This window comes from Pseudophryne corroboree, chromosome 4 (genome assembly GCF_028390025.1).
Source record: "Pseudophryne corroboree isolate aPseCor3 chromosome 4, aPseCor3.hap2, whole genome shotgun sequence".
NCBI classification, from domain to species: Eukaryota; Metazoa; Chordata; class Amphibia; order Anura; family Myobatrachidae; genus Pseudophryne; species Pseudophryne corroboree.
This window is the reverse complement of record NC_086447.1, coordinates 869,510,725-869,788,199: the sequence shown is the minus strand read 5'-3', so window position 1 is coordinate 869,788,199 and position 277,475 is coordinate 869,510,725. Positions and strand designations below refer to the sequence as shown.

At 47.1% G+C, this 277,475-nt stretch overlaps 3 protein-coding genes and 6 pseudogenes across 5 annotated transcripts; 3 read left to right on the top strand and 6 right to left on the bottom strand.

The window, feature by feature from the left end:
• Positions 1–10,630: 10,630 nt before the first annotated feature.
• On the bottom strand, positions 10,631–65,985 carry LOC134911016 (solute carrier family 22 member 7-like). Its single transcript, XM_063919408.1, has 10 exons — positions 65,560–65,985; positions 51,129–51,232; positions 45,424–45,578; positions 35,650–35,818; positions 34,341–34,464; positions 22,507–22,616; positions 18,472–18,686; positions 18,259–18,343; positions 12,119–12,418; positions 10,631–11,045 (listed from the first exon to the last, which is right to left on the bottom strand). The coding sequence occupies exons 1-10, from the start codon at positions 65,983–65,985 to the stop codon at positions 10,934–10,936; spliced, it is 1,800 nt and encodes a 599-aa protein (XP_063775478.1). The 3' UTR covers positions 10,631–10,933.
• On the bottom strand, positions 36,612–36,730 carry LOC134912434 (5S ribosomal RNA; annotated as a pseudogene).
• LOC134912433 (5S ribosomal RNA) lies at positions 44,271–44,389 on the top strand (annotated as a pseudogene).
• Positions 65,986–98,708: 32,723 nt separating the features above from the next.
• LOC134911852 (putative nuclease HARBI1) lies at positions 98,709–122,337 on the bottom strand. 3 transcript variants are annotated; one of them, XR_010176898.1, is made up of 6 exons: positions 103,282–103,337; positions 102,435–103,185; positions 101,979–102,351; positions 101,647–101,668; positions 99,942–100,648; positions 98,709–98,811 (listed from the first exon to the last, which is right to left on the bottom strand). XR_010176898.1 is itself a non-coding variant. In XM_063919839.1 (5 exons), the coding sequence occupies exons 1-4, from the start codon at positions 103,297–103,299 to the stop codon at positions 101,665–101,667; spliced, it is 1,146 nt and encodes a 381-aa protein (XP_063775909.1). In that variant the 5' UTR covers positions 103,300–103,337; the 3' UTR covers positions 99,695–100,648; positions 101,647–101,664. The 3 variants fall into 3 exon arrangements, 1 of the variants encoding a protein (XP_063775909.1); XM_063919839.1 differs by lacking the exon at positions 98,709–98,811 and having other exon boundaries at positions 99,695–100,648; XR_010176899.1 differs by lacking the exons at positions 101,647–101,668; positions 101,979–102,351; positions 102,435–103,185; positions 103,282–103,337 and adding an exon at positions 122,270–122,337.
• A 1,573-nt stretch (positions 122,338–123,910) lies between these two features.
• Positions 123,911–267,038, bottom strand: LOC134910569 (solute carrier family 22 member 7-like). Its single transcript, XM_063918760.1, has 10 exons — positions 266,661–267,038; positions 248,682–248,785; positions 246,764–246,918; positions 227,764–227,932; positions 188,900–189,023; positions 187,931–188,034; positions 175,236–175,450; positions 144,966–145,068; positions 138,303–138,506; positions 123,911–124,324 (listed from the first exon to the last, which is right to left on the bottom strand). Exons 1-10 carry the CDS (start codon positions 267,036–267,038, stop codon positions 124,165–124,167), a joined length of 1,716 nt encoding a protein of 571 aa, XP_063774830.1. The 3' UTR covers positions 123,911–124,164.
• LOC134912438 (5S ribosomal RNA) lies at positions 183,304–183,423 on the bottom strand (annotated as a pseudogene).
• LOC134913735 (5S ribosomal RNA) lies at positions 187,349–187,468 on the top strand (annotated as a pseudogene).
• On the bottom strand, positions 255,190–255,308 carry LOC134912367 (5S ribosomal RNA; annotated as a pseudogene).
• LOC134912366 (5S ribosomal RNA) lies at positions 256,379–256,497 on the top strand (annotated as a pseudogene).
• Positions 267,039–277,475: the final 10,437 nt, after the last annotated feature.

The window sequence follows — 277,475 nt, the reverse complement described above, 5'->3', positions numbered from 1 at the left end:
ATACATAAAGGTATCTTGGATTTTCTACCATCAAGAAAAATGCGTACCACAACTCACTGGATATGTAGATATTTGACTCCTATCGCGGTACCTTTAATCCACGGTCACAGGAAAGGATTCCTCTTTGTTTAATTAAAACGGAGGATTTATTTCCCAAATACATCCCAAAAATTTTTTCTTCTTTAAAAAGTGATAATAAGCAGCAGAATAAAATAGCAGAATAAAAAGTGGATCCAACTCTGATCGTCCAAGGCTACTCACAGTACTGTTTGTTCAACGCGTTTCGGTCTTTAGCAGGACCTTTATCAAGAACTGCCTGTACTGTGGGGAGTCTGGATATTTATAGTACAAACATCCAATCAGTGAGCAGCAGGAAATCGCATCGTTAATTAATTACATAATTCCATTTCTTTAAAACATGATCAAAATATATAAATATTCAAACAGAATAAATCTACATTATATTGAACCCCATTGAGAGTATACCACATAAAATATGAAGCCCCAAAACTCTGTTTGGGCCATAATTACAAAGACCACTGAGAATTGTGTCTGTATAGTGACCGGCGGTCTTCCAACTGCCGGTCACATAACCGCATCCCGTTGGTTACCACAAAAAAGGGCATAGTGGTTGTGGTTTATTAGGTCCACCATACACAGGTTGACAGTCGGTAGGTAAACATGGATATGATTGACAGTTTTTTTTTTTTTTGTGTGTGTGCCAATTACCATTTTAAACCACATGTGGCCCCAATTAGTGTACCGCTTTGCACGCCATGCTAAGGTTACTATTCCCAGTCATAGTCCACATGGATGGTAAAGTATGGAAAAAAAAATAGTTGACCATGGGGGTCATTCCGAGTTGTTTGCTCGTTGCCAATTTTCGCAACGGAGCGATTAAGGCAAAAATGCGCATGGTACGCAGTGTGCATGCGCTAAGTATTTTAGCACAAAACTTAGTAGATTTACTCACGTCCGATCAAAGAATTTTCATTGTTGAAGTGATCGGAGTGTGATTGACAGGAAGTGGGTATTTCTGGGCGGAAACTGACTGTTTTCTGGGAGTGTGCGGAAAAACGCAGGCGTGCCAGGATAAAACGCGGGAGTGTCTGGCCGAACGCAGGGCGTGTTTGTGACATCAAACCAGGAACGAAACGGGCTGAGCTGATGGCAGTGTAGGAGTAAGTCTGGAGCTACTCAGAAACTGCTAAGAATTTTCTATTTGCAATTCTGCTAATCTTTCGTTCGCAATTCTGCTAAGCGAAAATACACTCCCAGAGGGCGGCGGCCTAGCGTGTGCAATGCTGCTGAAACCTGCTAGCGAGCGACCAACTCTGAATGAGGGCCCTTATGTGCTTTTTACTCATAGGCGCAATAGAACCTGTAGGTCCAGAGAATTAGAAGCTCCATCAACTTGGGAAAAGGAGCAAGTGAGCTGTGGTGAGCTACTGGAGCTCTAGCAAGAGGGAAGTCCAGTAATGGTAAAGGTTGGAGGCATGAGAGAATCTGATATTCTTTATGGCTCTGGGTTGTCACCAAGCCAAAGCGGAGAATGGTTTAGTTGAACATGGTTTGGGTTTATTGCATAAAAAGAGTTACACACTGTTAAGGAAACTTGTGCTAGGGGAAGAGATGTGGCAAAGTGAATAATTTACCCTATGCCTTTTGAAGTTCAGCTCTCACTGCTATTAGAAGGGTGGAGGTGGAGCTGCAGTTAGTGAAGCCAAATGGAGTACCCGGCCAAATCCGCTTTATATAGGGAATAGAATAGGTGTTTAATGCAAGCCATGTTGGATCTAGATAAGGTGGAACTTATCCTTTATAATGAGACTGTTCTACCCAGGGCAGGGGTGGGGAACCTCAGGCCCGCGGGCCGTATAAGGCCCACAAAGCCACTTGATCCGGCCCTCCCAGGCTCACCGAACCAAGGGAGATGCCGGTCGCCCACTGAGATTTTGTTACTAGCGGGCGCCCGGCTTCTTCCCCTCAGCAGCAGCCGGAGGCAGGAGCTCAATCCTGAGCTCTGGCAGTGTGCCTGTGTGGTGCTATGGGAGAGATGTCATGACGTCTCTCCCATAGTTCTGATGAGCGGGCAGCCAGGCAGAGGGCAAGGGTCCGGAAGCAGGAGCGTGGCTGGTGAGTATTGTGTTTTTCTTTCTTTTAGTGTGTGTGTGTGTGTGTGTGTGTGTGTGTGTGAGAGAGCGGCGCTACTAGGGGTCATATCTAATGGGGCATATCTACTGGGGGCAGGCTAATTTTTAAGCTGATCATTTTTGTATGGCCCCTGAAGGATTTTATAAATATACAAATGGCCCTTGGTAGAAAAAAGGTTACCCATCCCTGACCCAGGGGAACCAATCTCTCAGACCATATAGCTGATCTGATAGTTGGACTCTGATAGCTTAGTGCTAGGGCTCACCAAGAAAGAGACTGTTTTGTTTGTGTAAGCTGATTGCCATCCTGGCAAATAAAGGGACTGTTTCAACAACGTTACAGTGTGAGCGTCCTCTTCAGTGTGTCCGTTTTGCAAAATAAATCTATATATAATTCTTTAAAATTCACATTGGATAGTGACTCGCTGGAGACATGGGCACGTTAGAGTGGGTTTAATAGAGCTAGATGTGCAAGCAACTGAAAAAGAGAACGTGACATGCCATAGACAAGAGCGCCCCCTGCCTGCTGCAGTGTGATGAAGCACACGGCTTACAGGTGACCTCTGCCATCCAAATACCAGTCGCATCAGCGCAGCATGCTCCTGGTGGAAATTGTCTCACCCCTCCACTTTTACATTGCCTGCTACTAGCCCCAACCAGCCTCTCTGACAGTCATCTGTATGGAATAGGGTGACTTTCAGCTGAGAAAAACTGGTTTATGTGCGTTTTGCAAAGATACCACACAATCCATGTGAAGATTATGTTTGTTTTATTAAGCTAATCAATGAGAAGTACAAGTGAAGACAAGTAAAGGGCTTAGGTTTTATTGTAAGTACAGTATATAACTTTCTGCCTGTTTGTAGAATGACCCAAATCCACCATGTGAACAGACGTGTCCATTCCGCAGTGAAATAGTCTTCGTATTTCCTTTATCAGGCTTATCAGACGTGTGCGGATCTTGGGTACATTTGCGCTGCGCGGATTATGGCAACGAGTGTAAGGGCAATGCAGACTCGAAAGCCGTTAGATCTTATCTACATTTGCGACCAAAGAGGCGTAATTGGGGTGTTAATGGGTCATTCGCAGATAAGCAAAAGTCAGTGAGGCCATGATGACACCAGTGCAGCCTAGTTGGATGCAAGTGTAAATACACCAATTCACAGACGAATCTGGCCAACCCATGTTTTTCCCCTACGTTACTGCCGGCTGGGAATCTGGCTGCACCACTGGGCCGGCTCAGGTTTCGATTTAAAAAGAGAGATTCTGCTTAGTGTTGTCACTATCATAAACTGGAACGGTGTAACATCAGTATTCATGGGCTCCTATCCACAATATGGAGGCCATAATGGAGTATTTAGTAATAAATATTTCTCTTACGTCCTAGAGGATGCTGGGGTCCACATTAGTACCATGGGGTATAGACGGGTCCACCAGGAGCCATTGGCACTTTAAGAGTTTGAGAGTGTGGGCTGGCTCCTCCCTCTATGCCCCTCTTACCAGACTCCGTTTAGAAAATGTGCCCGGAGGAGCCGGTCACAGCTAGGGGAGCTCTCCTGAGCTTTCCTAAAGAAGTTTAGTTTAGAGTTTATTATTTTATAGGGAGGCTGCTGGCAACAGCCTCCCTGCAGCGTGGGACTAAGGAGAGGAGCAGTGTCCGCCCTGTGGGGTCTGAGCCACTGACTCCACTGACTGGACACAGCTCCAGAGGGGCTGATCGGTCTCCGCCAGAGGGGCTGATCGGTCTCCGCAACAGGGGCACCGCTCTCCCCAGCAGCATGCCTCCGACCCCTTACAGAGCCGAAGCAAGTGGTGAGTTAGTCACCGACCTCCCTAACAAGCGGGGGGCCGGTGTGAAGATGGTATGGATGGTACCAGAGGCACACGGTTCGGCGCTGTGAGGGGCACCCTGGGCCAGCGCTTACCCCTCACACTAGTCAGCAAGCCTGTTGGGGTCCAGGTATCTCAGCCAGCACAATTCCTCAGGCCAGTTTAATCTTCAGAAGAGCGGGAAGACAGCTCCATTAAGGGGCGGAGCTTCTCCTCAGAGCGGACCCTGCAGCGTTCCAGCACCATTTTCCTGCATGCAGTAGCTGAAGGAAGATCCTGGTCCCTCCACAGCAGCTCCAGGTTACTGTATTACGGTACCAGGGTGTTGTAGAAGGGAGGGGAGGCTGATGGATTGACTGTGTGTCCTATTAAGGCACACTAAGTCAGCGTACATAAGGGGTTTCTCCTTGTAAAAAAAAAAAAAAAGCGCAGGTGTGGGTTAGCTCCGTTCTCTGTCTCTCTTGCCATTCTTGGGGGGGAAACTCTGTCTTACCCCCACGTGTGTGTGTGTGTGTGTGTGTGCGTGTGCGTGTGTGGTGTGTTTGGTGGTCACCTGCAGCAATGTCCAGGGATACAGTGTCATATGCTGCAGAGGATTTATCCTCCCAGGATGATCCCATTCCATGTAATCAGGTTAGCACTGGTTTAGCACAGATTCCAGCAAGGGAACCAGAGTGGTTTTCCTCTATCAAGACTTGGATTTCTCAGATTTCTGACAGGGTTGCCAGTAATGAATCTGCAACCCAGGTATTGCAGTCTTCTATGGCTGTATGGCCCTTGTCAAGTTCCTCAGGTCACCCCACTACATACCCCCACAAACGTGCGTTTGTGCAGGTAACACAAGACGACACGGATACCGATTCTGACACTACAGATGGTGATGGGGATGTGTTGCGGGGGTCCGCATCTCTTGCAAGGGGGGTGCAATTGTCGATAGAGGCTATCAGGGATGTGTTAAATGTTAATGATACCACACCTAAGCAGGTTGAGGAGGCTTTTTTCACTGAAAACAAGAAAGCCTCGCTAACCTTCCCTGCGTCAAAGGAGCTGAATGCTATATTTGAAAAGGCCTGGGAGAACCCTGAAAAGAAGTTTCATATCCCTAAGAGGATTCTGGTAGCTTTTCCTTTCCCTGAGGAGGATAGGAAAAAGTGTGAATACCCGCCGATCGTTGACGCATCTGTATCCAGACTCTCAAAAAAGGTGGTTTTATCTGGAAAATAGCTAATACACTGAAATCAATGTACACTGCTTCAGGGGCCATATTACGTCCCACTATTGCTAGTGCATGGATTGCAAAGGCAATAGTGAAGTGGTCGGCTGCCTTAATGGAGGATTTGGATTCGATGGATAGGGATGACGTTGTATTGTATTTACGCAACATTCATGATTCTGCAGGTTTTATGGTAGAATCCATGACAGACCTGGGTTCCATGGCTGCGGGAATTTCTTCCATGTCTGTTTTAGCTCGTCGGGGTCTGTGGCTCCGCCAGTGGTCGGCCGATGCGGAATCCAGAAGAAGTGTGGAGTTGCTACCTTATACAGGTCAGGCTCTCTTTGGAGAAGGTCTGGATGCGTAGATATCTACCGCTACAGCGGGTAAGTCTCCGTATCTTCCCTCGGCAGTACCTGCTCCGAAAAAATTCTTTTCCTCAGCTGCGCAGCAGTCCTTTCGGCCGAACAAGACCAGAAAGGCCAGATCATCCAATACCTTCTTCAGGGGAGGTAAGGTTAAGTCCAAGACACCAGCCGCTGCAGGTTCCCAGGAACAAAAGCCTGCTTTAGGTACCCTAAAGTCCTCCGCATGACTGTGGACGGGTCGGCCCAGTTCTGTCCGGCCTGGATCCCTGGGTGATAGATATTGTGTCTCAGGGATACAGGCTGGAATTTAAAAATCTCCCTTCTCATCGTTTTTTCAAGTCGGGCTTACCAACTCTATTGGAGGACAGCACAGTGCTTCAAGACGCTGTCCAAAAGCTGGTGGAGGCACAGGTCATTGTGCTGGTACCACCTCGCATGCTGACAAAGGCTTACTATTCGAACCTTTTCGTGCTACCGAAACTGGATGGTACGGTCAGGCCCATTCTGAACCTAAAATTGTTGAACCCCTTTCTAAAGGAGTTCAAGTTCAAGATGGAGTCTCTCAGGGCGGTGATATCAGGTCTGGAAGAGGGGGAATTCCTGGTATCACTGGATATCAAGGATGCGTACCTTCACATTACGATTTGGTTGCCGCATCAGGCTTATCTCCGCTTCGCATTGCTGGACTGTCCTTTTCAGTTCCAGGCCCTGCCATTCGGCCTCTCCACAGCACCGAGGGTGTTTACCAAGGTAATGGCGGAAATGATGATGCTACTCCGCAAGCAGGGTGTGAACATCATTCCTTATCTGGACGATCTCCTCATAAAGGCACCGTCCAAGGAGAAGCTGCTGCAATCCATTGTTCTCACAACGCGACTGCTCCAGAGTCATGGGTGGATTTTGAATTTTCCAAAGTCACATTTGGAACCGACCCAGAGATTGTCATTTCTGGGAATGATCCTGGATACGGAAGTGCAGCGGGTGTTTCTTCCGCGGGACAAGGCGTTGGTGATCCACTCCATGGTCCGGGATTTCTTGAAGCCACCCCGGGTGTCAGTTCATCAATGCATTCGCCTATTGGGAAAGATGGTGGCCTCCTAAGAGGCTCTTCAGTTCCATGCTCGGCCCTTCCAACTGGATTTCCTGGACAAGTGGTCGGGTTCTCACCTCCCACATGCATCAGAGAATTCATCTGTCTCCAAAGGGAGCAGCCACTCAAGGAGTAACCTTCCAAGGACGGTGGTCAAGCCTGGAAGCCAGCCTGCCCATCAACATCCTGGAACTAAGAGCCGTCTACAACGGTTTTCTTCAGGCGGCCCCTCTTCTGAGAAATCGGGCCATCCAAGTGCAGTCGGACAACGTAACAACAGTGGCTTACATAAACCGACAGGGCGGAACAAAGAGCAGAGCGGCAATGTCACAGGTGACAAGAATACTCCTCTGGACAGAAAAACACGCGTTGGCGCTGTCATCCATCTTCATTCCGGGAGTAGACAACTGGGAAGCAGACTTCCTAAGCAGACTCTATCTCCATCCAGGAGAGTGGGGACTCCATCCGGAGGTTTTCAAGGAAATAACAGATCTTTGGGGATTACCCCAAATAGACATGATAGCCTCTCGTCTCAACAAGAAGCTTCGGTGTTATTGTTCCAGGTCGAGGGACCCACAGGCAGTGGCAGTAGACGGCCTGGTGTGTCCGTGGGTGTTCCGGTCAGTGTACGTGTTTCCACCACTTCCCCTCATCCCAAGAATCCTAAAGCTCATAATGAGAACAAGGGTTCAAGTGATCCTCATTGCCCCGGATTGGCCAAGAAGGGCTTGGTACGCGGACCTTCTGAATCTACTGCAAGAAGAGCCAAGGCCTCTTCCTCTTTAGGAGGACCTGCTGCAGCAGGGGCCGTTCGCCTATCAAGACTTACCGCGGCTACGTTTGACGGCATGGAAGTTGAGCACCTGATTCTGGCTCGGAAAGGGATTCTGAAGAAGGTTATTCCTACCCTCATACACGCTAGGAAAGGGGTAACGTCAAAGCATTACCATCGTATTTGGAAGAAATGTTTCTTGGTGTGAATCCAAGAAGTTTCCTGCGGTGGAATTTCAACTGGGATGTTTCCTCCTCTTCCTGCATGCAGGAGTAGTTATGGGCCTGAGGTTGGGATTTGTGAAGGTCCAGATTTCAGCCCTATCCATTTTCTTTCAGAAGCAATTGGCTGCCCTCCCTGAGGTTCAGACCTTTTTGAAGGGAGTTCTGCATATCCAACCTCCCTTTGTACCGCCTACGGCGCCATGGGACCTTAATGTGGTGGTGCAGTTCCTCCAGTCGGATTGGTTTGAGCCTCTACAGGAGGTGGAGCTCAAATTTCTTACATGGAAGGTGGTAACTTTGTTGGCCTTAGCTTCTGCTAGACGTGTCTCTGAGCTGGGGGCTTTATCCTGAAAAAGCCCTTACTTGATCTACCACGAAGATAGAGCTGAGCTACTTGTCAGCAGTTTCTTCCAAAGGTTGTGTCGGCATTTCATATCAACCAACCTATTGTGGTGCCAGTGGCTACGGACTCCTCAATTACTTCAAAGTCCTTGGATGTCGTGAGGGCTCTGAAGGTGTATGTGAAGAGAACTTCTCGTCACTGAAAGTCGGACTCTGTTTGTCCTTTATGATCCCAAGAAAATTGGGTGTCCTGCTGCTAAACAGACTATTTCTCGCTGGATTAGGTTCACGATCCAGCACGCTTATTCTACGGCAGGATTTTCCGTGTCCAAAATCTGTTAAGGCCCACTCTACTCATAAGGTGGGGTCTTCCTGGGCGGCTGCCCGGGGTGTCTTGGCAGTGCAACTTTGCCGAGCTGCAACTTGGTCTGGGTCGAACATGTTTGCAAGGTTTTACAAGTTCGATACTTTGGCCTCTGATGATCTGAAGTTCAGTCAATCAGTTCTGCAGGAGCCTCCGCACTCTCTCGTCCGTTCTGGGAGCTTTGGTACATCCCCATGGTACTAATGTGGACCCCAGCATCCTCTAGGACGTAAGAGAAAATAGGATTTTGGTACCTACCTGTAAATCCTTTTCTCGTATTCCGAAGAGGATGCTGGGCGCCCGCCCAGCGCTTCGTTTTCCTGATATTGTTCTTTGGTTCAGTACAACTTTGTTTTAGTTGAGTACTGCATTGTTACTTGGTAAGTAATGTTTCAGCTGTTGCTGAGTAGTTCAAGCTAGTTGTCTTGACATGCCTTGTATGTGTGAGCTGGTATGAATCTCTCCACTATCTGTGTTAAGTCCTTCTCTCGAAGTTTGTCGTCTCCTCGGGCACAGTTTCTAGACTGAGTCTGGTGGGAGGGGCATAGAGGGAGGAGCCAGCCCACACTCTCAAACTCTTAAAGTGCCAATGGCTCCTGGTGGACCCGTCTATACCCCATGGTACTAATGTGGACCCCAGCATCCTCTACGTACTACGAGAAAAGGATTTACCGGTAGGTACCAAAATCCTATTATTTATACCTAGGAGAACTCTCAGTTGCCCAATCCCCTTTTTATGGCACAGTTCTGTCTCTAAGGCAAAGAGTAGCATCACATCTCCTGGACAAAGACTACAGAGTTTATTTTTTAGATATTGTACGTGTATTCTTACTGTACCAAAGTTGATGATCAGTTTCTTCAATATATATGTGTCTCTGCTGTTCTACCGCATGCTGTGACCCCCAAGTGTTATTTAGCCTTGAAGCTGTATTGCTGTGACACTGATCCCAGTAAGGACCTCCTACCTACAGATCAATATAATGTATCACAGGGCCGGTTCTAGACCTTGTGGTGCCCAGGGCAAAAGTTTCCTTTGGCGCACCCCCACCCCCATTGCCAGAGAAAATAGGGTTAGTGCGTGCCAAAGGCGTGCGCACAAAAATAGGGGCGTGGCTTCATAGTGAAGGGGTGTGTGGCCACAGAATAGTACCAATTCACATTACACTGCACAGTAGTGTCCGTCAGTCACATTACACCACACAGGAGTACCCCTTATACCATGTTAGAGCCCCGTACACAAATTACACCACAGTAGAGCAGAGCCCCTTACACACGTTATGCCAGGTAGCCCCTTATACACACTGCACCAGGTAGCCCCTTATACACACTGTGACAGCCCCTTATAGACATTACACTTAAGAGCCCCTATGCAATGCCCTCATTAGTAGTGTCCCCAGTAGTAATGCCCCCGTGTAGTTATACCCCTTGTAGTTATGCCAATAGAGATGTCCCCAGTAGAGATGCCCCCTAGTAGTGCCGCTTACACACACAAAAAAAAACCCACAATAGTCACCAGCCCCGCTCCTGCTTACCTCCGTCTGGCGTCCGCTCCTCGGATCTATGGGAGAGACGTCATGTCGTCTCTCCCTTAGCGCCGCACACTGCCTGAGCCGGAGCTCAAGAGTGAGCTCCGGCCCCCCGTGAGGGGAAAGTAACTGCTGCAGCCGGCACCCACGGTGCCTGCTGCAGCTGGGCGCCTGCGGGGTGACTGTGGCCGCAGCGCCCCGGACACCTTCCCGGCTTGCCCACGCCTAGAACAGCTCCTGGGTAAGCAGAATTCATTATGTTACAGAGGGGTCCATTTACTATGCCTTAGATGGAAATAAAGCACCAGCCAATCAGCTCCTAACTACCATGTCACAGGCTGGGTTTGAAAAATGACAGGAGCTGATTGTCTGACACTTTATCTCCATCCAAGGCTTAGTAAATAGACCCCTAACTGTATTATTTAAGGCGTTGATATCAACTACTAAATTGGTACTTATAAGTATGTGGGTATATGTACTAAGCCTTGGAGTGTCATAAAGTGGAGGGAGATAAAGTACCAGCCAATCAGCTCCTAACTTATATTACAGGCTGTGTTTGAAACATGAGCTAGGATCTGATTGGTTTGTGCTTTATCTCTCCACTTTATCACACTCCAAAGTTTAGTACATTTGCCCCATATATGTTAATTGCCAATAATATGTTGTACTTTCAATATAATAAGCAGCTGCTGCTTAATGTGAGTTTGTGTACAATCCATTAATTGTTCATTGATTACACAGAATTCATTAGTCTCAGGGTTTTTTTTTTAATGTTTCTGCACGATTAGTGGCACCATTTATTTATTTCTTCCATGTCTTACACCTGATCACAAACAAGTCATCTTATAAAGTTAGCTGCCATATGGACACAGAACAGATTTGTGGTATAAAGTTTTGTATTCAGTATCCATTTGTTTTAGATATTTTCTATTAGTGCAATAAGTCAATCTTAGTTCTGCTACACTTGAAATAGTCGCCGGAAAATTATCGGTGTTTGGTAAACTGATGTAATTTTTTTCTAAAATTAGAAAGTCTATGCTTTGATGTATGTCCTTTACGGGCAATAAACTAGTTGCCGGAGAGGAGATGGTTGCAGGTCAATCTTCTGTCCGTGCTGCCAGATCAGGAAGTTTGGAACCCCTTCATTCTTACCATGGAGAGGGCCACTGTTATTGGAGGAGAGAGAGCAAAACATAAATTTCTAGATCATATTACACCACTTGAATGGTCTCACGTCTCTATGACCTCGGATTCCCGTGGTCACCTGATCTCAGTTCGCAGCAGCTCTTCCTTCTGCCAACAAGATCTGGTCTCAGATCTCTATAACTCCTCCTACCAGAACCACCTGGTCTTAGATCTGTATGGCTCCTCCTCCTGGCATAATCTAGCCTAAGCTCTCTCTAAATCCTCTTCCACCAAGGTCTGCCTGTTCAGCATTTCATTGTCTTCGATCTCTATAACCTCTCTCTTTCCCAGCATCACTATGTTCATCTCTAGAGCTCCTCATTCCTCCAGCATGACCTAGTCTTAAATCCTTGTAATTCTTTCTTCCCCTAGCTCCATTTGATCTTTATAACTTCCCCTTCGCTTATCAACACATTGTTGCAGATCTTTATAACTTTAAGCATCACCTGGTTTCAGGCCTCTATAACTCCTACTTCCAGGTTTGCCTATTACTTTACAAGCATTAGCTGGAGTCCGACATATAGCGCCTTCTACTCTCCCAGATCTGCCTGTTACTCTCCCAGCATTGTATGTTCCCAGATCCCTATAACCCATACTGCCGGGTTTACCTGTTACTCTGACGGTCACTATAATCAGCAACTGTTGATCTGTGCTGTCTGTACTGAATGTTATTGTCTAGAGTTGCTCTACTGATTTTGTAGATATGAAAGAGACTCAATATCGGCTATGACTACAGAGGATTTTACTGATAGTGTCAAGCATTGGGAACAGAGGTCTGTCTGCACTTAATATATAATATCCAGCCTCCAGTTCTTAGTTGCTACTGATATTGGACCAGATGGCCTTTCCAGTACATTTGATGAACCACCAAAGACTTTATATAGAAGCATCACTGGGGCTCAGTGTACTTCTCTGATGTTCTATGGCCCCAGTGTAAGAACAATTCACTGATTGATCTATCCAGTGCCCCTAAAAACTTGCAGAATATGTGGGTACAAGAAGGGTTAGCATACATGGTATCCCATTATCTCCATAATATGCTGCTATAGCTTACCTGCCGTGTTCTGTGTCATTGATGGTCTCAGGTAGGCACACATTCTTGGTCTCTGGGAGAAGATAAGCTATCAAACTACAGACCACTGCCATGCTGCAAAATATCACCTGGGGCAGTAGGTACCAGAAGTTATCCAGTAGCATGACCAATGGGACAATGGTGACTGCAATTCGCCCCACAAAGGAGGTGTAGCCAGCACTTTTCTGTCTGTGAGAGAGAACATTATGATGCAACAATAGGTCACAGGATACACAGAGTACATCTAAAAACAAGCAGTTCACACTGGTGACGTGATGGACTCTGCCCCCCCCCCCCCCCCCAAACATAGAGAGGCGCCGATCACGATACAGGAGGAGCGATGTGCGGTCACGTGAAAGACCGCACATTACATCCTCCGCTCCGTGCAGGCGGCCCCTCCCCCGTCATTTTTAGTCATTTTTTTTAAATTGTTATTGCTGCCGCTGCGCTGCTAGTGTCACACAGCAGCAGCGGCAGCAGCATGACTGCAGCCAGAGAAGCTCCGCCTCCTTGAGCTCTGCTCTGTGTGAGGTGCGAGCTATCCAGCCATCAGCATGAGGGAGGAGGATCTCGCAGGCGGCGGTGAGCGGGACTGTGCTGCTGGCTGTGGACTGTGCGGCGTGCGCTGGAGGCATCCCCGGGGACAGCGTGGAGGAGAGAGGGAAGAGGCGGCTGGAGGCATCATCCTCTGTGACAGCGGGGGAGGGGGAGGAAGCTGCCTGTGACACTGGAATCATCCCCTGTGATGGGGGGATAAAGGAGGGAGGAGGCTGTCTATGCTGCTGGGAGGCATCCTCTGCTCCTGTCATCGTGCAGGGGGGGGGGGTTAGGAGGTTGACTGTGCCCTAACATCCACTATACCCCTGTCACCCTCACCATGTCACCCCCTATCCCCCTGTCACCCTCACCATGTCACCCGCTATCCCCCTGTCACCCGCTATCCCCCGTCACCCTCACCATGTCACCCGCTATCCCCCCTTCACCCTCACCCTGTAACCTGCTATCCCACCGTCACCCTCACCATGTCACCCGCTACCCCCCTGTCACCCTCACCATGTCACCCGCTATCCACCTGTCACCCTCCCCATGTCACTACCCCCCTGTCACCCGCTATCCACCTGTCACCCTCCCCCTGTTACCCTCACCATGTCACCCGCTATCCCCCTGTCACCCTCACCATGTCACCCACTATCCCCCCCGTCACCCTCACCATGTCACCTACTATCCACCTGTCACCCTTACCATGTCACCCGCTATCCCCCTGTCACCCTCACCATGTCACCCGCTATCCACCTGTCACCTTCACCATGTCACCCACTATCCCCCTGTCACCCTCACCATGTCACACACTATCCATCCGTCACCCTCACCATGTCACCTACTATCCACCCGTCACCCGCTATCCCCCCGTCACCCTCACCATGTCACCCGCTATCCACCTGTCACCCTCACCATGTCACTCGCTATCCCCCTGTCACCCTCACCATGTCACCCACTATCCCCCCGTCACCCTCACCATGTCACCCGCTATCCACTCATCACCCTCACCATGTCACCCACTATCCCCCTGTCACCCTCACCATGTCACCCGCTATCCACCTGTCACTCTCGCCATGTCACCCTCTATCTCCCTGTCACTTTCTCTCCCTGCCACTATCTCCATCGCCTAGTACTTCCGTCTCCCTCACCATGTCACCCACTATTTTTATGTCACCCAATGTTTTTCTGTCACCCACTATTTCCCTGACACTTTCTGTCTCCCTGTCACACCTCCTTGCTGAGAAGTGCTGCTGTTGCTGCCGGCTGCAAGCGCTTGTCACTGAGACAGGCAGCAGCTGCTCCGGCAGCATGAAAAGCAGCTCCCCCCTCTCTGCCTCCTTACTGAGGGAGCCGCACTGTCCTGCCTGTTGCTTTCGCTGCTGTCAGAGCCTGTCTCACTTACCACAGGGAGCTCAGCAGCGGCGCCGGCGGCATGAAGAGATGTGCCGCCCACCCACCCAGGTCTCTGAGTCCCGAGCTCCGCCTCCCCAGTGGGCTGCTCTAAATCAAAGGGATTGCTGTAGCACACAGACAGAAACCCACGTGTAACAGGCTGCTGCCTTTTCCTAAAGAAGTGAGGAGGCATTACTTACACTCCAAATATATGGAAATTGACAGTTGGGGGGGGGGGGGGGGGCGCTCTCCTCTAATAAAGCTATTTTTATATGCCCCTTCCCTCACTCTCCTTGTAAGTCCACCCTCGGCGCCCCTGCCCTCACCCTCCCTGTAACTCCCCCCTCAGCATTCCTACTCTCACCCTCCCTGTAACTCCCCCCTCAGTGTCCCCGTCCTCATCCTCCCTCTAACTCCACCCTCAGTGCTCCTCACACTCCTTCTAACTCCCTGTCAGCATCCCTGCCCTCAGCCTCCCTGTAACTCTTCCCTCAGCATCCCTGCCCTCACCCTACCTGTAACTCCCCCTCAGCATCCCTGCCCTCACCCTCCCTGTAACTCCCTGTCAGCATCCCTGCCCTCCCGCTCCCTGTAACTCCCCATCAGCATCCCTGCCCTCACCCTACCTGTAACTCCCCCTCAGCATCCCTGCCCTCACCCTACCTGTAACTCCCCCTCAGCATCCCTGCCCTCACCCTCCCTGTAACTCCCTGTCAGCATCCCTGCCCTCACCCTACCTGTAACTCCCCCCTCAGCATCCCTGCCCTCACCCTACCTGTAACTCCCCCTCAGCATCCCTGCCCTCACCCTACCTGTAACTCCTCCTCAGCATCCCTGCCCTCACCCTCCTTGTAACTCCTCCTCAGCATCCCTGCCCTCACCATACCTGTAACTCCCCCCTCAGCATCCCTGCCCTCACCCTACCTGTAACTCCTCCTCAGCATCCCTGCCCTCACCCTCCCTGTAACTCCCTCTCGGCATCCCTGCCCTCACCCTCCCTGTAACTCCCCCTCGGCATCCCTGCCCTCACCCTCCCTGTAACTCCCTCTCGGCATCCCTGCCCTCACCCTCCCTGTAACTCCCCCTCAGCACCCCTGCCCTCACCCTCCCTGTAACTCCCCCTCAGCATCCCTGCCCTCACCCTACCTGTAACTCCCCCTCCGCATCCCTGCCCTCACCCACCCTGTAACTCCCTCTCAGCATCCCTGCCCTCACCCTCCCTGTAACTCCCTCTCGGCATCCCTGCCCTCACCCTCCCTGTAACTCCGCCCTCAGCATCCCTGCCCTCACCCTACCTGTAACTCCCCCTCAGCATCCCTGCCCTCACCCTCCCTGTAACTCCCCCTCAGCATCCCTGCCCTCACCCTACCTGTAACTCCCCCTCAGCATCCCTGCCCTCACCCTACCTGTAACTCCCCCTCCGCATCCCTGCCCTCACCCACTCTGTAACTCCCCCTCAGCATCCCTGCCCTCACCCTACCTGTAACTCCCCCTCAGCATCCCTGCCCTCACCCTACCTGTAACTCCCCCTCAGCATCCCTGCCCTCACCCTACCTGTAACTCCCCCTCAGCATCCCTGCCCTCACCCTACCTGTAACTCCCCCTCAGCATCCCTGCCCTCACCCTCCCTGTAACTCCCTGTCAGCATCCCTGCCCTCACCCTACCTGTAACTCCCCCCTCAGCATCCCTGCCCTCCCGCTCCCTGTAACTCCCCCTCAGCATCCCTGCCCTCACCCTCCCTGTAACTCCCTCTCAGCATCCCTGCCCTCACCCTACCTGTAACTCCCCCTCCGCATCCCTGCCCTCACCCTCCCTGTAACTCCCTCTCGGCATCCCTGCCCTCACCCTCCCTGTAACTCCGCCCTCAGCATCCCTGCCCTCACCCTACCTGTAACTCCCCCTCAGCATCCCTGCCCTCACCCTCCCTGTAACTCCTCCTCAGCATCCCTGCCCTCACCCTACCTGTAACTCCCCCTCAGCATCCCTGCCCTCACCCTACCTGTAACTCCGCATCCCTGCCCTCACCCACTCTGTAACTCCCCCTCAGCATCCCTGCCCTCACCCTACCTGTAACTCCCCCTCAGCATCCCTGCCCTCACCCTACCTGTAACTCCCCCTCAGCATCCCTGCCCTCACCCTACCTGTAACTCCTCCTCAGCATCCCTGCCCTCACCCTACCTGTAACTCCTCCTCAGCATCCCTGCCCTCACCCTACCTGTAACTCCCCCTCAGCATCCCTGCCCTCACCCTCCTTGTAACTCCTCCTCAGCATCCCTGCCCTCACCCTACCTGTAACTCCTCAGCATCCCTGCCCTCACCCTCCCTGTAACTCCCCCTCAGCATCCCTGCCCTCACCCTCCCTGTAACTCCCTCTCGGCATCCCTGCCCTCACCCTCCCTGTAACTCCCCCTCAGCATCCCTGCCCTCACCCTACCTGTAACTCCCCCTCAGCATCCCTGCCCTCACCCTCCCTGTAACTCCCCCTCAGCATCCCTGCCCTCACCCTACCTGTAACTCCCCCTCAGCATCCCTGCCCTCACCCACCCTGTAACTCCCTCTCAGCATCCCTGCCCTCACCCTATCTGTAACTCCCCCTCAGCATCCCTGCCCTCACCCTACCTGTAACACCCCCTCAGCATCCCTGCCCTCACCCTCCCTGTAACTCCCCCTCAGTATCCCTGCCCTCACCCTACCTGTAACTCCCCCTCAACATCCCTGCCCTCACCCACCCTGTAACTCCCTCTCAGCATCCCTGCCCTCACCCTACCTGTAACTCCCCCTCAGCATCCCTGCCCTCACCCTACCTGTAACTCCCCCTCAGCATCCCTGCCCTCACCCTACCTGTAACTCCCCCTCAGCATCCATGCCCTCACCCTACCTGTAACTCCCCCTCAGCATCCCTGCCCTCACCCTTCCTGTAACTCCCATGGCCACTACTAAAAGTCACCTTGACGCCAGCACTGCTAGTGCTTGACCTACTCTCCCCGCTACATGGGGCACATGGTGGGAAACTAGAGTGACATGGAAGAGCTGAAGTACTAATTTTGCTGTTCTGTGTTCAAATAATCGCCACCTCAAAGGGGAGTGTATATTTGCTGCTAAAATCCACTGTGTGCAGTCTCTGCGCAGCCCAGGACTTACTCATACAGTGCGATCACATCAGGCTGATTGGGGCCGGAGCTAACGTCAGACACCCTCCCTAAAACCGCTTGGGGACAACTGCGATTTTCCGGACACTCCCAGTAAACGATCAGTTACCACCCACAAACGGCCTCTTTCTGTCAATCACCTTGCGAACACCTGTGCCAATGGATTTTCCGCATCATCCCCTCCCTGACCAGAGATGCCCTTTGTTGCTGTCCAATGCGCAGTTAATACCCGATTTCCCGCTGTGTGAAAACGTACAGCAGCGATCAGATCTGAATGACCCCCTTAGTGTGGATCTGGCCTTCTCAATGTATTTCAGGCGGATCTGCCCTTTAGCGATTCAGCAATTTAGGGGCACCAAAATGAGATTATATCTTGCCCGCCCAACCTAAAAACGTTCTGACACCCCTGTATATACACAATATAATAACGTGCACAGTATAATAATGTAATGAAATGTCATATACTGTACACAAGACAGTGTCTAAACAGTTATTCACAAGTTCAAAGGTCGCATTTTATAGAAAATACAAATGAAATTCATTTAAATGCAAACCTGATATTTTTCTCTTAAATTAAATTAGAATGATCTTTCCTGTCGCAATCCAAATGGGAACATTAGTTAAGCAATGTAGATAGACAGCTGACAACTATAATATAACGGTAACACTATTGCAAAAATTAGTAGTGCCTGGAGAGGTCATGACACAACAGCCAATCAGAAGTGGTGAGAGAAGTCCTGCTGCCATCATGACACGTTTTCAGCACACGCAAGAGACATGTCTCTTTAAGGATGTATAGAGGAATGCATCCATGAGTAATTGTGGGGTCTGTTTACTAAGCCTTGGAAAGAGATAAAGTGGGCGGAGATAAAGTACCAGCCAATCAGCTGCTAACTGACATGTCACAGGCTGTGTTTGAAAAATGACAGGAGCTGCTTGGCTGATACTTAATCTCCGTCCACTTTATCTCCATACAAGGCTTAGTAAATAGACCCCTGTGTCACAGTTACGTGACCATCCCTTTACTGAACATGTCTTACTCGAGCCTAGCCGTCTTGTTCCGCTTCCCCAGAAGTAAAGGGACGCAAGATACATTTTCTATATGCAAAGTATGAAAATGTATGCCTTAAAGAAAAGACGCACGTCCAGCTGTAAATGAGGCCCGGTCGTGTCTGCGTCTGTATGTGTATCTATACACACACAGCATTTAGGCTGTACATGATATTGATGACCATTCTGGGCCTCATACTCACATGCTGGGATTACTACATTGAGTCCGATACACACTCCAGTCACCAGCAGAGTGAGGACCTGTGTTCTGCGACGGCCCAAATGGTTCATTAGGAAGTAGGTGCCCATTTTACCAGGAAACTCCACCAGCGCATACAGGAAATGGGTGAGGAAAATGTTCAGTCCAAAGCCTGTAATATTCAGGCTTATCCCGTAATAGGAAAAAGCCACTCCAAACCTGGGGAACAAGATAGGATCTATCCTCAGGATGATACCTAAGTTGTACAATATCGTCAGGGTGACACAATTATAATATCCTTCAGGTGACACAAAGATGGAATCTATCGGTAGTATAATGGAATTGCAATAACCTAAAGGTGATGCAGTGGGGATTCCTATCCTCAGGGTGACATAAAGATGGGTTCTATCCTCAGGGTAATTGATTCAGGGTACAATGGGGGAAATTTACTAAGCTCCCGATTTTGACCGAGATGCCGTTTTTTCATCAAAGTGTCATCTCGGTAATTTACTAAACACTAATCACGGCAGAGATGAGGGCATTCGTAATTTTTTGCAAGTCCAAGTAAAAAATTACGAATGAATACACCATCGGTCAAAACGCGGCTGTTTAAGTATGAATCTCGGTCATTTACTAAGAAGTGCAAAGCAAAAAACAAACAAACACTGCCGTGAAAAATTACAACTCGTAAAAAAGTGCTAAAAAAAAACAGACCTTTTTTTTTTATTCGTGATTGGATAGGCATGCACGGATCCATGAGATCCGTGCATGTATATCAGTGGGAAGGGGTGGGAAAGTGCTTATTTTTTCAAAAAAAATTGCGTGGGGTCCCCCCTCCTAAGCATAACCAGCCTCGGGCTCTTTGAGCCGATCCTGGTTGCAGAAATATGGGGAAAAAAATGACAGGGGTTCCCCCATATTTAAGCAACCAGCATCGGGCTCTGCGCCTGGTCCTGGTCCCAAAAATATGGGGGACAAAAAGAGTAGGGGTCCTTCGTATTTTTAAAACCAGCACCGGGCTCCACTAGCTGGACAGATAATGCCACAGCCGGGGGTCACTTTTATATAGTGCCCTGCGGCCGTGGCATCAAAAATCCAACTAGTCACTCCTGGCCGGGGTACCCTGGGGGAGTGGGGACCCCTTCAATCAAGGGGACCCCCCCCCCAGCCACCCAAGGGCCAGGGGTGAAGCCCGAGGCTGTCCCCCCCCATCCAATGGGCTGCGGATGGGGGGGCTGATAGCCTTTGTTGTAAAAGAAAAGATATTGTTTTTAGTAGCAGTACTACAAGTCCCAGCAAGCCTCCCCCGCATGCTGGTACTTGGAGAACCACAAGTACCAGCATGCGGCGGAAAAACGGGCCCGCTGGTACCTGTAGTACTACTACTAAAAAAATACCCCAAAAAAGACAAGACACACACACCGTGAAAGTATAATTTTATTACATACATACACACATACATACATACTTACCTTAAGTTCCCACGCAGGTCGGTCCTCTTCTCCAGTAGAATCCAAGGGGTACCTGTTGAAGAAATTATACTCACGAGATCCAGGGGTCCAGGCTCCTCGGGAAATCCAGGGGTAATCCACGTACTTGAAAAAAAACAAAAAACGGTGTCCCGACCACGAACTGAAAGGGGACCCATGTTTGCACATGGGTCACCTTTCCACGAATGCCAGAAACCCACTTTGACCTAAAGTGACGTCACCGCTGAGCAGAAAGTTCCCATCATTGGTTACAATGTAGCGCATAGGCGCTACATTGTAACACTGCCGTGTGCTGCCTGTCAGTGAGGACAGGACCACACAGCTGATCAGGAGAGTGCTACAACGTGGCGCTCCCTGATTGGCTGAAGAAACCCACTTAGACAGAAGTCAAAGTGGGTTTCTGGCATTCGTGGAAAGGTGACCCATGTGCAAACATGGGTCCCCTTTCAGTTCGTGGTCGGGACACCGGTTTTTTTTTTTTTTTTCAAGTACGTGGATTACCCCTGGATTTCCCGAGGAGCCTGGACCCCTGGATCTCGTGAGTATAATTTCTTCAACAGGTACCCCTTGGATTCTACTGGAGAAGAGGACCGACCTGCGTGGGAACTTAAGGTAAGTATGTATGTATGTGTGTATGTATGTAATAAAATTATACTTTCACGGTGTGTGTGTCTTGTCTTTTTTTGGGTATTTTTTTAGTAGTAGTACTACAGGTACCAGCGGGCCCGTTTTTCCGCCGCATGCTGGTACTTGTGGTTCTCCAAGTACCAGCATGCGGGGGAGGCTTGCTGGGACTTGTAGTACTGCTACTAAAAACAATATCTTTTCTTTTACAACAAAGGCTATCAGCCCCCCCATCCGCAGCCCATTGGATGGGGGGGGGACAGCCTCGGGCTTCACCCCTGGCCCTTGGGTGGCTGGGGGGGGGGGGACCCCTTGATTGAAGGGGTCCCCACTCCCCCAGGGTACCCCGGCCAGGGGTGACTAGTTGGATTTTTGATGCCACGGCCGCAGGGCACTATATAAAAGTGACCCCCGGCTGTGGCATTATCTGTCCAGCTAGTGGAGCCCGGTGCTGGTTTTAAAAATACGGGGGACCCCTACTCTTTTTGTCCCCCGTATTTTTGGGACCAGGACCAGGCGCAGAGCCCGATGCTGGTTGCTTAAATATGGGGGAACCCCTGTCATTTTTTTCCCCATATTTTTGCAACCAGGATCGGCTCAAAGAGCCCGAGGCTGGTTATGCTTAGGAGGGGGGACCCCACGCATTTTTTTTTATTATTTTACAGTGTTTAATTAAAAAAAATAAAAAAAATAAACCCCAGCACGGATCACACAGATCCGGCCGAGATTGATTGTAAAAAAAGTCGGCAGTGTTTTGCTAATCACTGCCGTAAAAATAGAAAAAAAACCACGAATGACATCGACATCGGAACAAAAGAAAAACCCGAATACGACAGCTTAGTAAATTAGTCGTAATCAATTCAAAAAGTTGCAGTTTTACACTTTCGATGTCATTCGTGATTGAACTTTGACCTGAAACGGGAAAATACGAATCTTAGTAAATTTACCCCCATATCCTCAGGGTATCACTCAGGGGGACACAATATCATCAGGGTAAGACTCAAGGGGGAGGGGGGCAATATACTCAGGGTGACAAAATAGTATATATCCTTTGGGTGACAAAATAGTGTAGCGTATCACCAGAGTGAAATAATGGGGATACAATATCTTCCAGGTGACATCATCAGAATACAATATCAAGAGACACAAAGTTGTATTATGTTCTCTTGTTGACACATATGGAATAGTATCCTCAAGGTGACACAAAGGTATGACATAATGGTGATACAATATCCTAAGAGTGACAGAAAGACAGGTCCTATGCTCAGGGTGACACATCCCGTCGGGAATGTGACTACATCCCGTTGAGATACAATAGCCTCAGGGTGACATAATCAGGTAGCAAAATCATCAGGGTAACACAAAGATGAGGCGTATCCTCAGTGTGACACAACTGGGGTACAATGTACTTAGGATGACACAAAGGTGTGATACTGTACATCATACAGGGGCGACATACAGTAAATGTGGTTCAATATCTACAGGGTGACACAATATTCTCAGGGTGACACAAATGTGTGATACATTCTCAGTGCATCACAGCGGGTGTATAATATTCCCCGTGTGTAAGGGTGTGATGTAGTCTATGGGTAATGCAATAAGTGTATAATATTCTTGGACTAAATGCAGAATGTTCATTGTTTATGACATTATATTTATATTCTATACATACCCACACAGTATAAGCTTTAGAAACCCTACAGCTGGCATGTCCAGCAACCATTACTTACACATTCTTCTCACTGCCCAGCTATAAGGAATATGCGCACAGCCCATTTGCAGTGATGTAAATGGTGGTGTAATGGTTTCATGCTGTATTTTGGGTTACAGGGGCATATGTGTGATACCCCTCCCCCAGTTTTATCTATGGTGTACAATAAGGGATTTGTGATATCCGTAGTATCCCTGAATCAGGGTGTCCTCACCACACCAGCCCCACACAGAAGGAAATCCTCCGCAGGCGTGGAGTACGAAACAGGTCTATGTACGAGGAATTAGCTGTCGATGGTCCAGGTTCTGCCAGTCTCCGAATGTTCTGTGTGGTGGAGACAGTACAAGAAACATCAAGTTCAATAAATGCACTGCAGGTGGGGCAGATTTACAGTGCAGTGGGTTATAGGGTGCAGGTTTCTGAAAATGCAGTCACATGTAAAGTACCAGTGCTTAGCAAGGCAAAAAAAACTTTGACTGCTCCCTCACCAGTTTCTGAATCCTGCAATTACATTTGGCCCATTGAGTTGGGCCGGTGTGTGCGGCTGTAGCTTAATTTTACATTTCAGTATAAATTAAATCTGCTCGGTATCTCTTTTCTACCTACAAAAGGAATCCGCTTGTTCCCTGCATGCAAATTGGATTTAAAATGTTAAATTCTCCAGGGAGTCTGCTGATATTCCGCTGTGGGGGTCTGGCGCTGTTAGACTGATTTATCTCTAGTCCCGCATCCATGGACTCTCCTGGTGTACTGTAGTGGTTTTTGTAAACCTGGAACACACATTGCCTCCTGGGAGTGCACAGGAAGAAATGCACCTCTATCCCCTTACATCCCACAGTGCAGAAACGTATTATGGGGGCATTCCGAGTTGATCGCAGCCAGCAACTTTTTGCTGCTGCTGCGATCAACTAGTACACGCCTATGGGGGAATGTATGTTAGCTTAGCAGGGCTGCGATCACTTGTGCAGCCCTGCTAAACTAAAAAAAATTCAAGCAAAAGATGACTAGGCCTGGACATACTTACCCTGTGCGACAATCCCCGCGATGCAGAAGCCGGCTATGACGTCAGACATCCGCCCTCCATTCTTCTGGACACGCCTGCGTTATACTCACTACTCCCCGTAAACGGTTCCAGACGGTCCGGATCCGCCCTGGCACGCCTCCTTCCTGTCAATCTTCTTTGCGGTTGGCTCTGCTTGCGAACGGGTCGGAATGACCCCCAATAATCACATGTTCCAGGACAACATGTATTACTAATACATACTGACCTTTTAAAAATATTTGAAATGCTTTGTCTTTCACCTGACATTTGAACTATCGTTATCACTGGCTCACCCAATAAGGTTCAGACGAGTGCTGTAAATATCCATTAAGAAGTAACAGCCACCACTTTTCTGAAGAAGAAGAGATTTATGAAACGCATAGTATGGTAACAAGGATGTGTCTGCCGTGGGAAGATAATGGTTCACAGACTGAAGTACATTTGTAAGGAGATTTTGGGGTGTCAGAGGAAAAATGGGAATTATTCATTACTGAGTGATTGTACACTCTACACAATGTATTATTCTATGTCTTCTATGGCTCATCTGGTAATCATTATAAGAAACACACATATAGGTATACCTCCCAACATGAACCTCTCCAGGAGGGACCGAATGCTCTGTTCCTGGATTTCCCTCTGAATGTATGATTGCTATCACCTGTGCTGAAACACCTTTCTTATCCATTAACCTGTTCAAAACAGGTGCCAGCAATCATACATTAAGAGAAAGGTCCAGTGGCAGAGCATTGTGTCCCTCCCACCATGACCCATCCCAGGAGGGACAACATGCCCTGTTTCTGGACTTCCCTCTTAATTTATGATTGCCGGAACCTGTACTGAAACACCATTCTTATCAAATAACTAGTTCAACCCAGGTGATGGCCATCACACATTTAGAGAGAAGTCTAGGAACAGAGCAATTTGTCCCGCCTGGAATGGGTCAAGTTGGGAGGTATGATTTTATTAATTACTGGAAACAGTAAAATGTGTACACACCATTTTTAACTTAATGGCCCCTATGCCGAAGGATTCTTTTCTTTATTACTTCACTGAAAGGACATTTGGAGAGGTTCCTTATCCATACTTGCCTACCTGACCCTCTCAATGAGGGAGAAAATGCTCTGTTCCTGGACTTTCCTGGTAAGGTATGATTGCCATCACCTGTGGTGAAACACCTTTCTTATCAATTAACTAGCTCACCACAGGTGATGGCAATCATACCTTACCATGAAAGTCCAGGAACAGAGCATTTTCTCCCTCATGGAGAGGGGCAGGTAGGCAAGTATGTCGTTATCTTTCATAGCTGCAATAGAGGACTGCTTAACCTCTTCAGGGATAGTGCCAAGGTCCAGATTAACAATTGGGTGGGTGGAGCTACAGCTCCAGGCCCCCACATAAAAACAGGCCCACCATGGCAGCATGATGATCACTGTCCACCAGTTGGCCACATGATCAGCGGTAAATCATTACAATTAAGATTGCATTCCTATTTTTCTGACAAAATAATGCTATTTTTTTTACATTTTTAAATCTTTATTGAGACATTGGAGCCGATAGTGTAGGGGATGTACACACCCACATGGCTCTCGCCACACCCACACAGCACTGATCACACCTTCCCCTTTTCTCACAATAGGTACTTGAATATTTTCAGCTCCAAGTCCATGTGGCCCTTAATCCGGCCCTGATAGTGGCACATACTGTATGTGTATGTTTACTTACATTGTATTACTTTTCTTACTTTTAAACTATTTTTCTTAATACCATGGGGTATAGACTGGTCCACCAGGAGCCATTGGCACTTTAAGGGTTTGAGAGTGTGGGCTGGCTCCTCCCTCTATGCCCCTCCCACCAGACTCGCTTTAGAAAATGTGCCCAGAGGAGCAGGTCACAGCTAGGGGAGCTCTCCTGAGTTTTCCTAGAAAAGTAATTTTTCAGAGTTTATTATTTTACAGGGAGGCTGCTGGCAACAGCCTCCCTGCAGCGAGGGACTGGAGGGGGAGCAGTGTCCGCCCTGCGGGGTCTGAGCCACTGTCTCCGTTGACTGGACACTGAGCTCCAGAGGGGTCGGATCGTTCTCCGCCACAAGGGACCGCTCGCCCCAGCAGCATGCCGCCACCCGCTTGCAGAGCTGAAGAATCGGTGACGAGTGAGTCACCGACCCCCCTACCAAGCGGGGGATCGGTGTGAAGATGGCGGCACAGGATAGGAGTGCAATATTAACTGCGCTCCAGGGACGGCTCAGCAGTACATGGTGCGGTGCTGTGAGGGGTGCCCTGAACCAGCGCAGACTCCCTACACTGGTCCAGAAGCCTGTCGGGGTCCCCGGATCTCAGCCAGCACTAATTTCTCAGGCCAGTATAATCCATGAAGAGCGGGAAGACAGTGCCATTAAGGGGGTGGAGCTTCTCCATAGAGCGGACCCAGCAGCATTTCAGCGCCATTTTACTGCCTGCACAGCGCTGAGAAGGAGAAACAGGTCCCTCCACAGCAACTCCAGCTATCTGTAAACAGTACCAAGGGGTTGTAGAAGGGGGGGGGCTGTAATACAACTGTGTGTCCTATTAAGGTGCACAGTCAGCGCTGACAAGGGGTCTACCTTGGGTAAAAGCGCTGTATGTGGGTTGGATCCAATCTCTGTGTCTCTCTTGCCATTCTTGGGGGGGAAACTCTGTCTGCCCCCACCTGTGTGTGTGTAGAGTGTTTGGTGGTCTCCTTTAGCTATGTCCAGGGACACTGTGTCATATGCTGCAGAGGATTTGTCCTCCCAGGATGATCCCTTTCCATGTAATCAGGATAGCACTGGTTTAGCACATATACCAGCAAGGGAGCCTGAGTGGTTTTCCTCTAACAAATCTTGGATTTATCAGATTTCTGACACGGTTGCAAGTATTACAGAGCTCTATGGCAGTATGGCCGGTTTCTGGTACCTCAGGACGCTCCGCTATATACCCCCATAAGCGCACACTTGTGCATGTCACACAAGACGACACGGATACCGACTCTGACACCACAGACGGTGATGGGGATGTGTTGCAGGGGTCCGCATCTCTTGCAAAGGGGGTGCAATTGTTGATAGAGGCTATCAGGGATGTGTTGAATGTTAATGATACCACACCTGAGCAGGTTGAGGAGGCATTTTCACTGAAAATAAAAAAGCCTCGCTAATTTTCCCTGCGTCAAAGGAATTGAATGCTATATTTGAGAAAGCATGGGAAAACCCTGAGAAAAAAATCCAGGTCCCTAAAAGGGTCCAGGTGGTGTTTCCTTTCCCTGAGGATGATAGGAAAAATTGGGAAAACCCACCGATTGTTGATGCATCTGTGTCCAGACTCTCAAAGAAGGTGGTTTTGCCTGTTCCAGGATCTACCGCCTTAAAGCAGCTGGCTGATAGAAAAATTGCTAACACACTAAAATCAATATACACTGCTTCAGGGGCCATATTACGTCCCACTATTGCTACTGCATGGATTGCAAAAGCAATAGTAAAGTGGTCAGCTACCTTACTTGAGGATTTGGATACGATGGATAGAGATGTTGCTGCATTATATTTACACAACATACATGACTCAGCAGGTTTTATGGTAGAATCCATGAAAGACCTGGGTTCCATGGCTGCGGGAATCTCTTCCATGTCTGTTTCAGCTCGTCGGGGACTGTGGTCGGCCGACGCGGAATCCAGAAAGAGTGTGGAGTCCCTAACCTATACAGGTCAGGCTCTCTTTGGGGAAGCTCTAGACGCGTGGCTATCCCCAGGCTACAGTGGGTAAGTCTCCGTTTCTTCCCTCAGCAGCACCTGCTCCGAAGAAATCCTTCTCTTCATCTGCAACGCAGTCCTTTCGGCCTAACAATACCTTTTTTAGGGGAGGTTGAGTTAAGCCCAAGAAACCTGCCGCTGCAGGTTCCCAGGACCAAAAGTCTGCTTCAGGTACGCCAAAGTCCTCCACATGACGGTGCACCACGCGGCCTGGAGGTGGGGCCGGTCGGAGTGAGACTCAGACAATTCAGTCACGTTTGGGTATCGTCTGGCCTGGATCCCTGGGTGATAGATATTGTGTACCAGGGATACAGGTTGGAATTTCAAAATCTCCCTCCTCACCGATTTTTTCAATCAGGCTTGCCAGTTCTACTGGCAGACAGAACTGTACTACAGGAAGCTGTCCAGAAGTTGGTGGATGCACAGGTCATTGTACCAGTTCCTCCTCATTTCCAAACCACAGGTTACTATTCGAACCTTTTCATGGTACCGAAACCGGATGGTTCGGTCAGGCCCATTCTGAACCTAAAATCACTGAACCCCTTTCTAAAGGAGTTCAAGTTCAAGGTGGAGTCCCTGAGGGCGTTGATATCAGGTCTGGAAGAGGGGGAATTGCTGGTATCCCTGGTTATCAAGGATGCGTACCTCCACATTCCGATATGGCTGCTGCATCAGGCTTATCTCCGTTTCGCATTGCTGGACTGTCATTTCCAGGCCATGCCATTTGGCCTCTCCACAGCACCGAGGGTGTTTACCAAGGTAATGGCAGAAATGATGGTTCTCCTCCGCAAACAAGGAGTGAACATCATTCCATATCTGGACGATCTGCTGATAAAGGCATCATCCAAGGAGAAGCTGCTGCAGTCCATTGTTCTCACAACACGCCTCCTCAAGAGTCATGGTTGGATTCTGGACCTTCCAAAGTCACATTTGGAACCAACCCAGAGGTTGTCCTTTCTGGGAATGATCCTGGACACAGAAGGGCAGAATGTGTTTCTTCCGCAGGAAAAGGTGTTGGTGATACAAACTATGGTCCGGGATGTCCTGAAGCCAGCCCGGGTGTCGGTTCATTAATGCATTCGCCTATTGGGAAGGATAGTGGCCTCTTACGAGGCTCTCCAGTACGGGAGGTTCCACGCTCGGACCTTCCAACTGGATCTCCTGGACAAGTGGTCGGGATCTCATCTCCACATGCACCAGATAATTAGTCTGTCGCCGAGGGCCAGGATTTTGCTCCTCTGGTGGTTGCAATTACCTCACCTTCTGGAGGGCCGCAGGTTCGGGATTCAGGAATGGGTCCTTCTAACCACGGATGCGAGCCTTCGGGGCTGGGAAGCAGTCACTCAAGGAGTAACCTTCTAAGGACAGGTGGTCAAGCCTGGAATCTGGCCTGCCCATCAACATCCTGGAACTAAGAGCCGTCTACAATGGTCTTCTTCAGGCGGCCCCTCTTCTAAGAAATCAGGCCATTCAAGTGCAGTCGGACATCGTAACAACAGTGGCTTACATAAACCGACAAGGCGGAACAAAGAGCAGAGCGGCAATGTTAGAGGTCACAAGAATACTCCTCTGAACAGAAAAACACGCGTTGGCGCTGTCAGCCATCTTCTTTCCGGGAGTAGACAACTGGGCAGCAGACTTCCTCAGCAGACACGATCTGCATCCAGGGAAGTGGGGTCTCCATCCGGAGGTGTCCAAGGAAATAACAGACCTTTGGGGATTACCCCAAATAGACATGATGGCCTCTCGTCTCAACAAGAAGCTTCTGCATTATTGTTCCAGGTCGAGGGACCCACAGGCAGTGGCAGTGGACGCCCTGGTGTCTCTGTGGGTGCTCCAGTCAGTGTACGTATTTCCACCACTCCCACTCATCCCGAGAATCCTAAAGCTCATAAGGAGAACAAGGGTTCAAGCGATCCTCATTGCCCCAGACTGGCCAAGAAGGGCTTGGTACGCGGTCCTTCTGAATCTACTGCGAGAAGAACCGAGGCCTCTTCCTCTTCGGGAGGACCTGCTGCAGCAGGGGCCGTTCACCTATCAAGACTTACCGCGGCTACGTTTGACGGCATGGAAGTTGAACGTCTGATACTTGCTCAGAAGGGCATTCTGAAGAAGGTCATTCCTACCCTCATCCAGGCTAGGAAAGGGGTAACGTCTAAATATTACCATCGTATTTGGAAGAAATATGTCTCTTGGTGTGAATCCAAGAAGTTTCCTACGGCGGAGTTTCAACTCGGACGTTTTCTCCTCTTCCTGCAAGCGGGTGTGGATATGGGCCTAAGATTGGGATCTGTGAAGGTCCAGATTTCGGCCCTATCCATTTTCTTTCAGAAACAACTGGTTGCCCTCCCTGAGGTTCAGACTTTTCTGAAGGGAGTTCTGCACATCCAACCTCCCTTTGTACCGCCTACGGCACCTTGGGACCTTAACGTGGTGTTGCAGTTCCTCCAGTCAGATTGGTTTGAACCTCTACAGGAGGTTTAGGTCAAATGTCTTACATGGAAGGCGGTCACATTGTTGACCTTAGCTTCTACTAGACGCGTGTCCGAATTTGGGGCTTTATCCTGTAAAAGCCCTTACTTGATCTACCACGAAGATAGAGCTGAGCTCCGGACACGTCAGCAGTTTCTTCCGAAGGTTGTGTCGGCATTTCATATCAACCAACATATTGTTGTGCCAGTGGCTACTGACTCCTCAATTACATCAAAGTCCTTGGATGTTGTAAGGGCTCTGAAGATATATGTGAAGAGAACTTCTCGTCACAGAAAGTCAGACTCTCTGTTTGTCCTATATGATCCCTAAAAAATTGGGTGTCCTGCTTCTAAGCAAACTATTTCTTGCTGGATTCGGTTCACTATCCAGCACGCTTATTCTGTGGCAGGACTGCCGTGTCCAAAATCTGTTAAGGCCCACTCTATTCGTAACGTGGGGTCTTCCTGGGCGGCTGCTCGGGGTGTCTTGGCAGTGCAACTTTGCCGAGCTGCAACTTGGTCTGGGTCGAACACGTTTGCAAAGTTTTACAAGTTCGATACTTTGGCCTGATGATCAGAAGTTCAGTCAATTGGTTCTGCAGGAGCCTCCGCGCTCTCCCTCCCATTCTGGGAGCTTTGGTACATCCCCATGGTACTAATGTGGACCCCAGCATCCTCTAGGACGTAAGAGAAAATAGGATTTTGGTTACCTAACGGTAAATCCTTTTCTCGTAGTCCGTAGAGGATGCTGGGTGCCCGCCCAGCGCTTCCTTTTCCTGCAAATGTTATTTGGTTCGGTACAACTTCGTTTTAGTTGAGTACTGCATTGTTACTTGGTAAGTAATGTTTCAGCGGTTGCTGAATGTTCAAGCTAGGTTAGCTTGACGTGCCTTGTATGTGTGAGCTGGTATGAATCTCGCCACTATCTGTGTATAATCCTTCTCTCGAAGATGTCCGTCTCCTCGGGAACAGTTTCTAGACTGAGTCTGGTGGGAGGGGCATAGAGGGAGAAGCCAGCCCACACTCTCAAACTCTTAAAGTGCCAATGGCTCCTGGTGGACCTGTCTATACCCCATGGTACTAATGTGGACCACAGCATCATCTACAGCAGTGATTTTCAACCTTTTTTTACTCGCGGCACACCGAACAATATTTAAAAATTGCCAAGGCACATCATCAGTTCCCCACAGTAAAAAACAAAATGCACACATTGGCCCTCACCGTAAAAAAAAAAAAAAAACACATACATTGGCTGTGTCAGGGCATTCTGGGATATGTAGTTTCACAACAGCTGGAGGGCCGCACTTTGGACATGCCTGGCCTACACAGAAAAAACAATCACATTGCTCCCCACATAAATCCTATTGCTCCCCACATGAATTATTCACATTGTTCCCCCCATAAATCCATAAATTCTTATTCTCCCCACATAAATCCTATTGAAATCCTATTGTTCCCCACAGGAGAAATAAAATAACAAATATTATTATCAGCTGTCCTCCTCCCTGTCCCTCATTGGCGAGGGTTGTTCATAGTGGAGTTCTGCTAATACTGAGCAGCGGGCGGTCGGGTAGGTGTGGATGTGGGTTGGCAAGGAAAGCTGTGTATGCAGGCGGGAACTGGAAGATGTGTATGCAGGCAGGTGGGCTGGCTGGGTGGTGAGACGCGGCGGCCGTGACCTATGATATCACACCGTTTTCAAGGCATAGGTCACGGACAGAGCACGACTGATCTTCTAAGAAGAGCCTGGCCCAACAGTTCACTCTGAGGGTACAGGAAGCTGCTCTGGCTCCGCGGCACATCTTGCAACTGGTCGCGGCACACTAGTGTGCCACGGCACACTGGTTGAAAAAGCCTGATCTACAGACTACGAGAAAAGGATTTACCGGTAGGTAACCAAAATCCTATTATTTATTACTAAATTGGTTAATCAATATGAAAAACTATTTTCAAGCAATGATGTTTAAAATCAACTTTTGATTAAAAAAATCTATATATCTCTAACAATTTGTCCTTGAGAAGTTAAGGATTAAGGACTTTAAGGGGTATATTCAGTTGAAGTCGAAAGCTGCCGTCTGTCAAAAAGACTGCAGTTTTCGACTTTTTTAGGTCAACCTATTCAATATAATCCCAAATTATTCGACAAGTCGAGGAATTCGACTTGTCGAAAAGCACGTCGATCGGTGGAATAGCTGCCGATCCACACGCTTCTGTCGAAAACGGGACCAAAACCGATAGGTTTTGGCCCCCTTTTAAACCATCTAAATCCGACTTTAAAAACAGTCGGATTGAGATGAGGGAGCCGAGAGGAGGAGAGGGGGGAGACCAGCGAGCAGACAGGTGAGAGCAGCGCTACAGCAGCGTAGCTGGAGGATGTGTCACAGCCGCCGTTCACAGCAGCGTCCACCCGGCTCCAGCAAGCGAGATCTGCTGGAGCCGGGTGGACACTACCGTGAGCAGCGGCTGTGACACATCCTTCGGCTACGCTGCTATAGCCGAGGCTGTAGCGCTGCTCTCCCCCGTCTGCCCGTGGCTCTCCCCCCGTCTCAGCTCCCGCATCTCAATTCTACTTTTTTTAAAGTCAAATGGAGATGGCATTGAATAGCCCTTGTCGGATCCATTCCGACGAATGAATGTCAGAATGGGTCCGACTTCAATTGAATATACCCCAAAGTTGGAGACTGTTATGGCACATAGGATGCTTCTACTGTGGAATATTTGTAAGCCTCAGAGAACTGGGCTTGGACAGGCCAACTCCCTACAACCACAGACTGGACTGGAGACTTGGTGTGACCAGAGGTGTGGAGCCAAAGCGTCCGGTGCAAGCGCATGCTACGACGCCCCACTTCCCCTCACTAAAGAAGTTCGCCAAAGGGGGCGAGACCTATTAGTAACAACCATGCAATTTAGAGAGCATCCCAATTACTGACATACAATACAGAGACCAACCTCGTGGCTGCCATACAATACAGAGAGCATTGTTTATATGTCACAGCTAACCACAATGGGCCTGCTTCAGAGATGTACCCAGTAGTGTAGCGGCTATAACTTTTATCACAACTGTATGGTAATGCCGCGGCTGATGGGCATCCTATCTAGATTCCCACCGGCTGAGGCGTGATCTGCCAAGGTGCGTGCAAAGATACACTATCGGTGGATCTATCGGCCGCATCTTCGGACATTGGCCCTCATTCCGAGTTGATCGGTCGCAAGGCGAATTTAGCAGAGTTACACACGCTAAGCCGCCGCCTACTGGGAGTGAATCTTAGCTTCTTAAAATTGCGACCGATGTATTCGCAATATTGCGATTACTAACTACTTAGCAGTTTCTGAGTAGCTCCAGACTTACTCTGCCTGTGCGATCAGTTCAGTGCTTGTCGTTCCTGGTTGACGTCACAAACACACCCAGCGTTCGCCCAGGCACTCCCACCGTTTCTCCGGCCACTCCTGCGTTTTTTCCGGAAACGGTAGCGTTTTCAGCCACACGCCCCTGAAACGCCGTGTTTCCGCCCAGTAACACCCATTTCCTGTCAATCACATTACGATCGCCGGAGCGAAGAAAAAGCCGTGAGTAAAAATACTTTCTTCATAGTAAAGTTACTTGGCGCAGTCGCAGTGCGAACTTTGCGCATGCGTACTAAGCGGATTTTCACTGCGATGCGATGAAAAAGAACGAGCGAACAACTCGGAATGAGGGCCATTGCAACTGCCTGTGGCAGGTGCAGAATGTCTGGTTTTATGGCCACAATTGTCAGAAACTGTCTTTAGAGACAGTATCTGAAACCGACCTGCTCACCACCATTTGCCATCCACCTTCCCCAGTCACCACCAAAGATCGCCCATCGAAATTGCAATGGAACTCCATGCAATTTCACTATGCCCCCCAGTGCTAACCATCAGGGTGCACTGCACACCCAATGTTTTACTACATTCCACCTCTAAATCAGGCATATGTGTACTAATACTGGGCTTTAGGATCCATTGCTTGTTCAATCAATTGATTGCTTCCCAAAGAATGGTAACAAACCATCAATAGGATGCATGTGATGATGGGAACTATTCAGTGCCACCCTTCTAAAGCGTATTCCCTACAGTTAAATGTGTAAAAAGCAGAATAATTATGGAATTTCTATGGTGCAGTGACATCTCCCATTACAGCAATACATCTGGGAATTTTACAGAGCACAACTGTGTGTGATGGAGAAATAATCAGTTTATAGGGTAACGACACCAAAAAAACCCATAAAAAACTCATGTCAACCTTTTGACCTGTCGACCTAGTTACTGTCGACCAACAGTGGTTGACCTAGACACTGTCGACCTAGTTATTGTCGATCCTCCATACCACACCCGTTTATAGTGTATCTGTTTCTGGACAATGTAATAGATGGGCAGTTTCTCATTGGATCAGGGAACTGTTTTGGACCACAGATTATCATAAAAACTGTCTCTCTTTCTAAATAACCAATACAAAAGCTACTGTGACTTTATTCTAGATCTGCATCCTCACCAGTACAAAAGAGGTGACAGACAGTTATTCTTTTTATTGTAAGTGAAGTGTGTAAAGGGCTAGGAATTGGGTATTGGGGAAGTACAGTATGTGTAGGTCAAATTAGAATTTCCACTGTTTTGGACTCTCAGATACAGTATGTGGCCTTCTCAAGAGTTTTCCCAGTACTGTGGTGAGCTGCAGCACAATCTGGATGTCCAGCTTCAGGTAAGAACATAAATTGCCGGCAGAAGAATAATAAAATGATAGTTACTGCAGACCATCTCACCTCACTGTTCTTGCTGAAAGTATCCAATCTCTGTCCATTACTTGCAGCACATCGCATCAGCTCAGTTTCTGCTTTCTCAGGCTTACCCTCAGTCAGCAGCCATCTAGCAGATTCTGAAAGCCACCTAGCACAGAGAATAAATGTATTTCAGAGCATTACATCACAGAATCAAACCACAGTGTATCACACTATGGTGGTCATTCCGAGTTGTTAGCTTGCTAGCTGTTTTTAGCTGCCGTACAAACGCTATGCCGCCTCCCTCTGGGAGTGTATTTTAGCTTAGTAGAAGTGCGAACGAATGGATCACAGAGCGGCTACAAAGTTTTTTTGTGCAGTTTCAGAGTAGCTCAAAACCTACTCAGCGCTTGCGATCACTTCAGACTATTCAGTTCATGTTTTGAAGTCTTCACAAACACGCCCTGCGTTCGCCCAGCCACGCCTGCGTTTTTCCTGGCACGCCTGCGTTTTTCCAAACACTCCCTGAAAACGGTCAGTTGACGCCCAGAAACGCCCACTTCATGTCAATCACTCTGCGGCAGCCAGTGTGACTGAAAAGCATCGCTAGACACTGTGTGAAACGACATCGTTCGTTGTAATAGTACGTCGCACGTGCGCATTGCGCCGCATACGCATGCGCAGAACTGCCGTTTTTTTTTACTCATCGCTGCACAGCGAACGAATGCAGCTAGCGATCAACTCGGAATGACCACCAATGTACAGATACCTGCGTTGCATTAGAACACAGGTTCTCAAACTCGGTCCTCAGGACCCCACACAGTGCATGTTTTGCAGGTCTCACAGAATAACAAGTTAAATAATTAGCTCCACCTGTGGACCTTTTAAAATGTGTCAGTGAGTAATGAATACACCTGTGCACCTGCTGGGTTACCTGCAAAACATGCACTGTGTGGGGTCCTGAGGACCGAGTTTGAGAACCACTGCAGAACATATGGCCCAAAATTGTGTTATGCCTATAAAGCCCTTAGAATGTAAGCTCTCACGAGTAGGGCCCTCTTCCCTCATGTGCTTATCCTTTTCTTACTTTAATAATCCTAAACTGCCCAAATCCCAGCAGTTTTGTGGCCACCTTGATACTTATCTCTATGTTGTTTACTAGTGTAGTTATGCTTAGTTACCCTGTACTTGTCCTATATTGTCTTCAACTGTAAGTCACTGTTTTCCTGTTTTGATTATGTGCATATGTACTCTGTAATTGGGCGCTGCGGAACCCTTTTGGCGCCATATAAATAAAAGATAATAATAATAATAATAATAATAATAACAATAAAGCCCTTTTGCCATCGCTTACCAGATGCTGATTATGCCCAGCACACATGGAGCAGTGATAACCACCACTAACCAACGCCAATCTCTAAGCAAATATGCCAGCAGGGCCAGAATTGCACTTCCCAAGCTCCAGGTGAAACTGGTAATGATCCCTGCGACTGTTCGGTGTTCTGTGTCCACCCACTCCACACCTGTAGAGATAAAGAGAAACTCTCAATACAAATCCTCAAGTCTTGTTCCACAGTCCTAGGTCTCCACCAAGTCCTGTTCCTCAGCCCTAGACCTCATCCACATCTTGGTCCACAGCCCCATATCTCCATCAAGTCTTGTTTCAAAGCCCTATATCTCCATCAAATCTTGTTCCACAGCCCCAGACCTCTATCAAGTCTTGTATCGGGGTTATACCGCACAGTTGATAAGTAGATTTAAACAACAGATAGTTTATTTACCAAAATACACTGATAAAGGAAATTAAAAAAAATGTTCTAATCGATCTCAATTTGGCGATGCACCCAGAGTCAGTAGCAAAACATATTAAACAAAAGGAGAGAAAGAAGACTCTTTTGTGGGTTCACTCTTGTATATTTGTGAAAGTATCAAAGAAATAGATTAAAATTCAATATTTATTGTAGATAGACATAAAACATATAGTAGTTGAATATACAAATGAAAAATGAAAATAAAGGGACAAAGTACATAAAAACAATGGAACCGATAATATAGGTGTTAATGTCAGATAGTGGTTCAAAAAGCTACCTGGGTGACTGCAATCTTTCAAATATATGGTCAATCCATAAAAGTCTCAATTGGCTGCCTAAACTGTATATTTATTGAAGTCGAGCACTTAGGGCCTCAATGGTAGTTTAGTGATGTGACCGGCTGTGTTATTTATACCTAGCTTTAGGATACAGATAGAGAACAGATTGAAATAAGGAAAAATGAATCTGCTGTCGGTGTTAGACATTGAGCCTGGCCGTCCAAAATTTTCTACTAAACCGAGTATTCCTCAAGAGTCTCCCACTTGAGTACTGACTTGGCCCAACACTGCTTAGCTTCCAAGATCGGAAGGATTCGGGCGTTACCAGTGTGGTATGATAGTAGAGAATTGATGATTGCTTCTGGAATCACTGATGAGAGTTCATGAATAGCATAAATGGTGGAGGAAAATCATGAGTACAAAGAGAGGGGGAGATGAAATGAAAAGAGGGATCTGCTGCCAATGTTAGACAGAGGTGAACCCCTGAATCAATGGTGAGAGTCCCGAAATTATAGTGATAGTCAGAAAATGAAGGTTTTCTTTGAAACGGTAGTTCTTATGAATAAATGATGATAACTAATCAATATGAAGAAGGAACAAAGAAGAAAAATTCTGTAAATGATATCACAATATTGATACTGATTGTAGATAATATCTATCATGGAAATTGTGCATATGTGTCCTTAATTAGTTGATAGAAATACTTACACCTCTATAATGAGATGAATATAGGCAGAAATAGGGGAGAACACAAGAAGTCAATTGGTAGATAATTAAAGTAAATTAAATGGATTAAGGGATCCACAGTGAGAAATGAATAAATCTCAAAAATGCAGCAACTGGAATAATATGCTTGATGCCATTATTAAAGAGCTAAGGCAAAAGAAAAAAAGCTATGATAGCTTTGATAGTGCTAAAAGACAGATCATAAGAGAAAATCAATAAAGCCACTGTAAGTTTGAATGGTACTTCAGTGGTATATATTACACATATAGGAAAAAATAAGATTTTACTTACCGATAAATCTATTTCTCGTAGTCCGTAGTGGATGCTGGGACTCCGTCAGGACCATGGGGATTAGCGGCTCCGCAGGAGACAGGGCACAAAAATAAAAGCTTTAGGACTAGGTGGTGTGCACTGGCTCCTCCCCCTATGACCCTCCTCCAAGCCTCAGTTAGGATACTGTGCCCGGACGAGCGTACACAATAAGGAAGGATTTTGAATCCCGGGTAAGACTCATACCAGCCACACCAATCACACCGTACAACTTGTGATCTGAACCCAGTTAACAGTATGACAAACGTAGGAGCCTCTGAACAGACGGCTCACAACAATAACAACCCGATTTTTTTGTAACAATAACTATGTACAAGTATTGCAGACAATCCGCACTTGGGATGGGCGCCCAGCATCCACTACGGACTACGAGAAATAGATTTATCGGTAAGTAAAATCTTATTTTCTCTGACGTCCTAGTGGATGCTGGGACTCCGTCAGGACCATGGGGATTATACCAAAGCTCCCAAACGGGCGGGAGAGTGCGGATGACTCTGCAGCACCGAATGAGAGAACTCCAGGTCCTCTTTAGCCAGGGTATCAAATTTGTAGAATTTTACAAACGTGTTCTCCCCCGACCACGTAGCTGCTCGGCAGAGTTGTAATGCCGAGACCCCTCGGGCAGCCGCCCAAGATGAGCCCACCTTCCTTGTGGAATGGGCCTTGATAGATTTAGGCTGTGGTAGGCCTGCCACAGAATGTGCAAGTTGAATTGTGCTACAAATCCAACGAGCAATCGTCTGCTTAGAAGCAGGAGCACCCAGCTTGTTGGGTGCATACAGTATAAACAGCGAGTCAGATTTTCTGACTCCAGCCGTCCTTGAAATATATATTTTCAATGCCCTGACAACGTCCAGCAACTTGGAATCCTCCAAATCGCTAGTAGCCGCAGGCACCACAATAGGCTGGTTCAGGTGAAACGCTGAAACCACCTTAGGCAGAAACTGAGGACGCGTCCGCAGTTCTGCCCTGTCCGAATGGAAAATCAGATATGGGCTTTTATACGATAAAGCCGCCAATTCTGACACTCTCCTGGCTGAAGCCAGGACCAGTAGCATGGTTACTTTCCATGTAAGATATTTCAAATCCACCGATTTGAGTGGCTCAAACCAATGGGATTTGAGAAAATCCAAAACTACATTAAGATCCCACGGAGCCACTGGGGGCACAACCAGGGGCTGTATATGTAGTACTCCTTTTACAAAAGTCTGGACTTCAGGAACTGAAGCCAATTCTTTCTGGAAGAAAATCGACAGGGCCGAAATTTGAACCTTAATGGACCCTAATTTGAGGCCCATAGACAATCCTGTTTGCAGGAAATGTAGGAATCGACCCAGTTGAAATTCCTCCGTCGGGGCCTTCCTGGCCTCACACCACGCAACATATTTTCTCCAAATGCGGTGATAATGTTGTGCAGTCACCTCCTTCCTGGCTTTTACCAGGGTAGGGATGACCTCTTCCGGAATGCCTTTTTCCCTTAGAATTCGGCGTTCAACCGCCATGCCGTCAAACGCAGCCGCGGTAAGTCTTGGAATAGACACGGTCCCTGCTGAAGCAGGTCCCGTCTTAGAGGTAGAGGCCACGGATCTTCCGTGAGCATCTCCTGAAGTTCCGGGTACCAAGTTCTTCTTGGCCAATCCGGAGCCACGAGTATTGTTCTTACTCCCCTTTGCCGTATAATTCTCAGTACTTTTGGTATGAGAGGCAGAGGAGGAAACACATACACTGACTGGAACACCCACGGTGTTACCAGAGCGTCCACAGCTATTGCCTGAGGGTCTCTTGACCTGGCGCAATACCTGTCCAGTTTTTTGTTGAGGCGGGACGCCATCATATCCACCTTTGGTTTTTCCCAACGGTTCACAATCATGTGGAAGACTTCTGGATGAAGTCCCCACTCTCCCGGGTGTAGATCGTGTCTGCTGAGGAAGTCCGCTTCCCAGTTGTCCACTCCCGGAATGAACACTGCTGACAGTGCTATCACATGATCTTCCGCCCAGCGAAGAATCCTTGCAGCTTCTGCCATTGCCCTCCTGCTTCTTGTGCCGCCCTGTCTGTTTACGTGGGCGACTGCCGTGATGTTGTCCGACTGGATCAACACCGGCTGACCCTGAAGCAGGGGTTTTGCCAGGCTTAGAGCATTGTAAATCGCTCTTAGCTCCAGTATATTTATGTGAAGAGACATCTCCAGGCTTGACCACACTCCCTGGAAGTTTCTTCCCTGTGTGACCGCTCCCCAGCCTCTCAGACTGGCATCCGTGGTCACCAGGACCCAGTCCTGTATGCCGAATCTGCGGCCTTCTAACAGATGAGCACTCTGCAACCACCACAGAAGAGACACCCTTGTCCGTGGAGACAAAGTTATCCGCTGATGCATCTGCAGATGCGATCCGGACCATTTGTCCAGCAGATCCCACTGAAAAGTTCGTGCGTGGAATCTGCCGAATGGAATCGCTTCGTAAGAAGCCACCATTTTTCCCAGGACTCTTGTGCATTGATGCACAGACACTTTTCCTGGTTTTAGGAGGTTCCTGACAAGTTCGGATAACTCCCTGGCTTTCTCCTCCGGAAGAAACACCTTTTTCTGAACCGTGTCCAGAATCATTCCCAGGAACAGCAGACGTGTCGTCGGGGTCAATTGAGATTTTGGAAAATTCAGAATCCACCCGTGCTGTTGCAGCACTACTTGGGTTAGTGCTACTACGTCCCCCAGCTGTTCTCTGGACCTTGCCCTTATCAGGAGATCGTCCAAGTAAGGGATAATTAATACGCCTTTTCTTCGCAGAAGAAACATAATTTCGGCCATTACCTTGGTAAAGACCCGAGGTGCCGTGGACAATCCAAACGGCAGCGTCTGAAACTGATAATGACAGTTTTGCACCACGAACCTGAGGTACCCTTGATGTGAAGAGCAAATTGGGACATGCAGGTAAGCATCCTTGATGTCCAGGGACACCATAAAGTCCCCTTCTTCCAGATTCGCTATCACTGCTCTGAGTGACTCCATCTTGAACTTGAATTTTTGTATGTACAGGTTCAAAGATTTCAGATTTAGAATAGGTCTTACCGAGCCGTCCGGCTTCGGTACCACAAATAGTGTGGAATAATACCCCTTTCCCTGTTGTAGGAGGGGTACCTTGACTATCACCTGCTGAGAATACAGCTTGTGAATGGCTTCCAATACCGTCGCCCTGTCTGAGGGAGACGTTGGCAGAGCAGACTTTAGGAACCGGCGAGGGGGAGACTTCTCGAATTCCAACCTGTAACCCTGAGATACTACCTGCAGGATCCAGGGGTCCACCTGTGAGTGAGCCCACTGTGCGCTGAAATTCTTGAGTCGACCCCCCACCGCCCCTGAGTCCGCTTGTAAAGCCCCAACGTCATGCTGAGGGCTTTTCAGAAGCCGGGGAGGGCTTCTGCTCCTGGGAGGGAGCTGCTTGGTGCACTCTCTTACCCTTTCCTTTGCCTCGGGGCAGATATGACTGTCCTTTTGCCCGCTTGTTCTTATAGGAACGAAAGGACTGCGGCTGAAAAGACGGTGTCTTTTTCTGTTGGGAGGGGACCTGAGGTAAAAAGGTGGATTTCCCGGCTGTTGCCGTGGCCACCAAATCCGATAGACCGACCCCAAATAATTCCTCCCCTTTATACGGCAATACTTCCATATGCCGTTTGGAATCCGCATCACCTGACCACTGTCGCGTCCATAAACTTCTTCTGGCAGATATGGACATCGCACTTACTCTCGATGCCAGAGTGCAAATATCCCTCTGAGCATCTCGCATATAAAGAAAAGCATCCTTTAATTGCTCTATAGTCAATAAAATACTGTCCCTATCCAGGGTATCAATATTTTCAGTCAGGGAATCCGACCAAACCACCCCAGCACTGCACATCCATGCAGAGGCGATGGCTGGTCGCAGTATAACACCAGTATGAGTGTATATACTTTTCAGGGTAGTTTCCAGCCTCCTATCAGCTGGATCCTTGAGGGTGGCCGTTTCAGGAGACGGTAACGCCACTTGTTTTGATAAGCGTGTGAGTTCCTTATCCACCCTAGGGGGTGTTTCCCAGCGCGCCCTAACCTCTGGCGGGAAAGGATATAATGCCAATAACTTCTTTGAAATTAGCAGTTTTCTATCGGGGTTAACCCACGCTTCATCACACACTTCATTCAATTCCTCTGATTCAGGAAAAACTACAGGTAGTTTTTTCAGACCCCACATAATACCCCTTTTTGTGGTACTTGCAGTATCAGAGATATGCAAAGCCTCCTTCATTGCCGTGATCATATAACGTGTGGCCCTACTGGAAAATACGTTTGTTTCTTCACCGTCGACACTAGATTCGGTGTCCGTGTCTGGGTCTGTGTCGACCGACTGAGGTAAAGGGCGTTTTACAGCCCCTGACGGTGTCTGAGACGCCTGGACAGGTACTAACTGGTTTGCCGGCCGTCTCATGTCGTCAACTGATTTTTGTAACGTGCTGACATTATCACGTAATTCCATAAACAAAGCCATCCATTCCGGTGTCGACTCCCTAGGGGGTGACATCACCATTACCGGCAATTGCTCCGCCTCCACACCAACATCGTCCTCATACATGTCGACACACACGTACCGACACACAGCAGACACACAGGGAATGCTCTTATCGAAGACAGGACCCCACTAGCCCTTTGGGGAGACAGAGGGAGAGTTTGCCAGCACACACCCAAGCGCTATAAATATATAGGAAAAACCCTACAGAAGTGTTGTTTCCTTTATAGCAGCTTAATATATCAATATCGCCAAAAAAGTGCCCCCCCCTCTCTGCTTTTTTACCCTGTTTCTGTAGTGCAGTGCAGGGGAGAGTCCTGGGAGCCTTCCTCGCAGCGGAGCTGTGCAGGAAAATGGCGCTGTGTGCTGAGGAGATAGGCCCCGCCCCCTATTTCGGCGGGCTCTTCTCCCGGTGTTTGTGAGACCTGGCAGGGGTTAAATACATCCATATAGCCCCAGGGGCTATAGGTGATGTATTTTTAGCCAGAACAAGGTATTATCATTGCTGCCCAGGGCCCCCCCCCTCCCAGCGCCCTGCACCCTCAGTGACCGCTGGTGTGAAGTGTGCTGACAACAATGGCGCACAGCTGCAGTGCTGTGCGCTACCTCATGAAGACTGAAAAGTCTTCTGCCGCCGGTTTCTGGACCTCTTCACTTTTTGGCATCTGCAAGGGGGTCGGCGGCGCGGCTCCGGGACCGGACTCCATGGCTGGGCCTGTGTTCGATCCCTCTGGAGCTAATGGTGTCCAGTAGCCTAAGAAGCCAATCCATCCTGCACGCAGGTGAGTTCACTTCTTCTCCCCTAAGTCCCTCGTTGCAGTGAGCCTGTTGCCAGCAGGACTCACTGAAAATAAAAAACCTAATAACTTTTTCTAAGCAGCTCTTTAGGAGAGCCACCTAGATTGCACCCTGCTCGGACGGGCACAAAAACCTAACTGGGGCTTGGAGGAGGGTCATAGGGGGAGGAGCCAGTGCACACCACCTAGTCCTAAAGCTTTTATTTTTGTGCCCTGTCTCCTGCGGAGCCGCTAATCCCCATGGTCCTGACGGAGTCCCAGCATCCACTAGGACGTCAGAGAAATGACAATTTTGATAGCACGGGTGTCCTGAAGACAGATATTACCCGTGCCGGTGTCTCTATGAAGATCAGATGCTGTGTAGCGGAAGAATCAGGTGCCGTGGATCCAGGGGGCTGAAAAAGCCGCTTGGCTGGCGTTGAATACCGAAGGATCCGTGGTCACAGGGTGATCATGATAAAGTCCAATGTGCCGGAATTGGAAGCATACACGGCATGTATGTACAATACAATCACAGACTCTGAACGGCTGTTCACGGACAATCTCCACTGTCTACTACAATCCCGGACTCGGACACGGCCGCTCACGGGCATTCCCCACTGCTTCCCTGCGCCGCATCCTGCATCCACTGAGTTGCTTCCGATTCCGGCACATTGGACTTTATCATGATCACCCTGTGAGCACGGATCCTTCGGTATTCAAAGCCAGCCAAGCGACTTTTTCAGCCCCCTGGATCCACGGCACCTGATTCTTCCGCTACACAGCATCTGATCTTCATAGAGACACCGGCACGGGTAATATCTGTCTTCAGGACACCCGTGCTATCAAAATTGTCATTTTTCCTATATGTGTAATATATACCACTGAAGTACCATTCAAACTTATTCATTACAGTGGCTTTATTCATTTTCTCTTATGATCTGTCTTTTTGCACTATCAAAGCTATCATAGCTTTTTTTCTTTTGCCTTAGCTCGTTAATAATGGCATCAAGCATATTATTCCAGTTGCTGCATTTTTGAGATTTATTCATTTCTCACTGTGGATCCCTTAATCCATTTAATTTACTTTAATTATCTACCAATTGACTTCTTGTGTTCTCCCCTATTTCTGCCTATATTCATCTCATTATAGAGGTGTAAGTATTTCTATCAACTAATTAAGGACACATATGCACAATTTCCATGATAGATATTATCTACAATCAGTATCAATATTGTGATATCATTTACAGAATTTTTCTTCTTTGTTCCTTCTTCATATTGATTAGTTATCATCATTTATTCATAAGAACTACCGTTTCAAAGAAAACCTTCATTTTCTGACTATCACTATAATTTCGGGACTCTCACCATTGATTCAGGGGTTCACCTCTGTCTAACATTGGCAGCAGATCCCTCTTTTAATTTCATCTCCCCCTCTCTTTGTACTCATGATTTTCCTCCACCATTTATGGTATTCATGAACTCTCATCAGTGATTCCAGAAGCAATCATCAATTCTCTACTATCATACCACACTGGTAACGCCCGAATCCTTCCGATCTTGGAAGCTAAGCAGTGTTGGGCCAAGTCAGTACTCAAGTGGGAGACTCTTGAGGAATACTCGGTTTAGTAGAAAATTTTAGACGGCCAGGCTCAGTGTCTAACACCGACAGCAGATTCATTTTTCCTTATTTCAATCTGTTCTCTATCTGTATCCTAAAGCTAGGTATAAATAACACAGCCGGTCACATCACTAAACTACCATTGAGGCGCTAAGTGTCTAGCTCGACTTCAATAAATATACAGTTTAGGCAGCCAATTGAGACTTTGATGGATTGACCATATATTTGAAAGATTGCAGTCACCCAGGTAGCTTTTTGAACCACTATCTGACATTAACACCTATATTATCGGTTCCATTGTTTTTATGTACTTTTTCCCTTTATTTTCATTTTTCATTTGTATATTCAACTACTATATGTTTTATGTCTATCTACAATAAATATTGAATTTTAATCTATTTCTTTGATACTTTCACAAATATACAAGAGTGCACCCACAAAAGAGTCTTCTTTCTCTCCTTTTGTTTAATCTCTATCAAGTCTTGTTCCTCAGCCATCAATCTTCTCCACATCTTAGTCCATGTTCTTAATTCCCCTAAAGTCTTGTCCCACAGACCCAGATCTTCACCAATTCCTGTTCCACAGTCCTAATGTCAACTCAGCTCTGGTTCTACAGTTCTTTTGTGTCCCCTGAAGTTTTGTTCCACATCCTTTAATCTCCCATCGAGTTTTGTTCACAGTCCTTCATGTTGGTGATCAGAACTTGAGGGGTCATTAAGGTAAGTGGAACAGCCCTTCATATAACCTCATGTTTTATTCCACAGCCTTATATCTCCCCTTTAACTCTTCCTCCATCCTTCAGTGTTCCCTCAAGTCTTGTGCTACAGCCCTAGAACTTTCTCTCTAAAGTTTTATTCTGCAGTTGTTAATATTCTCTTAAGTTTTCATGTTCAGCCCTTGACGCTTTACCCAGATTCCCAGGTTCAAAGTCCTCAATTCCAACCAAAAATGTATTTCCACAGCCCTTTATACTCCTGCCAAGTATTTGTTCTACAGCTCATGAATGCACTTATTCTAGCCCAGTCTCACCATGCTCAGAACCACTTACTTAGGGCCACAACAGTGATAGTGAGCCCAGAGAAGCAAAATCCAGAGAGCGACAGGCTTATTGCAAGCATTAGGTATGACACGGAAGCCGCTGACATCATCCCAAACCCCAGAGCCAGGATAAATGAAAGCAGTAACAGCAACCTGCGGCCATACCTAAAAGACATAAAAATAACCATTGTGTTATCTCTATACATCCTGTACACACAGCAAACAGTTACATAGCATCATCTCATAATACAGACGTTCTAGTCAGAAGTATGTAGGTTAGATTGACCAATTCCTTGCACATTACAAGTGGATACCCTCCAACATTTTACACTCAAAAACCGGTACAAATTAGGAAAGGGGGCGTGGCCACGTCCCCTTTCCTATACTTTCAATGGAGATTTAGGGGTCTATTTATTAAGCCTTGGATGGAGATAAAGTAGATGGAGATAAAGTACCAGCCTATCGGCTCCTAACTGCCATGCCACAAGCTGTGTTTGAAAAATGACAGTTAGGAGCTGATTGGCTGGTACTTTATCTCCAGCGACTTTATCTCCATCCAAGGCTTAGTAAATAGACCCCTTAGTGAGTAAAAAATCAGTACAAAGCCCTTTTTGGCCGGTACAGCGCCATAAAAAAACGGTACTGTACCGGCCAAAAAGGTACACTTGGAGGGTATGCAAGTGTTAAATATTTTGCTTTTTCAGCAACAAAAGGGGATGGAGCCACCCGTGTGACTGTAGACCCCAGTAATGTAAATCCAGCTCATATAATATATTATAACCAATCAGCTCATAACTGCCGTGTTACAGGCTGTGTTAGAAAAATTACAGGAGCTGATTGGTTGGAACTTTATTTCTCTCCACTTTATTTCGCCCCAAGGTTTGATAGATCTACCCCAGAGTCTCTATAGCTTCATGCTAGTAAAGAAAAATGCTTTACAAAGTATATTATAGACGGCAGGAAGTGATGTCTTTTGCAATGCATGCTGGGAGGTTCCAGTTTCCCTGAGGTTCCTGTTTACCTGAAGTCGGTCTAGTTATGTTTGTGATGTAAACACATTCTGTCTCTCTCCGGGGGCAGGATGCATCCCACCACTTATCGCATGCTCTCTCGATAGGCTCTCTCCTTTGAGACATGCTTACCGACTTTACGGCTGCCCTATGCATGCAGCCAGGTCTGTATAATAGGGGCAATGGCCTCTAAATGGGTGGGTGGTGGAGGCGTGATTGCGTCATTGTAGCCCCCTAAATCCACCCCTGGACACAGGTCATTTAAATCACCCTCGAGCTCAAGAACTTTTAACATGGCAATATTTCTACATGGCAGTGCCCTAAGTTATGAGCAGAGGCGGATTGGCCATAGGGCCTACAGGGAAGATCCCTGGTGGGCCGGCGCACCCGTGGGGCCTGTTTCGTTTGAGGACATGAGGTCCTATTTATAGACATAATGAATAAGATGCCAAACAATTTGCATATATGAAAATTTCTTTGCCACTTAGCCTGTGATTGCAGATGATCTAGTGTATGCTCTGTCTGCCTGCTTGGCTGACATATAAGATTGAGTGAATTGTGATTGCGATACGGTTGGTGTAATAAGCAAGAAAATATATCATTCTAAAGAATTATATAGTTTCCTAAATTCTGAAGGTGTATCATATAATGTGCTCATAATAATAATTTTATTTCTTTTTAACTTCCCCCTTGATGCTGGACATGCCCACTATCTGGAAAGTCTTGGGGGGGAGGGTGCTGCTGCCATGGCTAGACCTTACACCTCTGGTGCTGCCCATGTGGGGCCACTAGTACAGATTCTTCCAGGGCCGCTTTTTGTTCCCAATCCGCCCCTGGTTATGAGTAACGGATCCTCTGCATGTTCTATAGAATAATGGGGCCTTTTCATTAAGCAGATGTTAATTAAATAGGCAAAATCATAGCCATTAATATACAGTATAGACCCCACTATAACCTAGAGCAATTTAGTCTATACAGTTGCTGCAATTCTTGTGTCCTTCCATACACACCATCCTACACTCACCTGTCTATCCATATATAGCGGCTTCACTCACACTCTTCTGTCTACAGTATAACAATAGCCTGTACTCACCTGTCCATTCATAAACACACCAGCCTGAACTCCTACTCACCCTATCATGTCCATTTATACACACCAGCCTGCACTCACCCTATCATACCCATTCATACACACCAGCCTGCACTCACACATCTTGTTAAAATTTGTCCCTCCTGATTTCCTGTAGCTAGGTTCTGATGTCATTAGTCCTTCCCTCATCCTGTCTCCAGCACCTTGTGTGTGGTAGATGCGCTAAATCCTAGTGGGCTAAGGGACCTGTGACGTCAGGGGGCAGAGTAAGGATGGCAGAATACTACTTTCATTATTCACGCCACCAACTATTACCTTTAGTTATCAGGTGGCGAGCGGAGCGGAGCGAGCCACCGTGCCCAAAGCTTGGTGAGCAAAGCAAGCCCGCGGGGGTCCATTTCTAGGACCGTTTGCCGAACTTGCTCCTCCCATTCCCTTGCGTGTCATGTGGGTCAAATGTCCCTTAACCCACTAGGAAATAGATAGACACAACCCGGGTGTAGTATGTTATGCCGGCGGTTGCGCTCCCGGCGGCCAGCATACCGGCGCCGGAATCCTGACTGCCGGAATACCAACAGCTGGGCGAGCGCAAATGAGCCCCTTGCGGGCACGGTGGCGTGCTATGGCTCCATGCTATCTATTCTCCCTCCAGGGGGGTCGTGGACCCCCAAGAGGGAGAAAAGCTGTCTGTATGCCGGCGGTCGGGATTTCGGCGCCGGTATGCTGGTCATCGGGAGCCTGGCCGCTGGCAAACTGAAGACCACCTACACAACCCCTTGTATGTGTCTGTCATTTTAGCTTCCTGACTAACTCTAGTAAATTATCATCTTTTCACCTACAGTTTTGTGCATAACTACAAGAATATCAGCTTGAAATAAACCCTCATCTGGATTCTTCATACATGCCTCTTCAGTTGTGTTGACACTATCTGACAAGGGCCCTCATTCCGAGTTGATCGCTCGCTAGCTACTTTTAGCAGCCATGCAAACGCATAGTCGCCGCCCACGGGGGAGAGTATTTCAAGTGTGCAAACGCGTGTGCAGCCGAGCGGAACGAAAACGTTTTTCTCAATTTCAGAGTAGCTCTGGACTTACTCAGCCCTTGCGATCACTTCAGCCTGTCCAGTCCCGGAATTTACGTCAGACACCCGCCCTGCAAACGCTTGGACACACCTGAGTTTTTCCAAACACTCCCAGAAAACGGTCAGTTGACACCCATAAACGCCTTCTTCCTGTCAATCTCCTTGCGATCAGCTGTGTGAATGGAATTTTCGCTAAATCCATCGCCTAGCACCGATCCTCTATGTACCTGTACGACGTGCCCGCACATTGTGGTGCATAGTTACGCATGCGCAGTTTTGCCGCTTTTTTAACTGATTGCTGCGCTGCAAAAATCAGCAATGAGCAATCAACTCGGAATAACCCCCCAGGTCTCTTGGTGTGAGTACTAGTTAATTTTAGACATACACAGAGGAATTGTCTCAGGAGCCTTACACTTACAGCCTGGTTATTGAGTCAGAATAATACACACCAGCCTGCACTCACAGTATCATGTCCATACATACACACCAGCCTGCACTCACACTATCATGTCCATACATACACACCAGCCTGCACTCACACTATCATGTCCATATATACACACCAGCCTGCACTCACACTATCATGTCCATACATACACACCAGCCTGCACTCACACTATCATGACCATTCATTCATACACACCAGCCTGCACTCACACTATCATTCCCATTCATACACACCAGCCTGCACTCACACTATCATTCCAATTCATACACACCAGCCTGCACTCACCCTATCATGTACATGCATACACACCAGCTTGCACTCACACTATCATGTCCATTTATACACACCAGCCTGCACTCACAGTATCATGTCCAGACATACACACCATCCTGCACTCACACTATCATGTCCATTCATACACACCAGCCTGCACTCACACTATCACACCCATTCATACACACCAGCCTGCACTCACACTATCATACCCATTCATACACACCAGCCTGAACTCACACTATCATATCCATTTATACACACCAGCCTGCACTCACACTATCATACCCATTCATACACACCAGCCTGAACTCACACTCACACTATCATGTCCATACATACACACCAGCCTGCACTCACACTATCATGTCCATTTATACACACCAGCCTGCACTCACAGTATCATGTCCAGACATACACACCATCCTGCACTCACACTATCATGTCCATTCATACACACCAGCCTGCACTCACACTATCATGTCCATTCATACACACCAGCCTGCACTCACACTATCACACCCATTCATACACACCAGCCTGCACTCACACTATCATACCCATTCATACACACCAGCCTGAACTCACACTATCATATCCATTTATACACACCAGTCTGCACTCACACTATCATACCCATTCATACACACCAGCCTGAACTCACACTCACACTATCATGTCCATACATACACACCAGCCTGCACTCACACTATCATGTCCATACATACACACCAGCCTGCACTCACACTATCATGTCCATACATACACACCAGCCTGCACTCACACTATCATACCCATTCATACACACCAGCCTGAACTCACACTATCATATCCATTTATACACACCAGCCTGCACTCACACTATCATACCCATTCATACACACCAGCCTGAACTCACACTCACACTATCATGTCCATACATACACACCAGCCTGCACTCACACTATCATGTCCATACATACACACCAGCCTGCACTCACACTATCATGTCCATACATACACACCAGCCTGCACTCACACTATCATGTCCATACATACACACCAGCCTGCACTCACACTATCATGTCCATTCATACACACCAGCCTGCACTCACACTATCACACCCATTCATACACACCAGCCTGCACTCACACTATCATACCCATTCATACACACCAGCCTGAACTCACACTATCATATCCATTTATACACACCAGCCTGCACTCACAGTATCATACCCATTCATACACACCAGCCTGAACTCACACTCACACTATCATGTCCATACATACACACCAGCCTGCACTCACACTATCATGTCCATACATACACACCAGCCTGCACTCACACTATCATGTCCATACATACACACCAGCCTGCACTCACACTATCATGTCCATACATACACACCAGCCTGCACTCACACTATCATGTCCATACATACACACCAGCCTGCACTCACACTATCATGACCATACATACACACCAGCCTGCACTCACACTATCATGACCATACATACACACCAGCCTGCACTCACACTATCATGACCATACATACACACCAGCCTGCACTCACACTATCATGACCATACATACACACCAGCCTGCACTCACACTATCATGACCATACATACACACCAGCCTGCACTCACACTATCATGTCCATACATACACGCCAGCCTGCACTCACACTATCATGTCCATACATACACACCAGCCTGCACTCACACTTTCACGTCCAGTCATACACCTGTCTATCAGCACACCCTAGTCTGCTCATATTCGCTATTCCTTCCATACGCTGCAGCTTCAGGCCCACCTGGTCTCACTCACCTGTCAGACAGATATCCAATGGTGATGGCCCCCACTGTGAGTCCACCGTAAAAGAAACTGACCAACGCTTGATTCAGCCATTTCTTTTCACACACCAGATTCCACTGTAACATAAGGAGAAAACAGAGGTTTATTTTACTGAACGCACCCCATGCGGCTTATCTATACTACGGATCTGCCTCTGTAATCTGATGGTGTAAACTCCTCCTCTGGGATTTCTCCCGTGCTGCTCCACATCACTGCGCTCACTCCCTTGCCCTACCAGACTTTCCACCACTCTGCAAACTTTAAAAAAGGATATCCAAATCTGTTTACACAGGCTCTTGCACTGTCTGGGGGTAGAGTACACCAGTAGCCACCAGCAGCTGGCCGGAAGGGTCTGGGCATGGCTTGTGCGGGGTGTGGGAGGGGCAAGCACAGGACCCCGCCCCTCCACTGGAGCACAGTATATATAGAGCAGTTGAGACGATTATCTGCCTCCTCACAGCATAATCTGCAGCCCCAGTGCTGACCCTCCTCCTCCCGGTCACCGCACTGGTCACCCCACACAGGGTCTCACCCCTTCATGCCAGACTGATTCACTTTCTCCCTCCACTCTGAGTGCTGTTGGGCCATCTTGTGGTTCCTACATCCATTTCCTGGTTATTTTTGCTACTTGTTTCCGACTCCTGGAATGGCAAGAAACCTGGAGCTGCAGCATAGTATATGGAGAAGGGGGTGCAGAGCATACCGTATATGGCAGAAGCCAGGGGTTAAAGTGAGCCGGAACGGGCCGGAACTGCGTTCCGTCAGTTCCACTTGGAGACGGAACGCAGTTCCGCCTCCTCTGGCTCACCTAACCCGGCGATGTGTCCCCGTCGCTGCAGGGAGATGAAGGGCGCCCGCTGAGAGTGTGTTACCAGCGGACGCCCGTCTTCCCGCACAGCGGCAGCCGGAGGCAGGAGCTCAGTACTGAGCTCCGGCTTCCGGCTCAGTCAGTGCGCGCTATGGGAGAGACGTCATGACGTCTCTCTCATAGTGCAGAGGAGCGGGCGGCGAGAGGACTGCAGCGGGCGGACACGGAGCTGGGCTTGGTAAGTATGGTGTGTGCTGTGTTTTTTTTTTTTTTAAATTTGTGTAGCAGCTGGGGGGCAAACTACTGAGAGGGCATTACTACGGGGGCATTACTACTGGGGGGCAAACTACTGAGGGGCATCTACTGGAGGCATTACTACTGGGGGGCATTTACTGGGGGGCATTTACTGGGGGACATTACTACTGGGGGCAAACTACAGAAGGGCATTACTACTGGGGGACAGACTACTGAGGGGCAGTACTACTGGGGGACATTACTACAAGGGGGCAAACTACAGGAGGGCATTACTACTGGGGGGCAAGCTACTCAGGGGCATCTACTGGGGGGCAAACTACTGGGGGACATTACTACTGGGGGGCAAACTACTGGGGGACATTACTACTGGGGGCAAACTACAGGAGGGCATTACTACTGGGAAGGCATTACTACTGGGGGCAAACTACAGAGGGGCATCTACTGAGGGCATTACTACTGGGGGCAAACTACTGGGAGACATTACTACTGGGTGCAAACTACAGGGGGCAAACTACAGGAGGGCATTACTACTGGGGGCATAACTACAGTGGCATTACTACTGGGGGCGTAACTACAGGGGTTAAACTACTGGGGGCATTACTACTTGGAGGCATTACTACTGGGGGCTAAACTACAAGGGGTCATAACTACAGGGGCTAAACGACTGGGGGCATTACCGTTAAGGGCATTACTACTGGGGGCACTACTAATGAGGGCATTGTAAAGGGGGCACTTCATAAGGGGCATCACTCCTGGGGTCATAAGGGGCACTGCTATTGCGAGCATTGCATAAGGGGCACCACTACTATGGGCTCTATATAAGGGGCGCTACCACTGTGGGCATTGTATAAGAGGCGCTACTGTTGTAGGCGTTATGTGTATTATGGGGTTCTACTACTGTGGGTGTTATTACTATTGTGTAACACGCCCCTTTTTTGAGACCACGCCCCTACGGCGCGCGCAATACCTTTGTTGAATTGCCACCGTGAGAAGGGGGGGTGAGTTCCACCACCTCTCTAGGACCACTTTAAGCACTGGCAGAAGCAGTATATGCCATGTATGGGATGTAGTCATGTGACCGGCAGTCACATAACCTCCTCCTACATCCCACCTCCTCACAATCCTGACGGTTGTCATGCCGACCAACAGGGACTATTCCCACTCGTGGGTGTCCACGACACCCATAGAGTAGGAACAGAAACTGTGCCACAGAGCCCGCAGCATGGCCAGCGCAGCAAGCCTGCAAGGGGCTTGCTGCACTTGCCACCCCTCGCCGGGAATCCGTTGCCGGTAACGTATGCTGACCGGCGGTCTCCTGACAGCTGGTCACGCATACCACACCCGCCCTGTATATGGCGGGCACTATATGGAGGGGTGTAAGGGTGCAGTGTGTATACAGGGGCAGTATATGGTGGGGGGTGCAGTGTACATAGGATGTGCGTGTCTGTGTCTTTGTCCCTCCAGTGGCTGTCGGCGGCACCACAGAGGTGAGGAGCAGCGTCAGATTAATGTAACTGTAAGTGGAAATCAAACAAAAGGATAAAAAATCCAGTCAATATTGAATATGAAAGGTTGTTATAAACTGCCATACCAAAAACCTACCCCTACCCCAGGTCTCTCTCTCGCCAGCACCCTCTCTCCATGTTCAGTAAGTGTGAAAGTCTGATCAGTATTTTCGCGTAATTAGCAGCAGTCTGTAACATCTCCCTGCATGATCACTTTCATTTGGTCTGTGTGGCGGCCTCCAGTGGCCACCGGTGTACATAACAGAGGTGAGGAGCATTTAGCCTTTTATTATATAGGAAGCCACCCCGTTCGGTCCTAGCACATTGACTTACCTCACTGTCATCCGTGCTGAAGTGAGATATGGACTGCCAATATAACATGTCTCCTCAGTATAAGGGGACATTAGGACTCCCTGTATTACATGTGTCCTGAAAGTGAGGGGACACCGACACTGTTTGTATTACATGTGTCCTGAGGGGCACTGGGTCTGTCTGTTTTACATGTGTCCTGTGAGTGAGGGGACACTGGGACTGTCTCTATTACATGTGTCCTGAGAGTGAGGGGACACTGGGACTGTCTCTATTACAGGTGTCCTGAGAGTGAGGGGACACTGGGACTGTCTCTATTACATGTGTCCTGTGAGTGAGGGGACACCGGGACTGTCTGTATGACATATGTCCTGAGAGTGAAGGGACACTGGGACTGTCTGCATTACATGTGTCCTGAGAGTGAGGAGACAACGGGACTGTCTGTATTACATGTGTCCTAAGAGTGAGGGGACACCGGGACTAGGGAGGCCAATCCCGGGCCATTTTTTCAATCCCGGGGATCGGGATTGAAAAATGGTCAATCCCGGTATACCCGGGATTGGCTTTTCCCTATATGGCCGCCCCCGTAGCTCCGCATCGCCTGCCCCGCACACCAGTGCCGTAATTACACATTTTAGCACTGTGTGCAAGAAACAGCATCAGCGCCCCCCCCATATATAAAATAGGGCCCCATATATAAAATAGGGCCAGTGCGCACCTTACGTGCGTGCAAAATATATAGGGGCGTGGCTTCATGGGGAAGGGGCATGGCCTAAAAACAATACCAATTCATATTACGCTGCACAGTAGTCTCCATTATTCAAATTACGCCAGGCAGAGTCCCCTTTTACACATTATGGAAGGTAGAGTCCCCTGTTACACATTACGGCAGGCAGGATCCCCTTTTACACATTACGGCAGGCGGAGTCCCCTTTTACATTTACAACAGGCAGAGTACCCTTTTACACATTACGGCAGGCAGAGCTACCTTTTTCTGACTCTGAGATGGGGGAGGGGAGAGGGAGGCAGCGGTGTGTACACGGGAGGATGCCAGCACCCAGTCGCAGCACCATGGACCATGTACAAGAGCAGCTACAGTATTGGATTGTGCAGTGCACTCCCACCCCAGAAGTATAAATATATGGTTGAATGTAGTGCTGCCTAGGGACTTTAACCTTCCACTTATCATAAACAATACATATAAACAAGTATTGTCCCTATAAGGTGCAAATACAATTGTTCAATACAGTAACAAATGCTGGCCAACCTCAAAAGACTCAGTACTAACCTGCATAACAAGTGGGGGGGTGTATATGCACACCTCCTACCTTTCAATACTATGGACCAGTGAGAAGGGGCCCCTCCATTCCTCTATCCTGCAGTTTGCAACACTGTCAGTTCCGGTTTGTACAGTGGCTGTAAGCAGAGCCGGATTTAGACCTCATAGGGCCCTAGGCAATATATCGGTTTGGAGCCCCCTCCCTCAAACAATCTATAGCAATATATTTTCATTCCTGATTCATGCCCTTATATTTGTAATTTTTCCTCCTTAAAGTAATGCGCCTTACACAGTACGCCACACACAGCAATGCCCCTTACACATTACGCCACACACAGCAATGCCCCTTACACATTACGCCACACACAGCAATGCCCCTTACACAGTACGCCACACACAGCAATGCCCCTTACACATTACGCCACACACAGCAATGCCCCTTACACATTACGCCACACACAGCAATGCCCCTTACACATTATGCAACACACAGTAATGCTCCTTACACATTACGCCACACACAGCAATGCCCCTTACACATTACGCCACACACAGCTATGCCCCTTACACATTACGCCACACACAGCAATGCCCCTTACACATTACGCCACACACAGCTATGCCCCTTACACATTAAACCACACACAGCAATGCCCCTTACACATTAAACCACACACAGCAATGCCCCTTACACATTACGCCACACACAGTAATGCCCCTTACACAGTACGCCACACACAGCAATGCCCCTTACACAGTACGCCACACACAGCAATGCCCCTTACACAGTACGCCACACACAGCAATGCCCCTTACGCAGTACGCCACACACAGCTATGCCCCTTACACATTAAACCACACACAGCAATGCCCCTTACACATTACGCCACACACAGCAATGCCCCTTACACAGTACGCCACATACAGCAATGCCCCTTACACATTAAACCACACACAGCAATGCCCCTTACACATTAAACCACACACAGCAATGCCCCTTACACATTAAACCACACACAGCAATGCCCCTTACACATTAAACCACACACAGTAATGCCCCTTACACATTATGCAACACACAGTAATGCTCCTTACACATTACGCCACACACAGCAATGCCCCTTACACAGTACGCCACACACAGCAATGCCCCTTACACATTACGCCACACACAGCAATGCCCCTTACACATTATGCAACACACAGTAATGCCCCTTACACATTATGCAACACACAGTAATGCTCCTTACAAATGATGTCTCACACCGTTATGCCCATTATACATTATGCCACACATTGTAATACCCAATACACCACACTCCGTAATTTCCATTATAAAATGCACAGTAATGCCCTTTACACATTACGTCTCACAATGCAATGCCCTTTAAACATTACGCCACACACCGTAATGCCCCTTACACATTATGTCTTACACCGCAAAGCCTTTTACACGTTATGCCACACACTGTAATGTGCACCGCACTGTAATGCCTTTTACACATTGCATCTCACACCGTCATGCCCCTTACACATGGCAGCATCCTACTTACCAGGAGGCATGTTGAGAGAGAGGCATGCGGAGAGAGAGAGGTATGGGGAGGAAGCGAGAGGGAGGAGAGACATGGGGAAAGAGAGAAAGAGGAGAGGCATGGGGGAGAGCAAGAGAAAGAGAGGAAAGGCATGGGGAGGGAGGGAGAGAGGCATGTAAAAGATAAAGAGAGGGGGGAGAAATGTTGAGAGAGAGACATGGCAGCCTCATACTTACCAGGCTTTGATGCACCTCCCCCCACTTCCTTGTATTGCTCATTGTCAGGTGTTTCATGCATACCCTCCAACTGTACCTTTTTGGCATTTTTTTTTATGGTCTGTACCGGCCAAAAAGTGCTTTGTACCGATTTTTTTAACTCATTAAATCTCCATAGAAAGTATAGGAAAGGGGCATGGCCACACCACTTTTCCGTTGCCATGCCCCTTTTCCTAATTTGTACCGGTTTTTGAGGGTACAATGTTGGAGGGTATGTTCGTGTGCCCAGTGCTGACCTGTCTGGCCACAGCATTTACGGAACTCCATCTCCCAGTCCCTGGCCACTGCGGACTGATTGTGGGGGTTTTAGCAATCACCGCTCCCTCCCCCATATACTCTACAGTGCTGCAGTGGATACTGTGGCCGGGAGCTCCCGCATCACACCGTTCACCCCAGCTAAGTGATCCCCTGCCAGGGCCGACCACCATGTTCCTGTCACTGCAGAAGCCCGTAATTACACGAATTTCCTCTGCAGCTAGCATTCTGGGGATACCCCGATCCTCTCCTGCCGCTAGCAGCCCGTCGACCTCTTGAGCAGGGCCTGGGCTGTAAGATAGCGCTAAGCTGCAGTACAGTCTATGGTCAAACGCCGGATTTGTGAGGTAGGGGGGTTTCCATGTGCGTGTAATATAAAATTACCACCCACATGTTTCTCACACACAGATACATTTTTACAGCGAATAATGGGGGTCATTCCGAGTTGATCGCTCGCTAGCTAGTTTTAGCAGCCGTGCAAATGCTATGCCGCCGCCCACTGGGGAGTGTATTTTAGCTTAGCAGAAGTGCGAACACTTGTGCGGCCGAGCTCTGCAAAAACAGTTTGTGCAGTTTCAGGGTAGCTCTGAACCTACTCAGCGCTTGCGATCACTTCAGCCTATTCGTATCTGGATTTGACGTCATACAACCACACAGCGACTGCCCAGCCACGCCTGCGTTTTTTCAGACACGCCTGCGTTTTTGCAAACACTCCCTGAAAACGGTCAGTTGACACCCAGAAACGCCCCCTTCCTGTCAATCTTCCTGCTGCTGTCAGTGCGAAGAAAAACTTTGCTAGAACCTGAGCACAACCACAAAGGGCTTTGTACCTGTACGTCGCGCGTGCGCATTGTGGGGCATTTATACACATGCGTATAAATGCCATTTTTTCACCTGATCGCTGCGCTGCGAAAATCGGCAGTGAGTGATCAACTCGGAATGACCCCCAATGTAACACAGTTTAGGTATAATCTCAAAACGAATTTCAGACTGCTCTCTTACCACCAACACACACTCGGGCTACGGATTACACACACACACACACACACACACACACACACACACACACACACTCAGACTGCCTCCTCTACCTACAAACCCTCGGATTGAAGATTAGAAACACACTCGGACTACAGACTACTCCCTCCCTACACACTCGCAAAAACACACACTCGGACTATAGATCACACACACACACACACACACACACACACACACACACACACACACACACGCCCGACGCTACCCGCTCAGCGAAGGGATGCAATGCACGGAGGCGCTGGGACGGAGAGGCGCTGTCCCTTCTCTGCATCCCTTCCCTGCTGCTGCACTGTCCTGTCCCCCCTGCTGCTGCTGCCAGCTGCTGTGCCTGTCACTATATGACAGGCAGCGGCGCTGGCAGCATGAAAAGCCCACTCCCCTCCCCTCACCTGTGTGACAGCGGCTATATGGATCAGAGGAGGGGCGGAGCTACACGGAACAGAAGTGGGCGGGGCTAAAAGGTTCAGATGGGGGCAGAGCTACACGGACCAGGCTGCTGTAGAGAGAGGGACAGCAATTACAGTGGCGGCCAGCCAGACTTAGGTACAGTAAGTGGAGGGTGAGAGAGAAATGTGTGTGTGTGTGTGTGTGTGTGTGTGTGTGTGTGTGTGTGTGTGTGTGTGTGTGTGTGTGTGCGCGCGTATGGTGGGGGTGTGTGGGGGTGTATGGTGGGGGTGAATGTTTGTGTGTATATATATGTGTGAATTGTGTGTGTGAGGTATGTCTGTGTGCGCACGCATTATGGACGCTACTACTGGGGGGGGGGCATTATGTATAACGACGCTACTACTGGGGGGGGGGCAGTACCTGTAAGGATGCTACTACTACGGGGGGGGGGGCATTACGTATAACGATGCTACTACTGGGGGGGCATTACATGTAAGTACGCTACTACTACAGGGGAGGCATTACGTATAGGGACGCTACTATTACTGGGGGGCATTACGTATAAGGAAGCTACTATTACTGGGGGGGCATTACGTATAAGGATGCTACTATTACTGGGGGGGGGCATTACGTATAAGGAAGCTACTACTACTAAGGGGGCATTACGTATAAGGACGCTACTACTACTGGGGGGGCCATTACGTATAAGGACGCTTCTACTACTGGGGGTGCACTAAGCATAAGGACGCTACTACTACTGGGGTGCATTACATATAAGGACGCTACTACTACGGATGGGACATTACGTATAAGACGAATAAGATTGTGCATCTGTGTGGCGTAATTTTAAATGGGGATACTGTTGTGTGGCCATGCCCCTTACTTGTGAGACCACACCCCTTTTCCCGACACGCACCTTTGACCCTTTGGTGAATATGGGAGGGTGCAAAATTATAGTTTGCAGGGGGACGCCGAACACCCTAGCACCGGCCCTACAAACACACGCTCAGACTGCAGACTGCCCCTCGCCCTACATACACAATCAGACTGCAGAACACACACTCTTGATTGTGGAGTGTCTCCATCCACACACACACCATACTTGCCGACTTTAAATATCTCTTATCCGGGAGAAGCCCGGAGAGGAAACATTGCAGGAGACTTTGGGGGCAGGGCCCGGTTATGACATCATTAAGCCCCGCCCCCACATCGGGGACGCCACGATTCACGGGAAGGGGGTCAAATGGCATCAGGGTGCAAGCAGGATGCGGTAGACCCGCCTACTCTTCCAGGGGTGCGGGGGCTACCCCAAAAAACGGGAGCCTCCCGCAGCTTCCGGGAGAGTAGGCAAGTATGACACACACTAACTGCAGAATGCACACACGCTCAGACTGCAGACTGCCCCCCTCCCCACACACACTCTGACTGCAGATTATACAAACACTGACTGCAGATCACACACACACACACACACACACACACACACACACACACACACACACACACACACACACACACACACACACACACCCTGTAGACTGTCCTCCTCCCCACTTCCCTTCTACTCACACTTGGGACTGCAGAATAATAAAAGAAAGCTTGCCCCTGACCTGATTTTTGTATTTAGTGGCCGCTGTGCTGTCCGGCGTAAGGTGGGACTCACTCATGCCGAAGAGGGCACTGTGTGTGCTGTGTGTGAGGGCCACGCAAAGGTGCGTTGGAGCTGTCTGGTCCTTTCTGCACTGCGCGGCAGCACACTTAACAGCCCGGGCAACAAAACAATTAAATAAATAATCATGCACTGTGGCGATGGATCGGCCTGGCATGGGGGGTGGGTTTATAGGTACTCAGAAACGCCCCCTGCATGCGCCACTGCTGAGTCTGGGGGTTTAGTGCATATGATCAGTGGGGTGCTTGATTGTGTGCCCCGCATCTCCAGCCAGCAGTGCGCGCTGCTTCCAGGTGTAGGGCCGTTAAGTGTAAAGCTGCTATCACCATTTGTGTCCTGCGCCTAAAGGATCCTGATATGGACTTTTTATCCTTGCATTTGGAAATCTTCTCTGAGGGACTACACTATACAGCACCGATTGGAGAGACCCAGCTTCATTACAACCATCACAGCTTGCTTGCTGTCAATTTTCAAGCTTCTGGAAGTCTCCATCGCCATGGGTAACACCAGCTGTATTTAAATCTCATTTCCCCAGGGAACTATAAACATTATCAGTCCGGGATCCTTTTTTGGACACTCACTAGCAGCTAAGACAATTTATTCTCAGCTCAATTTATGCCCTGATTCATGTTTTTATTGGATTAATCCTTTTATATGTCATATGTGTTGTTCAGTTAATAAATTACATGTTTTTTATTAATCTATCCACGGTTGTCTATTTATAGTGAAGAAACACATAGCACCAGTTTAATCACATTTAGCACTGTCAGCGGGCAGCACCTGCTTAAATTGCTTAGCGGTAAATCCGCTACTGGCGCGGGCGGCCCTATGTTTGTGCCAGCGGGTGGGAAGCATCCTCTCTCTCTCGGCAGCTCCCGGGGAGCCGGGCAGCGATGAGCATCCTGAGGACGCTCAACGCTGAACCCTCAATCTCCGAGATTGGATCGGGATTGGCCTCCCTAACCGGGACTGTCTGTATTACATGTGTCCTGAGAGTGAGGGGACACGGGGACTGTCTGTATTACATGTGTCCTGAGAGTGAGGAGACACCGGGACTGTCTGTATTACATGTGTCCTGATAGTGAGGAGGCACCAGGACTGTCTGTATTACATGTGTCCTGAGAGTGAGGAGACACCAGGACTGTCTGTATTACATGTGTCCTGTGAGTGAGGGGACACGGGGACTGTATGTATTACATGTGTCCTGAGAGTGAGTGGACACCAGGACTGTCTGTATTACATGTGTCCTGAGAGTGAGGGACAACGGGACTGTCTGTATTACATCTGTCCTGAGAGTGAGGAGACACCGGGACTGTCTGTATTACATGTGTCCTGAGAGTGAGGGAACACTGGGACTGTCTGTATTACATGTGTCCTGAGAGTGAGGAGACACCGGGACTGTCTGTATTACATGTGTCCTGAGAGTGAGGGAACACTGGGACTGTCTGTATTACATGTGCCCTGAGAGTGAGGCGGGAACACTGGGACTGTCTGTATTACATGTGTCCTGAGAGTGAGGACACACAGGGACTGTCTGTATTACATGTGTCCTGAGAGTGAGGGGATACCAGGACTGTCTGTATTACATGTGTCCTGAGAGTGAGGAGACACCAGGACTGTCTGTATTACATGTGTCCTGAGAGAGAGGGGACACTGGGACTGTCTGTATTACATGTGTCCTGAGAGTGAGGAGATACCAGGACTGTCTGTATTACATGTGTCCAGAGAGTGAGGGGACACCAGGACTGTCTGTATTACATGTGTCCTGAGAGTGAGGAGATACCAGGACTTTCTGTATTACATGTGTCCTGAGAGTGAGGGAACACTGGGACTGTCTGTATTACATGTGTCCTGAGAGTGAGGAGATACCAGGACTGTCTGTATTACATGTGTCCTGAGAGTGAGGGGACACCAGGACTGTCTGTATTACATGTGTCTTGAGAGTGAGGAGATACCAGGACTGTCTGTATTACATGTGTCCTGAGAGTGAGGAGATACCAGGACTGTCTGTATTACATGTGTCCTGAAAGTGAGGGAACACTGGGACGGTCTCTATTACATGTGTCCTGAGAGTGAGGAGACACCGGGACTGTCTGTATTACATGTGTCCTGAGAGTGAGGAGACACCGGGACTGTCTCTATTACATGTGTCCTGAGAGTGAGGGGACACCGGGACTGTGTCTATTACATGTGTCCTGAGAGTGAGGAGACACCGGGACTGTCTGTATTACATGTGTCCTGAGAGTGAGGAGACACCAGGACTGTCTGTATTACATGTGTCCTGAGAGTGAGGAGACACCGGGACTGTCTCTATTACATGTGTCCTGAGAGTGAGGAGACACCGGGACTGTCTGTATTACATGTGTCCTGAGAGTGAGGGAACACCGGGACTGTCTCTATTACATGTGTCCTGAGAGTGAGGGGATACCGGGACTGTCTCTATTACATGTGTCCTGAGAGTGAGGAGACACCGGGACTGTCTGTATTACATGTGTCCTGAGAGTGAGGAGACACCAGCACTGTCTGTATTACATGTGTCCTGAGAGTGAGGAGACACCGGGACTGTCTCTATTACATGTGTCCTGAGAGTGAGGAGACACCTCCTGAGTTTATGAAGTTGTTGCCTCATATATGCGTTTCTCACAGATGAGAGAGATAAATGATAACTCTGATACACAGCCAGAGGATACAGCTGACAAGCTTCTGTAACCCATAGAGCCGCCCTGTAATCTGCCACGTGTCTAGGAGTTGTTACATGAATAATGAAGCATAGCTATGAGTTACTTGGGAGTGAGTCCATGGATACATCACAATTCAATTTAGATTTATGACTATGGCATACTTGCCTACTCTCCCGGAATGGCCGGGAGGCTCCCGAAAAATCGGGTGACCCTCCCGGCCCCCTGTAAGAGCAGGCAAGTCTCCCGATTTCGGGAGTCCCCCCATGCCCAGCCGCCCACTTAGAGAGTAATGTGGGCGGTCCGGGCAGGCGATGACGCGATTCTTGTTGAATCGCGTTATCGTAGCCACGGCCCCTGCTGGACAATACCGGAAATAGCGGCATTACACAGCGGGGGGCGTGGTTTACATGACGCGTCCCGCAGCCACGCCCCCATTCCGCCTCCGCCACCCCCCCCCCCACACACACACACACATCTGGCCCGCCCCCCTCTGCACTGCTCGTCGGAGCCCGCTCCCCTGCTGAGCCGACCTGGCTGCTCTCTCCCGGAGAGAGCAGCCAAAAAGTCAGCAAGTGTGGACTATGGCTGATGTTATAGGGTGTTTACCTCATGATCATTAGGTTACATTAAGGCACAGATTTATTAAGTCTCGGAGAGTGATTAATTGCACTGTGATAAAGTACCAACCAATCAGCTCCAAACTGTCATTTTTCAAACACAGCCTGTAACATGGCAGTTAGGAGCTGATTGGTTGGTACTTTATCACCATGCAATTTATCACTCTCGAAGGCTTGATAAATCTGGGCCTTAGTATTTGTACATTCTTTTGTATTTACCTGTGGAGATTACCATAGGGAGGAACAGGCTGGTACTATCCAGGCTTCATTACTATGGACTCTATTTCTTATTGTGGCCTCAGTGTTAATACTTTTGACCCCTTATTTAAAGGGCCCTTGGTCTGGTCCTTGTATTGCTGTAACTGTGGGCCAGAATCAGAGGTGCACCCAATGCCAATTTGGACGCTGCTGGCCGATGGCTTTAGTACTTTCCATGCGTCTGGGTAACACTGCGCATGTGCCACCATGGCCTTGCAATGGCAGTCGCAGACAGGATTTAGGGGGAGATGTACTCTGCAGTGATAAAAGTGGAGAAGTTGCCCATGGCAACCAATCAGCTGCTCTCTATACTTTTATGGTATGCAAATTATAAATGTTACATCAATGCTGATAGGTTGCCATGGGCAACTTCTCCGCTGGCTCACTTCTCCACTTTTATCACTGCTTAGTACATCTCCCCCTAAGGTGCAGAGTGATTGACAGACAGCGGCCATTTGTGGGAGGTATCAGGGAGTGGTGACAAAAACGCTGGCATATCATGACCCTTTTCAGGGCAAGTATCTGCCAGCGACTGCGTCTGCCTATGCAGAGTCACTGGTTCTGGCGTCTTAGTTTAAGCAGCCGTTCTGGGACACCTGAGGCTTGCTCAGAGGTCTGATGTACGACTGATCAATGTTACTGATATTGGGGGTCAATCCGAATTGATCGTAGCCCTGCAAAATTTTGCAGGGCTACGATCATGACAATAGACATGCGGGGGGACGCCTAGCATAGGGCTATCCCGCCCCGCATGTCAGTGCCGCCCCCCCCTACCCCCGCAGAAGTGCAAAAGCTTTGCACTTTAGGAGTAGCTCTAGCTAAAGCTGCGCTGGCCGGGAGCTACTCGTCGCTCCCCGGCCCGCAGCGGCTGCGTGTGACATCACGCAGCCGCTGCAGCCCGCCCCCTGCACGGTCCGGCCATGCCCCCATAACGGCGGCCAAACACCGCCGTGCTGCCCCCTCCCGTCCAGCAACTGCCTCTGCCTGTCAATCAGGCAGAGGCGATCGCGGAGAAACGACGGCCTTTGGCCGTTCGGCATGCGCCGGGGCACTGCAGAGACTGCACATGCGCAATTCCGACCCAAGTGCTGCACTGCGATAAACTGCAGCGAGCAATCGGGTCGGAATGACCCCCATTGTCTCTTCGTAAGACGCAGATCTGAGATGTCGATAGTGAACATCTCACTACACAACCCAGTGTCTGCCACATTTGCTAATTTTCGCACAGCCAATTTTTCACGCATGCACTTCATCAGGCCATCTGTACTCACATTAGTAGTCCATGTATAACCCAATCCTAGATTAGCCACTGGATAGTCCAATCAAAATATAACTCTGTCCCTGAACTGTCTGTCAGTCCCCAATTGCTATTGTTCAATTCTCAAGTAGCTTCTACTTCACACTCATACTGTAGTTAATTTAATTAATTAATTAATTGATGGCTTCAAGTTTTTTGTACCTTAATTTCATAACAGAATTTATATAGCTATGTGCTATGAGCTTACTCCCTATGTTGAGAAAATAAGGTCCTACCTCTGAGGCGGTGGTGGAGGAGAACACAGAGACATCGTATGTCCAGCCATGGTGACATCCCTCCACTAGGGACTCATTGACCATCTTCTGGGACCTGTTCAGTAGCAGGTGAGGCTGTGCCTGGGAATACATGGTACAAGAACTGAAGGTCCCATCGGCCTCTCTGGGGATGTTGATGAGTAGAAGTTCTTCCTGGCTCAGGTTCCCCGTGTTCTCCAGGTTGGGAATGGCACAGTGGTGGGGTGGAACAGCTGAGATGAAGATATGTTGTAGGAAGTGGAGTGGGATGATGATTCGGGGGATGCAGAGGATTAGTAAGGTGAGGACTTGGAATCTACCAAACCCACCAGCCTCAATGAGCAAATCATCAAAATTCAGCTTTTTGGCAGCAGAGTCAGAGTTGAGGGGAAATGCTACTAAATCCATAGTTTGCTGGAAGAATGAACATAGATGAATGATAGCCTAAAATGTTACTGAAGCAATGAGGAGATCCAGCTTTTCCTCCTTGACTCTTCAAGAACTAGCAATGGTCCACAAGGTGCTGACTCTGTAACTCGACATAGTTCCAAAGTCTTGTACTGGGATGTTGTGTAAGTTGCTTACACCAGATAACTGCCAAAACCCTGTCCAATCCAGTAGATTTGTGCCTGACCCGGAGAGGGAGTCCTGCAGACAGTATACCTCCCCTTTATGTCTTACATATCCTTATTGTTTGCTTATCTCTGCTCATACTCTGACATCTGACAGGAGTCACACTTCACAGGAGTGAGGAGTCATCCAGCTTAATACAGAGAAAATGTACTTCATTGTATAGGTTACCAGTAATGAGGACAGAGCGTTCTCTTATACAGGATCTTCACATTATTTTATCACTCATTATAAATTGCAGGTCTCCTCCTAATTTGGATAATAGCAAGCAATCAACCATTAGATAAGACAAGTCGAAGGATCAACAAAGGGAAAGAAACTCTCTTCATGGGCGAACTATTAAAGACTGCAGTTAAAACTTTTAATTATGTCTTAATAAGATATAAAAGATGTCACAAATATATTAAAGCTCCATTTATTAAAATTATTTTTACTAAAATAATGTGGTAAAGGGCGTTTTCAAACCCTTTAATTTACTTTTTTTTTTTTAGTAATCCACATCGCATACCCCATATTTATAATGGGAAATGGCAAATTTACTAAAAAAAAAAAAATTTTTTTTAAAATACCGCAGTGTGCCCTGTGATAATCTCGTCAGCTCAGGGCAGCACTGCAATAGGCATGCATTTGCCCGGCTTTCTCTGCCCCTTGCAGAGAGAGCTGAGCGGGGACCCGGCAGTGTGATCAACTCTGTGTGTACAATGGACATACAAGCTGATCACAGTGTAAAAAGAAAAAGAAAAAAAGTGACCCCCCCCCAAAAAAAACATACTCGCCTGTCCAGGGAGCCGGTGTCCACTGCTCCGCCGAGGGCTGCCTGGCACTGGGTACCCCATATGCTGCGCTGTGACCCTGGTACAGTAAAGTGATGCTGCAAAACGGCAGCGCACTTTACATCATCGGGGGTCACCGCAACACACACGATCCGGCGCCTGGCAGCTCAGCAGGAGCAGTGTGGACCGGCTCCCTTGACTGGTAAATATATTGGCCTGCAGGGTGTCCGCTGCACAGGGGGGTAATGGCGATAGCGGTGGGGGCGGCGCATGCGCAGCAGGACATCAGGGTATTTTTTATGAAAAATACCCCAATGATGCTGCGGAGTGTCATCGCAGGGATAGAGCTTGCTTGCAAGCTCTGTCCCTGCATGCGATAATTGATACATCCCTTCGATGTAACCAGTTATAGCGATGCAAGTTTGGGTGATTTTGTCATCCAAGGATGCGGATGGTGATAAATAGGCCCCTAAGTAATGTAAATTAATGTAAGCAGTGCCGTTAATAGACATTTTAGCGCTGTGTGCAAGAAACAGCATTGGTGCCCCCCCTTCCCATATACAAGACAGTGCCAGTGCGCTCTGTAAGCGTGCACAAAATATGTAGGGGCTTGGCTTCATTGGGAAGGAGAATGGCCACAGAGCTCCCTTATACACATAATGGCAGGCTGAGGTCCCTTTTACACAGCAGGTAGAGTCCCTTTTTACTCATCATGGCAGGCAGCAGGGGTGGATTGGCCATAGGATGCACCATGAAGAATCCTGGTAGGCTGATGTGTCTGTGGGGCCTGTTTTGTGTGTTGTCATGTGGCCCCAGCCCACACATGACAGGAAGCCCACCGCACTCAGTACACTGCACTGTCCACATTCATCCTGTTATTCCATCTGTGCAGTACAGAAACTCTGCCATCCAGTGATGCTGCCATGGCTACACTGTATGTTATTCCTTTTGTGCTGCCTGCCCATGTTGGGCCACTTCTACAAAATAGTACAGGGCCACTTTTAGTTCCCAATCTGCCCCTGGTGCCGCCTTTGCATACAATCAGGCCCTATAAGGAGGGATTCCGCCTGCCTCATCAGAATACACCTCCATTAGGGCTGCTTCCATAAATTTCCCGGGCTGGTTTTCCATCCCAACCTGCCTCTGGCAGGCAGAGTCCCCTTTTCACACATTACAGCAGCAGAGTCCCATTTTTACACAATACGGCAGCAGAGTCCCCATTTTTACACATTACAGCAGCAGAGTCCCCTTTTTACACATTACAGCAGGTAGAGTCCCCCTTATACACATAACAGCAGTCAGAGTCCCCCTTTTACACATAACAGCAGGCAGAGTCAGATTTTTACACATTAGGCAGGCAGAGTACCCCTTTTTTACACATTAGTCAGGCAGAGTCCCCTTTTTACACAGTACGGCAATAGAGTCCTCCTTTTTACACATTACGGCAGCAGAGTCCCCCTTTTTTACACACTATGGCAGCAGAGTCCCCCTTTTTTACAGACTATGGCAGCAGAGTCCCTCTTTTTACACATTATGGCAGGCAGAGACCCCCCTTTTTGCATATTAGTCAGGCAGAGTCCCCTTTTTACACAATACGGCAATAGAGTCCTCCTTTTTACACATTACGGCAGCAGAGTCCCCCTTTTTTACACACTATGGCAGCAGAGTCCCCCTTTTTTACAGACTATGGCAGCAGAGTCCCTCTTTTTACACATTATGGCAGGCAGAGACCCCCCTTTTTACATATTAGTCAGGCAAAGTCATCCTTTTACATATTATGGCAGCACAGTCCCCATTTTTTACACATTATGGCAGCAGAGTCCCTCTTTTTTTTACACATTATGGCAGCAGAGTCCCTCTTTTTACACATTACAGCAGGCAGAGTCTCCCTTTTTACATATTAGGCAGGCAGAGTCCCCTTTTACACATTATGGCAGCAGAGTCCTCTAAAAGAGCAGTAGGCAGGCAGAGTCCACTAAAAGAGCAATGTGAAGTGGGACATACCTCACAGCTGTTCTTGAAGTGTGCACAAAGTACTGACTGAGCAGGATAACTATCTGCCCAGCAGACTGCCCCACCAGTTGGCTACACCTTATATATATATATTTTTTTTTATTTTATTTTTTTTATTTGTGTATGTATGTATATATATATATATATATATATATACAGGTTGAGACTCCCATATCCAAAATAATTGGGATCAGAAGTATTTTGGATATAGGCTTTTTCCGTATTTTGGAATACTTGCATACCATAATGAGACATCATGGCGATGGGACCCAAGTCTAAGCACAGAATGCATTTATGTTTCATATACACCTTATACACACAGCCTGAAGGTCATTTAATACAATATTTTTAATAACTTTGCGTATTAAACAAAGTTTGTGTACATTGAGCCATCAGAAAATAAAGGTTTCACTATCACACTCTCACTCAAAAAATTCCGTATTTCGGAATGTTCCGTATTTCGGAATATTTGGATATGGGATACTCAACCTGTATATATATGTGTACCTCCTATATATTTGCCTTAGTCTGTGACTCTGTGCCCGTAACGCTGGGCGGAGTCACAGAGCTGAGAGGAGTCAACTGCATCTGCTGCAGGGAGCTACCCCATACTCAGCAGTGACGTGCGGTGAGGTCACTGGTTGGGGAGGCACTGACAGCTAACAAGCCCCCCCCCCCCCCCCCGAAAAAAAAAAAAGTGTGGTCCCCCAACACATCAGGAAAACCAGCACTAGGCAGAACCAGCCAGGGGGAGTAATGCCATAGCAGGGGAGACACTCAGTGTGGGGTCCCCCTGCCATAACATTAATCTGCCCCCCAGCCAGTCAGCCCAGGGTTGGAATTCCTCGGAAAGTGGGAACCCCAAAAAATAAAAATGGGGTCCCCCCTCCCGAGCAATAACCAGCACTGGGCTGATAGCCCAGTGCTATGCCCCGCACCCCTGGTGGCGGTGGGTGCGGGGTTCATTGTGTGTTAATATTGCTCTTTACAGGTGGCCTACAGGTCCCAGCAAGCCTGCCCCAGCATGCTGGCACTTGGAGAACCACAAGTGCCAGCATGCCCGGACATAAAGGGCCTGCTGGCACCTGTAGTCCACCTGCAAAGAATAGTAATATTGTTCTTTACAGGTAGCCTACAGGTCCCAGCAAGCCTGCCCCAGCATGCTGGCACTTGGAGAACCACAAGTGCCAGCATGCCCGGACATAAAGGGCCCGCTGGCACCTGTAGTCCACCTATAAAGAAAATATTAAAATAAAACTCCACACGTCTTGAAAAGAAGCTTTATTAATCTGGGTCTTCACCTGGGGGCGGCGGCCTTTAAGCTCTTTTGCGTGGCCGCCGCCTTCCCAGGGCTTCCGGCGTCTTCACCTGGGGGGCGCCACCCCCCCAGGGCTTCCAGCGTCTTCACCTGGTGGGCGGCGGCTACTAAGCTCTTTTGCATAGCCGCCGCCCAGCCAGGACTTCCGGCCGTCTTCTTTCTTCAGGAGCTCTTCACTGCTCCTCCTCCGCCGTCGGACTGACTCTCCTCCACCTCACGCTGACTTATATAAGTCAGCCGGGGGGCGGGGCGATGACGCGGCAAGCCGTGATTGGCTCGCGGCGGCCATCTTGAATTTCAAAAATGACGCTGAGGCGCCATTTTTGAAACTGGAACCGCTCCGCTGCCAAACTCTGCAGGATCAAGGTAATTTTCCGCCGCCGCAACCCGCCGCCTGCTCCACCGCCGCCCGCACCACCGCCGCATCCCGCCGCCCGCACCATCGCCGCATCCAGCCGCCCGCACCTCCTCCGCCAGCGTCGCCCACACAGTGATTGACAGCGGATCCAGTGACGGATCCGCTGGCCAATCACTGTGGCCTCACTGACAGGGACGTGATTTCATAGGTTGAAAGCACGTCCCTGTATGAAAGCGGCACCACTAATGGTGCCGCTTTCCCATATATTTTCAATGGGCTTTTACAGCCCATGGCTAGTCCCCGCCCGTGCCCGCCCCCCGCTCCCCATACTTTCCCCAGTGACAACGGGAGGCACCACGATCGGTGCCTCCCAAACACATAAAGAGAGGGGCAATGTAAAGAATAATATTAAGAAGATACATGTGACACAGAATATGTGTCATATGCATCTTCTTTGTATTATCTTAATCATTAATGACAGGGGAGGCACTGCCTCCCCTGACTGCACGTCCCTGATACCCAGTGCCAGCAGCAGTCAGGTGCAAGACCCTACCTTACAGTATAGGAGGTGAGGATGGCCACTAGCTGCCGGCTGCTGTGCCTGTCCCCCCCCCCCCCTCTCCCCCCCCAATCACCTGTGACAGCGGGCTGTGTGCTGTGCAGTGCGGGTCCTGAAAAGGAGGCGGAGCTATGGCGTCACGAGGGGAGGAGCTACACGGAATAGAGGGGCGGAGCTACACGGGACCAGACAGCTGAACAGTGGTGGAATCAGCATTGCAGTGACGGCCAGCCAGACTTGGTAACAGGGCCGTTTCTAGACAATTTGGCTCCCAGTGCGAGATTTGAAAATGCGCCCCCCCCCCCCATTGCTATTAAAAAAAATTGTGTGCCCCCCCATATAGCTATTAAAAAAAAAGCATGTGCGCGCGCTCCCGACAAGGGTGTGTGGCCTGATTACAATGGGTGTGGTGTCATTAAAGTGGGCGTGGCCTCGTCTGATATCATCACGCCCACCACAGGGGGAGAAAAATAAAAAAAGTCCCCATTTTACACATTACAGCAGGCAAGTGTCCCCATTTTACACAGCGCGGCAGGCAGGTGTCCCCATTTTACACAGCGCGGCAGGCAGGTGTCCCCATTTTACAAAGTGCGGCAGGCAGGTATCCCCATTTTACACAGTATGGTAGGCAGATATCCCCATTTTACACAGTACGCAGGCAGGTGCCCCCATTTTACAAAGTGCGGCAGGCAGGTATCCCCATTTTACACAGTACGGCAGGCAGATATCCCCATTTTACACAGCGCGGCAGGCACGTGCCCCCATTTTACACAGCACGGCAGGCAGGTGTCCCCATTTTACAAAGTGCGGCAGGCAGATATCCCCATTTTACACAGTGCGGCAGGCAGGTATCCCCATTTTACACAGTGCGGCAGGCAGATATCCCCATTTTACACAGTACGCAGGCAGGTGCCCCCATTTTACACAGTGCGGCAAGCAGGTATTCCCATTTTGCACAGTACGGCAGGCAGATATCCCCATTTTACACAGCGCGGCAGGCACGTGCCCCCATTTTACACAGCACGGCAGGCAGGTGTCCCCATTTTACAAAGTGCAGCAGGCAGATATCCCCATTTTACACAATGCGGCAGGCAAGTGTCCCCATTTTACACAGCGCGGCAGGCAGGTGTCCCCATTTTACACAGCACGGCAGGCAGGTGTCCCCATTTTACAAAGTGCGGCAGGCAGATATCCCCATTTTACACAGTGCGGCAGGCAGGTATCCCCATTTTACACAGCGCGGCAGGCAGGTATCCCCATTTTACACAGCGCGGCAGGCACGTGCCCCCATTTTACACAGCACGGCAGGCAGGTGTCCCCATTTCACAAAGTGCGGCAGGCAGGTATCCCCATTTTACACAGTGCGGCAGGCAGATATCCCCATTTTACACAGTACGCAGGCATGTGCCCCCATTTTACACAGTGCGGCAGGCAGGTATCCCTATTTTACACAGTACGGCAGGCAGATATCCCCATTTTACACAGTACGCAGACAGGTGCCCCCATTTTACAAAGTGCGGCAGGCAGGTATCCCCATTTTACACAGTGCGGCAGGCAGGTATCCCCATTTTACACAGTGCGGCAGGCAGGTGTCAAGTGGGGGGGGGAAGGAAGGGGAGAGAGAGAAAGATAGAGATAATACTTACATCTTCCCGCTCTTCGGGTCCCGCCGCCTCACGTCCCTCGCGCCGGCCGCCTCCTCCTTCCAGGCTAATCTCCTCCCTCTCCCCGAGCGGAGCGCTCCTGCTCGGGGGGCGGGGCTTCGCGGAATGACGCGTTTGCGTCGTGACGTCACCACGCAAACGCGTCATTCCGCGAAACTCCGCCCCCCGAGCAGGAGCGCTCCGCTCGGGGAGAGGGAGGAGATTACGGACACACAAAGTGCCGCGGCGGGCGCCCCGTGCGGTTGCATGGCTCGCCCGCCGCTAGAAACGGCACTGCTTGGTAAGTGGAGGGTGAGAGAGAAATGTGTGTGTATGTGTGTATATAGTGGGGGTGTGTGTGTGTGTGTGTGTGTGTGTGTGTGTGTGTGTATAGTGGGAGGGGTGTGTGTGTGGGTGTGTGTGTGTGTATATAAGGTGGGGTGTGTGTGTTTGTATATATGTGTGAATTGTGTGTGTGTGAGGTATGTCTGTGTGTGCGCACTTTATGGACGCCACTGCTGGGGGGCCATTACATGCAAGGACGCTACTAATATAGGGGGGGCATTACGTATAAGGACGCTACTACTATAGGGAGGGCATTACGTATAAGGACGCTACTACTATAGGGGGGGCATTACGTATAAGGACGCTACTACTATAGGGGGGGCATTACGTATAAGGACGCTACTACTATAGGGGGGGATTACATATAAGGACGCTACTAATATAGGGGGGGCATTACGTATAAGGACGCTACTACTATAGGGGGGGCATTACGTATAAGGACGCTACTACTATAGGGGGGGCATTACGTATAAGGACGCTACTACTATGGGGGGGCATTACGTATAAGGACGCTACTACTATAGGGGGGCATTGCGTATAAGGAGGCTACTACTGGGGGGGCATTATGTATAAGGACTCTATTACTTCTGGGGGGCATTATGTATGAGGACGATGCTACTACTACTGGGAGGGCATTACATGTAAGGATGCTACTACTACTGGGGGGGCATTATGTATAAGGACGGTACTACTACTGGGGGCACATTATGTATAAGGATGCTACTACTACAGGGGTGGCATTACGTATAAGGACGCTACTATTACTGTTGGGGGGCATTACATATAACTGCTACTACTACTGGGGGGCATTACGTATAAGGACGCTACTACTACGGGTGGGGCATTACGTATAAGGATGCTACTATTACTGTTGTGGGGCATTACATATAACTGCTACTACTACTGGGGGGGCATTATGTATAAGGACACTACTACTATTGGGGGGGCATTATGTATAAGGACGCTACTACTACTGGGGGGGCATTATGTATAAGGATGCTACTACTACGGGGGGGGCATTATGTATAAGGACGCTACTATTACTGTTGGGGAGCATTACATATAACTGCTACTACTACTGGGGGGGCATTATGTATAAGGACACTACTACTATTGGGGGGGCATTACGTATATGGACGCTACTACTACGGGTGGGGCATTACGTATAAGGACGCTACTACTACGGGTGGGGCATTACGTATAACATGAATAAGATTGTGCTACATTGTGGCGTAATTTTAAATGGGGGTACTATTGTGTGGCCATGCCCCTTAGTTGTGAGACCACACCACTTTTCCCGATGCACAACAAAGGAATATGGGAGGGCGCAAAATTCATAGTTTGCAGGGGGGCGCCGAACACCCTAGCACCGGCCCTGGCCACCAGTAGCAAAAGTACACCACGGCCACTGACACTATCTGCAGGGAGGGGAACAGCGCTGATATGGAGGGTACTTGCAGGCAGCGAGTCGCCGCCTGCAGCTCCTCTCCCACCTACACACCATACCTGCCGCCTGACACCCACACCCCAGGGAGAAGGCGCTAGCTCAGGCACCGCAAGATCAGCATCTGCAGCATACACACAAGGGCTGCCATGCTCAGCGGCAAGCGGTGCGGAGCATGTGCAGCGGGACAGCGCCAGGACGGGACACGCACTAATCAACATTGCTGCTGGGCCGGAGCTCCCTCCGTCTGCAGCCTAAGGACGCGCGCCGCACCTCTCCAGGGAAACACCATGCCTGCCCGCCCACAGGGCTCCGGACGCTTACCTATGCTCCGCGATCACAGCAGCTGACGCTGCCAGGCAGGATGGAGGAATGACGCCTGTCAGACGGGGCGGACAGTGTGCGGCGGAACGGGGCCAGGAAGGAATGCTGACCACGACCCATTGCTGCTGGGTCTGAGCTCCCTCCCTCTGCAGTCACCATCTCACAGCAGCAGCCTGGAGGTTAGTGGCCACCACGACCCGCACATCCTTACCTCACACATACCTCACATACCTCACACATGAGAGCAAAGGTACACACACTGTGACATCACACCTGTAGCCCACCCCTATATCTGCTAAGTACTCCCCGTCACTATGCCCTGTCACCCTCATCCTGCTCTCTAACTGCCTGTCTGTGTACTGGCCTTCACCCCTCTTACACCATCACCAACCCTCACTAACTACCACAGAGACTATGTGCACTGATATCTGCCCCTCCACCACCTGCAGCGCCCCTGGACCCCTCCCCATCCCCCGCAAACCCCCGCACCTGCCCCTCCACCACCCGTGGCCCCCCACCCAGTGTCTTCCATACCCCTCCCCCATCTGCAGCAGCCCCTCCCCCATCCGCTGCACCCCCGGACCCATCCCCAACCGCAACACCTTCGGTCCCACTACCCCACCCGCAGCACTCACCCCACCACCAACCACTCCACCTGCGGACCCCCTACACCACCTGCTCCTCCACCACCTACAGCCTCTCCCGATCCACCGCACCCTCACCCCCCTCCCTCCCTCCCCCACCCGCAGCGCCTCCAGGCCCCCTACCTCACCCGCAACACCTGCACCCTTCTCCACCAGCAGTGCCTCCGGAACCCCTCCCCCATCCGCAACAGCCCCTCCCCCGCCTCCCCCACCCACAGCACCCCCACCCCTCCCGCATCCCCTGACCCCCTCCCCATCCGCTGAACCCTCGCACTCACCCCTCCCCCATCCGCTGCACCCACTGACCCATCCCCTACACCCCCACCTCTCCAGCAACCGCAACACCTTCGGACCCACTACCCCACCCTCAGCACCCACCCCTCCACCACCCACTGCACCTCCGGACCTCCTCCACCACCCGCTCCTCCACCACCTGCAGCCCCTCCCCATCCACCGCACCCCCACCCGCAGCGCCTCCAGGCCCCCTACCTCACCCGCAACACCTGCACCCTTCCACCCTGCAGCGCCTCTGGAACCCCTCCCTCATCCGCAACAGCCCCTCACCCGCCTCTCCCCCACCCACAGCACCTCACCTCTCCCACACTCCCGGACCACCTCCACCATCTGCTGCACCCCCGCACCCACCCCCTATCCCACCCGCGCACACACCCCTCCACCACCTGCAGCACCTCCAGACCCCCTCCCCCATCCACCGCAAATCCACACACCTGTCCCTCCACCACCCATGGCACCCCCACCCACAGCGCCTACGGACCCCACACCTCCACACACACGGACCCTCCCTCCTCCGGACCCCTAACCCCATTCACTGCACCCCCCCCTCTCCCACCCGCAACGCCTCCACACCTCCTACCCACCCGCCACACCCTTTCCCACCCGCAGTACCACTGGAACCCCTCCCCCATCCAGCCCAGCATCTGCCCCTCCCCCACCTGCCCCTCCCCCACACACAACGCCCCCCCGGCCCCCACCCCCGGTACCCACCCGCGGCGCCTCCAGACCCCCTATGCCACCCGCCCCTCCACCCCCACATCACCTCCGAAACCCCTCCCCCATCCGCCACACCCCGCATCTGGCTCTCCCCCGCCCGCTGCACCTTTGGATCCCCCACCCCACCCACGCAGCAGGCCCTTCCCAATCCGCATCGCCTACACCATTCGCAACAGCACCGCACCCGCCACTCCCCCACCCACGTTACCCCCGCATCCACCCCTCCCCCACCCACCACGCCCCCTGGACACCTCCCCCATCCACTGCACACCCGCACCCACCCCTTCCCCATCTGCAGTGCCTTCGGAACCCCTCCTCCATCCGCAACAGCCCTGCAGCTACCATCCCCCACCTGCGACACCCCTGCTCCTACCCCACCCACAGCGCCTTCATACCCCCTCCCCCATCCGCGGTCCCCACTCCCCAAACCCCTTCCTGTTGCAAGGGACTACGCCCCCTTCACCATCGGACGCCCTTTCATTGTGCAATATTCAAACACTAACAAAACTAGGAATGCAGGTAATACTCCATATATTGAACCCCAGAAAGGCGTGCAGGGGTTAAGGGGGCGTAGCCCCTTCCGACGGTGTGAAGAGCGCCCGTAGGGCGCGATGAAGCACCTAGTATATATATATATATATATCTGTATAGATAGATAGATAGATAGATAGATAGATAGATAGATAGATAGATATCTGTATATATCTGTATATATATATATATATATATATATATATGTGAGCCAGACATAAGTGATGATGGAGGAGGGACTCACCACAGCCAGTCCCTGTGTCAATACGTACAGCAGGGGATGGGGTCTGCGGGTGGTTGCTGCACTTTGTATGCCCCCACAGACTTATGTTTGGTGCCGGTGGGAGGTTGGGCAATAGCATTGCTGGGCTGGGTCAAGGCTGCTCCATAGAGTGCGCTGCAGTGGTGGACAGATAGGAGTGACCAGCACAGCACAGCTTCCCCTTCATGCCCGGCACCACAGGGAGGGACCGGACCAAGTAACAGGGTAAGGGAGGGGGAGCCGGTGAGGTGGTGGGAAAGGTAGGTGCGGCCAGTCTGTTAGGTTTTTTTTGTTAACCGGCAACTATAAAAAAGAATTAAATGGCACTTCTAATACTTTTTTCACTCCCTAATCCACGAGGTCCCTCTGTCCTTGGGGCCCTATACGTTTATCCCCTTTGACACCCCCCTACCCTGTCGCTGAGCCTTGCAGTTCACTCTGGGTCTCAGGAGTCCGGGCAGAGGGAGGGGACGGAGAGTGCGGGCATGCAGCTGCACATTAGTATTATCAGCGAGAGAAGGAGCCGGGGCTTGGGCGCTCCCCTCCTCAGGCAGAGCTGCAGATAACCAGCGGCGATGGCGGGCGGTAGTGTGGCATGGCCCAGCGGGTGCCTGCAGAGATTTTTCCGCCCCACATCGCATTGCGCTGTGTGCAAAGCACCTCTCGCCCATAGCTAGTTACGGCCCTGAATGTAAGTTGTTATAAAGTGACATGAGTAAAGTGAGGTACATATTTATTAACATTATTTTTACTAAAATAATGTGAAAAGGGTGTTTTTGTTTTCACACCCTTTTCACATTATTTTAGTATCACCTGAATGTATTAAAGGACATTTGGAGCAGTTTTCATGAAAAACTGCTCCAAACCCTTTGATTGTCATTTTTTTTTAGTAACCCACGTACTTATAATGGAAAATGTGATGTGGCCGAATTTACCCCCCAAAACATATGTAAAAAACATACCGCAGTGTGCCCTGTGATAATCTCGCCAGCTCAGGCTGGCGAGATCACAGGGCAGCACTGCGACCTGCACCCTTTGCCCAGATTTCTCTGCCCCCAGGCAGAGAAAGCTGAGCGGGGACCAGGCTCCAGTGATCAGCTCTGTGGACACATAAGCTGATCACAGTGTAAAAAAAGTAAAAAAAAAAGTAAAAAAGCCCCCATACTTACCAGCCCCAGGAGACGGTGTCCGCTGCTCCGGTGTCCACTGCTGGGCGCCAGGTCCCCCATATCCTGTGCTGTGACCCCGATGCAGTAAAGTGACAGCGCAGAAGAAGGACCTGGCGCCTGGCAGCGCTCACCATGTGATGTAATCAATTATCGCAGTGCGAGTTTGCTCGATTTTATCACCTGTCGAGTTTATCACCTGTGAAAAGACACAGGGGTCTATTTATCACCATCCGCTTCTGATGATGTGGATGACAGGTGATAAACTCGACCAATCTCTCACTGCGATAATTGAGTATATCGCCTGGATGTATCAATTATCGCATGCAGTAACAGAACTTGCGAGAAAGCTCTGTCCCTCTTCACAGCTACAAGCATTGGGGTACTTTTCATAAAATATACCCTGATGGCCTGCTGCGCATGTGCCGCTGCCCGTCGCAACTGCGCCCGGGGTCCCCCCCACATCGCGACTACCCCCTCGCCGTATAGAGCACCTTCCCCCCTGGATTCATACTTACCAGTCTCAGGAGCCTGTGACCGCTGCTCTGGTGAGCGCTGCCGGGCGCCGGGTCATTCTTCTGCGCTGCTACCCGTGGTGCTGTAAAGTGAGCTGCTGTTTTGCTGCATCACTTTACTGCACTGGGGTCACAGTGCAGCATATGGGGGACCTGACGCCTGCCGGAGCAGCGGACACTGGCTCCTGGGGCTGGCAGTGGTTAGTATTTTTTTTTTACTTTTTTTTACACTGTGATCAGTTTTATGCGTCCATCGGACACACAGAGCTGATCACTGGAGCCTGGTCCCCGCTCAGCTTTCTCTGCCAGAGGGAGAGAAAGCTGGGCAAAGGGTGCAGATCGCAGTGCTGCCTTTTGATCTCGCCAGCCTAACCTATTAGTAAATTCGGCCACATCGCATTTCACATTCTAAGTATGGGGAATACGATGTAGATTACAAAAAAAAAGACAAGTAATAGGGTTTGGAGCAGTTTTTCAAGAATACTGCTCCAAATGCCCTTTAATGCATTCAGGTGATACTAAAGTAGTGTGAAAAGGGTGTGAAAACACCCCTTTTCACATTATTTTAGTAAAAATAATGTTAATAAATAGGCCTCTAAATTAACAGATGCAGATATACTTATCCCCTGTGTGTAGATGCAGACCTACCTATTATTCTCATCCCGTGTGCAGATGCAGACCTGCCTATTGTGCCATAGTACAGATTTCCAGTTCAGATTATGAGACATTATAATGCCCACCAATTAATTCTATACCACATTACAATAAGCAAGTCAGGAGGCATAACTAGATATATTGAAGGCCCCAAGGCCAGGGCCGAAACTAGGATTTCCATCACCGGGGGCAAAGCATTAATTTGGCGCCTCCGCCCCCCCCCCCCCCCATCCCCCCCCTCAAAAAAAAAAATCCCGTCAGACTAAAATAATCAGATTATCAAATTTTTTAGAAAAGTGGATACTATTGGACAATGCCTCAATGATGTGCCTCAAGTGCCCTATGCGTCACATGCCCCACCAGTGTGTTCAACTGCGTTCTCCTCTGTGTGTCCCCATACATTGCACCATATCATAACACTTCACTGCACTACATTTCCCTATCCACTGCACTACATCACTATACTACACCCCCTACATGCTGAACTACATCACTACACTACATGCCCCTATAGACTGCACTACAACCCTATATGCTACACTACATCACTACACTACATCCCCTTATATCAGAGGTTCCCAAATGCGGTCCTCAAGGCACCCCAACGGTCCTGGTTTTAAATGTATCCATGCTTGGCCATAGGTGACTTAATTAGCACCTTAGTCAATTTGATTTAACCGTCTGTGCTGAGTCATGGATATACCTAAAACCTGGACTGTTGGGGTGACTTGAGGACCGCGTATGGGATCCTCTGCCTTATATGCTACACCACATCACTGCACTACATGCCCCTATATACTGCATATACTGCAGTACATACCCTTTATGGTACACTACATCACTACCCCCCCCTATAAGTTACACCAAATCCCCCCATCTGGGAGGCAAAGCGGAGGTTGATACTGCACAGTGCGCTTCTATAGCTTGTATGGTGCAGCACTGCATGGCAAAGAAGAGAGTTTAAGACAATAGCCGGCATAGGAGAGATCCCAGGTACTGGAGCTCACTCGCACAGCATCGGAGCCAGTTGTGGGCAGACAGGTGGGTCAGAGACATCGCTTCGGGAACTGTCTGCTGTCTCACTGGAGCAGCACAGCACTGCTGGTAAAAAACAAACAAAACCCTGCTCCTCTAACTCCTTGGCGCCCCCTCTAATTCTGCACCCGGGGCGCATGCACCCCTTATCCCCCCTTAGTTACGGCCCTGCCAAGGCAAAGTTTTGTAAGGGCCCTTCCATATCACCAAAAGTGGGTTCCTCTCAGCTCTGGGCCCCATAGCAGCTGCACTACCTGCACCTATGATAGCTACGCCCTTGGGCATGGTCATACAATAGTAGCCCCAATTCAAATTATGCCACACAGTAATGCAACTTTATTCACATTTTATTATACGATAGTGTCCCTTATTCACGTTACATCACACAGTAGTACCACTTCATCTTATATGCGTTACTCTCACCGTAGTGCCCCGAATTCACATTACATCATACAAATTTGCTCTTTATTCACATTACACCACACTGTAGTGCCCTTTCTATACATTACGCCACACAGTAGAGCACCTTATATGCGTAATGCCACACATTAGTAATGCATTTATACACATAATACCACACAGTAATGCCCCTTACACATATGACACATTATTAATGTCCTTATAAACATAATGTGCCTTACATATTATGCCAACCTTTATTAATGCCCTTATGCACATTATGTCCCTTACACATATGGCTCACATTATTAGTGCACTTATACACATAATGACGCACATAGAGCTCCTTACACATATGATATGTGGCATGCCCATATTCTGTGTGCGACTGTGACTGTATCTGCATACGGAATGCTACGTTACAGTGATTTTCAGGAATACACTGTAACATACCATTTTGTATGCAGATACAGCCGCAGTCACACACAGAATATAGGCATACCACATATCATTTTAATCAGCAGAAGCTGCTTGTGCCCATAGGCATACCAAATGCCCTAGGCATTTGCCTATGTCAAGGGCCGGCTCTGCAGACCTACCTATTATACTCATCCCCTGTATGCAGATGCAGACCTACCTATTATACTCATCCCCTGTGTGCAGATGCAGACCTACTTATTATACTCATACTCCTGTGTGCAGATGCAGACCTACCTATTATATTCATCCCCTGTGTGCAGATGCAGACTTACCTATTATACTCACACCCCTGTGTGCAGATGCAGACCTACTTATTATACTCATCCCGTGTGCAGATGCAGACCTACCTATTATACTCATCCCCTGTGTGCAGATGCAGACCTACTTATTATACTCATCCCGTGTGCAGATGCAGACTTACCTATTATACTCACACCCCTGTGTGCAGATGCAGACCTACTTATTATACTCATCCCGTGTGCAGATGCAGACTTACCTATTATTCTCATACTCCTGTGTGCAGATGCAGACCTACTTATTATACTCATCCCCTGTGTGCAGATGCAGACCTACTTATTATACTCATCCCGTGTGCAGATGCAGACTTACCTATTATACTCACACCCCTGTGTGCAGATGCAGACCTACTTATTATACTCATACTGCTGTGTGCAGATGCAGACCTACCTATTATATTCATCCCCTGTGTGCAGATGCAGACTTACCTATTATACTCACACCCCTGTGTGCAGATGCAGACCTACTTATTATACTCATCCCGTGTGCAGATGCAGACCTACCTATTATACTCATCCCCTGTGTGCAGATGCAGACCTACTTATTATACTCATCCCGTGTGCAGATGCAGACTTACCTATTATACTCACACCCCTGTGTGCAGATGCAGACCTACTTATTATACTCATCCCGTGTGCAGATGCAGACTTACCTATTATACTCACACCCCTGTGTGCAGATGCAGACCTACTTATTATACTCATCCCGTGTGCAGATGCAGACTTACCTATTATTCTCATACTCCTGTGTGCAGATGCAGACCTACTTATTATACTCATCCCCTGTGTGCAGATGCAGACCTACCTATTATACTCATCCCGTGTGCAGATGCAGACCTACCTATTATACTCATCCCCTGTGTGCAGATGCAGACCTACTTATTATACTCATCCCGTGTGCAGATGCAGACCTACCTATTATACTCATCCCCTGTGTGCAGATGCAGACCTACTTATTATACTCATCCCGTGTGCAGATGCAGACTTACCTATTATACTCACACCCCTGTGTGCAGATGCAGACCTACTTATTATACTCATCCCGTGTGCAGATGCAGACTTACCTATTATTCTCATACTCCTGTGTGCAGATGCAGACCTACTTATTATACTCATCCCCTGTGTGCAGATGCAGACCTACTTATTATACTCATCCCGTGTGCAGATGCAGACTTACCTATTATACTCACACCCCTGTGTGCAGATGCAGACCTACTTATTATACTCATCCCGTGTGCAGATGCAGACTTACCTATTATTCTCATACTCCTGTGTGCAGATGCAGACCTACTTATTATACTCATCCCCTGTGTGCAGATGCAGACTTACCTATTATACTCATCCCCTGTGTGCAGATGCAGACCTACCTATTATACTCATCCCCTGTGTAATCACCCCATCCCCTGTGGGCATTCTAATTATCGGGATGTTGGGGTTAGTCATATGACTGCCGGCATCCCGACCGCTGGGATCCTGTGTCACGCCCATATCTATAATACTCTGGTTACTATATTATTTAGCCTGTGCAGGAACCAAAATACATTTTCGGTGTAACATGCAGTGGTGGATTTCCCAGTAGGCACGTGAGACAACTGCCTAGGGGCACCACCTGCTGGGAGTGGCAAGGCAGACATGCCTCCCCTCTAGATAAAACCATCTTAACTACTACCTGTGTGCTGCACAGCAGGGCACACGTACAGTGTCCGGGGCGCCAGCAGCCGCTGTTGCTTTGTCTTCCGGTGCCGGCTCCCATGCGTTCAGAGCTGCACTGAAGCTGGAGAGACAGAAGGGGGCTGGAGCTGCAGAGAAATGGTGGGGGTGGGGGGCAATAATGTTATACCTAGGGGTAGCCTGCCACTTAAGTCTGCCACTGATAACATGTCAAAGGTGATAAAGCTGAATATTTATCTTATATAAAACCCTTTATGAGGTCTAAGAACACTGTACGCTGCTATTTACGTATGAAGTACCGTAAGGGTACGCTCGTTGCGTAACAATCGCTTAGCCGTAGTCGAGACGCTCAAGCGTCACGTTCGCTCACGGCCAAGAGATCACAGGCAGGCACGCTATTGGCTGCTGACTAACTTAATGATTCGCTATAGCGTAGCGGACGCTCGGGACCACGAGGAGATCACCAGCGGCGCTGACGCTCACAATGTTAAACCTTTGTATCTAAACCATAAACAGTGTATTGTGCAGTAAAACCTTAGTGTAATGATAGAGTGTAAATGCAACACAGTATAACCTTATTACCTTTAAAGCTGTTCTAGCGTCACCGACGCTCTGAGAATACTTAACACTATAAGAAATACACAGATACCGTGCTCAGGGTCCAACGCCTAATATATATATTATGAATGATATACTTGCAAAAGAATTAATACAAATACAAATCATACACTACAATATAACATAGACTACCTAACCAGATAACTACACAGGAAATATAATACAATTACTATTTAAGGGAAAAATAAGAGAGAAAGAGGAGAAGAGAGAGAGAGAGAGAGAGAAATTGGCTCACAATAACAAGAAGATCAATATAGTTGCGGAGAAAAACTTACGCACAAGGGGAAACGATCGCATGCGCCTCGATATCCAGCTCCCGATTATCAGCAATGAGAACCGTTGAAGAGAGTGCACTGGATATGGTCGGCCTGCCTATTTATGCCCCACACACAATACAATTCAATGGTCCCTACAATCTCATTGTTCATTGGACACAGGAATTCGGCTTCGCATTATAACAAAAGGTCATAGGTTGATTCATACAGGTGGGCTGTGACTGCTTCCAACTGTTCAGGTGGGTGGGATACTGGGTTTCCCGCCGCATGACTAAATAAGAACAAATAATAGTAAATGGACATAAACTTCTTATGTCCATAACTATTCGCACGAGCGATTAATCCGCTCCAAACCAACACCGGAATATTGCTATTTAAATACTCTTCCGATGGGTACCAAACACCACTGTATGACCCCTGTTAGACCCTTCGTACAATACAAAGAGGGATCTCTCTGTTCAGGAACATGCTATGTTAACTAAACTTTCAGAATCTATCAAAGGGACCATGATCTACAAAATACATTATATAGTGAAAATATGTAATGATTGAGTCGCACGCTACGATCACATAAACTCTACCGTAAATACGCATACCGTGCGCCTGCGGGTGCCCGCGACTGTGAGTATGCGCACGTACGGGAGAGCGTACGCATGCGCAGCACGGACCTGTGTGAGGTGCAAATATGGTAGTGTGCATAGAGATATTTTTCTGACTTTGACAGTCCACCCTTTGGCAGTCAATAATAACTGCCACCTTCTAAAACATTTCAAAAAGAGAAAAATATATGTCAGGGGTTAATACATTTACATGGTTGGGTAGGGGAGGAGAGGAGAAGGTAGGAAAAGGGTATGACCTAGTGAGATAGCAGAAGCATGTGTGTATGAATCCGTGCTTGGGGGTCATGTATCATCGTGCCGTACGTGTTTTAAATCAAGCTTCGAGGTATTGCGAAGTATACATTTGAATTCCTTCTTATCCCGTGGTACGGGTCTGTGGATGGGCTGTCAAACTTTACCGAGCTCTTTTCGGCTTTGGTTGTAACAAAAGGGGGGAGCACATTTTAGTTGATGATACATGAATGGGGGAGATATGTGATTGCTGATATCTGTGCCTGTATTCCCTATCGACTATGTGTGTCATTACCTGAGGGTTGTAGAAATGAAGAAAAGACATAATTACGGTAAATGCGGTGGTATTCTATGTCAGGTAAATGTACATTCGTCGATTGAGGTCTTGTTTGGTGTCTGTTGAATGCAGTCTTCTTTGTGCTTTTGCCCATAAGGTGCGAGCAAAAGCTGTCAATGTCCATAGATTTACAAAAGTGTTGGGCTAGCGTAATTTTAAAATTTCTAGGGAAACTGGGGATCCATGGCATAGTTCATCAAAAATCTGTGTATCAGGTTGTCAAAACTTCTTCTTTAATCCCTCTGTTGTCTGTATATCGGCTCATCAAATTCCTCGTCCAAGTGGGTCTTTTTACCTTGGAGGAAACGGAAAAACAGGTGAAAGAAACGGACCGTAGAAATCGCATTTTCATCACATCATTGTTTCTACATTTGGGTCATAAATCAAGTCCATTGGAATTACAGTTTCCTCACTCCTTAAACTCATTACCCTAGTACGACGATTGCACCTCATTAAAGCCTGACCGCATCTAAATATCAAACCAATCGTTATGATAACACCTAAGATACATAGGAGAAACTTCCCAACATCCATTATGACTCCTTGAGCCCAGTCTCCTAAACCAGAGAACCAATTTCGCGGGTTCAACCATGACACCCAACCAGTCAGCTCATTACCTACAGCAGCAAGAGTGAGATTGTGTCTCCTGCGAAATTCCCACTTCAGTTGGAGAATATCGTCCATCTTTTGGTCTATGACCTCGACCGGGTCCTCGTTGCTATTCGTAATATATGTGCAACATTTCACGCCGTATTGTGTTGCCAGTGTGACACAATATCCGCCTGTCACTGCTGTGAGGTAATTAAGAACCATTCTATGCTGTACCAGTTCTGTTTTATAAGCCTGAAGTTCTCTTCCAGTATACCTAAACGTGTCATCATACATTTCAGTGATATTATCTAACAAATTGGCGAGCGCAGATATGTATTTGAATTATAACTCTGAATTATTTGAAATATCACTCTAGCGGTGCGAGTGATATCTAACGCGATTAGAAACTGAATCCCGGTGGATTCATGGATCATGTCAGAGGCCGGATGCTCTGTTCTTTCTATCAGGTGCCGTTTAACTACGTGCTCGTAATGGGTGTGAGTATAAGGAGTTTGGGCAACACGGTGTATGTCTTTCATTTTGTCATGTGATACAGTCATTACTTCAGGCAGTACTTTTCCAATATAACACAATCCTTCAGAGTTTGGGGCAAGCCACTTATACGCCTTTCTCCCGCATATGAAATATGCATCATCGGGGAGAACATATGGGACGGAGTAGGACATAACCATATTACACACCTTCCATGTGAAATCTCCTAACCCTAATTCTTCCATCTGCTTAGTACACGTATCAGGTTGTACGATATGTGCACAGTATCCTGGTGATACCTCTCCAACTCTCGTAATCCTATTTCCTAAGGTATACCTATACCGGAAAGATTTTCCTCTACTGGCTATGTGGCGTATAAGCTCTGTATCTGTAGGCATTCTATCTGCTCTATGCGAAAAGGTCATGGTTTGATTACTCCATGACACTTCCCAATTTCCCGGCTTTCGGGGATTGGAGATGTTAAAGCATAATAGGGACCTATCCACATGGTATTGGTGGAGCTTCAAACTAGGAGGGCTGGAGATATTAAACCTCCTGTCCACCGGTCTCCCACCACTTAACTCAAGTACCTCCCCTAACGTTAAAGGAAATGGTACTAGCCCTGATTTGCTATGACCTTGAGGTACTTGAGAGCATACCCAACAATCTGTTTTATTTAACACACTACCCACTAAGGAGTGATAGTCACTCAATGGATGCCGGTCCATATGGATATTAAAACTGGATTGGCATTTCTTTATGCACCCATCCTCAATGACATTGTTACAGAGCCGACAGATACAGTTTTCTTCAGCTAACAATCCTTCACAATTCCTTCTATGGTCAATGCTATCGGATCGTTTTCTGATACTCGCCTTTGCTTGTTGATTATGTTGTTCTTGGAAAACTACGCCTCCATCTCTGTCATCAGAACCCATTCTTCCAGAACCTCTCTCGACCTCCATGGTACTCTCGCCGGAACAGACTGCTCTGGTCAACATCATGGTCAACAGGAAAATCCGGATCACAGTCTCTTGGGGCAAGTCCATCTTGTAGGAGGAAACGGAGAAGAATGAGAAGGGGGAAAAAATAATTTGAGGGAGAGGGGATGGGAAGTTGGAGAAAAACAATAAAAGGGAACAGGGGATCGACAACTGCTTTTGGTCTTGTGATTTTCAATGCTCAGGTGCCGCCTCAGTCCTCCTGGAACAGACACTCCAGTGATACAACCTCTACCGTCTGTTCCTTATCACGGGACCCCTCTGGATCAGCAACCTTTTTACAGTGGGACGAATGAACCCAAGTCTCTCTCTCAGCAACCTTCAATGCTGTAGTGCTAGTCAATAAGACCTGGTATGGTCCTTCCCATCTGTCAATAAGGCAACCTGAGCGTAGAAAATTCTGTATCGTTACATAATCCCCAGGTTCAATGTCATGACAATTACTATCTGGTAAATCAGGAATCACTAACTTCAGATTATCATTTTGATTCCTTAACTGTTTACTCATGTTAATCAAGTATTTTACAGTCACTTCATTGTTACACTTCAAATCATCCTGAGGGTTAATCATAACATGCGGTTGTCGACCAAACAAGATTTCAAAGGGAGACAGATTAAGAGGGGACCTGGGAGTGGTTCTGATGCTGTACAGTACAATGGGTAAAGCTTCTGGCCATGTCAATCCTGTCTCTGCCATCACTTTACTCAGTTTATTTTTAATAGTGCTGTTCACTCTTTCCACTTTCGCACTCGCCTGTGGACGGTATGGAGTGTGCAGCTTGCTATCAATTCCCATCAATTTACACATTCCTTGAAAGACATCACCTGTAAAATGGGTACCCCTATCACTTTCGATAATTCTAGGGATACCATATCTACATACAAATTCCTGCACAATTTTCTTAGCAGTAAACATAGCGGTATTTGTGGCCGCCGGAAATGCTTCGACCCAATTTGAAAAAACATCTATACAAACAAGTACATATTTCAAATTTCGACAAGGGGGTAATTGAATAAAGTCAATCTGTATTACCTGGAAAGGGCCGCCTGCAGGTGGGATATGAGATGGTTCTGTAGGTATTGCCTTTCCGATGTTCTTTCTCAGACAGGTAAGGCATGACATTGCCCTTTTACTCGCATGAGATGAAAATCCTGGGGCACACCAGTATGCTCTTACCAACTTGCACATCCCTTCCTTGCCCAGATGAGTCAGCCCGTGAGCTGCCTCAGCTAAACATGGAAGGTATGCTCTGGGGGCCACTGGTTTACCGTGTTCATCCGTCCAGAGTCCTGAGGACTCCTGGCCATATCCTTTTGCCTTCCAGACTGCCTTTTCCTGTGTGGAACACAAATTTTGCATCTCACACAACTTCTGTGTGTTGATGGTATTAAATACCATCAGTTGTGTGGTGTCTGTCTGTCTGGGGGTAGCAGCTGCTAATTTAGCAGCTTCGTCTGCTCGGCTGTTACCAAGTGATACTGGGTCTTGGCTATATGTGTGTGCTTTACATTTGATAACAGCCACTCTGTCGGGTTCCTGTATCGCTGTTAGAAGCCTTTTTATGTGAGCTGCATGCGCTACCGGTGTACCAGCTGCCGTCATGAAATTTCTGAGGCGCCATAGGGCTCCGAAATCATGGACTACCCCGAATGCGTATCTAGAATCGGTGTAGATATTGGCTGATTTGCCCTTAGCCAATTCACATGCTCTGGTTAGGGCGACCAGTTCAGCAACCTGGGCTGAGTGAGGTGGGCCTAGCGGTTCCGCTTCTATGGTGCCTTGGTCATCTACGACTGCGTATCCAGTACACAAGTCTCCCGAGTCTGACTGTCTATGACAACTACCGTCCGTGTAGAACGTAAGTTCTACATCTTCCAGTGGGTTGTCACTGATGTCAGGCCTTGCGGTAAAATTTTGGGTCAAATATTCCATACAATCATGTGTGTCTTCCTTTGTATTAAATTCTCCTTCCCCACCACTCTCATCCTCCACCCTTTGTGCCTGTCCAGGCACACCTGGGAGATATGTTGCAGGATTTAATGCACTGCATCTCCTTATGGTGATGTTTACGGGGGCCATTAGTGCCAATTCCCATCTTGTAAACCGCGCTGATGAGACGTGTCTGGTTTGGGCAGAATTTAACAAGGCTGACACTGCGTGTGGTGTATGAATTGTGAGGTTGTGACCTAGCACGACGTCTTCGCTTTTCGTTACTAGTAATGCTATCGCGGCAACGCTTCGCAAGCATGTGGGGAGGGATCGCGCTGCCGTATCTAGCTGAGCGCTGTAATATGCTACCGGCCTGCTGGCATCACCGTGCTTTTGGGTTAGTACGCCTGCCGCGCAACCAGCACTTTCTGTTCCGTATAGTTCAAAGGGTTTCCCATAGTCTGGCATACCCAATGCTGGTGCCTGCGTTAGGCACTGTTTAAGTCTCTCGAATGCTGTCTCAGACTCGTCTGTATGCGAAATCTGATCAGGTTTGTTTGAGGAGACCATCTCCTGCAAGGGTAACGCTAGAATGGAAAACCCTGGGATCCAGTTACGGCAATACCCACACATTCCTAAAAATGTTCTGATCTGTTGCTGGGTTTGTGGCAGAGTCATGTCTCTAATTGCTTGAATTCTATCAGCGGTCAGGTGTCTCAGTCCTTGTGTTAGACAGTGTCCCAAATATTTTACCTTAGTTTGGCATAATTGCAACTTGTCTTTGGAAACCTTGTGTCCTGTGTCTGAAAGATGAAACAGGAGCTGTTTCGTATCCTTCAGGGATGCTTCCAATGAATCAGAACACAGTAGTAGATCATCCACGTACTGTATTAATACTGATCCACTCACTGGTTGGAAAGACTGTAAACAATCATGCAAAGCCTGAGAAAATATACTTGGGCTATCTATGAATCCTTGTGGTAATCGAGTCCATGTGTATTGGACTCCTCTGTATGTAAATGCAAACAAATATTGACTGTCAGGGTGCAGAGGTACCGAAAAGAAAGCGGAGCAGAGGTCAATAACAGTGAAAAATTTCGCAGTGGGAGGGATTTGCATTAGGATGACAGCTGGATTTGGCACTACGGGGAACTGACTCTCAACTATTTTGTTAATCCCCCTTAGATCCTGCACTAGCCGGTAACCCCTCCCCCCACTCTTTTTAACAGGGAAGATGGGACTATTGGCAGTGCTGGACGTTCTTACCAGAATGCCCTGTTGTAGCAAGCGCTCTATTACGGGATACACTCCTAACTCCACCTCTGGCTTCAGAGGGTACTGTGGGATTTTTGGAGCTATCCTACCATCTTTTACTTGTACAACTACCGGAGCTACGTTTGCCATTAATCCAGTGTCCTGTCCATCTTTAGTCCAAAGTGACTCTGGTATCTGAGATGTCATTTCTTCTACTTGGGAGGGAGTCCTATTTGTCATAATGGTATGTGACATTAATTTTGACGGGGAGTCTAACATGTCTCGCACTTCCTGAGCGTGATTCTCAGGTATGTCCAAGAATACACCTTCAGGAGTACAATAAATGACGCACCCCATTTTACACAGTAAGTCTCTTCCCAGGAGATTAGTCGGTGCCGATGCAGCCAGCAAAAAGGAATGCTTGGTATGTAAAGGCCCTACTGTAATCTCGGCTGGTTTGCTAACAGGGTAGTGCTGGACTACTCCCGTTACCCCTATGGCTGGAATTGTCTTACCAGTGGTTCTCATGCCCACTGTCGAATTTATCACTGATTTGGCCGCCCCTGTGTCTACAAGAAAGTTTAATGATTTACCAGCTACATTGATTGCAATTTCTGGTTCACTTCCAAGGCTTGCAATCAATTTTACTGGCTGCAGATTACAGGTATGGCCACACCCCTATTGGGTATGGTGACCTCCCTGAATCCCGCTGGCAGCAACTACTTGTGATGGAGTTAATTGGGAGCTACCAGAGGCTTGCCAGTCTCTGTTCGGGGGATATCTTTTTGTTTCCCCTGCATGTGGCTCATAACTCCGTTTCTGCGGACCCTGATCCCAATGTCGTGTGTCGTGTCGTTGTCTAGGGGGTTGGTATGAGTTTCGTGAATTCTTCACTCTACAATCTCGTGCCATGTGTCCCTGTTTATGACAAGAATAACAAGTAACCACATTTGACTTACCCACAGGGTTTGGTGATATAAACAAAGGCTGCCTTGTGGTCAGGGCCTGTATACTTACTGCCATTAACTTATCACCTTGTTGTTCCCTGTGTCTGGTGATGTTCCTATCGTGATCAATAGCAGCCTCTCTCAAAGTAGCCACAGACAGACCTCGCCAACATGGTTGTGTGGTCTGTACCCTAGTCTTCAATGACTCTTTTAAACCATCCATCAGTACCGATACTGCTACTTCTCGATGGTTTATGTTTGTTTTAATGTCCTCTATGCCTGTGTATTTTGCCATTTCTGATAATGCTCTGTGAAAATACTCTGCAGCTGTTTCTGACTCCTTCTGTTTAATGGAGAATATTTTGTTCCATTTAACTACGGCTGGGAAATACTCCTTTAACTGTAAACTTATTCTTTTTACATTGTCTTTGTTGTATACTTCTGTAAGAGGTACATCCTGATCTAATCCACAGTCAGCTAAAAATTGAGCTGCGTCGACATTGGAGGGTAAACATGCTCTCAGCAATATCTGCCAGTCTTTATTGTTGGGCTCTACAGTGTTACCTAGGTCTCTGATGTATTTTTGGCTGGCAACTAAGTCTTTTCTAGGGTCAGGGAATTCAGACACTATGGTCCTTAATTCCATTCGGGAAAATGGGCTGTACATGGCAATGTTCCTAACAGGAATGACTCCTGAAGTGTCTGTTTTCCCATTTGGAACTACTATTACCTTAACAGGATTAACTCTAACAACCTCATTCTGTGTAGATTCTACAGGCTGTGGTGAAATAGTTTCAGCATAGTGTATGGTGCCGTACTTACCCGTTGATACGACCTCACCTATCCCTCCGCTAGGGGCCTTTGTTACTAATCTCGGGGGTGGAGCTGTGCCTACTGTGGTCTCTGCTATGGTGGCTGCTAGAGAGAGCGCTGAAATTGTTGCCGATTCGTCCTCTTGATCACACTCCTGAGGAAAGTTCAAAACAGGGTACAACTTGCACGGGTTAATACTTGCATTGGTTAATTGGTTAACATTATCTTTAACATTTACACAGTTGCTAAGTGTTTGTTTGTTACACCTTAATGCGTCATTCTCCGCAACCAATTTTTCTCCCGATATATATGGTGGCGGTGGGACCGTGGCTATCAGTTTTCTGATCGAGCCAGATCCCGCCGCCTGAGCCAATCCTCTCTGTATGTCACCCTCCTGTTGCCACAACTGTAAATAATCATAATGCTTGATTCGTCTCTTGGCTGATTTAATGAGACATATCCTTCTCCTTAAATTCGTTAACACTTCTGTGCTGAAGCTACCTACTCTTGGGAATTTCTCCCCGTCATGTACCGTCATTCTCTCCCATTCATCACATAAAGCTTCTGTGTGACTTCCGTATTTCTCACACATTACGTACCTTGCCGACCCGACTGGTCGGTTCACTGAATCAACCCGAACCGAGGTTGATCGCCCCCTACCTGAACAAGTGGCCCCCATAGTTCGAAGGTGTTGCTTTATTCAAAATGTTCAAAATAGGCTGACGGTGGCGGTTTACCAAGTACCCCACTCACTCGCCCACGCCGACCAATACGACCTGATCACACTGATATAGTGCTGGCGTACTCGACCCAGGGCCCCTGCGACCTGAACCTCTATTTACTGGAACCTGCGAGGGTGATCCGAAGAACACTTACTCTTTCCAGTAACTATTGGTTGTTGGATAGTTCCTGAGTGAGCAGCGAACCTCCCTTAAAATAAAAAAAATTACACAAATCACGTTAGAATGTACAAATAGCGTTTATGACCTTCGTACACAAATAGTACCGGTCAGGTTTACTAATGTACACAATTACGTGCGGTACAATCGTTCAGCACATAAGCAACTAATCTTATGTACGGAGCGACCAGTGGAATCGAAAATTACGGCTGCGAATTCCTTCAGCCAGAGCTTGTATGGCCTATATGGGTGTTGCACCAACCCTTTCTTGGTGTTGTGCCTGTGGACTGTATAGCGGACTTCCTTGTCTGCTGTACCTAAACCTGCTGGTCTGCTATGACCTCCTGGTCTGTTACAGTATGACCTCCTGGTCTGCTACACTCTAATGCTCAAATTGTATGTTTTAACCAGGGATGCCTCCCTAGCCACCATGTACGTCACTTACACGCATGTACCTCACGAGAACTCGACTTTTCTTGTGGTTCAACCTCAAAAATTGTAAAAACAAACACTCACTCACCACATATACACTTTTGTTTCTATTTCTATTTCTGCGCAGAAATTTCTCTTTAGACCAGATGTGTTACAAATTAGGAGAAGGATCTGTTAATTTAAATTTCGAATGTTAAAATAGATTTGCGCGATTTATCGCCTTGCGTTATTTACCGCGTTGAAAAAAAATTAACACTTGTGATTTGAGTTACGTGGGCGTACCCGTACGCTCCGTTGCGTAATATACGCTGCGTGCGTAGGCCCTTGGGTTGCGTACGCAAGTCTCAGTCCTTTGTTAGAGACACGTGTACGCAAAGCAAAGATCCACCGTAACACAATTTATACGTTTATCAATGTAGATGATCCTTTATCATCTACCGCGCACCACACTGACTTCGCCTTGTCTCTCAGGCACAGCTGTGTTTGTCTATACTTTAACTATATTACCTTTTTACTCTTAAACTATGAAATAGCGGCAAATCTCTCTTAGCACGTTTATCAACTATAAAACTGGCAAACAGGAGAGTGATATACGAAAATACACAAATGAAAAAAAGAAATGCAGATATATATGTGTGCGTGCGTGTGTACGCAAGACAGAAAAATAAACAGTTTTAAAAGAGACTAGTGTGTTGTTCTTACCTCCGGTTCCCGGATTCCTTCAGCACCCTTTACTAAGAGAAGCAGACGCTTATCCAAACAGCACTACGAGGAATATGATCTCCCGCCCTTTGCTGCTGGATAATGTCTGCTGAAATTACCTAGTGCAGATATGTGAAGGACAGGACGAGCCCGCAATTGATAAAGCTGAATATTTATCTTATATAAAACCCTTTATGAGGTCTAAGAACACTGTACGCTGCTATTTACGTATGAAGTACCGTAAGGGTACGCTCGTTGCGTAACAATCGCTTAGCCGTAGTCGAGACGCTCAAGCGTCACGTTCGCTCACGGCCAAGAGATCACAGGCAGGCACGCTATTGGCTGCTGACTAACTTAATGATTCGCTATAGCGTAGCGGACGCTCGGGACCACGAGGAGATCACCAGCGGCGCTGACGCTCACAATGTTAAACCTTTGTATCTAAACCATAAACAGTGTATTGTGCAGTAAAACCTTAGTGTAATGATAGAGTGTAAATGCAACACAGTATAACCTTATTACCTTTAAAGCTGTTCTAGCGTCACCGACGCTCTGAGAATACTTAACACTATAAGAAATACACAGATACCGTGCTCAGGGTCCAACTCCTAATATATATATTATGAATGATATACTTGCAAAAGAATTAATCCAAATACAAATCATACACTACAATATAACATAGACTACCTAACCAGATAACTACACAGGAAATATAATACAATTACTATTTAAGGGAAAAATAAGAGAGAAAGAGGAGAAGAGAGAGAGAGAGAGAAATTGGCTCACAATAACAAGAAGATCAATATAGTTGCGGAGAAAAACTTACGCACAAGGGGAAACGATCGCATGCGCCTCGATATCCAGCTCCCGATTATCAGCAATGAGAACCGTTGAAGAGAGTGCACTGGATATGGTCGGCCTGCCTATTTATGCCCCACACACAATACAATTCAATGGTCCCTACAATCTCATTGTTCATTGGACACAGGAATTCGGCTTCGCATTATAACAAAAGGTCATAGGTTGATTCATACAGGTGGGCTGTGACTGCTTCCAACTGTTCAGGTGGGTGGGATACTGGGTTTCCCGCCGCATGACTAAATAAGAACAAATAATAGTAAATGGACATAAACTTCTTATGTCCATAACTATTCGCACGAGCGATTAATCCGCTCCAAACCAACACCGGAATATTGCTATTTAAATACTCTTCCGATGGGTACCAAACACCACTGTATGACCCCTGTTAGACCCTTCGTACAATACAAAGAGGGATCTCTCTGTTCAGGAACATGCTATGTTAACTAAACTTTCAGAATCTATCAAAGGGACCATGATCTACAAAATACATTATATAGTGAAAATATGTAATGATTGAGTCGCACGCTACGATCACATAAACTCTACCGTAAATACGCATACCGTGCGCCTGCGGGTGCCCGCGACTGTGAGTATGCGCACGTACGGGAGAGCGTACGCATGCGCAGCACGGACCTGTGTGAGGTGCAAATATGGTAGTGTGCATAGAGATATTTTTCTGACTTTGACAAAGGTTACTGCAATTATGTCTGTAAAGTGTAAGTTGATTAAGCAGCTGAAAACTTCATTTGTGCCCCAAACAAGCCTATACAGTACATCCATGGCTGAATCCTTCCAGACAAATACGCATCATGGAGACCCAGGCTAGCAGATGTCACTAATTATTCAGCAAATGAAACAGGGTTTCCACCATCATCCCACTACATGCTTTAATTCCATTGCAGTGGATCAAACTAACAGTAATGATGCTGGAATGACGGCGGCTTTGTGCTGTTGGAAATTACACTTATATTTAACCTTTACTCTTGTGCATCACTGTACAGCACAGTAACCATAGGTACGTCCGCAGGGAACAAACATGAAGTCATGCTAGTTGCTTGACGTAGTGATGGGCTGACACTAACCGGTTATGTTAAAATGTATTGTCCATCTTTGCAAATAATTGCGGCATGATATGATTGGCCAAGCTATTACATTCCGCAAGCTTGTACGATATTATCCGCTATCAGGTACTTGGTGACCTTACAAGGTTTTATGATGTCTAGCTTTGTTATCCTTCTTTCTATAGACTTTGTATTCTTCTCTGACTACAATCTATTATTGAGAGTATCCCATGAACTGTTTTCAAATGTCAGTACCTACTGTGAATGCATTTTTACTTTTCAAATACACTGAAACAATCTTACATATAAATAAATGTTAACGTGCAAGTCTACCACCATGGGGGCTAATTCAGGTTGGATTGCAGTGTGCGTTTCCAGGGCGAAGACGGAGTGTTGCACAGACAGAGGCGGCCAAATGGGGGGCGGCGCGGTGCGAAGGGGGCGTGATCGCAGCAGCTGCATGACATCACATGCAGCCGCAGCAATATGTAACATGGCGGCGGGCCTTCTGTGGTCGCAGCTGAGCTGCGGCGGCAGGAGGCATCCTTAATTTCTGCTTGTTGAAGGGGGGGCGGGAGGCGGTGGTCAGCATGCTAACAAAAGGATTGCAAATTCTGGGGCTAATTCAGACCTGATTGCTGACCAGCCCTGCGATCGGATAGTCGCCGCCTACGGGAAGGGGGGGGGGGGAGTATATTTTAGCTGTGCAAGTGTGCGATTCGGGGCAGGGCGCAGCTGCTCTGATGGGAAAAATGGCGACGACCTGTCTGCATACGCACCCTAGCTGCGGCTGTGGGGGGTCGTCCACAAATGCTGCGACCACAATCCGACTGCAATCGCAACGCAATCGGATTGTGGTCGCAGCCACGGGGCAGGAGTTAGTATGTTGGGCGGCCTTGCCCTGCTCTGAGCGGTCCACGGCATGCTACAAAAGGGGTTGCAGATTCTGCAATCCGTGCTGATTAACCCCCTAAATACACCAACAACAATCTACACTGTGTGTGGTCCGAGCCACAAAGCCGGCAAACCACGAAAAAAGCTCCTGTTTGTCTGTGACACCGGCAGTTAGTTCCCAGTTGTCTCCCTGATTCCGCTGGCACAGTGCAGATTTAGTGGCACCGTCTCAGTCATGGCGTTATCTCTTGGCACAAGTGGGAGGTAGCCATGGGCAATATACCAGTTCCATAGTAATCCTGCTTGCTGTATTGCATGTTTGGGTTGTCACTACCAGGAATCACACCAAGGCCCTCATTCCGAGTTGATTGCTCAGTTTTTCGTTCGCACAACATATTTGCAAAGTTGCGTTAGTGTATTAAATTTGCGAACATCCGCCCCCAACGTATTTTTGCACATTCGTACGCAGTATTAAACAAAGTGGGCGTACGCCAAATGACATCGCAGTAATGCGAAACCATCGCAGCATTGCGAAGCCTTCGCAAAAACACATATTTCATCGTAAAAATACTAAGTTTTAGTAGATTTACTAATTTTTCCTTAAAATTGCACACTTTTAAGGTAAAACGCAAATTAAATTTTTTTTTTGCGATTAAGTGAAATTACCCCTTTCATTTTAAAGTACACAAGCCCTTGTCAATTCCGAATCCAATTAGTGTAATGATTGATAATGTTCCTAAACAATTAAGTCAGCCCAAAAAACCAGATTAACACTTTGTTGCCATAATTGTCCATCAACATGTAAAAGTGTTTAAAAAAAAACTATTATATTTAAAAAATTTGTTTATCTTTTTTAAAAGATGTTGTTTGTGAATGAAGGTGTTTACATGTTTATTAACACAATAATCTCCTAACTGATTTTTTAATTGTAAACTTACGTTACATGTGAGTAATGTTTAATTTAAACTATTTCTGCCTGCCATTCTGCTGATCCTTTTTTGCATTAATAAGCACAACACCCGGTTAACTTGAATCATAATTTTTTTATTTTTTATATTTTTTAAAACATTAATATTTTTTGCAAAAAAAACAAACTCATGTAAATTTTTCCAAATCATCCAGACAACTTAAAACACCATGCAGGTGTTGTCGCATTCTGGCAATAATGCCTCCAAAACTTGTTGGATCTCCAACTGCAACATCTGAAATTAAGAAGCAACAGAAACATTAATAACTGAATTACATTACTTATTATCCAAGAAAGGCACAAAGCACACTTAAATGCAGGCATGTCAAAACTGCTGGCCTCCAGCTGTTGTGAAACTACATCTACCAGCATGCCTTTTCCCAGTTTTGTGGTCAGAGAATGCAAAATCTGTGTCAGGGCATGCTGGGATGTGTATTTTTTCTCCAGCATGAGGGCCGCAGTTTGGACAGGCCTGCTTTAATGCCTAAGTGACTACATCATGGCTGCTTTAAGGCTAAATCAGTAGCATAATACACAATCCTGCTCAGCAATGTTTTTTTTTTAAACTAGAAAGTGAACCACACCATGTTGTCCATTTTCTACTACGGGAGTTCAATTTAAGATGGGAAGTAGACCATAGCAAACAAACAAATTAAACATGTTATCTTGTAAAAGTGGGCATAACAATTTAATTTCTAATCTTATTGGTTGCTATGGTCAACATCCCATGTTAAAGATAACTACCATCTTAGTAAATGTAACACCATGTTGCCATTCATTCACATCTGGACTGAAGAGAATTAAATTTAAGGAGGTTTGGTCCTGCATGATCACACTGCATATCAACATCTTCTGAAGGACTACATATCCTAGCATGCCCACAATCCATGTAAATCCAGTTTCCGAAATAAGGTAAAACAGGTTTAAATTTTACAAATTAGCATTTTGTGAGTGTAACTTTAACACCACAAATCATTGTGTTGTTCTGCTTGCTAACAAAGTGAAGCATGTGTTTTTTAAGTGCAAACATTATGAATAGAGAGGCACAAGTGTAAAAGACTAACAACATACTAAACTGCACTCAGCTATAAATGTTTTTGTGAAAAATAAACACATATTAAACTATGTAGTCCTGGCAACCCTGTCAAACTAATTAGTGTCGACCTAGAGTGGACACACAACACATTGCACACATAAACACTACATATAATGATACTCTAAAAAATATCAATGCAACATGAACACCATCAATAATTAATGAAAATGTGTACCTTGCTAGCTGATTTAAAACAGTACAACAGTGCATGTTTGTACATTGTAAGTGTAAGTAGGTCATATTTTGAACTGAAATGTAAAAACACTTACTTTCCTCAGCAACATTAGGGTCACCACTGACCCCATCAGGGGCTTCTTCTGCCCATTCTGTGGGTGGTGAAGGCAGCTGGATGGGGGAAGGAGGAGGGATTGGTGAAGGAGGAGGGATGGGGGAAGGAGGCTGGATGGGTGAAGGAGGAGGGTTTGGGGAAGGAGGAGAGATGGGGTAAGGAGGAGGGTTTGGGAATCTAATTTCTGAGGGTGGGTCTGATTGAGAGGGCGAGGGGGGCGGAGAGAATGTTAGGCCAATAGAGGGTGAGGGGGGCTGAGAAGGGGAGTTGGAAGTAGAAGGAGAAGGGGACTGGGAAGGAGGAGAAGGGGTCACAGAAAGAGAAGGAGAGGTGGGCTGAGAAGGGGAGTGGAAAGGGGAGTGGGCCTGGGAAGCTGAGGGGGCCTGGGAAGCTGAGGGGGCCTGGGAAGCTGAGGGGGACTGGGAAGCTGGGGGGCCTGGGAAGCTGAGGGGGACTGGGAAGCTGAGGGGGACTGGGAAGCTGAGGGGGACTGGGAAGCTGAGGAGGACTGGGAAGCTGAGGGGGCCTGGGAAGCTGAGGGGGACTGGGAATCTGAGGGGGATTGGGAAGTGGAGGGGGAGTGAGAAGGGGAGGGGGACTGGGAAGTGGAGGGGGAGTGAGAAGGGGAAGGGGGCTGAGAAGCTGCCTGATGTGGGCTCACTGGATGTCTTTGCCGTTGTGGTCGTCCTATAATGATATTTGTGGGAAAATTTTATTTGCATGTTAAATTACATACTAAACATTTGTAAATTACACTGTTCTGTTCCATGTAAAAATCACATTTTTTTTTATTTTTTTTAACAACACATTTTAAAAACCTCTTCATGTTGGCCCCAGCAACCAAAATGTTTCAAATAAATTATTTGGACGCTCATTCCTTAATATATTTCATTGAGTCATATTGATTGGTCTAGGCAACATCACCAGATCACTATTCAAGCCACCTTATTATATAGACACCACTGATCAAGTTTTTGGGTACAGTTTCCTGCCTGGGTATTAATTCTGTACAACATGCACTTGTTTGGTAACACTTTGACACAGTCAGTACTGTTTGCCCTAACCACACACACTGTCCTATTTTTAAAAATTGTTCACTCAGTGTTGCTATTAACCTACCACTTAGTGTAAATTTGCTAATTTTATGCTAATAATCTTATGTAATGTAACTTACTGCGTGCATGCATTTCCCTGATTTGCTGGCGGATCTCCGCCAACAGTTCTGGAGTCCTCCTGCGGAGATCACTCCATCTCCTCTCCAGCTGGATGATTGTCCGCCTGCTGCGGACGCGAGACCGCAGTAGGTGGCGGACCTCCGCGTAGGCCTCGCGCTTAACCCGATTTGGGATGAAGCGCCCAACGCGGCCTACGCGGCGGTCCATCACCGCAACCAGGACGCGGAGCTCCCGCCTGGTGAAAGGTGCCGCACGCATCATGGCAATGGCGTTTTCCTTATTTGGGCATATATTTATAGTGTCTGTTAGCATGTGATTGGTCCAAAATCTATGCTGTCATTTCTAATAACTTTATTGATCTTTGCAATGCTGGGAAGAGCAGAGTGTTAAATCGCACGAGCGGAAATACGCAGTCGCAGAAGGAATAAAAAAAAAAAAACCCCAACACAAACACAGACACAGACACACACACAGTTTTGTTTAAATTTCGAAACATATCTGTGTACTCACCACAGTTTGTGTGATCATTCAGCTGGACAGTCACAAAGTGGTCAACATTCATTTTCATTTGTTTGTGTGTTTGTTTAAAAAAACATGTTTTTAGGAAAGAAAACAAATAAGGACACTATTTAGCAACATAACATTATTATATTTGCAAATAACACATTGTAAGCTTAACCTGTTTACGGATATTTTTTATAAAAAATATTACAGATTCCCACACACCAAAATAATTACACAATGACCTTACAATAGCTTAAAAAAATACAACATTACAAAATGAACATAAGCATACTGTGTTTTTTTATTTTGAATAAAAAAAAACAAATAAAAAACTATACCTGAAATATTCTGCAACAATGCTTGCCCTGACTTGGCTCCCCCTCCGTGTAACACTCCCCCCACCGAAGTGTCGGACAACCCCTGGCTCCTCATCAGGCAATTCCTCTGTCTGAGGAAGCTCTACGCTACTCCTTACCGCGATGTTGTGTAGTATAGCGCACAGGACCACTAGTTTACTTGCCATCTCCGGCGAATACATGATGTCGCCACCAGTGCGGTGGAGCACACGAAACCGCCCTTTAAGGACCCCAATTGTGCGCTCCACCAGCTGTCTAGTGGCAGTAAGCGCGGAGTTAAATGCCATCTGTGGTCCTGGCCTGGGATTACGGTAAGGAGTCATGAGCCAGGGGGTGCAAGGATATCCACGGTCTCCTGTTTGATGAGAAGTAAAAATTAGAAATAGTATATTCCGATAATTTGGTAAAAATGACAGGAAATTATGTTGGCCAACTCACCCAATAACCACATGTCTGCTCGTTGACTTGATCTTAATCTGTGCCATATCCCTGTTTGTCTAATGACATACGCATCATGTGAGTTTCCTGGAAACTTGGCATTCAGGGAAAGGATCTGGAGGGATGGCCCACAAACAACCATTACATTCAGAGAATGAAACAGTTTCCTGTTTCTAAAAATGTCTTCATTATGTCTTGGTGGCTGAATAGCTACATGTGTGCCATCCACAACCCCAATAACATGTGGGAAGCGACTACCACCTTCCTCAAATTGCCGCTTCACCACATCTAGGGCACCAACATCCAAAGGCATAGCAATAAATTGCTTAACCCGCTTTAGGAAAGCCTGGCTGACACGCCGCAGGACCTTACTGAACTGGCCCTGCGACATGCCAACCAGGTCTCCAACTACATGCTGAAAAGACCCTGTAGCCAAAAAATGTAACACAGCAAGGAATTGTGTCAATGGTGGTATTGCTGTAGGATACCAAATTGAAGACTCCAGATCACTCTCTATTATGGAGAGAGTGTCTAGGATTAGATGTGGTGGCAGCTTGTATCTACGCACAACAACATCATCTGGCATCCCAAAAAGTAGGACACGGGTTCGGAAAATTGGTGGCCTAGCACGCCTCCGTTGCCTTGGTTGATGAGGAGCCGGTTGTGGTTGTGGGGCTGGCGGTTGGGGTGGGAGTGCTGCCGTGGGTTGGGGTGGGAGGGCTTCTGCTGCCACAAACACTGCCATCACACACTTTAAAAAAGATTAACACATGTTGAATAAGACAAATGCAAAGCCAAAAAACTAAATTTAAAAAAAAAACAAAAAAAAAACGGGGTGTCAACTTACTGCAGGAGCATAAGACATTTTTTCTGGGTTCAATTCCGTGAAAATGTGAAATTGAGACAAAAAAGGATAAACACAAATTAAAAGTGTGAAACCTACATATTGTTTAAAAAAAAAAAAAAAACATAATAAGACCATCAAAGACATCACAAACACCTAAGTATAAATTTACAAAAATCGGTTAGACATCTCTAAAAAATTAAAAAACAAAGTTGGCCCTTTAGTAGCTAGTACAGGCAAGAACAGCACTACTTTGCAGAACAATCCTGGGAAAAATAAGATTAATTATAATAAAGATGGCTGACAAACATAAGCAAAACACTTTGAACAAACACAAACAGGCACCAACACAGGCAAAGGGGACTTACCTGCTCCAAAGAAAGAAAATAAATGCCAATTAGTGTTCGAGGTCACACTAATGAACTAAAAGAAAACGGGTTTAAGTCACCACAAATAAGACACCTACAAGAGACCAAAAATGACAGTAAGAACAACATAGAGACCATTAACACAAACAGGCACCAACACAGGCAAATGGGACTTACCTGCTCCAAAGAAAATAAATGCCAATTAGTGTTCGAGGTCACACTAATGAACTAAAAGAAAACGGGTTTAAGTCACCACAAATAAGACACCTACAAGAGACCAAAAATGACAGTAAGAACAACATAGAGACCATTAACACAAACAGGCACCAACACAGGCAAATGGGACTTACCTGCTCCAAAGAAAGAAAATAAATGCCAATTAGTGTTCGAGGTCACACTAATGAACTAAAAGAAAACGGGTTTAAGTCACCACAAATAAGACACCTACAAGAGACCAAAAATGACAGTAAGAACAACATAGAGACCATTAACACAAACAGGCACCAACACAGGCAAAGGGGACTTACCTGCTCCAAAGAAAGAAAATAAATGCCAATTAGTGTTCGAGGTCACACTAATGAACTAAAAGAAAACGTGTTTAAGTCACCACAAATAAGACACCTACAAGAGACCAAAAATGACAGTAAGAACAACATAGAGACCATTAACACAAACAGGCACCAACACAGGCAAAGGGGACTTACCTGCTCCAAAGAAAGAAAATAAATGCCAATTAGTGTTCGAGGTCACACTAATGAACTAAAAGAAAACGGGTTTAAGTCACCACAAATAAGACACCTACAAGAGACCAAAAATGACAGTAAGAACAACATAGAGACCATTAACACAAACAGGCACCAACACAGGCAAATGGGACTTACCTGCTCCAAAGAAAATAAATGCCAATTAGTGTTCGAGGTCACACTAATGAACTAAAAGAAAACGGGTTTAAGTCACCACAAATAAGACACCTACAAGAGACCAAAAATGACAGTAAGAACAACATAGAGACCATTAACACAAACAGGCACCAACACAGGCAAATGGGACTTACCTGCTCCAAAGAAAATAAATGCCAATTAGTGTTCGAGGTCACACTAATGAACTAAAAGAAAACGGGTTTAAGTCACCACAAATAAGACACCTACAAGAGACCAAAAATGACAGTAAGAACAACATAGAGACCATTAACACAAACAGGCACCAACACAGGCAAATGGGACTTACCTGCTCCAAAGAAAATAAATGCCAATTAGTGTTCGAGGTCACACTAATGAACTAAAAGAAAACGGGTTTAAGTCACCACAAATAAGACACCTACAAGAGACCAAAAATGACAGTAAGAACAACATTTTAACATTAGTCCACACAACAGCAACACTGAAGCACAGGCTTAGTGTTAAAAATGTACAATCAAAATATATATTTACAAAATTAAACATTTAATAATCCAAAAGCAAAAAAAAAAAAAAAACAGGAAAATTGAACAAGACGAATGCACGAATACTCACAAACGGAATTTCGCAAAAAGTATGCAATACTGTCTATATGCTAAACGCGAACAAACGGACAAAGGTATGCTTGACAATTACTCACTCAGAAAAGTACTTTAGCACCTTCACGCACGGGCCAACAAACCAAACTGCAACTACGACAAACTACCAACACTCACAGCGTGCAAAGTAGGCCCTTAAATAAGCAGTGCAATCAATAGCAAGATTACCATACTGTACACCTGTGTGAATGAACGCGTCGCACGTAGGTATAAATAGGCACACACCTGGGCGTACACACGTCATCTCCAACATGGCTTCTCGTGAGGAATTAACAGCAGAGATGGACCGCATTGCACAGCAGCAGATGGCATTGGCGAAAAAACGCCTAGAGTGCCAGAAACGGATGTTGGAATACGCCTCTGCGAATTCTGAACAGGCAGGACCTAGTACTCTGCAAATGTCAGGTTCTGAGCCCCAACAATTGAGTGGGGATACCCTGCCACACACACATACTGGACAAACTGGGAGGAATCAGCATTAGCCACACAAACACAACAGACAGAAGCTGCTAGTGAGGAGGAAGATGGTGAGGAGCAGCAGGAAGAAATCTCACAGGCTACCTCCAGATGTAAGAAAAGACAGCCAGCATTCACTAAGAGGGAGTTGCGTGTCTTGGTCACGCAGGCCATGACCAAAGTACATAGAGGCCCCAAAAACATGGGTGCTGCTACAAAAGATCGCATCTGTAGGGACATCACACATTCTGTGAATGAAGTTGGCTCTGTCGTCAGAACATCGCAGGAAGTTAGACGACGGTAAGTGCATCTTGCCAGTCCTTTTTCTGTGCTAAGTTGTCTTAAAAATGCAGTGACATGTGATGTTATGTATAGCAAACAGAAGCAGAACATGTGTCCTAGATATTTACATACACAAATAATAATACTCTACTTTGCCCCTCTTTCACAATACATATGTAGGTGGGCCGACTTCAAATCCCGCCTGAAGGCAAAGAGGTCTGCGGAGTGGAATGCCTCAAGGGCTACAGGGGGAGGACCATCTGTCGCTGTGGAGTTTACAGACTTGGAGGAGATGGCGATGCCCTGTATCAGTTATGAGGAGGCCCAAGGGGTGTCAAATATGGACACGGACCTGCCTGAGATCCTGACGGGACATGACTTGCCAGGTAAGTTTACACATGTATTTGTCTGCAATTTAAACAGTATTTATAAAATTAAATCTAATTTTTTATTGTACTCTTTTCCCACACATTCTTCTATTTGCTTGCCACAAAACACAGCACAGGGGGATGATCAGTTTGAGTCACAGGAGGGTTATGTGGCTGAGGCTGAGGTGGAGGGACCTAGTGGGTCTGCCAGTGTGGGGCCACAAATCCCACCTCTGCAGGTTCCTACTGGCCCCCCCACCCAACCCTCTGCTATCCTGGAGATCCTGCTTGAAATCGCTAGGTATGGTGAGAGCCTAAATGCGTTTCAAGACGGGATCCTCTGGGAGGTAAGCCAGATAGCTGTCCGGCTCACTGAGCACCGAACCAGTGTTGAGCAAGGTGTTGCTCAACTCTGCCAAGGTTTGGCAGAGATCAGGCAGGGCCAAGAACAACTTGCCTCCTCATTCCAAAGCCTTGCAAATAACATCTTGCAAGGGCTCCAGGCCATCGCTGTCTCCCTTGCCCACAGTGGCAGAGAGCCACCCACATCGGCTCCCTCCCCTGCCCCTGCCCAGGAAGAACAGCCCACTGGGCAGGCCCAACGAAGGTCGCTCCGCAGACCAAGCCAAGAAGAACAGCCTCAGGCGGGGAGAAAAAAAAGAAAGTGATGTCTCTCCAGATGGGCAGCACCCATGTTTTTCATGTTGCCTCTATGTTATTTTGGAGTTGGCTTGTGTGGCCAGAATGGATAACTCCCTCTTAGTGAAATGTATTATTTATGTTTGGAGGTATTGTAGCCTGTGAGTTTTTGGGTATAAACACCAGAGCCATCTTCCTCTTACTAGTGTGCTATGTATTGTTGTGTTTGTGTGGTGGATCCTAATTCTTTCTCAGTTGTGGCAAAATTTTTGTGTGGCAGGGTGTGTAATATGTATTATTTTTGATTACAAATTATAATTTAGTCAGAAGCTGAATTTTGCAGAGTACTAAGTTCTGCTCTATCATTTGTGTCAGTGCCATATGCTTGCTGCTTGGTCCATCTCTGCCTGTGAGACTCACGTGTAGCCATGTTGTTTTCATGTTGTGAAATCTTACTACAGTAATAAAAAAAAAAAAATTAAAAATTGTGCAATTTATTCAAGGTAATGCATTAGGTAAATGTTAGTTCCAGAAAAATTAGGTCAGCATATAGACACTTGTGGACCAATCTGCAATTTCTCCCACAAAATTGCATCATCCAACAAATACAGGTATGCTTTGCACCACACTTTAATGTCCATATTAAGTAAACTGACACAACACTTTTTAGATTTATCTATTGATCAACAGGACATCATTTAAAACATTGTCAAATATTATAAACAAAAATTAATGTTACATTTCTGACAAAATGAAAGGGTATGCTGCATTATTTGGTTGTCGGTTTCTTTAGCAAAAATGTTGCAGCTTTAAATTTAAATGTTTATTTCACTTGTTTGTATTTGTTATTCTTACAAACATTAAAAAAAAAATTAAAAATGTTTACACACCAACTTTAACACTAAAAACAACCTTATTTGGCAGTGTGTGTGATTTATATGTGAGTAGAATAAACATGTAATGTTGGTTCAGACAACTGCTATTTGCTAACTTTCATCTGCGCAGTAATTAGCTAGTAATTGGCCCAGTGGCGTCACAAGGCGGGTGCGGGGGGTGCGGCCCGCACCCGGGTGTGACACCTGGAGGGGGTGACACCAAATGTCAGCTCCTCCGTAGTGACAGGAGCCAGGTGCTGCAGTGTGAAATTCCGCTACAGCACCCGGCTCCTGTCATAGCAGAGGAGCCGACAGCACACTGAGACCGTCTCTGGGGGAAGCCCAGCATCTCCGGAGATGCTGGGCACGCCCCCAGAGTGACGATACCAGTATCCCCGCGAAGCCACGCCCCCTAGCTGTAAGGCCACGCCCCGGGGCGCGCACCGGGTGTCACCACACCTGGTGACGCCTCTGAATTGGCCATCAGATGAATGTGCTCTCCAATTAACAGCTAATTACTGCATACACACTTGGTAACAGTACTTCGCAAATGTAGAGTAACTGCAGACCTACTCGGCTGCTGCGTGAAGGTTGCTACGGTTTCCTATGTTAGATTTAACAGCGACAAGGTATAATTGCGAAAAACACGCCCATTGCGAGTTGCATACTCCCACACTGTACGCCCACTTTCACGCCCATGTCGGAGCATTGCGAAGTCTCGCCTCCGCCACGCCTCCGCCACGCCTCCGCCACTCCTCGTTTTCGTTTGCCAGTTACGTGTTGGTTTAAATTTGGCATTTTTGCACTAATGTCGTACGTATGTACTCGCGCATGCGTATTTACGCTTTTGCGCATGCGCAGACACTTAGTTTTCGTACATTTGCGATGCGATGAATCTCAGCGACCAACTCGGAATGAGGGCCCAAGTTCCTAGGGTACCATCATCTAAAAGATTTGAGAACTGACTTTACTGTGTCTGGGTCCAAAAATAATTCATCATTTTGACCTCCCAACGTGACCCTTAAACAGTGGCACCATTGCGGTCAGTGGCACCCAGTGTGTCGTTAGTAACTGTCCACACAGCAAAGGAAAGCGTGGCTGAAAAGTGGGCGTGTACTTAAGACATCCTGTTTTTGTCACTTTGGGGGCATCAGGCGCAAACACCGTATTTCTGGAGGTTTTTTTTCCAAAAGTTTGATTTTAGAGCGATTGTCGTCAGCCCATGAAGTGTGCATAATTAGACAAGCTGTAGTCTGCCCCAAACAAAGGGCAGTTTATATAATACTGGCTGTTTATTTCCCACTTCATCTATAACAGTCAGTCGATTAACAGATGTGCTGAGATCCTGGCCATTTCCGAAGACTCACCACTGATTGATAATAGCCTAGAGTCTATTATAGGTAGAGATGTGCACCGGAAATTTTTCGGGTTTTGTGTTTTGGTTTTGGGTTCGGTTCCGCGGCCGTGTTTTGGGTTCGAACGCGTTTTGGCAAAACCTCACCGAATTTTTTTTGTCGGATTCGGGTGTGTTTTGGATTCGGGTGTTTTAAAAAAAAACAACTAAAAAACAGCTTAAATCATAGAATTTGGGGGTCATTTTGATCCCAAAGTATTATTAACCTCAATAACCATAATTTCCACTCATTTTCAGTCTATTCTGAACACCTCACAATATTATTTTTAGTCCTAAAATTTGCACCGAGGTCACTGGATGACTAAGCTCAGCGACCCAAGTGGCCGACACAAACACCTGGCCCATCTAGGAGTGGCACTGCAGTGTCACGCAGGATGGCCCTTCCAAAAAACACTCCCCAAACAGCACATGACGCAAAGAAAAAAAGAGGCGCAATGAGGTAGCTGTGTGACTAAGCTCAGCGACCCAAGTGGCCGACACAAACACCTGGCCCATCTAGGAGTGGCACTGCAGTGTCAGGCAGGATGGCCCTTCCAAAAAATACTCCCCAAACAGCACATGACGCAAAGAAGAAAAAGAGGCGCAATGAGGTAGCTGTGTGAGTAAGCTAAGCGACCCTAGTGGCCGACACAAACACCTGGCCCATCTAGGAGTGGCACTGCAGTGTCACGCAGGATGGCCCTTCCAAAAAACACTCCCCAAACAGCACATGATGCAAAGAAAAAAAGAGGCGCAATGAGGTAGCTGTGTGACTAAGCTCAGCGACCCAAGTGGCCGACACAAACACCTGGCCCATCTAGGAGTGGCACTGCAGTGTCAGGCAGGATGGCCCTTCCAAAAAATACTCCCCAAACAGCACATGACGCAAAGAAAAAAAGAGGCGCAATGAGGTAGCTGTGTGAGTAAGCTCAGCGACCCAAGTGGCCGACACAAACACCTGGCCCATCTAGGAGTGGCACTGCAGTGTCAGGCAGGATGGCCCTTCCAAAAAATACTCCCCAAACAGCACATGACGCAAAGAAGAAAAAAAAGAGGCGCAATGAGGTAGCTGTGTGACTAAGCTCAGCGACCCAAGTGGCCGACACAAACACCTGGCCCATCTAGGAGTGGCACTGCAGTGTCAGGCAGGATGGCCCTTCCAAAAAATACTCCCCAAACAGCACATGACGCAAAGAAGAAAAAAAAGAGGCGCAATGAGGTAGCTGTGTGAGTAAGCTAAGCGACCCTAGTGGCCGACACAAACACCTGGCCCATCTAGGAGTGGCACTGCAGTGTCACGCAGGATGGTCCTTCCAAAAAACACTCCCCAAACAGCACATGACGCAAAGAAAAAAAGAGGCGCAATGAGGTAGCTGTGTGACTAAGCTCAGCGACCCAAGTGGCCGACACAAACACCTGGCCCATCTAGGAGTGGCACTGCAGTGTCAGGCAGGATGGCCCTTCCAAAAAATACTCCCCAAACAGCACATGACGCAAAGAAAAAAAGAGGCGCAATGAGGTAGCTGTGTGAGTAAGCTCAGCGACCCAAGTGGCCGACACACACACCTGGCCCATCTAGGAGTGGCACTGCAGTGTCAGGCAGGATGGCCCTTCCAAAAAATACTCCCCAAACAGCACATGACGCAAAGAAGAAAAAAAAGAGGCGCAATGAGGTAGCTGTGTGAGTAAGCTCAGCGACCCTAGTGGACGACACAAACACCTGGCCCATCTAGGAGTAGCACTGCAGTGTCAGGCAGGCTGGCCCTTCCAAAAAACACTCCCCAAACAGCACATGACGCAAAGAAAAATGAAAGAAAAAAGAGGTGCAAGATGGAATTGTCCTTGGGCCCTCCCACCCACCCTTATGTTGTATAAACAGGACATGCACACTTTAACCAACCCATCATTTCAGTGACAGGGTCTGCCACACGACTGTGACTGAAATGACGGGTTGGTTTGGACCCCCACCAAAAAAGAAGCAATTAATCTCTCCTTGCACAAACTGGCTCTACAGAGGCAAGATGTCCACCTCATCATCATCCTCCGATTCATCACCGTGTACATCCCCCTCCTCACAGATTATCAATTCGTCCCCACTGGAATCCACCATCACAGCTCCCTGTGTACTTTGTGGAGGCAATTGCTGCTGGTGAATGTCTCCATAGAGGAATTGATTATAATTCATTTTAATGAACATCATCTTCTCCACATTTTCTGGAAGTAACCTCGTACGCCGATTGCTGACAAGGTGAGCGGCGGCACTAAACACTCTTTCGGAGTACACACTTGTGGGAGGGCAACTTAGGTAGAATAAAGCCAGTTTGTGCAAGGGCCTCCAAATTGCCTCTTTTTCCTGCCAGTATACGTACGGACTGTCTGACGTGCCTACTTGGATGCGGTCACTCATATAATCCTCCACCATTCTTTCAATGGGGAGAGAATCATATGCAGTGACAGTAGACGACATGTCCGTAATCGTTGGCAGGTCCTTCAGTTCGGACCAGATGTCAGCATCAGCAGTCGCTCCAGACTGCCCTGCATCACCGCCAGCGGGTGGGCTCGGAATTCTGAGCCTTTTCCTCGCACCCTCAGTTGCGGGAGAATGTGAAGGAGGAGATGTTGACAGGTCGCGTTCCGCTTGACTTGACAATTTTCTCACCAGCAGTTCTTTGAACCCCTGCAGACTTGTGTCTGCCGGAAAGAGAGATCCAAGGTAGGTTTTAAATCTAGGATCGAGCACGGTGGCCAAAATGTAGTGCTCTGATTTCAACAGATTGACCACCCGTGAATCCTTGTTAAGCGAATTAAGGGCTCCATCCACAAGTCCCACATGCCTAGCGGAATCGCTCTGTGTTAGCGCCTCCTTCAATGTCTCAGCTTCTTCTGCAAAAGCCTGATGAGGGGAATGACCTGACTCAGGCTGGCAGTGTCTGAACTGACTTCACGTGTGGCAAGTTCAAAAGGTTGCAGAACCTTGCACAACGTTGAAATCATTTTCCACTGCGCTTGAGACAGGTGCATTCCACCTCCTATATCGTGCTCAGTTGTATAGGCTTGAATGGCCTTTTGCTGCTCCTCCAACCTCTGAAGCATATAGAGGGTTGAATTCCACCTCGTTACCACTTCTTGCTTCAGATGATGGCAGGGCAGGTTCAGGCGTTTTTGGTGTTGCTCCAGTCTTCTGTACGTGGTGCCTGTACGCCGAAAGTGTCCCGCAATTCTTCTGGCCACCGACAGCATCTCTTGCACGCCCCTCTCGTTTTTTAAATAATTCTGCACCACCAAATTCAAGGTATGTGCAAAACATGGGACGTGCTGGAATTTGCCCAGATTTAATGCACACACAATATTGCTGGCGTTGTCCGATACCACAAATCCACAGGAGAGTCCAATTGGGGTAAGCCATTCTGCGATGATCTTCCTCAGTTGCCGTAAGAGGTTTTTAGCTGTGTGCGTATTCTGGAAAGCGGTGATACAAAGCGTAGCCTGCCTAGGAAAGAGTTGGCATTTGCGAGATGCTGCTACTGGTGCCGCCGCTGCTGTTCTTGCGGCGGGAGTCCATACATCTACCCAGTGGGCTGTCACAGTCATATAGTCCTGAGTCTGCCCTGCTCCACTTGTCCACATGTCCGTGGTTAAGTGGACATTGGGTACAACTGCATTTTTTAGGACACTGGTGAGTCTTTTTCTGAGGTCTGTGTACATTTTCGGTATCGCCTGCCTAGAGAAATGGAACCTAGATGGTATTTGGTACCGGGGACACAGTACCTCCAACAAGTCTCTAGTTGCCTCTGCAGTAATGATGGATACCGGAACCACGTTTCTCACCGCCCAGGATGCCAAGGCCTCAGTTATCCGCTTTGCAGCAGGATGACTGCTGTGATATTTCATCTTCCTCGCAAAGGACTGTTGGACAGTCAATTGCTTGGTGGAAGTAGTAAAAGTGGTCTTACGACTTCCCCTCTGGGATGACCATCGACTCCCAGCAGCAACAACAGCAGCGCCAGCAGCAGTAGGCGTTACACGCAAGGATGCATCGGAGGAATCCCAGGCAGGAGAGGACTCGTCAGAATTGCCAGTGACATGGCCTGCAGGACTATTGGCATTCCTGGGGAAGGAGGAAATTGACACTGAGGGAGTTGGTGGGGTGGTTTGCGTGAGCTTGGTTACAAGAGGAAGGGATTTACTGGTCAGTGGACTGCTTCCGCTGTCGCCCAAAGTTTTTGAACTTGTCACTGACTTATGATGAATGCGCTGCAGGTGACGTATAAGGGAGGATGTTCCGAGGTGGTCAACGTCCTTACCCCTACTTATTACAGCTTGACAAAGGCAACACACGGCTTGACAAATGTTGTCCGCATTTCTGTTGAAATACTTCCACACTGAAGAGCTGATTTTTTTGGTATTTTCACCAGGCATGTCAATGGCCATATTCCTCCCACGGACAACAGGTGTCTCCCCGGGTGCCTGACTTAAACAAACCACCTCACCATCAGAATCCTCCTGGTCAATTTCCTCCCCAGCGCCAGCAACACCCATATCCTCCTCATCCTGGTGTACTTCAACACTGACATCTTCAATCTGACTATCAGGAACTGGACTGCGGGTGCTCCTTCCAGCACTTGCAGGGGGCGTGCAAATGGTGGAAGGCGCATGCTCTTCACGTCCAGTGTTGGGAAGGTCAGGCATCGCAACCGACACAATTGGACTCTCCTTGTGGATTTGTGATTTCGAAGAACGCACAGTTCTTTGCTGTGCTTTTGCCAGCTTTAGTCTTTTCATTTTTCTAGCGAGAGGCTGAGTGCTTCCATCCTCATGTGAAGCTGAACCACTAGCCATGAACATAGGCCAGGGCCTCAGCCGTTCCTTGCCACTCCGTGTGGTAAATGGCATATTGGCAAGTTTACACTTCTCCTCCGACGATTTTATTTTAGATTTTTGAGTCCTTTTTTTACTGATATTTTGTGTTTTGGATTTTACATGCTCTGTACTATGACATTGGGCATCGGCCTTGGCAGACGACGTTGATGGCATTTCATTGTCTCGGCCATGACTAGTGGCAGCAGCTTCAGTACGAGGTGGAAGTGGATCTTGATCTTTCCCTATTTTTGGAACCTCAACATTTTTGTTCTCCATATTTTAATAGGCACAACTAAAAGGCACCTCAGGTAAACAATGGAGATGGATGGATACTAGTATACTTATGGATGACGAGCGACTGCCGACACAGAGGTAGCTACAGCCGTGGACTACCGTACTGCGTCTGCTAGTATAGACTGGATGATAATGATATAAAAAATATATATATATCACTACTGCAGGACAGGTATATATTGTATAATGACGGACCTGCTGGACACTGTCAGCACTGCAGACTCCTAAACTACTAGTATGAAGAAGATATAAAAAAAAAAAACCACCACAGGTAGGTATACAATTATGGACGAGCGACTGCCGACACAGAGGTAGCTACAGCCGTGGACTACCGTACTGCGTCTGCTAGTATAGACTGGATGATAATGATATAAAAAATATATATATATCACTACTGCAGGACAGGTATATATTGTATAATGACGGACCTGCTGGACACTGTCAGCACTGCAGACTCCTAAACTACTAGTATGAAGAAGATGGAAAAAAAAACCCCACCACAGGTAGGTATACAATTATGGACGAGCGACTGCCGACACAGAGGTAGCTACAGCCGTGGACTACCGTACTGCGTCTGCTAGTATAGACTGGATGATAATGATATAAAAAATATATATATATCACTACTGCAGGACAGGTATATATTGTATAATGACGGACCTGCTGGACACTGTCAGCACTGCAGACTCCTAAACTACTAGTATGAAGAAGATGGAAAAAAAAAAAACCACCACAGGTAGGTATACAATTATGGACGAGCGACTGCCGACACAGAGGTAGCTACAGCCGTGGACTACCGTACTGGGTCTGCTAGTATAGACTGGATGATAATGATATAAAAAATATATATATATCACTACTGCAGGACAGGTATATATTGTATAATGACGGACCTGCTGGACACTGTCAGCACTGCAGACTCCTAAACTACTAGTATGAAGAAGATAGAAAAAAAAAAAACACCACAGGTAGGTATACAATTATGGACGAGCGACTGCCGACACAGAGGTAGCTCATAGGCGTGCGCAGCACATTTTATTAGGGGGTGCACTGTTGGAGGTGTGTGTCTAGCATCGCCTTTTGGGCGTGTCTAGCACCATCTATTGACGGTTAATGCAATATAAAATACCCACCCTTGTACCAATCCTAATAATGCAGATGCATTGTCAGATGTTTTGGTGTGCACCAAACAAACACCCCTGATGGCACTCACTGCAATTGCACTGTTCCTTCTCAGCCTGGTCTGGCTCCCCCTTTCTTTCACCTGACACTGACAGTCACAGATTAGTACTGCTGCTGCTGGAGAAATGCGTGACGTGTCAATGCTGCTGCCGACCGCCTGCCAGTATTGAACGCTGGCTGCATGCTGCTCCTCATCAGTGGCTGGCATTTGCATAGAATAGAAGGAGAGAGGTGGGCGTGTGGCGGGTGTGACGGGTGGGCATGCGAGCAGCATGACATCATCACAACACATCACGCTGTTTTTGTACATGGAGGTGGAGCCGGGAGTTTGAAAGCCAGTGGCAGTGGAACCCTTGATTAACCCAGCCATCCAGTCAGTAATGCAGTTATGACAGGGTGCCTGCTCGGAGATCACTGCATCAGGCATGTGAGATCGGGGTACCGGACATTAGGGGGTGCCTGTGCGCACCAGGCACACCCCCTGCGCACGCCTATGAGGTAGCTACAGCCGTGGACTACCGTACTGCGTCTGCTAGTATAGACTGGATGATAATGATATAAAAAATATATATATATCACTACTGCAGGACAGGTATATATTGTATAATGACGGACCTGCTGGACACTGTCAGCACTGCAGACTCCTAAACTACTAGTATGAAGAAGATAGAAATATAATGAATGACGGACCTGCTGGACACTGTCAGCAGAATGCATTTATAGAATAAAAAAAAAAAACACCACACGAGTGTTTAACTTTTTCAGGCAGACAATATACTGGTGGTCACTGCTGGTCAGTCACACTGGCACTCTGGCAGCAAAAGTGTGCACTGTTAAATATGTACTCCTGCTATAACTGCTCCCCAGTCTCCCCCACAATTAAGCTGTGTGAGCAGTGAGCACTACTCAGCACAGTCAGATATACATAGATGATATTATCATGCAGCACACTGAGGCTGAGCACAGATATGGTATGTGACTGTGTATCGGTTTTTTTCAGGCAGAGAACGGATTATATTAAATAATAAATAAAACTGGTGGTCACCACTAGTATAACTATCAGCAAAACTCTGCACTCTCTGAGTACTCCTAATGCTCCAGTAAATCAAGTGTCTCACTCTCTATCTAAACGGAGAGGACGCCAGCCACGTCCTCTCCCTATCAATCTCAATGCACGTGTGAAAATGGCGGCGACGCGCGGCTCCTTATATAGAATCCGAGTCTCGCAATAGAATACGAGCCTCGCGAGAATCCGACAGCGGGATGATGACGTTCGGGCGCGCTCGGGTTAGCCGAGCAAGGCGGGAAGATCCGAGTCTGCCTCGGACCCGTGTAAAAAGCGTGAAGTTCGGGGGGGTTCGGATTCCGAGGAACCGAACCCGCTCATCTCTAATTATAGGCCCTAGACCATTGGAGTGAAATGCCCCCTAGTAGCCTATTTGGGGTCAGGGATTTGCATATCTTGTGATAGAGTTGGGTCTAGTGAACATCTGGAGGCTGCAATGCCCTAAATTGATGCAATATTCCTGTTTTTCGCATACTTACCTTTCCTTGCCTAGGAATCTTCTGCCACTGGTCTCCAGCATTACTGCACCATTGGTAGTGGATGTGGATTGTAAGGCCTGTGATATTTTGGAACACTCTATGATGGCTCATAACTAGGGTTTAGCAACCATAGGTACATGAAGTGCAGCTGCTTTGGGGCCCAGAGATGAGGGGGGCCACCTTCCCTGTCACAGTTACATGTGTTGGTACCAGTGGAGCTCCTGCTGTCTTGGACGAGGGGGACTGCCTGTGCTGTAGTCCGAAGATAGTCGGAATTCTGGACTGCCAGAGTCGTGGCGCATGAATTTAAGAAATCCTACCTCCAGATGTCCCATTAGAAAGAGGCCAATGCTAAAGTGGATGACTGCCGTTAATGGCCTTTCCTCTAGGTCACAGGTTCTCAAACTCGGTCCTCAGGACCCAACACGGTCCATGTTTTGCAGGTCACCTGTAGATTTTTGAAATGTGACAGTTGGTGATACACAGTGCAGCTCCTGGGTGACATGGAAAATGTGAACCGTGTGGGGTCCTGAAGAATGAGTTAGAGAACCACTGCTCTAGGTGGTTTGGAACACTTTGGGGGCAGGCCCCATCCTCCTTACCTGGGTTATATAATTGTAACCAAAACTTAGAGAATTCCCCCTGTATGTGTCTGCCCCAATGAGGCCACTCTCCTTTGGCTATAAACAGCTCTTGCGTGCACACAGGCCTAACTTCTGGTTACTAGAAAGCTCCCTGGAATGGGATGTTGTGTTCTCAAAAAATAATATAATAAGTAAAAATAAGACCCACCGCTAGCAAATAAGAGTGTAATAACAATGAATAACAATATATCAATAAATTGGCAGAAAAAATATATTTTTTAATTATAATTAAATCTGTGGTCTCCCCTGGACTCAGGGTCCCGTGTGCCCATTATAGATACGCCAATCAGCCAAAGCCAGGCAGCCTGCCCTGGAAGATGCAGACCCTGTCCTTACCAATCCCAGAAAACAGGAACAACACACCTCCATTTTGGGAACGCTGATCACTGTGTGTTACCTCACAGGACTCGTTCTGCACATGCAGGGAATGGGTCCTGCTCATGTGCAGTCATCCCACAAACATATGGTTTACGTACATCCCTGAATCAAGCCCCCAAAACAGTAATTCAATCAATCCAATGAGCTTGTTGCCTCTGTATGTATAGGGAGAATCTTCACCTTAGCGTCCTTCCAGCTGGAGTTGTGGAAAGTATGACATGTCAATGATCACATGAAATAATCAACAGACAACCATAGCGCAATTACTTATGCTGCATACAGTACCCTTACATCCTCCATAATTTGTCAAACCACAAACAGCAGCTGTACATGAGCCAAATAGTGCAAAGGTCCTGACGGAGAGGCGCACGCAGGTGCGGCTGTGTCTTTATGCTAATGCCGCAGCTGATAATCTTCCTACTGGGGCACCGACCGGCTGAGGCACTAATCTGTAGTTGTGTGTGTTAAGAAGCACCATCGGTCGCAGCATCAAAGCTTGCACTAGCCCTATGGTAGATGCAATTTCGCCAACATGGCCTTCTGTGTCCTCAGCATGGGATGCAATAAATTTGCCGGCTGTCGGGAGAACGGCGGTCAGGATACTGATGCCGGAATCCCGACAATCGACAATGCCAGAATCCCAGCACACAGAGGCTATTCCCACAGCGAGCCACCGAGTTGGCAGCATGGCGGGCGCAGCGAGCCCGCAAGGGGACTCTAACGCTTGCCCCACTGCTGGCATTCTGGCAGGAGGGATTCCGCTGTCGAGATCTTGACAGCTGGCATCCCGCCCGCCTGTAAATAGTATGTAACCCCTCTGCACGACCGCATCTGTTTAGACCCCACTGTTACTTCCCCCCCTGTTACTTCCCAAGAACACGCTCTGAAAATATTTTGCTCTGCTTCCGTGTCTCTGTATGGGAAACATTGGTACGCACACTTAGGTAGTCATTCCGAGTTGATCGCTAGCTGCATTCGTTCGCTGTGCAGTGATGAAGCAAAAAAAGGGCACTTCTGCGTATGCGGCGCAATGCGCACGCGCGTCGTACTATTACAATGAATGATGTAGTTTCACACAGGGTCTAGCGATGCTTTTCAGTTGCACTGGCAGCCGCAGAGTGATTGACATGAAGTGGGCGTTTCTGGGTGTTAACTGACCGTTTTCAGGGAGTGTTCGGAAAAACGCAGGCGTGCCAGAAAAAACGCAGGCGTGGCTGGGCGAATGCAGGGCGTGTTTGTGACGTCAAAACAGGAACTGAACAGTCTGAAGTGATCGCAAGCGCTCAGTAGGTTTTGAGCTACTCTGACACTACACAAAAAAACTTTGTAGCCGCTCTGCGATCCTTTCATTCGCACTTCTGCTAAGCTCAAATACACTCCCAGTGGGCGGCGGCATAGCGTTTGCACGGCTGCTAAAAACTGCTAGCGAGCGATCAACTCGGAATGACCCCCTTAGTGCGGCTCTTGCGCAGACTGAAAACACTGGACTCTTGGGTCCGACATCACCACTGCGTCCATCTCTAAATCCAGCCCTAAATGTTCCAGCAGAACATAGGCCCTCATTCCGAGTTGTTCACTCGCTGCTAATTTTAGCAGAATTGCTAATAGGCTAAAATCCGGCAGTTCTGCGCATGCGTATGCATCTCAGGGCGCACGCGCTAAGCAAATTTACACAAAACTGTGCTATTTTACTCACAGGCGAACAAAGCTTTTCAATCGCTCTGCTGATTTACAGGAAGTAGGTGTTTCTGGGTGGTAACTGCCCGTTTTCAGGGAGTGTGCTAAAAAACGCAGGCGTGCCAGGTAAAAACGCAGGAGTGGATGGAGAAACGGAGGAGTGGCTGGTCGGACGCTGGGCGTGTTTGTGACGTCAAACCAGGAACTAAACGGACTGAGGTGATCGCAATCTAGGAGTAGGTCTGGAGCTACTCAGAAACTGCAAGGAAATTGCTTTCGTTAGCAATTCTGCTAATATTAGCAGAATTGCTAATCTTTCGTTAGCAACTGCTAATCTTTCATTAGCAACTGCTAATCTTTCATTAGTAATTCTGCTATGCTAAGATACACTCCCAGAGGGCGGCGGCTTTGTGTTTGCATTTCTGCTAAAAGTAGCTAGCGAGCGAACAACTCGGAATGAGGGCCAATGTGCTTTATTACATTCAGTAAATTCGACACCACAGCATTCCTCTAATCGATGGTGGGCATACAGATTATACCAATGCACATAATAATAGACCGTGTTCATTTGTTATGAATAAGGGCCTTATTCAGACCTGATTGCTGTGCGAAATCGCACAGCGGTTGATTATCGAATAGCTGCGCATGCGTCTGGATTGTAATGCGCAGGTGTGAGGCCAAACTCGGAAAAAAAATACTGCTTTTTTTATGGCTAGGCAAACGCAGATTAATTGACAGGAAGCAGACGTATGGGGGTGGTAACTGGGCGTTTCTGGGAGTGTCAGGAAAAAGGCAGGCGTGTCCAAGCATTTTCAGGGCAGGTATGTGACGTCAGCTGCGGCCCCGATCAGCCTGTCTGTATTGCACTGTAGGAGTAAGTCCTGGGCCACGCACAGACTGCACAGACTGGATAAAGTATTCGATGGTGAGTGAGTTGCAAACGGATTTACAAAGCTTTTCGCCCGACGTACGCAGACTTGCACGGGCGGTTTTTCACTCTGTCTGGGCGGCAACAATCCGATCGCAGACCTCAGTGTGCCTGATTCATGGCTGTAGGCAAACCCAAAGGTTTGCGTACAACTACAATGGTGGTAGGACCGCACAGGCACACGAGCCGTACTGCGTATGTGCAGAATGGCCCTAAGGCAATTCAACCATCATATCACATTTGTTTCTAAAATTTCATGCAAGATGCCATGGATAGGAGTGCCAAGGTGGGGGGAGGGGGATGTGGGGGGGGGGGGGGGGGGGAGTGAGTACTTATTACACAAGTCCAGGCCTGATGGAGGGCAAGAGTGGTGTGCGGACTGCACCGGGTGACACGGACAGATTCAAGCATTCCGATTGGTGGACATATTACAGGCACTTACCAAGGGAAGACCTCCACTGCTGTGATTGGTAACAAACCAGCACCAATGAGTTTGCATTAGTGGGGTGAGCACTGTACTGTGCAGCCATACTCTGCAAGTCTGGGTCTGGTGGCTGAGAGGCTGGAAAACGATGTATAAAACTCAAAGGGAACGCGTAAGGAATATCATTTACCTACCTATCTCTTGCCCACCAAATGCAACCACTCACTGTGTGGCCTGACACTGCATATTGTACCAGACCACCAGTCCCTGCTGCACTATATAATATAACATTTTGTTGTATAAAGAATAATAATGTGAGTATCAGAAGTACAAGTTCTTATGTCAGATAAATGAATAGTTCCCTTTAAAGCTTGTGTCTCTCCCTTGGGGCACGGTGTGCCTGTCAGCTGCCCGACCTCTGCTGTATCCATGACAGGAAACACACGTCACGCAGTGTAATTTCTGTATTACCCGGGATGACTGTTGTGGCCTCATCTCTCCCCAGTAAACGTACATAGACCCTGCAGCACAATAATATTCCTATCATCCTGCATTTACACAGCGCTCTACAGTCACAGAGTGTTCAGTCTCAATTCTCCCTGCCCCCATTACAGCTTAGAATATAAGGGCCCCATTTATGAATGAAAAATAACACAAGTGCCATTTTTCAATTGGTATCACTGTGATACGAAAGAAAATGCAGCTGGTATTCAGCAACACTTATCTCTCCGGCGAGGTCCAGCCTACCGCTGCCAGTGACAGGCTGCTGAGTCATGCGTATGCGCAACGGCCAACCTGCGCATGTGCACGACTCCTTCACCCGGCGGGGTCCCAGCAATGCCCAGACGGCTTTGTTGAAAAAGAAAGGCAGCGCTGGGTCACCATTGCCGGCAATAAGGCCATACCGCTCTCGCCATTTATAACTGGCGAGAGCGGTACAGGGGCAAACAGCAGTAAACTTAGTTTACCACCGTTTGGTGAATACTGAACGGATGACGTAACTCCTTTAGTGAGTGCTAAAGGGCTCAAGCATCGTTGATAAATGCTGCTACATGTAAACAATCTTACACAGTCACACACTCAGGGGCAGGGCTAAAACCAAGTTGGATAAAGGTACTCTTACGTTGCCAGCAGGAGGAGCAAGACCGGAACATGGTACCCAGAATGTTCCCTCATGGCCTCGCTTCACTCGCCACCAGGTTACTAAAGGGAGAAGTTGTTGGGGTGGATAGTGAAAGTACTATCCTGCTTTTCTTGCTCCTCCCCCTGACCTCAGAGGTCCTTTAGCCCACTTGGTTCTAGCATCTACCCTTTGAGCATGCTGTGATAGAGAGTGAGGGGGCTGAGATTGAGCTCCAAGAGAGCTGCTTACAAAGAGAAGCAGCAGCATTTGTGAGGGACTGTGTGTAGAGGACAAATATGGAGCAGTGACAAAGTTTGGAGAGGAACCTGACCAATCCCTTTTCCCAGACCACATGATCCCTGTTGGACCGCTGCAGTGAGTGTGAATTAGGCTGTTACCGACAGGACAGATAACGGGAGTGTCAGTGATCCGATCCAGAGGTGGAGTAGAACTGCCAGAAGACCCGGCACTCGAGTAACCCTAGTAGTCACGTAAGCCAAATACCCTCTGTAGTAGAGTATAATCTCCCCATACTGACGTGTAACACGCTCACCCTGACTATTGGTGGAGAATAAGTGAAGGATCTTACTTCATGTCAGGCTGTCACTTCCAAGACAGACTTTTATTGGTGACTCGCCTGTTATAAAAGAGGTAACATTGATAAGGATCAAGAGATTCAAGCAGTGTTTAATTTCGGGGTCTGAGAGCACCTTGACATAGTGACTTTTTGCACGGAGCAGCAAGGGGTAGCGGCATAAGGTTAACAGAAGCTCCAGATGCTATTGGGAACTGTACATTTATAGAGAACATCTAGTGACCCTGACCAAAATCAGAGAGTTCATTTGATGGACTAATCTCTCTCTCTTCAGTGAAAGCATCTGTAAACATTCATCATTTCTATTACGTCTGCCGGAACGCAGTTATGTGACACGAACCCAACCCCATCTGCCACATGATACTTACAAACTCCCCTTACTATGGATTGACTGTGGACAGGGTTGGACTGGCCCACAGGGGAAATCCCCGGAGGGACCTACGGCATGGGGTTCCACCTCCTTCTCTATGGATCAAGTTACAGACTGTGTACTTGAACTATATATATATATATATATATATATATACATATGTTACCTTACTATACTTGATATATTTATCAAGGGGCCCAAACCATTCACTCTCTGAAGGTTAGCCAAGCCTCTGTGGCAGCTGGCCACACCTACTCTGGAGACTGACCATGCCTCTAAACATGGGCCCCTACAGCTGCATTCCCCCGGTGGGCCCTTTACACTTAAGGTGGGTACACACTGGCCGATATATCGTCCGTTCTCTTGAACGGCCGATATATCGCGGGTCCGTCGGCCAGTGTGTATGGGCGATACGTCTGTGAACTCCGTCATTTACAGACGTATCGCGTCGGCCCCGCAATACAGCTGACTGCCAATATATCTACCGATATATTGGCACATCGGTGTGTGTGTGTGTGTATGGGCGGTCGGCCCGTACCTGCGCCCTAGGGCTCCAATGGTAACTTAAAGGCACTTTGCATATTCAGTTTATCCGTACTTAATAATATACTATGGATAACATGCTCACGTAGGACTAATGACAATACAAAGTGAGGGTGGTGAGAATTGTGTCTTTAATCATGGACATGTCTTGATACGTACCAATGACTTGGGCTTCTGTAATAATCAGTCACTGTGTGAGACAATAGAACTGACTGGGTGAGCTGGAAGCATTACAGTCCTTTTATTAATAAAATGTATTGATCATCTCAAACACTATAAAACATTTGACCTCTGTAATAGGGAGAGTATGAAATGTCTTGTTGATCAGAAGCAAACTCTGGCCCTACAGACCCTCATTAGCTTGGTTGGACTTTGGTCAGTGGCTCCTTATGATACATTTAAGCTGCCGGGAGAATCCGGTTCCTCTGTGTGACACATACCGGGGTTGGTGACCCGGGGCTGTGGGGTTATGTCCTCAGAGTCTCTCTGGTGTCCATTCACATACATAGAGACGTCTCCATCTGCCGCAGTTGTAAGAGTCTTGTTTCTGCAGGAAAGACACAAATTACAGGAGTAGTGTCATCTACAGCAAGTATCCTGAGGTGAGATAGGGGAGGATGATATCATCTCTCTTTTACAAGATATTTTGAGAATGATGCTATAAGAGGGGATCTCAAACTCCCAACACTTTGGGGGGTATTCAATTAGGGCCATTTTTTCCAGTGCCAGATTAAGGTCTTCATGGGCCTGGAGCTGAAATTTCTGTAGGGCCTATTGTGTATCGCTGTAAGGGTTCTGACCAGCATGGCAGAGCTTCGTCTACTAATATGGTAGTGTGACCTATTTTGTACGTATTAGGCGTGTGTCACGGGCATATTAACAGAGGAGGAGGCCCGTGTCCATCCTCCTCTGTCGGGCCCCTCCTCTGCAGCCTGGTCCCTTCAGTGCAATAGAGTCTGAGCACTAGAGGGACACAGCATGCGCACATCTCCGGGGTAAATGGTGTGGCAGCCCTCTTCCCAGAGATTTCCTTACTGTGCATGCACTAATCTCTGGAAAAAAGGCCACCTAAACCTAACCCCCCCTGCGCCGCAGCCTAACCCTCCCTCCGAAGCTTAACCCTCCCTCCGCAGCTTAAACCTCCCTCTGCAGCTTAACCTACCCCCCCCCCCCCAGCAGTGGCAAACGCAGGATTTCTAGAGGGGGGTTTCCAAATGCAATCCACAATCTCCCACATGGCGGAACATGAAATATAGTATTATTATTTAACACAATATATGGTCTATAGTATAGGCTGCATCAAACATATTTAAATAATATAAATAAGTAATCAGGAAAAGGTTAAACATACTATAAATAAATACATAAACATAATAGAACCAGTACTACACTTTCTATGCAAACATTCTCCCACCTCATGGTAAGGCTCCTGTTTCTTCTTCCTGGTAGCTACTCTCTGGTCCAGTGCACTGATTGAGGACTCAGAAACACACACACAGCAAACTTGGTAGAAGAAGCTTCTATCACTGGGCATGTGCAGCAGGTCTGCTCTGTCCCTTAAATTGCATGATGTGGCGGTAACTCTAGTAATCGTATTATATACCATTGTTATTTTTGTTATAATTTGCGCAACGGGTGGTATTCATGTGACCGCCGGTCAGCTGACCGACAGTCACATGACCTCCTCCACGAGCCCGACGGCTCACTTTCCCGATGGTCGGCATGCCGACCAACAGGGACTATTTCCACTCGTGGGTGTCCACGACACCCATAGAGTGGGAACAGAACCCGTGGCGACCGCAGGTCGCCACCAAGCCCGCAACGTGGCTGCACTTGCCCTTCCCCGTCGGTATGCTGCCGGGATCCCGGCGTCGGTAAGCTGACCGGCGGTCAGCCATACTACACCCTTGCGCAACATGCCAAGAGGAGGGGGGTTTCTGGGCAACCAGAAACCCCCCCTGCGTTTGCCTATGCCCTGCGGTTTACCTCTCCTGTGTCCCGGCACATGATCTTTCAGGATCCCAGTGGTGGGGATTTTCGGTGCCGGGCTTGTGACCCTAACCAGGATGCTGATGTTGGCATTCCGAGAAGTGTCGGGATCCCAGCGTCGTGTTTCGACTGCTGGGATCCTGACCACTGGGTATGTATGTGCACCTCACCATTGTTAATGTATCTGATATCGATTACAACACACATACATGCAACCAGCTGGTTAAAAACTACAAGTTCCAGCATACCCTGGGTATTTCTACAGCTGTAAAAACACTGGTTGCTAAAACCTAGTGCATGACATTGTTAATATTTGGTATAAATAAACGTATATCATGTACAGCAGAGACGACCAAAACGTCGATTGCGATCTTCCAGTAGCTCGCGGAGCTCCTGTGGGTAAATCGCGACCAACTTCAGTCATCTGCCGCCTCCTGGTGATTTGCAGCATTCCCAGTGCTGCATTGCGTGGGTGCGCGGCTGACTTCATGACGTCACTCGCGACCCACGCTGTGAGGAGCCTGTACGCCGTTGGATGCAGTCAGCGGCAGCAGGAAGCGGGACTCCGGGAGCAAACACAGCGTCACAGCGGGGAGCCAGCCAGCCTCTGAAGCAAGCCAGCCAGCCAGCTCCCAGCCAGCCTTTGAAGCCAGCCAGCCAGCAGGAACCCCATGAAGCCAGCCAGCCAGAACCCCATGAAGCCAGCCAGCCTTCGTGGATTACAGTATGTTGTTCTGGAGTGGGAGGAAGAGGTTATGCATGGGGGGGTATTGCACAGAGGGGGACTCTCCACATGGTGGGGGGGTATGTTGTACAGCGGGGTGTTCTGCAATGGGAGAGGGAGGGGGGTATGCATTGCACATGGGGCTGTTCTGCATATGTGGGGGTATAGCACTGTGAGAGGGAGGGGGGTATTCTGCACAAGGGGGAATCTGCAAAACATTGTGTTTATTTATATTAAAGTTTTTTTTGTAATGTGTGCATTCTTATTGGTGTTGTTATTTGATTGCATTATTCTTAAATTAACAGCCATGCGTTGAAACTGCAAGTTTGAAAGCATGGACGCTGGTAGATCACCGGTAAGTAAGTGAACAAAAAGTAGATCCCAGGTACGAAAAAGTCTGGCCGCCCCGATGTACAGTATATTATTATTATTATTTATTACCAGTTATTTATATAGCGCACACATATTCCGCAACGCTTTACAGAGAATATTTGGCCATTCACATCAGTCCCTGCCCCAGTGGAGTTTATAATCTATATTTCCTATCACATGTACACACAGACACATTCACACTAGGGTTAATTTTGTTGGGAGCCAATTAACCTACCAGTATATTTTTGGATTGTGGGAGGAAACCGGAATACCCGGAGGAAACCCACGCAAGTACGGGGAGAATATACAAACTCCACACAGTTAGGGCCATGGTGGGAATTGAACCCATGACCTCAGTGCTGTGAGGCACCAACCGTACTCCCCAGTATAAATGTCCTCACTCCATACCTCAATGCCAGGGGGCACTTTTACACTGCTCTCCCATTCCCACTGCCTGCTCGTTGTCAAAGTCACTTCTGAGCCGGCTCTGCAAGAACTAATGAACCCACAACGTCGTGGAAGCGCCTTTGTGAAATCATATGCAATTATATCTCAAGGTGCGGAGGAGTCACTGTGCGTATGTGTCGCAGGGAGGGCTATGGAAGCCGACTACTGTGCCGCCATCATAGTAAATGCCAGCGATGCCATTTGATTAACCAGCACAGCAGCTAGTGGGGGAGGGGGGTGCTTTGGCTGGGGTAGTGGAGTCTCAGCCAGTCACTCGTTGGCTGCTGTAGGAGGAAAAAAAATATCCTGTTTACAGCAGCAGAGCAGTATACAGTTGGTGTGGGCCTATTTTGCTTGTGGGCTGGAGCTGCAGCTCCATCAGCCCCATTGTTAATCCAGCCCTGGTTTTTTCTCCTAGTTGAAAAAACTGCACTTTTCGCTATTTTTTAGGGTGAATGGGGATTCATCCTATTCAATAGCAGAGCCGTTTTTTCGCTTAGGCAAAAAATTCAGCAGGAGTGAAAAACAAGGAGTGAAAAACATGTGAATCGGCGAATCCATGTGTTTTCAAACCTGCACTGGTAAAAAAAACTGCCTTTTTCTGCAGATTTTGAGACATTTTACTCCAATGTCTTTTTAATAAAAAAAAGAATTGAAAAGGCATTGGTCAAAAATGTCTTCAAAAAACGGGCGAAAATGGACCGCATCTGAATACACAGGGGGGTGAATTCGATAGCTCTGAAATTGTTGGAGCTAACTGAATACCCCCCTCAGTCTGAATCTATCCCAATCAGCAGCGTAATGGGGCGGCAGTGCACCCTGTGCCGGCCCCACCTCCTGATGCGTGATGTCATTTGTTGCGCAGAGGGGGCAGGTCTTCCAGCATCTTGAGGACACTCCGAGCGGCTGTACAGACTGCAGGGTGCGTGTCTGGAGTGTCCTAAGGACGCTCCGGGTGGCACTGTAGTGTCAATATTAGCTGCAGGGTGCCATTTAAGGCAACGTGGGGCAATGACTGTGCTACCCCCAGGGCCCTGTGCTTTGTACAATGGCATCACTCGCACATACCTAATTATGGACTGAGGCATAAAGGGCCCACTGGGGGAATGCAGTGGCAGGGGCCCATACTTAAGTGTGTGGACAACCTCTATAATGGTATGACTAGCTACCACAGAGGCTTGGCTAACCATTAAAAAGTGCATGACTGGGCCCCTCCATAAATATATATATATAGTAAATACTGATAGTACTATGAATGATAATGTAGCAGATTAATCATACCTCCCAACTTTTCATTTCTTCAAAGAGGTGCTCCTGAAAAGGGGTGTGGTCTAAGAAAAGGGGCGTGGCTTCACGGAGGACCCGCAATCGCAGAACACGCCCCGTTTTCGTCACTGAGGGGGCATGCCCTGCGCTCTGTGAGCCGCTGGCATACCCCCTCTCCCTCTGACTCCAGTGAATAGACGCAATACATGGCAGAGAATACACCATAGTCATTTCCAGTATAATGATACATATGTATAATGTATAATTCAAGTACACAGTCTGGAACCTGATCCCTAGAGGAGGAGGTGGGCCCTAAGGCAGTGCGGCCGACCGGAGGTTACCCCTGTACCCCTGTGGGGTACAGGAGTAACGACCAATTAGGTGCAAGTCTGCGAATGAGAGTTTGTTTCATACAACTAACAGACTTGGCACGAATGTGTGCACCTGAGAACTGCAAGAGCCAATTAGAAATGATTATTTGCAGTAGTTGGTGCTAGGGTGTGTACATTTTCTACACAATGCGGAGAAGCGCCTAAAAAAGTGAGTAGATATTCCTGAACCTCCAAAAAGTGACGACTTAGGGGGTCATTCCGAGTTGATTGCTCGTAAGCTACTTTTAGCAGCCGTGCAAACGCATTGTCGCCGCCCACCGGGTAGTGTATTTTCGCTTTGCAGAAGTGCAAACGCCTGTGCAGCAGAGCTCCTGCAAAAAACATTTAGTGCAAAACAAGACCAGCCCTGTAGTTACTCTTCGTGTGCGCTGATTCTAACGACGGAGGGACGGCTTTTGACGTCACACACCCATCCAGCCACGCCTGCGTTTTCCCCAACACGCCTGCGTTTTTCTAAGCACTCCCTAAAAACGGTCGGTTGCCACCCAGAAACGCCCCCTTCATGTCAATCTTCCTGCATTGTGCCGTGCGACTGAAAGCTTCGCTAGAACCTGTGCAAAACCACAAAGGACTTTGTACTCGTACGTAGCACGTGCGCATTGCGGAGCATACGCATGGTCAGATTAGCTGATTTTTACACTGATCGCTGCGCTGCGAACAACAGCAGCTAGTGATCAACTCGGAATGACCCCCTTAATTAGCAGAATCATACAGACAGCTGTTAGTGGGCAGGAAAGTACTGGACGCTCTTAAACGGTGTCAAATGGTTGACTTGTAAATAAAAAAAATAAAAAATAAATTAAAAAAATTATAAAAAGCAAATTCCAAATTAATAAAACAATAAAATGCACACAAAAAAGTAGCAAAAAGGTGATTTGAAGTATTTTGAGGCCACTTCAAACTTTTTTTTCAAAATAATGTAAAAAAATATTATAAAAAGCATTACCGTAAAGCCACGCCCCTTTTTCACTGAGGCCACACACCCCTTTTTCCGCGTTGGAGTGCTGCTTTTAGCCTCCTAATAGTTGGGAGGTATGCAATAATGGCATATAATTATTAGAGATGAGCGCCTGACATTTTTCGGGTTTTGTGTTTTGGTTTTGGGTTCGGTTCCGCGGCCGTGTTTTGGGTTCGAACGCGTTTTGGCAAAACCTCACCGAATTTTTTTTGTCGGATTCGGGTGTGTTTTGGATTCGGGTGTTTTTTTCCAAAAACACTAAAAAACAGCTTAAATCATAGAATTTGGGGGTCATTTTGATCCCAAAGTATTATTAACCTCAAAAACCATAATTTACACTCATTTTCAGTCTATTCTGAATACCTCACACCTCACAATATTATTTTTAGTCCTAAAATTTGCACCGAGGTCGCTGTGTGAGTAAGATAAGCGACCCTAGTGGCCGACACAAACACCGGGCCCATCTAGGAGTGGCACTGCAGTGTCACGCAGGATGTCCCTTCCAAAAAACCCTCCCCAAACAGCACATGACGCAAAGAAAAAAAGAGGCGCAATGAGGTAGCTGTGTGAGTAAGATTAGCGACCCTAGTGGCCGACACAAACACCGGGCCCATCTAGGAGTGGCACTGCAGTGTCACGCAGGATGGCCCTTCCAAAAAACCCTCCCCAAACAGCACATGACGCAAAGAAAAAAAGAGGCGCAATGAGGTAGCTGACTGTGTGAGTAAGATTAGCGACCCTAGTGGCCGACACAAACACCGGGCCCATCTAGGAGTGGCACTGCAGTGTCACGCAGGATGGCCCTTCCAAAAAACCCTCCCCAAACAGCACATGACGCAAAGAAAAAAAGAGGCGCAATGAGGTAGCTGACTGTGTGAGTAAGATTAGCGACCCTAGTGGCCGACACAAACACCGGGCCCATCTAGGAGTGGCACTGCAGTGTCACGCAGGATGTCCCTTCCAAAAAACCCTCCCCAAACAGCACATGACGCAAAGAAAAAAAGAGGCGCAATGAGGTAGCTGTGTGAGTAAGATTAGCGACCCTAGTGGCCGACACAAACACCGGGCCCATTTAGGAGTGGCACTGCAGTGTCACGCAGGATGTCCCTTCCAAAAAACCCTCCCCAATCAGCACATGATGCAAAGAAAAAGAAAAGAAAAAAGAGGTGCAAGATGGAATTATCCTTGGGCCCTCCCATGGGCCCTCCCACCCACCCTTATGTTGTATAAACAAAACAGGACATGCACACTTTAACCAACCCATCATTTCAGTGACAGGGTCTGCCACACGACTGTGACTGATATGACGGGTTGGTTTGGACCCCCCCCAAAAAAGAAGCAATTAATCTCTCCTTGCACAAACTGGCTCTACAGAGGCAAGATGTCCACCTCATCTTCACCCTCCGATATATCACCGTGTACATCCCCCTCCTCACAGATTAGCAATTCGTCCCCACTGGAATCCACCATCTCAGCTCCCTGTGTACTTTGTGGAGGCAATTGCTGCTGGTCAATGTCTCCGCGGAGGAATTGATTATAATTCATTTTAATGAACATCATCTTCTCCACATTTTCTGGATGTAACCTCGTACGCCGATTGCTGACAAGGTGAGCGGCGGCACTAAACACTCTTTCGGAGTACACACTTGTGGGAGGGCAACTTAGGTAGAATAAAGCCAGTTTGTGCAAGGGCCTCCAAATTGCCTCTTTTTCCTGCCAGTATAAGTACGGACTGTGTGACGTGCCTACTTGGATGCGGTCACTCATATAATCCTCCACCATTCTATCAATGTTGAGAGAATCATATGCAGTGACAGTAGACGACATGTCCGTAATCGTTGTCAGGTCCTTCAGTCCGGACCAGATGTCAGCATCAGCAGTCGCTCCAGACTGCCCTGCATCACCGCCAGCGGGTGGGCTCGGAATTCTGAGCCTTTTCCTCGCACCCCCAGTTGCGGGAGAATGTGAAGGAGGAGATGTTGACAGGTCGCGTTCCGCTTGACTTGACAATTTTGTCACCAGCAGGTCTTTCAACCCCAGCAGACCTGTGTCTGCCGGAAAGAGAGATCCAAGGTAGGCTTTAAATCTAGGATCGAGCACGGTGGCCAAAATGTAGTGCTCTGATTTCAACAGATTGACCACCCGTGAATCCTTGTTAAGCGAATTAAGGGCTGCATCCACAAGTCCCACATGCCTAGCGGAATCGCTCCCTTTTAGCTCCTTCTTCAATGCCTCCAGCTTCTTCTGCAAAAGCCTGATGAGGGGAATGACCTGACTCAGGCTGTCTGAACTGACTTCACGTGTGGCAAGTTCAAAGGGCATCAGAACCTTGCACAACGTTGAAATCATTCTCCACTGCACTTGAGACAGGTGCATTCCATCTCCTATATCGTGCTCAATTGTATAGGCTTGAATGGCCTTTTGCTGCTCCTCCAACCTCTGAAGCATATAGAGGGTTGAATTCCACCTCGTTACCACTTCTTGCTTCAGATGATGGCAGGGCAGGTTCAGTAGTTTTTGGTGGTGCTCCAGTCTTCTGTACGTGGTGCCTGTACGCCGAAAGTGTCCCGCAATTTTTCTGGCCACCGACAGCATCTCTTGCACGCCCCTGTCGTTTTTTAAAAAATTCTGCACCACCAAATTCAAGGTATGTGCAAAACATGGGACGTGCTGGAATTTGCCCATATTTAATGCACACACAATATTGCTGGCGTTGTCCGATGCCACAAATCCACAGGAGAGTCCAATTGGGGTAAGCCATTCCGCGATGATCTTCCTCAGTTGCCGTAAGAGGTTTTCAGCTGTGTGCGTATTCTGGAAAGCGGTGATACAAAGCGTAGCCTGCCTAGGAAAGAGTTGGCGTTTGCGAGATGCTGCTACTGGTGCCGCCGCTGCTGTTCTTGCGGCGGGAGTCCATACATCTACCCAGTGGGCTGTCACAGTCATATAGTCCTGACCCTGCCCTGCTCCACTTGTCCACATGTCCGTGGTTAAGTGGACATTGGGTACAACTGCATTTTTTAGGAGACTGGTGAGTCTTTTTCTGACGTCCGTGTACATTCTCGGTATCGCCTGCCTAGAGAAGTGGAACCTAGATGGTATTTGGTAACGGGGGCACACTGCCTCAATAAATTGTCTAGTTCCCTGTGAACTAACGGCGGATACCGGACGCACGTCTAACACCAACATAGTTGTCAAGGACTCAGTTATCCGCTTTGCAGTAGGATGACTGCTGTGATATTTCATCTTCCTCGCAAAGGACTGTTGAACAGTCAATTGCTTACTGGAAGTAGTACAAGTGGGCTTACGACTTCCCCTCTGGGATGACCATCGACTCCCAGCGGCAACAACAGCAGCGCCAGCAGCAGTAGGCGTTACACGCAAGGATGCATCGGAGGAATCCCAGGCAGGAGAGGACTCGTCAGACTTGCCAGTGACATGGCCTGCAGGACTATTGGCATTCCTGGGGAAGGAGGAAATTGACACTGAGGGAGTTGGTGGGGTGGTTTGCGTGAGCTTGGTTACAAGAGGAAGGGATTTACTGGTCAGTGGACTGCTTCCGCTGTCACCCAAAGTTTTTGAACTTGTCACTGACTTATTATGAATGCGCTGCAGGTGACGTATAAGGGAGGATGTTCCGAGGTGGTTAACGTCCTTACCCCTACTTATTACAGCTTGACAAAGGGAACACACGGCTTGACACCTGTTGTCCGCATTTCTGGTGAAATACCTCCACACCGAAGAGCTGATTTTTTTGGTATTTTCACCTGGCATGTCAACGGCCATATTCCTCCCACGGACAACAGGTGTCTCCCCGGGTGCCTGACTTAAACAAACCACCTCACCATCAGAATCCTCCTGGTCAATTTCCTCCCCAGCGCCAGCAACACCCATATCCTCCTCATCCTGGTGTACTTCAACACTGACATCTTCAATCTGACTATCAGGAACTGGACTGCGGGTGCTCCTTCCAGCACTTGCAGGGGGCGTGCAAATGGTGGAAGGCGCATGCTCTTCACGTCCAGTGTTGGGAAGGTCAGGCATCGCAACCGACACAATTGGACTCTCCTTGTGGATTTGGGATTTCAAAGAACGCACAGTTCTTTGCGGTGCTTTTGCCAGCTTGAGTCTTTTCAGTTTTCTAGCGAGAGGCTGAGTGCTTCCATCCTCATGTGAAGCTGAACCACTAGCCATGAACATAGGCCAGGGCCTCAGCCGTTCCTTGCCACTCCGTGTGGTAAATGGCATATTGGCAAGTTTACGCTTCTCCTCCGACAATTTTATTTTAGGTTTTGGAGTCCTTTTTTTACTGATATTTGGTGTTTTGGATTTGACATGCTCTGTACTATGACATTGGGCATCGGCCTTGGCAGACGACGTTGCTGGCATTTCATCGTCTCGGCCATGACTAGTGGCAGCAGCTTCAGCACGAGGTGGAAGTGGATCTTGATCTTTCCCTAATTTTGGAACCTCAACATTTTTGTTCTCCATATTTTAATAGGCACAACTAAAAGGCACCTCAGGTAAACAATGCAGATGGATGGATTGGATACTAGTATACAATTATGGACGGGCTGCCGAGTGCCGACACAGAGGTAGCCACAGCCGTGAACTACCGCACTGTACTGTGTCTGCTGCTAATATATAGACTGGTTGATAAAGAGATAGTATACTCGTAACTAGTATGTATGTATAAAGAAAGAAAAAAAAACCACGGTTAGGTCACTGGTATATACAATTATGGACGGGCTGCCGAGTGCCGACACAGAGGTAGCCACAGCCGTGAACTACCGCACTGTACTGTGTCTGCTGCTAATATATAGACTGGTTGATAAAGAGATAGTATACTCGTAACTAGTATGTATGTATAAAGAAAAAAAAAAAAACCACGGTTAGGTCACTGGTATATACAATTATGGACGGGCTGCCGAGTGCCGACACAGAGGTAGCCACAGCCGTGAACTACCGCACTGTACTGTGTCTGCTGCTAATATATAGACTGGTTGATAAAGAGATAGTAACTCGTATGTATGTATAAAGAAAGAAAAAAAAACCACGGTTAGGTCACTGGTATATACAATTATGGACGGGCTGCGGAGTGCCGACACAGAGGTAGCCACAGCCGTGAACTACCGCACTGTACTGTGTCTGCTGCTAATATATAGACTGGTTGATAAAGAGATAGTATACTCGTAACTAGTATGTATGTATAAAGAAAGAAAAAAAAACCACGGTTAGGTGGTATATACAATTATGGACGGGCTGCCGAGTGCCGACACAGAGGTAGCCACAGCCGTGAACTACCGCACTGTACTGTGTCTGCTGCTAATATATAGACTGGTTGATAAAGAGATAGTATACTCGTAACTAGTATGTATGTATAAAGAAAGAAAAAAAAACCACGGTTAGGTCACTGGTATATACAATTATGGACGGGCTGCCGAGTGCCGACACAGAGGTAGCCACAGCCGTGAACTACCGCACTGTACACTGGTTGATAAAGAGATAGTAGTATACTCGTAACAACTAGTATGACGACGGTATAAAGAATGAAAAAAAAACCACGGTTAGGTGGTATATAATACAATTATGGTTGGACGGACTGCCTGCCGAGTGCCGACACAGAGGTAGCCACAGCCGTGAACTACCGCACTGTACACTGGTTGATAAAGAGATAGTAGTATACTCGTAACAACTAGTATGACGACGGTATAAAGAATGAAAAAAAAACCACGGTTAGGTGGTATATAATACAATTATGGTTGGACGGACTGCCTGCCGAGTGCCGACACAGAGGTAGCCACAGCCGTGAACTACCGCACTGTACACTGGTTGATAAAGAGATAGTAGTATACTCGTAACAACTAGTATGACGACGGTATAAAGAACGAAAAAAAAAACACGGTTAGGTGGTATATATTATAATACAATTATGGATGGACGGACTGCCTGCCGAGTTCCGACACAGAGGTAGCCACAGCCGTGAACTACCGCACTGTACACTGGTTGATAAAGAGATAGTAGTATACTCGTAACAACTAGTATGACGACGGTATAAAGAACGAAAAAAAAACCACGGTTAGGTGGTATATATTATAATACAATTATGGATGGACGGACTGCCTGCCGAGTTCCGACACAGAGGTAGCCACAGCCGTGAACTACCGCACTGTACACTGGTTGATAAAGAGATAGTAGTATACTCGTAACAACTAGTATGACTATGACGACGGTATAAAGAAAGAAAAAAAAAACCACGGTTAGGTGGTATATAATACAATTATGGATGGACGGACTGCCTGCCGAGTGCCGACACAGAGGTAGCCACAGCCGTGAACTACCGCACTGTACTGTGTCTGCTGCTAATATAGACTGGTTGATAAAGAGATAGTATACAATACTACTAATATACTGGTGGTCAGGCACTGGTCACCACTAGTCACACTGGCAGTGGCACTCCTGCAGCAAAAGTGTGCACTGTTTAATTTTAATATAATATTATTTATCATGTACTCCTGGCTCCTGCTATAACAACCTGCAGTGCTCCCCAGTCTCCCCCACAATTATAAGCTTTATATACAATACATTGATGTGCAGCACACTGGGCTGAGCAGTGCACACAGACTGAGTCACTGTGTGACTGTGTATCGTTTTTTTCAGGCAGAGAACGGATATATTAAATAAAACAAACAACTGCACTGTCTCTGGTGGTCACTGGTCACTGTGGTCGTCAGTCACTAAACTCTGTCTGCACTCTGCACTCTCTTCTAATCTACAGTATCACAGCAATCTCTCTCTCTCTCTCTCTTCTAAATCTAATCTAAATGGAGAGGACGCCAGCCACGTCCTCTCCCTATCAATCTCAATGCACGTGTGAAAATGGCGGCGACGCGCGGCTCCTTATATAGAATCCGAGTCTCGCGATAGAATCCGAGCCTCGCGAGAATCCGACAGCGTCATGATGACGTTCGGGCGCGCTCGGGTTAACCGAGCAAGGCGGGAAGATCCGAGTCGCTCGGACCCGTGAAAAAAAAAGTGAAGTTCGTGCGGGTTCGGATTCAAAGAAACCGAACCCGCTCATCTCTAATAATTATTGGCCTAATTAAGTTTATTGAAACCTAATTAGTAATTAGGGGGCAGGGGTGACAAATGGGTTCTGAAGCAAGTCCTGTTATTTTTAACTTAAAATAAAGATTTTCCTATCTTATCACACCCTCAGGTGGTGAAAAAAAATGCAAATGTCCTCTAAACTAGCGGTGCGAGTTCACCATGAGAACGGGTCGCAGGTCCCAGTTCGCACCTAGGTGGATCGACCCCCAGACTTGTGTCCAACTGTAACTCGGGCCTAGTTAATGTAGCAGGAAAATATATTTCTGTTTCATTTCTATTCTGCCTGTAGGGTAAAAAAGCTCAGAGTATCATTTATATCCCCTTAAACATCCTGTTGAGAGCTTGTCAATGCCTTTGGTTTGGATCCAACAATCATTGCAGAAATCAATGCTACCTAGTAACCTGAAAATAAGTTACTGTCTCCTTCCAACCTAAGCAGACAGAGGCAGATCTCTGGGAGGCAATCTGCTGCCGGCTCCTGCTCTGAAGGGGGGCACCTCTCCTCCCATTCTGTGGCCGACTTCCTCACTGGTCCCTGCACCTTACAAATCACACCCTCTTTATTATACTGAATATACACATTTTACAAGTATCACACCCAGTATTAGAAATCACGACCTATTACACTAGAAGCAGACACCTTACTGATGAAGCTGTTTGCTCCTGTATAGGAAATATGAGAATTTTAACTATATGAAGATACTTCTCTGACAATTACACGTAACTTCATATACTTAGAATTCTCATGCTTCCTCTACAGGAGTAAATAACTCCATCAGTAAAGTGTCTGCTGTTAGTGTAACAGGTCATGGGTTCTAATCCTGGGTATGACTGCTAAGAAATGTGTGATTTAAAATAAAAGACAATTAAATGTATAAATACAGTATATACATTTTTTTTCAGAACACTACACACACACACACACACACACACACACACACACACACACACACACACACACGCGTGTGTGTGTGTGTGTATATATATATACACATACACACACATACATACATACATATACACGCACATCTACATACATATATTTATCTTAATATAGTAAATAGGGGGGCACCAATATTTATCTTGCCTCCGGGCAACTGGGACGAACTTACGCCACTGTAAGCAGATATACAAACATGCTAAAAGTGGACAAAATAATCCTAGTCACCTGATATCTAAGGTGATATACTATTTAGCTCAGCGCTACACTGGCTTTCATGAGGTTCATTTGTGGTTTTGCTTAATCTATATTATGGCTAAGACTTACCTCAGCTCTACCTCTTGGATGGTCTCAGGTAACTGGATACGACACGTCTCTGTTAGGAAGAAAGCAGCAGTGCCAGATACCAGGGACATCGAGCTAAACACCACAGGAGGCAGAAACATCCAGAAATGGTCCAGCAGAATTATCAGAGGAGCCAGTGAGCTGCCCAGACGGGTCATGAAGGAGCAGAAGCCAAGGCCGGTCTGCCTGCAGATGAGAGACCATACATGTATGTATGTATGTATATATATATATATATATATATAAAAACAACAATATAGAGATTGGATAAGTACCTAATACCAGTAGCTGCGTACTGGTATTATCTACCCATTCCTTCTCTATATTGCTTCTATATTTTAATTATTTTTAGAAATTGTATGCATGCAACTGTCTCATTACATAGATTGTGTTAGTACAATAAATGGACTATTTTTTTTTATAACATCCAATTGTTTGGTGTTTAATTATCGAATATTTATCGATCCAAATTATATTCTCGGATTACTCTAACACCCCGATAGCGGCGCCAGTCTAGACATGGGGTTAATAAAGGAATGCTCAAGGCACACGTACATTCTATTGAAGGTGAATACATTATATATCATCTGTGAAATATCGAACAATGGGGGTCATTCCGAGTTGATCGCTAGCAGAAAATGTTCGCTGCGCTGCGATGATGCAAAAAAAAGGTACTTCTGCGCATGCGTATGCGGCGCAATGCGCACGCGCGACGTACTGTCACAACGACCGATGTAGATTCACACAAGGTCTAGCAAAGCTTTTCAGTCACACTGGTGGCCGCAGAGTGATTGACATGAAGAGGGCGTTTCTGGGTGTCAACTGGCCGTTTTCAGGGAGTGTTTGGAAAAACGCAGGCGTGGCTGGCTGAACGCAGTGCGTGTTCGTGACGTCAAAACAGGAACTGAATAGTCTGCAGTGATCGCAAGAGCTGAGTAGGTCTGAAGCTACTCTGAAACTGCACAAAATTATTTTGTAGCCGCTCTACTATCCTTTCGTTCGCACTTCTGCTAAGCTCAAATACACTCCCAGTGGGAGGCGGCATAGCGTTTGCACGGCTGCAAAAAACAGCTAGCGAGCGAACAACTCGGAATGACCCCCAATATCCCGATATTTACACAAACGGCTGATGTTTTCTTCTGCACATGTATCTGAGCCGCATCGCGCATGCGTCCTGATTTTGTACATACAGAGTTACAGTACAGATTTGGATATGCTGGTATCAGGCAATGCCAGGGGCAGTTTCTGGGTGGTGACTGGGAGGTCGCAGGCAAGTCGTGGGCATGTCACTGAAAGTGGCTGCGCGCAAAGACACTAAACCACTCTCACAGCAGGCCATACACAGCTGGACAAGCAGCACGTGCCACAGGACTGGTGTAAGTTCCAATGAATAAATCAGATGTGCTTTTATAGAAACTGTTTCTTGATCCCTTATAGTAGATGGGATTTTATAACAAGCACAGTGGAATATAATTGTGTGTGTTTTCTCTACAGTGCCAACGCACTAAAATGCATTCACATCAGGCGCTCTGCCGCCAATTAAAAAACCCTCAAATATATGAAATCCGTAATAGCACCAGCATAAGAACTACCATGATAATGTTTTTGGTTTACTTTTACATTATTGATACACTATAATTATCTGCAGAAGATTCAGCTGATGTCACGGTTCAGAACAGGAGCCACATGGGCACTTAAATACAGAATACAAATAGTAATACAATACACAACACAAAATACATAACATAGGCCCTCATTCCGAGTTGTTCGCTCGCTAGCTGCTTTTAGCAGCATTGCACACGCTAAGCCACCGCCCTCTGGGAGTGTATCTTAGCTTAGCAGAATTGCGAACGAAAGAAGAGCAGAATTGCGAATAGAAATTTCTTAGCAGTTTCTGAGTAGCTCGACACTTACTCCTACATTGCGATCAGTTCAGTCAGTTTCGTTCCTGGTTTGACGTCACAAACACACCCAGCGTTCGCCCAGACACTACCCCGTTTCTTCAGACACTCCCGCGTTTTTCCCAGAAACCCCAGCGTTTTTTCGCACACTCCCAGAAAACGTCCAGTTTCCGCCCAGAAACACCCACTTCCTGTCAATCACACTCCGATCACCAGAACGATGAAAAAGCTTTGTTATGCCGTGAGTAAAAAACCTAACTTTTCTGTAAAATAACTAAGCGCATGCGCTCTGCGAACCTTGCGCATGCGCAGTAAGCGACTAATTGCAGTATAGCGAAAATCGGCAACGAGCGAACAACTCGGAATGACCCCCATAGTGTAATACGTAATAGCAGATAAAGCGCTCAATGGGAAGTCAAAGTAAAACTTTATTACATAATTAATCTAAAACCCTCTTGCTCAAAATAACTAACAGTTTTCATCCTCCCTCTCCAGTGGCGCTCGCAGAGAGGGGGGGCTGAATACCTGGAACCCCTCCTTTCCGGTGGACCACAGAGACAGCCAAGGACAAGCTGGGCTGGAGAATATTCAGACAGAGGACATTCACTGGCTGCTCCAAATACAATGAGAAAGCCAGGTAGCATCTTTTATCTGTCAGTCAGACTCACCTGACTACACTGCAGCATTCGGCAGCCGGGCTCCCTCTGCTAGGCAGCTATACATGTAGTGCCGCTGCGCAATGCTGATTGGTGAATGGCCAGAGCCCAGAGGTTCCCACTGCAAAGACAGGACAGACTGTCCAGAGAGGACCACTCTGTGCCAGGAACAGACCAGGATAAGCACTATATTGTATTAATGTCTCCTGGGCATCTGCAACAGGTGATGATGGCTGGTGGAGATGTCACAGCCAGTGAGCCTGCACATTATGAAATTACACATGTAACATTCTCCGCTGCCTTGGAATCACTTCTCTATACGAGTTGCATAATGGAGGTGTTTTGAAGAGTAAAGGTAAAAAAAGAGATAGAAATTACTAGAGAGACGAGACTGAAATTGTCTTGTAAGGTGAGTAAAAAACCTACTGGCATCATGTCCAAACAAGAGACCTGGCCAGAGATAGGGACTACAGAAGCTAAGGATGAGCATGATCTTAATTCCGTGCTTTATGTCCCTGTTGTCCGATTCTACATCAGTGACAATGAAGATGAAGCTATCAATGATACCATGACTTATGATCATGATGTCCCATTCACAACAGTGACGACAAAGACTAAGTCATGTCTGATACCGTAACTTATGATGGTCCCATTTGCCTACAGTGATGAGAAATATGAAGTCTTCCATGATACCATGACGTATGATCCTGTCGTCCCATTTACCAGAGGTGATAATAAAGATGAAGTCATCTGGGAAAAAAAAGTCCCAAAAGAAACGTATTAAATGGCTTTGTGTCGGGTGTGTTATGATGGGTTGACATGAAAATGTTGACAGGGTCGCACTGTCAAAATGCAACATGTCTGCATGCCCCGCCGACAGTGACCATGTTGCCATTCATATGTCTACCAAGATGGTGTGTTGACATGATGAACTGTTGACAAACTGTCCCTGGTGGTCTAATGGGACCTTACCCTGTGGCAGCGGAGGCTGCAGCATGTTTTTCCAGGTTTCGGCAGCCATGTGATAGTCACCTCCATTGCTCGGCAGTCCGTTGAATGTTTCTCCCCCTATCACTAATCCTAATCCTCCCGCCCATAGCCTAACCGAACCATTGCCATTCTCAGCCTGTTGACATGTCACATGAGGACATTTCAGATATTAACATTGTGAATCTGTTGACAGTTTGAAAAAGTTGACATGGCATCTATTGACAGTTTGAACCATGTCAACGTTCTGATGCCGACATTGAAGCATTGACCTGAAGGTCAACAAGGTTACTATCAACAATTCGACGTGTACGCTTTGTGCCAAGTGGGCAATAAAATCAAAGAATGCAGTGACTTATGATACAGTAGTCCCATTCACCATCAAAGACGATGAAGAAAAAGTCAACTATGAAAAAACAACAACCCAAAAAAGACTCTTTAGGTGGCTTTGTGCCAGGCTTGGCAAGACATCAAAGACGACCATAAATGGACAGGATATCCAGGATTTTGATTCTGTGACTTATGATAACCCTGTAGTTCCATTTACAATCAGGATGATGAAGACAAAGTAATCTTCATAAAGAAGCTCAAAAACAGATGAACGGCTTAGTGCCAAGTTTGGCAAAGCATCAAAAAAGTCTGCAAAAGAACAGTAAATCCAGGAATCTAACTCCGAGGCTTATGTTCCAGTGGTCCAATTCTACATTGGTGACGATGAAAAAGTAATCTCCAAGATCCTGCAGACACAAGCAGAAAGCCATAATTGCAGAGCCGGCCCTAGGAATAGGCAAACTAGGCAAATGCCTGGGGCATTTGGTATGCCTAGGCGACAAGCAGCTTCTGCTGATTAAAATGATATGCGGCATGCCTATATTCTGTGTGTAGCATTTCGGATGCAGATACAGCCACAGTCGCACACAGTATAAATGCATGCCGCATATCATTTTAATCAGCAGAAGCTGCTTGTGCATTCTAGCCACATAGCAATGTAAATAAGATGCATTTTCATTAAAAAAAATAAGGTGCCCGACAAAAGCATAGCTGCCAACTGACTCCGGCCAGGCATCTCCTGCTGCATGGCACATTGAGGCAAAATGTATGAGGACACATCTGTATCCAAGCAGCGGCAGAGGTCACAGCGTTAGCAGCCATGTGAGTGCTGTGTGTGAGTGGGTTGGTTGTGCAATAGTGTTCGGCATATGTGTAAGGGACATTATGTGTATAAGGGCATTAATAAAGGTTGGCATAATGTGTAAGGCGTATTATGTTTATAAGGACATTAATAATGTGTGTCATATGTGTAAGGGGCATTACTGTGTGGGATTATGTGTATAAATGCATTACTAATGTGTGGCATTATGTGTATAAGGTGCTCTACTGTGTGACATAACATATAGAAAGGGCACTATTGTGTGGTCTAATGTGAATAAAGAGCAATATGGTGCTGTGTAATGTGAATAAGGAGCAATTCAGTGTGATGTAATGTGAATAAGGGGCACTAATGTGAGGAGTAACGTTTATAAGTGGTACTACTGTGTGATGTAACGTGAATAGGAAACACTATCGAAGGATAAAATGTGAATAAAGTTGCAGTACTGTGTGGCGTAATTTGAATTGGGGGTACTATTGTGTGGCCATGCCCCTTGCCAGCAAAAACACCCAACTTTTTTGTTCCTATTTAAAATATAGAGGGTAGGAACACCAAAATAAGGACTGCTATTGGTGAGGGGTGCTGGTGCTGGTAAAGGTATGCAGGTTCAGAGGCGGAACTAGCGGTGGTGCCAGGGGGCACCAGCCGAAATCTTGTCTAGGGCGCCATATTGGTTAGGGCCAGCTCTGCATAATTGTCCACGTCTTTGCCACAATCTGGTTTTCTGCTTTTCATCTTCAGATACCTCAATCAGCATTTGTCCTCATCCTAAATTCTGTTCCTGTTCATTAACTCCTGCAGCATTATCCAGAACTATATCATTGTTATTATTGCATACAGCTACATAGGTACTCATTAGTGTCTACCTAGATTTTGTTACTGCCTGCTTAAACTCTGCATTACCCTTATGATTTAACTTTAATCATTTGGATGAGGAAGGTAATAATAGTGATTGTTTACTGTGAGTGTGTTCGTACAGGGGAAACCTCCACGTGAATCCTGACAGTCTTCGTCATTTGTGGCCTGACAACATTACTGAAGAGGTTTCCAGCAGCCCATTTTACAACAGTTTACTCTTGTTCTTATCAACATGTGAGAGACACATAGGGGTATATTCAATTGAGGTCGGATCCATTCCAACATGCATTTGTCGGAATGGATACGACAAGGGCTATTCAATGCCCATCTCAATTCGACTTTAAAAAAGTCGAATTGAGATGAGGGACTAGAGTGGGGGGAGACCAGCGGGGAGACGGGGGACAGCCGCGGGCAGACGGGGGACAGCAGTGCTGCAGGAGGATGTGGCACAGCCGCCAGACCTCACGGCAGCATCCACCTGGCTTCTGCAAGCGTGACCTCACTTGCTGGAGCCGGGTGGACGCTGCCGTGAGCGGCGGCTGTGCCACATCCTCCTGCAGCGCTGTGCTGCAGCGCTGCTGTCCCCCGTCTGCCCATGGCTCTCCCCCGTCTGCTCGCGGCTCTCCCCCTCTCCTTTCAGGTCCCTCATCTCAGTTCGACTTTTTTTTAAGTCGAACTGAGATGGTTGGAAACAGGGCCAAAACCTGTCGAATTTGGCCCCCCGTTTCCCTCAGAAACACGGAAATCGGCAGCAATACCGTCGATTCACGTACTATTCGACAAGTCGAATTCTCCGACCAAGACGGCAGTTTCAACCTTAATTGAATATACCCCATAGTGGAGCAACTACTTTTTTTTATCATTGGTCAGTGTTTTCATTATATTGCATTTAGAGGTATTTGATTTGTAAATATGTTTTACATTAAATAAATAAAAAAAAAGAAAGAAAAAAGCAACAAGAAAAAAACAACAACAATAACTAATAAAATCGTAGTAATGCCAGGTGCGGTATAAGGAGAAACACTGAATAGTTATATAGGCTTACAACAATGCATTCAAACATTATACATAAATACGTGAACCGGTTACTAACCTGAGGACGGTGGGGTACAGCTCAGCCGTGAAGAGGAACGCTGTGGTAAATGATGCTTCTGAGAAGCCTTTACCCAGGATGGCCACCAGGGAGCGCCAATGTCCTAAGTGTAGCCGGAGTCAGGGAGACGATTGTAATCATTATTACGTTTATATATCTTGCAACCAAATAATTTGACTTCCATATATCAGTGAAACAAATGATATACCATATGGGGTGAATTTCCTACCCTTTTCCTACCCTATAGTATACGTCTAGAAGGTGACCAAACTACTAGGCCAGCTAACTCATGCAGAGGACACATTAAACAGAACTCTAGTATGCCTGGATGTGTCGGAAGGCTACAGAGGCACAGGTGACAGCAGTGATGTTAGTTTGCAGGGATGAGACAGATGATAATAGTGTTACCTGGAGGGATGAGGAGGTAGGCCATGAAAGTGATATTACAGTATCTGGCAGAGCCGGCCCTAACCAATATGATGCCCTAGGCAAGATTTTGGCTGGTGCCCCCTAGCACCGCCTCCAGTTCTGCAGGAGATGCCTGGCATGTGTCATCTGGCAGCTTTGCTAACATCTGGCGCCTTTTGTTTCTAAAAATGCATCTTATTTGCATTACTATGTGGCTAGGATGCACAAGCAGCTTCTGCTGATTAAAATAATAAGCAGCATGCCTATATTCTGTGTGTGACTGTGGCTGTATCTGCATACGAAATGCTACATTACAGTGATTTCCAGGAATACACTGCAATGTAGTATGTCGTATGCAGATACAGCCGCAGTCACACACAGAATATAGGCATGCTGCATATCATTTTAATCAGCAGAAGCTGCTGGTGCCCCTAAGCATACCAAATGCCCTAGGCATTTGCCTAGTTTGCCTATGCCTAAGGCCGGCTCTGGTATTTGGAGTGGATGAGATAGGTGATGATGGTGATGTTATTTGGAGGGATGAGGTGGTAGGTGATGAGAGTGATGTTACCTGGAGGGGATGAGGCAGGTGATAATAGTGATGTTATATGGAGTGAGTGAGGTAGCTGGTAATAGTGATGTTACCTGGAGTGGAAGAGGTGGGTGATAATAGTGATGTTATCTGGAGGGGATGAGGCAGGTGATAATAGTGATGTTACCTGGAGGGGATGAGGCAGGTGATAATAGTGATGTTACCTGGAGTGGAAGAGGTGGGTGATAATAGTGATGTTATCTGGAGGGGATGAGGCAGGTGATAATAGTGATGTTACCTGGAGGTGATGAGGTAGGTGATAATAGTGATGTTATCTGGAGGGGATGAGGCAGGTGATAATAGTGATGTTACTTAGAGGGGATGAGGCAGAGGATAATAGTGATGTTACCTGGAGTGGAAGAGGTGGGTGATAATAGTGATGTTATCTGGAGGGGATGAGGCAGGTGATAATAGTGATGTTATCTGGAGGGGATGAGGCAGGTGATAATAGTGATGTTACTTGGAGGGGATGAGGCAGAGGATAATAGTGATGTTACCTGGATGGGATGAGGCAGGTGATAATAGTGATGTTATCTGGATGGGATGAGGCAGGTGATAATAGTGATGTTATCTGGAGGGGATGAGGTAGGTGATAATAGTGATGTTACTTGGAGGGGATGAGGCAGAGGATAATAGTGATGTTACCTGGAGTGGAAGAGGTAGGTGATAATAGTGATGTTACCTGGAGTGGAAGAGGTAGGTGATAATAGTGATGTTATCTGGAGGGGATGAGGCAGGTGATAATAGTGATGTTACCTGGAGGGGATGAGGCAGGTGATAATAGTGATGTTACCTGGAGGTGATGAGGTAGGTGATAATAGTGATGTTATCTGGAGGGGATGAGGCAGGTGATAATAGTGATGTTACTTGGAGGGGATGAGGCAGGTGATAATAGTGATGTTACCTGGATGGGATGAGGCAGGTGATAATAGTGATGTTATCTGGAGGGGATGAGGCAGGTGATAATAGTGATGTTACTTGGAGGGGATGAGGCAGAGGATAATAGTGATGTTACCTGGAGTGGAAGAGGTAGGTGATAATAGTGATGTTACCTGGAGTGGAAGAGGTAGGTGATAATAGTGATGTTATCTGGAGGGGATGAGGCAGGTGATAATAGTGATGTTACCTGGAGGGGATGAGGCAGGTGATAATAGTGATGTTACTTGGTGGTGATGAGGTAGGTGATAATAGTGATGTTATCTGGAGGGGATGAGGCAGGTGATAATAGTGATGTTACTTAGAGGGGATGAGGCAGAGGATAATAGTGATGTTACCTGGAGTGGAAGAGGTGGGTGATAATAGTGATGTTATCTGGAGGGGATGAGGCAGGTGATAATAGTGATGTTACTTGGAGGGGATGAGGCAGGTGATAATAGTGATGTTACCTGGAGGGGATGAGGCAGGTGATAATAGTGATGTTACCTGGAGGGGATGAGGTAGGTGATAATAGTGATGTTATCTGGAGGGGATGAGGCAGGTGATAATAGCGATGTTACCTGGAGGGGATGAGGCAGGTGATAATAGTGATGTTACCTGGAGGGAATGAGGTAGGTGATAATAGTGATGTTACCTGGAGGGGATGAGGCAGGTGATAATAGTGATGTTACCTGGAGGGGATGAGGCAGGTGATAATAGTGATGTTACCTGGAGGGGATGAGGGAGGTGATAATAGTGATGTTACCTGGAGGGGATGAGGGAGGTGATAATAGTGATGTTACCTGGAGGGGATGAGGGAGGTGATAATAATGATGTTATCTGGAGTGGATGAGGCACGTGATAATAGTGATGTTACCTGGAGGGGATGAGGCAGGTGATAATAGTGATGTTATCTGGAGGGGATGAGGCAGGTGATAATAGTGATGTTACTTGGAGGGGATGAGGCAGAGGATAATAGTGATGTTACCTGGAGGTGATGAGGTAGGTGATAATAGTGATGTTACTTGGAGGGGATGAGGCAGGTGATAATAGTGATGTTACCTGGAGTGGAAGAGGTGGGTGATAATAGTGATGTTATCTGGAGGGGATGAGGCAGGTGATAATAGTGATGTTATCTGGAGGGGATGAGGCAGGTGATAATAGTGATGTTACTTGGAGGGGATGAGGCAGGTGATAATAGTGATGTTACTTGGAGGGGATGAGGCAGAGGATAATAGTGATGTTACCTGGAGTGGAAGAGGTAGGTGATAATAGTGATGTTACCTGGAGTGGAAGAGGTGGGTGATAATAGTGATGTTATCTGGAGGGGATGAGGCAGGTGATAATAGTGATGTTACCTGGAGGTGATGAGGTAGGTGATAATAGTGATGTTATCTGGAGGGGATGAGGCAGGTGATAATAGTGATGTTACTTAGAGGGGATGAGGCAGAGGATAATAGTGATGTTACCTGGAGTGGAAGAGGTGGGTGATAATAGTGATGTTATCTGGAGTGGATGAGGCAGGTGATAATAGTGATGTTACTTGGAGGGGATGAGGCAGGTGATAATAGTGATGTTACCTGGAGGGGATGAGGCAGGTGATAATAGTGATGTTACCTGGAGGGGATGAGGTAGGTGATAATAGTGATGTTATCTGGAGGGGATGAGGCAGGTGATAATAGTGATGTTACCTGGAGGGGATGAGGCAGGTGATAATAGTGATGTTACCTGGAGGGAATGAGGTAGGTGATAATAGTGATGTTACCTGGAGGGGATGAGGCAGGTGATAATAGTGATGTTACCTGGAGGGGATGAGGCAGGTGATAATAGTGATGTTACCTGGAGGGGATGAGGCAGGTGATAATAGTGATGTTACCTGGAGGGGATGAGGGAGGTGATAATAGTGATGTTACCTGGAGGGGATGAGGGAGGTGATAATAATGATGTTATCTGGAGTGGATGAGGCACGTGATAATAGTGATGTTACCTGGAGGGGATGAGGCAGGTGATAATAGTGATGTTATCTGGAGTGAATGAGGTAGGTGTTAATAGTGATGTTACTTGGAGGGGATGAGGCAGAGGATAATAGTGACGTTACCTGGATGGGATGAGGCAGGTGATAATAGTGATGTTACCTGGAGTGGAAGAGGTGGGTGATAATAGTGATGTTACCTGGAGGGGATGAGGCAGGTGATAATAGTGATGTTACCTGGAGGGAATGAGGTAGGTGATAATAGTGATGTTACCTGGAGGGGATGAGGCAGGTGATAATAGTGATGTTACCTGGAGGGGATGAGGCAGGTGATAATAGTGATGTTACCTGGAGGGAATGAGGTAGGTGATAATAGTGATGTTACCTGGAGGGGATGAGGGAGGTGATAATAGTGATGTTACCTGGAGGGGATGAGGGAGGTGATAATAATGATGTTATCTGGAGTGGATGAGGCACGTGATAATAGTGATGTTACCTGGAGGGGATGAGGCAGGTGATAATAGTGATGTTATTTAGAGTGAATGAGGTAGGTGTTAATAGTGATGTTACTTGGAGGGGATGAGGCAGAGGATAATAGTGACGTTACCTGGATGGGATGAGGCAGGTGATAATAGTGATGTTACCTGGAGTGGAAGAGGTGGGTGATAATAGTGATGTTACCTGGAGGGGATGAGGCAGGTGATAATAGTGATGTTACCTGGAGGGGATGAGGTAGGTGATAATAGTGATGTTATCTGGAGGGGATGAGGCAGGTGATAATAGTGATGTTACCTGGAGGGGATGAGGCAGGTGATAATAGTGATGTTACCTGGAGGGAATGAGGTAGGTGATAATAGTGATGTTACCTGGAGGGGATGAGGGAGGTAATAATAGTGATGTTACCTGGAGGGGATGAGGGAGGTGATAATAATGATGTTATCTGGAGTGGATGAGGCACGTGATAATAGTGATGTTACCTGGAGGGGATGAGGCAGGTGATAATAGTGATGTTACCTGGATGGGATGAGGCAGGTGATAATAGTGATGTTATCTGGAGTGAATGAGGTAGGTGTTAATAGTGATGTTACTTGGAGGGGATGAGGCAGAGGATAATAGTGACGTTACCTGGATGGGATGAGGCAGGTGATAATAGTGATGTTACCTGGAGGGGATGAGGCACGTGATAATAGTGATGTTAGCTGGAGGGGATGAGGCACGTGATAATAGTGATGTTACCTGGAGAAAATGAGGCAGGTGATAATAGTGAGGTTACTTGGAGGGGATGAGGCAGGTGATAATAGTGATGTTACTTGGAAGGGATGAGGCTGGTGATAATAGTGATGTTACCTGGAGGGAATGAGGCAGAGGATAATAGTGATGTTACCTGGAGGGGATGAGGCAGGTGATAATAGTGATGTTACTTGGAGGGGATGAGGCAGAGGATAATAGTGATGTTACCTGGAGGGGATGAGGCACGTGATAATAGTGATGTTACCTGGAGGGGATGAGGCACGTGATAATAGTGATGTTACCTGGAGGGGATGAGGTAGGTGATAATAGTGATGTTACTCGGAAGGGATGAGGCTGGTGATAATAGTGATGTTATCTGGAGGGGATGAGGTAGGTGATAATAGTGATGTTACTTGGAAGGGATGAGGCTGGTGATGATAGTGATGTTAATCTGGAGGGGATGAGGTAGGTGATAATAGTGATGTTACTTGGAAGGGATGAGGCTGGTGATAATAGTGATGTTATCTGGAGGGGATGAGGTAGGTGATAATAGTGATGTTACCTGTAGGGGATGAGGCTGGTGATAATAGTGATGTTACTGGGAGGGGATGAGGCAGATGATAACAGCGATGTTACTTGGAGGGGATGAGGCAGGTGATAATAGTGATGTTACCTGAAGGGGATGAGGCATGTGATAATAGTGATGTTACCTGGAGGGGATGAGGCAGGTGATAATAGTGATGTTACCTGGAGGGGATTAGGGAGGTGATAATAGTGATGTTACCTGGAGGGGATTAGGGAGGTGATAATAGTGATGTTACCTGGAGTGGATGAGGCAGGTGATAATAGTGATGTTACCTGGATGGGACGAGGCAGGTGATAATAGTGATGTTACCTGGAGGGGATGAGGTAGGTGATAATAGTGATGTTACCTGGATGGGATGAGGCAGGTGATAATAGTGATGTTACCTGGATGGGATGAGGCAGGTGATAATAGTGATGTTACCTGGAGGTGATGAGGCACGTGATAATAGTGATGTTACCTGGATGGGATGAGGCAGGTGATAATAGTGATGTTACCTGGAGGGAATGAGGGAGGTGATAATAGTGATGTTACCTGGAGGGGATGAGGCAGGTGATAATAGTGATGTTACCTGGACGGGATGAGGCAGGTGATAATAGTGATGTTACCTGGAGGGGATGAGGTAGGTGATAATAGTGATGTTACCTGGAGGGGATGAGGCAGGTGATAATAGTGATGTGTTACCTGGAGGGTATGAGGCAGGTGATAATAGTGATGTTACCTGGAGGGGATGAGGCAGGTGATAATAGTGATGTTACCTGGACGGGATGAGGCACGTGATAATAGTGATGCTACCTGGAGGGGATGAGGCAGGTGATAATAGTGATGTTACCTGGAGGGGATGAGGTACTGTAGGTGATAATAGTGATGTTACCTGGATGGGATGAGGCAGGTGATAATAGTGATGTTACCTGGAGGGAATGAGGGAGGTGATAACAGTGATGTTACCTGGAGGGGATGAAGCAGGTGATAATAGTGATGTTACCTGGAGGGGATGAGGCAGGTGATAATAGTGATGTTACCTGGATGGGATGAGGCAGGTGATAATAGTGATGTTATCTGGAGGGGATGAGGTAGGTGATAATAGTGATGTTACCTGTAGGGGATGAGGCTGGTGATAATAGTGATGTTACTGGGAGGGGATGAGGCAGATGATAACAGCGATGTTACTTGGAGGGGATGAGGCAGGTGATAATAGTGATGTTACCTGAAGGGGATGAGGCATGTGATAATAGTGATGTTACCTGGAGGGGATGAGGCAGGTGATAATAGTGATGTTACCTGGAGGGGATTAGGGAGGGGATAATAGTGATGTTACCTGGAGGGGATTAGGGAGGTGATAATAGTGATGTTACCTGGAGTGGATGAGGCAGGTGATAATAGTGATGTTACCTGGATGGGACGAGGCAGGTGATAATAGTGATGTTACCTGGAGGGGATGAGGTAGGTGATAATAGTGATGTTACCTGGATGGGATGAGGCAGGTGATATTAGTGATGTTACCTGGATGGGATGAGGCAGGTGATAATAGTGATGTTACCTGGATGGTATGAGGCAGGTGATAATAGTGATGTTACCTGGATGGTATGAGGCAGGTGATAATAGTGATGTTACCTGGAGGGAATGAGGGAGGTGATAATAGTGATGTTACCTGGAGGGGATGAGGCAGGTGATAATAGTGATGTTACCTGGACGGGATGAGGCAGGTGATAATAGTGATGTTACCTGGAGGGGATGAGGTAGGTGATAATAGTGATGTTACCTGGAGGGGATGAGGCAGGTGATAATAGTGATGTGTTACCTGGAGGGTATGAGGCAGGTGATAATAGTGATGTTACCTGGAGGGGATGAGGCAGGTGATAATAGTGATGTTACCTGGACGGGATGAGGCACGTGATAATAGTGATGTTACCTGGAGGGGATGAGGCAGGTGATAATAGTGATGTTACCTGGAGGGGATGAGGTAGGTGATAATAGTGATGTTACCTGGATGGGATGAGGCAGGTGATAATAGTGATGTTACCTGGAGGGAATGAGGCAGGTGATAACAGTGATGTTACCTGGAGGGGATGAAGCAGGTGATAATAGTGATGTTACCTGGACGGGATGAGGCAGGTAATAATAGTAATGTTACCTGGATGGGCTGATGAGGTGGGTGATAATAGTGATGTTACCTGGACGGGATGAGGCAGGTGATAATAGTGATGTTACCTGTAGGGGATGAGGCAGGTGATAATAGTGATGTTACCTGTAGGGGATGAGGCAGGTGATAATAGTGATGTTACCTGGAGGGGATGAGGTAGGTGATAATAGTGATGTTACCTGTAGAGGATGAGGCATGTGATAATAGTGATGTTACTGGCAGGGGATGAGGCAGGTGATAATAGTGATGTTACCTGGAGGGGATGAGGCAGGTGATAATAGTGATGTTACCTGTAGGGGATGATTGCCAGGTGATAATAGTGATGTTACCTGGAGGGGATGAGGCATGTGATAATAGTGATGTTACGTGGAGGGACTGATGAGACAGGTGATAATAGTGATGTTACCTGTAGGGGATGATTGCCAGGTGATAATAGTGATGTTACCTGGAGGGGATGAGGCAGGTGATAATAGTGATGTTACCTGGAGGGAATGAGGTAGGTGATAATAGTGATGTTACCTGGAGGGGATGAGGGAGGTGATAATAGTGATGTTACCTGGAGGGGATGAGGGAGGTGATAATAATGATGTTATCTGGAGTGGATGAGGCACGTGATAATAGTGATGTTACCTGGAGGGGATGAGGCAGGTGATAATAGTGATGTTATCTGGAGTGAATGAGGTAGGTGTTAATAGTGATGTTACTTGGAGGGGATGAGGCAGAGGATAATAGTGACGTTACCTGGATGGGATGAGGCAGGTGATAATAGTGATGTTACCTGGAGTGGAAGAGGTGGGTGATAATAGTGATGTTATCTGGAGGGGATGAGGCAGGTGATAATAGTGATGTTACCTGGAGGGGATGAGGCAGGTGATAATAGTGATGTTACCTGGAGTGGAAGAGGTGGGTGATAATAGTGATGTTATCTGGAGGGGATGAGGCAGGTGATAATAGTGATGTTACCTGGAGGTGATGAGGTAGGTGATAATAGTGATGTTATCTGGAGGGGATGAGGCAGGTGATAATAGTGATGTTACTTAGAGGGGATGAGGCAGAGGATAATAGTGATGTTACCTGGAGTGGAAGAGGTGGGTGATAATAGTGATGTTATCTGGAGGGGATGAGGCAGGTGATAATAGTGATGTTATCTGGAGGGGATGAGGCAGGTGATAATAGTGATGTTACTTGGAGGGGATGAGGCAGAGGATAATAGTGATGTTACCTGGATGGGATGAGGCAGGTGATAATAGTGATGTTATCTGGATGGGATGAGGCAGGTGATAATAGTGATGTTATCTGGAGGGGATGAGGTAGGTGATAATAGTGATGTTACTTGGAGGGGATGAGGCAGAGGATAATAGTGATGTTACCTGGAGTGGAAGAGGTAGGTGATAATAGTGATGTTACCTGGAGTGGAAGAGGTAGGTGATAATAGTGATGTTATCTGGAGGGGATGAGGCAGGTGATAATAGTGATGTTACCTGGAGGGGATGAGGCAGGTGATAATAGTGATGTTACCTGGAGGTGATGAGGTAGGTGATAATAGTGATGTTATCTGGAGGGGATGAGGCAGGTGATAATAGTGATGTTACTTGGAGGGGATGAGGCAGGTGATAATAGTGATGTTACCTGGATGGGATGAGGCAGGTGATAATAGTGATGTTATCTGGAGGGGATGAGGCAGGTGATAATAGTGATGTTACTTGGAGGGGATGAGGCAGAGGATAATAGTGATGTTACCTGGAGTGGAAGAGGTAGGTGATAATAGTGATGTTACCTGGAGTGGAAGAGGTAGGTGATAATAGTGATGTTATCTGGAGGGGATGAGGCAGGTGATAATAGTGATGTTACCTGGAGGGGATGAGGCAGGTGATAATAGTGATGTTACTTGGTGGTGATGAGGTAGGTGATAATAGTGATGTTATCTGGAGGGGATGAGGCAGGTGATAATAGTGATGTTACTTAGAGGGGATGAGGCAGAGGATAATAGTGATGTTACCTGGAGTGGAAGAGGTGGGTGATAGTAGTGATGTTATCTGGAGGGGATGAGGCAGGTGATAATAGTGATGTTACTTGGAGGGGATGAGGCAGGTGATAATAGTGATGTTACCTGGAGGGGATGAGGCAGGTGATAATAGTGATGTTACCTGGAGGGGATGAGGTAGGTGATAATAGTGATGTTATCTGGAGGGGATGAGGCAGGTGATAATAGCGATGTTACCTGGAGGGGATGAGGCAGGTGATAATAGTGATGTTACCTGGAGGGAATGAGGTAGGTGATAATAGTGATGTTACCTGGAGGGGATGAGGCAGGTGATAATAGTGATGTTACCTGGAGGGGATGAGGCAGGTGATAATAGTGATGTTACCTGGAGGGGATGAGGGAGGTGATAATAGTGATGTTACCTGGAGGGGATGAGGGAGGTGATAATAGTGATGTTACCTGGAGGGGATGAGGGAGGTGATAATAATGATGTTATCTGGAGTGGATGAGGCACGTGATAATAGTGATGTTACCTGGAGGGGATGAGGCAGGTGATAATAGTGATGTTATCTGGAGGGGATGAGGCAGGTGATAATAGTGATGTTACTTGGAGGGGATGAGGCAGAGGATAATAGTGATGTTACCTGGAGGTGATGAGGTAGGTGATAATAGTGATGTTACTTGGAGGGGATGAGGCAGGTGATAATAGTGATGTTACCTGGAGTGGAAGAGGTGGGTGATAATAGTGATGTTATCTGGAGGGGATGAGGCAGGTGATAATAGTGATGTTATCTGGAGGGGATGAGGCAGGTGATAATAGTGATGTTACTTGGAGGGGATGAGGCAGGTGATAATAGTGATGTTACTTGGAGGGGATGAGGCAGAGGATAATAGTGATGTTACCTGGAGTGGAAGAGGTAGGTGATAATAGTGATGTTACCTGGAGTGGAAGAGGTGGGTGATAATAGTGATGTTATCTGGAGGGGATGAGGCAGGTGATAATAGTGATGTTACCTGGAGGTGATGAGGTAGGTGATAATAGTGATGTTATCTGGAGGGGATGAGGCAGGTGATAATAGTGATGTTACTTAGAGGGGATGAGGCAGAGGATAATAGTGATGTTACCTGGAGTGGAAGAGGTGGGTGATAATAGTGATGTTATCTGGAGTGGATGAGGCAGGTGATAATAGTGATGTTACTTGGAGGGGATGAGGCAGGTGATAATAGTGATGTTACCTGGAGGGGATGAGGCAGGTGATAATAGTGATGTTACCTGGAGGGGATGAGGTAGGTGATAATAGTGATGTTATCTGGAGGGGATGAGGCAGGTGATAATAGTGATGTTACCTGGAGGGGATGAGGCAGGTGATAATAGTGATGTTACCTGGAGGGAATGAGGTAGGTGATAATAGTGATGTTACCTGGAGGGGATGAGGCAGGTGATAATAGTGATGTTACCTGGAGGGGATGAGGCAGGTGATAATAGTGATGTTACCTGGAGGGGATGAGGCAGGTGATAATAGTGATGTTACCTGGAGGGGATGAGGGAGGTGATAATAGTGATGTTACCTGGAGGGGATGAGGGAGGTGATAATAATGATGTTATCTGGAGTGGATGAGGCACGTGATAATAGTGATGTTACCTGGAGGGGATGAGGCAGGTGATAATAGTGATGTTATCTGGAGTGAATGAGGTAGGTGTTAATAGTGATGTTACTTGGAGGGGATGAGGCAGAGGATAATAGTGACGTTACCTGGATGGGATGAGGCAGGTGATAATAGTGATGTTACCTGGAGTGGAAGAGGTGGGTGATAATAGTGATGTTACCTGGAGGGGATGAGGCAGGTGATAATAGTGATGTTACCTGGAGGGAATGAGGTAGGTGATAATAGTGATGTTACCTGGAGGGGATGAGGCAGGTGATAATAGTGATGTTACCTGGAGGGGATGAGGCAGGTGATAATAGTGATGTTACCTGGAGGGAATGAGGTAGGTGATAATAGTGATGTTACCTGGAGGGGATGAGGGAGGTGATAATAGTGATGTTACCTGGAGGGGATGAGGGAGGTGATAATAATGATGTTATCTGGAGTGGATGAGGCACGTGATAATAGTGATGTTACCTGGAGGGGATGAGGCAGGTGATAATAGTGATGTTATTTAGAGTGAATGAGGTAGGTGTTAATAGTGATGTTACTTGGAGGGGATGAGGCAGAGGATAATAGTGACGTTACCTGGATGGGATGAGGCAGGTGATAATAGTGATGTTACCTGGAGTGGAAGAGGTGGGTGATAATAGTGATGTTACCTGGAGGGGATGAGGCAGGTGATAATAGTGATGTTACCTGGAGGGGATGAGGTAGGTGATAATAGTGATGTTATCTGGAGGGGATGAGGCAGGTGATAATAGTGATGTTACCTGGAGGGGATGAGGCAGGTGATAATAGTGATGTTACCTGGAGGGAATGAGGTAGGTGATAATAGTGATGTTACCTGGAGGGGATGAGGGAGGTGATAATAGTGATGTTACCTGGAGGGGATGAGGGAGGTGATAATAATGATGTTATCTGGAGTGGATGAGGCACGTGATAATAGTGATGTTACCTGGAGGGGATGAGGCAGGTGATAATAGTGATGTTACCTGGATGGGATGAGGCAGGTGATAATAGTGATGTTATCTGGAGTGAATGAGGTAGGTGTTAATAGTGATGTTACTTGGAGGGGATGAGGCAGAGGATAATAGTGACGTTACCTGGATGGGATGAGGCAGGTGATAATAGTGATGTTACCTGGAGGGGATGAGGCACGTGATAATAGTGATGTTAGCTGGAGGGGATGAGGCACGTGATAATAGTGATGTTACCTGGAGAAAATGAGGCAGGTGATAATAGTGAGGTTACTTGGAGGGGATGAGGCAGGTGATAATAGTGATGTTACTTGGAAGGGATGAGGCTGGTGATAATAGTGATGTTACCTGGAGGGAATGAGGCAGAGGATAATAGTGATGTTACCTGGAGGGGATGAGGCAGGTGATAATAGTGATGTTACTTGGAGGGGATGAGGCAGAGGATAATAGTGATGTTACCTGGAGGGGATGAGGCAGGTGATAATAGTGATGTTACCTGGATGGGATGAGGCAGGTGATAATAGTGATGTTACCTGGAGGGGATGAGGCACGTGATAATAGTGATGTTACCTGGAGGGGATGAGGCACGTGATAATAGTGATGTTACCTGGAGGGGATGAGGTAGGTGATAATAGTGATGTTACTCGGAAGGGATGAGGCTGGTGATAATAGTGATGTTATCTGGAGGGGATGAGGTAGGTGATAATAGTGATGTTACTTGGAAGGGATGAGGCTGGTGATGATAGTGATGTTAATCTGGAGGGGATGAGGTAGGTGATAATAGTGATGTTACTTGGAAGGGATGAGGCTGGTGATAATAGTGATGTTATCTGGAGGGGATGAGGTAGGTGATAATAGTGATGTTACCTGTAGGGGATGAGGCTGGTGATAATAGTGATGTTACTGGGAGGGGATGAGGCAGATGATAACAGCGATGTTACTTGGAGGGGATGAGGCAGGTGATAATAGTGATGTTACCTGAAGGGGATGAGGCATGTGATAATAGTGATGTTACCTGGAGGGGATGAGGCAGGTGATAATAGTGATGTTACCTGGAGGGGATTAGGGAGGTGATAATAGTGATGTTACCTGGAGGGGATTAGGGAGGTGATAATAGTGATGTTACCTGGAGTGGATGAGGCAGGTGATAATAGTGATGTTACCTGGATGGGACGAGGCAGGTGATAATAGTGATGTTACCTGGAGGGGATGAGGTAGGTGATAATAGTGATGTTACCTGGATGGGATGAGGCAGGTGATAATAGTGATGTTACCTGGATGGGATGAGGCAGGTGATAATAGTGATGTTACCTGGAGGTGATGAGGCACGTGATAATAGTGATGTTACCTGGATGGGATGAGGCAGGTGATAATAGTGATGTTACCTGGAGGGAATGAGGGAGGTGATAATAGTGATGTTACCTGGAGGGGATGAGGCAGGTGATAATAGTGATGTTACCTGGACGGGATGAGGCAGGTGATAATAGTGATGTTACCTGGAGGGGATGAGGTAGGTGATAATAGTGATGTTACCTGGAGGGGATGAGGCAGGTGATAATAGTGATGTGTTACCTGGAGGGTATGAGGCAGGTGATAATAGTGATGTTACCTGGAGGGGATGAGGCAGGTGATAATAGTGATGTTACCTGGACGGGATGAGGCACGTGATAATAGTGATGCTACCTGGAGGGGATGAGGCAGGTGATAATAGTGATGTTACCTGGAGGGGATGAGGTAGGTGATAATAGTGATGTTACCTGGATGGGATGAGGCAGGTGATAATAGTGATGTTACCTGGAGGGAATGAGGGAGGTGATAACAGTGATGTTACCTGGAGGGGATGAAGCAGGTGATAATAGTGATGTTACCTGGAGGGGATGAGGCAGGTGATAATAGTGATGTTACCTGGATGGGATGAGGCAGGTGATAATAGTGATGTTATCTGGAGGGGATGAGGTAGGTGATAATAGTGATGTTACCTGTAGGGGATGAGGCTGGTGATAATAGTGATGTTACTGGGAGGGGATGAGGCAGATGATAACAGCGATGTTACTTGGAGGGGATGAGGCAGGTGATAATAGTGATGTTACCTGAAGGGGATGAGGCATGTGATAATAGTGATGTTACCTGGAGGGGATGAGGCAGGTGATAATAGTGATGTTACCTGGAGGGGATTAGGGAGGTGATAATAGTGATGTTACCTGGAGGGGATTAGGGAGGTGATAATAGTGATGTTACCTGGAGTGGATGAGGCAGGTGATAATAGTGATGTTACCTGGATGGGACGAGGCAGGTGATAATAGTGATGTTACCTGGAGGGGATGAGGTAGGTGATAATAGTGATGTTACCTGGATGGGATGAGGCAGGTGATATTAGTGATGTTACCTGGATGGGATGAGGCAGGTGATAATAGTGATGTTACCTGGATGGTATGAGGCAGGTGATAATAGTGATGTTACCTGGATGGTATGAGGCAGGTGATAATAGTGATGTTACCTGGAGGGAATGAGGGAGGTGATAATAGTGATGTTACCTGGAGGGGATGAGGCAGGTGATAATAGTGATGTTACCTGGACGGGATGAGGCAGGTGATAATAGTGATGTTACCTGGAGGGGATGAGGTAGGTGATAATAGTGATGTTACCTGGAGGGGATGAGGCAGGTGATAATAGTGATGTGTTACCTGGAGGGTATGAGGCAGGTGATAATAGTGATGTTACCTGGAGGGGATGAGGCAGGTGATAATAGTGATGTTACCTGGACGGGATGAGGCACGTGATAATAGTGATGTTACCTGGAGGGGATGAGGCAGGTGATAATAGTGATGTTACCTGGAGGGGATGAGGTAGGTGATAATAGTGATGTTACCTGGATGGGATGAGGCAGGTGATAATAGTGATGTTACCTGGAGGGAATGAGGCAGGTGATAACAGTGATGTTACCTGGAGGGGATGAAGCAGGTGATAATAGTGATGTTACCTGGACGGGATGAGGCAGGTAATAATAGTAATGTTACCTGGATGGGCTGATGAGGTGGGTGATAATAGTGATGTTACCTGGACGGGATGAGGCAGGTGATAATAGTGATGTTACCTGTAGGGGATGAGGCAGGTGATAATAGTGATGTTACCTGTAGGGGATGAGGCAGGTGATAATAGTGATGTTACCTGGAGGGGATGAGGTAGGTGATAATAGTGATGTTACCTGTAGAGGATGAGGCATGTGATAATAGTGATGTTACTGGCAGGGGATGAGGCAGGTGATAATAGTGATGTTACCTGGAGGGGATGAGGCAGGTGATAATAGTGATGTTACCTGTAGGGGATGATTGCCAGGTGATAATAGTGATGTTACCTGGAGGGGATGAGGCATGTGATAATAGTGATGTTACGTGGAGGGACTGATGAGACAGGTGATAATAGTGATGTTACCTGTAGGGGATGATTGCCAGGTGATAATAGTGATGTTACCTGGAGGGGATGAGGCAGGTGATAATAGTGATGTTACCTGGAGGGAATGAGGTAGGTGATAATAGTGATGTTACCTGGAGGGGATGAGGGAGGTGATAATAGTGATGTTACCTGGAGGGGATGAGGGAGGTGATAATAATGATGTTATCTGGAGTGGATGAGGCACGTGATAATAGTGATGTTACCTGGAGGGGATGAGGCAGGTGATAATAGTGATGTTATCTGGAGTGAATGAGGTAGGTGTTAATAGTGATGTTACTTGGAGGGGATGAGGCAGAGGATAATAGTGACGTTACCTGGATGGGATGAGGCAGGTGATAATAGTGATGTTACCTGGAGTGGAAGAGGTGGGTGATAATAGTGATGTTACCTGGAGGGGATGAGGCAGGTGATAATAGTGATGTTACCTGGAGGGAATGAGGTAGGTGATAATAGTGATGTTACCTGGAGGGGATGAGGCAGGTGATAATAGTGATGTTACCTGGAGGGGATGAGGCAGGTGATAATAGTGATGTTACCTGGAGGGAATGAGGTAGGTGATAACAGTGATGTTACCTGGAGGGGATGAGGGAGGTGATAATAGTGATGTTACCTGGAGGGGATGAGGGAGGTGATAATAATGATGTTATCTGGAGTGGATGAGGCACGTGATAATAGTGATGTTACCTGGAGGGGATGAGGCAGGTGATAATAGTGATGTTATCTGGAGTGAATGAGGTAGGTGTTAATAGTGATGTTACTTGGAGGGGATGAGGCAGAGGATAATAGTGACGTTACCTGGATGGGATGAGGCAGGTGATAATAGTGATGTTACCTGGAGTGGAAGAGGTGGGTGATAATAGTGATGTTACCTGGAGGGGATGAGGCAGGTGATAATAGTGATGTTACCTGGAGGGGATGAGGTAGGTGATAATAGTGATGTTATCTGGAGGGGATGAGGCAGGTGATAATAGTGATGTTACCTGGAGGGGATGAGGCAGGTGATAATAGTGATGTTACCTGGAGGGAATGAGGTAGGTGATAATAGTGATGTTACCTGGAGGGGATGAGGGAGGTGATAATAGTGATGTTACCTGGAGGGGATGAGGGAGGTGATAATAATGATGTTATCTGGAGTGGATGAGGCACGTGATAATAGTGATATTACCTGGAGGGGATGAGGCAGGTGATAATAGTGATGTTACCTGGATGGGATGAGGCAGGTGATAATAGTGATGTTACCTGGAGGGGATGAGGCACGTGATAATAGTGATGTTACCTGGAGGGGATGAGGCACGTGATAATAGTGATGTTACCTGGAGGGGATGAGGTAGGTGATAATAGTGATGTTACTCGGAAGGGATGAGGCTGGTGATAATAGTGATGTTATCTGGAGGGGATGAGGTAGGTGATAATAGTGATGTTACTTGGAAGGGATGAGGCTGGTGATGATAGTGATGTTAATCTGGAGGGGATGAGGTAGGTGATAATAGTGATGTTACTTGGAAGGGATGAGGCTGGTGATAATAGTGATGTTATCTGGAGGGGATGAGGTAGGTGATAATAGTGATGTTACCTGGAGGGGATGAGGCTGGTGATAATAGTGATGTTACTGGGAGGGGATGAGGCAGATGATAACAGCGATGTTACTTGGAGGGGATGAGGCAGGTGATAATAGTGATGTTACTTGAAGGGGATGAGGCATGTGATAATAGTGATGTTACCTGGAGGGGATGAGGCAGGTGATAATAGTGATGTTACCTGGAGGGGATTAGGGAGGTGATAATAGTGATGTTACCTGGAGGGGATTAGGGAGGTGATAATAGTGATGTTACCTGGAGTGGATGAGGCAGGTGATAATAGTGATGTTACCTGGATGGGACGAGGCAGGTGATAATAGTGATGTTACCTGGAGGGGATGAGGTAGGTGATAATAGTGATGTTACCTGGATGGGATGAGGGAGGTGATAATAGTGATGTTACCTGGATGGGATGAGGCAGGTGATAATAGTGATGTTACCTGGATGGGATGAGGCACGTGATAATAGTGATGTTACCTGGATGGGATGAGGCAGGTGATAATAGTGATGTTACCTGGAGGGAATGAGGGAGGTGATAATAGTGATGTTACCTGGAGGGGATGAGGCAGGTGATAATAGTGATGTTACCTGGACGGGATGAGGCAGGTGATAATAGTGATGTTACCTGGAGGGGATGAGGTAGGTGATAATAGTGATGTTACCTGGAGGGGATGAGGCAGGTGATAATAGTGATGTGTTACCTGGAGGGTATGAGGCAGGTGATAATAGTGATGTTACCTGGAGGGGATGAGGCAGGTGATAATAGTGATGTTACCTGGACGGGATGAGGCACGTGATAATAGTGATGTTACCTGGAGGGGATGAGGCAGGTGATAATAGTGATGTTACCTGGAGGGGATGAGGTAGGTGATAATAGTGATGTTACCTGGATGGGATGAGGCAGGTGATAATAGTGATGTTACCTGGAGGGAATGAGGGAGGTGATAACAGCGATGTTACCTGGAGGGGATGAAGCAGGTGATAATAGTGATGTTACCTGGATGGGATGAGGCAGGTGATAATAGTGATGTTATCTGGAGGGGATGAGGTAGGTGATAATAGTGATGTTACCTGTAGGGGATGAGGCTGGTGAAAATAGTGATGTTATTGGGAGGGGATGAGGCAGATGATAACAGCGATGTTACTTGGAGGGGATGAGGCAGGTGATAATAGTGATGTTACCTGAAGGGGATGAGGCATGTGATAATAGTGATGTTACCTGGAGGGGATGAGGCAGGTGATAATAGTGATGTTACCTGGAGGGGATTAGGGAGGTGATAATAGTGATATTACCTGGAGGGGATTAGGGAGGTGATAATAGTGATGTTACCTGGAGTGGATGAGGCAGGTGATAATAGTGATGTTACCTGGATGGGACGAGGCAGGTGATAATAGTGATGTTACCTGGAGGGGATGAGGTAGGTGATAATAGTGATGTTACCTGGATGGGATGAGGCAGGTGATAATAGTGATGTTACCTGGATGGGATGAGGCAGGTGATAATAGTGATGTTACCTGGATGGGATGAGGCACGTGATAATAGTGATGTTACCTGGATGGGATGAGGCAGGTGATAATAGTGATGTTACCTGGAGGGAATGAGGGAGGTGATAATAGTGATGTTACCTGGAGGGGATGAGGCAGGTGATAATAGTGATGTTACCTGGACGGGATGAGGCAGGTGATAATAGTGATGTTACCTGGAGGGGATGAGGTAGGTGATAATAGTGATGTTACCTGGAGGGGATGAGGCAGGTGATAATAGTGATGTGTTACCTGGAGGGTATGAGGCAGGTGATAATAGTGATGTTACCTGGAGGGGATGAGGCAGGTGATAATAGTGATGTTACCTGGACGGGATGAGGCACGTGATAATAGTGATGTTACCTGGAGGGGATGAGGCAGGTGATAATAGTGATGTTACCTGGAGGGGATGAGGTAGGTGATAATAGTGATGTTACCTGGATGGGATGAGGCAGGTGATAATAGTGATGTTACCTGGAGGGAATGAGGCAGGTGATAACAGTGATGTTACCTGGACGGGATGAGGCAGGTAATAATAGTAATGTTACCTGGACGGGATGAGGCAGGTAATAATAGTAATGTTACCTGGATGGGCTGATGAGGTGGGTGATAATAGTGATGTTACCTGGACGGGATGAGGCAGGTGATAATAGTGATGTTACCTGTAGGGGATGAGGCAGGTGATAATAGTGATGTTACCTGTAGGGGATGAGGCAGGTGATAATAGTGATGTTACCTGGAGGGGATGAGGTAGGTGATAATAGTGATGTTACCTGTAGAGGATGAGGCATGTGATAATAGTGATGTTACTGGCAGGGGATGAGGCAGGTGATAATAGTGATGTTACCTGGAGGGGATGAGGCAGGTGATAATAGTGATGTTACCTGTAGGGGATGATTGCCAGGTGATAATAGTGATGTTACCTGGAGGGGATGAGGCTGGTGATAATAGTGATGTTACGTGGAGGGAATGAGGGAGGTGATAACAGTGATGTTACCTGGACGGGATGAGGCAGGTGATAATAGTGATGTTACCTGGAGGGGATGAGGTAGGTGATAATAGTGATGTTACCTGGAGGGGATGAGGCAGGTGATAATAGTGATGTGTTACCTGGAGGGTATGAGGCAGGTGATAATAGTGATGTTACCTGGAGGGGATGAGGCAGGTGATAATAGTGATGTTACCTGGACGGGATGAGGCACGTGATAATAGTGATGTTACCTGTAGGGGATGAGGCAGGTGATAATAGTGATGTTACCTGTAGGGGATGAGGCAGGTGATAATAGTGATGTTACCTGGAGGGGATGAGGTAGGTGATAATAGTGATGTTACCTGTAGAGGATGAGGCATGTGATAATAGTGATGTTACTGGCAGGGGATGAGGCAGGTGATAATAGTGATGTTACCTGGAGGGGATGAGGCAGGTGATAATAGTGATGTTACCTGTAGGGGATGATTGCCAGGTGATAATAGTGATGTTACCTGGAGGGGATGAGGCTGGTGATAATAGTGATGTTACGTGGAGGGGCTGATGAGACAGGTGATAATAGTGATGTTACCTGTAGGGGATGAGGCTGGTGATAATAGTAATGTTACTGGGAGGGGATGAGGCAGATGATAACAGCGATGTTACTTGGAGGGGATGAGGCAGGTGATAATAGTGATGTTACCTGGACGGGATGAGGCACGTGATAATAGTGATGTTACCTGGAGGGGATGAGGCAGGTGATAATAGTGATGTTACCTGGAGGGAATGAGGCAGGTGATAACAGTGATGTTACCTGGAGGGGATGAAGCAGGTGATAATAGTGATGTTTCCTGGACGGGATGAGGCAGGTAATAATAGTAATGTTACCTGGATGGGCTGATGAGGTGGGTGATAATAGTGATGTTACCTGGACGGGATGAGGCAGGTGATAATAGTGATGTTACCTGTAGGGGATGAGGCAGGTGATAATAGTGATGTTACCTGTAGGGGATGAGGCAGGTGATAATAGTGATGTTACCTGGAGGGGATGAGGTAGGTGATAATAGTGATGTTACCTGTAGAGGATGAGGCAGGTGATAATAGTGATGTTACCTGGAGGGGAAGAGGTGGGTGATAATAGTGATGTTACTGGCAGGGGATGAGGCAGGTGATAATAGTGATGTTACCTGGAGGGGATGAGGCAGGTGATAATAGTGATGTTACCTGTAGGGGATGATTGCCAGGTGATAATAGTGATGTTACCTGGAGGGGATGAGGCATGTGATAATAGTGATGTTACCTGGAGGGGATGAGACAGGTGATAATAGTGATGTTACTGGGAGGGGATGAGGCAGATGATAACAGCGATGTTACTTGGAGGGGATGAGGCAGGTGATAATAGTGATGTTACCTGAAGGGGATGAGGCATGTGATAATAGTGATGTTACCTGGAGGGGATGAGGCAGGTGATAATAGTGATGTTACCTGGAGGAGATGAGGGAGGTGATAATAGTGATGTTACCTGGAGGGGATTAGGGAGGTGATAATAGTGATGTTACCTGGAGTGGATGAGGCAGGTGATAATAGTGATGTTACCTGGATGGGACGAGGCAGGTGATAATAGTGATGTTACCTGGAGGGGATGAGGTAGGTGATAATAGTGATGTTACCTGGATGGGATGAGGCAGGTGATAATAGTGATGTTACCTGGATGGGATGAGGCAGGTGATAATAGTGATGTTACCTGGATGAGATGAGGCACGTGATAATAGTGATGTTACCTGGATGGGATGAGGCAGGTGATAATAGTGATGTTACCTGGAGGGAATGAGGGAGGTGATAATAGTGATGTTACCTGGAGGGGATGAGGCAGGTGATAATAGTGATGTTACCTGGACGGGATGAGGCAGGTGATAATAGTGATGTTACCTGGAGGGGATGAGGTAGGTGATAATAGTGATGTTACCTGGAGGGGATGAGGCAGGTGATAATAGTGTTGTGTTACCTGGAGGGTATGAGGCAGGTGATAATAGTGATGTTACCTGGAGGGGATGAGGCAGGTGATAATAGTGATGTTACCTGGACGGGATGAGGCACGTGATAATAGTGATGTTACCTGGAGGGGATGAGGCAGGTGATAATAGTGATGTTACCTGGAGGGGATGAGGTAGGTGATAATAGTGATGTTACCTGGATGGGATGAGGCAGGTGATAATAGTGATGTTACCTGGAGGGAATGAGGGAGGTGATAACAGTGATGTTACCTGGAGGGGATGAAGCAGGTGATAATAGTGATGTTACCTGGAGGGGATGAGGCAGGTGATAATAGTGATGTTACCTGGATGGGATGAGGCAGGTGATAATAGTGATGTTATCTGGAGGGGATGAGGTAGGTGATAATAGTGATGTTACCTGTAGGGGATGAGGCTGGTGATAATAGTGATGTTACTGGGAGGGGATGAGGCAGATGATAACAGCGATGTTACTTGGAGGGGATGAGGCAGGTGATAATAGTGATGTTACCTGAAGGGGATGAGGCATGTGATAATAGTGATGTTACCTGGAGGGGATGAGGCAGGTGATAATAGTGATGTTACCTGGAGGGGATTAGGGAGGTGATAATAGTGATGTTACCTGGAGGGGATTAGGGAGGTGATAATAGTGATGTTACCTGGAGTGGATGAGGCAGGTGATAATAGTGATGTTACCTGGATGGGACGAGGCAGGTGATAATAGTGATGTTACCTGGAGGGGATGAGGTAGGTGATAATAGTGATGTTACCTGGATGGGATGAGGCAGGTGTTAATAGTGATGTTACCTGGATGGGATGAGGCAGGTGATAATAGTGATGTTACCTGGATGGGATGAGGCACGTGATAATAGTGATGTTACCTGGATGGGATGAGGCAGGTGATAATAGTGATGTTACCTGGAGGGAATGAGGGAGGTGATAATAGTGATGTTACCTGGAGGGGATGAGGCAGGTGATAATAGTGATGTTACCTGGACGGGATGAGGCAGGTGATAATAGTGATGTTACCTGGAGGGGATGAGGTAGGTGATAATAGTGATGTTACCTGGAGGGGATGAGGCAGGTGATAATAGTGATGTGTTACCTGGAGGGTATGAGGCAGGTGATAATAGTGATGTTACCTGGAGGGGATGAGGCAGGTGATAATAGTGATGTTACCTGGACGGGATGAGGCACGTGATAATAGTGATGTTACCTGGAGGGGATGAGGCAGGTGATAATAGTGATGTTACCTGGAGGGGATGAGGTAGGTGATAATAGTGATGTTACCTGGATGGGATGAGGCAGGTGATAATAGTGATGTTACCTGGAGGGAATGAGGCAGGTGATAACAGTGATGTTACCTGGAGGGGATGAAGCAGGTGATAATAGTGATGTTACCTGGACGGGATGAGGCAGGTAATAATAGTAATGTTACCTGGATGGGCTGATGAGGTGGGTGATAATAGTGATGTTACCTGGACGGGATGAGGCAGGTGATAATAGTGATGTTACCTGTAGGGGATGAGGCAGGTGATAATAGTGATGTTACCTGTAGGGGATGAGGCAGGTGATAATAGTGATGTTACCTGGAGGGGATGAGGTAGGTGATAATAGTGATGTTACCTGTAGAGGATGAGGCATGTGATAATAGTGATGTTACTGGCAGGGGACGAGGCAGGTGATAATAGTGATGTTACCTGGAGGGGATGAGGCAGGTGATAATAGTGATGTTACCTGTAGGGGATGATTGCCAGGTGATAATAGTGATGTTACCTGGAGGGGATGAGGCTGGTGATAATAGTGATGTTACGTGGAGGGGCTGATGAGACAGGTGATAATAGTGATGTTACCTGTAGGGGATGAGGCTGGTGATAATAGTGATGTTACTGGGAGGGGATGAGGCAGATGATAACAGCGATGTTACTTGGAGGGGATGAGGCAGGTGATAATAGTGATGTTACCTGGAGGGAATGAGGGAGGTGATAACAGTGATGTTACCTGGAGGGGATGAAGCAGGTGATAATAGTGATGTTACCTGGAGGGGATGAGGCAGGTGATAATAGTGATGTTACCTGGATGGGATGAGGCAGGTGATAATAGTGATGTTACCTGGATGGGATGAGGCAGGTGATAATAGTGATGTTATCTGGAGGGGATGAGGTAGGTGATAATAGTGATGTTACCTGTAGGGGATGAGGCTGGTGATAATAGTGATGTTACTGGGAGGGGATGAGGCAGATGATAACAGCGATGTGACTTGGAGGGGATGAGGCAGGTGATAATAGTGATGTTACCTGAAGGGGATGAGGCATGTGATAATAGTGATGTTACCTGGAGGGGATGAGGCAGGTGATAATAGTGATGTTACCTGGAGGGGATTAGGGAGGTGATAATAGTGATGTTACCTGGAGGGGATTAGGGAGGTGATAATAGTGATGTTACCTGGAGTGGATGAGGCAGGTGATAATAGTGATGTTACCTGGATGGGACGAGGCAGGTGATAATAGTGATGTTACCTGGAGGGGATGAGGTAGGTGATAATAGTGATGTTACCTGGATGGGATGAGGCAGGTGATAATAGTGATGTTACCTGGATGGGATGAGGCAGGTGATAATAGTGATGTTACCTGGATGGGATGAGGCAGGTGATAATAGTGATGTTATCTGGAGGGGATGAGGTAGGTGATAATAGTGATGTTACCTGTAGGGGATGAGGCTGGTGATTATAGTGATGTTACTGGGAGGGGATGAGGCAGATGATAACAGCGATGTTACTTGGAGGGGATGAGGCAGGTGATAATAGTGATGTTACCTGAAGGGGATGAGGCATGTGATAATAGTGATGTTACCTGGAGGGGATGAGGCAGGTGATAATAGTGATGTTACCTGGAGGGGATTAGGGAGGTGATAATAGTGATGTTACCTGGAGGGGATTAGGGAGGTGATAATAGTGATGTTACCTGGAGTGGATGAGGCAGGTGATAATAGTGATGTTACCTGGATGGGACGAGGCAGGTGATAATAGTGATGTTACCTGGAGGGGATGAGGTAGGTGATAATAGTGATGTTACCTGGATGGGATGAGGCAGGTGATAATAGTGATGTTACCTGGATGGGATGAGGCAGGTGATAATAGTGATGTTACCTGGATGGGATGAGGCACGTGATAATAGTGATGTTACCTGGATGGGATGAGGCAGGTGATAATAGTGATGTTACCTGGAGGGAATGAGGGAGGTGATAATAGTGATGTTACCTGGAGGGGATGAGGCAGGTGATAATAGTGATGTTACCTGGACGGGATGAGGCAGGTGATAATAGTGATGTTACCTGGAGGGGATGAGGTAGGTGATAATAGTGATGTTACCTGGAGGGGATGAGGCAGGTGATAATAGTGATGTGTTACCTGGAGGGTATGAGGCAGGTGATAATAGTGATGTTACCTGGAGGGGATGAGGCAGGTGATAATAGTGATGTTACCTGGACGGGATGAGGCACGTGATAATAGTGATGTTACCTGGAGGGGATGAGGCAGGTGATAATAGTGATGTTACCTGGAGGGGATGAGGTAGGTGATAATAGTGATGTTACCTGGATGGGATGAGGCAGGTGATAATAGTGATGTTACCTGGAGGGAATGAGGCAGGTGATAACAGTGATGTTACCTGGAGGGGATGAAGCAGGTGATAATAGTGATGTTACCTGGACGGGATGAGGCAGGTAATAATAGTAATATTACCTGGATGGGCTGATGAGGTGGGTGATAATAGTGATGTTACCTGGACGGGATGAGGCAGGTGATAATAGTGATGTTACCTGTAGGGGATGAGGCAGGTGATAATAGTGATGTTACCTGTAGGGGATGAGGCAGGTGATAATAGTGATGTTACCTGGAGGGGATGAGGTAGGTGATAATAGTGATGTTACCTGTAGAGGATGAGGCATGTGATAATAGTGATGTTACTGGCAGGGGATGAGGCAGGTGATAATAGTGATGTTACCTGGAGGGGATGAGGCAGGTGATAATAGTGATGTTACCTGTAGGGGATGATTGCCAGGTGATAATAGTGATGTTACCTGGAGGGGATGAGGCATGTGATAATAGTGATGTTACCTGGATGGGCTGATGAGTTGGGTGATAATAGTGATGTTACCTGGACGGGATGAGGCAGGTGATAATAGTGATGTTACCTGTAGGGGATGAGGCAGGTGATAATAGTGATGTTACCTGTAGGGGATGAGGCAGGTGATAATAGTGATGTTACCTGGAGGGGATGAGGTAGGTGATAATAGTGATGTTACCTGTAGAGGATGAGGCAGGTGATAATAGTGATGTTACCTGGAGGGGAAGAGGTGGGTGATAATAGTGATGTTACCTGGAGGGGATGAGGCAGGTGATAATAGTGATGTTACCTGTAGGGGATGAGGCAGGTGATAATAGTGATGTTACCTGTAGGGGATGATTGCCAGGTGATAATAGTGATGTTACCTGGAGGGGATGAGGCTGGTGATAATAGTGATGTTACGTGGAGGGGCTGATGAGACAGGTGATAATAGTGATGTTACCTGTAGGGGATGAGGCTGGTGATAATAGTGATGTTACTGGGAGGGGATGAGGCAGATGATAACAGCGATGTTACTTGGAGGGGATGAGGCAGGTGATAATAGTGATGTTACCTGGAGGGAATGAGGGAGGTGATAACAGTGATGTTACCTGGAGGGGATGAAGCAGGTGATAATAGTGATGTTACCTGGAGGGGATGAGGCAGGTGATAATAGTGATGTTACCTGGATGGGATGAGGCAGGTGATAATAGTGATGTTATCTGGAGGGGATGAGGTAGGTGATAATAGTGATGTTACCTGTAGGGGATGAGGCTGGTGATAATAGTGATGTTACTGGGAGGGGATGAGGCAGATGATAACAGCGATGTTACTTGGAGGGGATGAGGCAGGTGATAATAGTGATGTTACCTGGATGGGATGAGGCACGTGATAATAGTGATGTTACCTGGATGGGATGAGGCAGGTGATAATAGTGATGTTACCTGGAGGGAATGAGGGAGGTGATAATAGTGATGTTACCTGGAGGGGATGAGGCAGGTGATAATAGTGATGTTACCTGGACGGGATGAGGCAGGTGATAATAGTGATGTTACCTGGAGGGGATGAGGTAGGTGATAATAGTGATGTTACCTGGAGGGGATGAGGCAGGTGATAATAGTGATGTGTTACCTGGAGGGTATGAGGCAGGTGATAATAGTGATGTTACCTGGAGGGGATGAGGCAGGTGATAATAGTGATGTTACCTGGACGGGATGAGGCACGTGATAATAGTGATGTTACCTGGAGGGGATGAGGCAGGTGATAATAGTGATGTTACCTGGAGGGGATGAGGTAGGTGATAATAGTGATGTTACCTGGATGGGATGAGGCAGGTGATAATAGTGATGTTACCTGGAGGGAATGAGGCAGGTGATAACAGTGATGTTACCTGGAGGGGATGAAGCAGGTGATAATAGTGATGTTACCTGGAAGGGATGAGGCAGGTAATAATAGTAATGTTACCTGGATGGGCTGATGAGGTGGGTGATAATAGTGATGTTACCTGGACGGGATGAGGCAGGTGATAATAGTGATGTTACCTGTAGGGGATGAGGCAGGTGATAATAGTGATGTTACCTGTAGGGGACGAGGCAGGTGATAATAGTGATGTTACCTGGAGGGGATGAGGTAGGTGATAATAGTGATGTTACCTGTAGAGGATGAGGCATGTGATAATAGTGATGTTACTGGCAGGGGATGAGGCAGGTGATAATAGTGATGTTACCTGGAGGGGATGAGGCAGGTGATAATAGTGATGTTACCTGTAGGGGATGATTGCCAGGTGATAATAGTGATGTTACCTGGAGGGGATGAGGCTGGTGATAATAGTGATGTTACGTGGAGGGGCTGATGAGACAGGTGATAATAGTGATGTTACCTGTAGGGGATGAGGCTGGTGATAATAGTGATGTTACTGGGAGGGGATGAGGCAGATGATAACAGCTATGTTACTTGGAGGGGATGAGGCAGGTGATAATAGTGATGTTACCTGGACGGGATGAGGCACGTGATAATAGTGATGTTACCTGGAGGGGATGAGGCAGGTGATAATAGTGATGTTACCTGGAGGGGATGAGGTAGGTGATAATAGTGATGTTACCTGGATGGGATGAGGCAGGTGATAATAGTGATGTTACCTGGAGGGAATGAGGCAGGTGATAACAGTGATGTTACCTGGAGGGGATGAAGCAGGTGATAATAGTGATGTTACCTGGACGGGATGAGGCAGGTAATAATAGTAATGTTACCTGGATGGGCTGATGAGGTGGGTGATAATAGTGATGTTACCTGGACGGGATGAGGCAGGTGATAATAGTGATGTTACCTGTAGGGGATGAGGCAGGTGATAATAGTGATGTTACCTGTAGGGGATGAGGCAGGTGATAATAGTGATGTTACCTGGAGGGGATGAGGTAGGTGATAATAGTGATGTTACCTGTAGAGGATGAGGCAGGTGATAATAGTGATGTTACCTGGAGGGGAAGAGGTGGGTGATAATAGTGATGTTACCTGGAGGGGATGAGGCAGGTGATAATAGTGATGTTACCTGTAGGGGATGAGGCAGGTGATAATAGTGATGTTACCTGTAGGGGATGATTGCCAGGTGATAATAGTGATGTTACCTGGAGGGGATGAGGCATGTGATAATAGTGATGTTACCTGGAGGGGATGAGACAGGTGATAATAGTGATGTTACTGGGAGGGGATGAGGGAGGTGATAATAGTGATGTTACCTGTAGGGGATGATTGCCAGGTGATAATAGTGATGTTACCTGGAGGGGATGAGGCAGATGATAACAGCGATGTTACCTGGAGGGGATGAGGGAGGTGATAATAGTGATGTTACCTGGAGTGGATGAGGCATGTGATAACAGCGATGTTACCTGGAGGGGATGAGGGAGGTGATAATAGTGATGTTACCTGGAGTGGATGAGGCAGGTGATAATAGTGATGTTACCTGGATGGGACGAGGCAGGTGATAATAGTGATGTTACCTGGAGGGGCTGATGAGACAGGTGATAATAGTGATGTTACCTGTAGGGGATGATTGCCAGGTGATAATAGTGATGTTACCTGGAAGGGATGATGAGGCAGGTGATAATAGTGATGTTACCTGGAAGGGATGAGGCAGGTGATAATAGTGATGTTACCTGGAAGGGATGAGGCAGGTGATAATAGTGATGTTACCTGGAAGGGATGATGAGACAGGTGATAATAGTGATGTTACCTGTAGGGGATGATGATTGCCAGGTGATAATAGTGATGTTACCTGGAGGAGCTGATGAGACAGGTGATAATAGTGATGTTACCTGGAGGGGCTGATGAGACAGGTGATAATAGTGATGTTACCTGGAGGGGCTGATGAGACAGGTGATAATAGTGATGTTACCTGGAGGGGCTGATGAGACAGGTGATAATAGTGATGTTACCTGGAGGGGATGAGGCATGTGATAATAGTGATGTTACCTGGAAGGGATGATGAGGCAGGTGATAATAGTGATGTTACCTGGAAGGGATGATGAGACAGGTGATAATAGTGATGTTACCTGTAGGGGATGATGATTGCCAGGTGATAATAGTGATGTTACCTGGAGGAGCTGATGAGACAGGTGATAATAGTGATGTTACCTGGAGGGGCTGATGAGACAGGTGATAATAGTGATGTTACCTGGAGGGGATGAGGCATGTGATAATAGTGATGTTACCTGGAGGGGATGATGAGACAGGTGATAATAGTGATGTTACCTGGAGGGGCTGATGAGACAGGTGATAATAGTGATGTTACCTGGAAGGGATGATGAGGCAGGTGATAATAGTGATGTTACCTGGAAGGGATGATGAGACAGGTGATAATAGTGATGTTACCTGGAGGAGCTGATGAGACAGGTGATAATAGTGATGTTACCTGGAGGGGCTGATGAGACAGGTGATAATAGTGATGTTACCTGGAGGGGATGAGGCATGTGATAATAGTGACGTTACCTGGACGGGATGAGACAGGTGATAATAGTGATGTTACCTGGAGGGGATGAGGCATGTGATAATAGTGATGTTACCTGGAGGGGATGATGAGACAGGTGATAATAGTGATGTTACCTGGAGGGGCTGATTGCCAGATGATAAAAGTGGTGCTACCTGGAAGGGATGATGAGGCAGGTGATAATAGAAAAGTTACCTGGAGGAATGATGCAGGTGAGGCCTATGCAGACAGCTGTGATAATCAGGGACCCTCCCTGACACTGTTTGCGCCCAATGCGATCCAGCAGGATATATACCGAAACTTTCGCTGGGATCTCTATTGCTCCAAATATAAAATGGGTGAGGAATGGACTGAGGCTGAAACCAGTAACATGGAAGCTGATACCATAGTAACTGAAGGCCACACCGAACCTGCACGGGAAGAAAAATGTCACAAACCCCAGAATAGGGGACACACAATATTGTCCCTATGTGAGAAGACAGATGGGCAGATTTAGTAAGCCTGGTGAAGTGATAAAGTGGACGGTGATAAAGCACCAGCCAATCACCTCCTAACTGTCATTTTTAAAACCCAGCCTGTAACGTGGAAGTTATGAGCTGATTGGTTGGTACTTTATCACATTCCACTTTATCACTTCACCAGGCTTAATAAATCTGCCCCACAGTCACACGGAGCCCAGCCGAGATTCCCTTTAGCTTACTTATATGCAAAACAGCAACAAACCAGTAATTCATGTTGATGATCATGTTCGCATTGGCGTGTCTATAAGGGATACAGACTCTTACAGAGTGCACGGTGAAAGCGGGCCCCTGGGTCCCTATATTTATTCTTACCCTTCTGGAGTCCTGCTTCTGGTTACAGACAGAAATCACTGGGAGAATGGCTTGGTGGCCATTTTCCTGAAGACCTGCGCGTGTGCTGCAGAGATGTCTCTGGAAACAGTGCAGGACACCATATTCCCGGAGACCTGCGTATGCGCAGTAAACTCTGGCACAAAGCCTGAGCCTACTGCGCTGCTAGAGAAGAGGGGGCACATGCAGTCTGCACACGGACTCTCTCCTCTCTTGAACCGCCCCTGCATGGTCCCATCATATACAACCAAACAGGAATTTCCTGATGGAATGGTCAGCGTCTATCAGCGGTGGAGTGTTGATTAGATAAGTGTCCCCTTTGTGCAGATCGAGTATCGAATGTCAGATTCAGGTGGTGTCACCTGCGGGTACACTTCTCTTTCAGGAATGGTACTATATATACATACTGGGGGGGCTGTGAAGCATAAGCAAAACATCTGTTGTTCATAACCATTATATTTTATGCCATTATTATAAAAGTATTTGAATTATGTTTGGATTTTATAATTGAATTGCTTTGAATTGATTCTTCTCTAATAATGGTCCAGTGACTGGGGAAGGGGAGGGGTGTTAAACTGATCATTAATTGTGTGTAGGGTATGTGGCTGTGTTGTGATCGTTGTGCGTTCCACTTTGCACTGGTAGATGGAGAAGGCGGGGGAAGATGAACATTAGTCTGTTAGCGATATTGTATTTAAGATAATTATTCAATTATAAATGGGAGACGGGAGGATATAACAGATCCCTAAAATAATTGCATTCAGATCTCTCACACAACAAGGGAGGAGAATTTATTATACAATCTACACTCCATTGGCTATACTGAATGGCATTTGGAGGTGTCCTTTACTGCTATAATTTTGTTTGTTTTAAATACCATATGGTGACGGGTAAAATCTGCACTATGTATAATACTGAATTGTGTAACATTTTGTTCTTCTGTGTGATAAATCTAATCATGTTCTCTTTGTTCTTCAGTCTATTAATTGTGATAATTTAGAAACATCAGAAAGGTGTACTGATAATCTGTAAAATCACCTGGGGGTATATTTACAATCGTTCAATTTGGGATTCATTTTTATGAATCTTAAAATCAACTGAAATCGAATCAATTGAAACTGAAAATTCCCTTAAAAATCCCTTAAAAAATCCCTCATTTACTAAAAATCTATCTTGCATACGATGTACACATCAAATTTAATTTTTGATTCATGTTTAGAAGGGATTATGTGTTAGGAGTTTGAAATACCTTCCAAAATTGAACCTCAAATCCCCATTAAAATACACAGCAAAATCGAACAGAACTACCTCATTGCTTCCTACTGGTTCAAATGTATCAAATGCACACTAATTAAAAGGGAAAATCTCTCTTTACACTGTTTTATATGTGAAAACCTAACTGATTAAAATGTTGTGTATTTTTTAAATACTTATAGCTGCAATAGTTGGCAATAAATTTAGCCCTAATCTGCCTTCCTGTCTGGCTTCCACTATCTGTGCTCACATAGTCAGTTGTTGGTAACAAAACCTTTGCCTGCTCCCTGTTTATTGCATAATCTGGTGGAGTGGCTTATTTAATGAGCGATTATGCAACAGACGGCAGCAGAGCACAATATCGGACACTTTTGCCAAATGATATAATAATATGCCTTCTGAATTATCTATTTTGAATAAACCAAAAGGTGCATTCTATCATGGATTTGGTGGCTATACAGTATGTGCCCTTTTATACTTATGCTCAGCAGGTGTTTGATGATTTGTCAATGGAGTCAGAAGCCATGAACAACAGCCATAGTCTAAATCACCTGTTGTGGGGCAGGCTGTGTGTGTGAAGGGGAGGGGGTGAATTAGAACAATATAGTAACAAGTACTATTAGCTCCATTATCACATATGGGTAACTTACCCAACAACCATCCCTCTGGCATTTGACTGATCTCAAATTTTGCAGACAGGGATGATTTGCTGAGGATGTAGGCATCATGGCACAAACCAGGATAGCCAGCAACAACACTCATTCATTTAAGTTTCATTATATCATCCGACAAAAGTGTCAGATATTGTGCTATGCTGCTATCTATTGCACATTCATAGACTAGGTATGATGCCGATTTGTATAAAAATTTGCAGTATTACATACTGCAGGTAGGTGCACAACATACTATAACCTTGGACAGACATTATTCCTACAGCCACACTGCTCCACATGCTTTTGGGTACTTTAAAAATCATCACAATCAATTTCCTACCAATAGAATGGTGTTTAGAAGCACAAATTGAATGTCTAAAATGATTCAATTCATTTGGGGATTTGAAGTTCAATTTAGATTTAGATTTCAAATCGAATTTTAGTAAATGAGGGGATCTTATATTCGACTATGGAAAAACATCAATGTTTTTCGGAAATTCGATTTTGAGTGGAATTTTAGTTGTATTCGGTGTTTGTCAAATCGATTCTATCAATTTTGCATTTAGTAAATCTCTTTAATCAAAATCGAATGGAAATTGAAAGTCAAATCCCTAGAAAATCAAAATAGAACTTTAGTAAATATACCCCCTGGTAATTAGTGAGTTAGCTGTTAATGAGGTGGATTATCTATGTTAGTCTGGTAAATATGTTGTGTAAACCTGGCACATTTGTGGTGTTGTTGTGCCCATTAATATTATGTGCCCAGTTTTAGTCTACATGAGTTATGGCCTTATTCAGAGACTACGCAAAGCCTCTGAGCACAACTCACCAACTCTCCAGGAGTTTATACTACTGCACCTGTGTATAATGCCTAGGTGTACCCTTTGGCTCATACTGTATATTGCATGTAAATCTGGCTGTGGTGCTAGCCAGTGCCTCCTCAGCCATTTACCTCACCGCACGACCCTGCTGCATGCGCATCATATCAATTATGCAGCAGCTAAGAGGGGGCTGCGAAAAAATATCGCAAGAATCGTTCAGCGCATGCCCAGACCCACAAACATTTGATTTGTACATAAACCATCGGGTTTGCATAGAAATCCGAATCAGGCCTTTGGTGCCCAGCGACTGGGACTTACGGGCATCTGAATACAAATCCCGGCAGCTGCATCATTTGACTATTTGCGTGCAGCTGCTGCGCACAAATTCACAACTGCAAATGAATCTGCAAACACCTCTGAATCAGTCCCATAGCCGAGTAGTCACTTAGCTAATAGCATAATTAGTGAGACTTTAGGGTGATCAGTGTCACTGCATTAGTCTGTTCATTGAAGACTGTAAACTGGCTAAGTAGTCACAAGTTATTCTGACTGAAATACTGATTTAATATGGTAATTAGTTATACTGAATTAGTTAATCAGATAATCTGTGAGTCACTTCAAGAGAAGAAACACATACAATGTACAGTACTCTGGATGCATATTACAGTTATTTGTATCACAATTTATACCCAGTCAGTGGGTAAAGGAGGGAAAACTTTTTTTAGGTATATAAGAGAAAGGAGAAAAACAAAAGGCGGAATAATAAAACTAAAGACAGAGACTGGGAGTCTTGTTGAGGGAGACAATGTAATAGCAGATCATCTTAATAATTATTTTTGCTCAGTATTGACTACTGAAAGAGAGGGGAAGGGGCCACAGTTAAGTTGCAGGGATATTCAGGAAAATGAAACAAGTAAATTTTCAAAGGATAAGGTCCTAACAGAATTCTCAAAGCTGAAAGTGGACAAATCTATGGGGCCAGATGGGATACAACCAAGGATACTAAAAGAACTTAAAGAGGTGCTGGTAGCGGGATCCGGTCTGAAGATCGACAGTGTCTAGGTCGACAATGTTTAGGTCGACCACTATAGGTCGACAGTCACTAGGTCGACATGGATGGAAGGTGGACAGGGTTTCTAGGTCGACATGTGCTAGGTCGACAGGTCTAAAAGTCGACATGAGTTTTTCACATTTTTTTTCTTTTTTTGAATTTTTTCATACTTAACGATCCACGTGGACTACGATTGGAACGGTAAAGTGTGCCGAGCGAAGCGGTAGCGGAGCAAAGGCACCATGCCCGAAGCATGGCGAGCGAAGTGAGCCATGCGAGGGGACGCGGTGCACTAATTTGGGATCCCGGTCACTCTACGAAGAAAACAACACAAAAAAAAAAATCCTCATGTCGACCTTTAGACCTGTCGACCTAGCACATGTCGACCTAGAAACCCTGTCGACCGAGTGACTGTCGACCTATAGTGGTCGACCTAAACATTGTCGACCTAGACACTGTCGATTTGATGAACCACACCCGCTGGTAGCACCATTGACATAATTATTCAACCAGTCATTAGCTACAGGATTAATTCCAGAGGACTGGAAAAGAGCAAACGTAGTCCCACTGAACAAAGGTGGAAGCAAGGAAGAGGCAAACAACTACAGACCAGTGAGTTTTACATCAATTATAGGGAAACTGATGGAAACACTCTTAAAAGAAAGAGTTGTAGATTATCACAAATCCGGCAATTTACAGGATCCCAAACAGCATGGATTCACTGGGGGAAAATCATGTCAAACAAATCTTATTGACTTTTTTGACTGTGTGATTAAAGCCATGGATATAGCTTATCTAGACTTTAGTAAGGCTTTTGACACTGTTCCACATTGCAGACTGCTAAATTAACTTGAAAGTTTGGGATTGGATATTAGGATTATTGAATGGATAAGATCTTGGTTGAAGGATAGAAAACAGAGAGTTGTGGTAAATGGAGTGCATTCACAGGAGGGAAATGTTACCAGTGGAGTACCCCAAAAATCTTTACTTGGACCAGTGCTTTTTAATATCTTCATTGGTGACATTGCAAATGGCATTAAAGGGAAAGTATGCCTTTTTGCATATGACACAAAGGTATGCAACAGGGTAGATACACTGGGTGGGGTAAAATAAATGATTGAGGATCTAGGTAGACTAGAGGAATGGTCAAGAGTGTGGCAATTACAGTTTAATGCCAAAAAATGCAAAATCATGCACTTGGGTCTCAAAAATCCAAAGGCTGAATATAGTATTACTCGCACTATACTGGAAACTACTGAGGAGGAAAGGGATCTAGGAGTCACCATTGCAGGTGACTTAAAGGCAGGTAAGCAATGTAACAAAGCAGTGAGGAAGGCTAGTCAGATGCTTGGCTGCATTGGGAGAGGAATCAGCAGCAGAAAGAAAGAAAAAAAAATGCCAATGTATAGGTCATTGGTACGGCCTCATCTAGAATACTGTGTTCAATTCTGGAGGCCATATCTTCAAAAGGATATTAATACATTAGAAACTGTACAAAGAAGGGCAACTAAAATGGTGCATGGCCTACATCACAAAACATACCCAGAAAGACTAAGAAATCTCAATAGGTATAGTTTGGAGCAGAGAAGGGAAAGGGGAGACATGATAGAAACTTTCAAATATATCAAGGTTTTTAACAAAGTCCAGGAGGGAAACATTCTCCAAATGAAGAGAAGCAATAGGACACGAGGACATTGCACTGAGACTGGAGGTAAGGAAGGAGGGGGGGGATCATGGAAATCTCAGAAAAAATTACTTCACAGAAAGGGTAGTAGACAAATGGAGTAGCCTCCCATCAGAGGTGGTAGAGGCTAAGACAGTGGAGCAATTTAAACATGCATGGGATGGACATAAGGATATCCTTACAAAGAAATAAGGATCAAACAACGTTAGAGAAAAAAATAATGTAAAAAGGGGGGCAGACTAGATGGGCCAAGTGGTTCTTATCTGCCGTCAAATTCTATGTTTCTATGTTACTACAAAACATAATAAAGCCAATTAGAGATCACTGTTTAATTACAGGTTCCAATACATCTGTAAACATCATAAAAATTCTGTCACTAAGGCTTTCATCAGTCAGTAGTCAGGGTGCATACCATAGTGTATTTTACATGTGGCCTTATTACATACATTACAGTTTATCCTAGTGTACTGCCCCTAGAACACTGTTCTCAAGTAAGCATCACAATCAGCTATTTCTGTTGCGATATCTCAGCGTTCATTGAAAGTTTGCTAATTAAACGGTCAAAATGGCTTATGGCTGAGACTGGTTTTCAGCTGCTGGCATTGTATGACAGTAATTGCACATGCACAACATTTTACCTGTCTGTGATCATCTCTTTACCTCATAACCATTAAAATGAGGCGACAACTAGCAGTCAGTACTAGGTGATTGCTCTGTGAAACTACAGTTGAGCACACAACTCGAACTTTGAATAAGACATTGGCTTCTTACTTTCTTAGATTCTTGACTACTCCTCTGTCTGTTCCGTGGCTGAACTACTGTGTGGGTTTATTTAGTGAGCACAGTTTGCTTTAATCCTTGTCTACAATATACTTGCTGCTGTGTAGCAAACCTTGGACTTTGTTTCCAAAGCACATTCTGCCCTATCCTCGACTGCTATCATATTCAACCCATATACCAGACCTCTAAGCTTGCTATTGGCCTTTGCTTTGCCTAAACGGTGTCTGCTGATCTCTGCTAGCTGTGGTTGACCTTGGACTGTCTGACTACGAAACATTTGTGTCCTGACACGTCAAGACAGATGAGCAACTTCTCATTATACCTGTACCAGTGTGGTTGCTTACCTCATATTGTCATATCTAAGTGTGTCCTTGCTGTTTGGGTCAAAGTCAGAAAATGGGCAACAATAAATAGTTGCTTGTGCAAGTAAGACTTTGAGTTGAGTACTTAGCTTGTAGCTCAGATGATCTATCTAGTAATCATGCAAGATAACAAATCATCAAATGAAATAGCTTAAGCGAATTGTGGGATCAACCAGTCATTGGCTGACTTGAAAAATGGGCAACTACCCGCAAGGAAATGGGGTTTGGGAGGGAACCGCACCAGTCCAAAAAATTTTTTTTCAAACAATTAATAGCCTCTGAAAAACTGAATTTAAATAGAATTCCTTCAATATATGGCAACCGTAGATATTATAATAATCTATCCTAATATCACATAATGTTGCTTTCAGTGGTGCTCCCTAGAGTCAAAAGGTATCAAATACAAAGAACCAAGAAGAGAGAAATTGGAAAAAAGACTCTTTTGTGGGAGCACGCTAATTCAGAGGTTACAGTATAGTTTGTAAAATACTGATAGGAACAATTTTATTGGTGAAAATTAAGTTCAATGAGTGACCATATGTGAACAAAATAGCTTAGCGAAAATATGGATGAATTAAATTATTCGTGATCTCAAATATCACAATCTGCAAATTGCCGGAAGTAGAATTCTGTGGTGCTTTTGTCACCATGATCCTGCATAGTATCTCTTATGTAATGTAGGACCATCATTCATTCTGCTAATATCCATTACAGATCTTTATAGACGCATAGAATTTAAATCATTGGTCACGCGAATCCAAATGTCGGATAGCATAAAGTTGAGTGCCACTGTGTCCAATAGCCAATTTATTGCAGTACCAGGGTGTTCAAAGGAGGTCTCACGTCCTAGTACTGACCCGGCCTTTCACTGCTTAGCTTCCAAGTTCAGAAGAGATTGGGCATCTCCAGTGAAGTGTGACCGCAATTATTAGGCTCCTCTCTTTGGTCACTCCAAATATATGCCATGTGGCTACTATATGTTGGGGATAAAGAGCATATGTAATTTGTAACACACGGGTTACAAACATAAGAGATTACATGCAATCAGCTGATTAATCAGCAAGTGACACGGCGGTCACAGAAAGATAATTATAAGTGCAATCACTTAATTTATTCAGCATGTGACACAGCAGTCACAGAAGAAACATAAATAGGTTTTAGGGATAATATATGTGGGAAAGTTCATGTATGCCACATACCATCACAAATGGATTTACCTTGTACCTGAGCTTAGCACAGGTCACCAGTACGGCCGTACCAGATTAACTTAATGCCTAATTCAATTTATACTGTAAGAGACAGCGTGTAATTATGGCATAGTAGCAGACAAAAGGACATGTATCAAAAGGATACCAGCTCCTCCTAGTTAACCCCTCTGGGCCACAAAAAAAAAAGGGGGGGGGGGGAAGGGGGGAATATGAGGGGAAAGGGGAAGGTTCGTATCTCAGCAGGTTATGTATAAATCTGCAGGGAGTGCTCATGACATTAATATACTGCATAGAGCTCTTGTTGTAAGGCTGATTGGAAGGTAGTTGCTGCAATAAACAGTTGTTTCTTAAATAGCAACTAGGAGGCTGAACATGTATAAGATGTCTCTAATGTTCAGAATTCTATATGGAAACTGCTGCAAAATAAGATAGTGTCAAATAGCTGTTAAGCCAGAAAATTCCAGCCTTACAAATTCATACAGTGGAGTTGCATAAGTGTGGTGTGAATGAGTTTCACATTGGTGTGGGGTATATACGATACCGGTGCTGGTATTGGCGCTGTCCGTCCCGCTTTTGGCCGTGCAGAGGCTCCGGGGACTGCAGCGGCGTATGTCCGTAGTCTCGCTCCAAGAGAGCGGTGGCTTGGGGCCATTGCCTGGTGATCGTCTAAGCGTTCCGGCTAGCGCGGTCACGTGTGCGCATCACGTGACGATCACCAGGCAACGGCCCCAAGCCACCGCTCTCTTGGAGCGAGACTACGGACATACACCGCTGCAGTCCCCGGAGCCTCTGCATGGCCAAAAGCGGGACGGACAGCGCCAATTTCCCCTCATATTCCCCCCTTCTCCCCCCCCCTTTTTTTTTTTTTGTGGCCCAGAGAGGTTAACTAGGAGGAGCTGGTATCCTTTTGATACATGTCCTTTTGTCTGCTACTATGCCATAATTACACGCTGTCTCTTACAGTATAAATTGAATTAGGCATTAAGTTAATCTGGTACGGCCGTACTGGTGACCTGTGCTAAGCTCAGGTACAAGGTAAATCCATTTGTGATGGTATGTGGCATCAGTGCCGTAACTAGGCATTTTAGCGCTGTGTGCAAGAAACGACAGTGGCGCCCCCCCATGTAAGATAGGGGCAGTGTGCGCCGTAGGCGCGTGAAAAATTTATAGGGGCGTGGCTTCACGGGGAAGGGGCGTGGCCACAAAATAATAGCAATTCATACTACGGTGCACAGTAGTCTACATTATTCAAATTACGCTGCACAGTAGCGCCACTACACCAGGTAGAGCCCCTTTTATACATTACAGCAGACAGCGTCCCCCTTTTTACACATTACAGCAGACAGTCCCCCTTTTTACACATTGCGGCAGCCAGTCCCCCTTTTTACACATTGCGGCAGCCAGGCCCCCTTTTTACACATTGCGGCAGCCAGGCCCCCTCTTTACACATTGCGGCAGCCACTACCCCTTTTTACACATTGCGGCAGCCAGTCCCCCTTTTTACACATTGCGGCAGCCAGGCCCCCTTTTTACACATTGCGGCAGCCAGTCCCCCTTTTTACACATTGCGGCAGCCAGGCCCCCTTTTTACACATTGCGGCAGCCAGGCCCCCTTTTTACAGCCAGTCCCCCTTTTTACACATTGCGGCAGCCATCCCCCTTTTTACACATTGCGGCAGACGGTGACCCCCTGAGAGAGAGAGAGAGAGAGAGAGAGAGAGAGAGAGAGAAAGAGACATATACTTACCATCTCCCTGCTGGCAGTCAGGCTCCTCGTGCAGCTCCCTCGGTGCAGGCAGTGAGGTGAGAAGGAGGAGGAGGGAGGGGGAGCAGGGAGCCGCAGCAGCGCTATGTCATTGGTAGTAAGCGCCGCTGCAGCATCCCCCTCTCCTTCCGTATTGGCTGCCCGGCGCTGCTGTGGATGCTGGGATGGAGGAACCGCATCCCACCATCCACAGCAGCGCCGGGCAGCCAATACAGAAGGAGAGGGGGATGCTGCAGCGGCGCTTACTACCAATGACATAGCGCTGCTGCGGCTCCCTGCTCCCCCTCCCTCCTCCTCCTTCTCCGCTGCCCGGCGCTGGTTCTCTTCTCCCTCCACAGCGCGGCGCACGGCGCACACAGCAGAGGCGGCATGTAATGAGTCAATTTGACTCATTACATGCCGCTGGCCGTGCACCCTCAGGGCAACTGCGCTGTGTGCCAAGCCCACTTGGCACACACGTAGTTACGGCCCTGTGTGGCATACATGAACTTTCCCACATATATTATCCCTAAAACCTATTTATGTTTCTTCTGTGACTGCTGTGTCACATGCTGAATAATTAAGTGATTGCACTTATAATTATCTTTCTGTGACCGCCGTGTCACTTGCTGATTAACAGGGCCGTATCTTGGGGCAGGCGAGCAGTGCAACCGCACTGGGCGCCCGCCGCGGCACTAACTGTGACTCCCTGCTTCCCCCTCCTATTTCTCCCCGAGTAACCCGGGGGGCGGAGTTTCACGGAATGACGCGGTTGCGTCATTACGTCACGACGCAACCCCGTCACTCCGCGAACCCCCCCCCCCCCCCCCCCCGAGAGGAGTACAGAGGGGGATCCAAGTTAGGAAGAGGGAAAGGCCGGCGCGAGGAGCGACTGGTGAGGCGGCCCGAAGAGCAATAATCACCTCTGTAAGTTCTCTCTCTCTCTCAATGTGTAAAATGGGGACACCTGTCGTAATGTGTGAAATGGGGACTCTTGCCTGCTGTAGTGTGGGGTTTTAATGTATCAAGGGCATTGCGGTGTGTGGCATAATATGGTGCAGGGGGCATTACTGTGTGGGGCTTAAAATGGTAGAATTTTTTTTTCCTGTGGTGGTCGTGATCTGTTGGAGCAGGGTCAAAAACTGGATTGTGAGGTAGTCTTTTCAGACGAGGCCATGCACATTTAAATGAGGCCACACCCATTTAGATGAGGCCACGCCCCCTTGCCGGGTGTGCGCGCAAGTTTTTTTTATTTTATCTAGGTGTGTGTGTGTGGGGGGGGGGCACATTTTTTTATGTCATGGGGGGCGCATTTTTAAATCTTGCACTGGGAGCCAAATTGGCTAGAAACAGCCCTGCTGATTAATCAGCTGTTGATTAATAAGGTGATTGTACGCATTTAATTCCCTTTTGGTGACCGCCGTGTCACATACTGATTTATCAGCTGATTGCACGTTAATAATAATAAAAAAATTTTAGGCATAAGGTAACTCCATTTGTGAGGGCATGTGGTATATATGAATTTTTCCCACATATATTATCCTTAAACCTATTAATGTCTCTTCTGTGACTGTCATGTCACATGCTGAATAACTGATTAATTAAGTGATTGCACATATATAATCAACTTCAGTGACCGCCGTGTCACATGCTGATTAATCAGCTGATTGCATGTAATCTCTTATGTTTTCATGTCACATGCTGAATAACTGATTAATTAAGTGATTGCACATATATAATCAACTTCAGTGACCGCCGTGTCACATGCTGATTAATCAGCTGATTGCATGTAATCTCTTATGTTTGTAACCCGTGTGTTACAAATTACATATGCTCTTTATCCCCAACATATAGTAGCCACATGGCATATATTTGGAGTGACCAAAGAGAGGAGCCTAATAATTGCGGTCACACTTCACTGGAGATGCCCAATCTCTTCTGAACTTGGAAACTAAGCAGTGAAAGGCCGGGTCAGTACTAGGACGGGAGACCTCCTTTGAACACCCTGGTACTGCAATAAATTGGCTATTGGACACAGTGGCACTCAACTTTATGCTATCCGACATTTGGATTCGCGTGACCAATGATTTAAATTCTATGCGTCTATAAAGATCCGTAATGGATATTAGCAGAATGAATGATGGTCATACATTACATAAGAGATACTATGCAGGATCATGGTGACAAAAGCACCACAGAATTCTACTTCCGGCAATTTGCAGATTGTGATATTTGAGATCACGAATAATTTAATTCATCCATATTTTCGCTAAGCTATTTTGTTCACATATGGTCACTCATTGAACTTAATTTTCACCAATAAAATTGTTCCTATCAGTATTTTACAAACTATACTGTAACCTCTGAATTAGCGTGCTCCCACAAAAGAGTCTTTTTTCCAATTTCTCTCTGCTTGGTTCTTTGTATCAACTACCCACAAGGTCAGTGGTCTCTCTGATAGAAGATTTGAAACGTTTCATACCACATAATGCCAAGACACAGGGTGTTTTTTCTGAGCATTGGGGTCCTGATTAGATCCATGAAATTGTATTTTTTGCATTCCACATACACAGTCTTCTGCAGAACCTGAGGAAGAGAACCACATGGTCAATGTCTCACTCCCTATCATCAACATTTCCATACAGTCATTAACTGCATCACTCAACTGACGTCACATCCCATTTGAGACCTTCCAAAATGACTGTTTCCACCCCATAAATGCTTCTGAAATTTCCACTTAATTAACTATTAAAGTTACCTGAGCTAAATTAGTGAACTTATGTTTTGAGGAAGAGCCTTAATTCAGCCCAGTTGAATGCAATAGTTAATTAAGTTGGAATTTCCGTATCATCAGGCATGTAACGCTAAGTATGCAATGGCCAATATGTAGAGATTGTGGGTGAGATTTTTTGCTTTGGAATGACAGATCGTAAACTCAATCGTTCGTGTTTGTGGACAAGATTTTCCAAATTTACAGCTGAAGCGATCCTTCGTACACAGTATGCAATAAAATTTGGCCGATCTCCCGATTATTGGCAAATTGGCCCAATAAATGTATAGTATGTATTTAGCTTAAGTCCTACATAAGTACATAGCATCTGATCACGTCAGTCATGGACACCCCAATTCTTCTTCATAGTGTAAGTTGCTGCTTTCCTGTTTGATTATTTGTTTATGTACTCTGTAATTGGGCGCTGCAGAACCCTTGTGGAGCCATATAAATAAAGGATAATAATAATAATAATAATAATAATATAATAATGGAGATTTAACACAGCTTACCCTAGAGTGTACACAATGACACTTTGATTTACTTGGAATTTCTTTTTTTATTATGTCAACTTCTACTCATTACCATAATTATTTCCTGCTTCCACCTGCAGCCTCTGTCTCAGTACACCCCCATTTTGTGAAGAGCCCCCTCTGATGTTTCTTCAGGGACGCATTTTACCTCTGGAGTTATCTTATGGCTGAAACCTGGCCTCTTGTTCATTTCTGCACACCTGGACAGGTACTTGTGGGCTTCGATGGAGTCTTGCTTGGTGAGGAGCCAACGAGCAGACTCAGGAACCCACCTGTGAAGAAGCCCTGTTTTACTTCTAAGTTTCCTTAATACACTACCATAACAGCTGAATTTACTTGTAATGTCTGTGTGTTTGTCCCCTGGATGTTTGTGTTTGTCAGTCTGTCTTTAAGGTTGAGTAAACAGATGTGAGCAGCAGAGTTCATGGAAAATGTCTTTGGATCAACACATTTCTCTCGTGACTCTCCCACATGTCACTCTCCTGATTCTCCCACAGGTCACTCTCCTCATTATCCCACACGTCACTCTCCTGATTCTCCCACACGTCACTCTCCCAATTCTCCCACAAGTTACTCTCCTGATTCTCCCACAGGTCACTCTCCTGATTCTCCCACAGGTTACTCTCCTGATTCTCCCACAGGTCACTCTCCTGATTCTCCAACACGTCACTCTCCTGATTCTTCCACAGGTCACTCTCCTGATTTTCCCACAGGTCACTCTCCTGATTCTCCAACATGTCACTCTCTTGAGTCTCCCACACACTACTCTCCTGAGTCTCCCAGAAGACACTGATAAAGCTAACTATTTATCTTATAACATTCACAATAAATGGGTAAGAGACACAGTACGCAATTGGCGTATGGGGTACCGTAAGGGTACGCACTTAGCGTAGCATACGCTCGGCCGTGATCGAGACGCACATGCGACACGCTCGTTCACAGCTTAATGCGTGGTGTCGAGCACGCTATAGGCGGTTGACTACCGTAATGCTACGCTTCCAGCGTAGCGGACGCTCGAGACCACGAGGAGATCACGAGCGGCGCAGACGCTCACAGGATGACAATCAGTAAACCTTGAATGTAACACACCGAAAGGATACTCTTATACTGTAAACCTTGTACTGAAATATTGTAGCGATATAACGCTGCTTAACCTTGTTAATACTAAAGCTGTTTTGAGCGATCGAGACGCTCCTATTACCCTCTGCAATGTAATGAACACACGATACCTTGCTAAGGTTCCAACACCTTTACTAACAAGCTTTTAGTTATATCGAAAAGGGAAAACAGTTCACAAGTCATACACTACAAGCTAACATATAATTCTAACAGAATATCTAGACAGAAATATACAATAGCGTCACAAACTTATACTATAACAGAGAGAGAGAGAATGGCCAATACAAACAGAGAACAAGTTGATTACAGAGAATTACTTACACACACTGGGAATGATCGCTGCGCAGCTTTCTGGTACCAGCTCCAAGTTAGTCAATATGAAAACCGTTTGTGGAGAGTGAGAGAGCTGCCCAGGCTGGCTGATCTTATATACACTGCGTACAGTACACTACAAAGGGACCTATAATCTCATTGTTCATTGGACACAGGAATGTCTCCCTGCATCATAACAAAAGGTCATAGGTTAGTTTGAACAGGTGGGCTGCGACTATATCAAACTGCTCAGGTGGGAGGGAATCTGAAGATTCCCGCCGCATGGGTAATGAATCGCAAATATAGTAAATGTCCAGAAAATACTAATGGCCATAACTATACGCAGGAGCGATTCATCTTTACCTAACCATCACCGGATTGTTTCTAATAAAATGTTCTTTAGTTAGGTACCAGACACAGCTGTTCAAACCCTGTCTGACCCTTCGTACCATACAAAGAGGAATTCCTCTGTCCAGCGACCATTTACATTAAACAAACTTACAGTCATTATTAAGGGGAACATTATCTATAAAACATACTATTTGGTTTTATTATTTAACGATTGAGTCGCCCGCTAGACGCACACAAACTCTACCGTAAATGCACATACCACGCGCTCGAGCGAATGGCCGAGGCGCCATCACGCAGCTGCGAGTATCCGCACGCACGGGAGATAATGTGCACGTGCAGCAGGCACGCGCATAGAGTGGATATATGGCAGCGTGTAGCATGATATTTTTCTGACTTTGACAGTCCACCCTTTGGCAGTCATCAATAACTGCCACTTCCTAAAACAGTTCAAAAAGAAAAAAATATATGTCATAATGTAAATACCATTTTATGATTGGGTAAAGGGAGGAGAGGATCAGGTGGGAAAAAAAGGTATGACCTAGTGAGATAGTAGAAGCATGTGTGTATGAATCCATGTTTAAGGGGTCATGTATCATCGTGCCGTACGTGTTTTAGATCAAGCTTCGAGGTATTGCGAAGTATACATTTGAATTCCTTCTTATCCCGTATTACGGGTCTGTGGATGGGCTGTCAAACTTTACCGAGCTCTTTTCGGCTTTTAGTTGTAACAAAATGGGGGAGCACATTTTAGTTGATGATACATGAATGGGGAGATATGTGAGTGCTGATATCTGTGCCTATATTCCCTATTGACTATGTGTGTCATTACTTGAAGGTTGTAGAAATGAAGATAAGAAGCAATTATGGTAAATGCAGTCATAAACTATGTGAGTTTAATATACATTTGCCGATTGAGGTCTTGTCTTGTGTCTTGTCTCGATGTACATGTTGACTGTAGTCTCCTGATGCTTTTGCTATAAATGACGGCAAAAGTTTTTCCATTGTCCAGAAAGTTAGTCACTAAAATATTTGGGCTATCGTAAAATTTTAAAGTCTCTAGGGAAAATGGGGCTTGTAGCATAGTTCATCAATGGTCTGTATAAGAGAGGTTGTCAAATTTTTCTTCCAAGCGGATGTCTTTGTACCTTGGAGGAAAACAAAGGAGAAACGGGTGAAAGAAACGGACCGTGGAATCACATTTCCATCACAACATTGTCTCTATCGTTGGGTCATACATCAAATTAGTCGTTGTTAGTACAGTGTCCTCGCTCCTTAGACTCATCACCCTGGTATTACTTGTACGCTTCGCTAAAACCCGAACGCATCTAAATATCAGGCCAACCAATATGACGACTCCCAGAATACACAAAAGAAATTTCCCTACATCCATAATAATACCTTGGGCCCATTCTCCTAAGCCCGAGAACCAATTTTGTGGGTTCAACCATGACACCCAACTGGTCAGCTCATTACCCACAGCAGCGAGTGTGAGATTGTGTTTCCTTCGAAACTCCCACTTTAATTGTAAAATGTCATCCATCTTTTGGTCTATGACCTCGGCTGGGTCCTCCGTGCTGTTTGTAATGTACGTGCAGCACTTGATTCCATATTGAGTTGCTAGGGTAACACAATACCTGCCTGTCACAGCTGTGAGGTAATTGAGAATCATCCTATGCTGAACCAGTTCTGTTTTGTAGGCTTGTAACTCTTTCCCAGTGTACCTGAATGTGTCGTCATACATTTCGGTGATATTAAACACTACTTTTGGGGACTAACCCCATAGGAAATTCCTTTTTGGAGCACTCTTTTAATTAAATAATTGTAAAGTTAATGAATAAAGATATGATTTTTGAAGTTAAAACGTAACTTTTATTTCTTACCAAGATAATATAAATGGGGAAAAGGAAATAATGAATATCTATTTATACGTGATAGTATCCCCTATCATGAAAAAACTAATACACAGATAAATTCCGTTCCTAACATGGAGCGGTTAGAATCACAGCTATCCACCCAAGTTAAAATACTGGATGCGTACCCCGATGTGACCTAAATGGCATAAGTTCTGATTCGCATTAGCTAGACTATTACGAAGTCTTAGAACTTACTACATAGTAGTGCATAATGACATTACTGCAATATTACAAACTTACATTCCTTGTGGACTCTCAGTCACATAAAATGAACAGTTACGGAATGTTAGAGCTTACTACACAGCAGTGTATAACAATATGTGTACAATATTGCCGGCTAACTTTCTTCGTGAGTATAATACACATAAATACTTAAATTAAATTAACTTATGTGAGCTACTAAGCAAGCAACAGATCATCTATGTTGCTCCGCTATTATTCTGAAAGAGAAGAATGATCTTAAATAAGTTTATATACGGCAAAACATAACGTGTTGGTAAATACAATCAAAAGGGCAGACACCACTACATGATCCTATAACTTTAAGCTCGTAGCAGGATGTATCATATACAAAGGTTTAACAGCCTTTTAAACTTGTCCACCTTCAACTATTATGTACATGGGGACAGGCAATAATGCATACTTCCATCATTTTTCAACCCACAGCGGGGTGTCTTATATGCACACAAGAAGCAAAACAATTTTTTCTTTGTTTGTGGTATATTTCTTAATTGTTGTGCTAATAGAGACAGACAGTAATGCACTGTCGGGGTAAGTACACCTCAAGGAGCCCCAGAAAACATGAACTGTTCGTAGTTCCAAGGACTGAGTTTGAGAACTTTTGCTACAGATGTGATAATGACAGAACTACACAGCAATAATCACAGGGGACGAGATCTTTCCCCCAATTTAATCTAAACATTGTCAGCTGAATGGATCTGTGACGCCTTAAATAAGCGATCACAGGGATGTAACGGCAGGCTGGTGATCAAGCCCAGAAGGTGAAACGTACGTCCAGCTGATAGCCGATGTGCTCTTAATTCTTTACACAGCTCCTCTCTGCAGGAGGACGCTGCACTTGCTAGTATACGAACTAACCACACTAGCTCGATTTGTGAAATAATTGTGATTCCAGCAATATAGGATCATGTAGTGGTGTCTGCCCTTTTGATTGTATTTACCAACACGTTATGTTTTGCCGTATATAAACTTATTTAAGATCATTCTCCTCTTTCAGAATAATAGCGGAGCAACATAGATGATCTTTTGCTTGCTTAGTAGCTCACATAAGTTAATTTAATTTAAGTATTTATGTGTATTATACTCACGAAGAAAGTTAGCCGGCAATATTGTACACATATTGTTATACACTGCTGTGTAGTAAGCTCTAACATTCCGTAACTGTTCATTTTATGTGACTGAGAGTCCACAAGGAATGTAAGTTTGTAATATTGCAGTAATGTCATTATGCACTACTATGTAGTAAGTTCTAAGACTTCGTAATAGTCTAGCTAATGCGAATCAGAACTTATGCCATTTAGGTCACATCGGGGTACGCATCCAGTATTTTAACTCGGGTGGATAGCTGTGATTCTAACCGCTCCATGTTAGGAACGGAATTTATCTGTGTATTAGTTTTTTCATGATAGGGGATACTATCACGTATAAATAGATATTCATTATTTCCTTTTCCCCATTTATATTATCTTGGTAAGAAATAAAAGTTACGTTTTAACTTCAAAAATCATATCTTTATTCATTAACTTTACAATTATTTCATTAAAAGAGTGCTCCAAAAAGGAATTTCCTATGGGGTTAGTCCCCAAAAGTAGTGTTTATGTGAAGTTTCTTCATTAATTCCAGGAGCACCTCCAGCCCAAATATTTATCTAGGATTTGCCTTTTGATGTATACTAGCTGGTTTCCACTTTAAATTACTTATATTTATGCTTAATATATTTTTTCTTGTCTGGTGCAGGATTAAAACTCTAGGTTTATTTCGATGATATTGTCTAATAAATTTGCAAGCGCAGATATATATCTATAATTTATCACTCCTCTGGCGGTACGAGTGATATCTAACGCGAGTAGGAATTGAATCCCGGTGGATTCATGGATCAGGTCAGAGGCCGGATGCTCTGTTCTCTCTATCAGGTGCTGTTTAACGATGTGCTCGTAATGAGTGTGAGTATAAGGAGCTTGGGCACTGCGGTGAATATCTTTCATTTTGTTATGGGTTACAGTCATTACTTCAGGCAGTACTTTTCCAATATAGCACAATCCCTCTGAGTTTGGGGCAAGCCACTTATACGCCTTCCTCCCGCATATGAAATATGCATCATCGGGGAGAACATATGGGACGGAGTATGACATTATCATGTTACAAATTTTCCATGTGAAATCTCCTAACCCTAATTCTCCCATCTGTTTAGTACACGTATCAGTTTGTACGATCTGTGCACAGTATCCTGGTGATACTTCTCCAACTCGCATGGTCCTACTTCCTAAGGTGTACCTATACCGGAAAAATTTCCTATGGTCGGCTATCTGGCGTATAAGTTCTGTGTCTATGGGCATTCTGTCGGGTCTGTATGAAAAGGTCATGGTTTGATTACTCCATGACACTTCCCAATTTCCCGGCTTTCGGGGATTGGAAATGTTAAAGCATACTAAAGACCTATCCACATGATATTGGTGGAGCTTCAAACTAGGAGGACTAGAGATATTAAACCTCTTGTCCACCGGCCTCCCACCACTTAGCTCAAGTACCTATCCTACAGTTAATGGGAATGGTACTAGTCCTGATTTGCTATGGCCTTGAGGTACTTGAGAGCATACCCAACAGTCTGTCTGATTTAACACTTTACCCACTAAGAAGTGATAGTCACTCAATGGATGCCGTTCCATGTGGACATTAAAACTGGACTGACATTTCTTTATGCACCCATCCTCAACTATATTGTCACAATGCCTACAGATGCAGTTCTCTTCAGCTAACAATCCTTCACAATTCCTTCTATTGTCAATGCTACCAGATCGTTTTCTGATACTCGCCTTTACTCGGTGATGATGTTGTTCTTGGAAATCTACGCCTGCATCCTGGTCATCAGAACCCATTCCCGATCCTTTCTCGACCTCCATGGTACTCTCACCGAAACAGACTGCTCTGGTCAACATCATGGTTAACAGGAAAATCCGGATCACAGTCTCTTGGGGCAAGTCCATCTTAGAGGAGTAAAAGGAGAAAAATAAGAAGGGGGAAAGGAAATAGGAGGGAGGTGGGAACTGGAGAAAATAACAAATGGGAAAAAGAAATCTGGCTCGACAAGCTTCCGGTCTTGTTATTCTCAGCGCTCAGGTGTCGTCTCAATCCTCCCTGAACAGACACTCTAGTGATACAACCTCTACCGTCTGTTCTTTATTACGGGACCTCTCTGGATCAACAACCTTTTTACAATGAGACGTATGGACCCAAGTCTCTTTCTCGGCAACCTTCAAAGCAGTTGTGCTGGTCAATAAGACTTGATATGGTCCTTCCCATCTGTCAATAAGGCAACCTGAGCGTAGGAAATTCCGTATCATTACATAATCCCCAGGTTCAATGTCATGACAATTACTGTCTGGCAAATCAGGAATCACCAACTTTAGATTATCATTCTGATTCCTCAATTGCTTACTCATCTTAACCAAGTACTTTACGGTTACTTCATTGTTACATTTCAAATCATCCTGGGGGTTAATCATAACATGGGGTTGTCGACCAAACAGAATTTCAAAAGGAGACAGATTAAGAGGGGACCTGGGAGTGGTTCTGATGCTGTATAGTACGATTGGCAAAGCTTCAGGCCATAACAGTCCTGTTTCAGTCATTACCTTGCTCAATTTATTTTTTAATAGTGCTGTTTACTCTTTCCACCTTCGCGCTCGCCTGGGGGCGGTACGGAGTATGCAGCTTACTATTAATTCCCATCAACTTACACATTGTTTGAAAGACTTCACCTGTGAAATGGGTACCCCTATCACTTTCAATTATTCTAGGGATACCGTACCTACACACAAATTCCTGCACAATTTTCTTTGCAGTAAATACAGCGGTATTTGTGGCCGCGGGAAATGCTTCAACCCAATTTGAGAACACATCAATACAGACCAATACATACTTTAAATTTCTACAAGGTGGTAATTGTATGAAATCAATCTGTATTACCTGGAAAGGACCATCTGTCGGAGGGATATGGGATGGCTCTGTCGGTATTGCCTTTCCGATATTCTTCCTCAAGCAGATGAGACATGTCATCGCTCTTTTACCCGCATGGGAAGAAAATCCTGGGGCGCACCAATAAGCTCTTACTAGCTTACACATCCCTTCTTTGCCTAGATGAGTCAGCCCATGTGCTGCTTCCGCTAGACTTGGAAGGTATGCTCTGGGTGCCACTGGCTTACCCTGTCCATCTGTCCAGAGTCCTGAGGACTCCTGGCCATATCCTTTTGACCTCCAAACTGCCTTTTCCTGTGGGGAACACAAATTTTGCATTTCACACAATTTCTGTGTGTTTACAGTATTAAATACCATCAACTGTGTGGTGTCTGTCTGTATGGGGGTACCGGCTGCTGATTTGGCAGCTTCGTCTGCTCGGCTGTTACCAAGTGATACCGGGTCTTGGCTATATGTGTGAGCTTTACATTTGATAACAGCCACTCTGTCGGGCTCCTGTATCGCTGTTAGAAGTCTTTTGATGTGGGCTGCATGCGCTACAGGTGTGCCAGCTGCCGTCATGAAATTTCTGAGGCGCCATAGGGCTCCGAAATCATGGACTACTCCGAAGGCTTACCTAGAATCTGTGTAAATATTGGCTGATTTGCCCTTAGCCAATTCACATGCTCTGGTTAGGGCAACCAGTTCAGCAACTTGTGCTGAGTGAGGTGGGCCTAGCGGTTCTGCTTCTATGGTACCTTGGTCATCTACGACTGCGTATCCAGTACAGAAGTCTCCCGAGTCCGTCTGTCTGTGACAACTACCGTCAGTGTAGAAGGTAAAATCTACATCTTCCAGTGGGTTGTCACTGATGTCAGGCCTTGCCGTGAAATTTTGGGTCAAATATTCCATACAATTATGTGTGTCGCTGTCCCCACTAAATCCTCCCTTACCATCACTCTCATCCTCCACCCTTTGTGACTGTCCAGGCACACCTGGAAGATATGTTGCAGGATTTAGTGCGCTGCATCTCTTTATGGTGATGTTTATGGGGGCCATTAATGCCAATTCCCACCTTGTAAACCGTGCTGATGAGACGTGTCTGGTTTGGGCAGAATTCAGTAAGGCTGACACTGCATGTGGTGTATGAATTGTGAGGTTGTGTCCTAGCACTACATCTTCGCTTTTTGTGACTAGCAATGCTATTGCTGCAACGCTTCGCAAGCATGTGGGGCGGGATCGCGCTACCGTATCTAGCTGAGCGCTATAGTAGGCTACCGGCTTGCTGGCATCACCATGCTTCTGGGTTAAGACACCTGCTGCGCACCCAGCACTCTCTGTTCCGTACAGCTCAAAGGGTTTCCCATAGTCTGGCATACCTAATGCTGGTGCCTGCGTTAGGCACTGTTTAAGTCTCTCAAATGCCATCTCAGATTCGTCTGTGTGCGAAATCCGATCAGGTTTGCTTGATGAGACCATCTCCTGCAAAGGTAAGGCCAGTATGGAAAAACCTGGGATCCAGTTACGGCAATACCCACACATTCCTAAAAACGTTCTAATCTGTTGCTGGGTTTGTGGCAGGGTCATGTCACGAATTGCTTGAATTCTATCAGCGGTAAGGTGTCTCAGTCCTTGTGTCAGACAGTGTCCCAAATACTTCACCCGGGCCTGGCATAATTGTAACTTATCTTTGGAAACCTTGTGTCCTGTGTCTGAAAGATGAAACAGGAGCTGTTTCGTATCTCTCACGGATGCTTCCAGTGAATCTGAACACAGTAGTAAATCGTCCACGTACTGGATCAATACTGATCCACTCTCTGGTTGGAAAGACTGTAAACAATCATGCAGGGCCTGTGAGAAAATACTTGGACTGTCTATGAAACCTTGTGGTAAACGAGTCCATGTGTATTGAACTCCTCTGTATGTGAATGCGAATAAGTATTGACTGTCAGGATGCAGAGGTACCGAGAAGAAAGCGGAGCAGAGGTCAATTACAGTGAAAAATTTGGCAGTGGGAGGGATTTGCATAAGGATGACAGCTGGATTTGGCACTACGGGGAATTGACTCTCAACTATTTTATTGATCCCTCTTAGATCCTGCACTAATCTGTAACCCCTCCCCCCACTCTTTTTAACAGGGAAGATGGGACTATTTGCAGTGCTGGACGTCCTTACCAGAATGCCCTGTTGTAGCAAGCGCTCTATTACAGGGAAAACTCCTAACTCCACCTCTGACTTCAGAGGATATTGTGGGATTTTTGGAGCTATCCTACCATCTTTTACTTGCACAACTACTGGGGCTACGTTTGCCATCAATCCAGTGTCTTGTCCATCCTTGGTCCAAAGTGATTCCGGTATCTGGGAAATCATTTCCTCTACCTTGGACGGACACCTATTTACAACAACAGTGTGTGACATTAATCTTGTTGGGGAGTCTAGCATATCCTGCGCTTCCTGAGCGTGGTTTTCGGGTATGTCCAAGAACACACCTTCAGGAGTACAGTATATGACACATCCCATTTTGCACAGTAAATCTCTCCCTAGGAGATTAGTCGGAGCCGATGCAGCCAGCAGAAAAGAATGCTTGGTATGCAAAGGCCCTATCGTAATCTCTGCCGGTTTGCTTAAAGGGTATTGTCGTACTACTCCTGTTACTCCCATTGCTGGAATTGTTTTACCAGTGGTTCTCATGCCCACGGTCGAATTTATCACTGACTTGGCCGCCCCCGTATCTACAAGGAAATTTAGAGATTTACCAGCTACATCAATTGTGACCTCGGGTTCACTTCCAAGGCTCGCAATCAATTTCACTGGCTGCAGATTACAGGTGTGGCCTCGCCCCTATGGTGCGTGGTGACCTCCCTGTATCGCACTGGCAGCTATTACCTGTGAAGGGGGTAAATGGGAACTGTCGGAGACTTGCCAGTCTCTCCTTGGGGGATACCTTCTTGTTTCCCCTGTATGCGGCTCATAACTCCGTCTCTGCGGTCCTTGATCCCAATTTCGTGTGTCATGTCGTTGTCTAGGGGTTTGGTATGAGTGTTGTATGTTTTTACTTTTACAGTCTCATGCAAAATGTCCCTCCTTATGACAGCAATAACAAGTTACCACATTTGACTTACTCACAGGGGTCTGAAACTTATACTGAGGTGGCCTTGTGGTCAGGGCCTGTATACTTACGGCCATTAACTTATCACTCTGTGACTCCCTGTGTCTGGTGATATTCCGATCATGATCAATAGCGGCCTCTCTCAAAGTAGCCACCGACAAACCTCGCCAACATGGTTGGGTGGTCTGTACCCTCGTCCTCAATACTTCCTTTAAACCATCCATTAACACAGATACTGCTACTTCTCTATGATTTAAATTTGTTTTAATGTCTTCTATCCCTGTATACTTAGCCATTTCCTGCAGTGCCCGATGAAAATAATCATCCGCTGTTTCTCCCTCCTTTTGCTTGATGGAGAAAATGTTGTTCCATTTAGCAACTGCTGGGAAATATACTCCCAGCTGCAAGTTAATTCTTTTCACATTATCTTGATTGTACTCCTCAGTAAGGGGTACTTCTTCATGTAGTCTACAGTCAGTTATAAAACTCGCTGAGTCGACATTGGAGGGTAAACATGCCCTTAGCAATGTCCGCCAATCTTTGTTATTGGGTTCTACAGTATGTCCTAGCTCTCTAATGTACTTCTGGCTTGCAACTAGATCTTTCCTAGGATCAGGGAATTCAGACACCATTGATCTTAATTCCGTTCGGGAAAAGGGGCAGTGCATGGCGATGTTTCTGATGGGAGTGGTTCCTGAAGTATCAGTCTTCCCATTTGGCACTGCAATTATCCTAACAGGATTAAGTTCAATAACATCATTCTGAGTAGATTCTACAACATGTGGTGTAATGGTTTCAGCATAATGTACAGTGCCGTACTTACCGGTTGATACGACCTCACCTGTCCCTCCGCTAGGGGCCTTTGATACTAATCTTACGGGTTGGGTCGTGCCCACTGTTGTTTCTGCTATGGTGGCTGCTAGAGAGAGTGCCGATATTGTTGTTGGCTCATCCTCTTGGTCACAATCCTGGGGAAAGTTTAAAACAGGGTACAGCTTGCACGGATTAGTATTTGCATCAATAATCTTAGTCACATTATTCTTAACATTTATACAGTTACTAAGTGCATGTTTATCATACACCAGTGTGTCATTCTCTGTAACCACTTTCTCTCCCGTTATGTATGGTGGCGGTGGCGCGGTAGCTATCAGTTTCCTGATAGGGTTAGATCCACCCGCTTGAGCCAATCCTCTCTGTATTTCACCCTCCTGTTGCCATAACTGTAAATAGTCATAATGTTTGATCCGTCTCTTTGCAGATTTAATGAGACATATCCTTCTCCTTAGATTTTGTAACACATCTGGGCTAAAACTGCCTACCCGTGGGAACTTTTCCCCGTCATGCACAGTCATTCTTACCCATTCATCGCACAAAACCTCTGATATACACATGATATACCTTGCCGACCCTATTGGCCGGTTTACTAAATCAACCGGAACCATGGTTGATCGCCCCCTACCTGAACAACTGGCCCCCATCCTTGCAGGTGTTGCTTTCACTACCTCTGACCTTCAAATCAGGGTCTTCAGCGAACCCTTACAAAAACCAAAATGTCCGGTAGGCCGACGGTGAAACTTTACCGAGTACCTTCACAAACTCTCGCCCACGTTGGCCAATACTGCAATCACTGACTCAGAGCTGCTGTACCCAACCTAGGGCCCCTATAAACCTTTATTTCTGGGGCGTTGTGGGAGTAGGTTACCCGTCCCCAGCAAGTATCGGTTGTTAGAGAATTCCTGAGTGACCAGCGAACCTCCCTTAAAATAAAAACATTTCACAAATCACGTTAGAATGTACAAATAGCGTTTATGACCCCTCTAGCGTACGCAAACGGTACTGGGTCAAGTTACTAACTAATGCACACAATTACGTGCGGTACAATCGTACTGCACATAAGCAACTAATCTTATGTGCGGAACGACCAGTGGAATCGAAAATTGCGGCTGCGAATTCCTTCAGCCGGAGCTTAATGGCCTATATGGCTACTGCACCAACCCCCTGGGTTGTGCCTCTTTTCTAGCGGACTTCCTAGTCTGCTGTACCTAGACCTCCTGGTCTGTCTCTCTGGACCTCCTGGTCTGTGTCTACAGTAGACTTTTACTCTGCTATACTCTAATGCTCCTGTATATGTTTAACAAGGGATGCCTCCCAAGCCACCACGCCGTCACTTACGTGAATGTCCTCACGAGAACTCGACTTCTACTTTCCAATCAAAAAAAGAATACTTATATATGTATACACACACTTTCACCTCATGTACACTTTACTTTTGTTTCTGCGCAGAAATCCCTTTCATTCAGTAACACAGTCTAGTCCAGATGAGTCGCAAATTAGAGAAGGATCTATTAGCTTAAAATTTTGGACACTGAAATTGACTTGCGCTATTATCGCGTTGCCTCCTTTTCGCCTATTTAAAATAATACTATCGTGTGATTTGTATTATGTGGGCGTACCCAGACGCTCCGTTGCGTAATATACGCTCCGTGCGTCGGCCCTTGCATCGCGTACGCTAGTCTCACCCTTTTGTTACAGACACGTGTACGCCAGCCAGATATGTCCACAGAGATACAATTAACACGTTTATATCAATGTAGATGATCTTTAACTGTAATCATCTACCGAACACTACACCAAACTTCCTTGTATCTTAGGCAAGCCGTGCGTGTTTTACAAATGACCTCTTAATGTATTATTTTTACTCTTTAACTACCAATAGCAACAAATCTTTCTCAGCACGTTATTAATTATGAAATGGCAACCAGGAGAGTGATGTGAAAATACACAAATGAAAAGAAATGCAGATGTATGCATGCGCAAGACAGAAATAAAACAGTTTTAAAAAGACAATAGCGTATTGTTCTTACCTCCGGTTCCGGATTCCACCAGCACTCCTTCAACGTAGCGAAACAGACGCTTATCTAGCCAGCACTACTGTATCCCGATACAAAGGGATACTGCCTTCCCGCCCTTGCTGACAGATAAAGTCTGTATTCGCTAGTGCGGATATGTGGAGGACGGACAAGCCGCCAATTGATAAAGCTAACTATTTATCTTATAACATTCACAATAAATGGGTAAGAGACACAGTACGCAATTGGCGTATGGGGTACCGTAAGGGTACGCACTTAGCGTAGCATACGCTCGGCCGTGATCGAGACGCACATGCGACACGCTCGTTCACAGCTTAATGCGTGGTGTCGAGCACGCTATAGGCGGTTGACTACCGTAATGCTACGCTACCAGCGTAGCGGACGCTCGAGACCACGAGGAGATCACGAGCGGCGCAGACGCTCACAGGATGACAATCAGTAAACCTTGAATGTAACACACCGAAAGGATACTCTTATACTGTAAACCTTGTACTGAAATATTGTAGCGATATAACGCTGCTTAACCTTGTTAATACTAAAGCTGTTTTGATCGATCGAGACGTTCCTATTACCCTCTGCAATGTAATGAACACACGATACCTTGCTAAGGTTCCAACACCTTTACTAACAAGCTTTTAGTTATATCGAAAAGGGAAAACAGTTCACAAGTCATACACTACAAGCTAACATATAATTCTAACAGAATATCTAGACAGAAGTATACAATAGCGTCACAAACTTATACTATAACAGAGAGAGAATGGCCAATACAAACAGAGAACAAGTTGATTACAGAGAATTACTTACACACACTGGGAATGATCGCTGCGCAGCTTTCTGGTACCAGCTCCAAGTTAGTCAATATGAAAACCGTTTGTGGAGAGTGAGAGAGCTGCCCAGGCTGGCTGATCTTATATACACTGCGTACAGTACACTACAAAGGGACCTATAATCTCATTGTTCATTGGACACAGGAATATCTCCCTGCATCATAACAAAAGGTCATAGGTTAGTTTGAACAGGTGGGCTGCGACTATATCAAACTGCTCAGGTGGGAGGGAATCTGAAGATTCCCGCCGCATGGGTAATGAATCGCAAATATAGTAAATGTCCAGAAAATACTAATGGCCATAACTATACGCAGGAGCGATTAATCTTTACCTAACCAGCACCGGATTGTTTCTAATAAAATGTTCTTTAGTTAGGTACCAGACACAGCTGTTCAAACCCTGTCTGACCCTTCGTACCATACAAAGAGGAATTCCTCTGTCCAGCGACCATTTACATTAAACAAACTTACAGTCATTATTAAGGGGAACATTATCTATAAAACATACTATTTGGTTTTATTATTTAACGATTGAGTCGCCCGCTAGACGCACACAAACTCTACCGTAAATGCACATACCCCGCGCTCGAGCGCATGGCCGAGGCGCCATCACGCGGCTGCGAGTATCCGCACGCACGGGAGATAATGTGCACGTGCAGCAGGCACGCGCATAGAGTGGATATATGGCAGCGTGTAGCATGATATTTTTCCGACTTTGACAACACACTCCTGATTCTTCCACAGGTCACTCTCCTGATTCTTCCACAGGTCACTCTGCTGATTCTCCCACAGGTCACTCTCCTGATTCTCCCACACATCTCTCTCCTGATTCGCCCACACATCACTCTCTTGAGTTTCCCACACACTACTCTCCTGAGTCTCCTAGAAGACACTCTCCTAATTCTTCCACAGGTCCCTTACCTGATTGTTCCACAGGTCACTCTCCTGATTCTCCCACAGGTCACTCTGCTGATTCTCCCACAGGTCACTCTCCTGATTCTCCCACACATCTCTCTCCTGATTCGCCCACACATCACTCTCTTGAGTCTCCCACACACTACTCTCCTGAGTCTCCTAGAAGACACTCTCCTAATTCTTCCACAGGTCACTCTCCTGATTCTTCCACAGGTCACTCTCCTGATTCTCCCACAGGTCACTCTCCTGATTCTCCCACAGGTCACTATCCTGATTCTCCCACAGGTCACTCTGCTGATTCTCCCACAGGTCACTCTCCTGATTCTCCCACACATTTCTCTCCTGATTCTCCCACACATCACTCTTTTGAGTCTCCCACACACTACTCTCCTGAGTCTCCTAGAAGACACTCTCCTGATTGTTCCACAGGTCCCTCACCTGATTGTTCCACAGGCAGGACTGTTTCTAGCCAATTTGGCTCCCAGTGCGAGATTAAAAAATGCGCCCCCCCCCATGACATTAAAAAAATGTGCTCCCCCCACACACCTAGATTAAAAAAAAACGTGCGCGCGCACCCGGCAAGGGGGCGTTGCCTCATCTAAATGGGTGTGGCCTCGTCTGAAAAGACTACCTCACAATCCAGTTTTTGACCCTGCTCCAACAGATCACGACCACCACAGGAAAAAAAATTTCTACCATATTAAGCCCCACACAGTAATGACCCCTGCACCATATTATGCCACACACCGCAATGCCCTTGATACATTAAATCCCCACACTACGGCAGGCACGATTCCCCATTTCACACATTACGGCAGGTGTCCCCATTTTACACATTGAGAGAGAGAGAGAGAATACTTACAGAGGCGATTACCGCTCTTCGGCCCGCCTCACCAGTCGCTCCTCGCGCCGGCCTTTCCCTCTTCCTAACTTGGATCCCCCTCTGTACTCCGCTCGGGGGGGGGAGTTTTGCGGAGTGACGGGGTTGCGTCGTGACGTAACGACGCAACAGCGTCATTCCGTGAAACTCCGCCCCCCGAGCGGGTTACTCGGGGAGAAATAGGAGGGGGAAGCAGGGAGCCACAGTTAGTGCCGCGGCAGGCGCCCAGGTCACTCTCCTGATTCTCCCACACATCTATCTCCTGATTCTCCCACACATCACTCTCTTGAGTCCCCCACACACTACTCTCCTGAGTCTTCCAGAAGACACTCTCCTGATTCTTCCACAGGTCACTCTCCTGATTCTTCCATAGGTCACTCTCCTGATTCTCCCACAGGTCACTCTCCTGATTCTCCCACAGGTCACTCTCCTGATTCTCCCACAGGTCACTCTGCTGATTCTCCCACAGGTCACTCTCCTGATTCTCCAACACGTCACTCTCTTGAGTCTCCCACACATCACTCTCCTGAGTCTCCCAGAAGACACTCTCTTGATTCTCCCACAGGTCACTCTCCTGATTCTCCAACACATCACTCTATTGAGTCTCCCACACACTACTCTCCTGAGTCTACCAGAAGACACTCTCCTGATTCTTCCACAGGTCACTCTCCTGATTCTCCCACACATCACTTTCCTGATTCTCCCACACATCACTCTCCTGATTCTCCCACACATCACTCTCCTGATTCTCCCACACTAGAGCTGAGAGGGGCCCAACTTCCCCATCAAAGTGAAAAGTATTATTATATATACACTGCTCAAAAAAATAAAGGGAACACTAAAATAACACATCCTAGATCTGAATGAATGAAATATTCTTATTAAATACTTTGTTCTTTACATAGTTGAATGTGCTGACAACAAAATCACACAAAAATTATCAATGGAAATCTAATTTATTAACCCATGGAGGTCTGGATTTGGAGTCACACTCAAAATTAAAGTGGAAAAATACACTACAGGCTGATCCAACTTTGATGTAATGTCCTAAAACAAGTCAAAATGAGGCTCAGTAGTGTGTGTGGCCTCCACGTGCCTGTATGACCTCCCTACAATGCCTGGGCATGCTCCTGATGAGGTGGCGGATGGTCTCCTGAGGGATCTCCTCCCAGACCTGGACTAAAGTGTCCGCCAACTCCTGGACAGTCTGTGGTGCAACGTGGCGTTGGTGGATGGAGCGAGACATGATGTCCCAGATGTGCTCAATTGGATTCAGGTCTGGGGAACGGGCGGGCCAGTCCATAGCATCAATGCCTTCGTCTTGCAGGAACTGCTGACACACTCCAGCCACATGAGGTCTAGCATTGTCTTGCATTAGGAGGAACCCAGGACCAACCGCACCAGCATATGGTCTCACAAGGGGATCTCATCTCGGTACCTAATGGCAGTCAGGCTACCTTTGGCGAGCACATGGAGGGCTGTGCGGCCCCCCAAAGAAATGCATCCTCTACATATGCCTGCCTATTGTTACTGGAGCCGTGATTTACCAACATGGAAATAATGCATGAGTTTGCTCTTTTGGGTAAAAGTATTTTGAATAAATATATGTAAATGAGACCTCCCCATTGGGGATTTCAGTTACATTCATCTTGCTGTGTTTGTGTACTTGAAAAACTACACAAACTATTTATATATGCTTTGTTGTTGTTTTTATCATTCTTTTCTGCTTCAGGATCATTCACACCTCAATGTTCAGAATATAGTTGCGTTACGTTTATGGGAACATTTGTAACTCTCTCTTTTGATGGTGAGGTCTCAGATAATTATGTAGCTGTCGGCTTTTTTCATTCATTTCGATTGTAGAATACCGCTATTGGTCAAAACTCCGGTCACGTGATCGGGACAACTGATACAGCGGACTCAGCTACCCCGGCTCGCTATGCCACGTAACAAAGGTGTGTTTAAGTTAATTCACACACCTGACTAGATTATTTGCTTTAGGACATTTTGTGTGGCTGGCATTTTGGTGACGTTTTTTAGTTTCCATCGGGTTGGTTATTTTCCCCGCTTTGATATTAGCAGTTTAAGCCCGTACAGGTTTTTTTTTCTCACATATGAGTCCAATTAACTATTTAAATTTTGTTTCATGAATAAACTGAGTTTTTATGACCACTTATCTATCGGGTGAATACTAATCACGTGACCGAAGATTTGTTTAGTGTTCATGAAATGCATTCATTTTATTTATGTATGTACTTTTATATGTATCGTTGTGATATTTGTTTTTATGTAATATGCTTCAGTTTGGATTCTGCAGCGTTAGTGTGTGTTTATAGACGTATCAGCTGCTACACATTTTTATGAGATTGGACATTATCCAGGATTGGTCAAGTTTGTCATGTGATCGAAAACACCTCAGGATAAATCCAGGAATGCCAGGACCTTCACAGCACTTCTTGACAAAGGGGAGAGAATCCTTGAAACGCGTTGAAGTTATCCATGCTGTGACGAACACCTACCTTGTTGCTGCAGTATTCATGTTTGTCTCATTTTATGAATAAAACCAGTGTATGTTTTTATGCACGTCTGTTTGGCTGCTTCCTGTCCACACCATTACTGACCCACTGCCAAACCGGTCATGCTGGAGGATGTTGCAGGCAGCAGAACGTTCTCCTTGGCGTCTCCAGACTCTGTCACGTCTGTCACATGTGCTCAGTGAGAACCTGCTTTCATCTGTGAAGAGCACAGGGTGCCAGTGGCGAATTTGCCAATCTTGCTGTTCTCTGGCAAATGCCAAACGTCCTGCACGGTGTTGGGCTGTAAGCACAACCCCCACCTGTGGACGTCGGGCCCTCATACCACCCTCATGGAGTCTGTTTCTGATCGTTTGAGTAGACACATGCACATTTGTGGCTTGCTGGAGGTCATTTTGCAGGGCTCTGGCAGTGCTCCTCCTGTTCCTCCTTGCACAAAGGCGGAGGTAGCGGTCCTGCTGCTGGGTTGTTGCCCTCCTACGGCCTCCTCCACTTCTCCTGATGTACTGGCCTGTCTCCTGGTAGCACCTCCATGCTCTGGACACTACGCTGACAGACACAGCAAGCCTTCTTGCCACAGCTCGCATTGATGTGCCATCCTGGATGAGCTGCACTACCTGAGCCACTTGTGTGGGTTGTAGACTCCGTCTCATGCTACCACTAGAGTGAAAGCACCGCCAGCTTTCAAAAATGACCAAAACATCAGCCAGAAAGCATAGGAGCTGAGAAGTGGTCTGTGGTCACCACCTGCAGAACAACTCCTTTATTGGGGTGTCTTGCTAATTGCCTATAATTCCCACCTGTTGTCTATTCCATTTGCACAACAGCATGTGAAATTGATTGTCAATCAGTGTTGCTTCCTAAGTGGACAGTTTGATTTCACAGAAGTGTGATTGACTTGGAGTTACATTGTGTTGTTTAAGTGTTCCCTTTATTTTTTTGAGCAGTGTATTTTCACTGTTGAGTGGTACATAGGGGCCCTTCACACACTTTTGCCTTGGGGCCTAAAATACATCTAGTTATGAAATCAGGCTTGCTCATTGTAATGTGGTATTAAATGAGCTGGAAGACATCATAAGGTTACATAATATGAACTGGGGCACTGTAATGTGGCACAATATGAAATGGAGGCACTGTAATGTGACATAATATGAACTGGGGACACTATGTCATAATGTGAATTGGAAGTACTGTGTGATGTAATGTGTATTCACAACCCTGCAATGTGACATAATGTGAACTGGGGCACTACTACGGGTCATAAAATAAAGTAGGGCACTATTATTGGGCATACCATTAACCAAGGCACTACTGTGTTTCAGAAAATTAACTAGGGCACTATTATGGGGCATAGAATAACTGCTGCGGAAAGGTCTCTCTAGCAGATTAGCACAGGGGCCCCTTGTAAATGTTGTTACGGAGCCCACAAAGTTCTCGTTACACCCGTGCTCTACTTGTCCCACACGTCACTCTCCAAAGTCTCCCACACGCCACTCTCCTGATTCTCACACACATCACTGTCCTGAGTCTCCCAGAAGTTACTCTCCTAACTGTCACAAACGTCACTCTCCAAAGTCTTCCACACGTAATTCTCCTGACTCTCCCACACGTCACTCTCCCGAGTCACTCTCCTAATTGTCCTACACATCACTCTAGGAATTCTCTCACATGTCACCAGCAGCGGCTATACTTACTAAATGTAGGGGGGCTGCTGCTACCCCTGTTTCCAGAGAGGAGAGTCGGCAACCGGCCCTGGGCACCTGCACCAGTGCAATTGATCTGGCAGGTGTCACAGACTTCACCTACAATATTTGGGAAGGCAGATTTTACCTGGGGGGGGGGGGGGCTGCAGTCCTGCAGTGTGGTTAAGCTATGGAATCCTTACCATGTGAGCTGTTGATGGCAGATTCAGTAACAGAATGTAATAATGTGGAGCCCTGTACACCAGGGGAAGGGCTGTACACCAGGGGATGGGCTGTACACTGGGGAAATGCTATACACCAGGGGAAGGTTCTGTACAACAGGGGATGGGCTGTACATCAGGGTAAGGGGTGTACACAATGGAAAGGGCTGTACACCAGGGGATGGGCTGTACACCTGGGAAAGGGCCATACATGAGGGTAAGGGCTGTACACCATGGGAAGGGCTGTACATCAGATGCATGACTGTACACCAGGGGATGGGCTGTACACCAGGGGAAGGGCTGTACATCAGATGCATGACTGTACACCAGGGGATGGGCTGTACACTGGGGAAATGCTATACACCAGGGGAAGGTTCTGTACAACAGGGGATGGGCTGTACATCAGGGTAAGGGGTGTACACAATGGTAAGGGCTGTACACCAGGGGATGGGCTGTACACCTGGGAAAGGGCCATACATCAGGGTAAGGGCTGTACACCATGGGAAGGGCTGTACATCAGATGCATGACTGTACACCAGGGGATGGGCTGTACACCAGGGGAAGGGCTGTACATCAGATGCATGACTGTACACCAGGGGATGGGCTGTACACCAGGGGAAGGGCTGTACATCAGATGCATGACTGTACACCAGGGGATGGGCTGTACACCAGGGGAAGGGCTGTACATCAGATGCATGAATGTACACTAGGGGATGGGCTGTACCAGGGGCGTAGCCAGAACTTTGTTGGCCCCATAGCAACATTTTGAAAGGGCTCCTGTCTCAGTGCTTCTAAAGAAACATCTCTGCGCAGGATTTGTTAATTTGTTCTCCATAATAATGCCCTAGTTCATTTTCTGAACCATAGTAGTGCCTTAGTTAATGTTATGCCCAATAGTAGTGCCCTACTTTATTTTCCGAACCATCACAGTGCCCCTAGTTCATATTATATAATATTGTAGGGCTGCCAGTACACATTATGCAGCACAGCACCCCCAATTCACATCATGACATGCAGTGCCCCCAGTTCATATTATGCCACATTACAGTGCCCCACTTCACATTATGTAACATTATAATGCCTTCCAGTTCATTTTATACCACATTACAATGAGCAGGTCCAGGGGCATAACTAGATATAATCTAAGCACCAATGCTAAAGGGTGTAAGGGCCCCTATGTATCACCCAATGCTGAAAAATGCATATAACACATTTAACTTTCACAGGGAATGAGGGCCCCTCTCAGCTCTGGGCCCCGTAGCAGCTGCATTCCCTGCACCTATGGTAGCTATGGCCTTGGGCTGTACACTAGGGGAAGGACTGTACACCAAGGGATGGGCTGTAGACCAGGGGAAGGGCTGTACACTGCGGAAATGCTACACAACAGGGGATGGGCTGTACACCATGAGAAGGGCTGTACATCGGATGCATGACTGTATACCAGAGGATAGGCTGTACACCAGGGTAAGGGCTGTACACCAGGGTAAGGTCTGTACACCAGGGGAAGGGCTGTACACTAGGGGAAGGGCTGTACACTAGGGGAAGGGCTGTACACCAGGGTAAGGTCTGTACACCAGGGGAAGGGCTGTACACTAGGGGAAGGGCTGTACACTAGGGTAAGGTCTGTACACCAGGGGAAGGGCTGTACACCAGGGGAAGGTCTGTACACCAGGGGAAGGGCTGTACACCAGGGGAAGGGCTGTACACCAGGGTAAGGTCTGTACACCAGGGGAAGGGCTGTACACTAGGGGAAGGTCTGTACACCAGGGGATGGGCTGTACACCAGGGGATGGTCTGTACACCAGAGGTAGGGCTGTAAACCAGGGGATGGTCTGTACACCAGAAGAAGGGCTGTAAACCAGGGGAATGGCTGATACTAGCATAACCTTAATGATGTATACATGACTATTGCAGAATTATCAACTCAGAATGAGACCCTGGATATGATGCCCACTGAAATTGGAGGAATAACGAGTTTTATGGTAAGAACTTACCTTTGTTAAAACTCTTTCTGCGAGGTACACTGGGCTCCACAAGGAAAGACATAGGAGTGTAGAGTAGGATCTTGATCCGAGGCACCAACAGGCTCAAAAGCTTTGACTGTTCCCAAGATGCATAGCGCCGCCTCCTCTATAACCCCGCCTCCCTGCACAGGAGCTCAGTTTTTAGTTAACTAGCCCAATGCAGTAACAGGAAAAGAGACGACAACGGTTAGTAGCCACATACACCACACTCTCACGACAGGAGAAGTGTTAGCGGCTAATGCCATACCAACCCAAAGAAGCTAAGTGCGTCAGGATGGGCGCCTTGTGGAGCCCAGTGTACTTCGCAGAAAGAGTTTTAACAAAGGAAAGTTCTTACCATAAAACTCGTTTCTGCTGCGGGGTACACTGGGCTCCACAAGGAAAGACATAGGGGATGTCCTAAAGCAATTCCTTATGGGAGGGGACGCACTGTAGCGGGCACAAGAACCCGGCGTCCAAAGGAAGCATCCTGGGAAGCGGCAGTATCGAAGGCATAGAACCTAATGAACGTGTTCACTGAGGACCACGTAGCCGCCTTGCACAATTGTTCAAGGGTCGCACCACGGCGGGCCGCCCAAGAAGGTCCAACAGATCGAGTAGAATGGGCCGTAATGTGAGCAGGAGCCGACAGACCAGCCCTCACATAAGCATGTGCAATCACCATTCTAATCCATCTGGCCAAAGTCTGCTTGTGAGCAGGCCAGCCCTGTTTGTGAAACCCAAACAGAATAAATAGAGAATCAGATTTCCTAACAGAAGCAGTTCTCTTCACATAGATACAGAGAGCCCGTACCACATCCAAAGACCGCTCTTTGGGAGACAGGTCAGGAGAGACAAAGGCCGGTACCACAATCTCCTGATTAAGGTGGAACGAAGAAACCACCTTAGGTAAATAACCAGGACGAGTCCTAAGAACCGCCCGGTCACAGTGAAATATCAGATATGGGGAACCACAAGACAAGGCACCCAAATCTAACACTCTTCTAGCTGAAGCAATAGCCAGTAGAAACACCACCTTAAGGGAAAGCCACTTAAGATCAGCCGAACCAAGAGGTTCAAACGGAGACTCTTGTAACACCTCCAAAACCACCGACAAGTCCCAAGGAGCCACAGGCGGGACATAGGGAGGTTGGATACTCAACACACCCTGAGTAAAGGTATGCACATCAGGTAAGGTCGCAATCTTTCTCTGAAACCACACCGACAAGGCAGATATTTGAACCTTGAGGGAGGTCAGACACAGGCCTAAGTCCAGGCCCTGCTGAAGAAAGGCCAACAACTTGGCTATACTAAACTTGGAAGCGTCATAATTGTTAGATGCGCACCAAACAAAGTAAGAATGCCAGACCCTATAGTAAATCCGAGCAGAAGCCGGTTTCCGAGCCCGCAACATAGTTTGAATGACCGCCTCAGAAAACCCTTTAGCCCTCAAGATGGAAGCTTCAAGAGCCACGCCGTCAAAGACAGCCGGGCTAGGTCCTGGTAGACACAGGGGCCCTGAACGAGGAGGTCTGGGCGTTGTGGAAGTAGAATTGGACGCTCTGACGATAGGCCCTGCAGGTCTGAGAACCAGTGCCGTCTGGGCCACGCTGGATCTATGAGAAGCAGAATTCCTCTTTCTTGCTTGAACTTCCGAATTACCCTGCGCAGGAGTGACACCGGAGGGAACACGTATGGCAGCCGAAACCTCCACGGCACCGCCAGCGCATCCACGAATGCTGCTTCAGGATCCCTTGTCCTTGCTCTGAAGACCGGAACCTTGTGATTGTGTCGAGACGCCATCAGATCTACATCTGGAAGACCCCACTTTTCCACTAGGAGTTGAAACACTTCTGGATGGAGGCCCCACTCTCCGGCGTGTACGTCCTGATGACTGAGAAAGTCCGCTTCCCAATTCAGGACCCCCGGAATGAATATTGCCGATATGGCCGGTAGATGGCATTCCGCCCATTGTAGAATCCGTGAGACTTCCTTCATTGCCAAACGGCTTCGAGTACCGCTTTGATGATTTATATAAGCCACTGTGGTGGCGTTGTCCGACTGTACTTGAACAGGATGGTTCTGAATTAAATGCTGGGCCAGGTTCAACGCATTGAAGACCGCCCGCAATTCCAGAATGTTGATCGAGAGGAGAGATTCCTCCTTGGTCCACCGACTCTGAAGGGAGTGTTGCTCCAGCACCGCGCCCCAACCTCTTAGACTGGCATCTGTCGTCAACAGGACCCAGTCGGATATCCAGAAGGGATGGTCCCTGCACAATCGTTGGTCCTGGAGCCACCAGTGAAGCGACAGACGGACCTCCGGAGTCAATGAGATCATGTGAGACCTGATCCGGTGAGGCAGGCCGTCCCATTTGGCTAGAATCAGCCTCTGGAGGGGGCGAGAATGGAATTGAGCATACTCCACCATGTCGAATGCTGACACCATGAGGCCCAGCACCTGCATCGCCGAATGTATCGACACTTGCGGACGAGAAAGGAAGCAACGAATCCTGTCCTGAAGCTTCAGGACTTTCTCCTGAGACAAGAACAACCGCTGGTTGTGAGTGTCCAATAGTGCTCCCAGATGCACTATGCTCTGAGCAGGGACCAGGGAGGATTTCTACCAGTTGATGAGCCACCCATGGGCTTGTAGAAACCGGACAGTCATATCCAGATGACGTAGGAGAAGTTCTGGGGAATTTGCAAGGATTAACAAGTCGTCCAGATACGGCAGGATCCTGACCCCTTGACAGCGGAGTACCACCGTCATCACCGCCATAACTTTGGTGAAGACTCGCGGAGCCGTAGTTAAACCAAAAGGTAACGCCCGAAACTGGTAATGGAGGTTGCCAATGGCAAACCTCAGGTATTACTGATGTGACACTGCTATAGGAATATGCAGGTAAGCATCCTGTATGTCCAGGGAGACCATATAATCCCCAGGTTCCAAGGCCAGAACTATAGAGCGAAGGGTTTCCATACGGAACTTGGAAACTTTCACAAACCTGTTCAATGCCTTGAGATTGAGAATGGGCCGAGAGGACCCATTCAGTTTCGGGACTAGAAACAGCGGAGAATAGTACCCCCGGCCCCTCTGAGCAAGAGGCACCTGTACTACGACTCCTGTATCCAGGAGGGTCTGTACCACCGAATGTAGAGTGTTTGCCTTTGTCTGGTCTGTCCGGCAAAATCGATGAGGGGGACGGGTTTTGAAGGCTATGGCGTAACCTCGAGTGACGACTTCCCTTACCCAGGCATCTGAAGTGGTCTTCAACCATTCCTGGATTTACCCTAGAAGCCGGCCCCCCACCCTGGGATCCCCCAGGGGGAGGCCCGCCCCGTCATGTGGCAGGCTTATCCGTCTTGGAAGCTGGCTGACGGGCAGCCCATGCTCTTTTGGGCTTCGGCTTACCAGGTTTGGAAGTGCGGGCCTGCTGTTGTACGCCTGACCTTTTGCTTTACCTGAAGGACAAAAGGGGCGAAAGGAAGTACCTTTAGCCTTCGACACAGAAGGAGTGGTACTTGGCAGACAGGCAGTTTTGGTAGTAGCCAAGTCAGCCACTATCTTATTTAAGTCCTCCCCAAACAGAATATCTCCCTTGAAAGGGAGTACCTCCAGGGTTTCTCTAGAGTCCAGATCCACAGACCAGGATCTCAGCCACAATATCCGGCAAGCCAGGACTGATGTAGTAGAGTCCTTGGCTGCTAGAATACCAGCATCAGAAGCCGCCTCTTTAATATAGTGAGAAGCTGTGACAATATATGACAAGCATTGTCTAGCAAGGTCAGAAGAGATTTCAGCTTCCAACTCTAGGGCCCATGCTTCAATAGCCTCTGCAGCCCATGTTGCTGCAATAGTGGGCCTTTGTGCAGCACCCGCGAGGGTGTAAATCGCTTTCAGACAACCCTCCACGCGTTTATCCGTAGGCTCTTTTAGAGACGTGACGGTAGTGACAGGTAGAGCTGAGGAAACCACCATCCTAGCCACATGTGAGTCTACTGGAGGAGGCGTTTCCCAATTTTTAGACAGCTCTGGCGCAAGGGGATAGCGAGCCAGCATCTTCTTTTGAGGCACAAACTTCTTTCCCGGGTTTCCCCAGGGTTCCTGACGTATATCCACTAGGTGGTCAGAGTGAGGTAAAATAAGATTTTACTCACCGGTAAATCTATTTCTCGTAGTCCGTAGTGGATGCTGGGACTCCGTAAGGACCATGGGGATTAGCGGCTCCGCAGGAGACTGGGCACAACTAAAGAAAGCTTTAGGACTACCTGGTGTGCACTGGCTCCTATCACTAAGACCCTCCTCCAGACCTCAGTTAGGATACTGTGCCCGGAAGAGCTGACACAATAAGGAAGGATTTTGAATCCCGGGTAAGACTCATACCAGCCACACCAATCACACCGTATAACTCATGATACTATACCCAGTTAACAGTATGAAATATAACTGAGCCTCTCAACAGATGGCTCAACAATAACCCTTTAGTTAGGCAATAATTATAAACAAGTATTGCAGACAATCCGCACTTGGGATGGGCGCCCAGCATCCACTACGGACTACGAGAAATAGATTTACCGGTGAGTAAAATCTTATTTTCTCTGACGTCCTAAGTGGATGCTGGGACTCCGTAAGGACCATGGGGATTATACCAAAGCTCCCAAACGGGCGGGAGAGTGCGGATGACTCTGCAGCACCGAATGAGCAAACTCTAGGTCCTCCTCAGCCAGGGTATCAAACTTGTAGACTCTTACAAAAATGTTTTAACCTGACCAAGTATCAGCTCGGCAAAGTTGTAAAGCCGAGACCCCTCGGGCAGCCGCCCAAGATGAGCCCACTTTTCTCGTGGAATGGGCTTTTACAGAATTAGGGTGCGGCAGTCCAGCCGCAGAATGTGCAAGTTGAATCGTGCTACAGATCCAGCGAGCAATCGTCTGCTTAGAAGCAGGAGCACCCAGCTTGTTGGGTGCATACAGGAGAAATAGCGAGTCAGTTTTCCTGACTCCAGCTGTCCTGGAAACATATACTTTTCAGGGCCCTGACTACATCCAGTAACTTGGAATCCTCCAAGTCCCAAGTAGCCGCAGGCACCACAATAGGTTGGTTCACATTAAAAAATTATACCACCTTAGGAAGGAATTGGGAATGAGTCCTCAATTCCGCCTTATCCATATAAAATACAGATAAGGGCTTTTGTATGACAAAGCCGCCAATTCTGATACACGCCTGGCCGACGCCAAGGCCCACAGAATGACCACTTTCCACGTGAGGTATTATAGCTCCACGGATTTAAGTGGCTCAACCCAATGCGACTTCAGGAAATCCAACACCACGCTGAGATCCCACGGTGCCACTGGAGGCACAAACGGGGGCTGACTATGCAGCACTCCCTTAACAAAAGTCTGAACTTCAGGCAGTGAAGCCAGTTCAATTTTGGAAGAAAATCGATAGAGCCGAAATCTGGACCTTAGTGGAACCCAATTTTAGGCCCATAGTCACCTCTCACTGTAGGAAGTGCAGTAATCGACTTAGCTGAAATTTCTCCTTTGGGGCCTTCCTGGCCTCACAGTACGCAACATATTTCCGCCATATGCGGTGATAATGGTTTGCGTTCACTTCTTTCCTAGCTTCAAATAGCGTAGGGATAACTTCCTCCGGAATTCCCTTTTCCTTCAGGATCCGGCGTTCAACCGCCATGCCGTCAACGCAGCCGCGGTACGTCTTGGAACAGACAGGCCCCCTGCTGCAGCAGGTCCTGTCTGAGCGGCAGAGGCCATGGGTCCTCTGAGATCATTTCTTGGAGTTCTGGTTACCAAGCTCTTCTTGGCCAACCCAGAACAATGAGTATAGTTCTTACTCCTCTCCTACTTATTATTCTCATTACCCTGGGTAAGAGAGGCAGAGAAGGGAACACATACACCGACTGGTACACCCACGGTGTTACCAGAGCGTCCACAGCTATCGCCTGAGGGTCCTTGACCTGGCGCAATATCTTTGTAACTTTTAGTTGAGGCGGGACGCCATCATGTCCACCTGTGGCCTTTCCCAACGGTGTACAATCATTTGGAAGACTTCTGGATGAAGTCCCCACTCTCCCGGGTGGAGGTTTCTTAGTTGTCCACTCCGGGAATGAACACTGCTGACAGTGCTAACACATGATTTTCCGCCCATCGGAGAATCCTTGTGGCTTCTGCCATCGCCATCCTGCTTCTTGTGCCGCCCTGTCGGTTTACATGAGCGACCGCCGTGATGTTGTCTGACTGGATCAGCACCGTCCGGTGTTGAAGCAGGGGTCTAGCCTGACTTAGGGCATTGTAAATGGCCCTCAGTTCCAGAATATTTATGTGTAGGGAAGTCTCCTGACTTTTCCATAGCCTTGGAAGTTCCTTCCCTGCGTGACTGCCCCCCAGCCTCGAAGGCTGGCATCCGTGGTCACCAGGACCCAGTCCTGTATGCCGAATCTGCGGCCCCCTAGAAGATGAGCACTCTGCAGCCACCACAACAGTGACACCCTGACCCTTGGAGACAGGGTTATCCGCCGATGCATCTGAAGATGCGACCCGGACCACTTGTCCAACAGATCCCACTGGAAAATCCTTGCATGGGACCTGGCGAATGGAATTTCTTCGTAAGAAGCTACCATCTTTCCCAGGGCTCGCGTGCATTGATGCACCGACACCTGTATACGTATTAGGAGGTCTCTGTCTAGAGACAACAACTCCTTGGACCTCTCCTCCGGGAGAAACCCTTTTTATCCTGTTCTGTGTCCAGAACCATACCCAGGAACAGTAGACGCGTCGTAGGAACCAGCTGCGACTTTGGAATATTCCGAATCCAGCCGTGCTGTTGTAGCACTTCCCGAGATAGTGCTACTCCGACGAACAACTGCTCCCTGGACCTCGCCTTTATAAGGAGATCGTCCAAGTACGGGATAATTATTTCGGCCATTACCTTGGTAAATACCTCGGTGCCGGGGACAGACCAACGGCAACGTCTGGAATTGGTAATGACAATCCTGTACCACAATATTGAGGTACTCCTGGTGAAGAGGGTAAATAGGGACATGCAGGTAATCATCCTTGATGTCCAGTGATACCATGAAATTCTCCAGGCTTGCAATAATCGCCCTGAGCGATTCCATTTTGAACTTGAACTTTTCAATTTTAGAATGGGTCTCACCGAACCGTCTGGTTTCGGTACCACAACATTTTGGAATAGTAACCCCTGCCTTGTTGGAGGGGTACCTTGCTTTCACCTGCTGGAAGTACAGCTTGTGAATTGCCGCCAGTACTACCTTTCTCCGAGGGCAGCCGGCAAGGCTGATGTGAGGTAACGGCGAGGGGGAGTCGCCTCGAACTCCAGCCTGTATCCCTGTGATACTATTTGCAGAACCTAGAGATCCACCTGTGGGCAAGCCCACTGGTCCCTGAAGTTCCCGAGACGCGCCCCTACCGCACCTGTCTCCACCTGTGGAGCCCCAGCGTCATGCGGTGGACTCAGAGGAAGCGGGGGAAGATTTTTGATCCTGGGAACTGGCTGCTGGTGCAGCTTTTTTCCTTCTTCCCTTGTCTCTGTGCAGAAAGGAAGCGCCTTTGACCCGCTTGCTTTTCTGAAGCCGAAAGGACTGTACCTGAAAATATGGTGCTTTCTTAGGCTGTGAGGAAACCTGAGGTAAAAAATTTTCTTCCCAGCTGTTGCTGTGGATACGAGGTCCCAGAGACCATCCCCAAACAATTCCTCACCCTTATAAGGCAGAATCTCCATGTGCCTTTTACAGGCAGCATCACCTGTCCACTGCCGGGTTTCTAATTCCTGGCAGAATGGACATTGCATTAATTCTGGATGCCAGCCGGCAAATATCCCTCTGTGCATCCTTTATATATAAGACAACGTCTTAAATATGCTCAATGTTAGCAAAATATTATCCCTGTCTTAGCGTATTAATATTATCTGACAGGGTATCAGACCACGCTGCAGCAGCCCTATTTATGCTGAGGCAATTGCAGGTCTCAGTATATAACCTGAGTGTGTAAATACAGACTTCAGGACCGCCTCCTGCTTTTTATCAGCAGGTTCCTTCAAGGTGGCCGTATCCTAAGACGGCAGTGCCACCTTTTGACAAACGTGTGAGCGCCTTATCCACCCTAAGGGATATCTCCCAACGTGACCTATCCTCTGGCGGGAACGGGTACGCCATCTGTAACTTTTTAGAAATTACCAGTTTCTTATCGGGGGAAACCACGCTTCTTTACACACTTCATTCATTCATCTGATGGGGGAACAAAACACTGGCTGCTTTTTCTCCCCAAAAATAAAACCCCTTTTATGTGGTACTTGGGTTCATGTCAGAAAATGCGTAACACATTTTTCATTGCCGAGATCATGTAACGGATGTTCCTAGTGGATTGTGTATATGTCTCAACCTCGTCGCCACTGGAGTCAGACTCCGTGTCGACATCTGTGTCTGCCATCTGAGGTAACGGGCGTTTTTTGAGCCCCTGATGGCCTTTGAGACGCCTGGGCAGGCGCGGGCTGAGAAGCCGGCTGTCCCACAGCTGTTACGTCATCCAGCCTTTTATGTAAGGAGTTGACACTGTCGGTTAATACCTTCCACCTATCCATCCACTCTGGTGTCGGCCCCACAGGGGGCGACATCCCATTTATCAGCCTCTGCTCCGCCTCCACGTAACCTTCCTCATCCAACATGTCGACACAGCCGTACCGACACACCGCACACACACAGGGAATGCTCTGACTGAGGACAGGACCCCACAAAGTCCTTTGGGGAGACAGAGAGAGAGTATGCCAGCACACACCAGAGCGCTATATAATGCAGGGATTAACACTATAACTGAGTGATTTTTCCCCAAATAGCTGCTTGTATACATATATTGTGCCTAAATTTAGTGCCCCCCCTCTCTTTTTAACCCATTGAGCCTGAAAACTACAGGGGAGAGCCTGGGGAGCTGTCTTCCAGCTGCACTGTGAAGAGAAAATGGCGCCAGTGTGCTGAGGGAGAAGCCCCGCCCCTTTTTCAACTGACTTTCTCCCGCTTTTTCTGGAATACTGGCAGGGGTAATTTTACATCTATATAGCCTCTAGGACTATATATGATGTAGATTTGCCAGCCAAGGTGTCATATATTGCCCTCAGGGCGCCCCCCCCCAGCGCCCTGCACCCATCAGTGACCGGAGTGTGAGGTGTACATGAGGAGCAATGGCGCACAGCTGCAGTGCTGTGCGCTACCTTGGTGAAGACCGAAGTCTTCTGCCGCCGATTTTCCGGACTCTTCATGCTTCTGGCTCTGTAAGGGGGACGGCGCGCGGCGCGGCTCCGGGAACGAACACCAAGGTCGGGTCCTGCGGTCAATCCCTCTGGAGCTAATGGTGTCCAGTAGCCTAAGAAGCCCAAACTACCACCTGTTAGGTAGGTTCGCTTCTTCTCCCCTTAGTCCCTCGCTGCAGTGAGTCTGTTGCCAGCAGATCTCACTGTAAAATAAAAAACCTAAATATACTTTCTTTCTAGGAGCTCCGGAGACCCCCTAGTGTGCATCCAGCTCAGCCGGGCACAAGAATCTAACTGAGGTCTGGAGGAGGGTCTTAGTGGGAGGAGCCAGTGCACACCAGGTAGTCCTAAAGCTTTCTTTAGTTGTGCCCAGTCTCCTGCGGAGCCGCTAATCCCCATGGTCCTTACGGAGTCCCAGCATCCACTTAGGACGTCAGAGAAAACTTGTTTAACCACCTTCTGACGCTTGAACCTATCTGGTTTCTTAGGAGGGACGGATGGCTCGGGATCATCCGTAATCTGTAAAATCAATTTAATAGCCTCCAAAAGATCAGGAACATCCACATGTGAACTACCCTCCCCATCAGCAGTATCTGTGTCAGAATCTGTGGGGTCAGTGTAAGCGCCATCTTCATCAGACGAGGTGTCAGTGACAGCAGTGGATTGTGAGGAGATAAGAGCTCGCTTAGAGGACCCCTTGGTCTTAGGCGAGCGATGGGTCAGACTTTTTAGTAGTCAAGGAATGGTTCAACTTCTTCAATTGAGCAGACAAATGTTCCGCCCACGGCGGGTTAGCTGCGGGGACCACATACGGTTGCACCGGCATAGGAGGTCCCATAAGGGGTGTTAGTTTAGTAACTAGCGTATGCAGAAGCGTGGAGAAAGCAGCCCACGGTGGGTCATTATGTACCCCCGTTGCCAGTGCCGTAACTAGCCATTCCAGCGCTGTGTGCAAGAATCAGCATCAGCGCCCCCCCCCATACACAAAACAAGGCCAGCACGTAGTCGTACGCCAAAAATAGTGGTGTGGCTTTATGGGGAAGGGGCGTGGCCACATAGCTCCTTATTACGGCAGGTAGAGTCCCCTTTTACACATTACGGCAGGTAGAGTCCCCTTTTTACACAGTACTGCGGCAGAGCTCCCTTTTACACATTAGGCGGCATAGTCCCCATTTTTTACACAGTAGGCAGACAGTGAGCAGTGCACTCACCCGTCTGCGTCCTCTTCCTGGGAGTGCGGGCAATCATGGTAGGGGATGTCCCTGTGCGGGTGACGGCGTTACAGACCCGGCCCAGTTGCTGCTGCCAGTCTGTTCAGCTTTGTCCAACTGGCTCCTGGCATCCCAGGTGCGGCTTCCTGCCGCTGACTTGTACTGCTGCTGGAGTCGAGGAGGGAGCACACAGTAACACAGACAGAGCTGCCGGCTATAATGTATTAGCAGCGATGCGTCTGGCATAGAAGGAGCTGGGCGCAATGCTGGTATTATATATTATAGCAGGGAGCAAGGCATTTGATGGCGGCCAGTGGTGGTGGATGTGGATGATGCGCCCACGGCACCATCTGCCCATACCTAGTTACGGCCCTGGGGACGGGTGTCAGGGAGAAATGGATGAGAGGGGAGAGAGAAGTGAGAGAGAGAGTGTCAGGAGAGAGAGAGTGTCAGAGAGAGAGAGAGAGAGAGAGAGAGAGAGAGAGAGAGAGAGAGTGTCAGGAGAGAGAGAGAGGGAGGGAGAGAGGGAGGAGCAAGATATACAGAGAGTATTATGAAGAGAAAGAGAAAGGAAAGGTCAGTCAGAGAGAGAAGGAAAGGAAGGAAGCCAGCATTAGATAGTTACGCTAGTTACAACACAGCCAGAAGTCTCTCATGGGGTGGGCTCTTCACGGCATTAAGCCCCGCCCCCTTAATACCCGCAAATCGCGCCACTCCCCTCCTTCATACTCAGTGTCTGTGCCTGCAGCTGCTGCTGGGATGGGGGGGTCCAGGATAGTAGTTGGACCCCCCTCCCCTTACCTCCCCGGCATGTGTGTATAGAAAGAGGAGGGACAGGTCAGCCTCCAGCTGCACAGCGCTGCACATTTGGTAGGTTGGCAACTTTACAGGCAGCACAAAGTGTCCTATTGTACCCGGGGGTAGATGGGAAAGGGGATAGAAAAGTCCTCTCCTCCGGCGGACCGGACAGCTACTTCACCTCCTCCCTGATTGTGACGGCTAGTACGTCGCCTGCCAGTGTACTAAATGAGTCAGGCTGACTCATTAGTACTTGGCTGTCTTGTATAATGCAGCAGGCACTTAATTGTACCTTGTTCTGCCCCTGCTGTCTCTGTTGCAGCATGATCGGAGCTGAGCTGAGAGCTCCGATCACAGCTAGCAGCCAGGGCAGAGCCGCCGTGCACCCGTCAGCCACACCACAAACCCACCATCTGCCCGCATCATCAGTGAAAGCGGGATGGAGCCGGGACTCCGGCGCTCCTCTCCTCGGACAGCACTGTAGCTACAGTAAATGGCGGCGCTGGCTGGTGGGTGGTAGTGTAGCGTGGCCCGGCGGGTGCCTGCGGAGATTTTTCCGCCCCACAGCGCATTGCGCTGTGTGCAAAGCCCCTCTCGCCCATAGCTAGTTACGGCTCTGCCTGTTGCCACAGTCCCACTGGGGGGCAAAGAGCCCCCAGAACCAGAGCCCGCAGCTGCTATAGTTTCCTCATAGGCATCTGTGGCTTCAGCAACACCGGCAGTGTGTTCAGCCCCAGAACCATTACCTTCAGAAGCAGACATGATATAACTTGCAATATCAGGTAACACAGTACAGATGTCAGCAGCACAATACCTCTTACCCAAACCCCTGTGCAGTGTAGTCAGCACAAGCAGAGACACAGGAGAGATATGGTCTAAAATCACAGAGTAAAATACGTATTAAAGTATATCTTGTTAAAATCCTATATTATTATAAAACCTGACGCACCAAGCCCCCTCAGGTTTTAGAATATAGGGATAGCAAGTTGAGTGAGAGACACGAAATGGAAATCACTCAGCTACCTAATGCACACACAGATAGTCACAGTTATACCATGCAGAGGTTATTACTAACAATAATACTGAACTGGACCAGCTTTTATATATATATATAAATATATATATCTCTGTAATCAATAGATATAACACTGCACAGTAAGAAACTGGATGTATATCACAGGGTACTTGTACCAGAGAACCCTGACTAAGTGCACTCTTTCTTAACTAACACTGTCTAATTGACATGTAGAATACTTAAGTGCCATGTAAAGTCACAGCGCTGACAACCAGGCGGCTTTACAAAGGAGGATTTGCCCAAGCAGTCCCAGGAACAGTGAGCTGAAAGAAATGGCGCCCAGACACTGACAGGGAGTGAGGGAGAGACAGATATGCAGCTCCAGGGCGGGAACATTTGCTGGAAATGGCACCCTGGGGCTGGGGGAGGGGCTCCAGGTCTAAGCCTTATACCCTCTGCTGGCAAAACCACCTGGTGCTGCGGGCTACACACAAAAAGGTTTTAAGAGAAAACCTGACCTGCACCCATGCCCTGGTGATCTAGTGGGATCGCCTGTACTGCCACAGTGTCCACCGCCAGCGCGCACGGCCAGCCTCCCACCAGCCGCGCCGGATCGCGATAAAGTACGGGTCCCACGAGCGGGACCCACTCACCCCCTCCTGAAGCGCGGCCCCGCGATCCCGGAGAGCCCCCGTCGTGTGTGCCTGACTAGAAGAAAACCGGAGCCTCCTGCTGTAGTTACCCGGCAACCAGGGCGCGGGATTGTACAGCGCCGCTGGGGAGAGATGGAGCTGCAGCAGTGAATGTCTCTAGACATCTACACACTGCTGCAGCCCTTGAAGTCTTCACTTTTCTTCTCAAAAAAATGCTTTTCTTAGGGCTGCCCAGAGCAGCCCCTCTGTTATGTGCCTGCTATCTGCGGCACCAACTACAAAACTGAGCTCCTGTGCAGGGAAGCGGGGTTATAGAGGAGGCGGCGCTATGCATCTTGGGAACAGTCAAATCTTTTGAGCCTGTTGGTGTCTCGAATCAAGATCCTACTCTACACCCCTATATCTTTCCGTGTGGAGCCCAGTGTACCCCGCAGCAGAAATTCTCTAAATATGGCCGGGTTAACAAAAAGATCCTACGGAAATTTTTCACTACATTTAATTACAAGTCACATTGCCATCTGCTCCCCTAAGATAAACCTGCTCCCCAGAGCCGGCGCTACCCGCTCAGCAAGGGTATGCAGTGCAGGGAGGTGCTGAGGTGAGGAGGCGCTCTCCCTGCTCTGCTACCCTGCTGCTACCGGCTGCCGCTGTACCTGTCAGACTGGATGACAGGTAGCGGCGCTGGCAGCGGGTAGTGCGTCTCCTTCACCCTCCTCCTCCCCAGTGAGACTGCAGGCAGTGTGCACTGTGCAGACTCACCCCTCACACAGCTCCGCTGCCGACCTCCCGCGCCGAAATGGATTGGGGGCGTGGCCTAATTGTGGGAGGTGTGGCCATGCCCCCTTATGGAAAAAGTAAAAAAAAAGAATATCTCTATCGTGCCTGATGATCCCTGTGCCCCCAGCCCTCAGGCAGGGTCAGTTCGGTGTGGGAGCGTTTCCCCACCACCACCACTCCACTTGTACAGGGACAGGCAGAGGCTCAGCAGTAGCAGCATGTGCTGTGCTCCCAGGATGAGAGCCTTATGCTGCTGCCCAGTAAAGAAGGATGGTGGTGGGAGTGCGGCAGACCAGGGCCACTCCATAAGTCCCAGGCCCGGGTAATTAGTACCCGCTCCCCCCCCCCCCCCCTCGGCATCACTGTCGACATCCTTCAGCCGTGGCTGCTGAAGTAACAGAGCCTGCAAGAAACCGGACGCAAAGAAGGAAAAGGAGGAGCAGCGCCTGAGCCGGGACCTCCTGCAGGTAACTGGGCTGCACTGTGGAGGGAATGAGGGCTGTACCTGGCATAGGGGGTTATTCAGAGATGAACGCAGATGGATGCAAACGCAGCCGGATCTGCGTTCATCTCTGCACATGCTGAGGGCCACCCAGCACAAGGCAAGGCCGCCCAGCATGTGTGGCGCCGCCTCCCAATGCAACCGAAATTTGATTGAGGACGCATCTGATCTAAGGCTGACCCCTGGCAGCGCAGCCTGGTCAGCAGCCATTTTTTGGGGGGAGCGGCTGTGTGTGACGTCCTGGCCTGCCCCATTTTTCCGGTGTCACCCCAGCAACAACTTAACTCCGCTACGCTGTTGCCTATCAATCACATTGTGGTCGCATCCATTGGGGAAGCGACCGCAATGTGTGTGACCTCACGCCCACTGCGCATGCACAGTTTGCTACTGTGTGGTGTAATATGAATAACTGTAATGTGAATAACGGACACTACTGTGCGGTGTAATATGACTAACTGTAATGTGAATAACGGACACTACTGTGAGGTGTAATGTGAATAACGGACACTACTGTGCGGTGTAATAATATGACTAACTGTAATGTGAATAACGGACACTACTGTGTGGTGTAATATGACTAACTGTAATGTGAATAACGGACACTACTGTGTGGTGTAATATGACTAACTGTAATGTGAATAACGGACACTACTGTGTGGTGTAATATGACTAACTGTAATGTGAATAACGGACACTACTGTGCGGTGTAATATGACTAACTGTAATGTGAATAAAGGACACTACTGTGTGGTGTAATATGAATAACTGTAATGTGAATAACGGACACTACTGTGCGGTGTAATGTGACTAACGGACACTACTGTGAGGTGTAATGTGAATAACGGACACTACTGTGAGGTGTAATGTGAATAACGGACACTACTGTGCGGTGTAATGTGACTAACGGACACTACTGTGAGGTGTAATGTGAATAACGGACACTACTGTGCGGTGTAATGTGAATAACGGACACTACTGTGAGGTGTAATGTGAATAACGGACACTACTGTGCGGTGTAATGTGACTAACGGACACTACTGTGTGGTGTAATGTGACTAATGGACACTACTGTGCGGAGTTATGTGACTAATGGACACTACTGTGCGGTGTAATGTGACTAACGGACACTACTGTGTGGTGTAATGTGACTAATGGACACTACTGTGTGGTGTAATGTGACTAATGGACACTACTGTGAGGTGTAATGTGACTAATGGACACTACTTTGCGGTGTAATGTGACTAACGGACACTACTGTGTGGTGTAATGTGACTAATGAACACTACTGTGCGGGGTTATGTGAACTGGTATTATTCTGTGGCCCTATATTTTTTGCGCGCGCCTTCGGCGTGCACTGTCCCTGTTCTAAGCATGGCCAGAGGAAACTGTTGCCCTGAGGTCTTCAAGATCTAGAACTGGCCCTGTAATCGATTTTAAATGTGAATAAGGGGCACTATTATGTGGCACTATATGATTATGGGGCACTACGTTTGGGTTAATGTGCATAAGATTGGAATACTGTGTGGCGTAATTTGAATTGTGGGTACCATTGTGGTCACGCCCCTTCCTTGTGTGGCCACACCCTTTTTTGCAGTGCGCGCTATCCCTTTTTTACGGATGGGAGGCGCAAATTTATTATTTGCAGGGGGGCGCCAAACACTCTAGCACCGGCCCTGCTGCTCCCTTATGCTGGGGACCTCTGATTTTCTGCTCTGTGAGCCTCCTGTGTCCTGTGGGTTTGTCCTGTCGGTATGTCCTGTGCTGCTTAGTGTCTCTATCAATGAGAATGAGAGTTATTCATATCCTTTGTGTTTCTACACTCTAGTTACATATACTCACCACCAGGTGGCAATAGCGAGCACACAGGGCAACGTTGTGGCCAGCAGAAGCCAATGCCAGTCTCTGAGCAAATAGGCCAGTAAGGCCAGCATCATGTAACCGACAGTCCACGAGAGACTACTAATGGTGCCACAGAATGTGCGATGAGCCAAGTCGGTCCACTCTAACACTGCAAGAAACAGATCAAACACAATTACTTCACAGCTCCTCTGTGTATGAAGGTGATACAAGGACTACCAGATACCAGGAACAGAGAAGATGAAATATGCCCCATTTACCCCATTTATGGCCAGGGCCCGTACTCAAATGGTCATTTACAAATACTAATAAATAATCTCTATTTGTCTCACACTTCCATACCTGCATCCCAAATTCTGAGGCTTCCCATAAATCCAATCTGTGCTACAGTAAGTTTGTGGTCTGATTGGAATTGCGCATGACGCAAAAAGTGTAAAAACGTCCCAATCAATGACCAACTGTCCACCACCCTCATGAAATATATTTTTACCAGTTTATTTGTACTAAATGGTCCATTTTATCTCGTCCATCCAGGACACATTTCAACATGGATGAACTTGTGGACATTACATGTACATACAGTACACACTTACACAGTAAACATACACACTGAGGGGTCTTGGGGGTCTATTTATTAACATTATTTTCACTAAAATAATGTGAAAAAGGCTGTTTTCTGTTTTCACGCCCTTTTCACATTATTTTAGTATCACCTGAATGTAGTAAAGGACATTTGGAGCAGCTTTCATGAAAAACTGCTCCAAACCCTTTAATTCACTTTTTTTTAGTAAGCCACATCACATTCCCCATACTTATAATGGGAAATGTGATGTGGCCTGGGAAATGTGATGTGGCCAAATTTACTAAAAAATAAACATGAAAAAATACTGCCGTGTGCCCTGTGATAATCTCGCCAGCTCAGGTTGGCGAGATCACAGGGCAGCACTGCGACCTGCACCCTTTTGCCCAGCTTTCTCTGCCCCTGGCTTAGAAAGCTGAGCAGGACCCCGCTTCAGTGACTAGCTCTGTGTGTCCGATGGACGCATAAACTGATCACAGTGTAAAAATAAAACAAAAATAAAAAACCAAGAAAAACAAAACAAAACCACACTCAGCTATCCAGGGAGCCGATGTCTGCTGCTCCGGTGAGCGCTGCCAGGCGCCGGGTCCCCCCTATGCTGCAATGTGATGCACTTTACAGCACCGGGGGTCACAGAGCAGGAGAAGGACCCGGCGTCTGGCAGCCTCCTGAAGCAGCGCGGACCGGCTCCCTGGACAGGTGAGTATATTATCCTGCTGGGAAGGGGGGTCCACGGTGCACATGGGGGTAGTCGTGATGGGAAGGGGGGGTCGACCGGGCGGCGGCGGTAGCTGCGATGTCGGCGGGGGCAGCACATGCGCAGCAGGACTTTGGGGTATTTTTTTACAAAAAATACCCCAATGATGCTGTGGAGTATCATCGCAGGGACAGAGCTTGACCGCAAGCTCTGTCCCTGCACGTGATAATTGATACATCCCTGCGATCTAATCAATTATCGCAGTGCGAGTTTGGGCGATTTTATCACCTGTCATCCGCATCCTGGATGCAGATGGTGATAAATAGGCCCCATGGAGAGAGATAAATTACCAGTCACTCAGCTGCCATGTTACAGACTGTGTTTGAGAATGACAGGAGCTGAATGGTAGACACTTTATCTCTCTGCATTTTATCTCTCACAGACCCCTAAATACACTACACCCACTGGGCTAATTATTAATGAGAGATAACCTCTATGCTTCCGTTTTTACCTATTTCCATCTGATTTAATGCACATTTATTGGCAAGCTGCTCAATCAGATTGTGATGTCACTCAGGTGCTAAAGGGGAGGGGTAATTCTGGGTAAGAGAAAAACATTTTGCTATCCCCAATGCACACTGAGTGAGAAATAACACTACATAATAATCAGACGGAGATCTTAGTTGCGTATATCAGCAGATATAGGGTTAAGCCCCTAGGACGAACGGCAAGGCGTCTCTGTCACTGGGGGTCCCTAATCAGTGTCGGACTGGGGCATGAAGGGACCACCGGGGGAATGCTGATGTAGGGGCCCATGCTTAAAGGTATAGCCAGGTTAAGTGGGGGCGTGGCCAGCCACCACAGAGGTTTGGCTAACCATTACATGTTCTGTGCCCCTTGGTAAATATATAATAAACCAAATTATTGTGAAGTATAATGTAACATATGTATAATGCATAAATCCAGTGCACTAGGATAGTCTGGAACTTGATCCCTACAGGAGGAGGAGGGCCCACAGGCAGTAGGTCCCACCGGTGGTTTCCCCTGTGGGCCAGTCCGACCCTGTCCCTAATACTAGATGTGGGTCCAGGGTGTGGGACCCCATCATATCGGCACAGGTCGGCTACCCCAGGGTGTGATGTTAGTGTATTAGAATGCTTAATATTTGTAGACACTCCCTTACTAATCTGTGTAAGCCTGAATCTTCAGTGATGGTCCCTGGGACCAGGGGGATGCTGGGAAGTGGGTGGTCCAGTGTGCAGTGTGCCTGGAGTTGGTGAGGGAATAAACAGCACAGCAGTGAACTCACATGTCTCTGTGTCCTGATGACTGGATTTACAAACGTGTGAACAAAACATGGTGTCAGAATAATTTTAACTTGGACTGCTAGTGTTCTCAGAGTGTGAAAGAATCTTGCAGAAGTCTGTGGCTGTGATACTCGGTGTCTGCAAAGCCTGCCGTGTGCTCCTATCTTCAAACAGTGAGTAACCATGGATAAACTAGCTCCTCCAACCGGCATGCTGATGTCTGGTAACTTATCTGAAAACTGGAAAAGATTTAAGCAAAGGTTTAATATATATCTTGCTGCATGTGGAGCTGATTCAGAGGCTGACAAAACGAAGGCATCCATTTTCCTCCATGTGATAGGAGAGGATGTGCTGGACATTTATAATAGTTTTCAGTTTGATGAGGGGCTATCTTCCATAATGCAAAAGTTTGAAGATTACTTTGTGCCAAGGAAAACTGTGACATATGAAAGATATAAGTTTTTCACATGTGATCAGAAGTCTGTAGATGGATTTGATCAGTATGTTACAGAGCTGCAATCACTCAGTAAAACCTGTGAGTTTGGTGATTTAAAGGATTCACTGATTAGAGATCGTATTGTCTGTGGAATACCTGATAATGGACTCAGAGAGAGATTGCTGAGAGAGCAAGACCTAACACTAGACAAGGCAGTGACTATGTGTAGATCTGCAGAAATAACTAGATTTCAAGCCAAAAAGTTACACAAGGAAGCTGATGTGCATGTAGTGCAGAAAACAGAGCCATGCAAACCTCCATTCTCAAGAATGAAGCAGTCTAAGCCACAGTCTAATAAGGAAATGTATAGTAGATGTGGAAATGCTCACAATCCTAAAATGTGCCCTGCTTATGGTAAAATATGCATGAAATGTGGTAGCCTTAATCACTTTGCCAAATGCTGTAAAATTAAAAGTAAAACAACCAAAGTGCATGCTGTTAAACAAACAGATGAATTCTTTGTGGATTGCATTGAACTTTGCAGTGCAGATAAGAAAGAATGGATTGTCCCTTTAACTGTGAATGAGATTGTCATTCCCTTTAAGCTTGATACTGGTGCGCAGGTGAATTTAATATCATTTCAAGACTATAAGACTTTTAGAGTAAAACCTAAAATTCACCCAACCAAAGTGAAAGTTACAGGGTACACTGGGGAGGAAATTCCTGTGAAAGGTACATGCTTAGTGACACTGAAATATAAGGGACAACAGTTTAAAACATCTCTACTGATTGTGGATAAAAATGTGCAACCGATTCTAGGATTAAGTTCCTGTGAGAAACTAAGCTTGCTAAAGAAAGTTTTTATGGTGACATCACAAGTAGAAGAAGACTGCAAATCGATGTTTACAGAATACAGAGACTTGTTTGAAGGTCTAGGTTGTTTGCCTGGAGAGCATAAAATAAATATAGACACGCAAGTTTCTTCAGAAAAACTGAATCAAGAGTTAAATCGCATGGAAGCCTTGGGTGTGATACAGAAAGTTGATGAGTCTACTGAATGGGTAAGCTCCTTAGTAATTGTTGAAAAGAAAAATGGACAACTCAGAATATGTCTAGACCCCAGAGATTTAAACAAAGCTATTAAACAAGAACATTTCAAACTACCAACCAGAGATGAAATCATGTTGCAATTTGCGGGAGCAAAATGGTTCAGTAAATTGGACGCATCTTCAGGATTCTGGCAAATGAAGCTAGATGAGGCCAGCTCAAAGCTTTGTACATGTAATACACCAGAAGGTCGATACACATTTCTTCGACTACCATATGGAATATTGTCTGCTCCAGAAGTATATCACAAAAAGATACACATGATTTTTGAACATATTCCAGGTGTTGAAACAATGATGGATGACATTATTGTCTGGAGATCTACAAAGGAAGGACATGATTCTAGATTGAGACAAGTAATGGAACTTGTCAAGAAAGTGAATCTAAAGCTAAACAAGGACAAATGTGAATTTGGCATGAATACACTTACCTTTATGGGCGACGTGGTCTCGGATCAAGGTGTAAAACCAGACCCAAGGAAAATATCAGCCATAGTGAACATGGAACGTCCTAACAACAAAGACGACGTCAGAAGATTCTTAGGAATGATTACTTACTTAGGAAAGTTTATTTCTCAACTCTCTGAACGAACAGCCTCTCTTAGATGGTTGTTGGACAAAGATAACGAGTGGATGTGGTGACATGAACAAGAAGAATGTTGGCAAAACTTGAAACAGATCATTACAGAGCAACCAGTGCTAAAATTCTTTGATCCTGCGATAAGAATAAGAATTTCAGCAGATGCTTCACAATTTGGCCTAGGCTCAGTGCTGTTACAAGAACATGAGGATACATGGCAACCAGTAATCTATGCATCAAGAGCACTGACAAGTGCTGAAACAAGGTATGCTCAGATAGAAAAAGAACTTCTAGCGATCACATATGCATGTGAGCGATTTCATCAGTTTGTGTATGGTCAAACATTTACAGTGGAAACTGACCACAAGCCATTGGTAGCTATCATGACTAAATCATTACATGACTGTCCCATGAGAATTAAACGAATGCTTATCAGACTACAGAAATATGATGTACACTTGCTGTACTGTCCCGGTGTTAGGGTCTCCTGCCCTGTGCTGCCACGTCGTCATGGCAACCGGGAGACAAGTGCTAGCGGAGTAACCTGAGCGCAGCTGATACTCCGGTTCGGGTCTTTTGCTGTGCAGTGGTTACAGGCATGGGATCCGGTGCTGGTTTTTGTGCTCACAGTCTGTGAGGTCTGAGGGGGGCGTGGACAGCACCTGCTTTATAAGGCCTCTTCTCAGATTAAGCAGATGCTGCTGAATCTTTGTTGGTTAGTCAGTTCCTGAAAGTTAGCCAGTACTGTGTAGCTTTGTATTTTGTTATTGCTTACTGCAAATAGGCCTGGGCATTTGGTACTACACTCTGCCAATCCAGACCTAGCAGTAAGACTGGAGTCAGTCGTTTAGCCTGCTGAGGTTCTTTTGCTATTCTGTGAACCCAGCAGGTTTGTGGCTGTACTTTCAGACCTGCCGGCATAATCCTCTCTCACTGTGCAGGGCGTCCATGTGTCAGTTTAGTGGCAGTAAGCTGAACCTGGGCCCTGCAAGTGAGAATTAGGATTGTGGAGACTCTCCTTGTGTCTATTATTCCATTTCTGACCAAGGAGTTTACTGCCACACCCGTTGGTAACCCTTTAGGGTTTTGCTGTTGCCCTTAGCAACAGCATTTCGGGTTCTCTACGTATTAAAACACAACATCTTGCTTTTTCCATCTGAGCATTTCTAATACTAGGGAGACACCCAGTTTCTTAGCCTCTGGGCTTCTCTGTTCACTCTGTGTTGGTTTTGTTACCCTATCACCTTCTGTGTACGTTATGTCATATTTCCCAGTCTGTCTGTGAGTTCATTTGTTTTGCATCCCTCTCTGTTCAGACACCAGTACATTCCTGCAGGCACTGGTGTGTATAACAGTTCAAACACCAGTACATTCCTGCAGGCACTGGTGTGCATAACATATTCAGCAGCCCAATACTCCTGTTGAAATTTTGTGGGAATATGGAGCATACCCCTCAAAATACGTTGCAACAGGTGGTCGATCAGGTGCAGGTCCTGACTCGTCAATTTAATGATTTGTCCATTAAAATGCACACCTCCCAGGCCGCTGGCGGAGCTCCCGCAGCAGCAGCACCTTCAGGGGTTAAGGAGCCGAAAGTAAATCTTCCGGATCGTTTTTCTGGAGATCGCTCGCAGTTCTTTTGTTTCAAGGAGAGCTGCAAGTTATATTTCCAGCTTAGGCCTCAGTCTTCTGGGTCAGAGATTCAGCGGGTGGGCATAGTGATTTCCTTGCTACAAGGAGACCCACAGGTCTGGGCATATGGGTTGCAGCCTGACTGTCCGTCGCTTAAAAGTGTTGATGCTTTTTTTACGGCACTGGGCATGTTGTATGATGACCCTGACAAGACGGCCTCAGCCGAGGCTCAGATTTCGATCCTTAAGCAAGGGCGAAGGCCAGTTGAGGTTTACTGTACGGAGTTTCGGAGGTTGGCCCATGATACCCAGTGGAATGACCCAGCCCTGAGACACCAGTACCGAAGAGGTCTTTCTAACCAGATAAAAGACCAACTGGTACAATATCCCTTGCCTGATAGCTTGGATCAGCTCATGCAGTTATCCATCCGGGTGGATAGACGGCTGAGAGAGCGTAGGCTTGAAAGGGAGACCGAGGTTTCCTTCTTTCCCAAGGGAACCTCAGACTCTGAGGAATTTTCCGAGGAGCCTATGCAGATTGGGGCTACCCGCCTCTCCTCGCGTGAGAAGACGCGGAGGAGACAGCAGGGGTTGTGTTTGTACTGTGGGAATAAGGGTCATGTGGTAGTATCATGCCCAGAAAAGCCGGAAAACTTCAGGGCCTGAGGGTGATGGGAAATATCCTGTCAGGCCAGAAGTCAGAATTTCCCAAGAAGACTTTTATCATTCCGGTGACCTTGAAGATCCTCGGTCAAACTGTCAAGACTGAGGCCTTTGTGGACAGTGGGGCCGACGGGGTTTTTATGGACCGCCAATTCGCCCTGAAACACTCTGTTTCCTTAGTACCCTTGGCGTCGGAAATTGAGATTTGTGGGTTAAACGGGGAACCATTATCCCAGGGTAAAATTACCTCTTGCACTAGCCAGATTTCTTTGTTTATTGGAGCCACACACTCTGAAAAATTGTCCTTTTATGTGACTGTCTGTACTTTTGCCCCATTGGTGTTGGGGTTACCCTGGTTAAGGGCCCACAATCCTCAATTTGACTGGGTCTCTGGGGAGATTCTTAGTTGGGGTACTGATTGTTTCAGGAGTTGCTTGAGCCTTCCAGTCAGGCTCTCGCAGCTAAGTTTGCCAGGATTGCCAGGGTGTTATGCAGATTTTGCGGACGTGTTCTCCAAAAAAGTTGCAGAGGTACTACCTCCCCATCGCCCCTATGACTGTGCCATTGATTTGTTGCTGAATGCTAAGCTTCCCAAGAGCAGGTTGTACTCCCTGTCACGTCCTGAGTCTCAGGCTATGGCAGAGTACATTCAGGAGAACTTGGCTAAAGGATTTATCAGACCTTCACAGTCTCCAGTTGGGTCGGGGTTCTTCTTCGTGGGTAAAAAGGACGGTTCATTGCGACCCTGCATCGACTTCAGGGAATTGAACCGTATCACGATTAAAAACTCATACCCACTGCCTCTCATTTCGGTCTTGTTTGACCAGCTTCGTACTGCCACCATTTTTTCTAAGATTGACCTACGCGGTGCGTACAATCTAATCCGAATAAGAGAGGGGGATGAATGGAAGACTGCCTTTAATACCCACTCAGGGCATTATGAATATTTGGTGATGCCTTTTGGGCTCTGTAATGCCCCGGCAGTCTTCCAGGATTTCATGAACGATGTGCTCAGGGAATATTTGGATAGATTCTTAGTTGTATACTTAGATGACATCCTAATCTTCTCCCATTCCCTGGAGGAACATCGGAAGCATGTACGCTTACTCCTCCAGAAACTCAGAGACCACCGGCTTGGGGCGAAGCTGGAGAAGTGCGAATTTGAAGTTCAGCAAATCGCATTTCTAGGATATATTATCTCCCCAGAAGGTTTCCAAATGGAGGGTTCCAAGGTACAGGCAGTCCTGGATTGGGTGCAGCCCACTAGTTTGAAGGCGCTTCAGCGTTTCCTGGGCTTTGCAAATTTTTATAGACGATTTATCGCTGGATTTTCGTCTATAGTGGCGCCCTTGGTGGCACTCACTAAGAAAGGGGCGGATGTTGCTCACTGGTCTCGTGAGGCCAAAGCGGCTTTTGCCCGTCTCAAAAGGGCATTTGTCTCGGCCAAGGTGCTGCGACACCCAGATCCAGAGCGTCCTTTTGTGGTGGAGGTGGATGCCTCTGAGATGGGTATTGGGGCAGTGCTCTCTCAGATGGGAGTGTCTGATAATCGCCTTCATCCCTGTGCTTACTTTTCCCGTAAATTTTCGCCTGCCGAGATGAATTATGACGTGGGTAACCGGGAATTGTTGGCTATTAAGGATGCACTCGAGGAGTGGAGACACTGGCTTGAGGGGGCTAAGTTTGTGGTCTCAATTCTCACCGACCATAAGAATTTGGCATATTTAGAGTCAGCGAAGCGTCTCAATGCCAGGCAGGCACGATGGGCTTTGTTTTTTGCTCGCTTTAATTTTTTGATAACATATCGCCCTGGGTCAAAAAACATCAAGGCTGATGCGCTCTCGCGGAGTTTTGCTCCAATCCAGGAGACCACCGAGGAGCCGTTGCCCATTGTGTCCCCATCATGTATTAAAGTGGGCATTACCCAGGACCTCTTGTCATTAGTCCTTAGAGCACAGGAGCAGGCTCCTCCAGACCTTCCGGTAGGTCTTTTGTTTGTACCTCCTAGGTTAAGACAGCGAGTGTTCCTGGAATTCCATGCCAAGAAGTCGGCAGGTCACCCGGGTATTGCCAGAACTCGGGAGTTGCTATCTAGGGCGGTGTGGTGGCCCTCGGTGGCTAAGGATGTGGATCAGTGGGTTCGGGCATGTGACATCTGTGCCCGGAATAAGACTCCTAGAGGGGTTCCTGTTGGCCCATTACATCCACTCTCTATTCCATCTAAGCCATGGACCCACATTTCAATGGATTTTGTTGTGGACTTGCCCAAATCCTCTGGGATGACAGCCATCTGGGTTGTCGTTGACAGGTTTTCGAAGATGGCGCACTTCGTTCCACTGGTTGGGCTGCCATCGGCCAGACGCCTGTCTGAATTATTTATGCTGCATGTTGTGCGCCTCCACGGGTTGCCACTTGATGTGGTCTCTGACCGCGGATCCCAGTTTGTGGCCAAATTCTGGGGGGCATTTTGTTCCGATCTCCAGATTTCTGTCAGCTTGTCGTCAGGCTACCATCCGCAGTCTAATGGGCAGACTGAAAGGGTGAACCAGACCTTGGAGCAGTTCCTCAGGTGTTATGTCTCCAAGTGTCAGACTGACTGGGTTGCTCATCTGTCAATGGCGGAGTTTGCCTATAACAACGCGGCTCACTCTGCTACAGGGATCTCTCCCTTCCTTTGTGTGTATGGGCATCATCCTAAGGCCAATTCTTTTGACCCCCTGGACTCCACGCCTGGTGGTTCCTCTGTCGTTTCGGTCCTTAGAGGTATTTGGAGGAAAGTGAAGAAAGCCCTTGTGTCTGTGTCATTAGTGACCAAAAGGGTTTTTGATAAGCGGAAAAGACCCTGCAGCTTCAAATTAGGAGACTTCGTCTGGTTGTCTACCAAGAATTTGAAGTTGAAACAGCCATCTCATAAGTTAGGCCCCCGGTTCATCGGACCTTATAAGATCACCAGGGTTATCAATCCGGTGGCATTTCAGTTAGATCTGCCCCGTTCTTTGGGTATCAATAAAACATTTCATTGTTCCCTTTTAAAACGGGCGATTAGTAATCCTTCTTCCAGAGGAAGACCTTCCCCTCTTCTGATACGTGGCCAGAGGGAGTTTGTTGTTGAAAGGATTCTTGACTCCAAGATGGTTCGGGGTCGGCTGTCATTTTTGGTGCACTGGAAGGGGTATGGCCCGGAGGAGCGGTCGTGGGTGCGCAGTTGTGATCTTCATGCCCCCAGACTGATACGCTCTTTCTTCTCGCAGTTCCCCGATAAACCCGGTGGTAGGGGTTCTTTGACCCCTCGTCAGAGGGGGGGGTACTGTTAGGGTCTCCTGCCCTGTGCTGCCACATCGTCATGGCAACCGGGAGACAAGTGCTAGCGGAGTAACCTGAGCGCAGCTGATACTCCGGTTCGGGTCTTTTGCTGTGCAGTGGTTACAGGCATGGGATCCGGTGCTGGTTTTTGTGCTCACAGTCTGTGAGGTCTGAGGGGGGCGTGGACAGCACCTGCTTTATAAGGCCTCTTCTCAGATTAAGCAGATGCTGCTGAATCTTTGTTGGTTAGTCAGTTCCTGAAAGTTAGCCAGTACTGTGTAGCTTTGTATTTTGTTATTGCTTACTGCAAATAGGCCTGGGCATTTGGTACTACACTCTGCCAATCCAGACCTAGCAGTAAGACTGGAGTCAGTCGTTTAGCCTGCTGAGGTTCTTTTGCTATTCTGTGAACCCAGCAGGTTTGTGGCTGTACTTTCAGACCTGCCGGCATAATCCTCTCTCACTGTGCAGGGCGTCCATGTGTCAGTTTAGTGGCAGTAAGCTGAACCTGGGCCCTGCAAGTCAGAATTAGGATTGTGGAGACTCTCCTTGTGTCTATTATTCCATCTCTGACCAAGGAGTTTACTGCCACACCCGTTGGTAACCCTTTAGGGTTTTGCTGTTGCCCTTAGCAACAGCATTTCGGGTTCTCTACGTATTAAAACACAACATCTTGCTTTTTCCATCTGAGCATTTCTAATACTAGGGAGACACCCAGTTTCTTAGCCTCTGGGCTTCTCTGTTCACTCTGTGTTGGTTTTGTTACCCTATCACCTTCTGTGTACGTTATGTCATATTTCCCAGTCTGTCTGTGAGTTCATTTGTTTTGCACCCCTCTCTGTTCAGACACCAGTACATTCCTGCAGGCACTGGTGTGTATAACAGTTCAAACACCAGTACATTCCTGCAGGCACTGGTGTGCATAACACCCGGCAAATACATGTTGTGACAGGACGGTACCGTACGAAAGCACTCGCCGCTTTCGCGTCCCGTCGACTGCGCACAGATTGGAAGGTCAAGCCGCACGAGGCCTGACCACATAGGGGATTCCCGCTTACCGTCAGTAACCGCCTGTTACTGACTCCACCCACTGCGTTGTGGGCGGGTTCTTGCTGCCACCACCAAACTCCTAACCTGCCGTGGCGTTTGGAACCACGGTTCTGCTCTGTATGTGCCGACGCACTGCCTTACCACAGCTGTGTGGTGCTGACGAATCCCCACTAGCCACTTGCTAGGCCTCTACCGGTAGCTGGCGGAAGGCGGAACTTGGAGATGCTAGGTACTTCCCTGGACAGCCGGAGGACGGGGCTAGGTTTGGCCTAACCCTGTTGGTCACAAGATGAAGCAGTCTTCTTGAGGCAAAGATGTTTATTGCTCAAATAACCTTTAAAAAGGCTCCTCCCTATTGCTAGGGGTAACAGCATACAATCAGATGTTTTCAGCAGAATAAGATGGAATAACTACCTCCTATGGGCCAGCTGCCCTTCTTTTATCCCTCTCCAAGACCCCTTACCACAGGGGGTAAGCCCGCCCTGTGGTGCACAACCAATCAATGTTTACCCATGAGCTGTGCATGCTCTGGTCTCATGCACAGCTAACATTGTTCCCTATGGACAGTGGGGAGTGGTCGGTCTCCTTTGACTCTCCCATCTGGGAGAGTCAGGATACTCCCCGGTGCCGTTCAGTCTGGCTGGGGGAAGTTTTCCCTCCTAAATCTGACCTCCAGAAACCTGCCCGGGACCCAGCTCACTGCCTGCAGCCTGGATTCGGGCTCCAGAGCTGGGCAGCCTGGCTCCCCGGTCCAGGTCTCTAGTCCACTACGGCTGATCTCCATGGAGCTCCAAGAAACCACTCAGCTTGTTTCATAGCTGAGCTGCTTCTCTTTCTCCCTGTGCCCCTTGGAAATGTGAGGCTGGATGGGAAAGCATTCCGTTTTTGGGGAAAAGGTCTGGGAGAATCCATTAGCCTGCACAGCCATGGATTCCCCCCTCCTGGGACACACAACCAAGTAAGTGCAATTTACCTTTAAATACATTACATTTAAATCACACTGTACATGTTTATACATTTAAATACACTCTGAGCCTGTACAGGCTCCACATACCTAGGCACTGCAGTGCCTTACAACACACTGTACTTCCTATTATTTTACACAATGTCTGGTTTGTGGAATACTGTACTAGCCCTGCAGCCTGGCTGCTAGGGCTCTCTCAGTGCTGGAGGCATGGGGCTGGCTTCCCCCATCCTCCAGCCTGCCTTCCTGCCTCTGGGGTCCAGGGAGCTGACTCTCCCTGTCCCCCCAGCGTGGCACTACTCAGTGGCCTCGCCGCACGCAGCGGCGCACCCCCCTGTACCGAAGCCCGGCGGCCCGGGACACTTGTCCCGGCCGCCGTGACTCTGGCTTGTTTCAGCGCTGAGGCGCCGGGAGCGTAGCTCCCGGACCCCAGCGCTCACCATCCTGCTCGGCAGCCTATTTGCACCCCCGCCGCTAGGGAGCCGGCTAGCCCGGTCCCCCATGAGCGGCGCCTGTCTGGTAGCCTCGCCGCAGCGTCTGGCGGGGAGCCGGGCTGCGGCGCACCCCCCTCGCCGCCCAGCAGCCCGGGACGTCCGTCCCGGCTGCTGCGGCTGGCCACCCGTGCTGGGCTGAGGCGCCGGGAGCAGAGCTCCCGGCCCCCAGCGGCGGCTCTTACAGAGAGCACTGCAGCGGGAGCCGAGCTCCCAGCCGCAGCGCTCACCCTTCTCCCCGGCGCGCACACTCCAGTGCGCCCGGGGCTTCACCGACCGCTGCCGGGAGCGGAGCTCCCGGACTCCGGCGGTCAGCGGCTGCCTTCTCTCCCCCGGCGCGCACACACTGCTGAGCGCGCCGGGGGGCTGTCCTCCCTGCCGTGGTCTCCGGAGAGGTCCGGGACCACGGCACATCTTAAAATACAATTTAAACATTTAATACAACACGGCGCCTAGCGCCCAATACATTTTCAAATCTGGCGCCAAGCGCCCATTGTCTGTAGAAATGGCGCCGGGCACTACGGGTTAACCCCTTCAGTGCTGCAGGCGGCCATTTCCCTCGTGGCTGGGGTCCCTCCGGCCACACATGTACATTGCTGATACACTTTCTCGTGCTGTGGACAAAAGTGAAGTTTCCAAAAGTCTGATGGATGAAGAGATAGAAGCCTATGTTAATTTGATCGTAGCTTCTCTACCAGTGTCTCTTGCAAGACAAGAACAGATTAGGAAAGAAACTGAGACAGATGACACAATAAAAAAGTGTTGAAAGATATCATTCTGAAAGGTTGGCCAGCAGAAAAACATGCAAGATACATGAAGGCCACTTAGGGGAAGAAAAATGTAAGCAGAGAGCGCGTGAAGTTATGTATTGGCCAAGAATGAACCAAGACATAGCACAGACTACAGCTACATGTGAATTATGTCTTACGTATAGACCGAAACAACAAGTCGAGCCACTGAGTCCTCTCGCAGTGCCAGAGAGACCGTACCAGAAAGTTGAACGTGTGAACAAAACACAGGGCAGCACACAGGTGAAAATTAGTAAGGGTTAATAAGAAGCACGTAAGTGCTATGTAAGTGAGGTGTGATTAAAATAACAAACATATACAATGTGATAGGGAAAAACATAAGTGTTAATAAAGTGTTAGGGTGTACCAACCTGAAACAGCCCAGCCCTACTGACACAGGGAAAAACCCACCCCAAACCCACCTCATAAATAATGACAAATATGTCTGGGTCTAATAGCCCAGTGTAAGGCCACATGATAATGGCTCCTACAGCATCTGAGAGCCAGCTTACCTGCAGACACCCCTAGCTTCTCCAATGGCACTCTGGAGTCAGCAATCCCTCCTAATCATGACCCATCCATCCTCTGCACATGTGCAGGTCTCCCAAAACATTGCGCCCTCCATGTTTTGGAGATAAAAGTCAATCTGCGCATGCGCGGTGGCCATTTTTTATGTGTTTTTTGGCCGCGATGGTGGACTTCAGGGAGAGGTGAGTATGAAAATATGGGTGCAATGTGTGCGGTGTGGACCCCCCCTGGACCCAGGGGTCCGTGTGCACCGCACACATCCAACAATAGAAATACCAGTGGATTTAGGCCTTCTCCTGATAAAGGGTTAGGGGCAGATGTACTAAGCCTTGAAGAGAGATAAAATCAGCTCCTGTAATTTTTCAAACCCAGCCTGTAGCATGACAGTTAGGAGCTGATTGACTGGCACTCAGAGGCGGAACTCCAGGAGGCAACGGAGTCGGCTGCCACCGGGCTCCTGGCCTAAAGGGGGCATCCCGCCTCCATTGTCTCCAGGTCTGTGCCGGCCGTAATGAGTCAGACTGACTCATGCCTGTATGCCCGTCGGCTACGATGTCCCTCCAGTGCTCACCTCTTCTGAGCGGTTGCAGTGGCTGTAGGAGTTGGAAGAGGAGTTGCTGCTGCCGCCACTGCGGGAGGGGGGGACACATGCGAGGCACCGCAAACACGCCCACGGGAGATTCTGAGTACCTTGAACCCCCCCACCCACCGAAGTATTGGCGCAGCTGACCAAGTGGAGCTCGACTGAGACGGCTGCATGAATCTAATGCAGGGGGAGCCGCAGCGGCAGCAAGCAGCTCTTCTCCTGCAGTAACTTCCTATGGTGCTTTGACTTTGAGTCTGAGAGCTACTGTATGTGACACACTCTATCTCCGTGCTGGTCCGCAGGTAAGACAGCGCTCAAACTGTATGGCGCATGCAGTGGTGCTGGAGCCCGGGCAGGTTGCTTGTGTATGTGCAGGGTGGTGGGGATGTGTCTCTTATAAATTATTGTGGCAGCTTATATTTGCTAGATGAGGGAGGGGGATTGGTGGAAGTATGTATATGTGTGGGTGGAGAGATGGGATCTACAATAGACGAATGTTGTCTATATTTGCTGGGATGGGAGTACTGGGGGCGGGGGGATCTATAATAAATTATTGCAACAGTCAATATTTGCAGGGGTGGTGGGCTATTATGATTGCAGCAGCCTATATTTTCTGTAGTGCATATGTGTGTGGGGGGCATATGCATGTGTACTATATATAGTTGTGTGTGTGTGTGTGTGTGTGTGTGTGTGTGTGTGTGTGTGTGTGTGTGTGTGTGTATATATATATATATATATATATATATACAACCTGGTATGGCGGCACTCAGATAAATTCACAGCTCAAGGCAGAAGTACAACGTTTCGGAGACTTTATTCACACTCCGTCATCAGGTAAGACAAAAATACAATACACATACCTTAAATAGAATCCCCACCACGAGTGACGCCAGGTGCACGGCTCCGACGAGAGGGCGCCCGCTGATGACATCCGCACTCATCCCGATCACGCTAAGATCCACCTGTGAACCGATGCGTGCTGTCAGAGGGCGGACGCTCATTGATGACGTCCACTCGGGTCCTGCCTGTCCCATAGCAACCACTAGAAACAAAAGCAAAAAACGGGAAATACATTATATTTAAAAACAAAGGAACATGTCGTATCCTGTGTACAGGACACTGCACAACACGCTCACTAGGATAACAGTCAGGCTGAAGATATATAGAAAACAGCAATACTTATCGAAACTGAATCACCAGTAACACCGGTGCTTTACTCATTGCCCAAAATTCACAAAGATAGTGTGAACCCCCCTGGCCGACCTATCATTTCTGCCCGGGGTGGTCTATTTCAGAAAGTAGCTACATATCTCGATGCATTACTCCAGCCTTGTGTAATCAATCATCCCAGATATTTACTTGACACCACTACATTTCTCAATAAGTTACGAGCATTGGGTGATGTCAGATCTGGTAGCCTATTGAGCAGCATCGATATCTCTAGCCTTTATACAGTCATTCCCAATGACCAGGGCTTATTGGCCGTCAGAAGGTTATTAATGGGTAATGCTCTATATAAAGGCCCTGAGATTGAATTTTTCTTGGAATTACTTGAAATGGTTCTGAAATGTAATTTTTTTCTCTTTGATGGGAAATTTTATTTGCAAACATCTGGCTGTGCGATGGGGTCTTCTGTGGCCCCATCGTACGCTAATGCATATATGTTTATGGTTGAACAGGATATATTTTTCAATAATTGTACCATCAATGAGCATATCTTGTTTTATGTGAGATATATCGATGATCTATTCATGATCTGGTCAGGGAGCAAAGATGCACTCTCACAGTTTATAGAAGAACACAACAGATCAGATCATTCGGTCAAATTTACATACACTATCAGTTCCGATACTGTTAATTATCTAGATGTGAAGGTGATTATCAAACGTGGAAAAATTTCCACTGAACTCTACAGTAAATTAACAGATAGGAACACATTACTGCATGCACGTAGCTTTCATCCCAGACCTTTGAAATTTGGGTTACCCTATTCACAATTTTTGCGTGCCATTAGGATTTGCAGTGATCGTGAACAAGCAGTGATCCAGATAGATGGCATGATCCTTAAATTTAAGAGTAGAGGATATGATATGGATTTGCTGTTGACGGCCAAAGATCGAGCACTGGGCTGCAGCAGGGAGTCTCTACTGCGCTCCAGGAATGTCACACCAGAATCTAATAGGATGCCCTGGGTTAATCATTATAGCACTGCTAGTGGTAGAGTGATGAACACAGCCAAAAGGTTATGGCCAATAGTTGCCACTGACCATGACCTCAATTTGGGCAACACTACCATCATGCCATGCTATACTCGTGGACGCAACATCAGGGACTGGGTCATGAAAACTGACATTACAGGCCTTCAATCCCATCAGAGTGTGCAAAGTAGCTTTATGAGTCTCAAAAAGGGATGCTTCAGGTGCCTTAACTGTGTAACATGTAGTGCATTGATGGTGGGTAAATTTTTCTCACATCCACACAGTGGGAGAAAGTATGAGATCAAACACCGAGTAACATGCACCACAAAATTTATAATTTACATGATTGTATGCCCTTGTGGTAAAAATTATATAGGTAAAACCGATCGCACCCTGAGAGAACGCATGGCCAATCATAAATTGGCTATTCGTAATGCACTCAGTACGGGGAACAGCGACCAACCTGTGGCACGGCACTTTTTGAACGCTGGCCATAGTCTGTCCTCCCTTAAATATATCATCATAGACCATGAACCAGCCAAGCTTAGAGGTGGTGATCGATCTCTACGCCTCTTACAAAAGGAAGCGCGGTGGATTCATCAATTAGGGACCCTCTCACCCAGAGGTCTTAATGAAACTCCAGGTTTACATTGCTTTCTGTAGATTGCGCTATGTATATTTTTTGATATCCATGTGGAGCTTGTATGTACTCCTCTGAAGTTTGATGCATTTTTTTGTAGTTGTTTTCGATAAGTATTGCTGTTTTCTATATATCTTCAGCCTGACTGTTATCCTAGTGAGCGTGTTGTGCAGTGTCCTGTACACAGGATACGACATGTTCCTTTGTTTTTAAATATAATGTATTTCCCGTTTTTTGCTTTTGTTTCTAGTGGTTGCTATGGGACAGGCAGGACCCGAGTGGACGTCATCAATGAGCGTCCGCCCTCTGACAGCACGCATCGGTTCACAGGTGGATCTTAGCGTGATCGGGATGAGTGCGGATGTCATCAGCGGGCGCCCTCTCGTCGGAGCCGTGCACCTGGCGTCACTCGTGGTGGGGATTCTATTTAAGGTATGTGTATTGTATTTTTGTCTTACCTGATGACGGAGTGTGAATAAAGTCTCCGAAACGTTGTACTTCTGCCTTGAGCTGTGAATTTATCTGAGTGCCGCCATACCAGGTTGTATTTTGTGGGCCTATTTGGGTTCCTTGGAGGGCACCGGAGCAGATGTAATTTTCTACTGGGAGTGCTGCCCTAATTGTGGATGTATATATATATATATATATATATTGAGACACACATATGTGTATTTGTGTGTCTATTACTGCACACACACACATGGAAAACTCCCCTCCCACATAAAAATCCTGCATTTGCCCCTGCGAGGCGGTGTTGTGATTAGAAGAGGCAAAACCGTGCTCTCGTCTGCTTCCCTGCTGTCATACCGCCATTGCTTCATCTCCCCCCCCTCCCCTTTCTCCTTTGCTAAGTCCTTCTGCCCAATTGGATCCCTCCCAGCACCCCCCAGCAGCACACGTCAGCCCACGCATGTGCAGATAGGATTCCGGGTCAGTAAACTCGAAGTCCTATCATCACAAAGAACAGCTCTTACCGCAAGAGCTGTCCTTTGGAATTTTCTTCAAGCATACGCCGATATGCTTGCAAAGAATGGCGGACATATATATAGTTGACAAGATAACTATTGGTACTGCATTGTATGCATTAAAAATATGCTGAATTATCCATCCTCCTGAGTGCCATCTATCACCTTCTCTCTCGCTCTCTCTCGCTATATATATATATATATATATATATATAATTTGTCTAAATACAGGGTTGGGGGGGGGGGGGCCACCAATATTTATCTTGCCTCCGGGCGTCTTGGACGAACTTACGCCACTGCTGGTACTTCATCTCACAATCTCACACCACTTTAATTCTCTCCAAAGCGTAGTACATCTCCCCTATAGTCTCCAATGGGTATACTATTTGCCATTTTGTGCAGTGAAAGCTTCTGCATGCACCTTATAAATGCACATATAGATACATGCACATATATATACATAACATACCTAAGGTGATAGAAATAAGCGTCATTCCCATTAGTCCGACACCGCAGAGCAATCTGGAGATGCTGAACATGGCGTAGGACACAGAGAATGAAGACATCACTCCAAACACTGTGCTTACTATGAATGAAATAAGCAGAATCTTCTTGCGCCCAAACCTTGGGGTAAGATACACAATCACGTCACATATAATGTCACATCTAGATTACATACAGACCCTATGAGGTATATTTGCTAAAGACCGACGTCATGTTTTAGGATCTAAATTGCACATTTAATAACAATCTATTTTTTAAATCGATTTTAAAATCTTCGTCGATGTTGGTAGATTTTCAGTAGTGTAAAGTCTGTCATTTTCGTCAGCACCATTCAAAATCGACCAACCAAAAACTGGCTACCACATCCTACTGCTTTTCTATTGGACAAAACATGCCACATGCATGCTGCTGCTGTAGTTCCTCTGATTCTGCCTCCTGGGTCTCTTCAGTCAGGTGGTGATTTGCATACCACAGGCCCAGTGTTGCACAGCGCAGCCTTGAATTGCCATAGGGTCTCACTCAATGGTTAGCATACATTTCTGATGGTGGGGCATCTTATTGACAGGCTGAAGCCATTTTGGGGGCGGGTAGTGGGCGGAGCTGGGCAGCGTTCCCAAAAAGGGGACATGTTGCCACCATTTTCTCAAACTGCTGAGTCCAGGGTCTGCGTCTTCCAAAGCAAACTTCCTGGAGTTGGCTATGGAGCTGCGAGGGACAATCTGAGTAACCTTAGGGTTACCCAGATGGCCAATGGTCTTGCAGATGATCTGATGCTGCGTCTGAGGACGCAGCACTCGGACCTGCAATGCCGTCAGGAGGCGTCTCTTTAGAGAGATTTAGAAAAGGAGATAATGATTTGTAGGGGTAAGAAACAGCGCAAATTGTGTTCAGCGAGGGGGGAGGCGGGGGAGGGGCGCTCATTTCACCCAGCGGTGAAATGAGCGACGTGCTAGATTGTGCCTGCGTGCAGGCTCAATCTAGCACCGGCGATAGCGACACCCGGGGCTGTGCATCGCTATCACTGTTGGGCATACACACGGAGAGATCTGTGCTTAACTTCAAAGCAATCTAGTCAGATTGCTTAGAATTTAAGCACGGCTTTCTCCATGTGTACCCCCCAGCAGGGCCGTTTCTTGGGGCAGGCGAGCAGTGCAACCGCACTGGGCGCCCGCCGCGGCACTAACTGTGGCTCCCTGCTTCCCCCTCCTATTTCTCCCCGAGTAACCCGCTCGGGGGGCGGAGTTTCACGGAATGACGCGCTTGCGTCGTTACGTCACGACGCAACCCCGTCACTCTGCAAAACTCCCCCCCCCCTGAGCGGAGTACAGAGGGGGATCCAAGTTAGGAAGAGGGAAAGGCCGGCGCGAGGAGCGACTGGTGAGGCGGGCCGAAGAGCGGTAATCACCTCTGTAAGTTCTCTCTCTCTCTCTCAATGTGTAAAATGGGGACACCTGCCGTAATGTGTGAAATGGGGACTCTTGCCTGCCGTAGTGTGGGGATTTAATGTATCAAGGGCATTGCGGTGTGTGGCATAATATGGTGCAGGGGGCATTACTGTGTGGGGCTTAATATGGTAGAATTTTTTTTTCCTGTGGTGGTCGTGATCTGTTGGAGCAGGGTCAAAAACTGGATTGTGAGGTAGTCTTTTCAGACAAGGCCATGCCCATTTAAATGAGGCCACACCCATTTAGATGAGGCCATGCCCCCTTGCCGAGTGCGCACGCAAGTTTTTTTTTAAATCTAGGTGTGTGGGGGGGGGGGGGGGCGCACATTTCTTTATGTCATGGGGGGGCGCATTTTTAAATCTCGCACTGGGAGCCAAATTGGCTAGAAACAGCACTGCCCCCCAGTATGATGTTAAGCATTGTGTGCTTCCATCTTACCTGTCTGACAGGAATCCGCAGATCAGTGATCCAGTCGTGAGGCCCATAAAGAAGAAGGTGGCGGCTGCTTGGTTTAACCACTTCCGGTCACAAACCAGGTCCCACTGCAACAGACAGAAACAAAGCCCCATGGGGGAGTTGGGAGGTGAAACCCCACTAACACAGACTAGAAGGACCCAACCATTAATTCTCCTAATAACCGCCCTATCCATGATCTGTCACCGGATCTATACACAGTATATCTGCATGGTGGGAGGAGCACTATCTCTTGTTACCGGCAAGTTACCAGGACAATCCCAGCTGGTAAAGGTCTGACCCTAGAAAAAAGTCCCTGTCCCAGTATGTACAAATTCCAAGTGACTAATTCCTATTTTCATCACATTAGACACAGTTCTCATTCTATGAATTTATAAATTAATGATTAGAGAAAAGAATTAGCAAGAAATGACAATATTGGGGGTAATTCCAAGTTGATCGCAGCAGGAAATTTTTTAGCAGTTGGGCAAAACCATGTGCACTTCAGGGGAGGCAGATATAACATGTGCAGAGAGAGAGAGAGATTTGGGTGTGGTGAGTTCAATCTGCAATCTAAATTGCAGTGTAAAAATAAAGCAGCCAGTATTTACCCTGCACAGAAACAAAATAACCCACCCAAATCTAACTCTCTCTGCACATGTTATATCTGTCCCCCTTCAGTGCACATGGTTTTGCCCAACTGCTAAAAAATTTCCTGCTGCGATCAACTTGGAATTACCCCCATTATCTTGTTCAGTACCATTGTTTGACTTCTCTGCCCCATAATCCCTTTATCTCATTTACAAAACAGTAGATCTGTGTTACATCACTGGGGAGGGGAGAGGTGCACAACATGATGTGGAATATGTGCCAAGGTGAGAAAACATGGCACTGCTTCACCTCTGAGTATGCTTACAGTGGGATAGCACAGGGCCGGCTCTAGGCATGTTCGAATAGAGCGGCCGCGCAGAGCGCCACCCTTAATGGGCGCCGCGCGCTGGCGCCGCCATATTCGATGCTGGAGCCGGCCCTGTGTGTGTGCAGCTGCAGCAATTGCCCGTCGCGCTGTGTGTCTAACGTCAGACGCCGGCGCCGCGCATAGCCCGCCTGCACAAGTGGCCGCCAGCCCGCACCCGGACCCAGGCTCACTCGCCCGGCCGCCCGCCAGCACTCCCACCCGCCAGCACTCCCACACAGGCGGACAGCAGTACTCCTCCCCAGCGCCGCAGGTATTTTGGGGGGGGGGGATCCGCACTGTGGGGGCATTTATCTGGCACTGTGGGGGCATTTCTGGCACACAGGGGGCATTTTTGGCTATGTGGGGGGCATTTCTGGCACTGTGGGGGCATTTCTGGCACTGTGGGGGCATTTATCTGGCACTGTGGGGGCATTTCTGGCACACAGGGGGCATTTTTGGCTATGTGGGGGGCATTTCTGGCACTGTGGGGGCATTTCTGGCACTGTGGAGGCATTTCTGGCTCTGTGGGGGCATTTCTGGCACTGTGGGGGCATTTCTGGCACTGTGGGGGCATTGCATATCTGGCTCCGTGGGGGCATATCTGGCACTGTGGGGGCATTTCTGGCACTGTGGGGGCATTTCTGGCACTGTGGGGGCATTTATCTGGCACTGTGGGGGGCATTTCTGGCTTTGTGGGGGCATTTCTGGCACTGTGGAGGCATTTCTGGCTCCGTGGGGGCATATCTGGCTCCGTGGGGGCATATCTGGCTCCGTGGGGGCATTTCTGGCTCCGTGGGGGCATTTCTGGCTCTGTGGGGGCATTGCATATCTGGCTCCGTGGGGGCATATCTGGCTCTGTGGGGGCATTTATCCATCTGGAACTGTGTGGCCATTTATGTAGCTGGCACTGCTGGGGGTCATGTCACGTGTAGCTGGCACTGCTGGGGGGCATGTCATGTGTAGCTGGCACTGCTGGGGGGCATATCATGTAGTGTTCCCGCTAGGCGTCTGTGGCTGGGCAGTGTGTCTCAGTGCTCTATCTGGCGCAATGTGTCTAACGTGCTCTTATAGGAGGTTCTACCTGGTGCAATGTGTATTAGCTGCACTACTGTGTGGTGTAATGTGAATTGCCACTATAATGTGGCTACGCACCTTCCCCACGAAGTAACTCCCCTAAATTTTTGCGCGCACTGTCCATGCTTTAGCGTGTGGAAATGGGAACAACAAGCATTACAGTATGTACATCATTTTGCCCACCTAACTTAAAAATGTGCCCTCCCTGTGATCAGCAACCTGCCCTAAAAAGTGAACACTATCACGTGTAGCTGGCACTGCTGGAGGGCATGTCATGTGTAGCTGACACTGCTGGGGGACGAGACCACGCCCACTTTCCCAGGAGACCACGCCCACTTTACAGGAGCGCGCGCGCCTTAGGCGCGCGCATGGGGGGGGGGGCACTTTTACATTTTCTCGCTCAGGGTGCTAGTAGGCCTGGAGCCGGCCCTGGGATAGCATAACACTGAGGGCTCAATGTAATAGCTTGCGAGAAGCCGGAGGTGCTGGACTTTGTGCGAGAATGCCCGTAGTTTTAAAGCAGCAATCTTTTACAAGGCAAAACCAGCTTGGTTTTGCCTTGTGAAATATTGCAGCGTTATAAATATGGAAAGTCTCGTAAAGTCCCGCACCTCCGGCTTCTCGCAGGCTATTACATTTACCCCTGTACCTACAGTAGTATGTATGTCTCTAATGCTGAGGCTTATAAACACCCAGTAACTCATCATCCGGTACAAACTCACTTATATGAAAAGCAGATGAAATGCATATGCCTATTACATAATCATTATGGGGGCAGATTTATTAAGGGGGGGTACACACGGGGAGGTGTGTGCTGAGCGATCTATCACAGAACGCTTAGCACACATCTCTCTCCCTGCTCAGCACAGCGCGATGTGTGCTGAGTGAGGGGGGACGGGGGTGACGCTCACTTCAACCAGTGGTGAAGTGAGCGATGTAACTAAATTGTGCCTGCATCTAGAACCGGCAATAGTGACGTGCAGGGCCGCGCATCGCTATCGCTATGGGGCATACACACGGAGAGATCCACGCTTAGTTTCTAAACAATCTAGTCAGATTACTTAGAAATTAGGCACACATCGCTCCGTGTGTGCCCCCCTTAAGCCTTGGTGAGTGATAAAGTGGAGAAAGATAAAATTTCATTTTTTCAAACACGGGGTAATTCAGACCTGATCGTAGCAGCAAATTTGTTAGCAGTTGGGCAAAACCATGTGCACTGCAGGGGAGAGGGGGGGGCAGATATAACATGTGCAGAGAGAGTTAGATTTGGGTGGGGTGTGTTCAAACTGAAATCTAAATTGCAGTGTAAAAATTAAGCAGTCAGTATTTACCCTGCACCATACTTACCTACTCTCCCGGAAGCTGCGGGAGGCTCCCGTTTTTTTGGGTAGCCCCCCGCACCCCCGGAAGAGTGGGCAGGTCTCCCGCATCCTGCTCGCACCCTAATGATGCGGGCAGGATGGAGAGATAACCTCCCGCATTCGCGGGTCCGTCGGGTGGAGAAGGGGCTAAAATGACGCAAATTGCGTCATTTTAGCCCCGCCCCTTCCCGCGGACCCACGGCATTTCCCGATGCGGGGGCGGGGCTTAGTGATGTCACAGTCTGGCCCCGCCCCCCGAAGAAACCTGCAGCGTCTCCTCTCCGTGCTTCTCCCGGAGAGGAGAAATACAAAGTCGGTAAGTATGCCCTGCACAGAAACAATATAACCCACCCAAATCTAACTCTCTCTGCACATGTTATATCTGCCACACCTGCAGTGCACATGGTTTTGCCCATTAACTAACAAATTTGCTGCTGCGATCAACTCAATTATCCCCACAGCCTGTAACATGGCAGTTAGGTGCTGATTGGTTGGTACTTTATCTCTCTCCACTTTATCACTCTCAGTGGGTATACATGGCAACTGATTGGGGTAAACTCTCCCGATCATCCGTCCTGTGTGCCCTCAGTGTGACCCCCTTCCAGCTCCTGCGAGCACCGCACACACAGTGCAGAAGGGATGCAGTCAATTTACCTACAATCAAAATCCCGACGGTCTAAATACCGACAACCATTGACCGATTGTCAAAATACTGAAAAGGACAAAATACCAACATGGTCAAAATACCGACATTAAAAATGTTGGCATGGTCAAAATACCGACATTAAAAATGTCGGCATGGTCAAAAAAATCGACATGAGATTTTCATGATTTTTTTCATTTAAACCGACTTGTTCATACTTTACCATCCCAGTGAATCTGGAGGGGGAAAATAATAGTGTGCTGAGCACAGCGAGGCACCGTGCCCGAAGCCGCGAGCCATGCGAGGGGACGCTGTACACTTATACGGTGTCCATGTCGACCTATGTTGACATATACACACAAAAAGGGAAAAACTTGTGGCGACTTTTTGACCTGTCAACATTTTAAATGTCTGTATTTTGACCATGTCGGTATTTTGACCATCGGTCAATTGTTGTCGGTACATTGACCATCGAGAATTTGATTGTGGGAATATCATACTGATTCCGTGCAGACATAGCACAATCTGTACAGAGCTATAATCGGCTTCTATGGGATCAGATGTCAAACGTCTAACATTTAAACAGGACATAAGACCGGCGCATTCTATCCCGGCCGTAGCAGTAGCGTTGTAAGCTGTTTATTGGTATACGCTCCTGCATCGGCACTGCGTACACATGAATACACTTTGCCGATCCATCAATATCAGATGTAAATCGAAGGATCAGCATAATGATTGTAACTGTGTGTACCCAGCTTATGGCTTAGTACATCTCTCCTTATATCTGCTTACACATACTGTATCTTCCTCCAGAAACAGGTTTATTGTTATCGTCATAGAGGTACATAGACACAAGTGACAATATAGATACCTGACAAGGGGCCTTATTCAGTTTGGATCGCTGGTGCAACGCAATCGCATATTCCCGAATATCCGGCCAGTGTGCATGCGCTGTCGGTGGCAACGACACAGTGTTCCTGGGCCGGGGTGGCAGAAACACAGGGTCCGTTTTCAGGGGCGAGCGCATTACGACACACTCGGCCGCTGCAACGGAAAAAATGCCTGCGCTGCGCCTGCCATCGCAGCCAAGCTGCGCAGGCAGGGGGTTTCCTTGTTTTACATGGTCTGCGATGCGATCGCAATTGAATTACGATCATATCGCTGGCATCCATTAGTATGCTGGGTGGCCCCCAGCATGCGGTTCTAGCCAGTTGCAGCTTTGCTAAATTAGGAAAACTGTAATTGAAGCTGACTAAGGTCCAAACTCACAGAGTAAGAAGATAAAACACTGGGGCCATTTACAGACAGCAAATGATGTTTTGTAATGCATCAAGATGTCTGCTGAGCACAGACGACCATGTAACTCATGGGGGGAGATGTTTCAAAGCTTGGAGAGAGATAAAGTGGAGAGAGATAAAATACCAACCAATTTTTCAAACACAGACGGTAACATAGCAATTAGGGGTTGATTAACCCCTTCAGTGGTATGCCCGGAAAATTTACAGGGCCAGCTGCGCTGTGCAGACTGGCAACCCCGGAAATTTTCCAGGGCAAGCCACTGCTCTCCCTCCCTCCTAGAGCCCACCAGCAAATGCTACCCGGGGGATGGCCATCGCTGGGTTATCCATTGATGGATAACCTCGATGGTGTAAAACCACATGGAATGGCTCCATCGATGGTCATCCCTGCTTTATAGTTCAAATGCAAACCAGGAGGCGTGACTTAGTGGGTGACAGCGGGTGGAGCTAAGCTCCGTGCCCTGATACTTTGAGAAAAATAAATAAATAAATTCGGTAGCACCGAACCATCAATAGTGGGAACCCATCTGGTTCTCCCCATCGATGGTAAAAGTATTCAACATCGGTCATAGACCATTGATGATTTTGAATCATTGATGGTCGATGGCCCTCTCTAGCTACCCCTAGGCAATGATCATTCCCTAAGGAATCGCGCATTCCCCAAGGCAACGAGCATTCCCCGTGGCAACGAGCATGGATCCGAGCATAAATCCCCTGGCAAAAAGCACAACACAGCGCATGAAACCCATGGCAATGCGCATAAAACTATGAAACAACAGATATGGGCCTTTGGAGAGAACAAAGGACCAAAAAAAAGGAAACTATAGGCCTTTTCCTGGGCACACTTGAATAGATTGAAATGATGAAATTATTAAAAATGAACTTTTATTGATATGTACTTAAGAAGAAAACAACGAGAGCTGGCATCAATGTATGGATGTTCGCCAGTACCAATGTACCTGTTGTAGGCAAAATTATATTAAAGGTGAGCGAAAATATGTGAACCCTCATCCATAAGGAATTCATGCATATCCTCTATGGGAAGGAATTTGAATGAATGAGGTCAGCCTCGATTCCAATATAACATGACAAATACTAATGACCTGAAATCAGATTGGTGTAGTGAGTCCCAAATACCATAGGTTGTAGGAGAGTAAAATACCTACGGTACCTAGTATTCCCTGGTGGTTCCCCATCCAGGTACTGACCAGGCTCTGCAGTGCTTGGCTTCCAAGATCAGACGAGTTTGGGCATACTCAGTGCGGTCTGACCGTAGGTAAGTTTCGTTCTCCTTGGCGCACCGTTTTCCGATCGTATTGAAACCCAGGATCAATCACCAATTGAATAGGTATTGGATTGTATGTGGTCAAAGAAAAAGAATGGTAAAGGTATAATATATTCAATAGTTTATGCTGGGAAGTCTGATCAGTGGTGTTTGAACTTCAGACATAAATGCCGTTCTGAGATAAATAATACTAAAAAATGCTGAGATAAATCACAGATTGAATGAAAATAAGATTATATACGGTCGGGAAAAAAATTATTGATACTAATGATGATAATGAGATGGTAAATTTGGAGAGAGTGAGATCAGATTTGAAAAAGATTTGAGAGAAATTTGGAAAGGGTGGGGGAGTATGAAGCAAGGAAAATTGATATGTAATATAATGGAAGGGGAGAGATAAATTAAAAATGATATTGTATATGAAGGAATAAAAATAATAAAATAAATGGAAATGAGTATAAGTATGCAAATAATGAAACTGAAGGATAAGGTAAAAGAAGAGAAAGAGGAACAAATATTGATGACAAAATGGACAAAGTATTTGGTTATTATTATTATATATGCCTAATTGAATATCACTAACCATGACTATACTATAGACATATTCGTCTTATTGTTTTGAGCATCCCAGATAGGGCATTATTAAGCCCTCCTGCTTTCTTAGGCTGATTAGGAGCATTTTGCCTTTTTGTAATATCAATCCACAGACTGCATATTCAGCACTGGTGTTTGAATTTAGATCACCACTGGTTAGACCTCTAGGCATGAAATCCATCAGCTCATCTCATTATCATCATTAGTATCAATAATTTTTTTTCCGACCGTATATAATCTTATTTTCATTCAATCTGTGACTTATCTCAGCATTTGTTTGGTATTATTTATCTCAGAACGGCATTTATGTCTGAAGTTCAAACACCACTTCCCAGCATAAACTATTGAATATATTATACCTTTACCATTCTTTTTCTTTGACCACATACAATCCAATACCTATTCAATTGGTGATTGATCCTGGGTTTCAATACGATCGGAAAACGGTGCGCCAAGGAGAACGAAACTTACCTACGGTCAGACCGCACTGAGTATGCCCAAACTCGTCTGATCTTGGAAGCCAAGCACTGCAGAGCCTGGTCAGTACCTGGATGGGGAACCACCAGGGAATACTAGGTACCGTAGGTATTTTACTCTCCTACAACCTATGGTATTTGGGACTCACTACACCAATCTGATTTCAGGTCATTAGTATTTGTCATGTTATATTGGAATCGAGGCTGACCTCATTCATTCAAATTCCTTCCCATAGAGGATATGCATGAATTCCTTATGGATGAGGGTTCACATATTTTCGCTCACCTTTAATATAATTTTGCCTACAACAGGTACATTGGTACTGGCGAACATCCATACATTGATGCCAGCTCTCGTTGTTTTCTTCTTAAGTACATATCAATAAAAGTTCATTTTTAATAATTTCATCATTTCAATCTATTCAAGTGTGCCCAGGAAAAGGCCTATAGTTTCCTTTTTTTTGGTCCTTTGTTCTCTCCAAAGGCCCATATCTGTTGTTTCATAGTTGTTATAACTATCCTCCTGGAGCACCACCAACCATTTGCCGAATTTATTATAGAGATGAGCGCCTGAAATTTTTCGGGTTTTGTGTTTTGGTTTTGGGTTCGGTTCCGCGGCCGTGTTTTGGGTTCGACCGCGTTTTGGCAAAACCTCACCGAATTTTTTTTGTCGGATTCGGGTGTGTTTTGGATTCGGGTGTTTTTTTCAAAAAACACTAAAAAACAGCTTAAATCATTGAATTTGCGGTCATTTTGATCCCATAGTATTATTAACCTCAATAACCATAATTTATACTCATTTTCAGTCTATTCTGAACACCTCACACCTCACAATATTATTTTTAGTCCTAAAATTTGCACCGAGGTCGCTGTGTGACTAAGATAAGCGACCCAAGTGGCCGACACAAACACCTGGCCCATCTAGGAGTGGCACTGCAGTGTCACGCAGGATGGCCCTTCAAAAAAATACTCCCCAAACAGCACATGACGCAAAGAAAAAAAGAGGCGCAATGAGGTAGCTGACTGTGTGAGTAAGACTAGCGACCCTAGTGGCCGACACAAACACCGGGCCCATCTAGGAGTGGCACTGCAGTGTCACGCAGGATGTCCCTTCCAAAAAACCCTCCCCAAACAGCACATGACGCAAAGAAAAAAAGAGGCGCAATGAGGTAGCTGACTGTGTGAGTAAGACTAGCGACCCTAGTGGCCGACACAAACACCGGGCCCATCTAGGAGTGGCACTGCAGTGTCACGCAGGATGGCCCTTCCAAAAAACCCTCCCCAAACAGCACATGACGCAAAGAAAAAGAAAAGAAAAAAGAGGTGCAAGATGGAATTGTCCTTGGGCCCTCCCACCCTTATGTTGTATAAACAAAACAGGACATGCACACTTTAACCAACCCATCATTTCAGTGACAGGGTCTGCCACACGACTGTGACTGATATGACGGGTTGGTTTGGACCCCCCCCAAAAAAGAAGCAATTAATCTCTCCTTGCACAAACTGGCTCTACAGAGGCAAGATGTCCACCTCATCATCACCCTCCGATATATCACCGTGTACATCCCCCTCCTCACAGATTATCAATTCGTCCCCACTGGAATCCACCATCTCAGCTCCCTGTGTACTTTGTGGAGGCAATTGCTGCTGGTCAATGTCTCCGCGGAGGAATTGATTATAATTCATTTTAATGAACATCATCTTCTCCACATTTTCTGGATGTAACCTCGTACGCCGATTGCTGACAAGGTGAGCGGCGGCACTAAACACTCTTTCGGAGTACACACTTGTGGGAGGGCAACTTAGGTAGAATAAAGCCAGTTTGTGCAAGGGCCTCCAAATTGCCTCTTTTTCCTGCCAGTATAAGTACGGACTGTGTGACGTGCCTACTTGGATGCGGTCACTCATATAATCCTCCACCATTCTATCAATGTTGAGAGAATCATATGCAGTGACAGTAGACGACATGTCCGTAATCGTTGTCAGGTCCTTCAGTCCGGACCAGATGTCAGCATCAGCAGTCGCTCCAGACTGCCCTGCATCACCGCCAGCGGGTGGGCTCGGAATTCTGAGCCTTTTCCTCGCACCCCCAGTTGCGGGAGAATGTGAAGGAGGAGATGTTGACAGGTCGCGTTCCGCTTGACTTGACAATTTTGTCACCAGCAGGTCTTTCAACCCCAGCAGACTTGTGTCTGCCGGAAAGAGAGATCCAAGGTAGGCTTTAAATCTAGGATCGAGCACGGTGGCCAAAATGTAGTGCTCTGATTTCAACAGATTGACCACCCGTGAATCCTTGTTAAGCGAATTAAGGGCTCCATCCACAAGTCCCACATGCCTAGCGGAATCGCTCCGTGTTAGCTCCTCCTTCAATGTCTCCAGCTTCTTCTGCAAAAGCCTGATGAGGGGAATGACCTGACTCAGGCTGGCAGTGTCTGAACTGACTTCACGTGTGGCAAGTTCAAAGGGCATCAGAACCTTGCACAACGTTGAAATCATTCTCCACTGCGCTTGAGACAGGTGCATTCCACCTACTATATCGTGCTCAATTGTATAGGCTTGAATGGCCTTTTGCTGCTCCTCCAACCTCTGAAGCATATAGAGGGTTGAATTCCACCTCGTTACCACTTCTTGCTTCAGATGATGGCAGGGCAGGTTCAGTAGTTTTTGGTGGTGCTCCAGTCTTCTGTACGTGGTGCCTGTACGCCGAAAGTGTCCCGCAATTCTTCTGGCCACCGACAGCATCTCTTGCACGCCCCTGTCATTTTTTTAAAAATTCTGCACCACCAAATTCAAGGTATGTGCAAAACATGGGACGTGCTGGAATTTGCCCATATTTAATGCACACACAATATTGCTGGCGTTGTCCGATGCCACAAATCCACAGGAGAGTCAAATTGGGGTAAGCCATTCCGCGATGATCTTCCTCAGTTGCCGTAAGAGGTTTTCAGCTGTGTGCGTATTCTGGAAAGCGGTGATACAAAGCGTAGCCTGCCTAGGAAAGAGTTGGCGTTTGCGAGATGCTGCTACTGGTGCCGCCGCTGCTGTTCTTGCGGCGGGAGTCCATACATCTACCCAGTGGGCTGTCACAGTCATATAGTCCTGACCCTGCCCTGCTCCACTTGTCCACATGTCCGTGGTTAAGTGGACATTGGGTACAACTGCATTTTTTAGGACACTGGTGAGTCTTTTTCTGACGTCCGTGTACATTCTCGGTATCGCCTGCCTAGAGAAGTGGAACCTAGATGGTATTTGGTAACGGGGGCACACTGCCTCAATAAATTGTCTAGTTCCCTGTGAACTAACGGCGGATACCGGACGCACGTCTAACACCAACATAGTTGTCAAGGCCTCAGTTATCCGCTTTGCAGCAGGATGACTGCTGTGATATTTCATCTTCCTCGCAAAGGACTGTTGAACAGTCAATTGCTTACTGGAAGTAGTACAAGTGGGCTTACGACTTCCCCTCTGGGATGACCATCGACTCCCAGCAGCAACAACAGCAGCGCCAGCAGCAGTAGGCATTACACGCAAGGATGCATCGGAGGAATCCCAGGCAGGAGAGGACTCGTCAGAATTGCCAGTGACATTGCCTGCAGGACTATTGGCATTCCTGGGGAAGGAGGAAATTGACACTGAGGGAGTTGGTGGGGTGGTTTGCGTGAGCTTGGTTACAAGAGGAAGGGATTTACTGGTCAGTGGACTGCTTCCGCTGTCACCCAAAGTTTTTGAACTTGTCACTGACTTATTATGAATGCGCTGCAGGTGACGTATAAGGGAGGATGTTCCGAGGTGGTTAACGTCCTTACCCCTACTTATTACAGCTTGACAAAGGGAACACACGGCTTGACACCTGTTGTCCGCATTTCTGGTGAAATACTTCCACACCGAAGAGCTGATTTTTTTGGTATTTTCACCAGGCATGTCAACGGCCATATTCCTACCACGGACAACAGGTGTCTCCCCGGGTGCCTGACTTAAACAAACCACCTCACCATCAGAATCCTCCTGGTCAATTTCCTCCCCAGCGCCAGCAACACCCATATCCTCCTCATCCTGGTGTACTTCAACACTGACATCTTCAATCTGACTATCAGGAACTGGACTGCGGGTGCTCCTTCCATCACTTGCAGGGGGCGTGCAAATGGTGGAAGGCGCATGCTCTTCACGTCCAGTGTTGGGAAGGTCAGGCATCGCAACCGACACAATTGGAGTCGGACTCTCCTTGTGGATTTGGGATTTCGAAGAACGCACAGTTCTTTGCGGTGCTACTGCTTTTGCCAGCTTTAGTCTTTTCATTTTTCTAGCGAGAGGCTGAGTGCTTCCATCCTCATGTGAAGCTGAACCACTAGCCATGAACATAGGCCAGGGCCTCAGCCGTTCCTTGCCACTCCGTGTGGTAAATGGCATATTGGCAAGTTTACGCTTCTCCTCCGACAATTTTATTTTAGGTTTTGGAGTCCTTTTTTTACTGATATTTGGTGTTTTGGATTTGACATGCTCTGTACTATGACATTGGGCATCGGCCTTGGCAGACGACGTTGCTGGCATTTCATCGTCTCGGCCATGACTAGTGGCAGCAGCTTCAGCACGAGGTGGAAGTGGATCTTGATCTTTCCCTAATTTTGGAACCTCAACATTTTTGTTCTCCATATTTTAATAGGCACAACTAAAAGGCACCTCAGGTAAACAATGGAGATGGATGGATTGGATACTAGTATACAATTATGGACGGGCTGCCGAGTGCCGACACAGAGGTAGCCACAGCCGTGAACTACCGCACTGTACTGTGTCTGCTGCTAATATATAGACTGGTTGATAAAGAGATAGTATACTCGTAACTAGTATGTATGTATAAAGAAAGAAAAAAAAACCACGGTTAGGTGGTATATACAATTATGGACGGGCTGCCGAGTGCCGACACAGAGGTAGCCACAGCCGTGAACTACCGCACTGTACTGTGTGTGCTGCTAATATAGACTGGTTGATAAAGAGATAGTATACTCGTAACTAGTATGACTATAAAGAAAGAAAAAAAAACCACGGTTAGGTGGTATATACAATTATGGACGGGCTGCCGAGTGCCGACACAGAGGTAGCCACAGCCGTGAACTACCGCACTGTACTGTGTCTGCTGCTAATATAGACTGGTTGATAAAGAGATAGTATACTCGTAACTAGTATGTATGTATAAAGAAAGAAAAAAAAACCACGGTTAGGTGGTATATACAATTATGGACGGGCTGCCGAGTGCCGACGCAGAGGTAGCCACAGCCGTGAACTACCGCACTGTACTGTGTCTGCTGCTAATATATAGACTGGTTGATAAAGAGATAGTATACTCGTAACTAGTATGTATGTATAAAGAAAGAAAAAAAAACCACGGTTAGGTGGTATATACAATTATGGACGGGCTGCCGAGTGCCGACACAGAGGTAGCCACAGCCGTGAACTACCGCACTGTACTGTGTCTGCTGCTAATATAGACTGGTTGATAAAGAGATAGTATACTCGTAACTAGTATGTATGTATAAAGAAAGAAAAAAAAACCACGGTTAGGTGGTATATACAATTATGGACGGGCTGCCGAGTGCCGACACAGAGGTAGCCACAGCCGTGAACTACCGCACTGTACTGTGTCTGCTGCTAATATATAGACTGGTTGATAAAGAGATAGTATACTCGTAACTAGTATGTATGTATAAAGAAAGAAAAAAAAAACCACGGTTAGGTGGTATATACAATTATGGACGGGCTGCCGAGTGCCGACACAGAGGTAGCCACAGCCGTGAACTACCGCACTGTACTGTGTGTGCTGCTAATATAGACTGGTTGATAAAGAGATAGTATACTCGTAACTAGTATGACTATAAAGAAAGAAAAAAAAACCACGGTTAGGTGGTATATACAATTATGGACGGGCTGCCGAGTGCCGACACAGAGGTAGCCACAGCCGTGAACTACCGCACTGTACTGTGTCTGCTGCTAATATAGACTGGTTGATAAAGAGATAGTATACTCGTAACTAGTATGTATGTATAAAGAAAGAAAAAAAAACCACGGTTAGGTGGTATATACAATTATGGACGGGCTGCCGAGTGCCGACACAGAGGTAGCCACAGCCGTGAACTACCGCACTGTACTGTGTCTGCTGCTAATATATAGACTGGTTGATAAAGAGATAGTATACTCGTAACTAGTATGTATGTATAAAGAAAGAAAAAAAAACCACGGTTAGGTGGTATATACAATTATGGACGGGCTGCCGAGTGCCGACACAGAGGTAGCCACAGCCGTGAACTACCGCACTGTACTGTGTGTGCTGCTAATATAGACTGGTTGATAAAGAGATAGTATACTCGTAACTAGTATGACTATAAAGAAAGAAAAAAAAACCACGGTTAGGTGGTATATACAATTATGGACGGGCTGCCGAGTGCCGACACAGAGGTAGCCACAGCCGTGAACTACCGCACTGTACTGTGTCTGCTGCTAATATAGACTGGTTGATAAAGAGATAGTATACTCGTAACTAGTATGTATGTATAAAGAAAGAAAAAAAAACCACGGTTAGGTGGTATATACAATTATGGACGGGCTGCCGAGTGCCGACGCAGAGGTAGCCACAGCCGTGAACTACCGCACTGTACTGTGTCTGCTGCTAATATATAGACTGGTTGATAAAGAGATAGTATACTCGTAACTAGTATGTATGTATAAAGAAAGAAAAAAAAACCACGGTTAGGTGGTATATACAATTATGGACGGGCTGCCGAGTGCCGACACAGAGGTAGCCACAGCCGTGAACTACCGCACTGTACTGTGTCTGCTGCTAATATAGACTGGTTGATAAAGAGATAGTATACTCGTAACTAGTATGTATGTATAAAGAAAGAAAAAAAAACCACGGTTAGGTGGTATATACAATTATGGACGGGCTGCCGAGTGCCGACACAGAGGTAGCCACAGCCGTGAACTACCGCACTGTACTGTGTCTGCTGCTAATATATAGACTGGTTGATAAAGAGATAGTATACTCGTAACTAGTATGTATGTATAAAGAAAGAAAAAAAAAACCACGGTTAGGTGGTATATACAATTATGGACGGGCTGCCGAGTGCCGACACAGAGGTAGCCACAGCCGTGAACTACCGCACTGTACTGTGTGTGCTGCTAATATAGACTGGTTGATAAAGAGATAGTATACTCGTAACTAGTATGACTATAAAGAAAGAAAAAAAAACCACGGTTAGGTGGTATATACAATTATGGACGGGCTGCCGAGTGCCGACACAGAGGTAGCCACAGCCGTGAACTACCGCACTGTACTGTGTCTGCTGCTAATATAGACTGGTTGATAAAGAGATAGTATACTCGTAACTAGTATGTATGTATAAAGAAAGAAAAAAAAACCACGGTTAGGTGGTATATACAATTATGGACGGGCTGCCGAGTGCCGACACAGAGGTAGCCACAGCCGTGAACTACCGCACTGTACTGTGTCTGCTGCTAATATATAGACTGGTTGATAAAGAGATAGTATACTCGTAACTAGTATGTATGTATAAAGAAAGAAAAAAAAACCACGGTTAGGTGGTATATACAATTATGGACGGGCTGCCGAGTGCCGACACAGAGGTAGCCACAGCCGTGAACTACCGCACTGTACTGTGTCTGCTGCTAATATAGACTGGTTGATAAAGAGATAGTATACTCGTAACTAGTATGTATGTATAAAGAAAGAAAAAAAAAACACGGTTAGGTGGTATATACAATTATGGACGGGCTGCCGAGTGCCGACACAGAGGTAGCCACAGCCGTGAACTACCGCACTGTACTGTGTCTGCTGCTAATATATAGACTGGTTGATAAAGAGATAGTATACTCGTAACTAGTATGTATGTATAAAGAAAGAAAAAAAAACCACGGTTAGGTGGTATATACAATTATGGACGGGCTGCCGAGTGCCGACACAGAGGTAGCCACAGCCGTGAACTACCGCACTGTACTGTGTCTGCTGCTAATATATAGACTGGTTGATAAAGAGATAGTATACTCGTAACTAGTATGTATGTATAAAGAAAGAAAAAAAAACCACGGTTAGGTGGTATATACAATTATGGACGGGCTGCCGAGTGCCGACACAGAGGTAGCCACAGCCGTGAACTACCGCACTGTACTGTGTCTGCTGCTAATATAGACTGGTTGATAAAGAGATAGTATACTCGTAACTAGTATGTATGTATAAAGAAAGAAAAAAAAACCACGGTTAGGTGGTATATACAATTATGGACGGGCTGCCGAGTGCCGACACAGAGGTAGCCACAGCCGTGAACTACCGCACTGTACTGTGTCTGCTGCTAATATAGACTGGTTGATAAAGAGATAGTATACTCGTAACTAGTATGACTATAAAGAAAGAAAAAAAAACCACGGTTAGGTGGTATATACAATTATGGACGGGCTGCCGAGTGCCGATACAGAGGTAGCCACAGCCGTGAACTACCGCACTGTACTGTGTCTGCTGCTAATATAGACTGGTTGATAAAGAGATAGTATACTACTAATATTATATATACTGGTGGTCAGGTCACTGGTCACTAGTCACACTGGCAGTGGCACTCCTGCAGCAAAAGTGTGCACTGTTTAATTTTAATATAATATTATGTACTCCTGGCTCCTGCTATAACCTATAACTGGCACTGCAGTGCTCCCCAGTCTCCCCCACAATTATAAGCTGTGTGAGCTGAGCACAGTCAGATATATATATATACATTGATGCAGCACACTGGGCTGAGCAGTGCACACAGATATGGTATGTGACTGAGTCACTGTGTGTATCGTTTTTTTCAGGCAGAGAACGGATATATTAAATAAAACAAACAACTGCACTGTCTGGTGGTCACTGTGGTCGTCAGTCACTAAACTCTGCACTCTCTTCTACAGTATCACAGCCTCAGGTCAATCTCTCTCTCTCTCTCTCAACCCTAATCTAAATGGAGAGGACGCCAGCCACGTCCTCTCCCTATCAATCTCAATGCACGTGTGAAAATGGCGGCGACGCGCGGCTCCTTATATAGAATCCGAGTCTCGCGAGAATCCGACAGCGTCATGATGACGTTCGGGCGCGCTCGGGTTAACCGAGCAAGGCGGGAGGATCCGAGTCTGCTCGGATCCGTGAAAAAAACCATGAAGTTCTGGCGGGTTCGGATTCAGAGAAACCGAACCCGCTCATCTCTAATTTATTATCAGTAGTAGGCTTTTATGTTGGTTCCTAAATATATGCATTTTTTCATTGAATTTAAACTGTTATATCCTGTGCAGATTTATTCCCCCTTTTTTTCCAAATGCGCATAAAACCCCTGACAAAGCTCAGGTAAAAAAATTTTTAAACCTGCCCTGGTAGGTGTGACCAAATTCCAAAAAGTCACCACTGAAGGGGTTAATTGGTACGGTGGGGGTCTATTTTCTAAGCTTTGGAAGGAGATAATGTGGACAGAGATAAAGTACCAACCAACCAGCTCCTAACTGTCATTTTTCAAACACAGTCTATGACATGGCAGTTAGGACCTGATTGGCTGGCACTTTTTCACTCTCCATTTTATCACTCTCTAATCGATGATGCATCTAGCCCATTATCTTTGCCCACTTTATCTCCTTCCAAGGCTTAGTAAATAGACCACTTTTTTAATCTCTCTCCACTTTCTCTCTCCAAGGTTTAATTCATCTAACCAATGGTCTTTAAACAGCCACATATAAAAGTAACTTCAGAGTCCACCCTCCTACACTGCTGGTAGTAGTACCACCATTTTCATTACTCAGAATATTTCCGATATTTCTCCTACAATTCCATTTGGTTTATCTACATTAAACACTGAAATGACTCCTGATAAAGACGGGACACCAGGACTAGCCACCGCCACCATGGGAGGTGAAGCTACTAGGGGTTTCAAAGTGCATGTGCCTGCTGGAAGATGACCCGACACCACCTATCGGTAAGTCACATCATGCTCACATTGATGGGGAGATATAACAAATCTTGGGGAGAGATAAAGTGGAGAGACGGTCAGCTTCACCATTTTACAGATTGTGATTGAAAAATGACAGGAGCTGATTGGTTGGTACTTTATCTCTCTCCACTTTATCTCTCTCCAAGGTGTGATACATCTCCCCTCTGTGTGATATACACCTATTGACTCAGTGTGCGTGGATGACCTCAGCCCTTATGAAACCCCCAAATATTTACAGTAACTACAGTAAGGTTAGTTAGTTACACACCTCTGTGACGGTGGTGGAGGAGAACACGGAGACATCATATGTCCAGCCATGGTGACATCCCTGCACCAGGGACTCATTGACCGTCTGCTGGGATCTGTTCAGTAGCAGGTGAGGCTGTGCCTGGGAATACATGGTACAGGAACTGAAGGTCCCATCGGCCTCTCTGGGGATGTAGATGAGTAGAAGGTCTTCCTGGCTCAGGTTCCCCGGGTTCTCCAGGTTGGGAATGGCACAGTGATGGGGTGGAACAGCTGAGATGAAGATATGTAATAGGAAGTGTAGAGGCAGAATGACTCTTGGGAGGCAGAGGATTAGGAGTGACAATATCTGAAATTTCCCAAAGACACCAACTTCTGAGAGGACATCCTCAAACCTCATTCTGCAGAAGGCTTGAGAATATGGCTTGAAGACTGCAGTGAATGACAATGAAGATGACACATAGGAGTCAACTCAATGTGAATAAAGAGCAGCACGTCTCAGGTTTTGTTCTGTTGTGTGGATGGGTGTGTTTTTACAGGAACATATGCAAAATAAATTTGCTAATTTCTGCATGCAATTAGCTCATATCCAGTAGTAAGAGTGAGGTCTCTGTTGAGGAGTCATGAGACTTTGATATAATAAGGAGCACGTGCATTGTTCATTGGGAAGTTATATAGAACACAAGCAATCTAATCATCTACTTACTCTGAGAAAGACATGTTTAGCTGTCGCTGTGCTGAGATTATTAAAGCAGATGACCATTCAGTCTGCAATTAACATCAATTTAATAGTAATATTTCAATGGGGTGTTGCCCAAAAAGACAAACAAAAAACATGGTATTGAACAAATAGCCCTATTTATTTATTGACAGCTATTAATATAGCTTGTCATTTACCATACCAGTATGCTTTTGGAGCGTGGGATGAAACCAGAGAACCTAGAGGAAACCCACTCAAAGTATCATGGCACATGTAAACTCCATACATATAGGACCCTGGTGGGAATCCAGCCCCCAGGGAGCTTCATTTCGACTCTCAGCAGATTCCTCTGTAAATCTAGTAGAAGAGAGAAAATCTGAAGTGCACTGTGCAAAAATATAAGCGTCGCATTAAAGTCCGACCTCTAACCACTTTACCGTCCATTTCACTAAAGCCCCATACACACTAGACGAGAAAGTAAAAGATCTCACTGAGGGAGATCTTTTACAATCTCATCCAGTGTGTACACTCAAGTCGCTTCCGTGCATCGTTAATGACCCCCTCCCTTTTCTGAACATGTACAGATGAGGAAGGTCCTCGTTAACGGCCACCTAACCCCCCCCCCCCCCCCCGCCCCGCCGTCGCTCCCTTCCCCGCTGGCATCCATTGGCAATTGTGTATGCACTTGCCGATGCCGGCACCCCACCGGGTCCCCGCCCCCGTGTTAGCAGGGGCTCGGCTAGTGTTTATGGGGCTTAAGTGGTAAAATACGCCCTCTACAGGTTAAAATACTTTTTTTCTGAGTTTAAAAGCTATGGATGAAATGTGCTCATGTGTAGACCAGAGACCATCTGGTCAGATCAGTGAATGGAATCTATGCGTGGAAGCCGGTCACGGTATGAGCACCAGTTTCAGAGGGTGGCAGAAGGGTCCTGGTCCTTTATTCATGTCTGATTTGTATCCACAAGTCTTCTGTGGTATGTGTGTCCTAAAAGCAGTCTTTAATGTCACTCTTCCACAACATTGGGCTGTAACACATGATGAACGTGAGAGAACCACCAATGTGTGAGGTTAGGATGGAGATGCACACTAGAAATCAGGACATATACGGTATGATGGGTAGTGATGGCTGCGTGTGTATCTGTGAGATCTAAACTACACTTTATAAATGGATAATACGCTCAGTATCTCATAGTTGTGCAGCCAATCCATGATGAGATCCCCATTTACATCAGCTTGTTCTCCATTCATTAGTTGCTACCTGGGATGGTTTGCATTTATAAAGTGCATAGGAGTTTATTTATCAATAAATGCATACTCAGTGCTATATTAGCACCAAGAATGGCAGTGCAGTATGTGATGTGCAGTATGTGATGTGCAGTATGTGATGTGCAGTATGTGATTACACTGGCCAGATGTACAGTATGAATGAACAGTCGCAGGGAGGCCGACCCTGTGATGTGCTCAGAGTGGTATCAGGACTCATGCGCATGAGCTGCCGCCATTGCCATGAGGGGATTCCGGGGAGCTCTCTGCTGGCTAATTTTGTGACCTGTCGCCCATAGAACAGATGTAATACAGACAGTCCCCGTGTCCCCTCACTCTCAGGATACATGTAATACAGACAGTCCCAGTGTCCCCTCACTCTCAGGATACATGTAATACAGACAGTCCCCGTGTCCCCTCACTCTCAGGATACATGTAATACAGACAGTCCTAGTGTCCCCTCACTCTCAGGATACATGTAATACAGACAGTCCCAGTGTCCTCTCACTCTCAGGACACATGTAATACAGTCCCCGTGTCCACTCACTCTCAGGACACATATAATACAGACAGTCCCCGTGTCCACTCACTCTCAGGACACATGTAATACAGACAGTCCCCGTGTCCCCTCACTCTCAGGATACATGTAATACAGACAGTCCCCGTGTCCCCTCACTCTCAGGACACATGTAATACAGACAGTCCCAGTGTCCTCTCACTCTCAGGACACATGTAATACAGACAGTCCCAGTGTCCTCTCACTCTCAGGACACATGTAATACAGACAGTCCCAGTGTCCTCTCACTCTCAGGACACATGTAATACAGACAGTCCCAGTGTCCTCTCACTCTCAGGACACATGTAATACAGACAGTCCCCGTGTCCCCTCACTCTCAGGACACATGTAATACAGACAGTCCCAGTGTCCTCTCACTCTCAGGACACATATAATACAGTCCCCGTGTCCACTCACTCTCAGGACACATGTAATACAGTCCCCGTGTCCACTCACTCTCAGGACACATGTAATACTGACAGTCCCCGTGTCCACTCACTCTCAGGACACATGTAATACAGACAGTCCTGGTATCTCCTCACTCTCAGGACACATTTAATACAGACAGCCCTGATGTCTCCTCACTCTCAGGACACATGTAATACAGACAGTCCCCGTGTCCACTCACTCTCAGGACACATGTAATACAGACAGTCCCAGTGTCCTCTCACTCTCAGGACACATGTAATACAGTCCCCGTGTCCACTCACTCTCAGGACACATGTAATACAGACAGTCCCCGTGTCCACTCACTCTCAGGACACATGTAATGCAGACAGTCTGTCCACTCACTCTCAGGACACATATAATGCAGACAGTCCCAGTGTGCACTCACTCTCAGGACACATATAATACAGACAGTCCCCTTGTCCACTCAGTCTTAGGACACATGTAATGCAGACAGTCTGTCCACTCACTCTCAGGACACATGTAGACAGTCCCCATGCCCACTCACTCTTAGGACACTCTTAGGACACATGTAATGCAGATAGTCCCAGTGTCCACTCACTCTCAGGACACATGTAATATAGACATTCCCCGTGTCCACTCACTCTCAGGACACATGTAATAAAGACAGTGCTGGTGTCCACTCACTCTCAGTACACATGAAATACAGACAGTCCCAGTGTCCACTCACTCTCAGGATACATGTAATACAGACAGTCCCGGTGTCCCCTCACTCTCAGGACACATGTAATACAGACAGTCCTGGTGTCCCCTCACTCTCAGGACACATGTAATACAGACAGTCCCGGTGTCCCCTCACTCTCAGGACACATGTAATACAGACAGTCCCAGTGTCCCCTCACTCACAGGACATATGTAATACAGACAGTCCCCATTCCCACCGCTTGGCCTCAGAATCAGATGGAAACTTGCGGCGGGGATGTACAGGGCGACTAGCACTGCCGCCTGTGGGGACCCCAGAACTGTGTTGCCGGTAACTCATGGGGCAGGTAAGAGGGTCCCTTCACCGGGACCCGCATGTAAATTGTGGTCCACTGCGTGTCTATGGAGACGGACCGCGGCGCTGGCATGGACGCTGTCTCAAAACAGGGACTCCATTAGACCACCAGGGCATTACAGGGCACAGGTCTAGGTGTTAAAACACCTATTTAAATAAGGCCCACAAGTGCCTGGGGTGGAAGATAGGTTTGCCACCTCATCCCTTTAATTCTAGACACATATTAATTACAGATGTTCTGTGGCTGATTAAAACCAGGTGAAATGGAGTCTTGAAGTCAGCCAGCCACAGAGCCTGTGTAATTAATATGTCTCCAGAATTAAAGGAATGAGGTGGCAACCCTAGTGGAAGATCAGCAAAGGGGAGGTGTCGCTTGACTTGTAGCCCCTCCCCCCAGCTCTAGGCGCCAGTCTACAGCAGACTTCCCGTCCTTGAGCTGCTTCACTCTCCCTCTTTCTTCAGCGTTACTCCATGGCAGCCATTACTCACTGATTTATTCTCTACACCAAAGTTTAGACAGGAAGTTTTCATACTAGGCTCCGCCCACTCTGGGAATATAAGTCTGCCCCTCCCCTGTTCCCTCAGTCTTTTTCCTGTCTCCTTAGTTAGGACAGTGTAGCTATTTTTTATTTTTCAAATATGAGGCTTACCAGGTTATTCCCGGCCTAATGCGCCTCTGTGAGCTGCGGCTGGAAGGGGGTGGCGCCCATGGAACTGGTCATTGTTGGACCTGTAAATTGCTGCCTGTGGCTACAGAACGATGCCCGCCCGCGCGCCCCCCGCCGGAGATCGTTAGCTGCCGGAGACGGAGCTGGATGGCGGAAGTGGCTTGGTTGGCGACGGGGGGAAGTGCGCAATCTCTCCCCATACTGCAGTGCGGGTGGTCTGCGCATGTGCCGCCCGGAGGTCAGTGGGGCTTAAAATGGCGCTCTACATACAGAAAATCAGAGACTACTATCCTGTGTATGCTACAGCGCTGCTATGGATAAAAAACCTTCTCCCTCTCAGCCTACTTGTGCCCAGGCGTGGTAAATCCTAATTTAGGGCACTTATCTTCTGTATTAACTTAGGGTGATGTTAGTCAAAAGTATTCATTTATTTACAGTGCTGAAATTCCAAAAAAGAAGCCATGTAAAAAGAAACATTGGGGTAATTCCAAGTTGATCGCAGCAGGATTTTTGATAGCAACTGGGCAAAACCATGTGCACTGCAGGGGAGGCAGATATAACATGTGCAGAGAGAGTTAGATTTGGGTGGGTTATATTGTTTCTGTGCAGGGTAAATACTGGCTGCTTTATTTTTACACTGCAAATTAGATTGCAGATTGAACACACCACACCCAAAACTAACCCTCTCTGCACATGTTATATCTGCCTCCCCTGCAGTGCTCATGGTTTTGCCCAGTTGCTATCAAAAATCCTGCTGCGATCAACTTGGAATTACCCCCATTGTTCAGTTTGTGCTAACTGTGATAAAGTATTTACTGGAGATAAACAGGGGAAGCTTTGTTCAGAATGTAATGTAACCTCTGGGCAGTCTAAGCAAATACAGGATCTCATGGAATGGATGAGAAAGTCATTTGTGACCAAAGATGAGCTAAAGCAGCTACAGGGGTCTAAAGGGGGGTACTCACTATTAGATATATCTGCAGATCAATTGATCGGCAGATATATCTATGTACGGATCGGGCAGTGTGTTGAGCATACACACTGCCCGATCCGTCGGGGGACTGACGTCATGAACTGGGCGGGCGGGCGCGAGCGCCCGCCCAGTTCACCTGTCAATCACCGCCGGCCGCCGCAGCATGTGTACGGGCGGTCGGACGACCGCCCCGTACACACACAGCGACGGGCCAATATATCGTTAGATATATTGGCTGTCGGCTGTGCTGCGCGGCCGACGCAATACGTCTGTGAACGACGGAGTTCACAGACGTATCGCCCGTACACACTGGCCGACGGTCCCGCGATGTATCGGCCGTTCAAGAGAACGGCCGATACATCGACCAGTGTGTACGGGCCTTAAGAGATCCAGGTCACAGACAAGCCTGGAGGCTGATTATGATTCTGATGGTCTGGTAACAGCAGATTGTGCTGATAGTCTTTCCAGTACAGAGTCCAGGAACCGGATTGAGCATTTAACCTGGATATAGTGGACAGTCTGTTAAGAGACATGTATAAGGCTTTAAATATTAAGGAAGCTAATGTCGGTCAGGATCAGGGCCGGTTCTGGGGCTCTGTGCGCCCCGGGCGGCAATAGGGGGCATGGCTTCGTACAGGGGACGTGGTGATTTACACCCCCTGTACAAACTCAAATGATGTGCGGTGCGCGATGACGTCATCGCGCACCGCACAGCAAAGGTCCTCTTCACAACGGCCAGCGGCAGCGGGCAGCGGGGGGCACAGCAGCAGCGGATCTTGCCCTGGTGCGGCGCCCTCCGGATGGCACCCTGCGCCCTCCGGAAGGCGGCGCCCTGGGCAAAAGTCCGCTACTGGTCAGGATCCCCTGTTGGAGGATAAAATAAAGAAAAATAGATGCTTCCCAGTGCACAAGGTATTGAAGAAGATAATGGGGGTAATTCCAAGTTGATCGCAGCAGGAAATTTTTTAGCAGTTGGGCAAAACCATGTGCACTGCAGGGGGGGCAGATATAACATTTGCAGAGAGAGTTAGATTTGGGTGGGTTATTTTATTTCTGTGCAGGGTAAGTACTGGCTGCTTTATTTTTACACTGCAATTTAGATTGCAGATTGAACTCACCACACCCAAATCTAAAGGGCCCTACAGACATGCCGATCCGTCGCCGAGCTGCCCGGCGGCGGGAAGGCAGTGACGGGGGGAGTGACGTTTCTTCACTCCCCTCGTCACGCGGCTCCATTGAAGTACAGGCAAATATGGACGAGATCGTCCATATTGGCCTGCATGTACAGCCGACGGGGGACAAGCGATGAACGAGCGCGGGGCCGCACATCGTTCATCGCTGGAGCCTCCACACTGAAAGATATGAACGAGTTCTCATTCATTTATGAACGAGATCGTTCATATCTTTCAAACAAATCGGCATGTGTGTAGGGCCTATAACTCTCTCTGCACATGTTATATCTGCCTCCCCTGCAGTGCACATGGTTTTGCCCAACTGCTAACAAAATTCCTGCTGCGATCAACTTGGAATTACCCCAATGTCTTTTCAGTGGCAGAATGTGGATAAACGTCTAAGAAACTTTAAGAGAATAGATTGCAAGTTGCCTATAGAGGATGAAGAACTGATCAAATGGTGTGTGTTACCTAAAATCGATGCCGCAGTTTTTGAGGTTGTCTCTAAAACAACTATTTTGTTGGAGGATGGCGGAGTCCTTATCGATAGCATGGATAAAAACATGGAGAGTTGTCTAAAGAAGGTACATTACTCATCAGTCTCGTTGAAGGCTGGGGTGGCAAAAGGATCAACAACCAGAACGCTAAGATTGTGGGGAACATCTTTGAATACCGATATAGAAGAACAAATATCTAGGTAATATCTGCAAAAGTCTATTGCCATTATAATGAAGGCTGTAGAGTATATGTGTGAGGCATCTCTGGATGTGGTAGAATATGCAGCAAAATCCATGGCAGCAGCTGTTGCTGCAAGGAGGGCATTGTGGCTACGCTCGTGGACAGCAGATTTTCATTCAAAGAATAGGTTGGTGTCTCTTCTGTACGAAGGCTCTCGTTTGTTTGGCAGTAAATTAGAATCTATAAGTAATATTATGTCAAGGGGTAAATCGGCAAAGTTGCCCCATGATAGAAGAACCAGATATAGGGCTTTTTCTCCTAAACAGCAGTTTAGGGATGCTAGATCTTACAGACATGGAAGACAATATGGAAGATATACTTCAAATACATCAAGGCAGCCCTTTCGTCAGCCTGCCAGAAGAGGTAGTCGGAAATTCTGACTATATGGCTCTTCAGAAGAACCCACCGGTCGGAGGCAGGTTGATGAAGGTCGTGGATCAGTGGCAAATGTCAATCCAGGACAGCTGGGTTTTAACAGTAATATCTCAAGGATATCGTATAGAATTTGCAAAAAAGCAAGTAGGACAAAGATTTCTGAAATCGCAGGTGTCCATGGTAGAGGAAGAAATCAGAGCTTTTCAGAACATTATACAGGACCTTCTCAGCTCAGAAGCACTAGAACAGGTACCAGTACTAGAAAGAAAGAAAGAAAGGTTTCTATTCCAAAATGTTCTTTGTTCAGAAACCATCAAAGGAGTTCAGAGTGATCCTAGATTTAAGAAGGCTGAACAAGTTCGTTGTAAAGAAAAGATTCCATATGGAAACATTAAAAACTATATTACTAGGAATAAAACAGCACGACTTCATGGCCTCCATAGATCTGAAGGACGCCTACTTCCATGTACCTATTCACAGAGAAGACAGAAGATTTCTGAGATTTTGTGTGCTAGGAAAACACCTGCAGTTCACCTGTCTCCTGTTCGGTCTGTCTTCGTCGCCAAGAGTCTTCACAAAGGTACTTCTAGCTCTAGTGGCACACATGAGAGTGATGGGCTATTAGTCTGCGGGAGTTCAGAGTTAATTTTGAAGAAGGCAGTGGAGGATACTCTTAGTATTCTTCTGTGTCAGGGATGGCTGGTGAACTGGAAGAAAAGCAAATTGAATCCGACTGAGGAGATTCAGTTCCTAGGGGTCCGGATAAACTAAGAAAGATTCAACATCACACTATCAGAATACAGGTGCAACAAAATCAGAGAGTTATCATCCCTAGTGAAGTTAGAGGACTAAATTTTGCTCCGTCTGGGACTTCGTCTTCTGGGGATGCTCTCCTCTACAGTAGATGTTGTACCCTGGGCCCGATGGAGAATGAGAGAGCTTCAGTGGCACATAATCAAATTTGTCCGGGTCGGTACGGTGCTGGATCACAAGATAAGGCTCACTCAGGTGGTGAAATAATCTCTACGTTGGTGGGAAGACCAGAGTCTGGAGCAGAGGTCTACTTGGTTAGTTCATCACCAATATGTAGTATTGACAACAGATGCAAGTGCTACAGGATGGGGAGGTCATCTGTCGGGACAAACCTGTCAAGGTCGGTGGTCCAATCAAGAAAAGCTCATCTCCTCAAACTGAGGGCAGTATGGAATTTGATAATTTATTTTCAGAGCCAGTTGAGACATTTACATGTCAGAGTGTTCTCAGACAATGTGACAGTTGTAGCCTACCTAAACCGTCAGGGGAGTACCAGAAGTTGGCCCCTGTAGGTAGAAGTGACAAAAATATTAAGCTGGGCAGAACAAAACCTAAGTTCCATATCAGCTCTCCATGTTCCAGGAGAAACCAACTTAATCACAGATTATCTCAGCAGACACGAGGTGTTGCCAGGAGAGTGGGAACTCAGTCCACAGGTGTTCCAGCTGATAGTTCAGAGGTTTGGGCACCCTCAGATAGACCTGATGGCCACACTTCAGAATGCAAAAACAGAATGTTTCTTCTCAAGGTACCAGACTCCGGGTTCAAGCGGGATAGATGCTTTCTCCCAGAAATGGAACTTCAGCCTCGGTTATGAATTTTCACCGCTACCAGTGATAGCTTGTGTGCTCAAGAAAATCAGAGAGGAGAAAGCAGTTGTAATAGTAGTCCTGCCTCTTTGGCCAAAAAGAGCCTGGTTTCCAACAGTGTTGAGGATGGCAATACAGTGTCCGTGGACATTACACGTGGTACACGTGGAGCTGGGGTTACTTCGGCAGGGGCCACTTGTTCACCCGAACCTACAAAGACTTCATTTGATGGTGTGGAAGTTGAGCGGTCAATTCTAAAAAATAAGGGTCTTCCAGAGCAAGTTATAAGTTTGCTGATGAAGGCAAGGAAGAAAGTTTCCTCAAACTCCTACTACAGGGTGTGGGAAAAGTTTATCGCCTGGTCCGGGCAGGAAACTAATATTTCCAATATCGAAATTCCGAAAATATTACAGTTTTTAACTGAGGGATTTGAAAAGGGCCTAGCAGTTTCAACAGTCAGAGTTCATATATCAGCTTTAAGTGTCCTGTTGGATAAAAAAATTGTCAGAGGATAATGTGATAAGAAGATTTTGTCAGGCTATCAAAAAAGTACATCCTAGGATCAGGTCACTACTACCACTTTGGGACCTAAATCTCATTCTTAACACCTTAATGGGTCCTCCCTTTGAACCTCTACAGGAAATTTCCTTCAAATTATTAACCTGGAAGGTGGTTTTTCTTACAGCCATAGCTTCTGCAAAAAGAGTTGGGGAGTTACAGGCTCTGTGGGAGGAGGAGCCCTATCTCAATATCTTCCCAGATAGGGTAGTGCTCAGAATTAATCCCAAATTCCTACCAAAGGTTGTCTCATCTTTCCACATGAACCAGGAGATTGTTTTACCATCTTTTTTTCCGCATCCTACAAATGATCAGGAAAAGAAGCTGCATATGTTAGATGTATTGCGAGCAGTTTCTATATACCTAGAGAGAATAAACGAATTCCGGAAAGTGAAAAATCTATTTATTCTGCCAGTGGAGAAATTTCCCCATCAACCAATCAGCAGCTCTTTATCATTTTATAGTATGCAAATTATAGATGTTACTTAAGTGCTGATTGACTGCCATGGGCACTTCTCCACTGGCTCACTTCTCCGCTCTTATCACTGCTTAGTAAATGTACCCCTAAGCATCAAACGGCTTTTGTGTGTCTTTTCTCTCCCTCCCTATTTATTATACTTTGGTATATCTCTGAGTAATGGCTGCCACGGAGTAGCGCTGAAGAAAGTAGCAAATTATACTTACCGATAATTTAATTTCTTCAAGGTACTCCATGGCAGCCTACAATTTCCCACCTCAGTATCT

Bases quoted from the DNA above. Each gene is read 5' to 3' on its own strand.
- LOC134911016 (XM_063919408.1), bottom strand. From the start codon at position 65,985: ATGGATTTAGTAGCATTTCCCCTCAACTCTGACTCTGCTGCCAAAAAG. The intron at 51,233-65,559 runs GTAGGACCTTAT...CTTATGTTACAG, and splicing joins CCTCCACCACCGCCTCAGAG to TGGAATCTGGTGTGTGAAAA. The intron at 45,579-51,128 runs GTGAGTGAGACC...TATGTCTTTTAG, and splicing joins ATTGGATATCTGTCTGACAG to GTATGGCCGCAGGTTGCTGT.
- LOC134911852 (XM_063919839.1), bottom strand. The intron at 102,352-102,434 runs GTGAGTTGGCCA...CTCATCAAACAG, and splicing joins AGCAGACATGTGGTTATTGG to GAGACCGTGGATATCCTTGC.
- LOC134910569 (XM_063918760.1), bottom strand. From the start codon at position 267,038: ATGAGGTTTGAGGATGTCCTCTCAGAAGTTGGTGTCTTTGGGAAATTT. The intron at 227,933-246,763 runs GTATGTTATGTA...TGTTTCTTGCAG, and splicing joins GCTTATTTCTATCACCTTAG to TGTTAGAGTGGACCGACTTG. The intron at 189,024-227,763 runs GTGAGTATATGT...GCTTCTTCACAG, and splicing joins CTCGCTATTGCCACCTGGTG to GTGGGTTCCTGAGTCTGCTC.